This window comes from Tachyglossus aculeatus, chromosome 11 (assembly GCF_015852505.1).
Source record: "Tachyglossus aculeatus isolate mTacAcu1 chromosome 11, mTacAcu1.pri, whole genome shotgun sequence".
NCBI classification, from domain to species: domain Eukaryota; kingdom Metazoa; phylum Chordata; class Mammalia; order Monotremata; family Tachyglossidae; genus Tachyglossus; species Tachyglossus aculeatus.
The window spans coordinates 2,746,548-3,032,846 of NC_052076.1; the positions used below are offsets into that span (position 1 = coordinate 2,746,548).

At 50.1% G+C, this 286,299-nt stretch overlaps 6 protein-coding genes across 9 annotated transcripts; 3 read left to right on the forward strand and 3 right to left on the reverse strand.

Annotated features, from left to right (window-relative positions):
- The first annotated feature begins 60,606 nt into the window (after positions 1-60,606).
- CDON (cell adhesion associated, oncogene regulated) lies at positions 60,607-175,697 on the forward strand. Of its 3 annotated transcripts, XM_038753897.1 has the most exons (21): positions 60,607-60,764; positions 68,862-69,028; positions 119,024-119,152; positions 121,461-121,733; positions 123,257-123,403; positions 124,065-124,208; positions 127,369-127,656; positions 129,641-129,910; positions 132,395-132,748; positions 137,023-137,321; positions 140,966-141,140; positions 142,780-142,911; positions 145,720-145,923; positions 149,936-150,117; positions 151,468-151,573; positions 156,398-156,520; positions 159,154-159,369; positions 162,472-162,740; positions 164,787-164,866; positions 173,246-173,511; positions 174,979-175,697. In XM_038753897.1, the coding sequence occupies exons 3-21, from the start codon at positions 119,077-119,079 to the stop codon at positions 175,146-175,148; spliced, it is 3,774 nt and encodes a 1,257-aa protein (XP_038609825.1). In that variant the 5' UTR covers positions 60,607-60,764; positions 68,862-69,028; positions 119,024-119,076; the 3' UTR covers positions 175,149-175,697. The 3 variants fall into 3 exon arrangements, with proteins under 3 accessions (XP_038609825.1, XP_038609826.1, XP_038609827.1); XM_038753898.1 differs by lacking the exon at positions 68,862-69,028; XM_038753899.1 differs by lacking the exons at positions 173,246-173,511; positions 174,979-175,697 and adding an exon at positions 165,322-165,376.
- A 2,857-nt stretch (positions 175,698-178,554) lies between these two features.
- On the reverse strand, positions 178,555-191,031 carry VSIG10L2 (V-set and immunoglobulin domain containing 10 like 2). The gene is given in 16 exon segments (XM_038753511.1): positions 178,555-178,810; positions 179,552-179,689; positions 180,801-180,877; positions 180,990-181,014; positions 181,139-181,261; positions 181,566-181,708; positions 181,710-181,872; positions 181,946-182,242; positions 184,106-184,366; positions 184,652-184,921; positions 188,176-188,451; positions 188,727-189,002; positions 189,283-189,630; positions 190,018-190,123; positions 190,466-190,589; positions 190,844-191,031. Coding segments are annotated over 16 exon segments (2,904 nt in total). The 3' UTR covers positions 178,555-178,721.
- A 5,052-nt stretch (positions 191,032-196,083) lies between these two features.
- DDX25 (DEAD-box helicase 25) lies at positions 196,084-216,844 on the reverse strand. The gene is made up of 12 exons (XM_038754173.1): positions 216,720-216,844; positions 213,895-213,961; positions 209,941-209,985; positions 208,758-208,893; positions 207,339-207,431; positions 207,149-207,251; positions 206,186-206,300; positions 205,068-205,245; positions 202,697-202,934; positions 199,852-200,014; positions 197,478-197,666; positions 196,084-196,264 (listed from the first exon to the last, which is right to left on the reverse strand). Exons 1-12 carry the CDS (start codon positions 216,807-216,809, stop codon positions 196,203-196,205), a joined length of 1,479 nt encoding a protein of 492 aa, XP_038610101.1. The 5' UTR covers positions 216,810-216,844; the 3' UTR covers positions 196,084-196,202.
- Positions 216,845-232,541: 15,697 nt separating this feature from the next.
- Positions 232,542-250,268, reverse strand: HYLS1 (HYLS1 centriolar and ciliogenesis associated). Of its 2 annotated transcripts, none has more exons than XM_038754825.1 (3): positions 250,211-250,268; positions 238,786-238,884; positions 232,542-233,864 (listed from the first exon to the last, which is right to left on the reverse strand). In XM_038754825.1, exon 3 carries the CDS (start codon positions 233,840-233,842, stop codon positions 232,934-232,936), a length of 909 nt encoding a protein of 302 aa, XP_038610753.1. In that variant the 5' UTR covers positions 233,843-233,864; positions 238,786-238,884; positions 250,211-250,268; the 3' UTR covers positions 232,542-232,933. The 2 variants fall into 2 exon arrangements, with proteins under 2 accessions (XP_038610753.1, XP_038610754.1); XM_038754826.1 differs by lacking the exon at positions 250,211-250,268 and adding an exon at positions 250,058-250,109.
- On the forward strand, positions 234,631-237,117 carry PUS3 (pseudouridine synthase 3). Its single transcript, XM_038754824.1, has 4 exons — positions 234,631-235,283; positions 235,751-236,310; positions 236,402-236,592; positions 236,684-237,117. Exons 1-4 carry the CDS (start codon positions 234,909-234,911, stop codon positions 237,061-237,063), a joined length of 1,506 nt encoding a protein of 501 aa, XP_038610752.1. The 5' UTR covers positions 234,631-234,908; the 3' UTR covers positions 237,064-237,117.
- A 20,148-nt stretch (positions 250,269-270,416) lies between the features above and the next one.
- PATE3 (prostate and testis expressed 3) lies at positions 270,417-271,442 on the forward strand. Its single transcript, XM_038753356.1, has 3 exons — positions 270,417-270,468; positions 270,794-270,916; positions 271,237-271,442. Exons 1-3 carry the CDS (start codon positions 270,417-270,419, stop codon positions 271,356-271,358), a joined length of 297 nt encoding a protein of 98 aa, XP_038609284.1. The 3' UTR covers positions 271,359-271,442.
- Positions 271,443-286,299: the final 14,857 nt, after the last annotated feature.

The window sequence follows — 286,299 nt, forward strand, 5'->3', positions numbered from 1 at the left end:
TAAGCGCTTGGGAAGCACAAGTTGGCAACATATAGAGACAGTCCCTACCCAACAGTGGGCTCACAGTCTAAAAGGGGGAGACAGAGAACAAAACCAAACATACTAACAAAATAAAATAAATAGAATAGATATGTACATGTAAAATAAATAGAGTAATAAATATGTACAGACATATATACATATATACAGGTGCTGTGGGGAAGGGAAGGAGGTAAGAGGGGGGGATGGAGAGGGGGACGAGGGGGAGAGGAAGGAAGGGGCTCAGTCTGGGAAGGCCTCCTGGAGGAGGTGAGCTCTCAGTAGGACCTAGGCTGAGGAGGCCAGCGAGAGACGAGACTGGGTGGCCGAGTCCCGCCGAAAGCTGCTTTTCTGGCCGCCAGTAGACCCTGCTCTCAGGAAAGCAGTGACCCGTGCAAAATGGCTTAAACCAACATCCCGGCCACCCCAAGCTGGCTGGGGAGGGTCAGCAATTCATGGAAGGAACCTTGTGGCTCCCGCGGCCCCCCAAGCCCCTGTGGTCCTCACAACTCCCGTGGTCCCTTTGACCCCTGTGATGCCTTTTGGGCCCAATCAGGGCAGAAGACCCCGTGGCTCCTACCCCAGGTCTGACCACACCACGGCCAAGGCATCGGGAGTGCCGGGTCAACTGGAAAGGCTGTGGGGCTGTGAAACAAGGGACCCAACTTCTAATCCTAGCTCTGCCCCTGGCCGGCTGTGTGGCCATTGTGCCTCAGTTTCCTCATTGTAAAATGGTGATAAGAACAGTGTAGTGCTCTGCATGCAGTAAGCGCTCAATAGATATGATTGACTGACTGGGATGAGGACCCTGCTCTCCATCAGTCTTAGACTGTGAGCCCTACGTGGGATAGGGACTGTAGTAGGATGATATTTTGATTCTATTTTGTTAAATGGTATTTTTAGATGCTTACTGTGTGCAAGGCACTGAATTAAGTACCGAGGTAGAGACAAGTTAATCAGGTTGGACACAGTTCCTGTCTCACCTTGGGGCTCACGGTCTAAGTAGGAGGAGGAACAGGAATTGAATTCTCATTTTCATCCTCATTCTCATCCTACTGAGAGCTCACCTCCTCCAAGAGGCCTTCCCAGACTGAGCCCCCTTTTTCCTCTCCTCCTCCCCATCCCCCCGCCCTACCTCCTTCCCCTCCCCACAGCACCTGTATATATGTTTGTACAGATTTATCACTCTATTTTACTTGTACATATTTACTATTCCATTTATTTTGTTAATGATGTGCATTTAGCTTTAATTCCATTTGTTCTGACGACTTGACATCTGTCCACGTGTTTTGTTTTGTTGTCTGTCTCCCCCTTCTAGACTGTGAGCCCGTTGTTGGGTAGGGACCGTCTCTATATGTTGCCGACTTGGGCTTCCCAAGCGCTTAGTCCAGTGCTCTGCACACAGTAAGTGCTCAATAAATATGATTGAATGAATGAATGAATTTTACAGATGAGATAACTGAGGCACTGAGAAGCGAAATGATCACACTGCAAGCAAGTGGCGGAGCCGGGATCAGAACCCAGGTCCTCCGATTCCCAGATCCGTACTCTTTCCACTAGGCCACACTGTTCCTTGTATCTGCCCCAGTGTTTATCATTGTCTTAAATCAATCAATCAATCAATCGTATTTATTGAGCGCTTACTTTGTGCAGAGCACTGTACTAAGCGCTTGGGAAGTACAAGTTGGCAACATATAGAGACTAGTCCCTACCCAACAGTGGGCTCACAGTCTAAAAGGGGGAGACAGAGAACAAAACCAAACATACTAACAAAATAAAATAAATAGTAGTAGTCTTCGGCCTACAATAAGTGTGTAATAGATTTTATCATTATTCTTGACTGATTGATTCTGCCATGCACATAGTAAGGGTTTATAACTGGGTGCCAGTGGAGCCAGGCTGGATCTCTTAGAGAAGCAGCGTGGCTCAGTGGAAAGAGCCTGGGCTTTGGAGTAAGAGGTCACGGGTTCAAATCCCGACTCTGCCAATTGTCAGCTGTGTGACTTTGGGTAAGTCACTTAACTTCTGTGGGCCTCAGTTCCCTCATCTGTAAAATGGGGGTGAAGACTGTGAGTCCCACATGGGACAATCTGATTACCTTGTATCCCCCCAGTGCTTAGAACAGTGCTTTGCACATAGTAAGCGCTTAACAAATACCAAAATTATTATTATTATTCAGTGAAGACAGCTCTCCTGGGCGCTGCCTCGGTCTGGTCTGGCTCTCCCCTGGAGCCGCAGGGCCTGCAGTTTGGGGGAGCCTCACCAGGCTGCAAAAGGAGAAACTGAGGCTGGCAGGAGCCGGGGATGTAAGGAGAAGTCTTCAGTCCCCCCGTCCCGGGCCTCCAGATCCTTGGCGCTCGGAACCCCCCCACCCTCACCCCCTGGGAGCCCCACCGTGTTTGTATTAAAGGTATAAACAGCACCGTGGGGGCAGGCCACGGGAGGGGAGGGGTGCGGAGCCTCGGCGCCCAAGTAAGGGCAAGAATGAGGGCTCAGGAACCTGGCACAGCCCCCTCCTGCCCATGTATCCCTCCCCAAAATGGGGCCATCTGGGAGTGCTTGGCCCCACCAGAGGGGACCCAGGGGGCCTGCTAAAGGACAGAGAAAGCGGGGAAGTAGTGGGGACAGAGGCTGGACATCCAGGCTTCCCCTGGCTGGAAACCTGTATATATGTATATATGTTTGTACATATTTATTACTCTATTTATTTATTTATTTATTTGTTTTACTTGTACATATCTATTCCATTTATTTTATTTTGTTCGTTTGTTTGGTTTTGGTCTCTGTCTCCCCCTTTTAGACTGTAAGCCCACTGTTAGGTAGGGACTGTCTCTATCTGTTGCCAATTTGTACCTCCCAAGCGCTTAGTACAGTGCTGTGCACATAGTAAGCGCTCAATAAATACAATTGATGATGATGATGAAATCTCCCAGGCCCCCCTCCCTATCCCCAGGCCCTTCATCCCCCATAATAACGACAGCAATAATAATTCCGGTACTTGTTAAATGCTTACTCTACGCCAAACACTGCTCTGAGCGCTGTTGCAGATACAAATTAATCAGGTTGGACACAGTCCCTGGCCCACATGGGGCTCACAGTCTTGATCCTCGTTTTTTACAGATGAGGTAACCGAGGCACAGGGAAGTTAAATGACTTGTCCAAGGTCACAAAAGCAGACACGTGGCGGAGCCGGTATTAGAACTCAGGTCCTTCTGACTCCCAGCCTCATGTCGTGCTACTTCTCTAACCATCACCTCCCACTAGCTCCTCTGAGCCCTGCAGCACCATAAAACCTCCCCTCCTCCAGGAAGTCTTCCTGGTTGTGAAACAATGTGTGGTTTTTCTCCCTCCCGGTCTCACTGCCCTAGCTGTTAACCCCTCACAAACATCTCTAGGAGGAGGGATTGGGAGGCCTGGCCCTGCTCCAACGGCCCTTCCCCGAACCCCAGAGAGAGCATAGATCTGCGATCGCTGACTGGGGCCTTCAGGGGTAGGGGTTCGGAGCTCCAGGAGGGAGGGGGCGAGGGGAGAAGGGAAGAGCCCCCGCGTTTTCCATGTCCCAGCTCCTCCCTCAGCTAAAATATGCTCAGCCTGGGCCAGGGTTTCCGCTCCGGCTCCTCTCGGGGCGCCGGCCCGTGCAGGCCTGAGAGAAAACACATGCTACTCGGGAATGCTGCCACAGCCGGCCCTCAAACCGGGCCCCTGCGAGGTGTTTGGGGGGGGACCAGGCCCTGGCTGCACGTGGGCCGGGGAGAAAGCTTATCGATTTGCTTTAAATTTGCGTGCTCATCTTGTTGCTCAATGCACAGGAGATCCGCCAAGACCCCCAAAAGGGGCAGATTCGGGTGGGCAAGCTGCTCCAGGCTGGAGAGGGGGCCACCCCCGGTTGGCTGGGCAAAAAGAAAGGGAAGTGAGGAAAGAGGTGGGTGGGCCAGGGGTGCCGCAGCGGGGGTACGAGCTCACTGAGAATTGGGAGGTGGCTATTTACCATGGGAGTAGGGGTAAGGCTAAGATCCTTGAGGGCAGCGATCTTGTATTGTCCTTTCTCAAGCATGGAGTACAGTGCTCTAAATAATAATAATAATGTTGGCATTTGTTAAGCACTTACTATGTTCAGAGCACTGTTCTAAGCGCTGGGGTAGATACGAGGTGATCAGGTTGTCCCACGTGGGGCTCACAGTCTTCATCCCCATTTTACAGATGAGGGAACTGAGGCCCAGAGAAGTGAAGTGACTTGCCCAAAGTCACACAGCTGACAAGTGGCAGAGCCGGGATTTGAACCCACGACCTCTTGACTCCAAAGCCCGGGCTCTTTCCACTGAGCCACGCTGCTTCTCTGCTTCTCTAAACACAGTAAGGGCTCAATAAATGCCAGTGAGTAATAATAATAACAATTTCAGTATTTTGTTAAGCGCCTATTATGTGCCAGGGACCGTACTAAGCACTGGGGTGGATACAAGCAGATCGGGTTGGACATAATCCCTGTCCCACGTGGGGCTCACAGTCCCGCTCCCCATTTTACAGATGAGGTATCTTAGGCACAGAGAAGTGAAGTGATTTGCCCAAGGTCACACTGCAGATGAGCGGTGGGAGGCAAGATTAGAACCCGTGACCTTCTGACTTTCAGGCCTGCGCTCTATCCACTATGCCATGCTGACTGATGGATGAGGCGGGGTCAATTGTGGAAACCATGGCCCATCGTGCTGAGGGTCGTGAACTGAGCTGAGGTGTAGAATCCAAGTCCCTCTGCCTGCCACCTTGGGAGTCCCTCCCATGTGATTTCCAGTGAAAGGGCTGGGATTTGGATTAGCCAAGGAAAAAAGGCTGGGATTGGGTTCAACATCCTCCAGGCCCGGAGTCCCTCCTCTCCCCGTCCTTCCCCTCTGACCTGGGTTGCAGGCCTCAGCCTCTCCCAGCCTGGCGGGGGGATCAGGTTCCAGCATTCCAACTTCCAGGAGCAATTGGGGAGATTTTGGAAAGGGGGCGGGGGTGGCAAAGAGGAGCAGTATGCCCTCTTGGGACACAGGCATGGGGAGGAAGCGGGAAAGAGGGCAGCATCCCTATTCCTGGCTGCCTAACCTGGAGACTCAAACCTAGGAGGTGCTAATTTGTACATTTTTGCATACCATTCAAAAGAGGCTAAGCAGCTCTTTCTAGCTGGACCCACAGTCTCTGATCAGCTGGAAAGGGACCTTAAGAGGTTATTTAGGCTGTGAGCCCACTGTTGGGTCGGGACTGTCTCTATATGTTGCCAACTTGTACTTCCCAAGCGCTTAGTACAGTGCTGTGCACACAGTAAGCACTCAATAAATACAGTTGATTGATTTAGGCCATTCCCTTGCCTCTACCTGCCCGTCCTCCCAGCCCCGTGTCATCCACAAAAGGGCAACAGGATGGGGACTGGGCACTGGTGTTTGGTGGCCCAGAATTGTAGGAAAGCAAAGATGTGTCCACAGAGTGGGCGACCTTGCTACCCTGCCCTGGGCTACCGGACTCAGGGAAGTTGCTTGCAATCCATGGTATTTATTGAGTATTTACTGTGGGCAGAGCATTATCATCATCATCAATCGTATTTATTGAGCGCTTTCTGCGTGCAGAGCACTGTACTAAGCGCTTGGGAAGTACAAATTGGCAACATATAGAGACAGTCCCTACCCAACAGTGGGCTCACAGTCTAAAAGGGGGAGACAGAGAACAAAACCAAACATACTAACAAAATAAAATAAATAGAATAGATATGTACAATTAAAATAAATAAATAAATAAATAAATAGAGTAATAAATATGTACAAAATATGCTTCTCCCATCTGCAATCCTGGGGATAATATCTTGGCTGTCTCTCCTCCTTTATGAGACCATCCCTCCACCCTGCCTCCAGCTGGTTTTGCCCAGCCCGGTCCGGGCAGCCTGGCGGCCTGGGTCCCCCCTCCGCCCCGTGGGAATCTGGGGAGGGTGGGAGAGGGCTGAGCGGATGCTCCAGCCTCGGCCCGTCCGTCTGTCCATTTGTCCCCCATCTGGAAGGCGGGCCGGCCCTGGAGGGGAGCTACATCTGCAGGCCAGATGTGTGGTCCCCAATAAGACCCTGTACATGAATGACCAGAGAGCTGGTCCAGTCAATCACTGGTATTTCGAGCACTTGCTCTGTGCAGAGTACTGTACTAAGTGCTTGGGTGAGTCCAGTACAAGAATTAGTAGAAACGTTCCCTGCCCATAATGAGTTTATAGGCATTAATATGAATGCATTAGTTTCATAACATGTAATTTAAAGACTTGGACTTACTCTCGGAGGACAAGAGTGGGGACCTCTTCAAGTGAGCTTAGTCCTGACTTTGCTTAAGGTAGAGGTATGCATAGTACACCTATTTAATAAATAAATAACTATGCAGATATTCATGTTATGAATATCTGTACATATTCATATGTACATATGTACATATTTGTACATGTTTATTACTCTTACTTCTACATATCTATTCTATTTTATTTTGTTAGTATGTTTGGTTTTGTTCTCTGTCTCCCCCTTTTAGACTGTGAGCCCACTGGTGGGTAGGGACTGTCTCTAGATGTTGCCAACTTGTACTTCCCAAGTGCTTAGTACAGTGCTCTGCACACAGTAAGTGCTCAATAAATACGATTGATTGATTGATTGATTCTCTGTCTCCCCCTTTCAGACTGTGAGCCCACTGTTGGGTAGGGACTGTCTCTCTATGTTGCCAACTTGTACTTCCCAAGCGCTTAGTACAGTGCTCTGCACACAGTAAGCGCTCAATAAATACGATTGATGATGATGATGTAAACCTCCTTAGGCTCCAGGGCCTCTTTCTGGGACCAGAGCAGAACATTGTACTTTGGTCTCCCCACCCCGGCCCCCTTCACGTGAACAGGTGCAGTCCCTCCCCACGCCCAACCCCAGCGAGCACTCGGCGCTTGCCCTTGGATGGGCAGCTGGGGTAGGAGGGCCATCATGGGTATGGCCACAACCTCCACCCCATTCCCGGATGTCCTGCCTTCCCTCTTTGAGAAGCAGGATGGCCTAATGGATAGAGCACGGGTCTAGAAGCCAGAAGGTCCTGGGTTCCAATCCCGGCTCCACCACTTGCCTGCTCCGCGCCTTTGAGCGAGTCACTTATCTTCTCTGTGCTTCGGTTCCCTCATCTGCAAAGTGGGGATTAAGACCGTGAGCCCTATATGGGACAGGGACTGGGATTGAGGAAGGAATTAAATATCCGGAACAGCTGGCACAGGCAATAAGTATGGGGGTCAACAATAAGGATGGAGAAATATTGTTGCCTGATGGAGAAGAGGGGCGGAACTAAAGCAAAATTTGAGAAGGACAGGCTCAACCCGGTGTCTGGATTTCTGCCAGCAGCGCTCTGCAACTTGGATACAGGAATGGAGGAAGATGACCATGGAGGAGAAGCAGCGTGGCTCAGTGGAAAGAGCCCGGGCTTTGGAGTCAGAGGTCATGGGGATTAATTTATTTTACCTGTACATATCTATTCTATTTATTTTATTTTGTTAGTATGTTTGGTTTTGTTCTCTGTCTCCCCCTTTTAGACTGTGAGCCCACTGTTGGGTGGGGACTGTCTCTATATGTTGTCAACTTGTACTTCCCAAGCGCTTAGTACAGTGCTCTGCACACAGTAAGCGCTCAATAAATACGATTGATTGATTGATTGATTGATTGTTCAACTCCCGGCTCTGCCAACTGTCAGCTGTGTGACTTTGGGCAAATTACTTAACTTCTCTGTGCCTCAGTTACCTCATCTGTAAAATGGAGATTAAGACTGTGAGCCCCCCGAGGGACAACCTGATCATCTTGTAACCTCCTCAGCGCTTAGAACAGTGCTTCGCACATAGTAAGCGCTTAACAAATTCCATCATTATTATTATGCAGATTTGCGAGTTAGCAGTATGAAATCTATGGAGGGGCAGGGGAGCTAGGGAGCTGAATTCAGTGGAAAGGGCATTGATTTGTACATTAAGAGAAGGTACTTTGGGTACGGAGACCAAATGACCCAACTTTTCCAACTACCTCAGCTCTTAGAACAGTGTCTGGCACACAGTAAGGGCTGAACAAACACCAGAAAAAAACCTGTGGTATCTGCTAAATACTACCTATAAGCCAGGCACTGATTTAAGTGCTGAGGTAGATCATCAGGTCCCACATGGGGCTCACAGTCTAAGTAGAAGGGAGAACAAGGATTGAATCCCCATTTTGCAGACGGGGGAACTGAGGCCCAGAGAAGTTAAATGACTTGCCCGTGGTCTGACAGAAGAAGAACCAAGATTAAAACCCAGGTCTTGAATCCCAGGTGCTCTTTCCACTAGGCCACCCTGCTTCCCTCCTCCCTCTTCCTACCGAGAAGACAGGGGAACTGCAATAGTATTTATGGAGCTCCTACTGTGAGCAGCATGCTGTACTAAGTGCTAAGTAGGATCCCTGCCCTCATGCAGCTTACAGTCTAGTGGACTGTCTGGGTTGCAGTATTATGGTCGTTGGCTGGAATGGCAATAACTCTGCAGCCCGTTCAGAGCCGTTGCAAATTTTAAAATATAAAATGACACTCACTTGAGCCTCAGAATGCCTCCCCACCATGTCCGCCCACCCCGGTTCTGCCCAGCAGCCTTGACGGAGTTGGGGGGCTTGAGGGGAAGGGCAGGCTAGGCCTGGAATTTGCCGCTAATCCAGGTGTGTCCGGCGAACTTCCATTTCTGGCAGGCTCCTCTCTGCCCACTGCACCTTCGGTGGGGGTAAGGCTTGGGGGTCGTAGACTTTTATTGCGGGGTCCCAGGCAGAACAGGAAGTAAGATTGAACCACAGTGGCAGGGACTTTGGCTAGCTCTCAGGGAATTCCCAGGATCCCAGGGAAGGGGTGGAATCTTCTTCCCCAGTGCAGTTGAAGGGGAGGGACAGTTAATGGGCGGGCCTGCTTGGAGGCAGGGGGATGGTTGAGTTGACCTTGCCCTTTTAGATTTGCTGCCCTGAGGCAGGTTAGCTGCTCCTCTGACCTCCCCCGGCCCCAGGGCTTCCCTGGGCACAAACAGAAAGAGCCCCGAGCTGAGAAATCGGAAGTCGGGGCTCAGCGGCAGCTGAGACGTTTCCCCAAATCCCCACGGACGGAATCGTTCTCCAGAAGCCCTGACAGATGCTGTATTGTTCCTGGTCGGACAGCTGGATGCAGCTGCAGCAGCCGGCCCTGGGCCCTGTCAGCCCGGCCTGCCTTCCGCTCGCCCTAGGTGCAGGACGTGCCGATGGCCCTGCCCAGTCGGGTGCCTCTGTCCCCTACTCCTGTGAGTGGGACTGGAGGGGACACACAGCATAAGGTGGCACAGAGTAAGGACAGGGGGCAGGGAACAGTGCTTGGCACATAGTAAGCACTTAAAAAATACCGTTATTATTATTATTATTAATTATCCTTAGATTCTCTGACCCTTTCAATCAATTAATAAATCAATGGTATTTATTGAGCACTTTCTGTGCACGGAGCACTACACTAAGTGCTTGGGACAGTACAATGGAACAGAGTTGGTAGACACTTTTCCTGCCCGCAACGAGAGGCAGCGTGGTCTCGTGGAAAGAGAGAGGGCTGGGGAGCCAAAGGACCCAAATTCTAATCCTGGCTCTGCCATTTACCTACAGAGTGACCTTGGGCAAATCACTTAACTTCTCGGTGTCTCAGCTACCTCACCGGTCAAATGGGGATTAAATCTTCCCCCCTCCGATTTAGACTGTGAGCCCTGTGTGGGACAGGGACTGTGTCCAACCTGATTATCTTGTATCTACCCCAGCTCTTAGAACATTGCTTGACACATAGCACTTAACAGATACAGTAAATTTTGAAAAAAGATCTTACAGCCTGGAGGGGCAGACGGACAACATTATAAATAAATAAATTACAGCTATGTACTTAATTACGGGGCTGAGGGAGAGGTGAATAAAAGGTGGGAATCCAAGGGCAAGGGTGACTCAGAAAGGAGTGGGAGAAGAGGAAATGAGGGCTTAATCTGGGAAGGCTTTTTGGAGGAGATGTGATTTTAGTGATGCTTTGAAGCTGGGGAGAATGAATGTCCGTTGGATATGAAGAGGGAAAGAGTTCCAGGTCAGAGGCAGGATGTGGGTGAGAGGTCGGTGGCAAGATAGATGACATCAAGATACAGTAAGTAGGTTGGCATTAGAAGAGCGAAATGTGCAGGCTGGGTTGTAATAGGAGAGTAGAGAGGTGAGGCCGGAGGGGTAAAGGTGATTAAGGCCTTTAAAAGCAGACGGTAAGGAGTTTCTGTTTGATGCAGAGGTGGATGGGCAACCACTGGAGATTCTTGAGGAGTGGGGAAACAGGGACTGAATAGTTTTGGAGAAAAATGACCCAGGCAACAGAGTGAAGTATGAACTGGAGTGGGGCGAAACAGGAGGCAGGGAGGTCAGCCAGAAGTCAAGTACTTGGAGTAACCTGGTAGCAGTTTGGATGGAGAGGAAAGAATGGATTTTAGTCATGTTGTGAAGGTTGAACTGACAGGATTTACTGATGGTTTGAACATGTGGTTGAATGAGAAAGATGAGTTGACGATAAACACCGAGGTTATGAGTCTGTGAGGCAGGGAGTTTGGTGGTACCGTCTACAGTGATGAGAAACTCCAAGGGAGGACAGGGTTTGGATGGGAATATAAGGAGTTCTGTTTTGGCCATGTTAAGTAGAGATGTCCTGAAAGTAGCCGGAAATGCCAGGCTGCAGAGAGGGAGAGAGATCAGGGCTGGAGATGTAGATTTGGGAATCATCCGCAGAGAGGTGGTAATTGAAGCCATGGGAGCGAATGAGTTCTCCAAGGGAGTGGGAATAGATGAAAAATAGAAGGGGGCCAATAAATGAACCCGGAGGGACTCCCACAAGGGGATGGAAGGCAGAGGAGAAGCCTGTGAAAGACACGGAAAAGGAGCAGCTAAGAGAGCTCGGAGAAGGAGGAGAGGATATTGTCAGTGAAGCTGAGGTTGGATAATGTTTAATAATAATGGCATTTATTGAGTGCTTACTATGTGCAAAGCACTGTTCTAAGTGCTGGGGAGGTTACAAGGTGATCAGGTTGTCCCACGGGGGGCTCACAGTCTTAATCCCCATTTTACAGATGAGGTAACTGAGGCACAGAGAAGTTAAGTGACTTGCCCAAAGTCACACAGCTGACAATTGGCAGAGCTGGGATTTGAACCCATGACCTCTGACTCCAAAACCCGTGCTCTTTCCACTGGGCCACGCTGCTTCTCCTGTTCCTGGGAGAAGGGGTGGTCGGCAGAATCAAAAACAACAGAGAGGTTGAGGAGGATTAGGTGGAGTAGAGGCCATCGGATTTGGCAAGGAGGACCTCATTTGTGACCCCTGAGAGGACGGTTTCTGTGGAGTGAAGGGGACAGAAGACAGATTGGAGGACGTCAAGGAGATTATTGGAGGAATAGCACTGAATGTAAAGTGGGAAAGGTGCTGAGAGTCATGCACTCTCAGGTGTGTAAGGGGTAATGCTCGTAAGAGCAGAAGTGCCAGGGCTATGAAAAGCCGTGTCCAGAGGCACCAGAGTATGGACGGCTGAACCCAGACGTGCTGGAGCTATGAACAGTTGAGCTCTGAGAAGGCAGGGCTCTGAAAGGCCAGAGGAGCAGGATGGGGACAAGAGCGGGATGGGGCCAGGAGATGACATACTACTCTGATTTTCCCACAGGAGCCAGCTCAGAAGGTGCAGCCCCCTGGGTGCTAACCTCACTGGGCCTCGATCTCTCCCGTCTCACCCCCAACCCCTAGCCCACATCCTGCCTCTAATCTGACAATTCTTCCCGGCTTTCAAAGCCTTAATGAAGGGACATTCATTAGGGCCTTAATGAAGGCCTCCAGGAGGCCTTCCCAGACTGAGCCCCTTCTTTCCTCTCCCCCTCGTCCCCCTCTCCATCCCCCCGTCTTACCTCCTTCCCTTCCCCACAGCACCTGTATATATGTATATATGGTTGTACGTATTTATTACTCTATTTATTTATTTATTTATTTTACTTGTACATTTCTATCCTACTTATTTTATTTTGTTGGTATGTTTGGTTCTGTTCTCTGTCTCCCCCTTTTAGACTGTGAGCCCACTGTTGGGTAGGGACTGTCTCTATGTGATGCCAATTTGTACTTCCCAAGCGCTTAGTACAGTGCTCTGCACATAGTAAGCACTCAATAAATACGATTGATTGATTGATTGACATCTCCTCCAAGAGGCCTTCCCAGACTAAGCCGCACTTTTCCTCATCTCCCCTTCCCTTCTGTGTGGCCCAAGTTGACTTGCTCCCTTTGCTCTTCCATCCTCCCAGCCCCTCAGCACTTACATACATACCTGTAATTTTATTTATTTGCATTTATGTCTGTCTCCACCCACGCCCGGACTGTAAGCTGGCTGTGGGCAGGGAATGTGTACAGTGCTCTGCACACAGTAAGCACTCAATAAATACTACTGAATGAATGAAGGAAGGCTGGGCTGAGGTTGGGGTTGCCTGGGACTCGGGCTTGGGGCTTGCTAGCAATGCCTGCAGTGGCCTTGGGAATACTTACAGAACAGCATTCCGAGGCAGGGTGGTGGAGCTGGCCTGGAGCTAGTCTAATCTTTCCACCTCAGAATCGGGGACTTGGGGAGCTGGTTTGTGGGGACAGAAATTGTAGCTGCTCTTCTGAAGTACACTCCCCCCCCCCAACACACAAATTTTTTCCACCCTCCTGTACCTTCTAGACTGTGAGCCCGCTGTTGGGTAGGGACCGTCTCTCTATGTTGCCAACTTGGACTTCCCAAGCGCTTAATACAGTGCTCTGCACACAGTGAGTGCTCAATAAATACGATTGAATGAATGAATGAATGAATGTACCTTCTTACCACAGGTCCCCCCACCCCTGGCACCCTGGGGTGAGGATGGGAGTCGGGGAAGGACAGATAATGGGGGTCTCACCAAGTCCTCCTCTGGGGCAGGATGCCCAGGGTAACCCCCCTCCCCAGACCCTCCCTAGTAGACTGTGAGCCCGTTGTTGGGTTGGGGCCATCTCTATATGTTGCCAACTTGTACTTCCCAAGCGCTTAGTACAGTGCTCTGCACACAGTAAGCGCTCAATAAATACGATTGAATGAAATGAATGAATGAATGGAGTTAGAATGGGTCTAATTTGCATATATGTATATATGTTTGTACATATTTATTACTCTATTTTACTTGTACATATTTATTCTATTTATTTTATTTTGTTAATATGTTTTGTTTTGTTCTCTGTCTCCCCCTTCTAGACTGTGAGCCCGCTGTTGGGTAGGGACCGTCTCTATGCGTTGCCAACTTTACTTCCCAAGCGCTTAGTACAGTGCTCTGCACACAGTAAGCACTGAATAAATACGATTGAATGAAATGAATGAATGAATGGAGTTAGAATGGGTCTAATTTGTATATATGTATATATGTTTGTACATATTTATTACTCTATTTTACCTGTACATATTTTTTCTATTTATTTTATTTTGTTAATATGTTTGGTTTTGTTATCCGTCTCCCCCTTCCAGACTGTGAGCCTGCTATTGGGTAGGGACCGTCTCTATATCAATCGTATTTATTGAGCGCTTACTGTGTGCAGAGCACTGTACTAAGCGCTTGGGAAGTACAAGTTGGCAACACATAGCGACGGTCCCTACCCAACAGTGGGCTCACAGAGTCTAGAAGGGGGAGACAGAGAACAAAACAAAACATATTAACAAAATAAAATAAATAGAATAGATATGTACAAGTAAAATCAATCAATCAATCAATCGTATTTATTGAACGCTTACTGTGTGCAGAGCACTGTACTAAGCACTTGGGAAGTACAAGTTGGCACCATATAGAGACAGTCCCTACCCAACAGTGGGCTCACAGCCTAAAAGCCTGTATATATGTATATATGTTTGTACATATTTATTACTCTTTATTTATTTATTTATTTATTTTACTTGTACATATCTATTCAATTTATTTTGTTCGTATGTTTGATTTTGTTCTCTGTCTCCCCCTTTTAGACTGTGAGCCCACTATTGGGTAGGGACTGTCTCTATAAGTTGCCAAGTTGTACTTCCCAAGCGCTTAGTACAGCGCTCTGCACACAGTAAGCGCTCAATAAATACGATTGATGATGATAAAAGGGGGAGACAGAGAACAAAACCAAACATATTAACAAAATAAAATAAATAGAATAGACATGTACAAGTAAAATAAATAAATAGAGTAATAAATACGTACAAACATATATACATATATACAGGTGTTGTGGGGAGGGAAGGAGGGAAGGCGGCGGGGGGGGGGGATCTGTGTTGCCAACTTGTACTTCCCAAGCACTTAGTACAGCGCTCTGCACACAGTAAGCGCTCAATAAATACGATTGATGATGATAAAAGGGGGAGACAGAGAACAAAACCAAACATACTAACAAAATAAAATAAATAGAATAGATATGTACAAGTAAAATAAATAGAGTAATAAATCTGTACAAACATATATACATATATACAGGTGCTGTGGGGAAGGGAAGGAGGTAAGGTGGGGGGGGGTCTACATTGCCAACTTGTACTTCCCAAGCTCTTAGTACAGTGCTCTGCACCCAGTAAGCGCTCAATAAATACGATTGATGATGATAAAAGGGGGAGACAGAGAACAAAACCAAACATACTAACAAAATAAAATAAATAGAATAGATATGTACAAGTAAAATAAATAGAGTAATAAATACGTACAAATATATATACATATATACAGGTGCTGTGGGGAAGGGAAGGAGGTAAGGCTGGGGGGATCTACGTTGCCAACTTGTACTTCCCAAGTGCTTAGTACAGTGCTCTGCCCCCAGTAAGCGCTCAATAAATACGATTGATGATGATAAAAGGGGGAGACAGAGAACGAAACCAAACATACTAACAAAATAAAATAAATAGAATAGATATGTACAAGTAAAATAGAGTAATAAATACGTACAAACATATATACATATATACAGGTGTTGTGGGGAAGGGAAGGAAGTAAGGCGGGGGGGGGGATCTACGTTGCCAATTTGTACTTCCCAAGCGCTTAGTACAGTGCTCTGCCCCCAGTAAGCGCTCAATAAATACGATTGATGATGATAAAAGGGGGAGACAGAGAACAAAACCAAACATACTAACAAAATAAAATAAATAGAATAGATATGTACAAGTAAAATAAATAAATAGAGTAATAAATACGTACAAACATATATACATATATACAGGTGCTGGGGGGAAGGGAAGGAGGTAAGGCGCGGGGGGGATCTACGTTGCCAACTTGTACTTCCCAAGCGCTTAGTACAGTGCTCTGCCCCCAGTAAGCGCTCAATAAATACGATTGATGATGATAAAAGGGGGAGACAGAGAACAAAACCAAACATACTAACAAAATAAAATAAATAGAATAGATATGTACAAGTAAAATAAATAAATAGAGTAATAAATACGTACAAACATATATACAGGTGCTGTGGGGAAGGGAAGGAGGTAAGGCCGGGGGGGATCTACGTTGCCAACTTGTACTTCCCAAGCGCTTAGCACAGCGTTCTGCCCCCAGTAAGCGCTCAATAAATACGATTGATGATGATAAAAGGGGGAGACAGAGAACAAAACCAAACATACTAACAAAATAAAATAAATAGAATAGATATGTACAAGTAAAATAGAGTAATAAATACGTACAAACATATATACATATATACAGGTGTTGTGGGGAAGGGAAGGAAATAAGGTGGTGGGGGGGATCTACATTGCCAACTTGTACTTCCCAAGTGCTTAGTACAGTGCTCTGCACACAGTAAGCGCTCAATAAATACGATTGAATGAATGAATCATTTCAAATGATTTGGTGGGGGGGCAGAGGGGAAACAACGTGAGGGAAGGGAGGGGTTCCCCAGGGTGGGGGGAGAGAGGGGGTCCTAGCAGGTATTGTAGGAGGAGGGGTGGCTGGCACCTGGGCGTCTCTCCCCTGTCTCCCCCTTGCCCCACAGCTGGAGACTGGGGCCCTGTCAGGAGCCTGGCAGGAGTCCTGCATTTTTGCAGAGTGTGTAGGGGGGCACGCCTCTATCTCCCCACCCCATGATTTATGCTCCCACCTTCTCCCAGGACCCGCCATCGCCTCTTCCAGGGAATGCTTCTCCCCTGCCCCCAGCATTCCAGCATGCCGGGCCAAGGACCCCGAGCCGGGAGGGAGTACCCACATGGCAGAGACGGCCCAGGCTGCTCCCACCCCTCTCCCCAGGAGTGGGGCTGCAATGCGGCCCACAGAAGCTGGATTATAACCCTTCTCCCCTCCCTTCATTCCTCTCCTCGCACTCAGACCCAGCTCAGGTGGCCTAAGCCCGTTGGCACTGCCAGCTGGCATAGGAGATGAGGGCAGTCAGCCCTGGTTAAGATGGGTGCGGAACGCAAGGAATGGGGTGGGATGGGAGGTCGGTGGAGTCTGGGGGTCATCATCATCATCATCAATCATATTTATTGAGCACTTACTGTGTGCAGAGCACTGTACTAAGCGCTTGGGAAGTACAAGTTGGCAACATATAGAGACAGTCCCTACCCAACAGTGGGCTCACGGTCTAAAAGGGGGAGACAGAGAACAAAACCAAACATACTAACAAAATAAAATAAATAGAATAGATATGTACAAATAAAATAGTACTAACAGATGAGGTAACTGAGGCTCAGAGAAGTTGAGTGACTTGCCCAAAGTCACACAGCTGACATTATTGCTACCCCCACCGCCTCCCCAGGAGTGGGAAGACTACCGCCTCACTTGGAAGCCGGAGGAGTTCGACAACATGAACTGGGATCTGGGTGATCCCAGACACACACGATTCCCCTTTACGCCGGAAATAGAGAAGCAGCGTGGCTCAGTGGAAAGAGCCCGGGCTTTGGAGTCAGAGGTCATGGGTTCAAATCCCAGCTCTGCCACTTGTCAGCTGTGTGACTTTGGGCAAGTCACTTCACTTCTCTGGGCCTCAGTTCCCTCATCTGGAAAATGGGGATGAAGACTGTGAACGCCCCCCTGGGGCAATCTGATCACATTGTAACCACCCCAGCGCTTAGAACAGTGCTTTGCACATAGTAAGTGCTTAATAAATGCCATCATTGTTATTACTATTATTAAATACGGTGGGCTGCGGTCATCTGTCTCCCCCTTCTAGACTGTGAGCCCGCTGTTGGCTAGGGACTGTCTCTATATGTTGCCAACTTGTACTTCCCAAGCGCTTAGCACAGTGCTCTGCATTCATTCATTCATTCATTCAATCGTATTTATTGCAGTGCTCAATAAATACGATTGAATGAATGAATGTATATGTTTGTACGTATTTATTACTCTACTTATTTTACTTGTACATATTTATTCTATTTATTTTATTTTGTTAATATGTTTTATTCTGTTGTCTGTCTCCCCCTTCTAGACTGTGAGCCCGCTGTTGGGTGGGGACCGTCTCTATATGTTGCCAACTTGTATTCCCATGTGCCTAGTACAGTGCTCTGCACACAGTAAGCGCTCGATAAATACGATTGAATGAATGAATATTTTGTGCAAGATGGCCCAAATCTGCCTGAGCCTAGAGAGTTTTTCCAAGGGCATCCCTGATCACCCCATGTTGATTCCAGAGCTGCTGGGATGCGGGAGGGAGGAGAATCCTCTCCTAGGTTCATGTGAACACACGGATGCTGCTTCTGAGCCATGGAACTCAGCAGCAGGAACCGAGGCAATGACGAAAATACAAACACCAGGGCGTTAATCAGACTGGACGGGGCAGAACGGCATAGTCTATGGGAAAGAGCTGGTTTTAGTCCCAGCTCCACCACGTGACTGCTGTGAGACCTTGGGCAAGTCACTTAATTTCTGTGTGCCTCCGTTGCCTCATCTGTAAAATGGGGATTAAAGCTGTGAGCCCCACCCGGAATATGAACTGTATCCAACTTGATTATCATGTATCTACCCCAGTGCTTAGTACAGTGCGTGGCACATAGAAAGCACTTAATAAATACCGTAGTTATTAATTATTAAATACCATTTTTTATAAAAAAACTGAGGAGATTGTCCAGTATGAAATGGAAAGAATGGCCACCGTGATGGGGGCCTCCTCCCATGGACAGCAATGGGCCCCAGCCTCTTTGGCAGTGAGCAGCCTCACCTTTAGAGCTGTGGGTAAGCTGGGCTGGACCCCCTCAGAACCCAGATCTCTTCCATAGTCTCCCTGACTTCCATGCCTCCTTTCTTTTCCCTAATTCTCCCCTCTCATTTCCCAGGATTTTTCTCCCCCTACCTCCTCCTGCTTCGCATCTCCCTGGGGCCTGGGACCAAGGTTGGATTTCAGAGAGGGAGTTTGCCCGACTTGGGAACATGCCTGGAGACCTATGGGAGATGCTGGCCTTTTTTCACTTTTCACTTTTCCAGAGGCGGGACCTCTGGTCTGATCCCTAACCTTGCCCCTTCAGTGATGTCACAAAGGGCATCAACAATCCCCAGAAACCTCTCCCCTGGACCATCCAGAGGCCTCGGATGCATTACCTCATCTGTAAAAAAATGGGGATAAGAGTGTGAGCTCTCTGTGGGAATGGGACTGTCTCTAACCTATTAACAGGTATCTACCCCAGTGCTTAGAACAGCGCTTGGCACATAGTAAGAGCTTAACAAGAACCAGAATTACTGTTGTTGTTGTTTATTTTGTTAATATGTATTGTTTTGTTGTCTGTCTCCCCCCTCTAGACTGTAAGCCCGCTATTGGGTAGGGACCATCTCTATATGTTACCAACCTGTACTTCCCAAGCGCTCTGCACACAGTAAGTGCTCAATAAATACGATTGAATGAATGAATGAATTCCGAGTGGCCCAACCATGTTCAGCCCAAGCTACATGGCTGGCCGGGCTCTCCCCTACCCTGGTGCGGTAGAGAGGGGGAATACGACAGTCCAATCAATCAATCAATCATATTTCTTGAGAGCTTACTGTGTGCAGAGGACTGTACTAAGCGTTTGGCACAGTACAATATAACAGAGTTGGGAGGCATGTTCCCTGCCCACGGTATCAAACCCTTGACTTCTGTATCCCCCTGCCCGCTCTCCTAGAGAGCAGAACCTAATCTCCCTCTCCAGTGAGAACCAAGGCTCAAGCTACAGTGGGAGGGATTTAGGTTAGATAAAAGGAAGAACCTCTCGGACGTCAGGGTGGTAAAATCTGGGGCCAGCGGGCCTGTGGATGCCAGGGAGGGTGGTCTCCTTTTCTGCAGGCCTCTGAAACCAAGAGAGATTCTCCCCTGGCCGTTTGAAGGCAGGGGTGCCGGGGGGGATGGACCATATGACCTCATCGGCAAAGACCACCCCCGCAAGGACAGCCCGGCCTGGCCACTGTCACCGGGCTCAGTTCCTTGGCTAATCTGCTCTGTCTCCCCTGGTAATTTAGCACGTTCAGACAGTTATGGTTACATTCTGTTTGTTTTTCTAAACCTCACAAAAACCCATAATAGAGGGGAGGCCAGGGGAGGGGAGAGGAAGGAGGGGAGGCGTCTTAGCAGAGGGGACTGCAGAGAGGTTTGCTGGAAACCCAAGCTCAAGCTGGGGCCTGGGCTTCCAAAAGCCCTTGGACATCTGCGGGACAGCTGTGGGGACAGCCTGGCCTGAGTCCTTAAAGGGATGGACTCCCATTTCTTGCAGATAAGGGACAGAACTAGGATTTTCACGGGGTCCTCCTAGCCACCCCTGGGACAATGTGGGGGTAACCTAGAAGCAGCACGCTCCAATGACCTCTCACCCTGGACTAGTGGGTCAGGAGGAGGTGACAAGTAATCATTTACTAATTATTTGCATTTCCATCTGATTGTCACCTTTACTGTGTGGCCTAGTGGATATTATAGCCTGGTCCTGGGAATCAGAGGGCCTGGGTTCTAATCCCGGCTCTGCCACCTGCCTGCTCCGTGGCTTTGGGCAAATCATTTAACTTCTCAGTGCCTCAATTTTCTCATCGGGAAAACGGGGATTCAGTACCTGATCTCCCTCATATTCCGGCTATGAGACTGAAGAGGGACAGGGACCATGCCCAGACTGATTAACTTGTATCTACCCCAGTGCTTGGCACATAGTAAATGCGTATTTAATATCACCATTTCTATTCATTCAATCATATTTATTGAGCGCTTACTGTGTGCAGAGCACTGTACTAAGCACTTGGGAAGTCCAAGTTGGCAACATATAGAGACGGTCCCTACCCAACAGCGGGCTCACAGTCTAGAAGTCCTGGTTCTATTCAGGACCAGGGTGTTTTTTAGGATGTTTTCTTTCCATTACATTAGATTGCAAACTCCTTGTGGACAGGGAACATACTTTGGTTATCTGTTATACTTTTCTGAGCATATTTATACTTTTTTAAAAATGGTATTTTTTAAGCGCTTACTATGTGCCAGGCACTGTACTAAGCATTGGGGTGGATACAAGCTAATCAAGTTGGCCACAGTCCCACATGTGGCTTACATGGGTTTAATCCCTATTTTACAGATGAGGTAACTGAAGCACAGAAAAGTTAAGTGACATGCCCAGGGTCACACAGCAGACCAGTAGTGGACCTGGGGTTAAAACTCAGGTCCTTCTGATCCCCCCAGGTTTGTGTGGTTTTGCTGTTCTCCAGGGAATCCCAGGGTCTCCCAGGAGCCATGTTCTGTCCCCTTAATACTGAACCCAGGGTGGACAGGGAATTTGTCTGTTATATTGTTCTACTGTACTCTCCCAAATACTAAGTACAGTGCTCTGCACATAGTAAGTGCTCAATAATTATGACTGACTGACTGACTGCTCATTAAATACTTTAACTGCTACTACTACAGAGAGCTCCCAGACTTGTGCCCTCTTTCTCTCTCGCTTTCAGAGTGTGGTGCTGGCGAAGGCCTTGATTTAAGAGTCGTCAACTCTCCAAAGAGACAGGAGCAGGAGAAGCACTGTGGCCGAGTGAATTGATCACCTGGGAGTCAGAAGGACCTTAAGTTTCCCTGCTCCGTCACTTGCCTGCTGTGTGTCTTCGGGCAAGTCACTTAACTTCTCTGGGCCTCAGTTCCCTCATATAATAATAATAATAATAATAATAATAATAATAATAATAATAATAATAATGGCATTTATTAAGTGCTTACTGTTCTAAGCACTGGGGAGGATACAAGGTGATCAGGTTGTCCCACGGGGGGCTCACAGTCTTCATCCCCATTTTACAGATGAGGTAACTGAGGCCCAGAGAAGTTAAGTGACTTGCCCAAAGTCACACAGCTGACAGCTGGCGGAGCCGGAATTTGAACCCATGACCCCTGACTCCAAAGCCCCTGCTCTTTCCACTGAGCCACGCTGCTTCTTCATGTGTAAAATGGGGATTTAGACCGTGAACCCCATGTGGGACAGGGACTGTGTCCAACTTGTATCTACCCCAGTGCTTAGTACAGTGCCTGGCGCATAGTATGTGCTTAACAAATACCGCTTTTTTTTAAAGGACAGGTGGAGAGGCTGTGGTGGAAAGGCAGCCGGCCGGCCTGAGAAGGCAAAGTCCTGGGTTCTGGGTGTTTGTCGGCAGCCCACTGTTGGGTAGGGACCGTCTCTATATGTTGCCAACTTGTACTTCCCAAGCACTTAGTACAGTGCTCTGCACACAGTAAGCGCTCAATAAATACAATTGAATGAATGATGTCTCTTCCCCAGCTCCAGGAGCTCAAGACCTCAAACCCAGAGAGTCATAGGGGGGAAACTAACTCCAAGCTGAGTTTCCCAGCAGCTCACCAGGTGATGGGGAGAGAGAACAAAGTAAGAAGCGAGGGGAGCCCCCCTCTTGGATCCCACCAGTTCAGTTAATAGTAATAATAGCAATAATAATAATAATAGTGGTATTTGATAATGATAATTATAGTTGTGGTACTTGTTAAGCACTTATCATGTGCCAAGCACTGTTCTAAGTGCTGGGGTTGTTGTTGTCTTATGCCGTCGAGTCGTAGATAGAAGATAATCAGGTCCCACATGGGGCTCATAATCTAAATAGGAAGGAGAATAGTTATTGAATCCCTATTTGCAGATGAGGGAACTGAGGCACAAAGAAATTAAGTGACTTGCCCAAGGTCACACAGCAGGTAACAATGATAATAATAATAATGTTGGTATTTGTTAAGCGCTTACTATGTGCCAAGCACTGTTCTAAGCGCTGGGGTAGATACAAGGTAATCAGATTGTCCCACATGGGGCTCACAGTCTTCACCCCTATTTTACAGATAAGGGAACTGAGGCCCAGAGAAGTTAAGTGACTTGCCCAAGGTCACACAGCTAACAAGTGGTGGGGCCAGGATTTGAACCCACGACCTCTGACTCCAAAGCCCGTGCTCTTTCCACTGAGCCACACTGCTTCCCCAAAGAAGCACTTACGATGTGCAAAGCACTGTTCTAAGCGCTGGGGAGGATACAAGGTAAGGAGGTTGTCCCCCATGGGGCTCACCGTCTTAATCCCCATTTTACAGATGAGGTAGCTGAGGCCCAGAGAAGTGAGGTGACTTGCCCAAAGTCACACAGCTGACACGTGGCGGAGCCGGAATTTGAACCCATGACCTCTGACTTCAAAGCTCGTGCTCTTTCCTCTGAGCCACAATGGAGCTGGAACTAGAACCCAGATCCTCTGGTTCCCAGGTCCTGGCTCTTTCCATTAAGCCACGCTGCTTCAAACACTCACTATATTCCAAGCTCTGTAGTAAACGCTGCGGTAAATACGGTATAAGCAGATGGGACGCATGGTCTAAGTGGGAAGGAGAACAGGTTTTGAATTCCCATTTTAGAGATGAGGAAACTGAAGCACAGTGAAGTGACTTGCCCAGGGTCACCCAGCAGGTCAGTAGCTACTGGTATTTATAATAATAATAATAATGGCATTTATTAAGCGCTGGTTGGGCCTTTTGTGATATCAAAAGAATGGAGTCAGAGGTGGAACTGGAGGGGAGCTGCTCCTATCCCTCCTGCCCCCCAACCCCTGCCCCCTGCCTGGACCCATCTGATGGGCAAATGGGGCAAAGGGGGTTGTCCCACCCTCTTCCCAGGGCTGCAGGGAGGACCAGAGCAGGCGGGAAGGGGTGGAAGGGGCAGGGTTTCCCTCTCCTCACGGCCCCTCCAGATGTGGATGATCAGAGTCTGAGGAACGGCAGCTTCGGACGGCCCGGCCACCGGGCCGAGCGGCCGGCCGCCCGACTCCGCGGCCAAACCAAACTGCCGGTGGCGGCCGCGGCGACCCCGCTCTTGTGCGGCCCGCGGGGGCCTCTCTCCAGCTGGGCTTGGGAGAGGGCCGAGGGCCCGCTGACCCGGTCCGGCCTAGGCCACGGGGGCAGGGGCGGCCTACGTGGCCCCTGTTATTGCAGCGCTAACGTTTTGAGCCTGTGTTTGTTTGGACAGCAGGGCCGGGGGAAGCCCCTGGAGCTGGCCAGGGGAACACCGGGAGCCCGGGAGTCACTGAGTGACTGAGTGAGGGGGTGAGTGTGTGTGTGCATATACATATGTGTATGTGTGAGTGCGTGCACAAGGGTGCAAGTGTTTATTTATTTTAGCAGTGGTTGCTAAGATGGGGGCTGGTGCCAGAAGAACCCGAGGGCCTTGTTTGTTTACTTAGCCGAGTGCAGGGAAGGACGGAGGGAAGACAAGTGCAGGGCTGTAGGAAGTTGGCGGGGGCTGACAAAGTTTGGTCTGGGGAAGGCGGAAGGGCCCCTGGCCACTCGTGAGCTCCTTCTGCAAGGAGGCAGGCTAAGTGGGGAGATGGAAAGGAGGCGGGGAGGGGCAGGGGTGAAAGGCCAGAGACATCCATCATCAATCATCAATCATCAATCGTCTTTATCGAGCGCTTACTATGTGCAGAGCACTGTACTAAGCGCTTGGGAAGTACAAATTGGCAACATAGAGAGACAGTCCCTACCCAACAGTGGGCTCACAGTCTAAAAGGGGGAGACAGAGAACAAAACCAAACACACTAACAACCGGTGCTCCGACCATCCTGGTGCCGCCGTCGGGTGCCCGGGCCGCCCCGCGCCCCTCCCCATGACTCACCCTGCCCTTCTGCTCCCTTTGAGGGGCTGGAGGAGCCGGCCATCGAATTGGGGCCAGGGTCACGCCGTCTTTAGGGTTTAGGGTGATCTGACAGGTAGTCTGGTCGGGGCCAGAGGACGAGGGGAGGCAAGCTAGAGAGCACGGGCTTTGGAGTCAGAGGTCACGGGTTCAAATCCCAGCTCCGCCAATTGTCAGCTGGGTGACTTTGGGGAAGTCACTTCACTTCTCTGGGCCCCAGTGACCTCATCTGTAAAATGGGGATGAAGACTGTGAGCACCCCCCGTGGGACAACCTGGTTACCATGTAACCTCCCCAGCGCTTAGAACAGTGCTTTGCACATAGTAAGCGCTTAATAAATGCCGTCATCATGATGGTTAGGGGACAGGGGAGGGGCCCCCGAGTCCAGTGCCTGTCAGGCCTGTCCAAGCAAGTGCAAGGAGTTCTCCGGCCAGCCTCTCTTCTCTGACTCAAGTGAGTGGGACAGTCAGCCTTCCCCCTTTCTCCCCTCATCATCATCATCAATCGTATTTATTGAGCGCTTACTGTGTGCAGAGCACTGTACTAAGCGCTTGGGAAGTACAAGTTGGCAACATATAGAGACGGTCCCTACCCAACAGTGGGCTCACAGTCTATATCACCCGTGCTCAGTACAGTGCTCTGTACACAGTAAGCGCTCAGTACATACGATCGACTGACAGACTGGGGTGGGGATCGGGGAACAGCTGATTGTGTTTGAGGCTGGTGACAGCGGAGCAGCTGGGGGGAGGGTAGCCCAGCTCTGGGACTCGGCCTGGAGTCCTGCCATGGGGGAGACGCCCCTATCCATCCTCCCCGCTATCTAGTCTTCTCTGGGAATACCCAGGGTATCTCTGGGAATACCCAGGGTATCCCTCTCAGGCCTGTCCCCTCACCAGGGGCAAGCCGGTTGGGGCCAGAGAGGTGCGACTGGGCCCCGAGAGCCAGAGAAAATGCTGGCTCTGAGGCCGTGGAGAATCAATGAGGAAAACTTCGGGGGGAAGAGGCTGAAACTGGTCGTTGAGACAGTTGCCGCCCGAAACAGACGGGGCTGCCAGGCCTGCCCGCTGTACCTGCTCCTCTTTTCCCCCAGGCATATCCAAAAGTATCATCATCATCATCATCATCTCATGGAGACCTGGCTTGGGGGCGTGGGGACACTGAGGCCCAGAGAGGGCAAGTACCTTGTCTGAGGTCACACAGCCACTCAGGGGTGGAAGCGAGAAGGTCTCAATCAATCAATCAATCAATCAATCAATCGTATTTATTGAGCCCTTACTGTGTGCAGAGCACTGTACTAAGCGCTTGGGAAGTACAAGACAGTCCCTACCCAACAGTGGACTCACAGTCTAAAAGGTCTCGTTCAAAGCCTGTTTGCTTGTGTGTGCCCTGGGGAGGGATCTTGGGCAGAGTTGGGGGTTAGGCCTGGAGTGTCGGGATAAGCCTTGAAGAATAATAATAATAATAATGGCATTTATTAAGTGCTTACTATGTGCAAAGCACTGTTCTAAGTGCTGGGGAGGTTACAAGGTGATCAGGATGTCCCATGGGGGCTCACAGTCTTAATCCCCATTTTACAGATGAGGTAACTGGGGCCCAGAGAAGTGAAGCGACTTGCCCAAAGTCACACAGCTGACAAGTGATGGAGCCGGGATATGAACCCATAACCTCTGACTCCAAAGCCCGGTCTCTTTCTACTGAGCCACGCTGCTTCTCACTTGAACAGTTGCACCTCAGTTTTCCCATCTTTATAATGGGAGGGAGGTCCCAAGTTCTCGCTCCTCCCCTGAGCCCAGGGAACATTTCTGAAGCCGGTGTCCTCCATCCTCAGTTCGGCACACTGGCAGCCTCCTAGCCTTCCTCCACAGATTTGCTACGTGGCCTTGGGCGAGTCACTCAGCCTCTCTGGGCCACTGCTGCTTCTTCATCAATTAAATGGGGACCAAAGCCAGGGATTGCCGAGGTTTTCGAGGGCAGAGGGTGGGTTGGGGAGGGAGGAGGGCAGACCGCTGGCGGAGGAACCCCTCCCTCAAAGGAAGATACATCTCTGGGGTCGGCTGCCCTCTGACCCCGTGATCTCTGACTCTCGCTGCCGCCAAGTTTCTCCCGCTGCTACACCATGAATGGGCTGGGGGAAGGAGGTGAAGGGGGAATGAGTGAGGAGAGAGGCTTATCTGAAACACATGTTATTGCCACTATCCCAGTTATCGTGCACGCTTGTCTCCATGGCAACTAGCCCACATTCAGCTCCCTTGCCAGGTTCTGTGATGAGCCTGACCGTCATGTGGTGTCAATTTGGGATGACAGCACAGCCTGCTCGTCTCTCCCTCCCTCTGACTTTGTAGCTGTCTCTGTCATCATCATCATCATCATCATCAATCGTATTTATTGAGCGCTTACTATGTGCAGAGCACTGTACTAAGCACTTGGGAAGTACAAATTGGCAACACATAGAGACAGTCCCTACCCAACAGTGGGCTCACAGTCTAAAAGGGGGAGACAGAGAACAGAACCAAACATACCAACAAAATAAAATAAATAGGATAGAAATGTACAAGTAAAATAAATAAATAAATAAATAAACAGAGTGATAAATATGTACAACCATATATACATATATACAGGTGCTGTGGGGAAGGGAAGGAGGTAAGATGTCATCATCAATCAATCAATCAATCAATCGTATTTATTGAGCGCTTACTATGTGCAGAGCACTGTACTAAGCGCTTGGGAAGTACAAATTGGCAACATATAGAGACAGTCCCTACCCAACAGTGGGCTCACAGTCTAAAAGACTGTCTCCCTCTCGCTCTACCTACTTCTGCCTTGGTAACTGTCTCTGATTCCCTCTCTCTCCGTCTTTCCCTCTGTCTCCCTTTCTCTCTGTCCCTGACTTTCTCTTTACTACCACCCCTTCCGTCCACTTTCTGTACCTTGGGCTCTCCCTAGCAGGGGCTTCTTAGGGGTGGGGGTGCTTACAGGGGGTGGGGGGAAGCAGGATGGAGAAGCCAGGCAGAAGGGACAGAAGCTGCTGCCGGCCCCCTCCCCTCTCTTGGGAATCCTGGATTTGGGATCCGCAACCTGGCTGTGGGGGTCTCCCTGTTGTTTTTGCTCTGTGCCTCAGTTTCCCTCTCTGTAAAATAACAATAATGATGGCATTGGTTAAGCGCTTACTATGTGCGAAGCACTGTTCTAAGCGCTGTGGGGATTATGGTTGCTGCAGTAAGCCTTGGGACCAGCAAAAATGTCAAGACTTCAACCTTTCCTTCCCTGCTGCCCTCCGGCTCATCATCATCATCATCAATCGTATTTATTGAGCGCTTACTATGTGCAGAGCACTGTACTAAGCCCTTGGGAGGTACAAATTGGCAACATATAGAGACAGTCCCTACCCAACAGTGGGCTCACAGTCTAAAAGGGGGAGACAGAGAACAAAACGAACATTATGGACTGGGCACCTCCCGTCTGTAGAACATGGTACTAAGTGTCTACTGGGAGCAAGGCACTGTACTGGATGCTCCTTTTTACAGAGTGCTGTACTTACTAGATGCCTTCTATGCTGGGTTTCTGCTGTGCGCAGGACACTATACCAGGTGTCTACTCTGTTCAGAGCCTGATTTTGGGTGCCCTACTGTATGCAGAGTGCTACCCTGAGTGCCTACTCTGTGCAGAATGCTCTGAGAAGCAGCGTGGCCTACTGGAAGAAGCCTTGGGCTGGGAGTAAGAGGGCCTGGGTTCTAATTCCGCCTCTGTCCCCTGTCTGCTGGTGACCTTGGGCAAGTCACATCACTGGGCCTCAGTCCCCTAATCTGTAAAATGGAGATTCAATACAGATTCTCCCACCTACTTGCAAATGTGAGCCCCAGGTGAGACCCGATGATCTTCTATCATCTTCTATTAGACTGTGAGCCCACTGTTGGGTAGGGACTGTCTCTATATGTTGCCAACTTATACTTCCCAAGCGCTTAGTACAGTGCTCTGCACACAGTAAGCGCTCAATAAATACGATTGATTGATTGATTGATTGATTCTATCTACCGCAGCGCTTAGTGCAGTGTTTGGTCCTTAGTAAGTGCTTAACAAATGCCCCGGTTATTACTGGGCTCCTGCTCTTTGCAGAGCGCTATTCTGGGTACCTACTGTCTGCAAAGGGTGGACTAATTGTGGTATTTGTTAAGTGCTTACTGTGTTCCAGGCCCTATTCTAGGTGCTTGGGTAGATACAAGCTTAATTGGGTTGGACGCAGTCCCCGTCCCACATGGGGCTCACAAGCTTAATCCCCATTTTACAGATGAGGGAACTGAGGCCCGGAGAAGTGAAGTGACTTGCCCAAGGTCACACAGCAGACAAGTAGCAGAGCCAGGATTAGAACCCAGGTCCTTCTTTCATTCATTCAGTCGTACTTATTGAGCGCTTACTGTGTGCAGGGCATTGTACTAAGTGCTTGGGAAGCATAATTCAGCAACAGAGACAATCCCTGCCCACAGCAGGCTCCCAATCTAGCGGGAGGAGACAGACATCCAAACAAGTAAACAGGCATCAGTAGCCTCATTATCAATAAATAGAATTATAGATATATACACAACATTAAGAAAAATAAATAAAATTATAATTATAAATATGTACATGCGTACACAAGTGCTGTGGGGCGGGGAACGGGTAGAGCAAAGGGAGTGAGTTGGGGAGATGGGGAGGGGAGGGGGAGCAGAGGAAAAGGGGGGCTTAGTCTGGGAAGGCCTCCTGGAGGAGGTGAGCCTTCAGGCCTGTGCTCTAACCACTAGACCACGACCTACTGTTTATAGAACGCTGTACTGAGCCCCTACTTTTGTGCAGAGTCACTTATACCGGGTGCTTAAGCCCAATCTGGATGTCCTAATGGCTCCCGGGCCCCAGCCGGAGTCTTTAGGTTGAAGTTGATGGTCTCCCATGAGAGGTGACGGAGGGGTCCCGGCCCGGTTGTGACGTCCCCGATTTCAGACCCAGGCAAGGCTCCCCTGTGGGAACTCCTGCTCCACCCAGCCCAGCCTCCACAACAAGGGGAGGCCACTCTCCGCGACCCCCTGGGTACCAGCCGTCGAGCAGGAATGGGGGATAATAATAATAATAATGGCATTTATTAAGCGCTTACTATGTGCAAAGCACTGTTCTAAGCACTGGGGAGGTTACAAGGTGATCAGGTTGTCCCATGGGGGGGCGCACAGTCTTAATCCCCATTTTACAGATGAGGTAACAGGCACAGAGAAGTTAAGTGACTTGCCCAAAGTCACACAGCTGACAAGTGGCGGAGCTGGGATGACTGCCCATCCTCTCCTTGGGTTATTTCCCAGCAATCAATCAATCAATCGTATTTATTGAGCGCTTACTATGTGCAGAGCACTGTACTAAGCGCTTGGGAAGTACAAATTGGCAACACATAGAGACAGTCCCTACCCAACAGTGGGCTCACAGTCTAAAAGGCTCACAGCAAATCCCCAGAGACTCCTACACCTTTCCCCCCAGCCCCGGCTTCCCCCATCATTCCTCCTCTTCCCAGGGTTCCTCCAGCTCCTCCTTATCCACAGACTGGACAATCTTCCTTGTCTGACCGCGGGGTCGAGAGAGACTTGGGCGAAGAGACGAGAACAGCCCAGAGTGCGGCCTTGGCCCAGGACATCCAGGAAGGCCCGATGAGATCGCTCTGTTGGTCTGGAGGCAAGAGGGCACGTGCCCACACCTTCCCCATAGAGGGTCCCTCCATCTCCACCCCCTGCATTTCCCACAGCCCACCTCAGCGGGCAGGGGGTCTGAGGCCCTGCTCTGCCCTGGGGCAGCTGTGGCTGGCGGGAGACTGGGCTGCTCCCGGCAACCAGGCAACAGAGAGGGTGTTTACAATAACAGAGGGAAAGCGCGCCAGGGAACCGCAGCTGGAGAAGGCAGGTTGTGAGTCAGGAATGTAAGCAGGCAGTGTGGGCAGCCGCCGGGGTCCGTTGCCCCCCCAGCTGAGCTAGGGGGGCATTGGGGGTGTCCAGTCTGGGAGCCCCGGGTGGGACAGGGATGGTGTCCGGACTGATTATCCTAAATCCACCCCAGACTTAAGAACGGCGCTTGGCCCAGAATAAAACCCAAATGGATCACTAATTTATTATTATTATTATTTAAACAGAATGTGTGCTTAATAAGCACCATAATTACTGGGGGCAGGGCGAAGGGCGGGGAGGCCCGTTCCTCTGGGCAGCCTTAGTTGAGCTCCCCGCATTGAGGAAGCCCATGATGAGGCACAGACCAGGCTATATAATCCAGTGAGGCAGGGCAAGGGCGGGGACAGGATGGGGACGTGGTCCAGCAGGTGTCAAGAATACCGCCCCGGGCTCTCAGTGGCTATTAAGACTGTGAGCCCCCCGTGGGACAACTTGATCATATTGTATCCCCCCCCCAGCGCTTAGAACAGTGCTTTGCACATAGTAAGTGCTTAACAAATGCCATTATTATTATTATTATTACCTGGGCAACTCTTCTGCCCATTTTCCTCCAACCAGGAGGGGGTGGGAGGGATGTGGGCTGAGGGGACATTCAAGCTTGATTTCCACCTTGGGCAAAATGCTATGGAATTAGCCCTCCCCTTCACCCCCGCACCCAGCCAGGGTTTGCAGGTGGGGGGAGGCAGGATGTGGGCCTCACGTGAATCCCATCAGAGACACTCCCTTGGGTTTGGACCAACTGAGCGTACTCAGAACCCAGGATATTCCCTGGGGTGCAGCTTACCTTCCGCTCCCTGGACTGCCGCCCACCTGCCCAGCCCTGCCTGTCCCTCCCAGCCCTCGGGCTGGCACAGCCACCAATTTCCCTCACTCTCCCTCGCTCCCCTGCTCTCAGGGGGAACGAGGCTCAGAGAGGGAGGGAGACTTGCCCAACATTACACAGCGCTCAGAAGTGGAACCTGGGCCAGCTCCCGGCCCAACTTTCTACCCCTCGGGCCTCAGAACCCCCTTCCTGGATCACATCCCCCGGTGAAGAATGGGGGCGGAGGGGTGTCAAAATGCCTTCTTTCTCTATGTGACTGCCTCTGAGGTCTCCCTGGAGGCCAGAGCAGGGAGGTTTGCAGGGCTGGGCAAACAGCAGGACACACCTGGCGTGTTGGCAGCCTAGCCCGTTCCCACTAGGAGGGGTTTGGGATGGTGTGGGGTCTACCGGAGGGAACGGGGGCTTCCAAGATGCCAGCTGAGGGGCCCTCGGTTCAGTATGGTGAGGGAGGAGGAAGACGATGACGAGGAGGAGGTGCAAGAAAGAGTGACCCAGGTGGGGAGGGGGAGCCAGCCAGCTGCCACTAGGCCACCCTCAGTCAACAGCGCAGTGGAGAGCCCACCAGGAGTGACCAGCTCTCCGCAGCCTGGGGCCTCCCTCCAGCCTCAGTTGAGAGAGCTCGGTGGGTTTCAGGTGAATATGCATTCACTGCCCACAGTGGGGCTTTTAGGGAGGGGCGGGGGGGGTTGGGGGATCCAGAGAGTCCAAACAATCTGACTGGGGTGGAGGGGTTCTTTCGAGGCGCTTTTGGGTCAGAGACCCTGGGGACGTGAGACTGGGAGCAAGCAGCTGGAGGGGAACAATGACTTCGTCTCCCACCCCAGACTGGTAACTCGAGGTGCCCCGGGCTCCACCTCCCTGCAGAGATGGTGCCTTTGGACCCCTGGGCAGGAGGCCAGGAGCCCTGCCAGGGACAGGCCCTGGGCCCGGGCAAGAGGTTGTAGCCTGGAGTCTCCGCCATTTCAGTCTCCACCATTTCGGCCTCAGAGCCCTAGGCCTAAGCGGGCCTGGCTGAGCAGGAGCTGGGCATGGGAGGGGCGGGAATGGCGGGGGGTGGCCGAAGCGGGATAATTGGGAGGGCAGGTCCGGGGTGGGGGGGGGAAGGGAGCGTGGGTGTTTCACTGCTGTCCCGCCTGCCCCTCCACCCAGATCGGGCCTGACCGATTCGGGGCTGGGCCCGGCAGGGGTCTCGGGAAGCAGGCCGGGAGACAGACAGACCAAATGACAAAAGCATCATTTATCGGGCCTGGACAAGGGCAGCTTCAAGGGGGCCCCACGGGCCCATCCCCCAAGACCCTCATCAATCTCTCCCGGACCCCTTTCCCCCCAACACTCCCTCCAGCTGTTTCTCAGCTCCTCCGTCCCCAGAGCGGGGGCCAGGGAAGAGGGTGCAGCTCCGGAGGGAGCGAGGCGAGATGGGGTTGGGGGGGCGCGGGTGGTCCCCTCGGCGTGGGGGCCGGAGATGATGGCCCAGCACGGGGGCGGGGGAGGGTAGGAGCTGGGTATCAAAGTTGGAAGCGCGGGGGCCGTGTCAGCTGGGCTTTGTGAGCTCCGTTCCCATCAATGTCTGAAAGCCGCCCTGTGCAAACTGCATTCGATGCGGCCCCGGCCCTCCATTCCCGATTGGACACGCTCAGGTCCCCGGCCACATTCCTGCGCCGGCAGAGGGGAACGGGCCCCGGAGGCTCTGGCCTCTTTATTCTCCCCCAAATCAGGGCTCAGAACCATGACAGGCGGACCCCGCTCACCGGCCAGGGTCAGCCCTGGAGGGGAAGGGGGGAAGGGAGAGCTGACCCCCTGCCCCTTCCCTCTTCCCTGTCCCAGCACATCCTTGCTCCTTCCGCACTGAAACAAACGGCCGAGGTAGGACAGTGTGGACCCACCCCTGCCCTCTTCTGCCCTGAGCCTGGGCCTGGTGGGAGAGTTGATTTAGGATCACCTTGGGGGTCTCATGGATGACTTGAGCTCCACTTAGGCTGCTGGCCCCTCCCTGGAACGGGGAGAGACTGAGAGGGTCTTTGGAGTCTGAGTGACCCCACCAACACCCGTCTCTCCAGAACCAGCCCCATAGGTGAAGGGAAGGGCTGGGGCCTTGGAGTGCATGCCACCTCTTTTCAGGGCTCCAACCCCCGCAAATCGAGGGAGGACCGGGGTTCATCTCCCTGCTGGGTTCCTGGAGGGAAAAGCAGAGCACACAGCAGGGTTTAGAACAGTGCTTTGCACATAGTAAGCGCTGAATAAATGCCATTATTATTATTATTATTAACGCGGGGATTGTCAGTGTGGCCCAGAGGGGCAGGGGAAGTGGGCCCAGGATACAGTACAATTAATTAATAGTATTTATTAAGTGCATACGGCATGCAGAGCACCGTACTAAGCACTCGGGAGAGTACGATGGAGTCGGTAGAAGCTCATTGTGGGCAGGGAATGTGTCTACCAACTATGCAGTCTCCCAAGCACTTTAGCACAGCGCTCTGCACATAGTAAGCGCTAAATAACTACTATTGATTGATTGATCTGCAGGATGTCCCCAAGAGCTGGTGGGGAAGGAAAGACTAAGGAGGGAGGGGGCCCCTTTGGCAAAGGAAAATCAGAAGCGGATGGGGTAGATTTGCACATTGCCATGGATAAAATCGGCAGTGGGGTCCAGAGGGAAGAGCACAGGACTGGACACCAGTTGAGCTGGTTCTCTAATCCCAGCTCTTCCCAGCTGTTCACACAGCCTGCTCTGAGACCTGGGGCATTAGTTCCCTTAGAAAACTCAATTTCCTCTTCTGAAAAATGGGAACTTTGCAGCTGAAACCTGCTCTCTCATATTTTATGAGCCCCGTGTGGGCTTGGTAGTGGTGAGGAAAGTGGGGGCAGGGGCAGCGGCTGCTCTTCGGGCTTGTCCCCATGGTGGGTTCTGGGAGGCCTGCGCCCTGGCCCTGGTTCTCTCCCAGTCTTACGTCCCCATCAGGGACCTCTGTGAGTAACCTCTGTGAGAAATCCATTCTGCGGTCTCCCAGCCTTCCTTGCCAGAAAATTCTTCCTCACGCCTAACCTAAATCCCTCCTGCTGCATCTTGAGTCCGTTTCCTCTTGGTTGGCTCCCAAGAGCCCCTGTTAGACAATATACCATCTCAGGCAGTTGAGCAGGAGGAATGTCTGATCCTCGTGGTTCGGAGGAGGGATCTGACCCTGTCCTTTCCAGTGGATGGACAGCGACGCCTTGATCCCCGGCGGCCTGAGATGTGGTCTCTGGAGGGTGAGTCCATGGACCAGACTCTACCTTCTATCTGGGCCTCTCCTTCCCTGACCCTCTTTGGTACCAATGAAGCTCCCCCCACCCCATGACCCTTCACCTCAGGCCCCAGCCAGGCTCCCAGTGACCTGGGGGCTGAGACCCTGCGGGAGTGGGATGGAGGGGGAGAAAGGGTAGAGGCCAACTCTGCCCCCTCCCTCCTCGCCTGACCTCTCCACTGGCTTCAGAAGAGGGATTAAGGGCTGTTCTCTTGTCTACGTGTCACTCTACACCTTTGAACCTCAATGGCTTCATCTGGTTTCAGGCTCTTCTCCCTGCCAGCAATCAGGAGATTTACTCCTGATGGACTCCCTGGGCTGGAGGCAGGGCTGGGGGTGGGGGGCTGGGGGAGGTTAGACAGTCCCCACAGGGTCTCAATCCCAGCTCCTTCCCTCCCCTCCTGGGGCTCGAAGCTGGGAAAAATCAAGGAGGGAGAATTCGGGTCTAGGCCCCATCCGGTTCTACCCCTAACCGAAGGTCGGTGGGAACCCCTGGCCAAATCGGTGGGATGGGGGCAGGGGGATGGAATAAATGGCCTCTTTGGCCGAACCTTCTCAGATCTGCTGGTTTGGGAATTCTACTTTTTGTCCTGAGGGCGGTGGGGCTGGAATGGAAGTGTGCGCAGGAATGAGTAGAGAGAGATGGGGAGGGTCCTGGTGGAGCTAAGGGGTCCCGGTGGGAGGAGAGGGAGAGACAAGCCAGAGGTTAGAGCAGGGGGCGTGAGGACCCCTGCTCTCTGAGCAAACCCACCGAAGGGCACTGCTGCTGCCCATTTCTGTGTTCCTGCTGGTCTCGGGGGGCGTTGGGGGCAAAGCCCCTTATCCGGCTTCCTCTCCTCTCTCCCTTCCTCCCCACCAATTCAGGCAGGCCCCTTCAGAGGCTGCAAAGACAAGTCGGGGCACCGGGGGTCGATGAAGCCGCCGCCCAGTCTGGGAAGGCTTCCTGGAGGAGGCAAAATGTGCCTCTCCCCGGGGGGGAGGGAGGAGAAGAGCTCAGAAGCAGCGTGGCTCAGTGGAAAGAGCACGGGCTTTGGAGTCAGAGGTCATGGGTTCGAATCCCGGCTCTGCCAATTGCCAATTGTCAGCCGTGTGACTTTGGGCAAGTCACTTCTCTGTGCTTCAGTTACCTCATCTGTAAATTGGGGATTTATTCATTCATTCATTCAATCGTATTTATTGAGTGCTTACTGTGTGCAGAGCACTGTACTAAGCGCTTGGGAAGTCCAAGTTGGCAACATATAGAGATGGTCCCTACCCAACAGCGGGCTCGCAGTCTAGAAGGGATTAAGACTGTGAGCCCCGCGTGGGACAACCTGATCACCTTGTAAGCTCTCCAGCGCTTAGAACAGGGCTTTGCACATAGTAAGCGCTTAATAAATGCTATCATTATTATTATTATTATTATTATTAAGGGGGATCCCGGGCATGGGTGGGGAGCGGGCAGCCGGTCCTGGGGGGCTGAAGGCTTCGTAGGCCCAAGCAGCAGTAGCAGCCTGGGGTCCCACCCCCAGCCCCACCTCCCAGGGTCAGCCCTGGGCCCCACCACCGCCCCACCTGCCGCTCCGTTGACAAAGCCCCTGTTGCCCCCCTCCTTTCCCCCCGGGACCCCTCCCCGCCCCGCCGAAGGCCAAGCTTTGTCCGGGTGCCAGGCCCTAATGAGGCCCTCATTTGAATCCATGCAAAGTACCGGGGGAGCAGGGAGCCAGGCTAATTAAAGCGATTGCTGTTCTTTAATTAAGCAGTAATTCCCCCCAAAGAGGGCATTTTCATGCAAATGGGGGCCCGTGGGGTGAGGTAAGGGCTGGCGGCGGCAGCTGGGGGTCCCGGTAATGAGGGAGAGGGGCCAGCCCGGAGCATTGAGCCGGGGCTACCACCCCCCTGCCCCGGGTCGCCCAGGGGAGGGAGGTGAGGGGCTCGATGCCAGCCCCCAACCTTCGCCCCTTCTCCAGCTCCCTTCCCCAGACCCCTGCAGAGAGGCAGAAACGGGTCTGTGCTGGAGAAGGGCGTGGGGTGTGTTGTGTGATCACTATGAACTCTAATCATTCAGTCGTATTTGTTGAGCACTTACCGTGTGCGGAGCACTGGACTGAGCGCTTGGGCGAGTACAATATAATAATACACAGGCATGTGGAGAAGCCGCGTGGCTCAGTGGAAAGAGCACGGGCTTTGGAGTCAGAGGTCATGGGAATCCCAACTCCTCCAATTGTCAGCTGTGTGACTTTGGGCAAGTCACTTAACTTCTCTGGGCCTCAGTTCCCTCTTCTGTAAAATGGGGATTAAGGCTGTGAGCCCCACGTGGGACAACCTGATCACCTTGTATCCCATCAGCTCTTAGAACAGTGCTTTGCACATAGTAAGCAATTAACAAATGCCATCATTATTATTCTTATTATTATATGCCCTGCCCACAACGACCTGGCAGTCTAGAGGGATGGGGCACTTGCCCAAGAAATTGTGCCCACCTGCAGGCTGTACCCATTTCCCGGGTCTTGGTATGGGGCTGCCCAGTGTAGGGGCTGACGGGAATTGGATTGGAGGGAGCGGGAGCCCAAGCCGAGATGGACACGTGGTTTTTCTGGAAAGGGACACAGGCAGGCTTGGGATCAGAAGGCCACCAGGCCCACACTCTGATCCCCCCTGGGGAGAATCCAGGAGTTTCCAGGGCTTGATGGACCCTGGGCACGATTCTGGGCATGGGGCACAATGGTGGGCACAGTAGCAAGCCTCAGTGGGACCTGTGCATGTACAGGGTGGTTGGGCCCAGGCTGGTGGGGAGTGCAGGGGAAGGGAAATGAGGGAGCCGGGGTCCCGCCACCCCCTGCAGCCAAGGCCTCGACTCCCAGCTCCCCTCTGGAGATTGACTTGGGTGAGAGGTTCAGTGGGGCAGGCCCTTTCCCAAGGTCCCTGGAGAGTTCAGGGCAGATCAGTGGGCTGGTGGGGGGAGGACATGGGGCAGGGGCTGATGTCAGGGTCTGGCAGAAAAATCCAGTCATGAGCTCTCAATCCTGCAGCCAGAGACTGCTCGGGGTGAGTCACTAAACCCCTGCCCTCCCTGCCAGAGACAGCCTCGCTTTCTCCAGCCCGGCTAATCCATCCCGTCTCCACCATGGTTTTCCTAACCTCTCCGGGAAGGTCTGGGCAGTGAGCCGCCATTCTCCGACCCAGATATGCAATGACAAATCTTTCAGGTGGGGCCTGCCTGGTCTGTGAGGATGGAAAATCAACAGGATGGGAAGAAACTCCTTTTTCCAAACAGTTAGCACCGTTCTCCCTGTCCTTCTCTCCCTCCTCCCTTCCCTCCAACTCCCCTTCCCTTCCTGCAGCCTCCCGCCTCCTCCTTCCCTCTCCCCTTTCCAGAAATCTCAGCCCCTTGCAACCTCGTGCTCGCTTGCGGCAGGGTTGAATTTGGCTGTTACACAGAGACGCCGAGATGGTGTCTCTCTAGCTCTGTGAGTTTAGCGCGGGCCAGCTTCTCACTCCATCGCTGGCAGCGAGCACGGTCACGGAGCGGACCGGGGGAAAACAGGACCCCGGTCTGTTTGCAAAACATTTTCACCCTTCAGAAAACCGCCAGGCCTGCAAGAATTAAATAAACTCTGACTCATGCAGACTTTTACCTGCCTTCCAGATTCAGATTTGCCAAGTAATAGATCCCATCGTGTTTGCCTTGGGGGGCCCGACTGTAATGTTCTGCAGACTTTTGGAAGCTCTCCTGGCCTTGCTGGAAAGCCATATACACACCACCCAGGGCTTGGGTCAGGGACTGGTGTGGGCAGTGAGAAAAGCAAAGATTCGGGCTGTCCTTGGAGTGGGAGGTCCCCTCAAGGTCATCTAAATCATCCCTCCCGCCTCATGGTCCAGATAATAATAATAGTAATAATAATGGTATTTGTTAAGCGCTTACTTTGTGCAAAGCACTGTTCTAAGCGCTGGGGAGGTTACAAGGTGATCAGGTTGTCCCACGGGGGGTTCACAGTTTTAATCCCCATTTTCCAGACGAGGGAACTGAGGCACAGAGAAGTGAAGTGATTTGCCCAAAGTCACACAGCTGACAGTTGGCGGAGCCAGGATTTGAATCCATGACCTCTGACTCCAAGCCCGTGCTCTTTCCAAGGAGCCACGCTGCTGGGTGGGTGTTGATAGGACGATCCTTTCCAAAGATCTCACCTGGCTTTGTATTCCACACTGGATTTGAAATGCTTGCACGAAGTCGGTTGCCGGGAACAGGGATTGTAAATGACTTTTTTTCGGTGACTGATTAATACAAGCCAGGCTCCTGCCCATCGCCCCATCCTCCCCCCTGCTGAAACTTTCCCTGATCTATAGAGTGGGTCCTGTGAATAATAATCGTGGTATTTGTTAAGTGCGCACGATGCACTAAGCACTGTACTAAGCGCTGGGGTAGATAAGGGATAATCAGGTCCCACCTGGAGCTCACAGTCTAAGTATGAGGGAGAAGAGGCAGCGTAGAGAAGCAGCTTGGCTCAGTGGAAAGAGCAAGGGCTTTGGAGTCAGAGGTCATGGGTTCAAATCCTGGCTCTGCCAATTGTCAGCTGTGTGACTTTGGGCAAGTCACTTAACTTCTCTGGGCCTCAGTGACCTCATCTGTAAAATGGGGATTAAGACTGAGCCCCCTGTGGGACAACCTGATCACCTTGTAACCTCCCCAGCACTTAGAACAGTGCTTTGCACATAGTAAGCACTTAATAAATGCCATTAAAAAAAACAGGCATTGAATCCCTATTTTGCAGACGAGGGAACTGAGGCACAGGGAAGTTCTGACTTTTTTTATGGTATTTGTTAGGTGCTTACTATGTGCCAGGAACTGTACTAAGTGCTGGGATAGATACAAGATAATCGGGTTGGACACGGTCCGTGTCCACACGGGACTCACAGTCTTAATCCCCCTTATACAGAGGAGTACTTCATTCATTCAGTGGTATTTATTGAGCGCTTACTATGTGCAGAGCACTATACTAAGTGTTTGGGAAGTACAAGTTGGCATCATACCCAAGGTCACACCCCTGACAGGTGGTGGAGCAGGATTAGAACCCAGGTCCCTCTGACTTCAAGCCTGTGTTCTACCTACTAAACCACACAGCTTCTTGCCCAAGGTCACGCGGCAGGTATGTCGTGGAACCAGGATTAGAACCCAGTTCCTCTGATTCCCAAGCCCGGGCCCTTTCCCTAGGCTGTGCTGCTCAGGAAAGCCTTGCCTTGGGCGCACTGCTGTGGCTCAAGAAACACTAGTAGAAATTAAGAAAGGGGAACCAAGTTTGCATGGAAAAGAACACCAGAAGCACACATTAAGGGCTCAAAATAGGTATTTGATCAATTGATTAACTCTGACTTGTTGTTCACCAAATTCCAAAGTGCTAGGATGAGGGAAACCCCTTAGGGATTGGGTTCAGGACGAATAGGAGGAAACACTTCTTCCCTCCCGCCGTGTGGGGTTGTGACCAGATAGAGTTTGTTACCTCAAGAAATGTTGCAGACTGAAATGCCAATCAGTCACTCAATCAATCATGTATATTGAGCCCTTACTGCGTGCTTGGGAGAGTACAATATAATAGAGGTGGTAGACATGTTCCCTGCCTCCAATGAGTTTGCAGTCTGGAGGGATTTAGAAGCACTTAGATCAAGGCCCAAGCCTTGTCCAAACAAGAGGCCCGTAATGGGATCCTAACGGAAACCGTTGATACCGTCAGGCTGATTGTCACGGAGGGCGACTCTCACCCTCTTCCTCCCAGCAACCTATTACTGAGTCCCAGTATTGTTGAAGCGCTCATTATGTGCCACAATTTAACTGGATTAGGCACAGCCCTGGTCCCACCCACGGCTCACTGTCTAATCAATCAATCAGTCCATCGTATTTATCGAGCGCTCACTATGTGCAGAGCACTGTATTAAGTGCTTGGGAGAGTACAGCAGTGTGGCTCAGTGGAAAGAGCCCGGGCTCTGGAGTCAGAGTTCATGGGTTCAAATCCCAACTCCGCCAATTGTCCGCTGTGTGACTTTGGGCAAGTCACTTAACTTCTCTGTGCCTCAGTTACCTCATCTGTAAAATGGGGATTAAGATTGTGAGCCCCCCATGGGACAACCTGATCACCTTGTAACCTCCCCAGCGCTTAGAACAGTGCTTTGCACATAGTAAGCGCTTAATAAATGCCATTATTATTATTATTATTAGAGCAGCACTAGCAGACATGTTCCCTGCCCACTACAAGCTAATCGTCTAAAGGACTGTCTAAGATGGAGGTATCTCAGGTGTCTCATCCCCATTTTGCAGAAAGGCAAACAGAGGCCCTGAGAGGTTAAATATCACGCACAGGCCAGTGGCAGAACAGAGATTAGAACCTGGGTGTCCCGACTCTTTCTTTCCGCTCTCCATCCCCCCCGTCTTACCTCCTTCACTTCCCCACAGCACCTGTATATATGTATATATGTTTGTACATATTTATTACTCTATTTATTTTACTTGTACATATCTATTCTATTTATTTTATTTTGTTAATATGTTTGGTTTTGTTCTGTCTCTCCCTTCTAGACCGTGAGCCCACTGTTGGGTAGGGACTGTCTCTAGATGTTGCCAACTTGGACTTCCCAAGTGCTTAGTACAGTGCTCTGCACACAGTAAGCGCTCAATAAATACGATTGATTGATTGATTGATTGATTCCACTAAACCATGCTGACTTCATCACAGGGCAAAAGGGCCCCCACAAACCAGCTTCCCAACAGCACCTACTTGCCACTGTCAACTCCCTCCCTCCTCCACGGCCTCACTCCCCTCATTCGACAGCCTCCCACCCACTCACTCACTTTTCCTCCTTTTCCCAGAGAAGGTCCACATTCCACTGAGCCTAACGGGGACAGGCCGAATCCCCGGAACTGGTCATCCCTCTGCTCTCCAGGTGCTGGGTCTTTTACAGCAGACATAAAAACACCCCATAAAAGAAACCGTCTGTCACGACGTCTAAGGAAATAACTCCAATTTTGGCAGTGGGGGAACGGCTTGACCCTATAAGAACATACTGAACTGGAATATTGGGTATTCACCACAGAAGAGCAAGATATGTCTTCAGGACTAGGATGACTGCCAGGGAGAATTCGTGTTCTTTATAAATTACGAAGCCCCTTCGGGACAGATAGGTAGAAAATTTGCAGTGTACTTGAGGAAAGATTTGCAAGCCCAGATCTTCCCAAATGAAGCAGATTTTTACATCGGGGTTCCAATAACTTTGAGGAAGAATGTCGAGAGGGGAATCTCACTAGTCACAGAAGATAAGGAGCTTCTGGGGGAACTTTAGATGGAACTCGAGAATTTGCAAGGACTGAAAAGAACTCTCTGACTGATTCTCCACCCCCAACCCCTTAGCACTTATGTACCCATCTTTACAAATGATCAATTACTTATTTATTCATATTAATGTCTGCCTCCCCCCCTACACTGTAAGCTTGTTATGGGCAGGGAACATGTCTGCTAATTCTGTTGTATCATACTCTACCAAGCGCTTCATACAATGCTCTGCACCTAGTAAGCACTCGATAAATATGATTGATTGATTGATTGATTAATTGACTCCAGAGTGATCTTATGTAATGGCTTAGGAGCAGGACTGGCAGTTCTTTGAATTGAATTTACGATGTGGTTCCGTGCAGTCATGGTAGTTTATGGTGAATGTTGGTAAGGAAAGCTCCACTGATGTCCAGAGGGAAGATGTGGCCAAGTTAATATTAAGAGACACTCCCTTTCATAGGGTGATGCTAGGAAATTGGAATAATAATAATAATTGTGGTATTTTTTAAGCGCTTAACCACGTGCCAAGCACAGTACTAAGCACTGGGGTAGATACAAGCTAATGAGGATGGACACAGTCCATGTCCCACATGGGGCTCACAGTCTTAATCCTCATTTTACAAATGAGGTAACAGCACAGAGAAGTTAAGTGACTTGCCCAAGGTCACAGGGCAGATAAGTGGCAGAGATAGGATTAGAACTCAGGTCCTTCTGACTCCCAAGTCCGTGCTCTGCCCACTAGACCATGCTGCTTCTTGTGGAAGTTGATCCTTACTTTGAAGAAGGAACCCAGCTCTCTTCAGAAACGTATCTCGGTGTTGGCATTCTGTTTCATTCTTGAGTGTCTGCAATTACAGAACTCCGACCTCATGACCATTCATTCATTAATTCATTCAGTTGTATTTATTGAGTGCTTAATGTGTGCAAATCACTGTACTAAGGACTTGGGAGAGTACACCCACCCTTTTCAAGACCCTCCGGAGGTGCCCCAAAGAAGACTGACTTTGGCGGGGGGAGACATCTATTCTGGACAGTTTCCAATGTGAAGCCATCCCATCCCCGGACTCAGTCTTCTCCCTGTTCAGTAGAAATAGAGATTATCTGGGCTCGAACCGTGTTCTCTCTCCCCAGGTATGATGTGTTCTCCCATCGACCCCTGGCCCACGTCATCCCCCGGGCCTGGAATGCCCTCCCTCTGCCCATCCGCCAAGCTAGCTCTCTTCCTCCCTTCAAGGCCCTGCTGAGAGCTCACCTCCTCCAGGAGGCCTTCCCAGACTGAGCCCCTTCCTTCCTCTCCCCCTTGTCCCCCTCTTCATCCCCCCATCTTACCTCCCTCCCTTCCCCACAGCACCTGTATATATGTATATATGTTTGTACATATTTTTTTACTCTATTTATTTATTTATTTAATTTATTTCTACATATCTATTCTATTTTATTTTGTTAGTATGTTTGGTTTTGTTCTCTGTCTCCCCCTTTTAGACTGTGAGCCCACTGTTGGGTAGGGACTGTCTCTATATGTTGCCAATTTGTACTTCCCAAGCGCTTAGTACAGTGCTCTGCACATAGTAAGCGCTCAATAAATACGATTGATGATGATGAGTGGGGAATGGATCCTTCCCAGCCAAAATCTGACCCTTATGTCACCACGGTGATATGAGGGTGAAGCAGCCACTAGAAAAGGGCCTGCTGGGATTGTGTCCTCAGTGACAAAGCTTTCTGACCAATGAATCGCCAACTGAATTTTGGGAGATAGACAGGCCCAGCAGGATTTTAAACCCAGAAGTGATTCTCACCTCTCCGGGCTGGGTTAGGTCCTATCCTGCCCAGAGGCAGGGGCAGAGACAAGCTGACCTTTCAAGGACCCTTCCAGCTTGAGCTGTGGATGACTGGGAAGAAGTCCCAGCTTTTGCCACTGTAGACTGGCTTAATTGTCCTAGATCAAAACTTTTTGCCCCCCTCTTCCCTTTTCCCTCCTCAGCTCCTCTCACTCCAGTGCCCCGAGGGCAGGGAGCAGTAAATCCTGTTCATTTTACAAGGAGGGAATCTGAAGCAGAGTACCCAGAGGAATAAAACCCAGGTGACATGACTCTTGGTCTGCTGCTTTTTCTGTGAAACGGCTTCATCTATAGCAACTTAGTAGGGGCCAGTGGAATATGTTCGTTTGGGGGAGTCCAGGAGACGCGTGTCCTATCCCCAGTACTGCCACTGGCTCACGTGGGAAATTTATTTATTTACTGCTCCCTTTACTCACCCTTCCCTCAGTCCCACAAAACTTACATACATATCCATCATCAATTGTATTTATTGAGCGCTTACTATGTGCAGAGCACTGTACTAAGCACTTGGGAAGTACAAATTGGCAACATATAGAGACAGTCCCTACCCAACAGTGGGCTCACAGTCTAAAAGCCCATAATCTATTACGTAAATATCCGTAATCTATTTACTTATATTAATGTCTGTCTCCCCCTTTAGACTGTAAACTTGTTATGGGTAGGGAATGTGTCTGTTATATTGTCATATTGTACTCTCCCAAGTGCTTCGTACAGTGCTCTTCATGCAGCATGTGCTCAATAAACATGATTGATTGCTCTTTGCCTCAGTTTCCTCAACTGTATTTATGACTGCATGTATTTATTACTCCATTTTATTTGAACATATTTATTCTATGTATTTTATTTTGTTAATATGTTTTGTTTTGTTCTCTGTCTCCCCCTTCTAGACTGTGAGCCCACTGTTGGGTAGGGATCGTCTCTATATGTTGCCAACTTGGACTTCCCAAGCGCTTAGTACAGTGCTCGGCACACAGTAAGCGCTCAATAAATATGATTGAATGAATGAATGAATGAATTACTCTATTTATTTATTTATTTTATTTGTACATATCTATTATATTTATTTTATTTTGTTTGTTTTGTTCTCTGTCTCCCCCTTCTAGACTGTGAGCCCACTGTTGGGTAGGGACCGTCTCTACATGTTGCCAATTTGTACTTCCCAAGTGCTTAGTACAGTGCTCTGCACACAGTAAGCGCTCAATAAATACGATTGATTGATCTGTAAAATGGGGATAATATCTGCTCTTCCCTTCCACACAGGGATGTTTGGAGGTTATAAGGGAGTAACCGATACTAAAGTGCTTTGGAAAAATACAAGGAATTATTTTTTAAAAAGCCAGTTGGAAGCTTTCCTCTCTTTTCTGTGTCTTCTTTGCACTTGGATCTATACCTCCCGAGCACTTTGATACTCTTCCCACCATAATCCTTACAGCACTTCTGTCTACACCCTACACTCCGTTGTCCCGTATCCATAATTTATTTGATTGCCATCTTCCCCATTAGACTGTAAACTTCTTGTTCGCTGGGATTGTGTCTACCAACTTGGTTGTATTTTCCCAAATGCTTAATACAGTGCTCTTTACGCAATAAGCACTCAATAAATACCATTGATAGAGGGACTCATTTTCTAAGTACCTTTCCCCTTTGCTTCTCTTTCTCCAGTTTCTCAACAAAGGACCTCTTCGGATCTGAGATGCTGAACAGAATGGGATGTCATCAGATTGGAAATGGACCGCAGAGCAGCTCTCTTTCTGGTGAAAGGGTAACACATTCTTCAACCTGCAGAGGTGTAAACTCCTCCCCCGCCCCACTATCTACTCGACCACAGCTCTTCCCCCCATCAAAGCCCCCCTAAAATTCCACCTCCTCCTGGATGCCCTCCCTGATTAATTCTCAGTCGTGGCAACCCAGCATCATCTCTAGCATTTATATATTTCATTCCCATCCTCAGGATTTATATTCCGCTCTAGATTTTCATTTGTATATTTATCCGAATATTCTGTTATTTATTGATCTCTTTAATCCGGACACACTTGAATGGTTGCCTCTTTTAGCCTTTTTCTTCCTCCTCTTCCTCTTTTTCCCCCTCTCCCCGCTGTGTCCATGTGCCCACTGTTTCCATGTTTGTAAATCATTTTCATCTGGCTGCCTCCCGCCATTCGGCTACAAGCTCCTGACGGGCAGAAAGCGTGTCTTGCTTCTGTCAGGCCCTCCCAAGCACTTGGACCATTCATTCACTCATTCGATTGTATTTATTGAGAGCTTACTGTGTGCAGAGCACTGTACTGAGCGCTTGGGAAGTACAAGTTGGGACCAGTGCTTCACACTCAGTAAACGCTCAGTAAATTCTATCTATTTCTCTGTCCGCGGTACATTAATCCAGCATCACATAGACGTATAGGTGATCGAGGTATATTTAGTTTAGTCAGGACAGTTCCAGGAGCATAGGTAACTTGGCAGGTTGACCAATCTCTCTCTTTCAGTAAAATCCTCTTCACCTCATTTCAGGAAATTCAGATTTTAGACAGAGAAAGCCCCCAGAGAAACAACTGGAAGAAACCAAAATCACAGCAAAAGAAAAGGAGATCTCTTTTGGCTACCTTGACTAGAGAGGAGTCAAGCGATCCTTAGATGTGCAGTTCTGGAGATTAGCCAGGGGAGAGCCAGGCTACTTAACAAGCTGTCAATATTAAATTACATCGTAAATAATCAGAGCTTCCCGCCTAGTTAATGGGATCTTTGTGGTGTAATTTTGGAAACCGTCCAATTGGAGACAGGCAGGCTTCTGTGATTGTTTAGCCCCCTGGGTTTAACTTGCTGTAAGGTTTGGTTGTTGTTTTGAACTTTGGTACCTTTTTTTAGTCAATGAAACCAAATGTTAGAAACCAAATGATTGTTCAGACACTTCATTTGTTGTTTTAAAATGAAGATCTGGGTTCTGTCATGGGAGATTCAAGCGCTCTCTCCAGCTAAAATTTGAGAGAGTGTGTGGTGCGCATGTGTGTGTGAGAGTGTGTGTGTGTATGTGTGTCTTGATCTGGGCATGCTCATTAACACTGAAAGGGAAGGGAGAAAAAGCTTGCAGAAACCCAGAGGGAGAGGAAAAACAAATATATTGCACTATAAGAGTCACCCTGGGGCACAAAAGGATGGCTTCTCCTTTGCTGCTGTTGAGAGGTGTTTCAGAAGTGGCAGCGGTGCAGACAATAATAGTAATAATGATAATAACAATAATTATGGTATTTGTTAAGCACTTACTATGTGCCAAGCACTGTTCTAAGTGCCGGGGTAGATACAAGGTAATCAGGTTGTCCCGTGTGGCGCTCACAGTCTTAATCCCCATTTTACAGATGAGGTAACTGAGGCACAGAGAAGTGAAGTCCAAAGTCACACAGCTGACAAATGGCGGATCTGGGATTAGAACCCAACACCCTCTGATTCCCAAACCCGGGCTCTTTCCACTGAGCCACGCTGCTTCTCAGATCCTTTCCGCCAACAGTACCCCCATTAGGGTGGCCCCTGATGGCACTTGAGAATGCTGGGCATTTTGATGCACCTGATATCATGTGTGTTATGCAGTGAAACAGGATGATTTTTTTAAAAAAATGGTATTTGTTAAGCGCTTACTATGTGGCAGGCACTGTATTAAGCTCTGGGGCAGATACAAGCCACTCAGGTTGGACACAACCAATATCCTACATGGGGCTCCCAGTCTTAACCTCCATATTGCAGATGAGGTAACTGAGGCACAGAGAAGTTAAGGGACTTGCCCAACTTCACACGGCAAAGCTGGGATTAGACCCCAGGTCCTTCCGATTCCCAGGCCCGTGCTCCGTTCACGAGGCCACGCTGCTTCCCTAATGGATTTTTGCCCCATGGACCATTTTACGTTAGTAGATCTCATGTACTGAGTCCAGTACTTCTCTGTTGGGGCCACTTGCCTGCTTCGGAGTCGCCGGGTTCCCCTCCGGGTCCACGCGAACTTGGGCACCGGGGAGGGAGGCTGGCACTGAAACAAAAAATACCGGACATAAGACTGTGAGCCCACTGTTGGGTAGGGACCGTCTCTATATGTTGCCAACTTGTACTTCCCAAGCGCTTAGTACAGTGCTCTGCACGCAGTAAGCGCTCAATAAATACGATTGATTGATAAAGGCGTCCGGTGCTGAATCCCATGCAGACGGGGGACAGGCAGTCCTGGTGATAACTGGACTCTCCCGAATGGACTCGGAAGGGAGTGGGAGAAAAGGAAGTGAGGGCTTAGTCAGGGAAGGCTAGGACCAGATTCATTCATTCATTCATTCAATCGTATTTATTGAGCGCTTACTGTGTGCAGAGCACTGTACTAAGCGCTTGGGAAGTACAAGTTGGCGACATATAGAGACGGTCCCTACCCAACAACAGGCTCACAGTCTAGAAGGGGGAGAGATGTGCCTTTAATAAGGCTTTGAAGGTGGGGAGAGTAACTGTCTGTTGGATATGAAGAGAGAGGGCATTCCAGGCCAGAGGCAGGACATAACAATAATAATCATAATGATGATGGCATTTATTAAGCACTTACTCTGTGCAAAACATTGTTCTAAGCGCTGGGGGAGATACAAGGTGATCAGGTTGTCCCACGGGGGGCTCACAGTCTTCATCCCCATTTTCCAGATGAGGGAACTGAGGCCCAGAGAAGTGAAGTGACCTGCTGAAAGTCACATAGCTGACAAGTGGCGGCGCCGGGATTTGAACCCAGGACCTCTGACTCCAAAGCCCGGGGCTCTTTTCACTGAGGTCGGTGGTGAGATAGATGAGATCGGGGTACAGTCAATAGGTTCGCATTACAGGAGTGAAGTGTGCGGGCTGGGTTTTAGTGGGAGAGTAGCGGGGTGACGTGTAGAAAGGGGCAAAGTGATTGAGCGCTAACTGCTGAATAAGTCACAACTGCAGTCAGAGATATTGATGATATTCATTCATTCAATCATATTTATTGAGTGCTTACTGGGTGCAGAGCACTGTACTAAGCTCTTGGAATGTACAATTCAGCAACCAATAGAGACAAGTTAGCGCTTAGAACAGTGCTTTGCACATAGTAAGCGCTTAACAAATGCCATTATTATTATTATTATTATATGGAGAGTGGCAGAGCACCTGGACCTGATCCCCCTCCCTTCCAGACTTGTCTCTATTGGTTGCTGAATTGTACTTTCCAAGCGCTTAGTACAGTGCTCTGCACCCAGTAAGCGCTCAATAAATACAATTGCCTGAATGAATTGTTATCATCAATGGGAGTTATTAAGCGCTTACTTTTTTATGGTATTTGTTAAGTGTTTACTATGTGCCAGGCACCGCACTAGGGTTTGAGAAGCAGCGTGGCTCAGTGGAAAGAGCCCGGGCTTTGGAGTCAGAGGTCATGGGTTCAAATCCCGGCTCTGCCAATTGCCAGCTGGGTGACTTTGGGCAAGTCACTTCACTTCTCTGGGCCTCAGTTCCCTCATCTGTAAAATGGGGATGAAGACTGGGAGCCCCCCGTGGGACAACCTGATCACCTTGTAACCTCCCTAGCGCTTAGACCAGTGCTTTGCACATAGTAAGCGCTTAATAAATGCTATTATTATTATTATTATTATTACTGTGCGCTGGGGTAGATACAGGACACCGTCCATGTCCCACATGGGGCTCACAGTCTGAATCCTCATTCTACAGATGAGGTAACTGAGGCAGAGAAGTTAAGTGACTTGCCCAAAGTCACACAGCAGGCAAGCTGGAATTAGAACCCAGGTCCTTCTGATTCCCAGGCTCGTGCTCTAGCCACTAGCCCATGCTGCCTCTCTGTGTGGGCAGAGCACTATACTGAGCGCTTGGGAGAATCCAAAGCAACAGAGTTGGTAGACCCGTATCCTGCCCACAACCAGCTTCTACTCTAGAGGGCTGCGATAGAGATGAAATAATTAATCATCACAATAAATTATTGTATAACAATAACTACAATATCAATGAAATAATAGTTAATATTTATTCATTATTGTTTAATCTCCATTTTACAGGTAAGGAAACTGAGGCCGAGAAAAAAAAAAGCGACTTGCCCAAGGTTACATAGTAGGCAAGTAGTAGACTCAGAATTAGAACCCAGGTCCTCTGGATTCATTCATTCATTCAATCATATTTACTGAGTGCTTACTGTGCGCAGAGCACTGTACTAAGCGCTTGGAAGCACAAGTTGGCAACATATAGAGACGGTCCCTACCCAACAGCAGGATCCCAGGCCCGGCCTCTTTTCCCTGTCTATAAAATGGGGATGAAGACTGTGAGCCCCCAAGTGGGACGTGGACTGTGTCCAACCTGATTAGCTTGCATCTACCCTGGTGCTTAGTACAGTGCCTGGCACATAGTAAGTGCTTAACAAATACCATAAAAAAGGAAATGTTCACCAACTGAGACCTTTCAGACCTTTCTTTCCTTGCTCTCTTTTCCAGAACCAGATACTTGAGAGTTGGATGTTCCATCTTGGTTCTCAATCAATCAATCAATCATCATCATCATCATCATCAATCGTATTTATTGAGCGCTTACTGTGTGCAGAGCACTGTACTAAGCGCTTGGGAAGTACAAGTTGGTAACATATAGAGACAGTCCCTACCCAGCAGTGGGCTCACAGTCTAAAAGGGGGAGACAGAGAACAAAACCAAACATACTAACAAAATAAAATAAATAGAATAGATATTTACAAATAAAATAAATAAATAAATAGAGTAATAAATATGTACAAACATATATACATATATACAGGTGCTGTGGGGAAGGGAAGGAGGTAAGATGGGGGGGATGGAGAGGGGGACGAGGGGGAGAGGAAGGAAGGGGTTCTAAAAGGGGGAGACAGAGAACAAAACCAAACATACTAACAAAATAAAATAAATAGAATAGATACGTACAAGTAAAATAAATAAATAAATAGAGTAATAAATATGTACAAACATATATACATATATACAGGTGCTGTGGGGAAGGGAAGGAGGTAAGGAGGCAAATTGTGGTATTTATGGTATTTATTAAGCATTTTACTATGTCTCAAACACGGCTCTAAGTAACCAATCAATTGTATTTAATGAGCATTTACTAAGTGCAGAGCACTGTACTAAGTGCTTGGGGGAGTACAATACAACAGAATCAGCAGGCACGTTCCCTGCCCATGGTGACCTTACAGTCTAGAGGATTGGAATAGATTCAAAATAATCAAACCAGACACGTCCTACCCAACAAGGGGCTCTAAGTGGAAGAAGGAGGGAGAGCAGGGATCTTTTCACCATTCTACAGGTGAGAAAACTAAGGCCCACAGAGGTTGGATGACTTGCCCTCCCCTTCCCCACAGCACCTGTATATATGTATATATGTTTGTATATATTTATTACTCTATTTATTTTACTTGTACATATCTATTCTATTTATTTTATTTTGTTAATATGTTTGGCTTTGTTCTCTGTCTCCCCCTTCTAGACTGTGAGCCCACTGTTGGGTAGGGACTGTCTCTAGATGTTGCCAACTTGTACTTCCCAAGCGCTTAGTACAGTGCTCTGCACACAGTAAGCGCTCAATACATACGATTGATTGATTGATTGATTGATTGCCCAAGATCACCAAGTGGGCCAGTGTTACAGCCGGGACTAGAACCTGGATTTCCTGACTGCCAGTCCCACGCTATTTCAAATTTTTCCACATTCTTGATTGAGATCCCACTGGATTTTTTCTTCCTAGAAAGCAGCTCTATAGATGATGATAATGATAATAATAATAACAATAATAATAACATTCATTAAGCACTTACTATGCACCAAACACTGTATTAAGCACTGGGATAGATACGAGAAAATCAAATCTTAGTCCCCGCCCTTCACGGGGCTCACATTTTATGTGGTAGGGAGAACAGGCAATGAATCCCCATTTTACAGACAGGGAAACCGAGGCCCAGAGAAGTCAAGTGACTTGCCTAAGGTCACACAGCAGGAAAAAGGGGCAGCCGGGATTAGAACCCAGGTTGTCTGATTTCCAGGCCTGTCTCTGGGATTGTTGGAGAGACAAGAGGCAACCAGGCCATCCAGAGTCTTGCACTTTGGGCAAGTAAGAAGCTCTTTGGGTGAGGGAAACTCATAGCCCGAAGCCAGGCTGGTGCCAAACACGTCACCATGACAACCCCAAAGCACCCCTTCCCTAACCACAGGGAGGACCTTGGATGTCCGTGAGTCAGGCCTCATTTGACAATACTAAGGCGTCAACTGCCCTGAACGGAATAGAGAAGCAGCATGACTTAACAGAGAGAGCACAGGCCAGTTGAGTTAGAAGGATCTGGGTTCTAATTCCGGCTCCACCACTTGTGTGCTGGGTGATCTTGGGCAAGTCACTTAACTTCTCTGAGCCTCAGTTACCTCCTCTGTAAAATGGGGATTGACTGTGAGCCCGACGTGGGACAATCTGATCACCTTGTATCCCCCCAATGCTTGGAACAGTGCTTTGCACATAGTAAGCGCTTAATAAATGCCACTATTATTATTATTATTATGTAACTTCTCTAGACCTCAGTTACCTCGTCTGTAAACGGGGACAAAGACCGTGAGCCCCACGTGGGAGAGAGAATGTTTCCAACCCGATTTGCTTGTACTCACCCCAGTGAGTCTGGTGCATAGTAAACACTTAAGAAATACCATAATTATTATTATTATTTTTATAATCTCTTATCAAAAACTGGTGGAGAGCTCCTGGATTGGGAAACTGGGGGCCCTGTACCTCATCGGAACAGCCTTGAAAACACCATCCCGTACGTCTCGTATCTGAAATGAGTTTGGATGGGCCATCTGCAACCTTGGGCATGGTTAACTTGGGTAGTTTGCTGTGCTTCTTATCTGGACCAGATGATTCCCTCGGCAAGGTCAAGGCTGGGGCTTCCCAAAGACTCCGTGGGGGTTCACTCATAATGGAATTGGGGCAGGGGAGGGAAAACCTAAGATCCAGAGCAGCTGACTTGGCTCCCAGGTAGACGAGGACTCTCACATCTCCTCCCCTTTCAGCCCTTGAGATTTTGCAAGGGAAAAACCGAACAGACCTGCAACAACACACCTAACCTCCCTCTTGCATTCCTAAAAGCAGAATGACCTTCTCGTCATCCTGCAGGACCTTTGGAGGTTAGGAATCATCCTAAAATGCCGAGATCCAGAGTTCCAACCCATTAGATTGTAACTCCTGAAGGAGATAGAAGATAATCAGGGCCCACACTGGGCTCACAGGTTGAGTGGGAGGGAGAACGGGTATTGGATGCCCATCTTGTAGACGAGGGAACTGAGGCCCAGAGAAGCAAAGTGACTTGCCCAAGGTCACACAGCAAACAAGTGGCAAAGCCGGGATCAGAATCCAGTTCCTTCTGTCTCCAAGGTCCATGCTCTACCCAGAGAAGCAGCGTGGCTCGGTGGAAAGAACCTGGGCTTTGGAGTCGTGATCGTGGATTCAAATCCCAGCTCTGCCAGTTGTCAGCTGTGTGACTTTGGGCAAGTCACTTTACTTCTCTGTGCCTCAGTTACCTCATCTGTAAAATGGGGATTAAGACTGTGAGCCCCCCCATGGGACAACCTGATCACCTTGTAACCTCCCCAGCGCTTAGAACAGTGCTTTGCACATAGTAAGCGCTTAACAAATACCATCATCATCATCATCACTAGCCATGCTGCTTCATAAGCCCTGCTTTGGACTTGAGCCAGGAGCTTTCAAATTTGTAACAACTGTTGCCTCCTTGATGGTGCTCCTTGAACCAACTACTTTGGTGCTGGCCCTGGCCCCTGGGTCCATGGCCTCCTGCTTGGGAATAATTTTTTTTTTAATGACATTTATTAAGCGCTTACTATGGGCAAAGCACTGTTCTAAGCACCGGGAAGGTTACAAGGTGATCAGGTTGTCCCACTGGGGGCTCACAATCTTCATCCCCATTTGACGGATGAGGGAACTGAGGCCCAGAGAAGTGAAGTGACTTGCCCAAAGTCACACAGCTGACGATTGGCAGAGCTGGAATTCGAACCCATGACCTCTGACTCCCAAGCCCGGGCTTTTTGCACTGAGCCACACTGCTTCTCATGCTCTCACGGCTTGCACCTGGGGGCCTGTCTCCCCAACCTCTTCTGGCCCCTGGTTTGCCAAGCTCGCAGAGGGACGGACGGCTGTCCGTCCAAGAGCTCAAAGGAGAGAGATTCCAAAATCTGGAGCAGAGAAGCTTTTCTTTGTGTCCGGGGCCAGACTACCCCGGAGGGCATATGGACACCTGCCCGGGCCTGGCTCAGCTTTCAGAGGCTTGGGATTTGAGGGTTTGGTGGCAATGTCCGGCTTCTAGACCCCAGCCTGGATTTCTGACTCCGACCCCTGAGTTCCAGCAAGGGTCCGGGCAAGCCCAAGGGGCTCATGAAGGGAGAACCGGCAGGATCCCTCCCCGGGACTCCAGGTGAGTTTTGCTATCCGGGAGACCGAAAAGTCTATATACAAAATAAACCCAGCTCTCGCAGCCTTCCTTAGCAGGCTCTATTTTCCATCCCTTTAACCATTTTTATTGCTTTGGGCTGGACCCTGTCCAGGCTTTCTTCATTCCTCTTAAAACACAGAATCAAAAATAAGGCCTGCACCTGCCTCTTGCCCACAGCAAACACCCTCCCTCTACCCCCAGACACAACACATTTCCGTGCAAACCAAACCCCAGGGAGCAGAAAGGAGAGTCAGAATCTCTTAAATTTCCCCCGATTCTCATTAGGTCTGGGGCCTGTTTTCTTTCAGGATTGGGTCACCAGCATTGCTCTCTGAAGGACTTTTCTAGCTCCTCGCATACCGAACAGTCTGTCCTAGTCTTTATGAAGTGCTTACTCGGTGCCACGTACCGTGCGGAGCGCTCCAGTAGTCTCACCTGAGGCTCACGGTCTAAGAGGGAGAGAGCAGGGGAGCAGATCTTATCCCCATCCTTCAGAAGAGGAAACAGGAACCCAGAGAGGGTAAGTGTCTTGCTTAAAGTTACACAGCGGGCCAGTGGCAGAGCTGGAATTAGAACCCAGGTCTCCCAACTCGTAGCCCCTGGCTTTTTCCACGAAACCGTGCTGACTGCTCAATAGAGAGAATGACCTATCCATACCACCCATGGACCACCTACCTCAATAGCCTCTGCTTGCCCCATAGATACTCTCCCTGTCCCGTGGCCTCATTCGCCTCTTGTTTTACCTCTCTCCCCGCTCATTTGCTTTTTCTCCTTCAGGGAAAGGCACGTCACTGCTGCAGGTTGTGGCCCCGCTAAGTAGCTACTGCCCGGGCTCCCTCTGCTTCTGCTTTAAGTGTGGAGGTCAGCTTGTTTTCAGCTAGTGGTCACGGTTGCCCCCCGGGTAACTGCTGTGCAGTCAGAGCCGTGGGCCTGAGAGCAAACCAGCTTGGTGTTGGTGGTGGTAGTGGTAATGGTTGAATTTGTATAACTGCATCCAGACCCCTGAAGAGGACCTGGTGAACCACTAGTGGTTTGGGAACCACATTTTAAAAACTCGAACCACCGCCTCGGAGGAATGGATTTTCAAGGAACCCAAGATTCTTTTGGGATTAGAAATATAATAATCTGAAGTTTTACCACAACTGCTGGTGGGAGGAGGTGAGAAAGGAGGAGAGGGGAGCGGGTTGGGGATTGTCCTTCTTGTTTTACAGATGGGGAACCCAGCACTCAAAGCTCAAAGTGGGCAGGACACTTGCTGTCCCATGCAAAAGATTGTTTCACCCAGATGGGCTCTCCTTAGTTTCGTCTCCTCTCTTAGTTTTCTTTTACTGTAGATCGATAGTACTTACTGAGTACCTTCTGTTTGCAGAGCACTTGGGAGATCTCAGCAGAGTTAGAAGACACCATCCCCGCCCTCAAGGAGCTGACAGTCTGTGGGATAGAGTGACACACAAAGTAATTTTCAGCTAGAAGAGAAAGGAAAAATGGATGTGTAGATGAGTGAGAGCTTGATGCCAAAGTTAGTGGCTTAGCTTTGAAGCGTTCAAGAGTTCTGGCCTCATTCCTTGACCTTGCCAGGTTTATGCAGCAGTGGGGGGTGAGAGGGATGCTAGGATAGACAAGGTGGTCCCAATTTTGGCGTGAGGGATTCCCTTGTTGTCAGAGTCCCTCCTCCTCTGCTCCATGAACTGCAGGGAACCCCTTTGGAACCGGGATGGGGGGTTGGAGGATTAGGGGGGCTCACCATCTTCCCCTTTGGCTCTAAAGTTGAAGCGGTACAGCTATTGACTGCCCTGTCATTGTTTGATCTGAGAGCCACAGGGAGTTTTACACCCTAAGGACAGCCACGCTTTGTTCTTCCCAGACCCCTGGCAAACATGGGGTCACCAGAAAGGGATGAATGGGTAGGAAGGCCAGGAAATGGAATTGAAAGGAGAGTTCCGCAAGGGGCAGGTCTTTGGATGGGGATGGGAAGGGGATGATGCTGGGAGGGAAGACTGCTGGTCATCTGGTGGACTTTCTTGGGACTGGACTGTGGGCAGGCCGTTAGGACGTGAGGCTGAAGGGTACGGACGGGAGGGGGTTTTTACAAATGGGTTTGCCAGTGAGCAGGCTGGAATACCATTAATGGATAGAATAACAACAGCAATAATGATGGTCTTTATTAAGCCCTATGTGCCAAGCATTGTACTAAGCACTGGGTAGATAACAAGATAATCAGATTAGCCCAGGTCACTGCCTCCGATGGGGATCACGGATTAAGACAGAGTGGGTCCAGGTATCCTATCTCCCTTTTATAAATAAGGAAACAAAATGGTTAAGTGACTCACCCAAGGTCACACAGCAAGCAAGTGGCAGAGTTTGACAAGAACATGATTCTATAATAATAATAATGATGGCATTTATTAAGCGCTTACTATGTGCAAAGCACTGTTCTAAGCGCTAGGGAGGTTACATGGTGATCCGGTTGTCCCACGGGGGGCTCACAGCCTTAACCCCCATTTTACAGATGAGGAAACCGAGGCACAGAGAAGTGAAGTGACTTGCCCAAAGTCACACAGCTGGTAATTGGCAGAGCCGGGATTTGAACCCTTGACCTCTGACTCCAAAGCCCGTGCTCTTTCCACTGAGCCACGCTACTTCTCTATCAGTCAATCAATCAATCGTATTTATTGAGCGCTTACTGTGTGCAGAGCACTGGACTAAGCGCTTGGGAAGTACAAGCTGGCAACATATAGAGACAGTCCCTACCCAACAGTGGGCTCACAGTCTAAAAGTCTATGTCCTAAGCCCACCCTCTTTCCATCGTCAATGACATTTATTGGGCACTTACTATGTGCAGAGCACTGTACTAAGCCCCTAGAAGAGTATGATAGAGCAGAGTTGGCCTTCACACGAGGTGCATCTTCCGGTGGAGAGGGGAGCAGTTTGGGCAGGGGAGACTCTCAGCAGAGGGGCCTTTTAGACTGTGAGCCCACTGTTGGGTAGGGACAGTCTCTATATGTTGCCAACTTGGACATCCCAAGCGCTTAGTACAGTGCTCGGCACACAGTAAGCGCTCAATAAATATGATTGATTGATTATTTTGGGAGCAGCTGGAGAGGACAGAGGAGGGCGGGCCGGGCCAGGTGGGCGCAGCAGGGAGGCCTGCTTCAACGTGTCGCCTCTCCCCCGGATGCCCGGGTGGAGATAAGGACTGGCGGGTTTTTCACAAAACAAGCCGAATCCCCCTGCCAACTTTCCTGGGATCTCTTCCCTAAGGAGGACCGGGAATGTCCCTCCATCTACATCCCAGCCGGTACACTCGGCTCCTCTGGTGCTAACCGTCTCACTTTTTTCTTCGTTGTCACCTGTCCCGCCGTCGACTCCCGGCCCACGTCCTTTCCCTGGCTCGGAATGCCCTCCCTCCGCACATCTGCCAAGCTAGTTCTCTTCCTCCCTTCAAAGCCCTACCGAAAGCTCACCTCCTCCAGGAGGCCTTCCCAGACTGAGCCCCCCTTTTCCTCCGGTCCCCCTCCCCTCCCCATCGCCCCGACTCACTCCCTTTGCTCTACCTCCTCTCCTCCCACAGCACTCACGTATATATGTACGTATCTATAATTCTACTTATTTATATTAATGATGTGTATATATATTTATAATTCTATGTATTTATATGGGTGCTTGTTTACTAGTTTTGATGCCCGTCTCCCCCCTTCTAGACTGTGAGCCCTTTGCGAGCAGGGATTGTCTCTGTTGCTAACCTGTACTTTCCAAGCGCTTAGTACAGTGCTGTACTAAGATATATACATATATATATACCTGTATATATGTTTGTACATATTTATTGCTCTATTTATTTATTTATTTATTTTACTTGTACATATCTATTCTATTTATTTTATTTTGTTAATATGTTTGGTTTTGTTCTCTGTCTTCCCCTATTGGACTGTGAGCCCTTTGCGAGCAGGGATTGTCTCTATTTGTTGCTAACCTGTACTTTCCAAGCGCTTAGTACAGTGCTGTACTAAGATATATACATATATATACCTGTATATATGTATATATGTTTGTACATATTTATTACGCTATTTATTTATTTATTTTACTTGTACATATCTATTCTATTTATTTTATTTTGTTGATATGTTTGGTTTTGTTCTCTGTCTCCCCCTTCTAGACGGTGAGCCCTTTGAGAGCAAGGATTGTCTCTATTTGTTGCTGACCTGTACTTTCCAAGCGCTTAGTACAGTGCTGTACTAAGATATATACATACATATACCTGTATATATGTTTGTACATATTTATTACTCTATTTATTTATTTATTTATTTTACTTGTACATATCTATTCTATTTATTTTATTTTGTTAATATGTTTGGTTTTGTTCTCTGTCTCCCCCTTCTAGACTGTGAGCCCACTGTTGGGTAGGGACCATCTCTATATGTTGCCAACTTGTACTTCCCAAGCGCTTAGTACAGTGCTCTGCACACAGTAAGCGCTCGATAAATACAACTGATTGATTGACTGATTGCCCTGCACAAGGCAAGTGCTCAATAAATACGATCGAATGAATGAATGAATGAATGCTCTGTGAGCTGCAAGCGCTCAATCAATAAGATTGAATGAATGAATGAATAGCTAGTAGAGAAGCAGCGTGGCTCAGTGGAAACAGTCCAGGCTTTGGAGTCAGAGGTCATGGGTTCAAATCCCGGTTTCGCCAATTGTCAGCTGTGTGACTTTACTTCTCTGGGTCTCAGTGACCTCATCTGTCAAATGGGGATGAAGACTGTGAGCCCCACATGGGACAACCTGATCACCTTGTAACCTTCCCAGCGCTTAGAACAGTGATTGGCACATAGTAATTGCCTAATAAATGCCATTAATAATAATAATTGGTGGTAGTTGTTAAGCTCCATCCCAGCACTTAACAAATGCCATTAATAATAATAATAATAATGGTGGTATTTGTTAAGCACCATTCCAGAGCTTAATAAATGCCATTAATAATAATAATGGTGGTATTTGTTAAGCACCATTCCAGCACTTAATAAATGTCATTAATAATAATAATAATAGTGGTATTTGTTAAGCGCCATTCCTGTGCTTAATAAATGCCATTAATAATAACAATAATAATAATGGTGGTATTTGTTAAGCGCCACTCCAGTGCTTCATAAATGCCATTAATAATAATAATAACAATAATGGTGGTATTTGTTAAGCGCCATTCCAGCCCTTAATAAATGCCAATAATAATAATAATAATGGTGGTATTTGTTAAGCGCCATTCCAGCGCTTAATAAATGCCAATAATAATAATAATAACAATAATGATGGTATTTGTCAAGCGCCATTCCAGCGCTTAATAAATGCCAGTAATAATAATAATAACAATAATGATGGTATTTGTCAAGTGCCATTCCAGCACTTAATAAATGCCATTAATAATAACAATAATAATAATGGTGGTATTTGTTAAGCGCCACTCCAGTGCTTAATAAATGCCATTAATAATAATAATAACAATAATGGTGGTATTTGTTAAGCGCCATTCCAGCCCTTAATAAATGCCATTAATGATAATAATAACAATAATGGTGGTATTTGTTAAGCGCCATTCCAGCGCTTAATAAATGCCATTAATGATAATAATAACAATAATGGTGGTATTTGTTAAGCGCCATTCCAGCGCTTAATAAATGCCATTAATAATAATAATAATAATAATAATAATAATAATAATGGTATTTGTTAATCGCCATTCCAGCGCTTAATAAATGCCATTAATAATAATAATAATAGTGGTATTTGTTAAGCGCCATTCCAGCGCTTAATAAATGCCATTAATAATAATAATAATAATAATGGTATTTGTTAATCGCCATTCCAGCGCTTAATAAATGCCATTAATAATAATAATAATAGTGGTATTTGTTAAGCGCCATTCCAGCGCTTAATAAATGCCATTAATGATAATAATAACAATAATGGTGGTATTTGTTAAGCGCCATTCCAGCGCTTAATAAATGCCATTAATAACAATAACAATAATGGTGGTATTTGTTAAGCGCCATTCCAGCGCTTAATAAATGCTAATAATAATAATAATAATAATAATAATAATAATAATGGTGGTATTTGTTAAGCGCCATTCCAGCGCTTAATAAATGCCATTAATAATAATAATAATAATAATAACAATAATGGCATTTGTTAATCGCCATTTCAGCGCTTAATAAATGCCATTAATGATAATAATAACAATAATGGTGGTATTTGTTAAGCGCCATTCCAGCGCTTAATAAATGCCATTAATAATAATAATAATGGTATTTGTTAAATGCCATCAATAGCAATTAATAATAATAATAATAATAATAATAATAATAATAGTGGTATATGTGAAGCGCCATTCCATTCCCCATTATTATTATCATTATAATTATTCTGACCTCTGACTCCCAAGCCCGCGCCCTTAGGGCCGTGCGCACACAAAGCGCTCCATCAAGACGGAACGCACGCACGAACGAACGAATGAATGAAGGAACGAATGAGTGAATGAAGGCACGAACGAATGAATGAAGGAACGAAGGAATGAGCGTAGCCGAGCGGGCCGCGCGGTCCGGCAGGGTGCGCGCGCAGCCTGGGGGCGGGGCCCTCCCGCGCTCGAGGCCCCGCCCAGGGCCGGCGCGCGCCCGTGCGCCCGCGCGCGTGCGCCCGCGCGCGCGGTGAGGAGAGCGGGGCGGGAGCGCGCCGCGCGCCGCCGGAGCCGCCTCAGCGCCCCGGGGGGAGGGTGCGGGGGCCGCCGCCGGGTGGAGGGGCCCGGCCGGGGCGTCCTCCACATCACCGCCCTCCTCAGCGGCGTCCTCCACATCGCCGGCCTCCTCCTCATCGTCCTCCTCCTCCACATCGTCCTCCTCCTCATCGTCCTCCTCCTCATCGCCGCCGCCGCCGAGCAGGACCCGGATTGCAGGCGGAGCTGAGGTGCGGGGGGCGGGGCGGATCGCGGGGAATAACAACAATTGTGGTAATAATAACAATAATAACAATAATAATGGCATTTATTAAGCGCTTACTATGTGCCAAAGCACTGTTCTAGACGGTGAGCCCACTGTTGGCTCTATGTGGCCAACTTGGACTTCCCAAGCGCTTAGCCCAGTGCTCTGCACACAGTAAGCGCTCAATAAATACGATTGAAGGAATAATAATAATAATGATGGCATTTATTAAGCGCTTACTATGTGCAAAGCACTGTTCTCGACTGTGAGCCCACTGTTGGGTAGGGACCGGCTCTCTATGTGGCCAACTTGGACTTCCCAAGCGCTTAGTACAGTGCTCTGCACACAATAAGCGCTCAATAAATACGATGAATGAATAATAATAATAATAATAGCAATGGCATTTATTAAGCGCTTACTATGTGCCAAAGCACTGTTCTCGACTGTGAGCCCACTGTTAGGTAGGGACCGTCTCTCTGTGTGGCCAACTTGGACTTCCCAAGCGCTTAGTACAGTGTTCTTCGCACAGTAAGCGCTCAATAAATACGATTGATTGATTGATTGACCGTCTCTCGATATTGCCAACTTGGACTTCCCAAGCGCTTAGTACAGTGCTCTGCACACAGTAAGCGCTCAATAAATACGATGAATGAATAATAATAATAATAGCAATGGCATTTATTAAGCGCTTACTATGTGCCAAAGCACTGTTCTCGACTGTGAGCCCACTGTTGGGTAGGGACCGTCTCTCTATGTGGCCAACTTGGGCTTCCCAAGCGCTTAGTACAGTGCTCTGCACACAGTAGGCGCTCAATAAATACAATTGAATGAATAATAGTAGTGGCATTTATTAAGCGCTTACTATGTGCAAAGCACTGCAAAAGACTGTGAGCCCACTGTTGGGTAGGGACCGTCTCTCTGTGTGGCCAACTTGGACTTCCCAAGTGCTTAGTCCAGTGCTCTGCACACAGTAAGCACTCAATAAACACGATTGATTGATTGACCGTCTCTCGATATTGCCAACTTGGACTTCCCAAGCGCTTAGTACAGTGCTCTGCACACAGTAAGCGCTCAATAAATACGATTGAATGAATAATAATAATGGCATTTATTAAGCGCTTAGTATGTGCCAAAGCACTGTTCTCGACTGTGAGCCCACTGTTGGGTAGGGACCGTCTCTCTATGTGGCCAACTTGGACTTCCCAAGCGCTTAGCCCAGTGCTCTGCACACAGTAAGCGCTCGATAAATACGATTGAATGAATAATAATAATGGCATTTATTAAGCGCTTACTATGTGCAAAGCACTGTTCTCGACTGTGAGCCCACTGTTGGGTAGGGACCGGCTCTCTATGTGGCCAACTTGGACTTCCCAAGCGCTTAGTACAGTGCTCTGCACACAGTAAGCGCTCAATAAATACAATTGAATGAATAATAGTAGTGGCATTTATTAAGCGCTTACTATGTGCAAAGCACTGCAAAAGACTGTGAGCCCACTGTTGGGTAGGGACCGTCTCTCTGTGTGGCCAACTTGGACTTCCCAAGCGCTTAGTCCAGTGCTCTGCACACAGTAAGCGCTCAATAAACACGATTGATTGATTGACCGTCTCTCGATATTGCCAACTTGGACTTCCCAAGCGCTTAGTCCAGTGCTCTGCACACAGTAAGCGCTCAATAAATACGATTGAATGAATAATAATAATGGCATTTATTAAGCGCTTAGTATGTGCCAAAGCACTGTTCTCGACTGTGAGCCCACTGTTGGGTAGGGACCGTCTCTCTATGTGGCCAACTTGGACTTCCCAAGCGCTTAGTCCAGTGCTCTGCACACAGTAAGCGCTCAATAAATACGATTGATTGATTGATTGACCGTCTCTCGATATTGCCAACTTGGACTTCCCAAGCGCTTAGTCCAGTGCTCTGCACACAGTAAGCGCTCGATAAATACGATTGAATGAATAATAGTAATGGCATTTATTAAGCGCTTACTATGTGCAAAGCACTGTTCTCGACTGTGAGCCCACTGTTGGGTAGGGACCGTCTCTCTATGTGGCCAACTTGGACTTCCCAAGCGCTTAGTCCAGTGCTCTGCACACAGTAAGCGCTCAATAAATATGATTGAATGAATAATAATAGTAATGGCATTTATTAAGTGCTATGTGCAAAGCACTGTTCTAGACTGTGAGCCCACTGTTGGGTAGGGACCGGCTCTCTATGTGGCCAACTTGGACTTCCCAAGCGCTTAGTACAGTGCTCTGCACACAGTAACCGCTCTATAAATACGATTGAAGGAATAATAATAATAATAACAATGGCATTTATTAAGCGCTTACTATGTGCAAAGCACTGTTCTAAGCGCTGGGGAAGTTACAAGGTGATCAGGTTGTCCCACAGTCTTCATCCCCATTTTACAGATGAGGCAACTGAGGCCCAGAGAAGTGAAGTGACTTGCCCAAAGTCACGCAGCTGGCAATTGGCAGAGCTGGGATTTGAATCCATGACCTCTGACTCCAAAGCCTGGGCTCTTTTCTACTGGGATGAATGTTCTAAGCGCTCGTGGGGGGGAGACAAGGTGACCAGGTTGTCCCTCGGGGCGCTCACAGTCTTCATCCCCATTTTACGGATGAGGGAACTGAGGCCCAGAGAAGTGAAGTGACTTTCATTCATTCAGTCGTATTTATTGAGCACTTACTGTGTGCAGAGCACTGGACTAAGTGCTTGGGAAGTCCAAGTCGGCAACATCTAGAGACGGTCCCTACCCAACAGAGGGCTCACAGTCTAGAAGGGGGAGACAGACAACAAAACAAAACATATTAAGAAAATAAAATAAATATGTACAAATGAAATAAATAAATAAATAGAAGGTCACACAGCTGGCAATTGGCGGAGCTGGGATTTGAACCCATGACCACTGACTCCAAAGCCCGGGCTCTTTCCACTGAGTGGTATTTATTAAGCGCTTACTATGTGCCCGGCACTGTGCTAAGCGTGCTGGGGGGGCATACAAGGGGCATCAGGTTGCCCCTTGAGGGGTGATGCCCAGTCCTTATCGTGGCTCAGGGGCTTGGGAGTAATAATAATAATAATGGTATTTGTTAAGTGCTTACTACTACTACTAATAATAATGGCATTTATTAAGCGCTTACTATGTGCAAAGCACCGTTCTAAGCGCTGGGGAGGTTACAAGGTGATCAGGTTGACCCACGGGGGGCTCACAGTTTTAATCCCCATTTTAATACTAATACTAATAATAATGATGGCATTTATTAAGCGCTTACTATGTGCAAAGCACTGTTCTAAGTGCTGGGGGGATACAAAGTGATCAGGTTGACCCACGGGGGGCTCACAGTTTTAATCCCCATTTTAATACTAATACTAATAATAATGATGGCATTTATTAAGCGCTTACTATGTGCAAAGCACTGTTCTATGTGCTGGGGGGGATACAAAGTGATCAGGTTGACCCACGGGGGGCTCACAGTTTTAATCCCCATTTTAATACTAATACTAATAATAATGTTGGCATTCATTAAGCACTTACTATGTGCAAAGCACTGTTCTAAGCGCTGGGGGGGATACAAGGTGATCAGGTTGACCCACAGGGGGCTCACAGTTTTAATCCCCATTTTAATATTACTAATAATAATGATGATGGCATTTATTAAGCGCTTTCTATGTGCAAAGCCCTGTTCTAAGCGCTGGGGAGGTTACAAGGTGATCAGGTTGTCCCACGGGGGGCTCACAGTCAATCCCCATTTTACAGATGAGGTAACTGAGGCACAGAGAAGTTAAGTGACTTGCCCAAGGTCACACAGCTGGCAATTGGCAGAGCTGGGATTTAAACCCATGACCACTGACTCCAAAGCCCGGGCTCTTTCCACTGAGCCGCGCTGCTTCTGCTAATCACAGGTCGTGGGTTCTAATTCCGCCTCTGCCATTTGTTGGCTGTGTGACTTTGGGCAAGTCACTTCTCCAGGCCTCAGTTCCCTCATCTGGAAAATGGGGATGAAGACTGAGCCCCATGAGGGACAACCTGATGACCTTGTAACCCCCCCCCAGCGCTTAGAACAGTGCTTGGCACATAGTAAGCACTTAATAAATGCCATCATTTTTGAGAAGCAGTGGGGCTTAGTGGAAAGAGCGCGGTCTTGGGAGCCAGAGGTCGTGGATTCAAATCCTGGCTCCGCCACTTGTCAGCTGGGTGACCTTGGGTTAGTCACTTCACTTCTCTGGGCCTCATTGACCTCATCTGTAAAATGGGGATGAAGATTGTGAGCCCCACATGGGGCAACCTGATGCCCTTGTATCTCCCCCAGCCCTTAGAACTGTGCCCAGCACATAGTACTTCCCAAGTGCTTAGTATAGTGCTCTGCACACAGTAAGCGCTCAATAAATATGATTGAATGAATGAATTAACAAATACCACAATTAAGTGCAGAGGGTGGGGGGAGGAGGAGGCAACTCTGGGGCTGGGGGATGAATGGGGAATGATAATAATAGTAATTATTATGGTATTTGTTAAGCGCTTACTATGTGCCATGCACTGTTCTAAGCACTGGGGTAGTTACAAGGTCATCAGGTTGTCCCATGAGGGGCTCACAGTCTTCATCCCCATTTTACAGATGAGGGAACTGAGGCCCAGAGAAGTTAAGTAGCTTGCCCAAGGTTAAACAGCAGGCAATAATAATAATAATAATGATGTTATTTCTTACGTGCTTACTATGTTCCAGGCACTGTTCTAACCACTGGGGTAGATACAAGGTCATCACATTGTCCCATGAGGGGCTCACAGTCTTAATCCCATTTTTACAGATGAGGTAAACTGAGGCCCAGAGAAGTTAAGTGGCTTGCCCAGAGTCACCCAGCTGACAAGTGGCGGAGCCGGCATTCGAACCCATGACCTTCTGATTCCCAGGCCCGGGCTCTAGCCACTAGGCCATGCTGCTTCATGGGTTGGGGGATGGAGGGGTGTCCCCCCCAGTGGCCGACACCCCCTTCCCCCTTGACAGCTGCCCCGCACCCCCTCGCCCCCCACCCCCGCGGGGCGCCGCAGACGCTGATTTATGTGCGGGGACAGACCGGCGAAATCCCCTCCACAATGTCGCTTTCTCTTTCTCCCCAACCCTCGGCTCCTTCCCAGCCCCAGGGAGCGCATTTTTCCTAGGCCCGGGGAAAGCTTTCTGTGGTCCGCATTATCACTGCCGAAATCCATTACAGCTCACGATTGACTTCGGTCTGCCGCCTTCCAGACCTTTGTGTGCTTTCTCCCCACGTCCAGGCGTTTCAGTCATAAATCACCGGACGGGGCGGACGGGGCGTGGGGGGATGGATAGGGAAGGAGACCCTTCCCCGCTTTTGTTGTCCTCCGGGAACCCTCCGGATCAGGTGGAAGATTTTCCTGGGTCCACGAAGGCCGGTGGAGGATGCCCGCCTGCTCCTCTTCCCCTGCGGCCCAGAGTGTCGCAGTAATGCCCGTTGAAGCAGACCTGTGGAGGGGGATTTGGGCACCTCCATTGCTGGTCCCCACCCTTCCCGGGGGGCTGAAAGATGCTCGAGAGCCTTGCTGAAGACCCTTGACAGTTGGAATGCAAGAGCCCCCAGGTGCCCTAGCTTTAGATCAATTCACCGATAACCTCACCTCCAAAACCACCTCCCGTCTAAAGACCCCTGGGCCTGGTCATCATCAATCGTATTTATTGAGCGCTTACTGTGTGCAGAGCACTGTACTAAGCGCTTGGGAAGTTCAAGTTGGGCTCTTGGGAAGTACAAGTTGGTCGAGAGGTTTGACTAAAACCCCAGACTGCCAGTTCTGTGTCCCTAAGTTTGTTCTCGGTGGCTAAATCCTTTACAGCTCTTTTTCTGAAGGCGGGTAGAGTAGCCAGCGGCTCTCCTTTTCGGAGAGGATGGACCACTTAGGATGATAGTTTCTGGAAACTTTAAATTATCCGCTGTTTTAACACAAACGCTCGTGACTAGAAAGCATTCTTAATAACCCAGAGCGGCATAAAGTGCTACGGTATCTGTTACGCACATGTTGCCTCAAACTTAAGTTGCACGAGGATGGAGAAAACCTGTTTCAAGAACCAGAGGACCAAACCATGTGTCTTGGGTATGTTTGGCAAACCGTAAGGCAGAAACATTTATATCCTATAAAAAAACACACAAAGAAAAAATGTATATTGTTTTAAGTCTCATGCAATAACTTGGTTATAGAATTCAGAAAATCTGGCCGTCCCTGCGGGGTTTAATTGAGGCAGCTAGGAAAATCAGTTGACCAGAGGTACGGTTCTATTGTTTGTCAAGCAACTCACAGGGGATGCTTTGATTGCGATGGTTCTCATCAAACTTCCCCTCTGTGGAAAGTACTTAAGCAGCTCCAACTTTCAGATCAGAAAGTACAAAGGACCCTAAGGAGGCTGGATCACATTGATCTCGCTTGTGTAGGTTGTGTATTTTGCGCCTTCCCCCCCCTTTCCTTCCCTCCTCTTCCTTGCAGGTGGTTTGACTTTGGAGTGAACTAATTAAATTGACTTTGTTTGAGATGGGACTCTTCTCTCCAGGTCTCTAAGGCAGTGGATTAGGGCGGTGTGCCAGAAGAGGGATTCCTGTCACAGGGCTTTAGCTTTAAAGGGGCAGGTGAACCTGGCCGAATTGCTGTCGTTTCCATTGATCTGTGTTCCAGTTTGCCAGTGCGTTTCCCTGGCCTTTTCTGAGCAGGCTGAGGTGGGCCATTGTTACTTCTAGGCCGAATTTCACGAGGTTTTGGTCAAGATCTAGATTGGAGTTAAATTTCTGTGGCTAAGTGATCTCTCCGTAGTTCCCTTCAAATGTCTAAATGAAAAAGGGCTTTTTAAAGTACAGAACTGGGGAAATAATACTGCACATATTTACTTGGTGAAGGGCAACAGTGATGAGACTGGGAAATCCAGAAATTTCAGGGATCTGATTCATTCAATTGTATTTGAGTGCTTACTGTGTGCGGAGCACTGTACTAAGCAATGATGTGGAGGGAGGTGTAGCTTTGTTCTTTAATTTAACTATAAAGCTCCCACCTACCTCATTTTAGCACTTGCAGTGTGTAAAAATTACAGATAAGCGGTCACATCCCACATCCGAACTAGAGAGGAGGCCCTACAGGTAACATTTTCTTGCAGTAATGCTCAAGGGAAAGAGGACTTGGAGGTCCTAGGGATTTTCCTATGAAGGAAAGAGTTGCCCCCCTCGCCCCCCAATTCCCTCCCATTAATTTTTGTTTAACTTAGGTCGAGTCCCTGGAGACTTTACTGCCATCCACTTCAATCTTTGGGCTCTATTGAAAAGTCTCCCTCGATTGGAGTTTATTCATTCATTCATTCATTCATTCAATCGTATTTATTGAGCACTTACTGTGTGCAGAGCACTGTACTAAGCACTGTTGATTGTAGACGTGCTTCTCCCCAGTTCGTTTTGGAGAGAGGTGGAAAGGGAACATATTTTGCTACCTCCCTCTCAGTGAAAATTGCTGCTGGTGATATGGAAAATGCAGAATGTCACTTTGAAAAATCTTGGATTACAGTGACATGCAAAACTGTCCCCCCCGAGTTTCCCCGATCGATCGTCCGCTCTCCTTCCACTATCGTCAAGCTTAAAACCTACAGTATCATCGTCGCCAGTCGCCAGAATAATGGTCCTGAGGTGATATTATTAATGTGGCTTTTAAAAATCAAACTAATTATACTTGCCCAAAAGAGCCACATGTGTGTGATTCTAGGGGCCTGGTGCCTTTTGAGAGCCCTGGAGACAAGCTTAGTGAATAGAGCTGAAAATTCATTCTGTATTTGATTAAATGGAACAGACTCGCTGCTCCTTACCCCAGCAGGGGCTAGGAGATCTCTTGATCCCCGAAGCGGCTCCGAGACCCTGGGAATTCCATTAGCGAGCACCTGAGGAATTTCTGCCCTGCAGGGCCTTTTTTTTGTGTGTGTTTGTGTGACTGTGTGCATGTGTGCATGTGTGGAGGGAGTCCAGCAAAGCCGAGCAGTGCTGGACGGGGGAGGGAAGACTCCGTATGCCAGCAGATCTAAAAATCAAGGCATGACTTCACAGCTTATCTTGTAAGAGCCGCAGCTCACTGCACCAGTTAAGACTCTCGTACCCCAAGTGGATCTGGAGTCGTGTGTTCCCGGCACCGAAATGAACTCCACTTAAGAGGCCCGAAGCCGATGGCCCGGCTCTCCATCAGCGGCACAAGTCCACACACGTTTGCAGACTGGGTGAGTTTATTTTTGAACGGCCTTCTGATAAATATTTAAAAACGGAATCGGGAGTCGGTTAGGTCTCGCCTCTACACGGCGGTGCGTTGAGGGTTGGATCTCCCCCCTGGCTGTTGATGCATCTTTTCCGAAATCTTGCAGTTGAAAGTAGAAGTCAGGTCAAATCGATTATTATTATTATTATAATGATTATTATGCAGGGGAGCACAGCCACTTGGAGCAAATAGTTTCATTATTTTCCCCAGCTGCTTTGTGATGATAGAATTGTAATTCATGGGAAACACCTCCCTTCGGTATTGCCTTTTTGCGTTTAAGAAATTGCTTTTAAGTGTCACTTGGGTTTATTTTGGCAGTTGGGATCCGGCGGCTTTGATGATTTTAAGGCATGACTTTCAGGCGTTCTCACTTTTTGAGTGAGAACGCCAGGATGTGGAAAAACCTGAAGACTGTTCTGAAAATTTGGGACAGAAGGTTCCGAGGAGGATAAAGTATGTCCTGTGTGCCTTAAGGGTTCGTTAGCTCATCGTGTTTATACAGTAGTAAATATTTTGCAGGGAAAGTCAATTGTAAATCTTAATTGACCAGTTGTAAGTGACACTTTACTGATGGGAGGGATTGGGGTTAATGGTGATAGCGAAAATAAAAGATAACACTTGGAAGCTTTTCTGAGCTGGGTCAGGATACAATGGCACGCTTGAGGATTTAATCGTTATAGTTTGTCACTGACCACACCAGGAATGTGTATAGTGCCACCCGCCTCCCTGCCTCACTTACACAATCTCTCTCCCTCTCCTTCTCGATCTCTCTCTCCTCCCATTTCCTCCCCCCTCCACCTTTAAAAATGCACTTCCAAGCAAAAGAGGTTTGGAATGTGCATAAAAATATTTTTTCAATTTAGTCCTCAGAACATATTTACTGTAGCCAGAGTGAAAGGCTTTTGAATGAATCAAAGTAAACATCGGAGACAGTTTTGCAACAATGAATTGTGTTCACTATTGTTTTGGTTCCTTTCTGGGGAGGTGAGTTTTGGTGGCCAGAAGGTACAAAATGTACCTCAAAGATCATTTTACCCTCCCTCAAGGCAAACTGGAATGTAAGAGCTTCAGTTCTGAAAGCCAGTGAGGTGCCTTAAACAAGGGGCCAGGATGAATCTGTGAGTTGCATTAGGCGCACAAAGAAACCCAGTAACACAACACACCTTGCTAAAAGTCCCGTGTTTCTTACTCGTTCAGATGTTTCTAGAGAGCCTTCCTTTTGGAGGAGTTGAAATGACCCTTGAGAAGTCGATATAACATTTTGATTTTGTTGGGTATGAAAATGTGCTGTTTCCATTAAGGTGGATGTATACAAAGTCCATCTGCATTTCTTTGCTCCAGAATTAATTTATTGGGTCTGAGTACCGTAATGGAAAATAAGGAATAAAATAAGGCGGTAGCGAGAGTGGAGCAACAGCTAAGTGAATAAACGTCAAGATGTTCACGCAACTTCTTTGCAGGTTTTTTTAAATGGTATTTGTTAAGCGCATACTATGCTCCAGGCACTTTTCTAAGCACTCGGGTAGATACAAATTAATCAGGTTGGCTACAGTCCCTGTCTTACATGGGGTTCACAGTCTTAATTCCCACTTTATAGGTGCAGTAACTGTGGCACAAAGAAGTGAAGTGACTTGCCCAAGGTCACACAGCAAGGCAATTGGCACAGCTGGGATTAGAACCCAGGTCCATCTGGCTTCCAGACCCTTACTCTCTCCACTAGTCCACTCTGCTTTTTTGATTTGGTTTCAGTTTTTCCAGCAAATGTTAAATCAAAGCTGCGTGTTATTGTTTTATTATTTTTTTTTGGGGGGGGGCATTGGCAATTTACATCGTGTGTCTTCAGAAACGTGGAAGAATCCATTCCTAATGTTTTCTCCATACAGCCTCTGAGAAAGTAATTTATAGAAGTTCATTTGTTCCATTTTTGTAAAATCCCCCCCTTATTCTAATCATCCCTCCACCCAAAGGATTAAACTCTGATGACAGCAGTCACTGGTTACAGCCAGTGTAAATTACAATCGTTTCTGAGATGACAGGTGTAAAAGATGTCTTGCACCCTGCCTGCAGAAAGGTCTTCCTCTTTGGAAAATGCTGCTTCCCTTTCCCTAGGGAGAGATCTTGGGAACTGTCAGTGGAAGGGCCCTGCCTGGTGACAGGAGTGTATCAGGAGAGACAGGGAGAGACAGCCTAGTGATCGGGCCCAAGCCATTTAGGGCTTTTAAATGCCTTAGTCCACCCCCTCGGCTAATTGCGTTCAGGAGCCAAAAGCCAGGGCAGCTGAAGTTGTGCTTTCCTTTCCCCCAAGGAGGGACCCTGGAGGTTGTTTACTTGGACCGTGGGCTTTTGGGTTGTTCAACTTTGGAGGATGCGGTTTTCACTCTTGTGTTTGGAGTGTAGTTGTTACTGGCCACCACCCTTAAAAAAAAAAATTGCTGTAATCTTATACCTCGTCCCTGAATTTCATAACATTTTTTTGAGTTTCTGCCACTGTTGTTGGAATTAATAGAACAATATGCTGCGTATTCAGAGAAAAAATGTTTTTCTTCTCACCAACCACCGTATACCCCAGTTGGATCCTCCCTGTTATTATCTTGAGGCTGGAAACCAAAAGAGCAGTCTCACTCGCAACCGGGCTCTCTCCCCGGCCCCATCCCAGGCCCCTCGACTTCCCTGCTTGGGGACGGTATCCGGCTTAATGATCATTCCCGGTACACTTTGGCATCGGTCAGCCCTTTGGCCTCAAGACGTTCCGGTGAGGTAAGGAGGGACACCAGTTATTTCCCTGACTTTACACGGTAGGAAGCAGACACCAAGGGGTTTTGTGATTTGCCCAAGGTCCCATAGTGGGTTAGGGATTAGGACCCAGTTCCTTTTCACTCTTCACGATGCCTCAGATAGTAGGAGGCCCCAGCTTGTACTCCAAGCTTCTTGAACATAGGGAAGGTGCTCCCTTCTTTGGTGGGTGTGCATTCATTCATTATTCATTCAATCATATTTATTGAGCACTTAGCATGTGCCAAGCACTGTACCAGGTGCTTGGGAGAGTACAGATTAACCGCAGAGACACCCATGCTGGCCCACAGCTTGGAAAAAGACTCTCCATTTGAACTGCACGTGCACAAGTTGCTCAGAAGCCAACCCGCCCATAGGTAGGAAAATTCAAGATGGTGGCACAAGTGTTTGCCAGGGCATCGTTGGCAGCTTGCCAAGTCACATTGCCGTGCCGTGGCTTGGAACCCCTGCAGCGGATGCAGCTACTAATGTTTACGGGCCGATCATGATGGGTGGTGCTTGCCAGCTCTTGTTGTCCAAAGAGCCCAAAGCCCTTTCTTTAATTTTTACCCCTTCCATGTTGGAACCAGGAAATATTTTCGACCCCGTTTTGGTGGAACTGATGTCCAGAGGAGAGCTACCTGTACCAGGCCACCAGTGGCTCTGTGGCACTGCTTAGGACAGATGGTTAATGGGACATTTCTAGGAAATGCTGCAAAACTGGCCTGTAAGGCTGGGAGCCAATTAACCGGGGCTCAAGATCGGCAGCATGGCTCAGTGGAAAGAGCACGGGCTTGGGAGTCAGAGGTTCTAATCCAGGCTCTTCCACATGTCGGCTGTGTGACTTTGGGCAAGTCACTTAACTTCTCTGTGCCTCAGTTACCTCATCTGTAAAGTGGGGATTAATAATAATAATGATGGCACTTATTAAGCACTTACAATGTGCAAAGCACTGTTCTGAGCGCTAGGGAGGTTACAAGGCGATCAGGTTATCCCACGGGGGCGGGGGCTCACAGTCTTAATCCCCATTTTACAGATGAGGGAACTGAGGCCCAGAAAAGTGAAGTGACTTGCCCAAAGTCACACAACTGACAATTGGCAGAGCCGGGATTTGAACCTCTGACTCCAAAGCCCGTTCTCTTTTCCACTGAGCCTCGCTGATTAAGATTGTGAGCCCCATGTGGGACAACCTGATCATCTTGTATCCCCCCAGCGCTTAGAACAGTGCTTTGCACATAGTAAGCACTTAACAAATACCACCATTATTATTATTATCAGCTGAGTAATGTAATAGGGCAGACCTGAGAAATGAAGGGAAGAAAATTTGGTCAGGCTTCAAAGCCTCTGGCAAATGCCCGCCTTCGCTGTGAAGCCTTCCCTGCTGCCCTAAATACAGCATCCACCACGTGCCTCTCTGCACTTAAGGGAATTTTTGTTACCCATCAGCTTGTCCCCTCCTACCTTACCTCGCTAAAACCCAGCCCACACTGTTTGCTCCTCTAATGCTGACCCGTTCACTGGACCTCGAGCTCATCTATCTTACCGCTGGCCCCTTGCCCGCGTCCTCCTTCTGGCCTGAAACTCCTTCTATGATCATATGACAGACCACCACTCTGCCCACCTTCAAAGCCATCCTAAAACTCACAATTCCTCCAAGAGGCCTTCCCCAGTTAATCCCTCATTCCCCCCACTCTCTTTCCCTTCTGAGTCATCCTTGCACTTGGATTTGTACTCTTTAAGCCGTTGATATCCACCCCACCCTCAGCCCCACGGCACTTGTGTACGTATCCTTATAGCGTGCCGTTTCCTCTAACTCGTTTATTTTAATGTCTGTCTTTCACTTTAGACTATAGGCTCCTTGTGGGCAGGGATCGTCTATTGGATTATACTCTCCCAAGTGCTTATACAGTGCTTTGCACATGGTAAGCATTCAGTACATTCCATTGATCAGTTGATTTCACCCCGTCTAGCCGTAAACTTGAAGGCAAGAACCTTGTCAGACTTTCTCACCAATCCCCCTCCAAAAGGGCTTGCACAGAGTAGGCACTAAATAAATTCTATTGATTCTGTTCCTAAATGAAGGTTTTCAGGTCTTCGGTACCCAGGGAATCAATTGTACATTGCTATTTTTTTTTTCATGTGTCCACTCAGATAAACCAGGTTTGAGTATTGTTATAATCAATCTCAGTTGACCACAGGCAGGGAGAGTTGTTCTGTGAAACATTTAAGTCCTCAAAATTTGTCAGAGAACCTTTCTCTTCTCATTTAATTGCTAGGGCCGTGCTTTAGCCCTTCTGACGCTCGCCTGGAAACTGTCAGTGAATCCTTGGCCTTTTATGATAACAAAATGAAAGTAATTAGCCGTTGCTTCACTGGGATAATTTGATGTCTGTTCAGGGGGTAATTACACACACTACCTAGGTGGAGGTGAAATTGGCAGGGGGGCAGGACTATTAATGGCTCAAGTGCCGCTTCTTTAAGAAACATGTTTTTGCATTGACAGCAGAACTTGTACAATCAACTTTGCACCATTAAAAAAAAAGAAAAATTGCTTCACCAACTTGGAATACAGATACGTGAGTTCACACTCTTTCATTTTATTTATATTCATTGTCCTCTGGGCATGTGTACCTCAAAATAACAACAATGAATTACAAGCGAGGGTGAACACAGGCTTAACTGATATTAGTGTGTAGTACAAAATGCTAATCAAGTTCTTTTGGTAGTAAACTTCTGCCTTTCTTTATGAGCATTCCCTGTCTCTCTCTGCCACCCCTCCCGCATGCCTTCCCCCCTCCTCCCACCAACTGTTTTGGAGAAACAAATACAAACCTGCCCTATCTTAGCTCACAGCACTGTGAGAGTGAATATGATTGCAGGCAATTCCGTAATTCATGAGTTGCACTCCCTGGGAATTCCAGTAAGATTGTAAGTCCCTTGAGGGCAGGAACCGTCTCCCAAGTCTTTAGTCCAGTGTTCTGCATGTGCAAAAGGCTCTCATTAAACACTACTGATTGAGGAAAGACTCTCCCATTTAGGAGAAATTGCTTGCTTGTACACTCAGGTTGGCCAGAACGCATGTTTTTAGTCCACATTTTGTAGAGAACGTGATAGTAGAATTAGGGGACCTCCTTCCGACAAGGCCAACCTGCCTGGATTCACGCGGATACACGCGGGTGAGACATCGGTGAGCACTACAATGCAGATTTTCCTCAAAGTGGGGTTTTGCAAGAGTGCAAGCTCCCTGTTCTAGGAGAACTTGGTGTGCTCAAAAAGGGACCACTGCTCATTGCGGGCAAGTACCTACTTCTTTGGAAACCTCACCGTGACCTATTCAGACGGGCATCGCCAGGAGAACGTTCCTGAAGCCCTCAACAGAGGGCTTGCCAAAATGCATATGTGAGAGCTTTTTGTACTTTTTAAGAAGTCCTGTGAAAAGCTACAGTAGAGAAATATAATCATTCAGACATCCTTCTGACATTTACAGGGCGACTGCAACATACTCTTATTGGTAAATAAAGGCTAGACATCTTCTATTACCATTTCTCTGAATGGTATTCCTGTTCTGAGTGGAGCTGCAGGATTATTGGCCTTCAAGTAGTGACAAATTGTAGAGCAGGAAAGAGAGACTAAATTAGAAAAGGGGCGGGGGGAGGGACCGAGGATCTCCTGGAGTGAGGAAATATGTGATTTTCTCAAAATAGTGAATAATTAATTCTATTATCTAATCGAACTGCATGTTCACACTAGGACGCCGACTGATACTACAATATATGACTGTCCTTCACACTCACAAACAGAGCTACAACCTCCTTTCATCCAAGTGAGTTGTGACCGAGGAGACCGAGTGACTGACATTCCCGCCCAGACTACTCAAATTAACTTTGGCAGAATTGACCCTTCAACCAAATTCTTGATTTTGGTCCTTTTGGGGAAAATATTCGCAGACCAAGTGCTTAATACAGTGCTCTGCACACAGTAAGTGCTCAATAAATATGATTGAATGAATAAATGCCCCATATTTCATTAGAGCAGATTCCAGTATTAGCCAAAATAATCACCATCTACGATCAACAGTAGCAGAACAGGGATACCACCCTCCTGCTTTATGGGAATCAACTGATCAACCAGTGGTATTTTTTTAGATCTATGGGCAGATCACTGTACTAAGCACTTGGGGATGAATAATAATAATAATATGTGTCAGTCACTGTTCTAAGCACTGAGGTAGTTGTCGGATGCAGTCTCTGTCCCACAGGGGGTTCAGTATCTAAGTAGGAGGGAGAACAGATATTAGATATGATGAAACTGAGGCACAGAGAAGTGAAGTGACTTACCCAAGATCACACAGCAGACATGTGGCGGAGTCGGCATTAGAACCCAGATCCTCCGATTCCCAGGTCCGGGCTGTTTCCACTTGGCCATGCTGATGCATCCCCACCTTCAGGTTGGCTCAGTCAGGCAACGTCTTGAGCTTTAGCCCTTATCTGTTGCCGAATTGTACTTTCCAAGCGCTTAGTCCAGTGCTCTGCACACAGTAAGCGCTCAATAAATACGAATGAATGAATGTGGAATGTTTAGTATTCAATGAATTTCTTACCGTGCTTTTTTATCCCGTGTTTCTCTGTGCTTCCATTTTTAGACATTGTCCGTTTGGCAGTCTGTGTCCGTTGTCTCCCGCCGTTAGGAGCCTAAATGCTAGAAACCTATAGAATGTAAGTCAATTGTATTTATTGAGCACTTACTGTGGGCAGAGCGTTGTACTAAGTGCTTGAGAGAGTACGATATCACAATACAGCAGAACCATTCCGTTCCCACAACGAGCTCGTCTTCAAGACTGTAAACTTTACATGGGAAGGAAAAGTGTCTTCCAACTCTGTTATATTGTATTCTCCTGAGCACTGTATTTGCGGCGCTCAGGAAATGCCGTTGGTTATTTCTGTTATTTTTCCCTAAGTGCTTAGTACAGTGCTCTGCACTCTGGCGCTCAGTAAGTGCTGGTGATGGTGAGGAGAATTTTCCCACTGAATCGTATTTATTCCCAGCTGGCAAGAGGCCCTTTCCTGTCAGTGGAACAAGAGGGATGAGTGACCAGGCTCCTATTAGTGGACTAGGGTGTTGTCATTATTTATGTTATTTCTTTTGTGTTTGGGAATCATTTTTTAAAGAGCCATTGTCATGGCGGTTAGGCCTGAAAATAATTTGACATTTGTTGCATTTGACAGCAGCAGCCGCAGTCGGGTTTTTCCGTCTTACGATACAGCGTGTGCAGTGGTTTCATGGCAGTGTTTTTGCAGAGTGCGATACATTTTCAGCTCAGGGATTTAGCTATATGACTCTCATTAATGTTAATAGGAGTCTTGCAGCTAAATCCCAGGGCCTCAGCCTAAATGTAACCCGGAGAGTAAGACTAGGGTGTGTTTTTTTTTTTTTTCAGCTGCAGTGAACTTCAGTAACGTCCTATTTTTAAAGGGGAACAGTCACAACCTTACCTCCTTTTTAGTGACTTGTTTCCCTCATAGGAGGATTTGGACCCAGGGAGAAGACCTCATTGTCTGGTTGGAATCGGTCGCATCAGTTGATCAGTGCTATTCATTGAGCGCTTACTGAGTTCAGAGCACCATACTATGCACTTGGGAAAATACAACAGAATTTAGCAATTGTCATCCAATTTTCTTGGCTAGGGAACTGATTTATTCAGAGTTTGCGGTCACTTGTGATTACAGATGACAGTTGGCGTTATTGTTTTGGCATAGATGCAGGTTAATCACGCCGGACACAGTCCCTGTCCCTTTTAGGGGGGCTCACAGTCTGGGATCAAATGAGCCAAGGTTCTGGCAGTTGCCCGGGCAATCAATCAATCAATCAATCGTATTTATTGAGCGCTTACTGTGTGCAGAGCACTGTACTAAGCGCTTGGGAAGTACAAGTTGGCAACAGAGACAGTCCCTACCCAACAGACCCTTCAAAACCAAAGGAGAAGAAACTGGCACACTTAATTCTACGTTTTGGCATTGGGCATCTAGGGTTTTTTCCCCTTCTTGTCAAAATGATCGCTTTCTGGGAAAACTTCTTTTAGTTGACATCAGACAACCAAGTTCCCAAACGCTTGTTAAGGTCCTCTGATTCATTGAGATGAACTGGGGTCCTCTCTTACCGATTCAAGCGACTTAGTGACTTCCCCTTAGCTCATACCTAAGAACTTCTAGACGATCGACCAATAAGTAAGGTGGCCATAGCAAGCTCTGCTGCCCAAGAGGGCACCTCCGGGGAGTTTACCTGGAAAAACAGTGGCACATGCCCTCACATCTGGGTATATTGGGCAACCAGGCAGACTCGCTTCCATGGGCTGGTTGGTTATGTTGAAATTTATTACATATCTGTAATTTATTACATGTCTATTTTATTTATATTAATGTCCATCTCCCCTCCTGACTGTGGGCAGAGAATGTGTCTGTTTATTGTTATATCATACTCTCCCAAGCATTTAGTATAGTGCTCTGCACACAGTAAGTGCTCAATAAGTACGATTGACTGACTGACTGCTAAGGAGCTACTGCAGTAAGAATCCTGTTGTTTTTCATCCTCTACAGACATTTTTCTCCTCTTCATTTCCTTTCTGACGGTGGGCTACTCGTTTGCTTTTCTCTTTTAGGATCTGCCTAGCCTCTCACACTCTGTAAAATGGTTTATGCTTGTTTTTGCATTCTCCACAATGCTCTTAAATGAGGTAGGTTAGGAGTACTTCTCTACTACTTCCTCTATCTGTAATCTTATCTTAATGTCTCTCTCCTCCTGTAGACCGTAAACTCTTTCCGGATGGCATCCACCAACCACTCAATAGTATTAATTGAGTGCTGTATGCAGAACACTGTACTAAGCACTTGGGAGAGCACAATACAACAGAATTGCTGGACACATTCCCTGCCCAACAGGAGCATACAATCCAGAGGGGGAGACACATTAAAATAAATTATGGGTTTTGTTCAAAAGGGTACAGATCCAACTGTACTTGTATTGTACTTTCCCAAGTGCTTAGTACAGTGCTCCGCACGCAGAAAGCAGGCAATAAAAACCATAAAAATGAGTACTTGTAGGAGTCTCAGGAGGAAATAATGCAGAACCCACGAGGTGAGGTGGATTAGAACCCTCTGCTTTACACAAAATTCTTTCCGTTCTCGTAGCCCTTTTTAGTTAGGCTGGGCGAAGCACCATTCCTTTTCAAAACAGGTGATTTCTTAAAGGCTCCAATGTGTAATCCTGGATTAATTTTATATTTGAGAAGCCTACCTAAAAACCACAGAATGGATGAAACCTGTGCAACAGTAGTTTTTTTCCCCCCTGCTAGATAAGTACGTGCTGTAGTTTTAAATACACTCTAAATCCTGGATTTTTTGTGTAATAGAGAAACATTGATGTGTGTTTTGCCCAAGGTACAGTGTACACGTACACCGTGGCTTCTTGTGTGTGAGACTCACGCCTCTTAAGAGGCTGCTTCACTTTTGTCCGTAACTCCAGCGGATTGTTTTCTAACACTCTCTTCAGAACAGGGATATCATTACAGCACTTAAAACTCTTGAGTGCTTAGGCATTCTATAATAACAGTGTATCCCCACTCAAAATGCGGTCAGAAAGCGCCTTCCAATTGCCCGTAAACTAAGAGAAACACAAAAGGGATTTTCAAATAAGGAGTATTTTGGGTAGGTTCTTGAGACTTGTGGCAGCCTAACGTAAATTGTAAGGCTGGGATCTTTCGACCGTTTGGGCAACAGTAAGAATATGGCCGGGCATTCGGGTCTCGTTGATGCTGTGGTCAGAAACTTTGGTCTCAGGTTCTCAGGCCGCTAATACTGGGATCCAAAATCGGGTTCGGCAATGCCAGTTCTCGAGGCAGGGGCTGAACGAAATGTTTAAGCTGTATTTTAAACCAGTTCTGCCCAAATCGTGTCTTCTCCTGGCTGCCATAAAGCTTGGGGGGCGGGAAGAGCTGTCAGAGCAGGCTTTTAGCCATCCCAAAACGGCTTAAACCGATAATAAGCAAGGGCTTAAAATAAAACGTTCAGAACGCTTTTTTAGAAGAGTGGAAGATGGTAAACCTCCTTAAGGAAATGATTAGGTTTCAGTGTTTCTGATTTGGATGAGCAGATGGAGAAGTAAGAGGATGAGAGCGGACATTTTGAGGAAGCCCGTCCCTCAGGTTGGGGCGTAGAGTGAGGCCGGAATAGGGCCATTGTTCAGTTCCCAGTAAAAGGTGTGACGTTGTTTATTTTCACTCCAGAGATGTATATACTGGAGAAGGAAAACGCTGGCCTTGCCTAACCCAAGCATGCAATTTGATTAAGTTTGGCAGCACTAATATAAAATCAGAACCAGGCTCACTCCCCCACCCTCTGTGATTGATGAGGTTTGTCTTTAAGCTCCTTTTTTTTTAAAAAAAAAAAAAAGAGAGAGAGAAACTGAACAAGCCGGAACACACCCTTTCATAGTTCTCTGATTGGCAAGCATGAACTAAGACGAGCACAGATGGGCCTCAGCACACCATCTCCTTTCACGCTGCAGTGAGTGACATGCATTAATTTTTTGTGTTGGAGTTTTAGCGGGTAATTACGTGGCTCTAAAATAATAATGTAGCCCTCTCAGGTCTCTGTGATTATAGAGTTGGCCTCTTTGGAATTTCAGGAGCTCCTATTCCGTTTCTTTAGACACCTTTCTTGACCGATATTTTACTGGGTCTTTCGATTCCCACGCTAGCGAAGTGTTCCACCTAAAAGGAATGGGTTTCCCCATTCTCGAAGGAGACAGTCAGACTGCTTAGAAAGCACTCGGTTTTAGGTACAGTCTGGGCCACTCTCAAGAGCCTCTGTTAGCCTCCCGGAGGAAAATGACTTGAACAGGGGCAACTGGTCACAGTACGGTGTTGTGGGGGCCACTCTTTTAAGAGAATCAGTTGTGTGATGAGGTTTGGGGGGGCTCTGATTTGTGCAGCGCAGTTATGTGTATCCTCCCCACTGTGAATCAGACGTCTGCCTGGGCTCTAGCCTCCGTTTGCCACCCGGTGAAGATAGTTGTTTGCGTGAGGACGGGGAGGTCATCTGACTCGGGCATCGGCAACGGCTTTATGGTGCTCTGCCAATCCACGGGAGACCCAGGGGATGCTGGGAGGGGTACCCGCTGGGCCCCCGACGCCCACGGTACCAACGCTTGGTTTAACTTAATAGTCGGTAATCCTCGCCAACTCTTCCGACTTCTAAAACTAGCATTCAGTGGACGCTTCTTAATGATAGATTTTTATTTTAAACACATAATAAATGCCCTGGGTTGCATGTCTTAGGAAAAAACTCAGCTCTTCGCACATATTTCTCGGCCTGTTCTCTCCTACGCTTCTCTCTGGCGAACCTTCCCGTCACTGTTTCTTATCCTCACCTCTCTCTGGCCTCTGGCACCCTGCTCATGCCTCGGCTCCTGCCTCCAACTCCCTCTCTTTGAAAATTGGTCAGACCACAGCTCTCCCTGTCCTCAAAGCCTTTCTGAAGTCCCACCTCTTCCAGGAGGCTTTCCCCAGTTGGTTTTCTTCACCCTGCAATGTGCCCTTTCAACTGCCTCTTCTGTTCCTATCCACTTACCGCCACCTGGACCTTCTGTACAGATAGAATTACATGCTGTATTAAGTCAATTTATTCACATCCATATTTCCATTCTCCCTTTCCTCCTACCTGCAAGTGCATTTGTCAGTCTCCCCCATTTGACTATAAGCTCCTTGAGGGTAGGACACGTGTCTTTCATGTATTGTAGTCTCCCAAGGGCATCATACAGAATTCTATTCACAGCAGGTGCTCCGCAAATACTGTCTGTTTGGTACTGCATCTTTCTTCCAGAGATCCTGAAGTCCTTTCACATATTTGTCTGCTCTACTGTTTTGGCGATCCCGAATCTACTTTGGAGACTGGCAGGCAGGGATCGCATCTACCAACTCTGTTGTATTGTACTTTACCAAGCGCTCAGTACAGCGCCCTGCACGCAGTAAGTGCTCAATTAGTTACATTGATTAACTGATTACAAGACACCTTGGTGAGCACCCTTCAGTTCCCAAATTACCTGTCCCTGTTTGGCAAGGATGGGTTTGACTTGGTTTAGAAATCTCTAAGGCTTAAACTTTGAGACTGCGTAGAGTTATCACGGCTTCTCATTGGTTGCAGTAATGGGATTTTTTGGAATTGTACTGTTTGTCGGTCTGAATGTACCCCTTAAGCACTTGGCTTTTCACCTCAACCCCTCAGCACTTATGTACATATCCGCCTGTCTTCTGGTCTGTAATGCCCTTCTGGGCAGGGATCTTGTATACTGACACTTTAAGCTCTCAGTAAATACCACTGATGGATTCACTTTGGCACCTTTCTCCTGTCACCCTTTGGTTAGAAGAGAAAAGGGCAAGTAGGGTAGCTTGGACATGTTAAGCATTGTGACCAAAATACGAGGTGAGGTGGCCATTGACTGAAGCTGAAGTGAATTAAGAGGTGACACCTAAAATCAAGGTCACTGAATACTCTGGCATCAGAACCTTTCAGAAAATAAATGCCGTTTGGTAAACTGAATATTTTTGCCAAATATCAGAATCTTGATCGTGAATTAAATACGTATTTTGAAATGGCCATCTGTCCTTTAGAAGAAATTTTACACAGTAGAAAAGCTACTCCGTCCTGTCCAGCAAATATCCATTTGCATGGATGCCTATTTAGGTCACGGGAGAGGAACAGCGATTCTTAAATGCAGTGAATTAAATAGATGCAATGAGAAGATAAATACTTCAGCCTCGATGGCTCCCCACATAAACAGAACCATTTTAGTCTTGAACTATGATTAAGCCACCTGTGAATGGACTTCGTAAGTAAATGAAGGGAACAAAGAAAATGACCAATCTCACAGTTATTTACTGTACTCTAATCCACTGTGCTAGGCACTCAGGGTGATACAAGCAGGAGCGTGGCTCAGTGGAAAAGAGCACGGGCTTTGGAGTCAGAGGTCATGGGTTCAAATCCCAGCTCTGCCAATTGTCAGCTGTGTGACTTTGGGCTAGTCACTTAACTTCTCTGGGCCTCAGTTACCTCATCTATAAAATGGGGATGAAGACTGTGAGCCCCACATGGGACAACTCGATCATCTTGTAACCTCCCCAGCGCTTAGAACAGTGCTTTGCACATAGTAAGCGCTTAATAAATGCCATCATTATTATTATTATTATTATACAAGGTGAGTTAGATACGGCCTCAAGATGCTTCCAATTTAAGGGGCAGTCAGCAGCACAGAAAACTTCAAGCATTTCAGTTTTTACAGTCACGTATCACAGCAAGCCTGAGAAAATGGCCTCTCGTGGCTCCCTTGTGTCTCCAAATGAGTCAGAACAGCGGACTCTCCCTTCCCTGAGTTACCTGGCAGAGGACCAAGTTTCACTCCTCTACTACCTCCAAAGTTATACGCTAGGCCTCCCGAATCTGCTATGTACCCAGTCCCCTACCCTAGGGCTCTGTGGCTTTCAACCCTTCAATCAGTCAGTCAATCAGTGGTATTTCTGGCAAGCTTACTGTGTGCAGAGCACCGTTCTAAGCGCTTAGGGGAGTACAGTATCACAGAGCTGATAGTCACATTCCCTCTCCCCAAGGAGCTTATGATCTCTCCCCGCAGCCCCCCACCTCAATGGCAAATCCACTCCTAGAACTTCTATTTCTCCCTCCCCATCCCAGATCCCCTCTGCGTGGGGCTTTAGTGATGTCCTCGTTTTCTCTCTTCTTGGCTTTCTCCTTCACCTCCAGAAAACACCCAGTCACATCTCGGGAGTTGGAACGATTTAATGACATCAAGGATGCGTTTTGAATAGATGAACTATTTTAGCCTGTTTGATCTGGGGTTCTTGGAAGCCTTTTTTCTAACCGTCTGTGTAGTTTCTTTAACCCGTGATGCTGTTAATTTCTTTATTTTCTGACAAGAAGTACCTGGAAATGTCTCTCCCCCCTCCCTTTGGAACTCAGTACGTTAAGCATGGAAAGATGCAAGAATGACTTCCATTCTGTCCCTAGAAGAAGAGGGGGCAGCTTTGCCTAGTGGGTAGATCCCGGGCCCGAGAGTCAGAAGGATCTGGGTTCTAATTCCGATTCCGCTACTTGTCTGCCGTGGGACTTTGGGAAAGTCACTTCACTTCTCTGTGCCTCAGTTACCTCATCTGCAAAATGGGGATTAAGACCGTGAGCCCCATGTGGGACAGGAACTGTGTCCAACCTCATTGCCTCATATCTACGCTAGTGCTTAGTACAGTGCCTGGCAAATAGCAAGTGCTTAACAAATGCCATAAAGCAAAAAAACCCCAGACAAACAGATGGTGGGGCTGAGGATTTGCTCCTGTCTGTCAGCTGGAGCTCAAAAGCTTATCTCCTTTGAAGTGCGAAGGAACCTCTCTTCTGAATGGCCCAGGTTTTGTAAAATCCTAGCTACGTATGATGTAAGGTCCCCGTACTTTGGATTATTGTAAACTCCGGCTGCAGGTGTGGATTTGGTTGGTTCTGCCCTTCCTCTAGGGATCTCAGGTAGCCTAGATCACTGCAAGTTTCAACAGAATGAGTCAAGATTGATAAACTGGTTTAATGCACCTTTGTCCTACATTTTTGCAGCTATTAGACGGTTGAGAGACATCGACAGGGGAAATATGGGATTACTTTTGAAGCGGTTGGGAATTAATTCATTATTGCTCTTGAATAACCCTGTTGTAAATGAAAATAACTTGAGCAAGTGGATGTTCTCTTCAAGTTCAAGAGATTCTGTTAAATTGTTGAGTTCCAGAACTGACTTAGTACCTGCTTAGTGTGTTTCACTCATCTACTTTTTTTATGTTTATAAGAATAAAGAGATTACCAGCATCACGGGTTAAATAGACTACGTTTGCAAAGTGAGTAATTTCCAATGCAGGGATATCCAAGTTTTTTCAGTGTGAATCCCGTGACCAGAAATCTGCCTCCCCTTCAAGACTGAAAGCTCCTCATGAGAAGGGATCATGTCTACCAACTTTGTTGTATCTGTTGAGTGTTTAGTGCAGTGCCTTGCATACAGTAAGCGCTCAATAAATACCATCAATCGATAGTTTGATTGTGTAGGCTGCATGTTCGCTATGGGAAGGGAGCGGGTCTGCTTCCTACAGTGCTCTGCACAGAGTAAGGGCTCAATAGATGCCAGTGATTGATTAATTCATCACAACAGTTAGTGGTTGATAACTGTTTTGAGTATAATAAAAAGTTTAAAAAGGTTTAGTCACCTTTATTAGTACAACAGTGGAGAGTTTATAATAATAATAATGGTATTAAGCGCTTTCTATGCGTCAAGCACTGTTCTAAGCACTGGGGTAGATACAAGTTAATCAGGTTGGACACAGTCCCTGTCCCATACAGGGCTCACAGTCTTAATCCCCATTTTACAGTTGAGGTAACTGAGGCACAGGGAAATTAAGTGACTTGTCCAAGACCTCACAGCACACAAGTGGTGGAGCCCGAATTAGAACCCAGGTCCTTCTGTCTCCCAGGCCCTTGCTCTATCCACTAGACCACGCTGCCTCCCTGGGTTGCAAACTGAGTGCTAACTATTTGTTCTGTTTGGCTGAAGTTGGTGAGAAGACTGGTATTAGTAGGCGGAACTCTTCTTGTGAACTGTGAGGTGTTTTCACACAGGGCACGTCTCACTTCAGACGCCGGGCTTAGGTCGCTGATGGCAGCTCTCCGCTTCGATCTCATGGAGAGAAGGCGCTTCCCCAGAGCCAAGTGGACCAAAATGTTGCCTGGAGTTTGGCCCCATAACTGGAAGTTTTAGGATAGTTTCAAGAGTGGCATGCACTGTTCTAAAATTCCAGGTGTCTTCCTGAGTCTTCCTGGTGGGCAGAAGCCAGAATCCAGCCATTTTGGTGGGAAGGGATGCTCGGGAATTCCCACCCACCCTGTGGTGTGCACTAGCGAGGCAGGTGTAAAAACTCTTTCCACCGGGCCACGCAACTTCTCATTCCCATTCCGAGGTCATGAGGTAACTGTAGTGGAATTAAATGCGAACAACTCAGCATTAAGTAATTCATATTTTATGCTACGTTGGTTAGACTCACTAATTGATTTAAGCCTGATAACATGACCCCCTGATGGACAGCTGTTAGCCTGAATGGTTTCGTAGTTCGTGTGTGCTAGCTAATTAGGTAAAACTCAAAAATGTTGGGTGGGTCGCACTTTAGACCGCCCCGCAGTCCTAGTGCGTATATGGTGGAGAGATGCAGGGGTCACTGGAGGAGAGAACACTACTATTTCAGTTCTCTATGCCTCAGTTACCTCATCTCTAAAATGGGGATGAAGGCTGCGAGCCCCATGTGGGACAGGGACTCTGTCCAACCTGATTAGCTTGCATCTACCCCAGTGCTTAGAACAGGGCTTGACACGTGGGTAGTGCTTAACAAATACCATTAGCATTATTGTTGTGTTGGCAGCACAATTTGTAGGGTTTTTGCCACTGTGAACTTCAGTTTTTCAACTTTTTAGCATGTCCAGTTAGGGTTCTTGTAGGTAAGGAGGAAGGTCATCTTCATAAGGTACATAGGTTTTTTTAAAAAAAGTCAATCAGTGGTATTTATTGAGCTCTTACTGTATTGAGTGTTTGTGAGGGTACCACAGCCAAGTTGTTAGACGTGATCCCTGCCCATAAGGAGCTTACAGTCTATAGGGGGAGACGGACATTAAAATAAATTGCAGATTGGGGAAATGGCAGAAAGTAAGGCTACATGTACATTAGTCCATGGGGCTGGGGTGTGTATCAAGTTCTTAGGGAGTACAGATCCAAATGAAAAATGATCTTTAACTTTTCAGTTGAAAAATGAGTTTTAGGCCAAAATTTTCGTTGGATAAACTGAAGGCTAAACAGATATCTAATCTTGGTGATGATTGCAGCAAAAACTCATAGCTCACCCCTGAGATTTTAGCTGGCTAAGAAATCGTTGCCTGGGAGGAAAGTGAATTTCTTCTTTTTTCCTTAAGTTTTGGGCCTTGGCCCCTGTCAGAAGATGCCCTCTGGAGCAAGAGTTTGCTCTTGTTATCGGCCAACACAGCCTTGGAAATGTTCTCCCAGGACAAGTTAAATTGGGGGCCAGGCATGCAGAGAACATGTTAACTCCACTCATTTTTACCAGCAGTTAAGCCCAGCTTGAAGCAGGAAGGGGCCTGATGCGTTTTTTTTTTCTAAGAAAGTGAGAATTGTTATTTTTGAATTCACTAAATTGAATTGAACCTATTGAGTGTGGCTTTCTGAGGGCCTCACCTTCTCTTTGGATGTTGGGTGCTACACAGCCTGTTCTTGCCCCTTGAATATCTTTGAGATACCCTGAAGCAATAACTGTCCACAGAGACTCAGTTATCTGAAAGTTAACATCATAAAGATGGTATTTATTGAGTGCTGACGGTGTGCTCTGTCTGGGCTAAGCACTGCGATAAGATGCTAGATAATCAGATCGGACACCATTCCTCATCGTATTTCGGACTCACCATCTGAGAAGGGAGAGCAGTTGTTTCCCACTTTACAGATGATGAAACTGAGGCACAGAGAATTTAAATGACTTGCCCAAAGCTGTCCAGCAGCCAAATGGCAGAGATAGGACCAGGATTCAGTCTCCAGAAGCTCAGTCTTATGCTTTTTCTGCTAGGCTGTGTTGACTCTCTAAAATACCCTTCATCATACAGTGAGGAAAGGCACTGGGGAGGGGGCTGGAGCCCTGACTAAATATTGATTTGCCTTTTGTTGGTAGAGTGGAAAGAGCATCGCTCTGGGATTCAGGGCACCAGGGTTGAAATCCCAGCTCTGCCTGTAGCTGGCTAACCCGGGCAATGACCAGATCTGCGTTTAATAGTACTGCACCCCTGCTCCTCAGTCAATCAGTCAATCAATGGCATTTATTGAGCGTTTACACTGTGCAGAGCACTGTATTAAGCACTTGGAAAAGTACAGTAGAACAGAGTTGGTAGACACGTTTCCTGCCCACAAGGAGCTTAAGGTCTAGTCTCTAAACCCTTGCTGCATTTCACGTCCCACCGAGAACACAACGGGCAGGATAGGGAGTTTGAGTGGCCTGGTGCCAGCCACTAGCACTATTATCAATTCCTCTGTACAGGTTTTCTGACCTGAAATCTCAGACCCAACACCTGTCTGTCATTGCGGCCTGGAGGCTTCATCCTTATTTGGATCAAAGGCCGCTGAATACCAGGAGGAGGTTAGCATCTGTGCCAAGGAGCTACATGTTAATAATAATAATAATAATAATTGGCATTTGTTAAGTGCTTACTATGTGCAAAGCACTGTTCTAAGCGCTGGGGAGGATACAGGCTGATCAGGTTGTCCCACGTGGGGCTCACAGTCTTAATCCCCATTTTACAGATGAGGTAACTGAGGCCCAGAGAAGTTAAGTGACTTGCCCAAGATCACACAGCAGACGTGGCGGAGGCGGGATTCGAACCCATGACCTCTGGCTCCAAAGCCCGTGCTCTTTCCACTGAGCCACTCTGCTTCTTGTTCATGTTTTTGATGGTCGGCTTGCGACTTGGATGGAGTAATGCCTGGACCGTTACTACCGCAGATAATAGTGATGGTATCCATTAAACACTTTCTTACATGCCAAGAACTTTACTGAGCGCTTGGGAAGATACCAGAAAATCAGATTGATTTTGCTGGTGTTTTTTCATTCATTCAGTCGTATTTATTGAGCGCTTACTGTGTGCAGAGCACTGTGCTAAGCGCTTGGGAAGTACAAGTTGGCAACATATAGAGACGGTCCCTACCCCAAAACGGGCTCACAGTCTAGAAGGGGGAGACAGACAACAAAACAAAACATGTAGACAGGTGTCAAAGTCGTCAGAGCAAATAGAATTAAAGAAGAAAAAAAATAACAACTAAAGTGGTACATTAATTTTTTTCCAGGGTATTCAGCTCTCTGAATATTTCTGGGAGGAAAACCATTTAAACAAAACATTTAAAGTTCCTAGTGTTTCTGCTTGTAGTTCATTGCTAAAATGAAACCCACAAGGTCTGCATGAAATCTGAAGGGAAGAGAAAGACTTGTTTCATTCATTCATTCAATTGTATTTATGGAGCGCTTACTGTGTGCAGAGCACTGTACTAAGCACTTGGGAAGTACAAGTTGGCAACATATAGAGACGGTCCCTACCCAACAGCGGGCTCACAGTCTAGAAGGGGAGGACAGACAACAAAACAAAACATCTTAACAAAATAAAATAAACAGAATAGTAAATATGTAATATACGATTGAATGAATGAGTTGTTTGGGGCCATGACTGCACTGCGTTGAAAAGGCAGGGGGGAAAATACTCCACCATGTCATTATATCTCTTCTTTTGTTTTGTTTTGTTGTTGAAGTAAATTTGATTATGGGTTATGCCTCCTTTTGTGCTTGTTTTCACCAGCCACACATCCTAAGCATAGTCGGTTTAAAGGTTTATTTACCACAGGCTTTATCGCCTCAGTGTGCGGTTTTAAGAAAATGGAAACCAGTACTAGAGAGAGCATGCCAATTTCACCCCGTTAGACTGTAAGCCCCTTGAGAGCAGGGATTGAGGCTGCCAACTACATTATCCTCTCCCAAGCGCTTAATACAGTGCTCTGCACAAAGTAAATGCTCAACAGATACCATGCATTGATTTAGAGAGGGACAGCAGGGCTGGAGTCTTCCATAGGGCGTAAAAATTAAAATTCAGTTCCGTTGTTGGAAGCCTGGGGACCTAGGAATTCTACTTTTATTCATTCATTCAATTGTATTTATTGAGTGCTTACTGTGTGCAGAGCAATGTACTAAGCGCTTGAAAGTACAAATCGGCAACATATAGAGATGTCCCTACCCAGCGACGGGCTCACAGTCTAGAAAGGGGAGACAGACAAAAAAACCCACCAAAACAACAAAACCAAAACAAGTAGACAGGGGTTAATACCAACAGAATAAATAGAATTATAGCTATATACACATCATTAATAAAATAAATAGAGTAGTAAATACATACAAATATACACAAGTGTTGCGGGGAGGGGAAGGAGGAAAGACGGGGGGGTGGGGAGGAGGAGGAGGACGGGAAAAAGGGGGGCTCAGTCTGGAAAGGCCTCCTGGAGGAGGTGAGCTCTGAGTAGGGCTTTGAAGGGAGGAAGAGAGCTAGTTACTCTGTCCTGAGATCCTCGTGTGATGTCATAGAGATGTCTGAGGGTCTGTGTATCTGTTTTTCACCTTAGTCCTTGAGGCGCACAACCAGTGAATGAGGTGGTTTGGCAGAACAGTGAGCCTGCAGATAGTAAATTCCCTTGCAACCAGCGATCAAATTCACGAAAGGAAAATGCAACGACCCTTTAAAATCGCTGCTTTCACACTTCTGTGGTGGTGCAATGCTTGTATTGTAAACATACTGCATATATGTAACATGTGTGTGTATAAAAAGCACCTGTAGTTTTGTAAATATTTACTTCTAGAAGAAGCTGAGTGTGATGGACTCTCTCTATAAACCGCCTGAGGTCATTCTTCAAATGCACTCTGTACACACTATAATTGAATCCGGAAGCTCGCTTCTGGAAAAAATACAAACCAGGCAAGCTGCTCACTCTCTGCCTCTAACTAGAAATGTCTTCACATGTCCGTGCTCTCAAGACAGGACCAAGCAGTTTCCCAGCGGAGGCTGTAAACCCTGTAGTGGTCTTTTGAGGACCACCCTATCCCAGGTGATGGTCGGCTGTGGGCTCCAAACGTGGAATCAATTCCGAGGGTCCAACAAGTGTTCCAAATTACGGGTCTGGGAAAATAATTGTCTGTGGTTAAGATTCTCTGTCCTCATTAAATAGGACAAGTGAAATTTGTAGTAGGAGCGAAAGCTACCAGACTCGGTGTGGGAAACTGAAATTCAGTGGTCGGAGAAGAGATGCAGCAGAGCGGGAGGAGGAGGAGGGAAGGAGAGGGGGAGTGTGAGCTTCTTTGATCAGCACTTCCCTCCTCTTGGAATTTCAGGGTGCAAGGAAGAAGAGACTGTGAGCCCGATGTTGGATAGGGATCGTCTCTATATGTTGCCAACTTGTACTTCCCAAGCGCTTAGTACAGTGCTCTGCACACAGTAAGCACTCAATAAATACGATTGAATGAAAGAAGAGAGAAAATTTTCCGTGGCTCTTCTCTGTCCTTCATATTTGAGGGCATGGAGGTTCTGCACCCAGATTACTGCCCAGTCAATCAGTGGCATTTATCGAGTCCTTACTGTGTGCAGCATGCTGTACTAAGCACTTGGCAGAGTGCAACACAACAGTCTAGAGGAGCTTACTGTCTAGAGTGGGGAGACAGACACTAATATAAATAAATTAATTACAGCTACGTATATAAGTGTTCAAAGTAGAGAGACAGGAGTCATTCAGGGGAAAAGGGAGGTGCCATGGAGTTGACCGTCCAGTTTTTGACTATTTTGTCAGGCGAAGGGATGAGCTAGAGGAGCTTACTGTCTAGAGTGGGGAGACAGACACTAATATAAATAAATTAATTACAGCTACGTATGTAAGTGTTCAAAGTAGAGAGATGGGTCATTCAGGGGAAAAGGGAGGTGCCATGGAGTTGACCGTCCAGTTTTTGACTATTTTGTCAGGCGAGGGGATGAGTCTAGAGGAGCTTACTGTCTAGATTGGGGAGACAGACACTAATATAAATAAATTAATTACAGCTATGTATGTAAGTGTTCAAAGTAGAGAGACGGGGGTCATTCAGGGGAAAAGGGAGGTGCCATGGAGTTGACCGTCCAGTTTTTGACTATTTTGTCAGGCGAGGGGATGAGTCCAGAGGAGCTTACTGTCTAGAGTGGGGAGACAGACACTAATATAAATTAATTAATTACAGCTATGTATGTAAGTGTTCAAAGTAGGGAGACGGGTCATTCAGGGGAAAAGGGAGGTGCCATGGAGTTGACCGTCCAGTTTTTGACTATTTTGTCAGGCGAGGGGATGAGTCTAGAGGAGCTTACTGTCTAGATTGGGGAGACAGACACTAATATAAATAAATTAATTACAGCTATGTATGTAAGTGTTCAAAGTAGAGAGACGGGGGTCATTCAGGGGAAAAGGGAGGTGCCATGGAGTTGACCGTCCAGTTTTTGACTATTTTGTCAGGCGAGGGGATGAGTCTAGAGGAGCTTACTGTCTAGAGTGGGGAGACAGACACTAATATAAATAATTACAGCTACATATGTAAGTGTTCAAAGTAGAGAGACGGGGGTCATTCAGGGGAAAAGGGAGGTGCCATGGAGTTGACCGTCCAGTTTTTGACTATTTTGTCAGGCGAGGGGATGAGTCCAGAGGAGCTTACTGTCTAGAGTGGGGAGACAGACACTAATATAAATTAATTAATTACAGCTACGTATGTAAGTGTTCAAAGTAGGGAGACGGGTCATTCAGGGGAAAAGGGAGGTGCCATGGAGTTGACCGTCCAGTTTTTGACTATTTTGTCAGGCGAGGGGATGAGTCTAGAGGAGCTTACTGTCTAGATTGGGAAGACAGACACTAATATAAATAAATTAATTACAGCTATGTATGTAAGTGTTCAAAGTAGAGAGACGGGGGTCATTCAGGGGAAAAGGGAGGTGCCATGGAGTTGACCGTCCAGTTTTTGACTATTTTGTCAGGCGAGGGGATGAGCACCCACGGGAGATGTCCACAGTGGAGGATGTGCTGTAGACTGTTGGACCCCAAAGGTGGTGTGGGCAGACAGGGGCACACAACTGGGCTGAGAAAAGTAGTGGAAGAGGGCAACCCGTTGACAACCACACTAATCTTTCTGAGGCAGTCAGTCAGTAGCATTTATTGAGGGCTTACTGTGCGCGGGGCACTGTACTAAGCGCTTGGGAGAGTACAATAGAGAAGCAGCGTGACTTAGTGGAAAGAGCACGGGCTTGGGAGTCAGATGTCGTGGGTTCTAATCCCGGCTCTGCCACTTGTCAGCTGTGTGACTTTGGGTAAGTCACTTAATTTCTCTGTGCCTCAGTTGCCGCATCTGTAAAATGGGGATTAAGACTGTGAGCTCCACGTGGGACAACCTGATTACCGTGTATCTACCCCAGTGCTTAGAGTCATGCTTAGCACACAGTAAGCGCTTAACAAATGCCATCATTATTACAATATAACAGTAAACAGACACATTCCTGCCCATGATGTTCTAGAGGATTTCTGAGGTTTTCGCTGTTGCCCAGCTGCACTGCCCTTTGACCATTGACTGTCTTGCTAACCTTTTTGGGCATCCAGTTGCACCGAAGTTGCCCTGGCTTGATTTGGGAAGAAATGAAGATTTTTCCCTTTGATCCAGGGTCCTCTTTCCCACCCTTTTAAGGAAAGAAGCCCGCAGGCATGATTTTAGAACGGTTCGGGGTTGCGGGATGGGCACACCTGAGGTTTCCGGAGGGGGCACCTCCATCAGCGATTTCACCGGGAGTGCCCAGTGAGGACCGAGAGAGTCGGGCCCCAAACCGATATGACCTAGAGACCCCGACGGAGCCAGTGGTGAGCCCGGCTGCTGCCCCTGGCCAGGTTTCCAACAGGAGGGGTGGCGGCCTTGCGGCGTTGGTTTGCTCCTGCGAGGACGGGGCCCGCGGCAACAAGGGGATGGTTGGGAAGCTGTGCTGAAGAATGTGATGCAATCAAAAATTATAAATGGAACATTTATTAGCCCCATTTACAAGCATGAAATTATACAGGAGGAGAGACACTACAGAGAAATGAAAGCGGGCATCGTGGCCCGACTCCTATCTCCCTCCTCTCTGTGTGTGGTGGAGAGAGGAGTCATTTCCACTCCCCGAAGCAGAACTGGCCCGTTTCCCACCCAGCTCTCCGCACTGATGCTGTGGGTTTAATGGCGGGTTTTAAGCGCTTACTGTGTGCCATGCACTGGACTACGCTCTGGGGTATTCATTCATTCGTTCGATCGTATTTATTGAGCGCTTAGTGTGTGCAGAAGCCCTACTGAGAGCTCACCTCCTCCAGGAGGCCTTCCCAGACTGAGCCCCTTCCTTCCTCTCCCCCTCGCCCCCCTCTCCATCCCCCCACCTTACCTCCTTCCCTTCCCCACAGCACCTGTTTATATGTATGTATGTTTGTACATATTTATTACTCTATTTATTTTACTTGTACATATCTATTCTATTTATTTTATTTTGTTAGTATGTTTGGTTTTGTTCTCTGTCTCCCCCTTTTAGACTGTGAGCCCACTGTTGGGTAGGGACTGTCTGTATATGTTGCCAACTTGTACTTACTTCCCAAGCGCTTAGTACAGTGCTGTGCACACAGTAAGCGCTCAATAAATACGATTGATGATGATGATGCTGCAGAGCATTGTACTAAGTGCTTGAGAAGGTACAGTACAACAATAAAAGACACATTCCCTGCCCACAAGGAGCTTAGAGGGGGAGACAGGAATGAACATAAATAAATTACAGGTATGTACATGAATTACAGATATTGGGGTAGATACAAGATCATCAGGTCGGTTAGGGTCCCCATCCATATGGGACTCACAGTCAAAGTAGACGTGGGGCTTGCAGGTTGAAGGAGTCGGCTCGGGTGGGGTTTGGTCGTGTCGCCTCGTGGCATAGCTCCTTTGTGCCAGGCTCCAACTCCCCATTTCCCTTGGCCCTTCGGGAAGTGCTGGGAAGATGCCGAGCAGGGGCCGGAGTTGGTCATGGGAGGTTTTCTGGGACCTGTGTGGTTTATCGTTCTGGGTTTTGGAGTGCCATTTAGGCCTCGTCATCCCAAGGTATTTGCCATTTCTCTCTAAGCCAAGGGGCACAGATAGCCTATACCCTATCAGTCAATCAGTGGTAGTTTTTGGAGCGCTTACTGTTTGCAGAGCACTGTACTAAGCACTTGGGAGAGTTCAGTAAACAGCTGGTAGAGCCGTTCCCTCCCCACAACCAGCTTACAGTCTAGAGAAGCAGTGTGGCCTAGTGGAAAAAGCACGGGCCTGGGCACCAGAGGACCTGCATTCTCACCCTGGCCCTGCCACTTGCCCTCTGTGTGGCCTTGGGCAAGTCACTTAATTTTTCTGGGCCTCAGTTTCTTCAACTCAGTATCTATTCTCCCTCCTACTTAGACTCTGAGCCCCAAATGGGACAGGGAGAGTGCCCGCCCTGAATAACCTGTATGTACCCCGGCTCTTTGAACTGTGTTTGACAGAGAGTCAGCACATAACAAATGCCATAATTGTTATTGTTATTTTTAAGAAGAGCCCATCTAGGCACAGTTTGGAATTTCCCAGAGGGCAGGGTCTTGGATTTGCCTGAAAGTCATAGTGCTTAGCATATTGCAGATGCTAAATAAATATTCAGTCATCCGGGAAATAAGTGTTTTTCTATGCTAGAAGGGCAATTTCAAAGATTCCTTTCACCCATGGACCTCATTTCCTCTTTTTGCATAATAAAAAGCAGGTGGAGAAACTGTTTTTTTTTTTTTTTTAAAGAAAACCCAAACTGTACACAACGATGACCTCAGCCGTCTATTTTGTTTTGAGTCCAGCTGTGACAGCTCCAGGCCCTGCCACTGATGCACCACCTGTTCTTGCTGGGCTGTCCTGCGGGCATGGTTTGCTTCACCATTTGATTTCCTGCACAGGAAGTCCATTTCTGGGGCTCAGAGGACTGATTTCACGCTGAATTTCTGAGTTCTCCCTTGGCTGGCAAAGGACAAAGCAAACTGAAGACTTGGGTAGCATTCGGTTAAACAGATAATTAGTTATACTTTGTAGTTTGAGGCAAGGGAAGCTCTAAAAGGGCTATGCCACTCTCTGCTGATGAGATGATCCCCCTTTTCACCACCCTGGGGCCAGAGGGGAAGGGAACCGAGGCACAGATGTCAAGTCATTTTCCCAAGGTCACCCAATTAAAGTGAAGGAGGAAAAGCAGTCTGGCCTTGTGAAAAAAGCCTAGGCTTGGGTTCTCATCCCGGCCCTGCCACTTGTCTGCGGTGTGACCTTCGGTAAATCGCTGTAACTTCTCTGTGTCTCAGTTACCTCATCTGTAAAATGGGGACTGACTGTGAGCCCCACGTGGGACAGGGGTGGCATGCAATCCAATTATCTCTTACCTACTCCTGGCCTTAGTACAGAGCCTGGCACATAGTAAGCGCTTAACAAATGCCATTAAAAAAGAAAAGATGGCAGAGGGAGCACTCGCCATTCCCTCCTCCCCCCCTCCATCGCATGGTGGAGGTCTTTTGAGTACATGCACCTAGTAAAATTAGGAAAGAAAGCATTGTGCAGTTTGAATTCTGTTGGTTTTTGAAACTCTCCTTTCCTCTACGAGCAGTCAATCAATAGGATTTATTAAGCGCTTACTATGTGCAGAGCACTGTACTTAAGCGCTTGGGAAGAATACAGCATAACGGAGTTAGTAGACATTCCCTGCCCACGAGGAGCTTCCAGTCTAGAAGGGGAGACAGACATTAATGTAAATTACGGATATGGACGTGAGTACTGTGGGGTAAAGGAAATGGCTTTTGAAATCCACCCTTCCAGATTTTCCAGATTGCCTTTTGGCCTCTGACCTTTTAGAATCATATTTTATCATGGCGCGGGCGCTATTAAAAGTGAAATTTATCACGGTCACAGGGCAGCGGGGATTCAAACCACAACAGCATTGTTGTTTTATATAGGTTCCTGACGCTCCTTAGGGCACAACACCCGGCTCTGCCCCTGGGGTTGGAGTAACCACCGTTGCACAAACTTCAGTGCTTTGCCTCAGTTACTTGCAATTCTGTTTTACAAAATTCAGTGAGGTGTTTTTTGTTTTTTTGTTTTAAAGTGCTGGCAAGGATGTTCATAATTAGAGGTGGCACGAGTTAGCTTGGAGGATCTGAGAAGATGTCCAAATCTTTGTGGTTTGGCCCAGAAAGTTGGCATCTTCCTCCTCAAGGGTATTTTTGAATTGTGTCCTTTGGATCTGTCCACTGAGGGCTAGCTTGGCATTTCATCCGCTCGGAGGCCCCAGAGGAGCTTGTACTCCACTCGGTCCCTTCTGTCAATCTTCCCGCCTTCATCCTGGGAAGCAGCGTGGACTAATGGAAAGAGCGCCGGCCTAGGACTGAGAGGGCCTGGGTTCTAATCCAGCTCCGCCACTTGTGTGCTGTTGTGACTCATTTCACTTCTCTGGGCCTCAGTTGCTTCATCTGTACAGTGGGGATTAAGATTGTGAGCCCCATGTGGGACAGGGACTGTGTCCAACCTGATGAGCGTGTATCTACCCCAGTGCTTAGACTGGTGCCTGGCAACACAGAAAGTGCTTAACAAATACCATAAAAACAAGTTATCTGTGCTTCAGTTCCCTCATCTGCAAAAATGGGGAATCAATCCCTGTTCTCCCTTGTACTTAGACTTTGAGCCCTGTGTGGGACCTGATTATCTTGGATCTACCCCAGCACTTAGTGGAGTGCTTGGCACATAGTAAGCACTTAACAAACACCACAATAATAATAATAATAATAATTATTATTATTATGGCATTTATTAAGCGCTTACTATGTGCAAAGCACTGTTCTAAGCACTGGGGAGGTGACAAGGTGATCAGGTTGTCCCCCGGGGGGCTCACAGTTTTAATCCCCATTTTACAGATGAGGGAACTGAAGCACAGAGAAGTGAAGTGACTTGCCCAAAGTCACACAGCTGACAGTTGGTGGAGCCGGGATTTGAACCCATGACCTCTGACTCCAAAGCCCGTGCTCTTTCCACTGAGCCACGCTACTTCTCATCCAGTTGTTTGATTATTCAGTGGTTTTGTTGGAAGGCAGCATGCCTCTGCTAGTATTATTTCCTGCTACGTTTTTTCCGAGATCTTCAGGTTGCAAGGGGCAGGGAATGGGTTTGATAATTCTTATGTATTGGGCTCTCCCAAGCGCTTACAGTGCTCTGCTCATAGTAAGCATTCAATAAATACCATTGATTGATTGACTGATGGCAACGTGCCTCTGTTAGTTTTATTTCCACTAGGTTTTTCCCAAGGTCCTAAGGTTGCGAGGGGCCTTTGGGGTCCATTTGGGATTCTCTTGTTTCAAGCAAGATTCCTACTAATCATCCTAAGCGCGGTGACTGAGGGGTGGGGGAGGGTTTTTGAGGCTTTCCAGCGGCCCATTCCAGGGTTTCGCAGCCACTGACTTTCAAAAAGCCCCTCCCAGAGAATTTCCTGACTCCGGGAAGTACCCAATCAATCAACCATACTTATTGAGCACTTACTACTTTGTGCAGAGTACTGTACTAAGCTCGAATATAGTCCCGCTAGACTGTAAGCTCATTGTGGACAGGGAACGTGTCTGTTATATTGTTATATTGTATTCTCCCAAGTGCTTAGTACAGTGGTCTGCACACGGTAAGTGCTCAATAAATACCGTTGCCTAAGTGCTTGGGAGAGTGCAGTCCAACAGAAGGGGTCTTGGCTGGGATCTGCCAACTTGTACTTCCCAAGTGCTTAGTACAGTGCTCTGCACACAGTAAGTGCTCAATAAATACGATTGATTGATTGATTGATTGATCTGCCCAGCATTCTCAGAGAAGCTTGGATGGCTATTCACATCGGCCGGGCGTTCAGGTTTTGTAAGCTGTTTGGGAAAAACATTAACCTCTTAGGTGGCTAGTATGAGAAGCAGCGTGACACAGTGGCAAGAGCACGGGCTTGGGAGTCATAGAGGTCATGGGTTCTAATCCCGGCTCCGCCACTTATCGGCTGTGTGACTCTGGGCAAGTCACTCAACTCCTCTGTGCCTCAGTTACCTCATCTGTAAAATGGGGACTAAGATTGTGAGCCCCCCGTGGGGCAACCTGATCACCTTGTATCCCCCCAGCGCTTAGAACAGTGCTTTGCACTTAGTAAGCGCTTAACAAATACCATTATTATTATCAGTATGCCAGCGGGTACCTCGAGGAAGCAATCTGGTAAATGCCAAGAGCCCCTGCCCGAGGGAATCGAGGCAGGGCATCTGTCCGACTCGTTATATTCCTCTCGGCCGGGCCAGCAGAGAGTTGAGCCACTTTCAAAAGTTCCTGAATTACTCTGAGGGAGCCACTAACACAGCTAGCAGGTTCTGCTGGTAGCCAGAGTGAGGGCATCACTTGGCGGGTGATTGACAGGTGTGATAAGCACATCTGTGAGCAATCCAGCCATACATCTCAGAGTTTAGGAGTTCCAATCCTGAAACAGGCTTAATCTTGGGAAATTATTATCATTATCATTTATTTATAATAACATATATCATTATATAGTATATATAACAATATAATTGAGCCCGTTGTTGGCTAGGGACCGCCTCTACATGTTGCCGATTTGTACTTCCCAAGCGCTTAGTACAGTGCCCTGCACACAGTAAGCGCTCAATAAATACGATTGAATAATAATGATGAAATTCATTAAGCACTTCCTATATACCAAGTACTGCTTTAATCGCTGGGTTCGATACAAGATAATCAGGTTGGGCACAATTCCTGTCCCCTATTGGGGTCACAGCCTAAGTAGGAGGGAGAACAGGTATTAAATCCCCATTTTGACAGAAGAGGAAACAGGCCCAGAGTTGTGAAGTGACTTGCCCGAGATCACACAGCAAGGAGTTGGCAGCATGGGGGTTAGTACTCCCAGGCCTGGGCTATTTCTTTTAGCCCACACTATTTCTCGGATCATTGGGAAATTAGGGGGTCAGAGGCTCATCAACTAGGTGGAAAATGGGGCGCTTTCTGCTGCTTCCCAGTCAGTTGACTTATTCAGAAACCACAGTTTCATTTGGGCAAAGTAGAGAGATTGGGGTGGGCTCCCCACCATCTTCTGCCTGTGGTTTGGGGCTGCAGGGGACCCATGGGGACGTTTTGGGGGGTGCACAGAGATCCCCCTCATCCCGCTCCCCTTAGGACAGAAACAAACTTGTTTTCCAGAGGCCGTTCAGCACATCTAGAAATTGCTGTCAGCATGATGGCATTGGGAGCAAGTGAATAAACGGATGGATTTTCCAGGTTGTTCTATTGGAAGCATTCTTGTTTATTTTGGGAGAGCATTTTCTTTGCACCCCTAGGCCCTTTGAGCAAAGGATGAACTTTAAAAAAAAAAGCGCACGGGTCTGGGACTCAGAGGGACCCAGGTTCTAATGCCGGCTCCGCCGCTTGTCTGCTGGGTGACCTCAGACAAGTCGCTTCACTTCTCTGGGCTTCCGTCACCTCACCTGTAAAGTGGGCATTAAGACTGTGATCCCCATGTGGGACAGGGACTTTGTCCAACCCAATTAGCTTGTTTCTGCCCCCAGCGCTTAGTACAGTGCCTGACACATAGTAAGCGCTTAACAAATGCCATTAAAAATAAAACCCCAAAAAACCAAACAACCCATGGTCTTGTCTTTTGGCAGTCGTGGTCCCTGTGTTGAGATGTTGGGCCTGTTAGAACCTGATGAGGGGTAAAGACCTTCTTCATGCTGCCTGGGTGTATCCGTTTTGTTTATCAGTTGGATTTCTCGGGGGGATAGGATGATGCGCGTCAAGCAGTGGATTTAGTAAGTTATCTTGGGCCCGGACACCCGAAACATTCACCTTTCCCTGGTGGGGTTGGGAGTTTTGATTCACCCATTTTCCCCAGAAGGTCTCGGTGACTTTTAGCTAGTGACATCCAAATTGGTAGGCAACCCTTCTTTAATTCTACTGTTGGTAGAATTTTTAAACAAGGCCAATTCTGTTGGCACCAGAGCCAAGGTGAGCAGCAGGAAGGGGTTCCGGCCAGAGCAGAGAACCTCCCCTCCCCATCTTACCTTTTCCTTTCTCACTAGCTGCTTCCCCTCACCCCCAGCCCCGCGGGGCAAGTGGAAATGGCTGTAGCACCTCAAAGTAAACTCCCGCCAACGTTTCCAAAAATCTTGCCACCTTTCCAGCTGATTTCAATTCCCCAGGTGCTGTCTGGAGTGTGTTCTGGGCCAACGCAGTGTGAGATTGCCTTCCTTGAAAGTGACATTTGGTTCTTCCAAACTAATAAATATCTGTGTACATTAATGTCTGTCTCCCCTCGCCCCCCAGACTGTCAGCTCATTGTGAGCAGGGAGTGTGTCTGTTTATTCTTACATTGTACTCTCCCAAGCACTTAGGACAGTGCTGTGCACACAATAAGTGCTCAATAAAGACAGTTGACTGACTCTTCCCTGCTCCCGACCCCGTGGGCCGCTGCTCTGTAGAATCAAAAGTTAAGTTGGCCATTCCTCTTGTTTCCCACCTTTCGGTTGGTCTTTTGACTTAGGAGATGCTCCCTCTACCTACGAGATGCTAGTGTAGTAGCTGCCTCTTGACTTTCGACCTTTGTGTGAGCCTAGGTCTGCTTTTTAAAAAAAGAAAAAAAAACTTTTTCTAGCAGGCATTCATTATATCCAAAGATAAGTCCATGGGTGAGCATTAACACAGTACCTTTGTTTCCTCTTGCTCTAATGAGGTTCTCACCGTCGGCCATGCTTAAATCCCGGTCTCACCTGTAGCTGCAACTGTGTTGGTCTTGGATCCGTTGGACATTTTCCCCATCCGTCATTAGTACAGTCTGCTCCGTATATCCCGCCAAGCATGACGCAATATTATTCTACCAGAGGCCCCAGTTTTAAAGCGTCTTCAAGCAAGTTCGGTGCAGTTTTGAAATTTGGCATGAAACGGCGGCTTTGGAAAGCACCTGGAGAAGTAGCCAATCTTTCCAGTTCTAGAAGGAGGGCGTTATCTAGCCCCTCCCAGCCTCAATGACAGAGTGTCAGTTTTCCGGAGAAGAAAGTCAACAACTCCCCTTGGGAACGCAAACAAGATTGTCGGGAAATCTGTGATTGAAATCATCTGAGCTGTAAGACAATCCGGGCAACCAAGACTCTCAAAAACCAAGAATAGAGAAACGATTTCATTCCAAAGTTGTGGTTTTTCAATTTTTTAAATTATTACTTTAAGGCAAACAGAGGCTTTCCAGAGATTTTTTTCCCCCCTCCTCTAGCCTGTAAGCTTGATGTGGGCATGGAGTGTGTCTGTTGTGTTCTGTTGTAATCTCCTAAGCACTTAGTACAGTGTTGTGCACACAGTAAGTGCTCAATAAATACAAATGACTGACTGGAGGTAAATATTAGCTTTCATTTCTTTTAAACCTGAGATTTTCCGGAGTTGACAGTTGGGCGGCTCTTCGTTCCGGGCTTGAGAAATGTGTGCAGACAGCAGTCAAAATCGGCCCTAAAAAGAAACTTTAGAGAATTGGCCTAGTGTTAGTGTTCTTGGAGCAGAGATGGTCAAGTTTTAGTCCTTATGTAATTCATTCTTTCGGGAGGCGTCGATCGGTGGAAACAAGGACTTGTAATGGAAATTCTGAACCTGCCTCAAGTGCAATGTTTCCAACAACCTAACACTGTTCCTCATAGATTTTCCTTACTGCAGCTCGAGATGGTTGGACCTGAGGGAGTTGCTTAGAAAGTCTGGGGATGTCACTTTCGGGGCCAGGCTAGATTTGTTGTTGCTCTCTAACGGGTCTGTTGCGTTTGGTAGGATCTCCTCCTTCCCCACTCTCTCACCCTACTGGGACTTTTTAAGATGGGTTACAGAGGCAGGTTTTCCTTGGTGGGGATGGGAGGGATGGAGGAACTGTTGCAGAGGAGCAACGTGGCCTAATGGAAAGAGCATGGACTTGGGTTCTAATCCTGGTTCTAATCCACTTGTCTGCCTTGTGGCCTTGGGCAAGTTGCTTAACTTCTCTGTACCTCAGTTCCCTCATCTGTAAAATAGGGATGAAGACTGTGAGCGCCATTTTAGGAGAAGCAGCGTGGCTCAGTGGAAAGAGCCCGGGATTTGGAGTCAGAGGCCGTGGGTTCAAATCCCGGCCCCACCAATTGTCAGCTGTGTGACTTTGGGCAAGTCACTTAACTTCTCTGGGCCTCGGTTCCCTCATCTGTAAAATGGGGATGAAGACTGTGAGCCCCTTCGTGGGACAACCTGATCACCTTGTAAACTCGCCAGCTTAGAACAGTGCTTTGCAAATAGCAAGCACTTAATAAATGCCATTATTATTATTATGTGGGACAGGGACCGTGTCCAACCTAACTACCTTGTTTCTTACCCAGTGCTTAATAAAGTGCCTGGCATATAGTATGCACTATTTAAAAGAAAAAGAGGACCTGTTCCTTCAGTGGGGGTTTAGTAAAAACTCCTTGACACCATCTCCAAAACGCTGGGAAAAGATTTCCTTTGGTAAAGTGGTAGCCACTGTGCCCACAGGATTATTGCGGTCAATCTCCAGAGAACGATCCCTTCCAGAAATACTCCAACCAAAAATACCCAACATGCCCACTGGATTAATCCATCGTGGTATGTACTGAGCGCTTACATTGGGCACAGCACCATACTAAGCGCTTGGGAGAGTATAGTATAGCTGGTAGACGCGATCCTTGCCCGCAGAGAGTGTGCGGTCTAACAATGGTCATTATGGCTCTGCCTTTGCCAAGTCTCTCTCTCCTACGGTCGCCTCTTTGGCTTGTGGGAGTGGGCATCAGAGTTGCAAAATTTCTGAGGTTCCTTGTCAAACTTCCCAGAGCTGATGTTCCTTTGAAAAAGCAACCACCCCGCAACCCCAAAAAAAATCCCACCCGTGTCCCTCCCAAAGGTGAAGGTAAAACCAGCCCCCTTCAACGATCTAGACTGTGAGCCCGTTGTTGGGTAGGGACCGTCTCTGTATGTTGCCGACTTGTACTTCCCAAGTGCTTAGTACAGTGCTCTGCACACAGTAAGCGCTCAATAAACGCAATTGAATGAATGAATCTCAGACGCGGGTTCGGTCTCGCGCCAATGAAGCCGAGATGCCCTGGCAGCCTGACCCACCGAGAAGAGCGGAGGCACCTGCTCAAAGCTAAAGTGGTCCCTCTTTGTCCCATTCTTTAGCTTTTCATTCAAAAGGCGGCATTTTCGTTGCTTGAGGCGGCCAAAGGACTGGAGCCACCCACCGCCCTGGCACCTGTTCTTCAGGGTGGTGTGCCAGCCAGTATTCATTCATTCAGTTGTATTTATTGAGCGCTTACTGTGTGCAGAGCACTGTACGTAGAGCTTGGGAGAGTACAGTCTAACACTGTAACAGACACATTCCCTGTCCACAAAGAGCGTGCAGTCCATCCTGTGACCTCCCCGTCAGCTGCCACCACCACCCCCATCGGCTCTTGGGAACCTTGGCACTCTCCCTTGCCCAGACTTGATCTTCTTGGGTGGTAGAGTCAACCTGCGCCGGGAGGGGAGGAAAGAACTAGAAGCATTATGGCCTAGTGGATAGAGCACGGCTCTGGTAGTTGAGAGACCTGGGTTCTAATCCCGGCTCCGCCACTTGTCTGCTGTGTGACCTTAGGCAAGTCAGTTCACCTCTCTGGGCCTCAGTTACCCTGTGTGTCAAACGAGGATTAAGACTGTGAGCCCCACGTGGGACAGGGACCGTGTCCAACCTGATTACCTTGGATCTACGCAGTGCTTAGTGCAGTGCCTGGCAGATAGTAAGGGCTTAACAAATATCTTAAAAAAAAAATTGTTTCCAGTCGGGTCAGCCTTTGCAACCTTACCAACTTTACCATCCGCCTTCCCCCTGCACCCTCCTCTCCCACTCTCCTTATCCGGTCCCCCTTCCAGATCACGTCTACACCCATGGCAGGGGAGTTGCCACCTGGAGGTGACGATTTCTTCCGGGACTCCCGAGTGTGGCAGGTGACCGTGACACTGAATTGGGCTACAGGATTTCTGGAGGCCACCTGGCCGCCTTCTAATGAGATGTTCCCTCAGAGCGAAAGAGGAGAACTGCCATTTCTGGGCCCGTCCTTCGGAAAACAAGGTGCCACTTTGAAAACAGCTTTGAGAGAGGCAGATTTCAGGACCTTGATCTGGGTGGGGTCACGTGTGTGGGGTCACGTGTGGGTGCGTGTGTGTGTTTGTGTACACGCTCCCATGTGCCTTCCCTTTTGAAAGGTTCTAGTAAGGTAGATCTGGTCTCTGGCCGATGGCAGTTTCAGCAGATTCATGGGATTTCCCCCTAAAGTTCAAACCTCGGCTCTCAGCCTTGGAGTTTTGCGGTTGCTACCGCACCAATCCCAACAACAAGCCGGCAAATCTACCCCGTACAAAGTGGTGGATTTGCAGGAAGGGTTGAGCTGAATGATTCTTGCAAAGAAATCCCCTTGAGGCTTGCAATATTTTGTCTTTTTGATAATCTCCCCAAATCCCTTTTCCTAGTTCCTCTTTTCGTACCCAGAAATGCCTTCTAATACCCCCTAAGCCTCAGCCCCGCTCCTGGTGTGCGGCAGAGTTGTCGTCTCTCCCCAGTTTTGGTTCCCTACCCCCGAGACAGGAAGAAATAGTGCCGAGCCGGAGAGCGGAGAAGAGGGACCCTCGGCGGTTTCTTCAGCACACAAAAGTGGTGAATAGAGTCCCGCTCAGCCTCCAGACCCCTCTCTTTCTGTGGGTAATTAGGGCCACATTGATTCTTATTGCAGCTGGCAGCTACTCACTGTTGCCTTTTTCGGCTGGTGACCCCTGAGCCCCGTGACCTTTCCTGGGGTTAGTCGTCGGCCCTTCCCATTGTGATGGGGGTGAAGTGGCTCATGTGGAGTTGATTATTTCCTTGCTCGTCTGGCCTTTTCGGTGCCATAACTCCAAGTCACTTCCATTCTCCCCCATCCCCCCCGGCCTCCATCCCCCCCCCTCCCCGCTTTTGGCCGTCCGCAGTGAAAGGAAATGCTTTCGCTGGCACCGGGATCAGTTTGTATGCTTGGCCGACTCGATTGAGACCCCGGAGAAGCAGGGGGAGGGGCCCCTGGGGCTCTAGGTGCTACATTTCCTTATTAACGGTCGATGGGAATGATTGAGAGATCATTAAGGGTTCATAAAACTGGATACTTGAGAAGGGGCTCCGAAAAGCCGTTTTTCAAGCGGAGGGCGGGGGCCGGGGTGGCGTAGCCGGGGATGCTGCAGAGGGAGGGGCGTGGAGAGGCAGAGAATTTGGGGCTGGGGACGCTGCGGAGGGAAGGGCGTGGAGAAGTTGGGGCTGGGGGTGCATCCCTAGCCGCTTGTCACGTACCAGACCTCTCTGTCTCTCCCTCAGACTCTGAGCCATTTGGCACCTCTGAGAATGCATCCGTAATTTATTTATTCATGTTAATATCTGTCTCCCCCTCTAGATTGAAAGCCTGGTTTGAGCAGGGAACGTGTCTACCAACTCTGGTGTATGGTACTCTTCCAAGCGCTTAGTACAGTGCTCTGCATGCAGTAAGCGCTCAGCAAATACCATTGAGTGCCTCTGTGTCAGTTTGCACGTGACGGCTTCAAGGGATGCTCAGCCTCTTAGGGGAAGCGGGAGTGACCCCGCCAGAGGTGAGCACTTGCTAACTGTAATATTTGTTCAGCTCTCACTGTGTGCCAGCCACTGTTGTGGGATAGCTACAAACAAATCAGATTGGACACAGCCCGTGTCCCACATGGGGCTCCCAGTCTTAATCCCCATTTTACAGATTAGCACAGAATTGAAGTGACTTGCCCGAAGTCACACAGCAGACGTGGAGGAGCCGGGACTAGAACCCGGGGCCTTCCGACTCCCAAGGCCGTGCCTCTCCCAACTATTACAATGAGGTGGTACGTCTTTGGCTACTGGACTTGTAGCCGCCGCCCCCACCTGCCAATAAAGTCAGCGGAGGAGGATGCTTGCCATCTGTTCCTCTCATCTTGCCAGACCCCAATGCAGGCAGCGGGAAGACAGTCGACGATCAAAGGGCCCCGGTGAGCTCCGAAGAGTCGCAGCCCGAGGAATGTGTCGGATTACTTTCTCTTCCAGCCTTAGAGGCTCCAGGGCCTTTTAAAGGTGCCTCAGTGTGAAATTTAATGAGGTTGCCCGGCTCCCTGAAATCAAGCCAGAGGGTTGGATTTCCACCCCGGGATCTTATTATTTGGCTCAAAGAGCCGAGGTGATTTTTTTCCCCCTCATCCCGCACCAGATCTCTGGTCCTCGGACTGACGCGGGCCTGTGGAGAATAAATGACTGTTTATTTAGGGAGAATGCCCCATTGATAGCAAATGATGAACGCTCTCAATCCGTCAGTTGATGGTATTTATTGAGCGGTTACTGGGTGCAGAGGGCTGTACTAAGCGCTTGGAAGAGTACGGTAAAAGAGAGTTGGTAGAGGTGTTTCCTAACGCAACGAGTGGCCTAGTGGATAAAGCGTGGGCCTGAGAGCCAGAAGGAACTGGGTTCCGATTCTGGCTCCGCCACTTGTCTGCTGGGTGTCCTTGGGTGAGTCACTTCTCTATGCCTCAGTTGCTTCATCTGGAAAGTGGGAATTAAGACTGTGAGCCCCGTGTGGGACATGGACTCTGTCCAAGCTGATTAGTTTGTATCTATCCCAGTGCTTAGTGCAGTGCCTGGCACATTGTATGAGCTTAACAAATACCGTAGAAAAAAGAGCTTATGGTCTAGAAAATAAAGTATAAATCACGTCTAAGGGTTCAGGGCCAGGAGGGGGATACATCCAGAGCCCCCGGATGCAAACTCTGCCCTTAAGGAACTTCCTAAAAATAGGTCCCAAGCACTGGAGATATTTGCCTGAAACGTTTTATATATTTAATGTCAGACTGGCATCAAATGATGGATGAAGACCAGGACATTTGGAAAATGGCATTTAATTGATGTGGTGCATTTATTTGTCAGTAAAGTTAGCTGAATGTTCTCCTACAGCTTTGGCAGTGCAGGGTAAAGGAGTGCAAAAATGTAATTGGTGCTGACTTGGTTTGTTCTGTTCACACTCATGGTCACCGAGAAGTCCAGTTAGGACAGTCGGGACTGTCTCTAGATGTTGCCAATTTGTACTTCCCAAGCACTTAGTACAGTGCTCTGCACATAGTAAGCGCTCAATAAATACGATTGATGATGATGATGATGACAGTCCCTCAGAAAGCCTCCAGCAGAAGGTGCCCGACAGTGAGGATGCTGAGGCCCCAAACAGAGGGGAAGTCTCCAATCTCCATCCTGGAAACGGAAACAAACACCGTCCCCTTTCACCCTCCTTGCCTGGTCGTTACGCTACTCGGTGTTCCCAGTCTTTATAATCTGGAATGTCATCAGGTAAAAATGTTCCTTCTCTAATTCCGGGGGGAGAGAGGGGAAGCCGTAAGGGGGAATGAAGCCACTGAAGAATGCTTGGGATTTCTTTCCCCGTTGGAGATTGCAGCACTCCGCTAGGGTGAAGTCTGGACGATTTTGAGAGATGTACGGGACTGAGTCTTTGGTGGCATGGAAGATGAGAGTCCAAAGGGAAATGTCTGAAAATGGCAAAAGGACCTTGATGCTGCCTTTGGTTTCTGTTGCTTCTCCTAGGATTTGTCAGGAGATTGGTGCAGGGGCTTCTTGCCAGCCACTGGATTTTGGGGGACAGAGTTGGGCAGGCTTATTGGACCCTGCGCCAGGCCTGGCCTGATTCCAGAATAATTATCAGGGGAGGAGGTTTGAGGAGCTGAAGCGCTCTTCCTTCTGGCTTCTTTTCTCCTAGTAGACTCTGAGAGGCAAGCGTGACCCAAGTCAGCCCTCAGAGGTCTGGCTCCCTGAGGTTTTCCCCGAGTCCCTGAGGACCAACCCTTTGCCCTCCTCTTACCCTCCTCCTTCCCCTCACCCTCATCCCTGGGCAATGCCTTCAGGCACCAGCTGGAACTTTGGAGCTGCTAATGTTTTATCTCTGAATATCGGCTCTTGTTCTTCATCATGGCCACCTCTCGGGAAAGGGACAGAAAGTTTTGGGGAGAACTCTGGGCCCCCAGTCGATGCTAAGCTCAACAGCTAAGTAATTGAATTTATTCAGAAGGGGGAAAAGAACAAATAGCCTCCCAGTAAAATGGCATCTAGATTAAGGTATGATTAGCAGGTTTGATGGATTGACAAATGAAAGGTGTGGGCAGGGAATGTGCCCTCCGATTCTGTTGCATTGTACTCTCCCAAGCTCTGCACACAGTAAATGTTCAGTAAATCCCATCGACTGATTGATACAAGGCGTGTTAGGATCTAGCATTCCCAATTGCTGTAATTTCCGGCCAGAAGAACGCTAAGGCATCACGTGGCAAGATGCCCACAAAACAATGGAACCTGGTCCTACTGTTGGATTGGGGAGAGCTTGCCACTTGTCTTCTCTGTGACTTTGGCCAAATCACTTCATTTTTCTGGGCCTCAGTTTCTTCCTCTGTGAAGTGGGTATTCAATACCTCTTCTCCCTCTGACTTTGATCGTGAGCCCCTTGTGTGACAGGTACTGTGTCCAACCTGATTACCTTGTATCTACCCTAGCACTTAGAACGGGGCTTGATATAATAATGGTAAGCGCTTTATATAATAATAATAATCAGGTACAGAAATTCAGTTGCCTCTTCTGCATGCGTGTGTCGATTTTTTTGTGTTGGCTACCCCAGAAATTCTCTGATTTGGGGGCTCAGAATGGACCGCTTATATTTTGCGGCGGCCTACATTACAAAGGGAGTGTCCGCTGGGACCCGATGCGAGCTCACCTCCTTATCCGTGGCAGCTGACCGGTCTGGATCCAGGCTATCTAAGGCGCATGGGTTCTTCATAAGGAAATTAACTCAGCAAAAGAATTTCCTGCTTCTGAAAGGGTATACGGCCTCAAAAGCCAAGTCTGTGTTCATAAATTAATCAGAGTTATCCCCCTAATCCGGAAAGAAAGTGAAAGCATTAGGGAGGGAACCCAGAACGACCATCCCCGATAGCCCTCAGAGAAGCGAAGGGATCAAGTCGGGAATTGCCGGCAAAAGCGTTCCCCAAGGGGCTTTTCTGACAGCATGGTGAAAAGGGGTTATAAAAGCACTTGGTTCATAACCTGAGCAACATGAAGTTAAGTAAACTTCAGGGAAATATTTCCCTTCCGATTTCAACCCCGGAGCTGGAGCGGATGTGGCTGGGGGAGAGCCACCTCTGAACTAGGAGATTGAAACGCCAGCGTGCGAAGCCTTCTTTTCCAACAGGACGTCCCGGGGAGCAGCGGGGCCTAGTGGAAAGTGCCCGCTCCTGGGAGTCAGAGGACCTGAGTCCTAATTCCAGCTCAGCCAGTTACCTGCTGTGGGACCTTGGGTAAGTCTTTCGCCTTCTCTGTGCCTCAGTTCCTTCATCTGTACAATGAGGATTCGATATCCGTTCTCACTCCGGTTTAGACTGTGAGCCTCATGTGGGACCTGATTATCTTGTGCTGGGGCACATAATAGATTCTTTAACAAACACCACAGTTAATTAATTAGGGGCTAAGGCCCTAAGGGGAAGGAAGATAGCCAAGGAGTTAAAGGTCCGCTCTGACCTGAGCCCTCTGGGGAGTGGTCCTCTGGATGGGATTTTGGCCAGATGACTCTGTTAAACAGCAGCTGTGCTAATGGGAAGGGAGATGTTTCCCAAGTAACTGAAATCATCAGGACTTTTGACTATCAATCAGTCAATCATATTTATTGAGTTATATTGCCAACTTCTACTTCCCAAGCGCTTAGTACAGTGCTCTGCACACAGTAAGTGCTCAGTAAATACGATTGAGTGAATGAATGAATTGAGTGGTTACTGTGTGCAGGGCACTGTTTTAAGTACTTGGGAGAGTACAGTGTAACAATATACAGAGTTGGAAGACACATTCCCTGCCCACAAAGAGCTCACAGTCTAGAGGGGGAGACAAACATTAATATAAATTATGGGTATGTACATAAATGTTTTGGGGCTGAGGGAAGGGCGAATAAAGGGAACAAATCCAAGTGTGCAGAAGGGAGTGGGAGAAGAGGAATTGAGGGTTTAGTCAGGGAAGGTCTCTTGGAGGAGAAGCGCCTTCAATAAGGCTTTGAAGGTGGGTAGGTAATTGTCTGTCAGTTATGAAAAGGAAGGGTATTCCAGGCCAGAGGCGGGACGTGGGCGAGAGGTTGGCATTGAGGTAGCTGAGATTGAGGTACAGTAGGTTGGCATTAGAGGAGCCAAGTGTGAGGGCAGGGTTGTAATAGGAGAGCAGTGAGGTGAATTAGGAGAGGTCAAGGTGATGGAGTGAAAGCAGAAAGCTTTTTCAGGGCCAGGAGTTGGTGTTCGTTGGCTGGAGCTTTTTGGTCCTCTCCGGGGAAGCTGGGAAATTGCATCCTGGACCTTTGAGATAGGAATGGGTGAAAGGATGGTAAGGCAGCCACTCCTTCCCATTCTTCCATTTGGAGAGGAAGACTCGAATCCATTTCCCCCTCCTCAATCAGATCAGCAAGCATCCTCAGCCACGTTCCGGGTGTAGGACGGCGGTGTCCCAGACTGGGATCTCACCCAGCTTAGACAGGAAGTTCAAGGCTGGGCCCTCTGGGCCCCAACTCTGGTTTTGACTCTGGGGGGACAGTGAGCGATACCAGATGGAGGAGGAGTTGTGATGTTGGTGGGTAGAACAGTAGAGATAGGGCTTTTTTAACACTGCGGAAGAGGTCGGGCCTTTTTTTTTTTTTTTTACCAAAAGAAAGCCCAGGAAGAGGGCTTCCAAGACCTCCGATGATGGGGAGGATGTTCAGCAGGCAGAAGGAGCTCAATGAAGCCAACAGCACAGTGAGGGTGGAGGGAGAGAGAAGGACTTTGGGTAGGAGAGCCAACACAGCTAGGCTAGGAAAAAGATGGGGACGGAGACTTGTAAGGAGTTGCCCTCCCCTAACTCCTCCATAAAGCTTCCCACAGCTCCTAATGATAATAATTGTGGCATTTGTTAAGCATTTACTATGTGCCAGGCACTGTACTAAGCACTGGGGTGGATACAAGCAAGTCGGGCTGGACACAGTCCCTTTCCTCACATTGGGCTCACAGTCTTAATCCCCGTTTTGCAGCTGAGGTAACTGAGGCACAGAGAAGTTAAGTGACTTGCCCAAGGGCACCCAGCGGACAAGTGGCAGAGCTGGGTTTAGAACCCAGGTCCTTCCTAGTTCCAGGCAGGTGCTCTATCTATTAGGCTATGCTGCTTTTCTGATTTAGTTTCAGGCCCCGGGACCATGGTTATTGAGGAATCTGACCTTCTCCCTTCCCAACTCCCCAAATCCCCAACTGGGTTGACGGTTTGGGGCCCATTTTGGGGGAGCGTAGGAACAGAGCATTAAAGTTAAAAAGAAGCGCTACAGGGGCGGCTGTTTTGAATCAATTACCCTTAAATTTTTCCATGATGCTCCAATGACTTTTTGAACATTCTGAAGAATTATTTTAGAATTATTTTTAGAACAAATGTCCAGTCATGAACGCTTTGCATCCCTTTGCCCAAAATGGAAAGCACACATTGATAGAAAGTGCCGCCTCCTCTCACCCATCGACTTCAGCCAAGACTCTGGGTGAAATGGCAGGGGTCTCTGATCAGGCCCGGATCTGGCTGAAGATTTTCAGCCCCGCCTTTCGCCGAGCCCCCCGGTTCCACTTTTGGCCGGGTTCTCCTCTCAGCCAGAGGGAAGCTGGGCCTGTGTGATTATTGCTTGACCTCTTGGGAAATAGAAGTGGAAACACTGGCACATGGCTGGCCATTCCCAGTCGAGGAAAACCATGTGCATGGAGTGTGGATGGAGACTTTTTTTTTCTTTCTGGCTCGGCTCAGGGACTAAGGAAACGCTGCACTTGTGCGCTGCCCCAGGCAATTGCTCTGTCGATACTGATGTCTCAACTTGAGTAATAATAGCGTTTTTTAAGCCCTTACTATGTGCAAAGCACTGTTCCAAGCGCTGGGGAGGTTACAAAGTGATCAGGTTGTCTCAAGGCGGGCTCACAGTCTTAATCCCCATTTTACAGATGAGGTAACTGAGGCACAGACAAGTGAAGTGACTTGCCCAAAGTCACACAGCTGACAATTGGCGGAGCCGGGATTTGAACCCATGACCTCTAACTCCAAAGCCCAGGCTCTTTCCACCGAGCCACGCTGCTTCTCTAGCGTGAATGGCAAGAGGGGGTTAGAAATGGGGCTGTCTCTTCTTTCATTTATTCATTCAGTCATATTTATTGAGTGCTTGCTGTTTGCAGAGCACTATACTAAGTGCTTGGGAGAGTACATTCCCTGCCCACAGTGAGTTTTCAGTCTAGAGGGAGTGTGTGTCTCTCTCAGGAATACTCCATGGATGCAGTCTTACCAGCATCATGTTTGAATCAAAGCACAGCTATCACACTCACTCATATCAATCTGTCAGTGGTATTTGAGGACTTACCATGTGCAGAGCACTGAACCAAGCCCTTGGGAGAGTACAACAGAATGAGCAGACATGATCCCTGCCCGTAACCAGTTTACGTCTGTAATATACACACAAAAACCTTGTTCCAACACATGAATGGCCTGAAAGAAAGAAAACTCTTTATAATTGGGCCCCCAGATGCAGTACCCACATTAATCTCAACTCTCAGCAGATATTTCAAAATGAAACCTTGACTTATCTATAAAAAAAACTGCAAATTGATTCCTTCTGTCTTTGGAACTCAAACTGTTCAACTACTTATCTAGCCTTGCTAGTCTTTCTCTGGGTGTTTCAGTTCTCGTCCTTCCCCTTATCAAGGCAAGAGGTCCAAGGCCCACCAGTTTCACTCATGTTTGTTTAGTTTTTTTTTATTTTTTATTTTTAACTGTGTGCGCTTGTTAGATGGGCTAGATGTAGGATAATTAGATTGGGATCATCATCATCATCAATCGTATTTATTGAGCGCTTACTATGTGCAGAGCACTGTACTAAGCACTTGGGAAGTACAAATTGGCAACATATAGAGACAGTCCCTACCCAACAGTGGGCTCACAGTCTAAAAGGGGGAGAAAGAGAACAAAACCAAACATACTAACAAAATAAAATAAATAGAATAGATATGTACAAGTAAAATAAATAAATAGAGTAATAAATATGTACAAACATATATACATATATACAGGTGCTGTGGGGAAGGGAAGGAGGTAAGATGGGGGGATGGAGAGGGGGAGGAGGAGGAGAGGAAGGAAGGGGCTCAGTCTGGGAAGGCCTCCTGGAGGAGGTGAGCTCTCAGCAGGGCCTTGAAGGGCTCAGTCCGTGACCCACTGAGAGAGGGGTGGGAAGAGCAGGCATCTTATCTCCATTTTACAGATGAGCAAACTGAGGCACAGGGAGATTAAGTGATCACATGGTCTCACCGTAGGTCAGGGACAAAGCTGGGACTAGAGTCCAGGGCTCTTGACCCCGAGATCCATGCTTTTTCTGCTAGATCACGCTGCCTTCCTGTTCTCACTGTTTCTCCTTGTCCCTAGAAGTAATTTCCTCACCGTTCCTCGGATCTGCTGGAGCAATGGGACAGAATAGTTTGCAGAGTCCCAGGGCTCAATCTGGGCTGGGTGGGGCAGAGCTGAAGATTTCTTTTGACCCCTTGTAGGGCTCTAACTTGGCACCTCGGTCCCTCTGTGCGTGACTCTTATTATCCCCCCAAATAATCTCTCCCAGTTTTTTCACTGCCCTAGCATGACAACTCCCCATTTAATAGATCCTGCTGCAGCTGCCAGAACCATTTAAGGCTGGCTGCAGCCCACAGATAATTTGCGGGGAAAATAAGGTCAGTTTTCTCATCACCACACATTCTCACCTCTCTATTTGTCTGTCTCCATCTGTCTGTGTCTCTTTCTGTTTCTCTCTCTCTCTTTCTCTTTTTCTCCATCTCTTTTGTCCCATCCGATCCAAGTCCCTTTCTTGGCTGCTTCATGTCGCCCCACATTTTGTTTTTCAGGCCAACTCTGAGTCCTCTTTCCCTGTCTTGGCTCAGTTCTGAGCTCTGACTTCAGTCACATGTGCTCAGTTAATGCAATCAGGGTGTTTTTAAAACCCAAGATTGCTTTTCCTTGGAAATGTAAGTGATTAAAAAAAAAAAGTTAGGCTCTCCTACCCATTTCCCAATTCCCAGGAAAGATAAAGCTGTATTGTTCCTGGGGAGGGAAAGTTCCATTCTTGAAATTGGACTATTTCCGTGTTATTTTTCTTTATACTGTTTTCATAAAATAGTCCCTAAAGGTCTAGCACAGAACTCTGCACATTATGGACTCTCAATAAACAATTAATAAAAAGCCTCTTCTTCCTGTATGTCCAACATAATTCCTGGCCCTGTAGGAACCTACAGTTACAAAATCCAGAAGTTCTCTGTTGGCTCATCTGTTGGAAAACTGGCTTTTTTTTGGTGGTTGCTTTTTGTGGTATTTGTTAAGTGCTTGCTGTGTCCCAGGCACTGTGCTAAGTGCTGGGGTAGATACAAAATGATCAGGTTGGACACAGTCCGTGTCCCTCATGGAGCTCCCAGTCTTAACCCCCATTTTATAAATGCGGTAACTGAGGCACGGAGAAGTGAAGTGACTTGCCCGAAGTCACCCAACAGACGTTGGGAGGATTAGAAGCCAGGTCCTCTGACCCCCAGGTCTGTGCTTTTTCCACTAGGCCACGCTGCTTCTCGGGTAACTTGGGTAACGGGAAACATACAGTGAAAGGGCAGGATAAACAGAGAGAAAAAATAAAAAGGTGGTAAAGGAGATTCCCAGGAAGTCTGGATGTTGGTTTGGAGGACAGCTGTGGCTTAACTCGGTAGCTCATGGGTTGAGGTTAAAGTTGACCCCGAATGTACATTTCATTGCTTTTTACAAATAAATAGTTGAGGAGAGATTTGGAAAAGGAAGAAACCATCCCCCCTCCCTGCGACTCTTTGAGGAAAGTGTCTCCTGTTAACAAGTTCTTCGAATGTTTACTTTGCCCTGAATGCTTGCTAGTGGTGGGGCGCTCTTTGCCCTTGAACCAAGCGAGAATTCAAATAAACCAAAGCACTTTTCGCACAGCTGGCCTCTTCTGCCCACTGAGTGTTACCAAATATATCCTCTTCTCCTCCCTTCCAAAGAGGTCAGAAAACCGAATTCTGGAGAGGCAGCTCGAGACCCCGGCACCGGCGAGAATCGTCTGGGCTAGCCTTTCACTCGCCTTTTGGGAGCCTCAGTCGAGGTTGGTTGATTGGGGATGGCTGCAGAACACATCTTTGGTTTTGGAATATCATGTTGAATTTACTTCCCCCCTTCCCGTGATTTTTTTAAAAAGGGCCAATTCATAACTCTTTGTGTGCTTTCATGAGATTCTCAGAATGTAACCTTTAGTCATCTTAGCTTGAGTGGGAGAGCGGATTGTTTGCATGCTTTGGGCTCTGAAATGCGTACTTCACCATCCTACTTAGCGGGCTTCTATCTCATCTCTCTCGCCATCGGCCCGTTGCTAATGTCCTCTCTCTTGCTCAGAACTCCCTCCCCCTTTATATCCAACAGTCCACCACTGACCCCCATATTCAAAGTCCTATTAAAATCCTGTCTTCTCCAGGAAGGCTTTCACTTCTCTTCAACCCCCCTCCCCCCCATCCTTCCCATCTGCATCACCTGTGCCCTTGGGTTCAAATCCCCTCCCCTAAGCACTGGTTGAGTGACTAGAGGACTAAGGGCTGTATTTGAAAGATTCATTCAGAGTAGCTCTCCATATAAGGCCTAGGACTTGTAAAACATGTACTGAGTAGCGAATGGTGGAACTACAGAAATACAAAATACTTTCAGGAAGGAGGCCAGGGTCCTAGACTGACCTCCTCCTTTCTCATTTATCCTGTCCCCCGTTGCCAAAACTCCTGCCGGGCCATATGGAGAACCTCATCTTCAGGGGCCCATCCCCGCGCCGCCCCCAACCTCTGTCTCCACGGCTGTCAGTCATCATTCATTCAATCGTATTTATTGAGCGCTTACTGTGTGCAGAGCACTGTACCTCCACCTCCAGACTCCTTTCTCCCTCAGCCGCCCGCTCCGCTCCCATCTCCCTCACCCTCCCGCCCCCCATCACAGCCAACCACCCGCCACCCTGGGATTTCGAATCCGTCGGACCCCCTGGACGAACAAAAACGTTAGCTCCACCCCTCTTGCCCACGCTCCCCGTGTTTGTCTCTGCAGTGGAAAACTCCACCCTCGCTAACATCCGTGACGACTTTTCCACGCCCTGGTCCTTTCAAGCCCAAAGGACTGTAACGCTTTTGCCTGGTCTCCCAGCCCCCAGCCCTTTCCCCGCGCTAAAACTTTTGGCACACTCAGCTGAAATCTTTTTCTGGGCTCACTCCTTCAGGCCCGTGACTCTGGACCTCCCAGCTCTCCCTGTAGCGCCTCATCACTCACCACCAGGCCAAGTACCAATGTCTGACGGTGGCCTTAAAGTGCCTTTATCTGCTTAGCCTCCTCTAACCACCTGCTTTTTTTTTTAATTTTCTGGTGATTGGTAAACGATTACTATGTGCCAGGCACTGTACTAAGTGCTGATTAATGAGTTAATCAGGTTGGACACAGTCTTGCTCCACACAGGACTCACAGTCTTAATCCCCACTGTACGGATGAGGGGACTGAAGCCCAGAGAAATGAAGTGAATTGGCCAAGGTCACCCAGCAGACAAGTGGTGGATCCGGGATTAGAACCCAGCTCCTTCCAACTTCCAGGCCCGTGCTATATCCAGTAGGCCACACTCCTTCTCGGCTTTCTCCTTTAGTTCCAGCCAGGTATATTCGGTTCTCCCTCTCCTGCCTTCAGACCTCTGCCCACGTGGTTTCCCCGATTGATTCCCAGCATCCCAAGTCATATGAGCCGATCAATGATCTCTAGCACTTCTGTTATTCTGATACTCTTCAGAAACCCTTTTTGTATATATGTTGTTCAGTTGTATATTGGTTATTGTGATCACTCTGGAAAACATTTTATATTCCCCTTCCCCCACTAGACTGTAAGCTCCTTGCGGTCGGGGAATGTGTCACTTGCTTTGTATTTTCCAAGCATTTAGAACAGGGCAGTGCACCCAGTAGGGACTCAATAAATGCTGTCACTACCACTTCCACGAAAGCCTTCCTCGCTCCTGTCTGCTAGGCTACATCCCTTCCCTCTTTCAAACCATAGGCCCAGGTATAATTGTGGTATTTAAGTGCTTGCTATATGCCAGGCATTTTACTTAGAGTGGGATAAACAGAAGACATGCCTCCTCCAAGGAGCTTTCCATGTTAACTTCAAGCCCAGACAATTCCTTTCTAGATCTAAGATCATTAAAGCGTAACTGTACTTAGTTCAGGTGCAAACCATCCTCTAATGCTAAATACTAATAATCTTTTTCATCTAGAGCTCTTACTTTTTCCAGAGTGCTTTCCCATCAGTGACCTGGTTTTATCTTCCCAACTTCCGTGTAAGATAGGGAGAAGCAGATATTATTGCCCCCATTTTTCAGGTGAACAAACTTCTGAGGCTCAGAGAGGTTAAGGGACTCACCCAAGGTCACACAGAAAGCCTGGGACAGAGCCAGAAGGAGAACCCAGGCCTCCTAACTTTCTAGTCCCGGGCCCTTTCCACCAGACCATTTTGTAAATCAGTCATCATCATCAATCGTATTTATTGAGCGCTTACTATGTGCAGTCATTTGGTGAGCAGGTGAGTACAATACAGCAGAATTGGTCGACACATTCCCAGCCCACAATAAGTTTCCAGTCTAAAGGAGGAGACGGGCATTAATATAATTATGTAAAGTACTGCAATATTTATCAAGCGCTTACTATGTGCAGAGCGCCATACTTGGGAGAGTACAGTACACGAATGCCATGGGACTGAGGGTGGGGTAGATATCAAGTGCTTAAAGGGAACCGATCTAAGTGCGTAGGCCACACAGAAGGGAGAGGGAGTGGAGGAAATGTGGGCTCAGTCGGGGAAGCCCTCCTGGAAGAGGTGGGATTTGAATAATCAATCAATCAATCGTATTTATTGAGCACTGACTGTGTGCAGAGCACTGTACTAAGCGCTTGGGAAGTACAAGTTGGCAACATATAGAGACAGTCCCTACCCAACAGTGGGCTCACAGTCTAAAAATAAGGGTTAGGAGAGATAGGCATTCCTACAACTAAATGACACTCGTATGGTCTGGAAGCTCCCTTATAGCTCATTTATAGTGGTCTTTTAGGACCCCCTGTTGGGCAGATCTGCCCCCCAAGTTGATCTGGGCGCTCCCCAGAGCTCCAGAAATAGAGAAGGGGCCAGCCTGCCTCCCCCAGCCAGGCAAAGCCAAAGTGACTAAATGAAGCTTCTTTTTCTTCTCTCTGTTTCAGTGTGCCCTTTCTGCCCCGGGAGTCTGTCCGTCCACCTTCCGTCATCTGGCGCTATGCATCCGGTTTCCAGCTTGTTAGAGAAACTGCTGTACGTCACTCTTACGGTCCTGGGTTCTCCGGTCAATTCAGGTAAGGCGGCAGGAGCTAGTGGGGCCTGCTTTTGGTCAGTCCGCAGGGTTTGCGGTCTCCCGGTCCGCTCTTTCCCCGCTGACCGTGGGGCCGCTCAGATCTTCAGCCAAAGTTTCCCACAAGCAGGTGAGCCCGGGATGTTAGTAGGTCACTTCTCCAGGAGACAGATCTGGGGCCGCTCAGATCTTCAGGCCACGTCGCTGTCGCGCACGAAGGGTCTGTGGGTTTTGGTTTCTGCCTCCCAAATGAAAAGGGACCCGTTCTTTTGGCTCTCTCGGGGATCTCCGTGAATTTTGGCAGCAGATTTCCCGTCGGTCTTCGATTTCTCTTCTCCCTTTCGGTGGCTGGAAAAACACTTTGGCTTCCCGGCAGCAGCACGATGGACAGATGCAGGGGAGACCCTACATTGAACATGACCCCAGAGTTAAAGTTGAGCCTATTGTGAGCCCCAGGTGGGACAGGGCCTGGGCCCGACCCGACCATCTTTTGTGTCCCCCAGGGCCGGAAAAGTGCTTTGCACACAGGAAGCCCTTGGGAGTCAGCGTGAAGCACTTGGAAAATGGCACGAGCCTGGGAGCTAGAGGACATGGGTTCTAACACCAGTTCTGCATTTCACTTCTCTGGGTCTCAGTGACCTCATCTGTAAAATGGGGATTCAGATTCTGAGCCCCAAGTAGGACAGGGACCATGTCCAACCCGATTTGCTTGTATCCATCCCAGCGCTTAGTAGGTGCCCGGCACATAGTAAGCACTTAACAAATACCACAGTTATTATTATTGTCTGCTGTGTGACCTTGGGCAAGTCATTTCACTTCTCTGGGCCTCAGTGACCTCACCTGAAAAAAGGGGAGTGAGACTGTGAGTCCTGTCTGGAACAGGGATTTTGCCCAACGTGATTAGCTTGTATCCACCTCAGTGCTTAGTGCAGCGTAATAAACACCATCATCACTAAATAAATGCCGCTATTTTTACTATTATGAAGACACACATCCCAGCGCTTCCGTCGCCCCCCAGCTAAGACCTCAACAACTCAGGCGGTGAAAGGGTCTCACTCAACAACCGGGCCGCAAACGGACGAGGTCAAGGCAGCTGTTTTGCTGCTGAGGAGGGCACAGGAGTATTTGATGTCACGGCCCCCCCGGACGCAGGACAGCTGGTCCGGGATCAGAGTGCGATGCTGGCCGTGGGGCGCGGAGGGGCACGGGTGGTAAAACGAACCCCACCACCCCCTGGGAAAGGCCACCCTGGGGCCTGGTGGGGAAAGTCTGGGATATCCAGTGTTGCCAATTTGTACTTCCCAAGCGCTTAGTACAGTGCTCTGCACATAGTAAGCGCTCAATAAATACGATTGATGATGATGATGATGATGTCCAGAGCCAAAGTTTCCCACAAGCAGGTGAGCCCAGGATATTAGTAGGTTACCTCTCCAGGAGACAGCAGCTTCCAGTCTAGAGAGACTGTAAAGAGACAACCCGCTATGGGTCTGATCTAGTGGGATAAGAAGGATGCTGCTATTTTTTTTAATTTTACTATGGTATTTTAGCACTAACGTTCCAGGTACTGTTCTAAGGGCTGGGGTAGATAATAATAAAAATAATGATGATGGTATTTGTTAAGCACTTGCTATGTGCAAAGCGCTGTCCTAAGCGCTGGGGGGATACAAGGTGATCAGGTTGTCCCACGTGAGGCTCATAATCTTAATCCCCATTTTCCAGATGAGGGAACTGAGGCCCAGAGAAGTGAAGTGACTCGCTCAAAGTCACACAGTTGACAATTGGCGGAGCCGGGATCTGAACCCATGACCTCTGACTCCAAAGCCCGGGCTCTTTCCACTAAGCCATGCTGCTTCTCTGATACAAAGTAATCAGGTTGGACACAGTCACTGTCCCACGTGGGGCTCACATTCTTAATCCCCATTTTACGAATGAGGTACCCGAAGCCCAAGAAGTGAAACGATTTTCCCAAAGCCACTCAGCAGATAATCGGCGGAACTGGGATTAGAACCCAGGTCCTTGAAGCGGTGGTCTGGGCAGTGCCAGGCGGGGAAATCACCGGGCCCTGTTTGAAACTAGAAGCACTTCTCCAATCCAGTCAGGGGCCAGAACAGTCCTCCGGCTGTCCTGGTTTTCCCAGCTTCGAGAGCCTAGCACGTGGCCCCCAGTTTCATCTCCGTGCCCAGAGACCTTCAATGGAGGGGGCTGCCATCCCTCCTAAACACACCCACCCACCCACCCGTCCGTCCCCACCTCCTCCACCCCTTTACCCTGAGCACGACTCTAACCAACATGCTCTTCTGGACTCCTTTCAGACCCGGCGCCTCACTTTGCTTCCGAGCCGCGCTCCGTCATCCAGAGACCCGGCGGCTCCGTGACCCTGCGCTGCTCAGCTGAGCCCGCCACGGCTCACGTCTCCTGGCTGTTCAACGGAGAGAGGTTGGGCGGCCGCGCGGAGCGAGTGGAGGTGCGGCCGGGCTCTCTGACCATCCTCTCTCTCGACCCCTCCCTGGCGGGCCGCTACCAGTGTCTGGCCAACACCAGCGCCGGCGCACTCGTGAGCAGGATCGCCACGGTATCCGCCGCATGTGAGTCTGCCCGTGTTCCGTGTCTTCCCTCCTATCCGCCAGTGGGGCCTGGGGATTGGTTCCGATCAATGTATCGATTGAGCGCTTACTGTGGGCAGAGCACTGGACTAAGCGCTTGAGAGAGTACGGTAGAACAGAGCGGGTAGACGCAATCCCTGCCCACAACACGCTTACTGTCTAAAGAGGGAGATGGACGGTAATATAAATGCATAAATTACTGCTGGATACGTAAGTCGTGTGAGGCTGAGGGGAGGGATGAACAAGGGCAGCGAATCCAAGTGCAGAAGGGAGTGGGAGCTTCTTCATCTCAGGCCTGCTTGATGTAACAGTGGAACAGTGGAAGGACCTCCCCTGCCCTCCGAGATACATTTGGGGAACACTGGCGACTTTCCTACTATTGCATTTGCAAATTTAAAGGGCAAATAATGAGAGTTACTAGGGCCAATGTTTAAGAGCTTTAAAAGTCCTCTGAAAAATTTCAGGTGTCTGCCTGGAATTCTGGCTCTCCGGAGTCCTTTTCCCCATGTTCTCACCTGCCCTGCATTTGTCAGCCTGCTGGGGCTTCCCCCCCCGGTGGCCCCGCCGTAATCCATAAGCAGGAACCCGAGAAGGAATGGGCCCGGACAAGGGAGAAGGAGCGCCGAGATTGGGTTTTTGAAAGAGCCAGAGGCCGGCGGTCCCCCCAACAACTTGTGGTCAATTGTCAGCTTCTGGAGCCTTGAGTCTTCTGTCAGTTGGAATTCGAGCTATCTGCCTCTGGTGTTTCTAGCATCCCCAAGGGAGATGACAGTTGTTGGAGCAAATGCCCTAATGGCCATAACCCCCAGGGAGGCCTTGGAGAGAGAGGGACGAGGAAGGAGGGGGACACATGGAGAGGGACAGAGAGACATACACCCACAGATCGAGAGAGAGGCAGACACACGAGGACAGTGTGGCCCAGCTTACTACGTGAATGACTACTTGGTGAGAGCCCAGGGCATCTTTCCCTCAATCCCAGGCTGGGCCCAGCCCTTCCCTGGACACTTGGGGAGCCCAGGACGCCCTTCAGACCGGACGCAATTGGGTCATTACTTTTATTTTCCTAATTAAGGTCCTCTACCCTCACCCCAAGCCACTTTGTTCAAAGGACAGAGAGATGTCCCAGCCCAGACAGGCTAGGGAGAGAGAACTGGCCTTTGAAAGAAAATAGAGAATCAGATAAAGGGGAAACAATGTCCTGCCCACCTAGGCTCTCTTCCACTGTCAGTAACATTTGAGGCAGGGCTGGGGCTCTATATGTTGCCAATTTGTACTTCCCAAGCGCTTAATATGGTGCTCTGCACACAGTAAGTGCTCAATAAATACGATTGAATGAGTGAATGGGGGCTTAACCCATTTTGGGAATAGGGGTATCTTGAGATTCCAAAGAAGCCTCAGGTTAGGGGAAGATTTGGGGTCTGATGCGGACAAATGATACTTCTGTTCCTTCTCCTCCAGAAAAGAGAAACACCATTTTTTTGACCATGCTAAAAACTCTTTTGTAGACCTTGGTGATTTTGGCCCGTCAACAAAAAATGTGCTTTCAGCGGAAGAGCGGAGTACCAGTATTATTGGCTGCCAGGTACCAGACAGCAACCCCACAGCACAGGTGCGCTTTAGAGTCCGGGGGAAGTGGCTGGAACATTCCACAGGTGAGACTTAACATTTGGAGTCTGCCCAGTGCCCCCAATAAACATCTGTTGTACCTTCCCAGCTAACAGTGCTCTCAGCCCTCACAGCCAAGAGGCAGAATAATAATAATAATTATGATATTTGTTAAGCGCTCACTATATGCCAAGCACTTTTTTAAGCGCTGGGGTAGATACAGGGTAATTAGGTTGTCCCACATGGGGCTCACACTTTTAATCCCCATTTTCCATATGAGGTAACTGAGGCACAGAGAAGTGAAGTGACTTGCCCAAGGTCACACAGCAGACAAGTGGGAGAATGGTGTCCTGCCTCGTCCTGTCTTGCCTAGGTCTCCCTCAGAGTGAGTCTGGTCTTGCCCTCCCCAGGAAGTTTGCTTCTCCAGAGGACACAGCCGGTTTTGTGGCATCCCCTTGATTTCTTTCTCCCGTGACTTGCTTGTTGCCAACACCTGAACTGGGCGACTGGCTTGCAGGTGGTATTATTATGGTATTTGTTAAGCAATTACGATGTTCCAAGCACTGGAATAGATACAAGGTTATCGGTTTGGACAGTCCCTGTCCTGCATGGGGCTCACAATCTAAGTAAATTAAGGTAGTCCTTGTTTGGGCTTTGATGTTCCAGATGAAGCTGAGAAGCCTGCTAACGCTCCCCTTCCTTCCTCAGATGACTACCTTGTTCTTCCATCTGGAAATCTTCAGATCCTGAATGTCTCACTTGAGGACAAAGGGGCCTACAGATGCGCGGCTTATAACCCGGTCACCCGAGAATTAAAGGTTGAGCCCGTTGGCCGCAAGCTCCTCGTCAGCCGTGAGTGCGCGGGAGGCCTTGGGGGTGGCTGGAGAAGGAAATTGTGTAACCTGGTGAACCTTTGGGACAGGGATTATTATTATTATTGTTGTATTTGTTAAGCACTTGCTGTGTGTCAAGTACAGTTCTGGGTGCAGGGGCAGACAGGTTGAACACAATGCCTGTCTTACATGGGTCTAAGTAGGAAGGGGAACAAGTGTTTAATCCCCATTTTACAGTTGAGGAAACTGAGACAGAGAAGTTTGGTGACTTGCCCAAGGTCACACAACAACCTATTGGCAGAGCCGGGATTAGAACCCAAAGTCCTCTGGCTCCCGGGGCCATGATCTTTCCACTAAGCCACACCTCTCCTCCATGCTGATGGCTTTCCCAGCCCCGCCTCCCTCATCCATCAAGAAATTGGGTGATATCGGAATTGCCGAACCGTAGCACGGTTTGGTGAGCAACCGACCGGCTCCTCAACCCGAAGGCCCCGCGGTAAGAATCTGGGTTAGGGCCGCACTGGTGACCGAGCCATAAGATCCCCCTCGTCCCCCTCTCCATCCCCCCATCTTACCTCCCTCCCTTCCCCACAGCACCTGTATATATGTATATATGTTTGTACATATTTTTTTACTCTATTTATTTAATTTATTTGTACATATCTATTCTATTTATTTTATTTTGTTAGTATGTTTGGTCTCTGTCTCCCCCTTTTAGACTGTGAGCCCACTGTTGGGTAGGGACTGTCTCTATATGTTGCCAATTTGTACTTCGCAAGCGCTTAGTACAGTGCTCTGCACATAGTAAGCGCTCAATAAATACGATTGGTGATGATGATGAAGAGGGCAGCTGGCGAGGCATGTCCCGAGAGCCTCAATGTGACCGCTTCTGGTTTCTAGGACCCGTTTCTCTTCCGGTCCCAGCAAATCTGCCGGTCTGGCGTGGTGGCTGTTTCAGACCTGTTGTGGAGGGTGTGAGCTTTCTGCTGAAGGAATTTGGGGTGCCCGGGGGAAGAGCAGGCCTTGCGAGTGGTAAGGAGGGGATGAGGAAAGAGCACAGAGGGCATCCGCTGTCAGGGGAAACAACCCGGACCAGGTGGTGGGGAGAGGTAGCTGAGGACAGGCAGGGGAGCGAGAATCTGCGGAGGAATAGTGCCTTGACCTGGCTGAGGGGAGGGAAGGAGAGCCCAAGGGGAAGAGTGGATCTAGGCTCGCGGGGCGGGGAAGGGGGGAAGCCGGGAGGAGTTCCCTTGTCCTTGGGTTGAGAGTCCTTGTCCTTCCTCTCCCCCTCGTCCCCCTCTCCATCCCCCCTTCTTACCTCCTTCCCTTCCCCACAGCACCTGTATATATGTATATATGTTTGTACATATTTATTACTCTATTTATTTATTTATTTATTTTACTTGTACATATCTATTCTATTTATTTTATTTTGTTAGTATGGTTTTGTTCTGTCTCCCCCTTTTAGACTGTGAGCCCACTTTTGGGTAGGGACTGTCTCTATATGTTGCCAATTTGTACTTCCCAAGCGCTTAGTACAGTGCTCTGCACATAGTAAGCGCTCAATAAATATGATTGATGATGATGATGAGAGAGAGCCGGAAGCGGACGACGCGCGTCTACTCCCCGGGTCCTGTCCTTGCCTCTCTTGCTGCCGACCCCGTGCTCATTCCCTCCCTCCTGCCAGGAACTCCTTTCCCCTCCGCATGCCCTCCTCTCACCTTCAAGGTCCTTTTGAAATCACACCTCCTCCAGGAGACCATCCCAGATTGATTTCTTACCTCCCTCACTTTATCCCCTGCTCCCATTTCAGTCCTCCTGCCACCCAACCCACTTAGTCCTCACAACCCTTAGACAACCCTTATGCTCTCTCACAGCTTCTTGTCTGTAATGTATTTTAGTGGCCATCCCCTCCCATCCTAGATTGTAAGCTCCTTAAGGGTGAGGATGATGTCTTCTGACTCCCCTATATTCTCTCAAGTGCTTTGCAGAATGTTCCTCACCTGGTAAAGCGCTCAATCAATACTATGATTGATTAATTGATGGGGCAAATGGTGGGTCTGGGGGAAGCAGGCGGGCCTGCCAGAGCTGGGTGAGAACCAGGAAGGATCCCAAGTGGCAGGATCACAGAGGGGAGGGAGGGAGGGGAGAGCAGGGCAAGACGGGGGAAAGAGGGAAAATGAGAATATGAGTGAGAATGAGATTGAGGAGAGGTGAGGAGACATGAAAATCCTAAAAAGGTGCCCCTGATAATAAGAATAATAATAATGATGATGATGGTATCTGTTAAGCACTTACTATGTGCCAAGCACTGTTCTAAGATCTGGGGTAGATACAGAGTAATCAGGTTGTCCCACGTGGGGCTCACAGTCTTAATCCCCGTTTTACAGATGAGGGAACTGGGGCACAGAGAAGTTAAGTGACTTCATCATCATCATCATCATCATCAATCGTATTTATTGAGCGCTTACTGTGTGCAGAGCACTGTACTAAGCGCTTGGGAAGTACAAATTGGCAACATATAAAGACAGTCCCTACCCAACAGTGGGCTCACAGTCTAAAAGGGGGAGACAGAGAACAAAACCAAACATACTAACAAAATAAAATAAATAGAATAGATATGTACAAGTAAAATAAATAAATAAATTATTAATTGCCCAAAGTCACCCGGCTGACAAGTGGCGGAGCCGGAATTAGAACCCACATCCTCTGACTCCCAAGCCCGTGCTCTTTCCACCAAGCCACTCTACTTCTCAGCAGCACCACTGTCATCATCGGCGGTATTTATTGAGTGCTTATTGTGTGCAGAGCACTGTACTAAGCACTTGGGAGAGTGTGATAGAAAGCTCACCTAACGAGCTCACCATCTAGAGGGAGGCAGACAATGGTATAAATAGGTTGTCATGACATTCTTATTCCCCCAAATAAAGGGGATCAATGAATTGCTTTCAGTAGGAAGAGGAATAGGGATACAGCTGTCCCCAGGAAGAGTCTAAACAGCTGCTCCGATGAAGTGCGGAGAAGAACTTTATTTTCGTTTGCCTCAACTCAGGTTCTCAGCTGCAGAGGGGAAAGGAGAAAGCTCAGAACTTTGCTTGCGAAGTGGAGGGGGAAAATAGCATTTTGGCAATGGTGAAAATGTGGAAAATGAATTTCATGTCTTCACTCCCACCCCACAGGCTCTACCTCCGAGGGTTCCCGGATTCTTCATCCCAGCCTCCCGCAGACGGTGGCCTTCCCGGCGTACAGTCCGGCCACACTGGAGTGTGCGGTCAGCGGGGCGCCTGCTTCTCAAGTACGCTGGCTGAAGGACGGCCAGGACGCCTTGGCGGGCGGTTCATGGAGGAGGTGGCATACACACCTGATCACGGACAGCATAGGTCCCACCGATTCCGGAAACTACTCCTGCGTGGTGGGAAGCGAGGCTGGGCAGCCCCAGCGGGCGACCTACAGGGTCAGTGTACTCGGTAAGTCTCTCCCGAGCGCTTAGCGTCAAGTGCCCTGCGTTTGGTAGATGCTCGGGCAATAGTGGTTTCCCCTACCAACCCAAATGCCATAAATCCCAACCGACTGGAATGAGAGGAGAGTCAGAAGGCATACAGGAGTTATAGGTTCTGGCCCAGGGAATAAGGGAGTCACACTTTAAGGATGTCCTGAGGTAACCCTCCTCTCTTCCCCTCATGCCGCACACATACCCTGGGTCTTTGCTACATCTCCCCCGTACAGAGGTGATGTTTGCGGTGTCAAATAGCCGTGGCTGTCCTTGAAATCTTCAATCCCAGCGGGGCTGTTTTTCTGTGCCATGGGCAGGCCGGATCAGGTTTGGGTGAGTCACGAGAGGCCACCAGATGTGCCGCCCGTGGCTTTGGGGGCAACCGGACGGGAAAACTGGAGAGGCTTCCCAGTGGGTAAAAGACACCGTGCCCCCTCATAATGTCTTACGGGAAGCAGCATGGCCTAGTGGATAGAGCACAGCCCCGGAAGTCTGTAGGTCATGAGTTCCAATCCTGGCTCCCCCTTTTAGACTGTGAGCCCACTGTTGGGTAGGGACTGTCTCTATATGTTGCCAATTTGTACTTCCCAAGCGCTTAGTACAGTGCTCTGCACACAGTAAGCGCTCAATGCATACGATTGATGATGATGATGATGATGGCTCCTCCATTTGTCCGCTGTGCAACCCTGGGCAACTCACATCATTTCTCTAGGCCTCAGTTACCTCATCTGTAAAATGGGCATCAAGACTGTGAACCCTATGTGGGACAGGGACCGTGTCTGACCCGATTTGCTTGTGTCCGCCCCAGGGCTTAGTACACTGAATGGCACATAGTAAGCGCTTAACAAATAGTAAACAATTACTATTACCGTAATTCAGGCCAAGGCCGTAGGAGGGAAACACCAGTGGCGTTATTCTAGTGAAGCAAGAAGCAGTGTGGCCTGGGGGAAAGAACCTGGTCCTCGGAGTCAGAGGTCCTGGGTTCTAATCCAGCTCTGCCAAGTGGTTGCATTGTGACCTTGGGCAAGTCACCTCACTTCTCTGTGCCTCAGTTCTCCTGTTCTCCCATGGCTCAGTGGAAAGTGCACAGGCTTTGGAGTCAGAGGTCATGGGTTTATATCCCGGCTCCGCCAACTGTCAGCTGTGTGACTTTGGGCAAGTCACTTCACTTCTCTGGGCCTCAGTGACCTCATCTGTAAAATGGGGATTAGGACTGTGAGCCCAACGTGGGACAACCTCATCACCTCGTAACCTCCCCAGTGCTTAGAACAGTGCCTTGCACATAGTACTCGCTTAATAAGTGCCATCATTATTATTACTTAGACTGTGAGCCTCATGTGGGACAGGGACTGTGTCCAACCTAATTTACTTGCGTCTACCCCAGCATTTAGAGCAGTGTTGGACACATAGCTTAGTGGCTTAACAAATACCCCCCAAAAAAAAAATGAATCAAAGCCCTTGCTACAGTCCAGATTGACACAACATACCTCAGAGTGTTCTTGGGGCACTTTCTGAAAATGCTAACCAATTCTTCCCTCTGGGTTAAACAGAAGGTCAACGGAGTGACCCTTAGGGCCCTGTACAAAGTTATCAGCCTTTCCCAGTTGGAAACATCAGTGCTGAGATGATCCTGGTCAGGGGGTAGAGCTATTTTCGTGTGTTTTGGGTTTCAAGGGATATCTATTAAAAGAAAGCTGTGGGTTCGATTGTAAATGGCAGATTCTGGTCTTCAGGCCGAGGAAAACTGGATGAAGTGAAGTTTTGCTCTCCATTCCTTATTAGAGGCAAGTTATGTGTCTGTAACTTTGACAGCCCCAGCAGATGGGAGGCAGTGGACAAACCAAGCGGTTTGGTCTCAGGGAATTCCTGGTGTGTGGAAGACTGCATGGGAATCGCACGTGATAATTGAGAAAGCACATCTTGAGGGCCGGGGTTTAATTGTGCGGTTTTATTTTCAGAACACGCCTCGATTTCTAAAGGATTGCAAGATCAGACCGTGTCTCTGGGCGCCGCAGCCTACTTCACGTGCGTCGCTCACGGAAACCCGACGCCGAACCTCACCTGGTTTCATAACGCCAGACCCATCCGCCCTTCCCCACGCCGCCTGGCTGTAGGGAACAGGCTGCGAATCAGCGGGGTGACCATGGGAGACTCGGGGTTGTACCAGTGCTTGGCAGATAACGGCCTCAACTCCGTGCAGTCCGCCGGGAGGCTTGGAGTCGAAACAGGTAGGACACGTGATCCTCTGATGGTAAGGAAAGGGGTACCGTCGTCCTTGCCAACGTCTTCGATCCAGTACATTGTAATGATGTATCCACTCAGTTGTATAGAGAACCACACATTCTACTTCTCGGTCAGATCATTTTCAATTTTGCACGTTGACTCCTAAGTGTCTTGGAGTCAATAATTATCATGATTATCACCGTAATAACATCTGTTTATTTTTTTTTTCCCTAACCTCTTGGCATGGGTAGAATCACAGCCCTGTTCTAAACAGAGAAAATGATTTGGGGCTTTTAGTAAACTGGTGATATTTCTGTATGTGATAAGCTTGGGAATTGGTTACAATAGGCTGCGGTGTTTATTTGAGTGTGGGAAAAGGTGTTTTTGTCTTCCTGGTGGTGTTTTTCATCTGCGAAAAGCTTTCCCCTCTCTAAGTATCTGGATTTATCTCTTAGAATGACTGTCAGTTGCTAATAATGAAATCTGTTGGGAATTATTCTCCTCATGTCCCTCTTCCTAAATGACCCAAGTGTCGCAGAAGGCACGCTGCTCAAAGTTTGCATTTGGGGAATTAGAGGAGGAGGGAAATGTGAAAAGGCTGTCATCCAGAAGTGAATAACCAAGGATTTATTGGGCACATACCATGCACCAAAGCACTTTGCCAAACACTGGGAAAGATACAAGGTAATCAGATTAGACACAGTCCCTATCCCTTCCAGGATTCTCCGTCTTAGAGGGAGAAAGTGCAGATATTTTTGAAGGTCTCTCAAACCTTCAGAAATACCCACTCTTGGTGGAAGATGTGGGAACATTCAGAATTGTGGTCTTAACATGGAGGCTGAATTTCTTAGGGGAAGGAGTGCGTTGCCTTAGTGATGATTAAACTTTCCCCTTGGGATGGTTTCCTTATGATAATAATAGTACCAATAGTAATAGGAAGATGACTTGTTAAGCACTTACTATATGCCAAGCCCTGTGGTGAGCACTGGGGTAGGCAAAGAAACAATCTGGTTGGACACAGTCCTTGCCCCACCTGGGGCTCACAGTCTAAGAAGTAGGGGGTAGGATGTAAAATCCCCATTTTACAGATGAGGAAACTGAGGCCCAGAGAAGTGAAGTGAATTGCCCAAGGTCATACAGCAGGTAAGGAGCGGAGCCCGGGAGTTGAACCCAGGTCTTCTGAGCCCCGGGCTCTGTCCCCTAGGCCACTCTGCTTCTGGGAAAGTGGATGTTTGTTTAGGTGATGAGGTACTGGGAATGGATGGTGGTCTTGTGGAATGGGAACCTGGAAGCGGTCTGATGGTCATTTTGCCAGCGGAATAGAAAATTCAAGTTTCATATGTTTAGCAGGAATGTATTTCCACGGGGGGAAAAATACGTGATCACACCGATATAGGGAAGCAACATGGCTTTGAGGAAAGAGCATGGGCCTGGGAATCAGAGGACTGGGTTCTCATCTCAGCTCTGTTACTCACCTGCTATGTAGCCATGGGCAAGTAATGTCCCTTCTTTGTGCCGCAGGGTCCTTATCCACAAAATGGGAATTCAATTCCTGTTCTCCCTCCTACTTAGATTGTGAGCTCTATACCCCAGAGCTTAGTGTAGTACTTGGCAAAGAATAAACACTTACCAAATACAATTATTACGATTATTATTATTGTATGTTTAGTACCGTTCTTTTGGGCAAGTGCAAATCTCTCCAGCCATCCAGCTCAAAGTGATTAATTTCATGAGTCAAGAAGTCTGGGTTATTGGAATTCAACTTAGATTTGTTCCCTAGGTAGACTCCACCTCTCCCATTGAGATCCAGAGGGATCCGTCCATCTGGTCTGTATCTGCGGGAGTCAGATACACGTCTAGTGTCCATTTTGGAATACTCTCAGATGATTTCTGTCTGCACTTCCTTTCTGGAGAAAAGGAATAATAATAATAATGATGATGGCATTTGTTAAGGGCTTACTATGTGCAAAGCACCGTTCTAAGTGCTGAAGGAAGTCTGCGTAAGTGACTAGTAGCTGAAATATGGAAAACTCCACCTTGAAGTGAGATTATTTCACCAGAAGGAGACAGGGATGAGGACTGGGTGGGCAAGGAGCGAGATGCAATCAGTATAACGATTAGCACCCCCAGATTGATAGGCAGCATGGCTTAGTGGATAGCGCTCGGGCCTGGGAGACAGAAGGTCGTGGGTCCTAATCCCGGCTCCGCCACGTGCCTGCTGAGTGACTTTGGGCAAGTCACTTAACTTCTCTGTGCCTCATTTACCCCCTCTGTAAAATGGGGATCGAGACTGTGAGCCCCACTGTGTCCAACCCGATCTGCTTGTGTCCACCCCAGCGCTTAGTCCAGTGCCTGGCACATATCAAGGTCTTAACAAATATGATTGTTATTACACAAGCATTACAATATTGGGTACGTGATTTGCTCAAATTCTGAAAACTGTAAAGCCAGCATTCTGACCTTCGGTACGTGAATTGCATTTTTCCCAGGCCAAGGATTCCAGCCCACGATCATCACGCCGCCGGTCAGCGCCAATGTCGTAGGTGGCGATTTTGTTACCTTATCCTGCAACGCCACCGGCCTCCCGATTCCCGTGATTCGTTGGTACGACCGCCACGGCCTGATCACCAGTCACCCGTCCCAGGTCCTCCGATCCAAATCCCGGAAGTCCCACCCGGCGAGAAGCGGAGGCTCCAGCCCGGAACCCATCTTCTTCGTCGTGTCCCGAGCTGGATCAAGCTCTCTGACCATTCAGGCGGTTACTCTGGAGCATGCTGGAAGATATACCTGTGAAGCCTCAAATGAGCACGGCTCCGCCCGGTCGGAAGCATTCCTCACCGTTGGTGAGTGGCCATCCGGTTTGTTCTCCGTTCTGTTGCACTTCTCCCAAGCGCTTAGGCTCTGCACACGGTAAACGCTCAATTAAAAACGGTGAATTGATCTCTCTGCAGTGGATGTGAAGGAGCCAGTAGGCGCTCACTGAATACCGTTGAGTGATTGGAGAAACACGATTTCTTCTGCTCAAGTAAGGCCGTAGATTAATGTTCCAGACCTCAACGATGACCTCACCCCGGACTGGGAAGCCACTTTCCCGGTGGTTGAGGTTGAAGTCATTTGGTGTGAAGGGGGCTTTGTCCTCTTTCAGTCAATCAGGGGTATTTATTGAGCACCATCTGAGGGCTAGACGTTGTACTAAGCACTTGGGAGAGTACAGCAAGGGACACGTCCGTCGTCTGCCCTGAAGGAGCTTATCGTCTAACAGGGGAGATGGCCGAGGGCCTGTATATATGCGTATATGTTTGTGCATATTTATTACTCTATTTATTTATTTATTTTATTTGTACATATCTATTCTATTAATTTTATTTTGTTAGTATGTTTGGTTTTGTTCTCTGTCTCCCCCTTTTAGACTGTGAGCCCACTGTTGGGTAGGGACTGTCTCTATATGTTGCCAATTTGTACTTCCCAAGCGCTTAGTACAGTGCTCTGCACATAGTAAGCGCTCAATAAATACGATTGATGATGATGATGGGAAGCAGCGTGGCCTAGAGGAGAACACGGGAGTCTGAAAGCCCTGACTCTACCTCTGGCTTGCTGGGTAACCTTGGGCAAGTCACTTCCGTTCTCTGGGCCCAGGTTCCTCATCTAGGAAGTGGGAATTCAGTACCCGTCTTCCTTCTCCCTTAGACTGTCATCCCCACTGGGGACAGAGACCATGTCTGACCTGGTGATCATGCACCCACCCAGGAGCTTAGTACCGTGCTTGGCACATAGTAAGCGCTTCACAGGTACCACTAAGGTGCTAACAACAACAATGAAAATAACTGTAATCGTTTTCAAATAGTGAAAGCCAGAGGAAGAAAAAGAATAAAGCAGGAAGCGGATGAAATACCTGGGGGGGGAAAAATGAAACAGATAAATAGAGAGACAGAGAAGACTTAGATGTAGAGAAGCAGCGTGGCTCAGTGGAAAGAGCCCAGGCTTTGGAGTCAGAGGTCATGGGTTCAAAACCTGGCTCCACACCTGTCGGCTGTGTGACTTTGGGCCAGTCACTTCACTTCTCTGTGCCTCAGTTACCTCATCTGTAAAATGGGGATTAAAACTGTGAGCCCCCCGTGGGACAACCCGATCACCTTGTAACCCCCCCAGCGCTTAGAACAGTGCTTTGCTCGTAGTAAGCGCTTAACTAATACCATCATTATTATTATTATGTATGAGTGCTGAGGGTACGTGAATGCTGGAGGTGTTGCTGGATCGTCACCAAACTCAGATCCGTAGAGGACCTGCTTTTTGCTGAATTTACCAAGAGCCAGAGTGCTCCGGCTGGGTCATTCCCCCATCTCCATGCCATTCTCTTCGTTTGGGACACTAACCTGAAAATGCAGCTCCGACCGACAGGATTTCTCCGCCACCGTCATCTTGAAACAAATGAACCCGAGGAAGTCACGTCGCTAAATAGCAGTCAACTCTTTAGCTAGACTTTGCATTTGATTTTTCAGTCCCTCCAGTCTTAGGGACAGTTTGAGGAAGCAGGCAAGGAGAGGGGAAGAGGAAAAAACTTTCCAGTACGTCAAGGAGTGCCGTCGGTGAGCACCTTTAGCTCGGAGCAGATCAAATCGACGACTGCCCGCCCTTCCCAGGCCGGAAGAGTGAATGATGACGCGATGATGGCTTGACTCTCTGGGCGGGCGACTGGGAGAAAGCCGTCCGTTTGGCCAAGCGGCTGCCTTCAACGGTTTGGAGCAAAGTGGATCGGGTTGCTGTCGCCGGAGGCAACCTGGCCCCATGACACGTCCCGGTCTGGGCTTAGGTTTCTCGAGACGCATCCGTCTGGATTTCAGAAATGCTGTCCCCTCCCTCTCCAATGCATTTGCTTTGCTTTTTGGAAGGGGAGCACGTGTGACTTCCGCCGTCTCTCACTGGCTTGGTTCGGCCGTGAAAGAAATGCGCTTTCAAAGGGAGCTGGGTCAGACCGCTTTCTTCCCAGGGAACTCGATGACTTTGCCGGAGGGGAAGCATTCCAAGCTCACCCAGGCAGGGATCGACCACGTTCCGGTCGGGAAGGTGGCGGTTATCGCAGGTTGGGCTGAGGCACGCGATGCTCTCTCGTCCAAACCCTCTGTATGATAACGGAACATGTGACAGCTCCCCGTTCCTCGGGAGGCAGTAGCAGGGAGGAGGAGGAAACTGTCACCATCTTCTGGGGGTTACTGGGTAAGGAATAAACCCTCGGGCCGTAGATTCACCCAAATGGGCCGTTTTCCTACTGAAACCCTCCCGGATGTTGGCGGGGGCCGATCCTCTGGGCACCCCAGTACAATGCGAGCTCTCCCCTTCCATCCTCGAGAGACCCCCCCAGGCAACACGCTCCGTCCATCTTTCCTCTCGGCCAAGTTAGGGGAAGGCCGCGTGGGATTCAGAAGAATCGGATCTGACTCCCGGCAAATGGGAGCTGAAATCTGACTCTCCTGCAACAAAGCAGGCTGCAGCATACCAAAACTTTCCCAGGCCACTGAGTGAACCGAGGCATGCGGCGTGGAACCAGCCCGTAACGAAGAAACCGCTTCCTGGTGGACGGCCCCAAGGATCGGCGAAAACAGCAACGATAAAAGGTCTTCCTCACCACCCTAAGCCACAGCTAATTATCTCCACCCGCTCCGGTCCACTCCTCTGTAAGAACAGGCACCAGATGACACCCCCCGCGGCCCCCGGCCCGCCTCCTGACTCACTAGATAAACACATCGGTTCCAAAGACAATATTCTAACGCGGCGTCAGTGAACTCGCAGGCCGCTCTCTCGCTTATTATTTTCTCACCAGTTCATCATTTTCTTTGATGGAGGGAGCTTGTGGGACACCACCTCTGTCTTCTAAAATAAGCAGAGAGCCGCCCTCGTCGCCTCCTTGGCCCTCGCCTCTGCTGCTCCGCTACCGAAGCCCAACGGCCCTCTCTGACGCACGCTTCTCTTGGGAAAAGAAAACCTGTGTTCCCCCAGCTTTCCAAGAAGTGGCCCAAGAGAGCCACGTTGTTTGTCGTTGGAAGCCAACAGATGCTGGAAAGCATCTCAAGCCGCCAGGCTGACGCTGCACAGGGTTTACTCTGCCAGAAAGCTGTCCATTTTTTCTTTTGTAGTATTTGTGCCGGGCACTGTGCTAAGGGCTGGGGTAGATACAGGATAATCAAGTTGGACACAGTCCCCATCCCACGTAGCGCTCACAGTCCTAATCCCCGTTTTCTAGATGAAGTAACTGAGGCACAGAGAAGTGAAGTGACTTGCCCAGGGCCACACAGCAGACAAGTGGCGGAGCCAGGATTAGAACCCAGATCCTTCTGACTCCCAGGGCCTGGATCTAGCCACTAGGCCAAGCTGCTTCTCGGCCGCAGGCTGTTCCCTCTAGTTTTTCCCATTTGCCCCCAGATGACATCGCCACCATCCTCCCCGCCCCTCGGCTCTGACACTTGCCATCTGTGTGATCTTGGGCAAGTTGCTTAACTCCTCGGGGCCTCAGTTTCCTCATCTGTAAAATGGGAATTTGGTACCCGTATTCCCTCCTGCTCAGGCTGGAAGCCCCACGTGCACCCGATCTGCTTGTGTTACATTTATCCAAGTGCTTAGTACAGTGCTTGGCAAGTAGTCAGCACTTAGTAAGTACCGTTATTATCATTTTCACTGTTATTATTCTGAAAAAAACCACCACGTGTGTGGCTGGGCAGCTGATCCTCTTTCGGCGATGAGCAGAGCTCCAGCCCCGCTTTTTGCCTCCTCACGACTCTGCCCTCCATCCCCTCTTAAGGCTCATTATTTTCAATTAATCCAGTCGGTGTGAATCATGAGCGAAAGCTGAAGGCCCGTCCTTTTGAATCAATGCTCTAGTGCCCAACACAGCCGGCATGTCCAGATATTCTTCTCCTTTCACTTCCACAGGGGCCAAATGGGGTTGCCTGTGAAGGGTAGGGGTTGCTTTGGATGACGGACATTAAAATCCCAACCCCTTGTAGCCACCGCGTCCTGGATTGTAGTAGCGACGTCCGCGGGTGACCCCGGGACGTGGAGTGCGCTCTGAACGACCCGCGCCGAAATGCTGAATCGTCTCTTATATCCTCTGTTCCTCCCGCAGATCCTTTTGAAACGACCACGAGGACGGAGGTGGTCACCCCGACTGATGCCACGCAGAGCGACGAAGGAGCGAGAGAGGGAGGCCCGGTCCCCGGGCAGACGAGCCTGCTCCCGTCGCAGCCGCGTTCCAGCGCGACGGAGGCATCGTCGGATGGAAACGCCGGCGGGGTCTCCGCTCCCGACGCCCCCATCATCCTGAGTCCCCCGCAGACCCTCAAGCCGGATACGTACCATCTGGTGTGGCGCTCGGGGAAGGATGGGGGATTGCCCGTCAACGCCTACTTTGTGAAATACCGCAAGGTAACGGCTCCTTGTGTATCGTCTGTCCAGCCCCTCTCTCCTTAGGGAGAAATTCACATTCACGGGTGAAAAAACAAGGAGGTGAAACTTTCGGAGGTGTGGGGGAGCCAAAGGCAGACAAAGAGAGAATGAGGAAGAAGGGACCCATTCTTAGACTGGTTGTTAGGCCAGTTGGAAACTTTATGGATGGAGAAATCAATCAATCGTATTTATTGAGCGCTTACTGTGTGCAGAGCACTGTACTAAGCGCTTGGGAAGTCCAAATTGGCAACATAAAGAGACAGTCCCTACCCAACAGTGGGCTCACAGTCTAGAAGAGCTGGTAAGTGTGTGATTTCTCTCCCTCGCTTTCCCCCAAGGACCCAGTAAATTCACGTTGATGACACCCCGTTGTGCGTTGCGATGTTGCAACCCTTTGGGCGTTGTCCTCCAGTAATTCTGGTGTGGAGGAGGAGGCGGCGAGCTCTCCGGTCAGCTCCTCCAACCCTTCCCCCGGCCCCGCCAACCTCCTCCCTGGCTGGTTTCAGCAGGCTGCTCTGAGGCTCGGGATGCTGGTCTGCTTAATTTCACTGGAGCTGACTCACTTATGAATCCAGGAACGAATCAGCCCATTGCTCAAACTTGGCACTTTTGAAAAGCTGCCTAATGTCACAGAGAGAAAAGTTCAAGTTCAGTATCTAATGCAACTTGAGTTAAGCCAGAAATACAGGCAACGGGGAAAAAAAAGCCTATCTTCATTTGGGTTCTAATCCCGGCTCTGCCATTTGCCTGCTGTGGGATTTTGGATTAAATGCCTGTTCTCCCTCCCCCTTAGATTGAGAAACCCATGTCGACAGGGACTGCGTCTCATCTGATTATATCGATTCCATCCCAGTGCTTACCAGAGGGCTGGGTACTCAGAAAGTGCTTTTCAAATACCCCCATTATTATTACTGTTAGTCTTCTTCATCATCGTCATCATCAGTATTTATTAAGCACTTAATGTGTTCAGGGCACTGTACTATGTGCTTGGGAGAGTACAATACAACAGCGTGGTGGACACATTCCCTGCTCACAACGAGCTTCCAGTCTAGAGAGAGGAGCTTATGGTCATCATCATCATCAATCGTATTTATTGAGCACTTACTATGTGCAGAGCACTGTACTAAGCGCTTGGGAAGTACTAATTGGCAACAATTTGGTCCATTCGGCGGGGAGCTCAGCTCCTACCCAGAGTGATGTCGCTGTGCCTGGGTTCCTGGATGGGCACCTGGATGGGCTAGAGACAGACTTAGCAGGAACTAAGGTAGTCTCGAGGTAGAAGTCATTATTGGCGTATCTCTAATTTATTTCTATTAATGTCTGTCTCTCCCTCTAGACTCCAAGCTCGTTGTGGGCAGGGAATATGTCTGTTATATTGTACTCTCCCAATCATTTAGTACAGTGCTCTGCACACAGTAAGCGCTCAATAAATACGATTGACTAAGATGATGGTGCGCCCACTTGGATGGAGAAAGTGGCTTCACCAGCGAAAGGAAATGTCACTGGTCACAACCAGTCCAGACCGGAACCGGTAATCGATCAGTCGACAGGCCTGCTGAGGGCTGAGCCCTGTGTTTAGCACTCAGGAGAGTACGGCAGAGGTGGGAGACACGATCCCCCTCGTCACCATGAGCTGACGTTGTAAAATGGGGGAGACGGAGACAAAAGAACCCACAAATAGGAGGAAGGACTTAAGTAGTAGAATTTGCAAATTGATAGGTTCAAAGGGGCAATTAGAGATTTTGAGAGCCAAAGGGCTATGGTGGTGTAAAAGTGCCAAGACATTTAGGAGGGAGTGACCTGGGGAGAAGGAAAGTGAAAAGGGGCAGATCTCTGGGAAGAGGTGGGATTTCAGGAAGACTTTGAACACGGAGAGGACCATGGTCAGCCCAGCAGATTGGAAGACGGGAGAAGGGGCGGGAGCCGGAGGCGACAGTGGGAGGGTTGAGAACCAGGCCTAGTGAGGAGGAGAGGTTGGGAGGAACAGAGAAGGTGGGCAGAAGAGATCGGCTAGCTAAAGCACACCTTGAAGAGAATGGTAACCCTTGAAAGTTTTTGAGGAGCGGAGAGCTGTGGGCTGAGTGACATTTTAGGAAGAAACTCGGGGCAGCAGAGCAAAGTACAGGCTGCAGAGGGGAGAGCCAGAGGCAGAAAAATCAGTGCCCCAACACTTAGAACACCGATTTTTCTCTTGTGGACTGGTGGGTGTCCCCCTGGTTTGACTCTGGCCCTAGTGGCTTCCTCCCATCTTCTGGCCATTGACAAGTGGCCCGTCTGTGGGGCTGCGGGGCAGAGGCCGGCAGCGGTGGCTGCAAACTTCTCCAGAAGGCTGGCAGACACCGTGCCAAACTCTCCCACTTCATTCATTCATTCACTTGTATTGATTGAGCGCTTACTGTGTGCAGAGCACTGTACTAAGCGCTTGGAAAGTACAGTTCAGCAATAGAGACAATCCCTGCCCACAACGGACTCACAGCGTAGAAGGGGGAAGGCAGACAGCAAAACAAGTAAACAGGCATCAGTAGCATCATTAGAAATAAATAGAATTATAGATATATGCAATCGTTAATAAAAATTAATAGAATTATAATGATAACTATGTACATATAGACACAAGTGCTGGGTAGATGTGCAGTTTTGCAGTTGGAGTTGGCCACTTGGCGTGGCTGTAAAATCATCCTGAATCTTCATAAGATTTCTCCCTGTCCCCAGTTGTCCCGTTGATAAAAGCAGAAGTCGGAGCTGCCTTTAAGCCCAAATTCGAGAACGTCTTAAGAGCTCCAGAAACCAGGAGACCCCAGTGATTCCTAATCCTTTTATAAAGATTCTCCTTTAGAAATATTTTCCGGATTCGTCTCTAACACTAGAAAGGAACTTTTCCTGTGCAGCAACTGTTTGAACAAAGGCTTCTGGCGTAAGCTCTTGATAATCCTTTGCCTTTCGATTTGCCTTCCTTGTTTTCATTAGAGTCTTATGCTGTTTAGTCATTTATTTTTGGTAGACTCCGGACCTTCCCAGTTAGATAGGGGGTAATGTTTTTCTCTTGAGGACAGGCATGAAAGAAGGCTGAAAACTCTCTTCCATTTGCCTAATGGGGCTGGTGAGTTCACTGGCCAAAGAGAAGTGTGGGAAAAGATAAAAGTACGTTTTATGAGAAGCAAATTGCTCCTTTCAGGCCTGACCTGCCGCCCTGTGTAGTCTCTGAGTGTAGCTGGGCAATGGAAATGCCACCCCCCGCCCCCTGCCCCGACCCATTTTGGGGAGTTTTCATTGTTGCCCAGTGATATTTTCAAGATGCTTCATTGACCGGGGAACTGGCCAGCTCGGGCAGGCTTGGGAGCCTTTCTCGAGGCTTTGAAGCTGAGCCGGATCGGGGTCACCTGGATAAGCATGACTGCTGGGGTGACCCGGATGAGTTCATTGAGATGAGCCATCCCGCTGACCCCTGCCGAAAGGGCCCCCTCAGCCTCTATCTCAGGAGTGAGGCGGAATTGGTCTTCCCCCACGGTGCTGTGCTCATTCTGGAAGCGGGTGGGCTCCCCCATGCATCGGAAAGGCGTGGATGCTCCCCGTCCCCCACCTTCTCTCTGCCTTCCGCTTACTCCCGATTTCTCGCTGCGCAGCTCGAAGACGGCGTCGGCGGGATGGGAACTTGGCACACGGTCCGGGTCCCCGGGAGCGAAAACGAGCTCCACCTGACTGAACTGGAGCCCTCCAGCCTCTACGAAGTCTTAATGGTAGCAAGGAGCGCGGCCGGAGAAGGGCAGCCGGCCATGCTTACCTTCCGCACTAGCAAAGGTGAGCGGGGCCACCCCGGTGGCGGCTCTCCGGGGTGACCCGTGAGGGCGGAGGGGGTGCCGTGGGACTAGGAGACGCCAGTTGGATTCTACCGGCGGGAGTCTTGGAGAGGGATACGTAACTCCCATCGCTGTGGAGCTGCAGCTGCTCACCCGTGAGCTTGCCAAGCGGGCAGAGCCACCCCTCCCGTCGAGCCCCTGGCCCAGAACCAACCAGGCCTAGCGGGGCAGACTTCAGGGAACAACTGAGTTTCCAGGGTGACAGCCCTGGTGCCACCTGCGCTGGTGGTCCTCTCCTTCCGTGTCCCCCAGTCACGTACCTCTCAGCTGGAGACCCTGGCTGCTGGCAACCCCCCCCCAGAGTTCCCGACTAGGGAGCGTCCTTCAAGCCTCACCTTGTCCTATCACCCACTTGTCAGTTGAGATCACCGCGAGGGAAGCGGTTGAGTGAAAAAGGTTTGGAACAAGAGCCCCCTCTGCAACTTGGGCCTCCATATTTAATGCACTGTCCTAGATGAAAAGCAGCATGGCTTTGTGGAAAGAGCACTGTCCTGGGAGTCGGAGGACCTGGGTTCTAATCCTGGCTCTGCCACTCGCCTCCTGTGACACCTCGGGCAAGTCACTTAACTTCTCTGTGCCTCCGTTCCCTCATACGTAAAATGGGGATTAAAACTGTGAGCTCTCTGTGGGACATAGACTGTGTCCAACCTGATTAATTTGTATCTATCCGAGTGCTTAGTACAGTGCCTGGCACATAGTAGGTGCTTAACAAATACCATTAAAAAGAGGTCATTACGAGGAAGGTTTTGGGCAGGCCCCCGTCCCAGTTCCATCACTTTTTGGCCAGGATGGTTTGGCTACAGCTGGGGAATCTTCAAATGACGCTGTACAGCTATAGGGGAAGAGATGAGGCGCCGATTACTTTTAAATGCGATTTAAAAAAAATTCTATTTGTTACGCACTTATGTATCAGGCAGTGTATTAAGTGCTGGGGTAGATACAAGCTAATCAGGTTGGACATAGTCCATGTCCCACCTGGAGCTCACTGTCTTGATCCCCATTTTATAGATGAGGTAGCTGAGGCATGAAGAAGTTAAGTGATTTGCCCAAAGTCACACAGCAGGTGAGTGGTGGAGGTGGGATTAGAACCCAGGTCCTTCCAGGCCTGTGCTCTGTCCATTAGGCCATGCTGCTTCTCAGCTGATTTCTCTGCTGTATTTTTGAGGTGGTGGGGGGCCAGAAAGCCAAGCCATATATTTTTTTTTCCCTGAGCCAGGTGTGGCAGATAACTCGCATCCATCATTTCCAGATTCCAACACATAGCCATTGCGTGCTGGTAGCCAAGGTGTTCATTCCTACAAGTGGCTTTGCTAATTTCCCCACAAGTGGTCCTTTTTTTTTTTTTGGCGGGAGGGGAGTAGCCCCTGATCCAAAGCAGCGCTCTGGGGGCCACTTCCCGGGTGCCATCTGCTAAGAGGTTCTGGTCTTTGGAGCTGAGAAGCAGCTGCTGCCGTTCCCCCAGTATGAAAAGGACATTGGGGGGTTCATCGGAGGGCACTGGGGAGCCAGACTTGAGATTTCCCGATATGGGGTTGTCACCCATCACTAAGCTCGGAGGTCTGTTTCTGTCACATTTCTAGAGAAAGCGTCATCGTCGAAAAACACCCAGGCCTCCTCTCCGCCGGAGGGTGTCCCTAAGCATCCCATCATTCCAGAGGGGACCAACCACAACTTCGGGGTGGTGCTTGGGGGCCCCACCCGGCACAGTGGAGGTAAGGCCTGGAAATCCTCTGAAATGTGGCGTTTGGAGCCCTCGATGATCACCCTCTTGGCCTTTGGTCAATGTTCATATGCTGTTCTTCCCCGGGGTTTCTGGTTTGGATTCCCTTCTTACATCACTGTGTTCATTCCCAGAGGGGGCAGGATCACCAGCATTCCCAACCTGGGAAAAGGCCCACGCCTGGGACAAAGGGACTCCTTGTGAACGGCCCTCTGCTGCTCCAGGCATCAGTCTCCAGGAGGAGGAGACTGCGTTTCCTGTTAATTCTTGGGGGGGGTTCCCTGGGAACACTCCCCCCACTCCCCATCTCCCCCATCTTCACCTCCACCCTTCCAGTGGCAAAATCCCAAGAAGGGACTTACCCCGTGGAGAAAATCCCCGAGAATTCACTTTGCCCAAGAGCCACTGGGCAGCGAGCCTTCCCCCCGCCAACCTCCCCCACCCAGAGAAAGGGCATGCAGGTCACCCCTCCCTCAGCGATAACTTGGTGGAGGTCCAGAGAGTCTCTTGGACCCGATTTGGTAAGCGGGACTGTGATTCTGCATTGGGGAGCACCTTAAACTTAGAAGCATCCAGCAAAGGAGCCGCTTCAACGCACCTTCACTGGGTCGGCCACCAGATGCAGGGGTCGGCTTGTCAGCTATCCAAATACCCAGGGTTCCTTCTCGGTGCAGAGTTTGCAGAGAGAGGCTCTTTGGTTGGGACTAACTTTCGCTGAAAGTGTAACGAAGGCTCTGTCAAGACAGCCCCACGGTTCCGAACGGTCTGCGCAGCCGCAGAGCGGAAGGCTCTGCTCTCTGCTAGTTGTATTTGCCCCGCTCTGGCCCCCGCGGTTGGAGCATAACCAGCCTTTGGCACTTGGCCTGTCACATCGTGACTTCTGGGAAAGGCTCACTGTTTCCCCATCTGTCTTCAATCAATCAATGATATTTATTGGTCGCTGACTGTGTGCAGAGCACTGTATGCAGTTGTATTTACTGAGTGCTTCATGCACTAAGCACTTGGAAAGTACAATTTGGCTACAAGTAGAGACAATCCCCACCCAACAACGGGCTCACAGTCGAGAAGTGGGGGAGACAGACAACAAAACAAAACAAGTAGACAGGCATCAACAGCCACGCTGCTCCTTCTCGGGGGCGACAGGGTGGGTAGACAGGCACCTTGCCTTTCTCACTGTACTTGGGGCTTGGGAGAGTACAGTATAGGAGATGAGTTCCTTGCTCACCAGGACCGTACAGCCTTAGAGAGTTGCAAACTGGCTCTGCTGGAGTAGTTTAAATTCTTCCGTGGGTCAAAAGCACCATGCGTTGCAGTCCCTCTTCACTCTCCTTCTCTATTGCCAGAACTTTTCCTGCTTCAGGTGCTGTTTTGGTTCTCGGCATACTTTCCCTCTCTCCCCACCGCTCCCCTCGAGGTGGCAAGGGATTAGGGGGAGGGAGAAAGAGCTGGTTCCAAGAGGCTCTGCCAATCAAAAGCAGCCGCTTCCTGCACATCTGTGTCTACCCCATGTCATCCATTTGCAGATAGCTTCTGAAGGGGAAGCAGCGTGGTTTAATGGAAAGAGCACAGGTCTGGGCATCCAAGGACCTTGGATCTAATCCCGGCTCTGCTATTTGTCTGCTCTGTGACCTTGGACAAGTCACCTAAATTCTCTGTGCCTCAGTTCCCTCATCTGTAAAATGGGCAGTAAGACCGGGATCCCTTTGTGCACCAGGGACTGTGTCCAACCTGATTATCTTCCACTTACCCCACTGCTCAGTACAGTGCCTGGCACATAGAAAGCACTTTAACAACTACCATTAAAAACAAATTTAAAAAAGAAAGTGACTTCTCCGAAGCTTGCCGGTTTTAACAGGGGTGGGTAATTATTCTTGGTTGGGACGCAGCTTCTCCAAGCCTCATTTTGCCAATTAAAAGTAATATTGTTAAAATTTATCTTGGGGTTTGTATTTTTCTCCACTAATTCCCTTTGCTTCTTTGCTTTGTGGTTGTGCCTTGGTCAGTCCTAATGGGCTATATAAATCTCCTTAATACAGTCCAGCTGTCTGCCATAAGTGCGCTAACCAGATTGACTAACCCCAATTCTCTTCATTTCTGTTCCCACTGCTGTCTAACTTGAAGAGAATTCAGTAAGTATTGGTAAAATCGGTTGCCTGCTTTGAATCCCCCCCTTGCTTCCGTTAGGCAGTCTGTGGTGTGGGATTCTGTCTGGTTGTTTATTTCGGATCGCTTTTCTCTTACCCGTGCGTTAGGGTACACCGGTTGTCGACTCTTCCGTACCTGGGTACGGAACGGGCCATTCAGCCGGCATTTCTGTAGCGAGCGGGAGGGCAGATACGTCTCTGGGCACCCCCCTGAGTATCTCGGGGACAGGAGGCAAAGAGGGCAAAGTCCTTATTTTCTCAAACTAGAAGATGCCATCCAGTGCCCTATACAATAATCCTCACGGTCACCATGGTACCTCGAAGGGGCACTAAGGGGCAGCTGAAAAGCTCTGGTCCCCAAGACTGCTTGGTTGCCACTTTCTCCCTCGCCCGGTTCTCAGCTTCTCGGCTGCTGATTATTTCATCCGTAGGCCTTTCTCTGGGGCTTTATCACCCTCGAGCCCTGTGATCGGGGGCGGTATTGTAGTTTTGTAGCAGCTTTGCTCCAACAGTGGGGGAAAGGATTGAAATTTGGGGTCAGAATGACGTCTTTGGTTACTGGGACTCATTCGTGCACGCCCGGGCCGGCCCCCTCTCACCCCGGCTCCCATAACCAGAGCTGATTGAGAGCTGACCGGGTCCGTTTCCCTCCCCAGTTCCCGAGGCCCCGGACCGGCCCACCATTTCTACCGCCTCGGAGACGTCCGTCTACGTCACGTGGATCCCCCGGGCCAACGGGGGCTCCCCCATCACTGCCTTCAAAGTCGAGTACAAGCGAATGAGCAAAAACGACTGGCTGGTGGCCGCCGAAGACATCCCACCATCCAAACTGTCTGTGGAGGTCCGCAGCTTAGAGCCAGGTGCGCCCTCCCCTGCGTCAGCTCCGTGTCTCCCCCGTGCTATTCTGGCCAGTGAATTTTAAGCTGTGTTGGGGCTTTATCCCAAAGCGTCCAGTCCTGCTAACACACTGTGGTGGGGTTGTGTTTTGGGGTGGCTGCATGGGGCCCTGAGGGAATTGGTCACTGGCATTTGTGTCCAGATGAGGGGCTTCCAGCCTTAATCCCCTTTTTACAGATGAGGGAACTGAGGCACAGAGAATTTAGGTGACTAAGCGGAACTGGTCACTGGCATTGTCCAGATGAGAGGGTGGGCTGAAAGCAGCAACATTAGAGAGTAATTCTACTAGCAGTAGTAGCAGTAGCAGCGGTATTTTTGATTAGCAGCAGCATTTTTTTAGTAGCAGTAGAATTTGAGTGCCCGCTTTGTGATTTGGGAAGTGCGGAAGAATAAAGTGCAAGATTCCCTGCCCAAAAGAAGCTTGCCCTCTAACAGGGGAGAAAACATGTTTACAAACTAGAGAGGTGAAAAGTAAAGCGGACATATATACGTGAGTGTGAAAGAGGGTGAACATAATCTCATGAGGGCTAGAGTTGGCTGAGGGGATGATATGGCTCAGGGGGCTGGGAAATGGGTTGGGGGTAGCGAGGAGCACATAGGATTTTACCTGGGCTTTTGAATGTGGGGAGAGCTGTGGTCCACCTGATGCCAGCGGGGGAATGGTGTGAACGAGTGGAAAGAGGCAGGAAAGTCGAGACCAGCATCTGGTCTAGGTTGGAGAGGGGAGACCAGCAGGGAGGCTAATGCAGTAATCTAACGGGGCAAGACCGGATTGGCCTAATAAAGTCAGGCAAAGGCTCTAAAAGAACTTTGCCTTCCTTTCATTTCATACCGTAGGTTTCCATGGGAATTGAAACTTTTTTTTAACATCATTTATTGAGCACTTACTATAATAATAATAATAATGGCATTTATTAAGTGCTTACTATGTACAAAGCACTGTTTTAAGCGCTGGGGAGGTTACAGGGTGATCAGGTTGTCCCGCAGGGGGCTCACAGTCTTCATCCCCATTTTACAGATGAGGTAACTGAGGCCCAGAGAAGTGAAGTGACTTGCCTAAAGTCACACAGCTGACAAGTGGCAGAGTGGGGATGTGAACCCATGACCTCTGACTCCAAAGCCTGGGCTCTTTCCACTGAGCCACGCTGCTACTATGTGAGGAGCACTGCACTAAGCTCTCGAGAGAGTATAATACGGCAGAATTGGCAGACACGTTCTCTGCCTACAGTGAAGTCTAGAGGAGGAGACACACAATATAAATCATTTATAATGTAATTTAAAGATATTTACATTAAGTGCTGTGGATGGAGGGTGGGATGAATATCAAATACCCAAAGGTCAGAGATTCAAGTGTATAGAAGGCACAGAGGGAGAGGGGGGGCGGGGACTAAAGGGCTTAATCGGAGAAGCTTTGAGGGTGAACTCCAGGTGAATTTGCTGCTGGCAGAAGCTAGTATCCAATTAGCTTCCTGATCTGTCATCTCATTCATTCCTTCATTCATTCAGTCGTATTTATTGAGCGCTTACTGTGTGCAGAGCACTGTACTAAGCACTTATTTCCTTAAAGCCTACCACCTGCATGAAGTTTTCTGTGATTAACCAGCCCCCTCCCGCCACCATAATCCTGGTCAAGTCTCCCACTCCATCTATGTAGATTCCTATATCCCCGGGAAATCATGCACATAGAGGTCTGTTATTTATAGCCTTCAGTTTCATACTTTTGACATTTTTATTTGAACCTGCATTTTCATTTTGGGGCTTATCTTGCCGTCCCCAGTAGATTGTAAACTTCTCAAGCAGTGGGATGGAGCCTGGTTGGGTTTTTTTCAGAATTTTCCCTAGCCCGTAACTCAGGGATCCGCCCCAATGAATTCAGTAGTGTTAGTAGCAGTAATAGTAAGAGTGCTTGCAGGGAACTTGGTTGTCAGTTCAGTTTAGGCTCAGTTAAAAGACATTTTTATGACCAGTAGGGTTTCATCCTATCCGGAACACTGAATGAGGAGCTCCATTTTATCAGCGCAGATCGAGGTTTTTTGAAACCGATTCCCTCCCAGACCTTGAGAGCACACGACCACACGTTGAGTGCCGGTCGACGGAGAAGTGTTGTGCGGTGGTGGAAGCGGTGGCTGGTGGCGCTTAGTGGAGTGCTTTGCACACATTAAGCGCTCCATAAATATGATTGAATGAATGAATGATAGCCTGATCCTCCTTCTGCACCGTCAGAGGGTGAGGACACTGATGAGGAAGAAACCGAGCTCGAGGTCCCCTATGCCTTTGATTGCTTCCCCGCCGGCTTTCGGATAAGAGCACGAAGGCAGCAAGGCCCAGAGGAAAGCGCCCAGGCACCAAAGGGCCTCTCCATCTGGTAGTTTTGCTCGGAAACTCGGTACACCCTCCGCATGTTGCAGGGATTGCCCGCTCACCTGGCCACGGTCTGAGTTACCAACGTTTTCCTTCTGTCAGCCCAGGATTTTGATGTTTTTGGCCAAGTCTGAGCCGTTCCCTCAGATAAGGAGCAGAATTGACCAAGAGCAGGCATACATACATCAGAAAGCCACATCCGGAGAGAGAAGTTTTCTGGGCTTTCCGGCAATCCCCCGTCCACTCCTCAGCGGGCTTGGAATGCTCAGCGGAGGACTGGCGGCTGGCCAAAAGCAGAAAGCAAAGTGTGCGAAGAGTTCCTGAACTCAGGACGTTGACGGTAGAGGGGCCAGTCGGTTGATTCATCAACAGCTGTCTCCTCCCAAGTGCTTGGGCTCAACAATACGTTTTGGTTTAGCTGTGACCCCCGGTCCAACCTGCTGTTTGAGCGTCTGGGCCGGCCCAATGCCCAGGGGCTCAGCTTCTCTCTCAGGCCTGGGGTGCATGATGTGGACACATGGGTCTGCCCGGGCTCTTCGCCACTAGAGCCCACCCAGGGGAGCAGAAATGTGTGGCAGTTTGACCCCCCACCCCCACCCCCCGCCCCGGTCCCATCACGGTGGCATGGCCGTCCCTGATGGCTAAGGTTCTCGAGGCCTTGGGGTCTTCATTTGAGACAAAAAGCATCCCTGATGGCTAAGGTTCTCGAGGCCTCAGGGTCTTCATTTGAGACAAAAATCACCGCCTGAGGGGTTCCTCTTGAAGAGGGGATTGACCCCGACAAGTCTTGGCTTGGCCAAGAGGGTCGTCGGGCCTCGTTTTCCACCGCCCTGTACTCTGTGGGCTCTTGCTACCGGGGGCAGGTGGGCGGAATGGAGCCAGATGGCTCCCCGCCACTGGCTGGGGTTGGTGGGCTCACAATCTCAATCCCCGTTTTACAGGTGAGGTAAGTAAGACACAGAGAAGTGAAGGGACTTGCCCAAGGTCACCCCGCAGACAAGCGGTGGAGTCAGAATTAGAACCCGTGACTTGACTCCCAGGGCCGTGCTCTATCCATTATGCCATGCTGCTTCTCCCTTCGGTACCCCTACCTTCAGGAAGCTTTTCATCTCTTTTGAGACCTTCCCCTCGGGCTGCCCCTGCAGAGTTAGAGAAAGGCCCCTAGCCCCTGCACGGTGACCCTTCGAAAACTTGAAATCCCTCCTCCACCTCCTCCGCTCCCAGCCAAATAAACTCAATTCCTGTATCCTTTCCTTAGAGGGATGTGATTTCCCGAACCCCTAATCATTTTTATCTCTGTCCTCTGGACTCTGTCCAAGCTCCTCCCCATCTCTTTGTTTTTCTCTCTCTCTTCCCCCGCCTCGCTTCTCCCCTCTCCCTCCTCTCCTCCATCTCTGCTTCCCCCCTCCCCTTACACCTCCCCCCCATCTCTCTCCCTTTGGCTCTGAGAGCGTTTCTGGGAGCAAGGGACCCGTAACTTCTACTTGATATAAAACAGTGTTGCACAGAGGCTGCAGGCGGATGTTTTTTCCCCATTGGATATTTTTTAAGGTGTATAAGCACTCTCTCTCGACTCTGACTGCTTAAATTGTGTGTCGTTTTCTTTCCCCCAAGGTTCCACGTACAAGTTCCGGGTAATCGCAGTCAACCATTACGGCGAGAGTTTTCGGAGCTCGGCGTCTCGGCCCTACCAGGTGGCCGGCTTCCCCAACCGCTTTTCCAACCGCCCCGTCGCCGGGCCTCACATCGCCTACACGGAGGCCGTGAGCGACACTCAGATCATGTTGAAGTGGACGGTGAGTGGCCGCAGCGACCAGATTCCCCCCCCCCCCCCCGATTTGCATCCGAATAGCCTCATCTCCTCGAGTCCGGGAACGGGAGGCCACCGAACTCCATCCCGAGAAGCACCTGGATGCTAAGCAGCTTGCCCGGGGGCTACCCGGGGCAGGGTCGAGAATAAGTTTGGCGTCGTCTTGGCTCGGATCCCAATCTCTGTCGGGCCGTTTCGTGGTTTATTTGTGTCGAGCCCGATGTCGTTTTAAGCTGATGGCTCCAGAAGGCTAAGTTATTTTCTCTGCGCTTCAGTCCCTCACCCACTAGATTCAGGGACTCTCAATGGCCGTTTTCAAAAGCGACCGGAAAGAATTGGGGTCATTCTTCAGAAATCTGAGCCAGAAAAGCAGCCCTTCCCAAAATTCGGTCATTTCTCCCATTCATTTCGTTCATTAAAAACTCTTGCCCCCTGCTCTCTTCAGATGGGTTTTCTCCCCTTCGCCTCTGAACTTTCTTTCCCTTCCCTTACTAAACCCTCTTTTCCTTTTCTTCAGTTCCCTTCTGCATCACCCTGACTCATTCCCTTTATTCATCTCCCTCCCAGCCCCACGGCACTTATGCACATAGCTCTAATTTATTGATTTATATTAACGTCTGTCTTCTCCTCTAGATTGTAAACTCATAGTGGGCAGGGAATGTCTTACATTGTACTCTCCCAAGTGCTTAGTACAGTGCTCCGCACACAGTAAGCACCCAATAAATACGATTGACTGACTTTCCTGCCCCTGCACCCCTCAAGCCAGTGCTCTCCGCCCTGCCCTTTCTGTCCTTCAGTTCTGTGCTTTTTTCTCATCTCCGGTGCCACCTCTTAAAATAGAATGGGACAATTAGTTGCCATATCTGAGCTGACATTGAGGATCGTGCCTGCCAGTCTCTTGCTAGTTCTGGCCAGCGATTTCTGTCTAAATACGGGCCAACGTTGTCTGCTAGCAAGTCAACCACCGGTGGTTAAGTGTGGGCAAGTTATGTTGGTTTTTTTTGATGAGGTCAACGATTAACACTTATTGATTGACCAAAGCGGGGGCCAGAAGCCCCCGTTAAAACCGGGGTTAGGGATGATTGGTTGATGCTGGACACATCTGAGTGATGCTAATATCGAGTGATTAGGTGGGTCAGTGCTTAACTGCCGGTTGGTCAGATTAGCTGCCTCCCTTTGTCCGCTTTTGATTCTTCCACGCACCAGCCCTGACAGGGCCACCATACAGACGGGACTCTAGATGGGGAGTAATGAGCGCCGAAGGGTGAAACGTGAGACCCAGGGAAGTCAAATCAATTCTGCCTTTCGTTGAGGTATCTCCTCTTCTGTTTTCCAGTACATTCCTTCAAGCAACAACAATACCCCCATTCAAGGATTTTACATTTACTACCGGCCTACTGACAGCGACAATGACAGTGATTACAAGAGGGATGTGGTGGAAGGTAAGTCCGCTCTCGCTGGCAAGTCAGGCAGGAAGGGGTCTCGAGGGGCGTTGCCGTCATCCTGGTGGGGAGGCTGGAAGAGAGAAAGGCAGCCCCCGCCGTCTGATTGGATTCCAAAGCTCAGGAATTCGGAATGATTAAGTCCTGACCTGCACACGTCTCTCGGAGTCTTTTCCCTAAGGGGGAGAATTGTTCAGGTGACCGCCTGCCGTCCAACCCGCGGCTTCTGCTCACGAAGGAGGAGCTTTTGGCAGCTCCCTTACTTTACTCCCTTTGTTAGGGAGGATGGATCGGGTTGCCCAAAAGACCTCAGCAGGCATTTTGGAGTTCATCAAGACAAATTCAGTTTTATCCAAATAAACCAGAAAATCCTTTTTTTGGAGGCCAGAGGCCCCAAAGCATTTCTCCCTGGGAGCTTCCTGAGTCCTGGGGACCACGGAGGAAGTCGGCTTAAAAAAATATATATACGAGAGCGAACGGGGGACTTTTCTGGGCCGAGGGGTTTCTTTTGGCCTATGCGGTCCCAGATGGGGCTGTGATTTTGTGGGGAGGGGCCGAGTTGTGACTGATGGCTACACGCAGATATTGAGGCTCTTTTTAAGGACCCCCTAGCAGCCAGCGGTATTGTCTGTGAACGGGTTTTTGCCCGTGGCACCCAAAGCCCATTTGGAAACAGACTCCATGCAGTCAGACGTTAAGTGGACTCCAGTGTTCTGTGAAATCTGCTTATCCCGATTTTCGAGTTTCTGCATTCTGAAGCCTTCTGGGGGTGGCTGGAAACCATTAGCAGCTGCTCAGCTGTTTTGAAGCTGGGGACCAAGATGTCTCACACTCCTAGGTCAGTTCCTGAGTGAAATGGAGCTTCGCATCACCGAGGTTCTTGCCTTAAAGCAGCCCCCGTTTCCAGCCGAATTCAATCGGAAAGTGTGCCGTTAGGAGGCTTCCTTTCGGTTTATCTAAATTCTCTTGAGTTCTGGATTAAAATCTCCATTTATTCGGAGGCGACAGAATGGTTTCTAGGATGCCGGTTTTGGTGAAAGTTTCTCATCTTGCAAAAATGGCAGAGTTACCAATTAATCGGGGCCCTTGTCTCCCAGAGGTGTTCACCTGAAAGTTCACTTTGTCTTTCCGATCAAGCCTCAACTTTTCCCAGCTCTCCTTTATAAGATATCATCTGCCGTTAGTTAGCTGTTGAGTTGGTGTGCCTGTTTGGTTTTTAACAGCAAGGACTCCATTTTCCCTGTAATCTTTGAATGTTCAGGGAAAGTGTCGAGGAAGAAGTCAGGTTTTCTGCAGTTGGAATTTCAGCCGCTGAAGGGTCACCGTGGCAACTGAATAGTCACCTAACATGGCCGGGCCCCGTTTGAAATGCCTCCCCTCCCCAGCGGTCCCCGGAGAGGGCAGTAAAAATTCCCAGGCTTCCCCCAGTTCCACTGGTGGTGTGAAATGGAAACCTCAGCCTGGTGCCATAATTACTCCAAGGAATGTGGATGGAGGGAAGTTGGGGGGCGGGAGGGTGGGGTGGCAGGAAGAGCAGAGGGCCGGGAAGATGACGGAGAGCTGACAACGCTGGAAAGAACCTCGCTTCCTGTCGGGATAGGTTCATCCCAGCTCCAGCCAGTCTCGAGATCAATTTTCTTCTGGGGGCTCTCGCCATTTAGAAATGAGGCCGAGAATTCTTTGCCTCCTGAGCCTTTCAGGGCGGCTTAATCCTAAAACAAGCAGAACCTTCTCCGTACAAGAGCTGAATCTTGAGTGTGTGAATGTGTGTTTGCGTGTGCGTTTGTGTGTTTTGGAGGTGGGGGCCGAGCGGGTGGTTTTGTTCGCTGAGCCGGCCGGGGAGGTGGTGGGGGTGGTCGTACTGTCGGTGGGAAATACCTTTGTCTGTGTGGCTCGGAAGGAGGCCGGGTGATATTGGACCTGTCAGCCAAGCAGATTTCTCTCTGGCTATTTTTCCCCCCTTTTAATTAATCCTGACAACAGTAGGTGGTACCGCTGAGTTTCTAAGAAACAGTGGAAACAGTCGGAGGAGGTATTTTCCAGGCGGATTTAAAACTGCTCAAACAGTTCATTAAACTCACCAAGAAGGGTCCCTGTTTATTAAAATTTGTCCCAGGTCCACCGGAGTAGAAACGGAGGGTGATTTATACCCGGGTACTCAGTCAAGGAGGGCTTCTAAATGAGCTGCTGGCCGGGAGCCACAGACAACAAAAATGATTCTGTTAGAGATGCTTGTTGGGCTGGGGGCAACAGACGAGGAGCCAGAAGCGAGAGTGGGCCAGGCCGCCTGGTCCCTTCAGTGGAGTTTTGCTAGCAGGTTTTTCTCTGTCTCCTCTGGCTGGCAGACTTTTGCAGAAAGAGAAACCACGCCTTTTGTTACGGAACCGCCCTTCTGTACCACGACACCTCTCCCGCCGCGTGAATTGGCATCCGCCGTGGGGAGGGGGCTTGGAAGGCTGGGGGTGGGAAACAGCGTGGCCCCGTGGATAAAAAAGCACAGAGCTGGGAGTCAGAAGGAACGGGGTTAATAATAAAAATGGCATTTTTATTAAGTGCTTCCTATGTGCAGAGCACTGTTACAAGGTGATCAGGTTGTCCCACGGCGGGCTCACAGTCTTCATCCCCATTTTACAGATGAGGGAACTTAAGTGACTGGCCCAGAGTCACCCAGCTGACAATTGGCGGAGCCGGGATTTGAACCCATGACCTCTGACTCCAAAGCCCGCGCTCTTTCCACTGAGCCACGCTGCTTCTCCGGGTTCTAATCCCGTCCCCTCCACTTGTCTGCTGTGTGACTTTGGGTACTTCTCTGGGCCTCAGTTGCCTCATCTGTAAATTGGGGGTGAAGACTGTGAGCCACATGTGGGGCAGTGGTGCGTCCAAACCGATTTGCTCGTATCCGCCCCGTTGCTTAGTATAGCGCTTGGGACATAGTAAGTACTTAACGGATATCATCATTATGAGTGGCGTATGTTGAGTTCAACTGTTGCTTCCTGGTTCCTCTACTAGAGCCCCGCAATGGGCGTCAGCACCGCACCTGAGGGGCTAATCTGCCCCTGCCGTGTGTTCCATTGCACGCCCCCCACTCTCCCCTCATCCCAATTCTGGACTCTGGGACTTCTCAGACTGGGCCGTGGCAGGGAAAAGAGGGAGAAGTCAGATCCCAGACTAAACCCTACTTTTCCGCTTCTCCCACTCACTCCTGTATCGCCCTGACTTGCTCCCTTTTCTCTTCCCTCCTCCCAGTCCCACATCTCTTATGAACAGATCAGTAATTATATTTATTTGTATTGATGTCTGTCTCCCCCACTCTAGGCTGTAAGCTCGCTATGGGCAGGGAGTGTCACTGTTTACAGTATTGTACTTTCCCAAGCGCTCAGTACAGTGCTCTGCACACAGAAAGCGCTCAATAAATATGATTGAATGAATGAGGCCCCTCCACCTTTCCACCACTGCTGACAGGTCCGTCCTTCTACGGAGAACGATTAAGGCCGGGAACTTGTTTTGGATTTCTTCGTGCAGCTTCAGGAAGGGATTCAAGAATTTTCCTCATCAGACAGTGGTATTTATTGAGCACCTGCTGTGTGCAGAGCATGTCACTAAGCACCTGGGAAAAGACAACAGAATGAGTAGACAGAAATACTCCTCTCAAGGAACGTAGAATCTAGTGGTAAAGACAGTCACAGAAAAATTGACGGTTAGGAGGAAGGGGAGAATACAAAGAGGAAGAGGTGAACAAGTGAGTGCCCTTTTTATGGTATTTGTTAAGCGCTTACTATGTGCCAGGCACTGTACTATGCACTGGGGTAAATACAAGCTAATCAGGTTGGACACAGTCCCTGTCCCACGTTGGGCCCCGTCTTAATCCCCATTTTCCAGAAGAGGTAACTGAGGTACAGAGAAGCGAAGTGACACAGCAGTCAAGTGGGGGAGCCGGGATTAGAACCCAGGCCCTTCTGATTCCCAGGCCCGTTCTCTGTCCACTAGGCCATGCTGCTTCCTAAATCATTAAATAGAATTTGGAAATTGCTGTGCGTGCATTAGTGCTGAGCTGGTAGTGGGGAGAAAGTGACATGGGGAGAAGAGAACTAACTGGAGAAATCTCTGGAGGAGGAGGAATTTTAGAAGGGCTTTGAAGACCAGAGAGAGGGGTGGTTCGGTTAATTTGAATGGGAAAGGAGTTCCAGGGGTAGCCAGTGATAGTTTTTGTACAGAGAGAGGGGTGGTTCGGTTAATTTGAATGGGAAAGGAGTTCCAGGGGTAGCCAGTGATGGTTTTTGTAAGCTCGTGTGGGCAGGGAGTGTGCCCACTAACTTTGTTATACTGTACTCTCCCAAGGACGTAGTACAATGTTCTGCACACAGTCAGCGCTCAGTAAATACCATTGGTGATGACGAGTATGATGATCTGCTGAATGCAGGGCACTGCACTCACAGTGCTTGAGTTAGACAAAAGAAGCACAAGAAACTTTCCCTGACGCCGAGGACCTAAACCCTGTGACAGAATTAAAGGTGGGAGGAAGGGGTGGGAGAGTTGAGAACGAGGTACAGTTGGGAAGATTGGGAGGGGAGGGACAAAAGAGGAGCGTGAGCTGGGGTGTGGTGGGAGGAGAGCGCGAGACGGTACCCCTTTTACCGTGACTGCTACCCTCCATATCCCTAGAGTAAAGCTACAGGGAGCCATCCCTCGTACGGCCACCTGCTCTGGCAGGGACTCCAGGACTCCTGTCAGCCTCCGAAGAATGACCAAGATCCGTTGCAGAGGCCCGAAGAGATGGGCTTTAGTTTGTCTGACTGCTCACTGCTCGGTGTTTCTGATTCCTAGTTTCGAAGCAGTGGCACCTGATCGGTCATTTGCAGCCCGAAACGTCCTATGACATCAAGATGCAGTGCTTCAACGAGGGCGGGGAGAGCGAGTTCAGCAACGTGATGATCTGCGAGACTAAAGGTGGGTGAGGACCAGCCCTTCCCTGTGACGGTCGTGTTTTGTTCCAGCAGAGCCAATCTCCCGTTCTCCCTTCCCCCTTTTTTTTTTTGATGGCATTTATTAAGCGCTTACTATGTGCCAAGCACTGTTCTAAGCCCTGGGGCAGATACAAGTTGATCAGGTTGTCCTTCGTGGGGCTCACAGTCTTCATCCCCATTAGACAGGTGAGGTAACTGAGGCACAGAGAAGTTAAGTGACTTAATAATAATAATAATGTTGGCATTTGTTAAGTGCTTACTATGTGCAAAACACTGTTCTAAGCGCTGGGGGGGATACAAAGTGATCAGGTTGTCCCATGTGGGGCTCACAGTCTTAATCCCCATTTTACAGATGAGGTAACTGAAGCTCAGAGAAGTGAAGTGACTTGCCCAAGGTCACACAGCAGACATGTGGTGGAGCTGGGATTCGAACCCATGACCTCTGACTCCAAAGCCCATGCTCTTTCCACTGAGCCATGCTGCTTCTCTGTGTGACTTGCCCAAAGTCACACAGCTGACAATTGGCGGAGCCGGGATTTGAACCCATGACCTCTGACTCCAAAGCCCGGGCTCTTTTCCACTGAGCCACGCTGCTTCTCTATACCAGACGTTCTTGCCAAACGTGGTTTCCCACCGGGGTCCTGAAGACATCTGGCCCTCGTTCCATTGCTTCATTCTGAAAACCACCTCCTCGGGGTCGTAGACTGTAAGCTCACCGTGGGTAGGGAACGTCTGTTGTACTCTCCCAAGGGCTCAGTACAGCGCTGTGCTCACGTTAAGCGCTCAATAAATTCGATCGACTGACTTGACTGGTGACCAGGCCAGAGCGAGCCTGGAACCCGCTAATCCTGGCCATCGCTTCTTCCCTTGGAGCCGGCTGAGTCGACCAACCTCTCTTCTGGTTTCTTCACCTCTAAATCGTGAGGGATGCCTGCCAGCTTCCTCATAGGGGCCTGAGGGAAACACATGTGGGATCAGATGTGGTATCAGTGGTATAACTCAGTACAGTCTGAAACACAAAATAAAAAAGGCTCCTGGATCTCTGGTCGCTCTGGGTTGGGCAGGATTCTGATCCGCCAGGAAAATGATGAGCTCCAGTTAACTTAATTTTTCTTGATTTTTGTTTTGTTTCCCGCTCCCTCCCTCCCCACTCACCCTGCCACCATTTCAGTGGCTTCATTAAAGTTGTCTTTCTCCAAATTAGTGGCAAACAGGCCTTGCTGAGACTCCCCAAAGCTCTTTTGATCCAGGGAAGAGAAAGCCCTTGGGCTCTGCCGTGTTCTGCTCACTTCAGGTGGTGAGCTAAGTCATCACCTGCAAGCTCTGGGGGCCCTTGTGAGCTTCGGTAATCAATCAATCAATCAATCATATTTGTTTATTTTTTAATGGCATTTATTAAGCGCTTACTCTGTGCAAAGCACTGTTCTAAGCGCTGGGGAGGTTACAAGGTGATCAGGTTGTCCCACGGGGGCTCACAGTCTTCATCCCCATTTTACAGATGAGGGAACTGAGGCCCAGAGAAGTGAAGGGACTTGCCCAAAGTCACCCAGCTGACAGGTGGCAGAGCCGGGATTTGAACCCATGACCTCTGACTCCAAAGCCCGGGCTCTTTCCACTGAGCCATAAGCATTTATTGAGTGCTTACAGTGTGAACTAAGCTCTTCAGAGAGGACAGTATAATGGAGTTGGTTGACATGTTCCCTGCCCACAGTGAGCTTTCAGTCTAGAGGGGGAGATGGATATTAATATAAATAAAATGCAGGTATGTACATAGTGCTGTGGGGCGGAGGGAGGGGGTGAAGAAAGGGAGCAAATCCAAGTGCAGGAGTGATGCAGAAGGGAGTGGGAGAAGAGGAAAGGAGGGCCTCTTGCAGAAGGTATGCCTTCAATAAGGCTTTGAAGGTGGGGAAAGTAATTATCTGTTGGATATGAAGAGGGAGGGGGTGCCAGACCAGATGTGGCAGGATGTGGGCGAGAGGTTGGCGGTTAGATAAGACGAGATGAGGTCCAATGAGTAGGGTGGCATCAGAGGAGCCAAGTGCTCGGGCTGGGTTGCAATAGGAGAAGCAGCGAGGTAAGGTAGGAGGGGGCAAGGTGATTGAATGCTTTAGCCTGGAAGCCGTGGAGGGGGGGCCCGGCAGAAGGAAGGTCAGCATAGGTGCAGGTGGCAGGAGCAGTGAGGGCTGCTTGCCAAACAAACTGTTATGTATCGAACGTTTACTGTTTGCAGAGCACTGTACTAAACACTTGGGAGCGTTCAGTACAACAGTAAACAGACACACTCCCGGCCCACATCGAGCTTATAGTCTACCTGTTCTCCCGGGCTGGAGAGGGGCATTCAAGGCACCGTACGGGCGAGACCGGGGGCGTGGTGAGCGCTCTGCTCTGCTGACTTTTCGGGCTGAAGTCGTGCCAAACGCTGCGCCTGGGCCTCAGCTCCAGGGCTCCAACCAGGAGCCCCCACGCTGACTCATCCGTGGTCAGGATGTTTCAATAACAAGGGTAAACAGACTGGATTCGGTTCTCCTCAGACCTCTTTGAATGAGTAAGCTATCCCCCAGGGGCTGGTTTTCACTCTAAGGCCGTCGTCGCGTCTTTCTTCTGTTTTTCAACTAGTGAAACGTGTTCCCGGCGCCTCCGAGGAGCCCCTGAAGGACCTCAGCACCCCTCCCATTTCTCCCGGGGGCCACTCCGGGCCGGCCACCGGGCCCGCCCGAAGCAGCGACATGCTGTATCTGATAGTGGGCTGCGTGCTGGGCGTCATGGTGCTCATTCTTATGGTTTTCATCGCCATGTGCCTGTGGAAGAACCGCCAGCAAAATGCCATTCAGAGTAAGTCACTCTAATGCCCTTCTCTTCCTCCTCCTCCTTTTAATGGTATTTTATGGTATTTGTTAAGAGCTTACTGCGTGCCAAGCGCTCTACTGAGCGCTGGGGTAGAGACGAGATAATTGGGTTGGACACAGTCCCTGTCTCACAGTGGAAGTTGGAGGGAGTAGGACTTAATCCCCATTTTATAGATGAGGAAACAGTCCCGGATAGTTTGTGACTTGCCGAAGGTCACACAGCCGACAGTTGGCGGAGCAAGGATTCAGATGCAGGTCTTCTGATTCCCAGGCCTGGACTCTTTCCACTGGGCAGTGCAGCGTCCCTCCTTGTCCTCCCCATTCTCCTCCCATTTCTTTCCAACAGAAAATATTTACAGAATAAATATTGACAGCGAACACTTTTGCCAGAGCATCTCAGTGTCACGGTACAAAGCATGAATGTTTGAAAGTATTCATTGGGAGCGGGTGACACTAAACCTGCCCTCGCTACAAGCCAAAGTAAGTAGAGCATCAAATTAAATTGCCCGGAAGAAATAAACAGCCCGGCCAGCAATACACCGGGTGCCAAAACCAACCGGGCCCTTCAGCAAGTATCTGCTTTCGGCTGGGAAACCTTCGTCCTGGTGGACCACCAAGGAGAGGGGGAAGAGCAATGGCGAGGCCGGGAGTTCTTGCTGCCGTTGTTGGGGCAACTGCCCCCTCCGCCCCCCGATCCCGTCAACCCTGTTTGTCTCCTCCGCCCACCGTTTAGGAGACGGATGGAGGGGTGAGGGAAGTGAAGCCATGGGGAGCTTTGGGGTTGCAGCTGCCCAGGAGAGCCGGGGCTGGGAATCAGCCTCCAAGTTGAATGGGTCCTCCATGCCCGGAAGCTTGGCAAGATGGCACTCGCTCTTTGGCGGGGCTGGAAAATGGCAGGCGGGCCCGAGAGCGTGATTTGGAAACGTACCCCGTGTTTACCGGCCTGGCTCTCCTCTCTGCTGCTATGGGCTCCTGTTGCCCTTCCCCACCTGCCCTCGAAGGCAGGGAGGGTGGAAGAGGACAGAGGGAGAAATTATCGCCAGTCACTTGTGCCCTGGTCGTTAGCAGCCCAGCCCGTGCCTGTTCTTGGAAACGGACACCATCCTCCCCCTGGCACCGCCCTGGAGTGGCCTGGTAGCGGGAGGCGTTTTTCCCTGTTCCATTTGGATGCCATGTTGTGTAGTTTGTGGGGCGGGTCCTCCCTATCTGTAGCAGGGTGGCCTGGTGGTTAGAGTAAAGGCCCGGGAATCAGAAGGACCTGGATTCTAATCCCGGCTCCACCACTTGTTTTCATTGTGACCTTCAGCAAGTCACCTCACTTCTGTGCCTTAGTTACTTATCTGTAAAACGGGGATGAAGACTATGAGCCCCATGTGGGGCAGGGGCTGTTTCCGACCTGATTACCTTTTATCTTCCCCAGTGCTTAGAACAGTGCTTGGCACATAGTAAGCACTTTAACAAATACCACAATTATTATTATTAATAAGAACAAATACCAATAATAATAATAATAATAATAATAATAAGCACCTGTATACCGAAGGGCAGTCTGGGAAAGTGGTTCTGTCTGAGGCTTCACCAAACTGATGTGGTGATTAAAGGGAGGTGGGTGATGGCTTTATCAATCAGTCAATGATATTTCTTTTAAGTGGCGTTTGATAAGTGCTTCCTATGTGCCAGAGACTGTCCTAAGCACCGAGATAGATATAAGATAATCAGGTTGGACGCAGTCCCACTCCCTGGTGGGGCTCACAGTCTATTGGAGGCAGAGCAGATAGTTAATCCCCATTTTACAGGTGAGGAAACTGAGGCCCAGAGAAGTGAAGTGACTTGCCCAGAGTCACACAGCAAACAAATGGTGGAGGTAAGATTTGAAACCAGATCCTCTGACACCCAGGCTCTTTCCATTGCTCTCCCAAGAGTAGCAGCTTCAAAACAAACCCGGTTTCATCTAGCATTCCCCAGGGATCGGAAACTTAAGGACCGTTCCTCAAGGTTGCCCGGGCTCTTGCGTGGTGACGGTTTCCCCAGCCTGCGACTTCTCCTTAAGCTGGTCAGTGCCTATAACTCGACTGATTGATTTTTAATCAATTTTTTAATTTTTTAATCTTTAAAAAAAATTTATTTTTTAATTTTTTTAATTTTTTAATTTTTTTAATTTTTTTTAACAATGATAATAATAATAACTATGGCACTTTTGGACTGTGAGCCCTTTTAGACTGTGAGCCCACTGTTGGGTAGGGACTGTCTCTATATGTTGCCAACTTGGACTTCCCAAGCGCTTAGTACAGTGCTCTGCACACAGTAAGCGCTCAATAAATACGACTGATTGATTGATCGATTCATCGATGGCCTGACAGAGCCGGCTCAGAATCCAGAAATCTCCCTCCCACCTGCAGTTGGGAGGGACTCATTCATTCATTTAATCAATCGTATTTATTGAGCGCTTACTGTGTGCAGAGCACTGGACTAGGCGCTTTAAGCAGGGGCCCAGCCTTTACTCGACCTCAGGAAAATGGGGATTAAATCCATGAGCCCCATGTGGGGCACGGACTGTGTCCACCCGCTATGCTTGTATCCACCCCATTGCGTAGTACGTAGTGAGAACTGAAATACCACAAGTTGTTGTTGTTATTGACACCCAGCCCTGCGTGGCAGGGGCCCACTTCCCTTGAGAATAGGGGTCCCGCTAGGCCGACCGGCCCTGAGATTCTTCCTGAGCAACATAGACCGTGGGGATATTGGAGGGTCTGAGGGGCAGAAGCTCTTCCCCGTCTGTCTACGACACTGCTCCGACAGACTCTGAGCAGTGACTGGTTGGAACCACATGCACTGGACATGAGCCCACTGGCTCTCTCCTGGTTACGCGTGGGCCAGTCTGCCTATGGAGGATGGAAGGCCCAGGGGGCGAGGTGAGAGAGGCTCTTCTACTCCTTAAAGACCCTCTCCTCCCCCTTCCCCTGCACCTCCAGCCCCTCCTCTAACCCCTCTCACCAAGAAATGCTCCCGCTTCTGCCTGTTCTTGGAAAAAATCGATCAACCCCAGACTGTTCCCCTTCGGTGGCTTGATTTTTCTTTCCCTCCGTAGAGTATGACCCTCCAGGATACCTGTGCCCGGGCGCCGATCTCAGCGGGCCAATAATGGAGTACCCCGCCCTGCCCGGCCTGAGCCACGTCAACGGCAGCGGGCCCGGGGGCTGCCTCGGCAACGGCTGCCCCCACCTCCGCCATAAGCTTCCCAATGGCGGCGGCGGCGGCGTCTTGAACGGAAGTTTGAACGGAGGCCTTTCCCCGGGACATACCACTTCCCTCTCCCGGACCCACGTGGACTACGAGCACCCTCACCACCTGGTGAATGTAAGTGACCCCCCCCCCCCCCCGCCCCACCACCTCCTTGTCTTCCTCCCGCCTTCCCTCCCTCTGCTCCCAACTTCAGCGGGAAGAAGGTCAGCCGTCCCGGGATTGGAGTTCCACGTCTAACTACGGGATTTCTTAAGTGCTTACTATATGTCGATCACAGTTCGAAGCACTGCGATAGATACTATTGGGTAGGGACTGTCTCTCTATGTTGCCAACTTGTACTTCCCAAGCGCTTAGTACAGTGCTCTGCACACAGTAAACGCTCAATAAATATGATTGATGATGATGATACAAGTTAATCAGGTCAGATACAGTCTCCCACCCAACGTGGGCCTCCCAGTCTTAAGTAAGAAGGAGAACAGGTATTTAATTCCCATTTTACAGTTGAGGAAACTGAGGCACAGAGAAGTTAAGTGACTGGTCACACAGGAGGCAAGTGGTGGAGCTGGGATGAGATCCCAGGTGCACTTGAGATCCCAGATGCTCTGACTTCGGGAGCCGGACTCTTGGCGGCTTCCCAAATATGCCCTGGCCAGGAACTGGTAGACCCCAGGGACCCTCTCTGAGGGTCTGGTTGGGAGCTTGCAGGCCAAACGACTTACGAGTACTAGGTATGTCTATTTTTGAAAAGCCAGAAATCGGTGACCTCGCCTTCGTCTCCTGCAGCAAAATCTTTAATTTGCCTAAATGTGCCCCATTTCTGAAAGAGAATAATGATTTCATTATTGTCTGTGGACGCACACAGATGGCTCTCATTCAGACTTGCTAAACATTTTTGTCCCCGTTCCTAGTCAAAACTGCGAACTTTGCCCAAGAAAACGAGAAGGGAGAGTTGGAAAGCATCGAAAGCATGCTGTTTCCATAGGAAAAAAAAATGAGGCTGTTGTTTGCCTTAGTAATTGGACGTGCAAATAGTTTGTTTTTTTGGACAATAAATGACTGCCTTTTCAGTAGCTGCCACGTCAGGTGTGCTGCTTCTGAAGGCGTCTGCCACCTTGGATTCTGGACAACATGTTTTCTTCAAGGACCGTTTCCTCCATCTAATTCTGTTGAGTCCAGCATGCCCCCCCCACAAAAAAAAGGCAGTAATTAGAATTAATGAATAGCAGCTGAGAAGAGGTGAAGGTTCAGGCAGCACGTTGGACCCTAGGAGTTGGACTGAGCCCCAGTGGGTTGTCATCTCCCAGGGTCCGCCCAGACACTCCGCTCTCCTGGGGTCTTTGGGGAGCGGAGTGGCGACAGAAACCATTGTGGGGAAGACATTCGCCTGAGTTATTCCTCCCCAGCGCTGCGGGCTCTGGGCGAGGGGCGACAGCCCCGACTCCCTTTCCCCGCCCTGGTTTGGCTTTCGACGGCAAAACGCAGGGCTGCGACCGCAGGTCTGACCCAACTCCGCGGCCGCCCCGGCGAGAGCCCAGCCTGTCATGAACGCGCCCGACCGTTTTGCGGTGAGGTATGTGTTAATCTGGGCATTTTGCTTAATTACCGGGCAGCTCCCGCCAAAAGCAACATGCCGGGCCGTTACTCGCCTCTCCGAGTCATCGCTGGCTAGGGAACCAGCCCATCTGGAAAAACCGAGAGTGAGCCGCCGGCCGAACCGAAATAATTACGGGAAAATGAGGATGGGTTTATCTTGTGACCTCAGCGAAGCAGATTTCACACCCCCACCCCTCCCAACCGGCCCTCACGTGAAAATGTCTTTCGTGGCCGTCCGAAGAGCGAACGAATAGTTTACGGTGTGAGAATCAAATATATTCTGGGCGCATTCAGTTCGGGACAGGTCAGAGAAGTGACTACATTCTTCCTTACAGTTATTTGCTTTCTTCGCCGCACAAAGGGCCCAAGAAAAGCATCCCGCTTAGTTTTGCCGAGAACAGACTTAGGGTTGTGCAGGCCGCGGCCCATTCTGAAGCAGGGCGGCGGAGAATAGTGGGATTCCAGGGTCGAAGCGGGCCAGGAGGGAGCCGGAACGTGTGGCTGCCGCGAGGTCTTCAGTGGCCCTTCTCTCTCTTCTTTCCCCTTGTCCTTCCCTCGTGGTCCTAGGGCGGTGGGACGTACACGGCGATACCTCGGACTGACCCAGTGGCCTGCATCAATTGTCGGAATTGCCGAAACAACAACAGGTAAGCCGTTGTTGGGGGGAGATCTGGCAGCTGCCGGTTGCAGACCCCCAACGGGACCCCGGCTGGAACTCACGTCTCGGTATCATGTGGACGAGCCCCGGGGCCGTGTGAGGTTCGGGGACTAGGGATCTGGGGGAGAATGTTTCCCCATCCCCCAGGCCAGGGGGTTCCACTTGGTTCCACTTAGGGTTGAGGAACGGGGAGTTGGATGTCCTAGATCTGACCCAGGCTGAGCCGAGGCTGGCACCGTCATGGGGGAGAGCTTTGGCACGTGACCCCCCCATCCTTACCACTATCGCTGCCCCCCCGGGATCAGAACAGATGAGGGAGGGAACGTGTCGTACGATGGTCCTGGGAGCCGGAGAAGGCAAGCGCTGGTTCATTGCAAGTCTACCATAGTCACTTTTTCCTCACTTCATCTGACACCAAATCTTTCTCTCACCAAATCCCTCCAGAAGGCTTAAGCGAATATAGCGACGCTCTGTCTCACTCTCTGATTCGACTCTCTCTCTCTCTCCACGGATCGTGGGAAGAGTTTGTGCTTCAGACGTAAAGAGCTGAGATGCTCTTTGGGAAGATCTAAATGGTACAAACTCCCGACCCTGGAGACGGAGCATTCCTTGGTAGCTGTGGGCTGACGTGGGCCGGGAGACTTTACAAAGGCGGTGGAGCGGGCTCTGGACGCTCACCACTGCCCGGTCCTTGGGCACTTGGGCCTGTCTGATGCTCGTGGCGTTTATCGCTGTGGTCGTGTGCGATCCTGGATGATCAATCGGTAACGTTTATCGAGTTCTTGACACGGGCTAAGTGCTTGGAGAAGAGTACACTGAAGACAGTAGACATGATGTGTGTCCTCACGGAGTTTACGGTCTCTTGTGAAGAGTACAATAAAATGAGTAGGGCTGATCCCTGCTCTCGAGGTGCTTGCAGTCTACTGGGCTTCCCTCAAGCACTGTTGGTCCTCGGCCTAAGATGGTCGGCCAGTTTGCTCTTTGAGCTCCACTTGCCCGGCCCCTCTGTGGCTTTGACCCAAGCAGAAGGACCTGGGTTCTAATCCTGGTTCCGCCACTTCTCTGCTGTGTGACCTTGGGTAAGTCGCTTCACTTCTCCACGCCTCGGTTACCTCATATGTAAAATGGGGATGAAGACCGTGAGCCCCACGTGGGATGTGGATTGCGTCCCACCTGATTACCCCGCGTCCACCCCAGGGCTTAGAAAAGTGTCTGGCACATAGTAAGCACTTAAGAAATAAACAAAAGAAGACAGGAGAAGCCCTTGGGTCACCCAAGGCTAACCACTGGGCCCATGGTCACGCGAACAGGCATTGGTATGCCCTGGCTCCAGCCCCAGAAATTCCCAGAGCCCGTCAAGGCCCAGACGGTCCGGGGCCATTGCGGCATTGGAAACGAGCCCGGCCTGGGCTTGTTAATTGCTCCGGACTCCGAGCAAGCACTCCCCGTTCCCAGTCCACAGTCGACACTTTGGGACTTTGCAAATGCTCCCCACTCGTTCCAGCTTTCCCCCTCGGATGCCCCGAAGGGTACCCGGAGCCAGTGGGCATTTCCGGAGGGTGGGCACAGATGAGCAGTCCAGTCCGACGGGGTGGCCCGCGGTTGTGCCTAATTATACTCGGGGCAGAAGCCGTGGCTGGAAATGGAGAAACCCAGGAGGGAAAAAGCGTGGCCCGACCTCGAGGAAGACCGCTCCCCTGGCAGTCTCCGGAACCCCTAAGCTCGTTTGGCAGAGCAAGGGTTAAATGTTCCTGGAACTGGCTGTGTCGTGTCCATGGCGGCGCTTCCTTCCCAGATGGAGGCAGGCGGGAGGAGAAGGCAGCCCCCGAGCAGGCCAGGGAGGTTTCGTTTTTCAGCTGTGGGCCTGGGACCTGGGTTCCCGCCTCGTCCTTGAGCATCTGGGAAAGAGAGAAAACAGGACCCTGATGGAATTCACAGATGACAGCCGAAAGTGGGAGCTCCCACCAGGAAAGGGCCAGGGATCCTATCAAGGTTTTCCGGCGAGATTGGCCATGAGGAGGCGTGGCCAAGAACGGAGTCCAGCGTATCCACCTGGAGCGAGAGCTGCGCCGCCGTTTGAGGGCAGGGGCCCGCACGGGCCACTTTCCCACCCTACCGGGACTTGGTCCGAGGGAAACTGCCAGAGGAGCAGAGGGCAGACGGCGAGGCCTTGAGTTGGTCTTCTGCGTGTACCCAATGCAAAAACATCCCCTGGTCGGGCCACCCTTCCTCCCTTGGTGACCACCAGATTTACCCTTCGCCCACAGCTCCACCCTCCCCTTGGATCTGATCGGGAGGCAGGGGGCGGCTAGCTGAGGGAGCTGGAAGGCTGGGATAGGGATCGTGAGATCCATGTTGCTCCGTTCTGGGCGTTTGGTTCCGTGGGGGGCACGCTAACCTCGCTCTCAGCAAGTGTCTCCCCTCAAACTGGGGCAGTTGACTCCCGGAATCCTTGGGAAAATTAGGCCGGAGACTTGCGTCTTCTCCAGCTGTAACCGTGAGGCACCTGCAGAGGAGAAGCTGGGCCGTGCCCGGCGGATATTTCCCTCACCAGGGGCAGAATGGACAAGTAAGGCTGGGTATGAGGATCGAGGGAGGTGTCCCTGCCGAGTTTGGTGGTTTAACCCAGAACCGGTTCAAAGGCCCAGGGTGGTTAATTCAGGAAGGAGGGCGAGCAGACAGAGGAGGATATTTAGGCCTGGACAGTGGAGCTGTCCTCTGGCTGAAACTATGGGCCCCTAGTCCACGCTGAGCACTGCCACTCAGCCTAACATGTGGTGCCCCCGCCTCCCAATCCCTCCTTCCCTCCGGGGAGGGGGAGCGTCCCCCGAGGCCTGATGTGGCAGCCTGAGAGGAGACCCACGGGTCCTGAATAGTCCAACCTACATCTCTGCCGTCTTTCTGGAACCCCGGGCCCGGGCGGAGCATCTGGCTGAAATCGCTTCATTCATTCATTCATTCAATCGTATTTATTGAGCACTTACTGTGTGCACAGCACTGTACTAAGCTCTTGGAAAGAGCCTTCAGAGATCAGTATCAGGAAAGCTTTCTACCTGCTAACCCCAAGAGGAAGCCGGTTTGCCAACTGGCCTTGGCAAGTCTCCCAAGTCCCCGTGTCCCCGGCCCCTCTTCCGTCCCCCCCGGCACTCGGGGTCCCAGGCCCTGCCACGTGGGCCCGGGACTGTTCTGCCCCGAGGCCAGGCCAGGGAACTGTTAATTCACCATTCAGCGTGAAGCCTGAATGGATCATGAGTCATTTTCCTGTTCTGCAGGTGGAGAAACAGTCCACTCCTCTGTACTGAGGTGAAGCCCAGCCTTAGAGGCTGGGGCTGTTGGAGTGCTTGCATACACGCGTGCGCGCGGGAACATACATATGCATGTCCCTTCTCGACTGTGAGCCCGCTGTTGGGTAGCCACCTTCCCTATATGTTGCCAACTTGTACTTCCCAAGCGCTTAGTACAGTGCTCTGCACACAGTAAGCGCTCAATAAATACGATTGAATGAATGAAAGGACATGTGTGGGCAGCAGGGCGCTCACAGATTGATTTATTTTCTTCCTCTCCTCTCTCCTCCCGTCCCCCGCACCGTCTCTCTCTCTCTGTTTTTTTTTTTTTTTTTTGACTCTCTCCTGCTTTTGTCCGGAATTCGGGGAAGCCATTTCTCCGAGTGCAAGGCTCTCAGTGAATTCCCTTCCACCTCGACAGCCCAGCAATTGAAAGACAGTTCTCGGGGCGCCAGGGAACTTCACGAATGATTTGCGTTTCTTAGACTCCTTATTGAATCCAGATGTGCCCCCGTGGGCAGGGAACTTGCTCAGCTCCTCCCACCTCAAGCCGTGCCTGCGGATCTGGGTTTATAGGAAGAGTAGAACCAGAGTTTTTGGTCCCATAATCACTCGCAAAAGCGTCATGTTCAGAAATGCGCACTTCGGCCAGTGGAAGCCGGTCGCCAAAAGTCGGTTTCTCTTGCTGTGTGTGAAGGGACTTTGAAACGGGGATAGGTTTGGCCAAGGGAGAGGGAGTGAGGGCCCACTCTGAGCCCCACGTGCGTCTTACCCCGAGAGGCTGCCTTTGTTCCGCCCCAACCAGGCCTGTAACGGGAGGGCTGATGAGGACAGGAAACAAAGCTCACTTCCTTGGTTCTGCCAATTACCCCTGAGTGGCTCTTCTTAATGTGGCATTGCCCATTGCAATCAATCAATCATATTTATTGAGCGCTTACTATGTGCAGAGCACTGTACTAAGCGCTTGGGAAGTACAAATTGGCAACATCTAGAGACAGTCCCTACCCAACAGTGGGCTCACAGTCTAAAAGGGGGAGACAGAGAACAAAACCAAACATACTAACAAAATAAAATAAATAGAATAGATATGTACAAGTAAAATAAATAAATAAATAGAGTAATAAATATGTACAAACATATATACAGATATATACATTGCAGGTTTCAGGAGAGATCCCGTGTAAACCTCCTTTCCCTCCTTCCATCTCCCACCCTGCCCTGCGGCCCCCCGTGGCTTTCTTCGTTCCTCTGTCCAAGACAAGGCCAGAACCACCTTCCCCCGGCCCCGAGCCCCGTCTCACTGCTCCTCTCCTATGAATCTTTTCTTCACCTGTGGCACTGCGGGTGCGTGCCATCACACGTCACACCCAGGGTCCATATGAATGGGGTAGTCCATCCCTCAGTTTCTCATCCTGGCCATCAGTGACTGGGGGACACCCTCGGGCCCAGCGTGGGCATCAATGAGCCGCCGCGTAGATGCAGGCACTTGGGTGTCTCCTTGGGGCCCGAGCCCCCCAGGCAGCTGTCAGGTCTCTAGCCCGATTTCCCCTGGGATTCAGGATCCAGAGCAGGATGGGTGAAAGGTGCCCGGGCTAGGCGAGTGAGCCCCTGGGGCCTGATGAGGGGCGGCTTTTCCTGCCCCTTTCCTGCCATCTTGCCCTTCCAGCAGGCCCCGGGTACCAGGGGTTGGTACACCTTCCTACCTGATTAAAGCTTCCTGTAATCTAGCTGGCCTGGACTCACAGTCTGGGCATGATTTCTAGACTGTGAGCCCACCGTTGGGTAGGGACTGTCTCTGTATGTTGCCAACTTGTACTTCCCAAGCGCTTAGTACAGTGCTCTGCACACAGTAAGCGCTCAATAAATACGATTGATTGATTGATTGACTTGACCCTCTCCTGTCTGGTCCCTTCTGGGAACAGAAGGGCGGAGGAGACCGGCCATTTGCCTGGCACCTGTCAGGGTTTCCTTTCTTCTTATCACCCCAATCGGGACCAAATCCCTCCCCGCTAATCTCCGCCCAGACCGCGCTTTGGTGAGAGAGCAACTTGGCCCGGGATGGGAGCAGGCTGGAAGGCAGGAGGAACCGATCATTGGATCCCTTAGCCTTCCTGAGCCTCAGCTTCCCCAGCTGGAAAATGGGGATGGGTCGCCTTGCTTCCTGGCCCGCCACCCCAACCATTCTCACGGCTTTAGTGAAGAGAAGCTGTGAGGGAAGGGGCTGAGGTCACGTATCAGAGCGAGGCGGGGTGTGCGCTCAGAAGCCGGTAGACCTGGACCCCCGGAACGAAGGGTTGGGGTGTTTGGGGGCGTCATAGTGGGCGGAAGGACACGGGGTCGCAGTGTGTGACAGCGTGGTTACGCTTGAGGTGCGGAGGGAGGCGTAAACAAATCGAAGAAAACGAGTTCCGGCTGAACGAGCCGCTGAGGCGACGACGGCTCAGCCCGGGCCCTGGGTTCGAATCCCACCCCCCTTTTGTGGTGGTGGGGCTCCGTCCGGCTGCTGACCCCCCGGCTAACCCACCCAATAATCATAATTAATAATCATATATATAATAATAATCATTAATAGTATATATGTTTGTACATATTACTCTATTTTACTTGTACATATCTATTCCATTTTATTTTGTTAATATGTTTGGTTTTGTTCTCTGTCTCCCCCTTCTAGACTGTGAGCCCGCTGTTGGGTAGGGACCGTCTCTAGATGTTGCCAACTTGGACTTCCCAAGTGCTTAGTACAGCGCTCTGCACACAGTAAGCGCTCAATAAATACGATTGATTGATTGATGGATTAGGAAATGGCCCCTAGTCCTGCATCCACAGCAGCCGTGGAACTCGGCTCCTCTGGCCCTCACCTTGGCCGCCGCACGCTTCCTCCCGAGAGTCCATCGCCTGCCTTGTCATCATCATCAATCGTATTTATTGAGCGCTTACTATGTGCAGAGCACTGTACTAAGCGCTTGGGAAGTACAAATTGGCAACATATAGAGACGGTCCCTACCCAACAGTGGGCTCACAGTCTAAAAGACTGTGGTGTGGCCACCTGGCCTGTGGTGCTTGTGTGTGGGAGGGAGCGGAGTGTGGGAGTGAGTGTGTTTGTCGAGAGTGACCTGCTCTGTGGGAGTTACATTTTGGGTTGTAATGAACAGCGAGGCCTGGGGATGGGCCTCTCCCACTCAGAGGTACTTCCTTTGCTCACCTCCCTGTCACTCAAGCTTTCCCAGCCCTCATCATCATCAATCGTATTTATTGAGCGCTTACTATGTGCAGAGCACTGTACTAAGCGCTTGGGAAGTACAAATTGGCAAATTGACTGGACTCCCCTTCACTAGCCACCAAGTGGCTTGGGGCCTGCCTGCCCGGCGAGCCCAGCGTGGTTTCCGTTGCACGTGCCAAAATCAAAACCAACTGCCCAGAAACAGCTCCTCGCCACGCCAAACTTTCTTCCCCCGAGTCGTCATCATCAATCATATTTATTGAGCACTTACTGTGTGCAGAGCACTGTACTAGGCGCTTACTAACAGCGCTTACTGTACCAAGCAGAGTCACTTCTTCTCAGAGCGTGAAAGACGTTTCAGAGGCAAAGGCTGGAGGAAAGTAGGGCAGGGTTGAAGCGGAGGCTCACACCACCCTAATCAACTCCATCATCATCAATCGTATTTATTGAGCGCTTACTATGTGCAGAGCACTGTACTAAGCGCTTAACTCCAGCAATTAACTCCAGCAATTAACGGTGTCCCCCCGTCCTACAGCTGGAGTCCAAAGACAGCCAAGTGTCCACCAAGGGCACCCTGAGGGCCCACCGCTTCTGTCCCTTTTTTGTTTTTCTGCTGGTTCCTGGCTTAACATAGTAAGCGCTTAACAAATACTATCATTATTATTATTATTATCATTATTATTTATTTTACTTGTACGTATTTACTATTCTATTTATTTTGTTATTGATGTGCGTTTAGCTTTAATTCTGTTTGTTCTGTTGACTTGACACCTGTCCACATGTTTTGTTTTGTTGTCTGTCTCCCCCTTCTAGACTGGGAGCCCGTTGGCGGGCAGGGACCGTCTCTAGATGTTGCTGACTTGAGCGCTTAGTAATAATAATAATAATAATAATAATAATAATAATAATAATAATGGCATTTGTTAAGCACTTACTATGTACGAAGTACTGTTCTAAGCACTGGCGGGGTACAAGGTGATCAGGCTGTCCCACGTGGGGCTCACAGTCTTAATCCCCATTTTACAGATGAGGTAACTGCGGCTCAGAGAAGTGAAGTGTCTTGCCCAAGGCCACACAGCAGACATGTAGCAGAGCCGGGATTCGAACCCATGACCCCTGACTCCCAAGCCCGGGCTCTTTCCACTGAGCCACGCTGCTTCTCAGTGCTCTGCACACAGGAAGCGCTGAATAAATACGATTGAATGAATGAATGAATGTGAGCCTGTTGTTGAGTAGGGACTGTCTCTAGATGTTGCCGACTTGGACTTCCCAAACGCTTAGTACAGTGCTGTGCACACAGGAAGCGCTCAATAAATACGATTGAATGAATAAATGAATGAACGGCAAGGGCCATGCCTTCTGGCTTCTCAGAAAATTTCCCTCAGGACTCTCTCGGTGCCTTGATCCTGGTGGGAGCCAGGTCCAGGCTCTGCAGTACCATGGACTGAGACATAATAATAATAACAATAATAATAATAATAATAATAATAGTAATAATAATAATAATAGCATTTGTTAAGCGCTTACTATGTGCAGAGCACCGTTCTAAGCGCTGGGGAGGACTCAAAGTGATCGGGTTGTCCCACGGGGAGCTCACAGTCTTCATCCCCGTTTTGCAGATGAGGGAACTGAGGCCCAGAGAAGTGAAGTGACTTGCCCAGAGCCACACAGCTGGCAAGTGGCGGAGCCGGGATTTGAACCCACCACCTCTGACTCCCAAGCCCGGGCTCTTTCCACTGAGCCACCCTGGCTCCAGGTTGGGGGGCGCCCAGCTGCACCCGGGTGGTCCGGGGGGACCGCTGGGAAGGTGGCTTGGGTGGGACGAGGATGAATGGTTAATGTGAACTCTGCCCGCTTCGTACAGGTGTTTCACCAAAACCAACGGCCCCTTTGGCGGTGGTGGCGGCCCCTTGCCCGCGGTCTCCGTGACGGCCCCGTACCCGCAGGACAGTTTGGAGATGAAGCCCCTCGGCCCCTCGATGGGGTCCGCGTGCCGGGCTCCCGTGGCCCCCGAACGGGGCGTCCGAGGGCCCGCGGAGAGCCGTGAGGACGGAGCGGGCCCGGAGCCCATCGTGCCCCCGTGCTGCCAGGACAAAAGGAGGGACCCACCCATCTCGGGGCGGGCAGAAGGTATGAGTGTTACAATCGGATGGGGCTCCCTCCTCCTCGGCCTCACGCTTCCGCTCTTCCTTCTTGTCATCCCTTTCCTCCCCCCTTCTTTTTAATAATAACGATAATGGCATTTATTCAGCACTTACGATGTGCCAAGCACTGTTCTAAGCGCTGGAGAGGTTACAAGGTGATGGGGTTGTCCCATGTGGGGCTCACAGTCTTCATCCCCATTTTCCAGATGAGGGAGCTGAGGCCCAGAGAAGTGAAGTGACTGGCCCAAAAAGTCACCCAGCTGACAAGTGGCGGAGCCGGGATTTGAACCCATAATAATAATAATAATAATAATAATAATAATAATGGCATTTGTTAAGCGATTACTATGTGCAAAGCACTGTTCTAAGTGCTGAGGAGGTTACAAGGTGATCAGGTTGTCCCACGGGGGGCTCACAGTCTTCATCCCCATTTTCCAGATGAGGGAACTGAGGCCCAGAGAAGTGAAGTGACTGGCCCAAAGTCACCCAGCTGACAAGTGGCGGAGCCGGGATTTGAACCCATAATAATAATAATGGCATTTATTAAGCACTTGCGATGTGCCAAGCACTGTTCTAAGCGCTGGGGAGGTTACAAGGTGATCAGGTTGTCCCACGGGGGGCTCACAATCATAATCCCCATTTTCCAGATGAGGGAACTGAGGCCCAGAGAAGTGAAATGACTGGCCCAAAAAGTCACCCAGCTGACAAGCGGCGGAGCCGGGATTTGAACCCATAATAATAATAATTATTATTATTATTGTTATAATGGCATTTATTAAGCACTTACGATGTGCCAAGCACTGTTCTAAGCCCTGGGGAGGTTACAAGGTGATCAGGTTGTCCCACGGGGGGCTCACAGTCTTCATCCCCATTTTCCAGATGAGGGAACTGAGGCCCAGAGAAGTGAAGTGACTGGCCCAAAGTCACCCAGCTGACAAGTGGCAGAGCCGGGATTTGAACCCATCACATCTGACTCCAAAGCCTGGACTCTTTCCACTGAGCCACGCTGCTTCTTTGTCCCCTTCTCCCCTCCCTCTTCTTCCTCCCCCCCCCCCAACCCCAGTGGCTAAGAAGTGTTAACCCTTCCTCTCCTGAGGCTCCTCCCCCAGGGACTCCCGATCCTAGCCAGTCTCCCAGGGGCCACGGGGCCCCAGGCGCGGCCCCCTGCCACTCCGGGCACCTCTCTTTTCAGAAGCCAGCATGGCTCAGTGGAAAGAGCCCGGGCTTTGGAGTCAGAGGTCACGGGTTCAAATCCCGGCTCCGCCACTTGTCAGCTGGGTGACTCTGGGCAAGTCACTTCTCTGTGCCTCGGTTCCCTCATCTGGAAAATGGGGATTAAAAGTGTGAGCCCCCAGTGGGACAACCTGATCGCCTTGTAACCTCCCTAGCGCGTAGAACAGTGCTTTGCACATAGTAAGCGCTTAAGAAATACCAACATTACTTATATTATTAGGCGGTGGCGATCTGCCTTCAGAGATGATGGACGGCCTCAGCCGGAGCCCCCCGGTCCTGCAGCGGGGGTCCAAAGACTGCAGCGAGAGGTCGGCGTGGCTGCCCCCCGGAGTGACCGCGGCGGGGGCGTCCGGCCTTCTGGGGGACTTCCAGCGGCCCCAGGAGGCCTGAGGCCCCGAGGCCCCGGGACCACATTCCCAACTTCCAGCCAGCCACTGCACAGCGCGGGCCTCGGAGGGGCCGGAGCCGAAAGCAGAGTCAGAGAGACGCTATTTATTTTTTTGTGTAGTAGTCGTGTCGTATGAATGTATCTTCAAATGTTTGCCTTTTTATATTGAAGCCACAGAGGTCCCTTCAGTGTGTGGCGCAGCCCTATCGCGTAATCAAGTTCTGTGATGGGCCCCAGCACGGCAGGGGGCTTCCGTGTTCTCCGAGACCCTCCGAAGAGGGCAGGGCCGCCTCTCCCGAGGACCAGACCCTTGGGGACACACGGGGAAGGGGCGGGGGCGGGAAGCGCCCCCCAAATTGGCCCCGGGCGCCCCCCAAATTGGGTGCTCTCGCCCCTGACCCCCCAACCTGGGCCCTTCGAGAGGAGCTGTTGGCGAGTGACGTTACCCCCCCGTGCCCCATGGCAGGGCCCAGTTAGCCCCACAATAATAATAATGACGGCATTTATTAAGCGCTTACTACGTGCAAAGCACTGCTCTAAGCGCTGGGGAGGTAACAAGGTGATCTGATTGTCCCACGGGGGGCCCGCAGTCCTCACCCCCATTTTACAGATGAGGGAACTGAGGCCCAGAGGAGTTAAGCGACTTGCCCAGAGTCACCCAGCCGACCATGGGCCGAGCCGGGATTTGAACCCATGACCTCTGACTCCAAAGCCCAGGCTCTTTCCGCTGAGCCCCGCTGCTTCTCAAGGCGCAGCCCGGGGCTGCAGGCGGGAGGAGGTGCAAGGTGGCACACTTAAAATGCCAGCCTAGTGAACAAGTCTTGCCGCCAAGCTCTGCCAGTCCCGGTAAGTGCGGCGGCCCTTGGGCCAGGGGACCGCGGCCCCTGCCCCGACGCCTCTCCCGCCTCGTCTCCGCGCCCTACGGGAGCTGCTGTCCCCCTCGCCCGCGGCGGGGTCCCTCCCACCGACCCCCCCCAGGCATTCCCCCCTTCCAGCCGGGATTTGTGAAAGGGGCCGGGAGAGGGGTGGACCGGAGCCCTCGTTCCCGGAGCAGCGGGCCCGGACGGAGGAGGCCGCCTCGTGCCCGCGGGGAGAGCCGGGAGCCAGCGCCGGCCGAGGCCTGCTCCTTTCCAACCGGCCCAGAGACTGGCTTCATTCTTCCCGCCGCCGCCTCCGTTGAATTAGCTCCGAGGGAACGGCCCCTCCCCTGGTTTCCTGCGCCCGCCGGGCCCCTCCAGCGGGAAAACAGACCCTGTTTGTAAACCGGGGCCTGCCGGCCCGGGCTGCACACCGAGGGGGACCGCGGAGGACCGTCTGCTCCCCCCTCGGCGTCCATCACCATGTGGACGGACGGTCGGACGGACGGCTTTATTTATATATTGTTCCTGACACTGTTTTAAGTGTTCCCTTCGTATGGTATTTTATTTATAAGAGTTTCTATATATAATGCCTTTGTATTTAGGCTTCGTGAGCCCCATTTCTCTGCGCGGAGAGCTCCGTGGGCCTGATACCGCCGGCCTCTGCCAGGAAACGGCCCCGGCCTGTTTTCCTTGGCGGGGCCGAGCGGCCTCCAGCTCGCGCAGCGAGTCCAGTTGGCCGGCTCCCGGCCTCCTGCTAGTGCCGTGGCCCTCGGTGTGGGATCTCGTTGCCGTGGTAACTTTCCCTCCGGAGCCTGCTCGGAACGGGCGGAGGCAGCCAGCCCTCCCTCCCTCCCTCCCTCCGCCGGCCCTGGACCGGACCCTCTGGTGGACCAGACCCTCCCTCCCTCCACCCCGGGCTGGCCGGGGGGGGTCCAGGCTGAGCCCTCCGGGCGCGGGTCTTTCCCCCCCGCCCCGCTACCGAACCTGTGGCTGACGGCCTCTCCCCTGCCCGCACCCCCTTTCCCTCCACCTGGGTTGGTTGTCTTGGAAGGCCCCGGCTTCCAGCTGCATGTTTTTGTACCGTATAGAAAAAAAAGTATGCTATATTTTCCTAAAAAACAACAAAAAAAAGCTGTAACTTTGTTTCTGAAGCTGTACAGGTCCGAAACGGAGTGGCGGGCCGGCGCTTTGGGCCGGCGGATTTTCTATTAAAGAGAAAGCTGCTTCCACCGAGCCCCCCCGTGTCAGCTCGGCTTCCCGAGGGGTGGACCGTCCCCATCAGTGGCGCGCCACGGGCCCGGGAGACCGAGGCGAGGGCGAGGGGGCGGCCGGGCCCCTCCGCTGTTGGCCGCAGGAGCCACGCTGAGCGCCTCGGGAGCCCGTCTGACCAGGGGTGGGACCCGAGGGGTCTTTCCGCCCCCTGAGCACTTGCGGTCAAGCCTGCTTTTCCCGAGGGCACGAAGACACCCAGACCCGCCGGCTGAGTCGCCACCCTTCCCGCTGTCCCCTGGGGCACATCTAAACCGGCCACCGAGGCAGCTGCCGCATCGTCCGGGGGCACAGCAGCAGCCCCAAGTTGAGGCCCGGCTTGTGCTTTCCCCCACCTCCCCTGGCCAAATCCTGGGGCTTCCTCCCGCTCCCCCTTCCCAGACCCCGCCAGCCCCTGGGGCTCCTGCCTCTCCGTGTTCCCGGCGGGGAGAGGCCCCTGGCTTAATCAGTGAATGGTACTGATTGAGCACTTAAATGTGCAGAGCACTGTGCTGAGCAGTTGGGAGAGCACAACAGAATTAGCAACACATTCCCTGCCCCTACCGCGCTTGCCACCCAGAGCGGGAAACAGAGTCTCCCGTCTCCCTTTAGCTCTCCTGCTGGGGGGCCGGGCTCCCTCGGCGAGGGAAAGGAGCCCCAGTCAGAAGGCAGCCCTGCCCCGGGGTCCCTTGGGGCCTCTGCCCCTGCTGTGGGCACGGAGTGGGCGAGGTTGTCCCCTGCTGACCCCACGATGGAGTAGGGCCGAGAGCTACTCTCCCTGTGGCTCACCAGGAGGAGAGTCCCCCTCCTCTTTGGGCTCCAACCCTGTGCCCTGCCCCGTCCTGGTAGCGGGACGCAGGCAATCAATCAATCAATCAATCGTATTTATTGAGCGCTTACTATGCGCAGAGCACTGTACTAAGCGCTTGGGAAGTACAAATTGGCATCACATAGAGACGGTCCCTACCCAACAGTGGGCTCACAGTCTAAAAGGCAGATAGACAAGATGCTCGCCCCTCCCAGAAACAGCCCCCCATGGCTGCCATTTATTGATTTCCAAGCCCCAGTCCCTCCCGCCCGCCTCCCCAGAGAGTTCTTCCATCCCGGATGCCAACGGGGTTGCCCCTGCTCCGTCTCCTCCCAACCATGGGGGTTTCCCCGTTCATTCATTCATTCGATCGTATTTATTGAGCACTGACTGTGTGCAGAGCACTGTACTAAGCACTTGGGAAGTCCAAGTTGGCAACATATAGAGACAGTCCCTACCCAACAAGGGCTCACAGTCTAGAAGGGGGAGACGGACAACAAAACAGAACAGAGGCGCTGGCTTGACCCGCGGGGCAAGGAGGAGAGGAGCGCAGAACGGCAGCGGAGGGACTTGGTTTCGAGGTGGAGCCGAACTACGGCCGGGGAGACGGGGGAATCGGGGTGCGGTGAGGAGAGGGGTTGGCCGGCGCTGACTGGGCCTCAGGGCGTGGCGGTCACCGTGATGGTGACGTTCACCGGGGCGTCGGCGGTGTCCGGCGCTGGGCTGGGAGTCCCAGGTGACGGCCCAGCTGGGTCAGGGGAGAGGGAGGACGGGAGGACCTGAGCTTCCAGGCTTCAGCGGAGAGCGCTATCTCCCACACAACTAACGGGTCACCCGGCCCAGAAGAAGGTTTTGCTGCCCTCAGCTCCTGCCCTGGAAGGGCGGGCAGCAAGAAGCTGAGCCCTGCTGGGCTGGGACAGAGCACGGGGCCCCCTCCCCACCTCCATTCTGCTCCAAACCTCTCTCTGCCTCCACTTTTCCAACTCCTTTCCCTTCTCCCTCTTCCCTCCACCTACAGCGTTCCCTCCACAGTCCCAAGTGGCCGCCTCCTTGCCAAATCTATGGGCCTCCATTCCATGCTGATCCTCTTGGCCAGCGGGGCGGCATTTCTCCTAGAAATGCCAGCCAACCTGGCTTTTCCTGACACCTGGGTGGGCCCCTACCCCTGCTTCTCTTTCTCTCGCTCTTCCTCTGCCTCTCACGGCCCCAGGCCCTGTGTTGCTGTTCTCCCTCGTGTGTTCATCAGCTGTCCCAGAGGATGCCAGATTCACTCCTGCAACTCCAACCTCACTCCGTCTCTACGGGGTCTCATTTCCTCCTGGCTCCCGGCGTCGCTCCGTGGCTGTCCCACCAGCCCCTCGCTTTCAACACGTCCGAAACAGAGCTCCGCACCCTCCCTTCCGAACGCTGTCGCTCCCTCGGGCCTTCCCATCGCTATCACCTATCCCATCGCTATTTTGGATTTTATCTTTGACTCCTTTCAACTCACGTGGTCTGGCGTCAAATCCTGTGTTTTCTTCTTCCTGGACGTTTCCCGGCTCTGTCCCTTCGCTGGCTTCCCCGCCTCTGCTCTCCAGGCCGCACTCTGCTCTGCCGCCTGCATCGTTTACGTAAAACAAAGTTCTTCCTGCACGTTCCCCACTCCGAAAAACCATCAGCGGGCACCCGACCCCCCAGCCGGCTCTCTCCTCCTTTTTTGTCCATTCTCTTCTCCCGCTCCATCCCAGCTTGCCCTCTCGCTTCCTCTCAAGCTCGCTCTCGTCGCTTGTATTTACTGAGTGTGCCGCACTGTACTAAGCGCTTGGGAAAGTATATTCCAACAGAGGCGGTAAGCACGTTCCCTGCCCACCATGAGCTCCGAAGGACGCCAACTCCCTGCCCCTTCAAACCCACCAGCCCTCAGCCCTACCGCCTCTTCAAAACCTCCCGAAGCTACGTCGCTTCCACGAGGCCTTCCCTGATTTAGTTTCTTCTCCTTGGCTCCCATCTTCACCAACTCCCCCCTTCTGTCAGTCAATCAATTGTATTTATTGAGCGCTTGCTGTGTGCAGAGCACTGGACTAAGCGCTTGGGAAGTCCAAGTCGGCAACATATAGAGACAGTCCCTACCCAACAATCTATCAATCGTATTTATTGAGCGCTTACTGTGTGCAGAGCACTGGACTAAGCGCTTGGGAAGTCCAAGTCGGCAACATATAGAGACAGTCCCTACCCAACAATCAATCAATCGTATTTATTGAGCGCTTACTGTGTGCAGAGCACTGTACTAAGCGCTTGGGAAGTCCAAGTTGGCAACGTATAGAGACAGTCCCTACCCAACAGTGGGCTCACAGTCTAAAAGGGGGAGACAGAGAACAAAACCAAACATGCTAACAAAATAAGATAAATAGAATAGATATGTACAAGTAAAATAAATAGAGTAATAAATATGTACAAACATATATACATATATACAGGTGTCCTCCCATGCCCCCCACTCTGCCCAACCTCAGCTGGTCAGTACCCCTTTCCCTCCTAATTAGAAGTCATTTGGGGTCTGTCCTGCTAGACGCGTCTGTTAATTCCGTTGTATGTACTCTCCCAAGCGCTTAGTACAGCGCTCTGCTGAATAAATACGATTGATTGCTTGAGAGCTCCCCGAGGGCAGGCTCGGCACTTCTAGCTCTGGTGTCTATCACCCACTCCCACAGCGGGCGCTCAGTACCGGACGTTGGTTCGGCGACGATGCCCACGCTCACCTGTTCGCTCCGGCCCCGCGGGCACGGCTTCCCCGGCCTGCGGGTCATCCCCTGGGTGCTGCCTGGTCAGCTGGGCCCTGTGGGGGCAGAGGGCAAGCGGTGTGAGTGACGGGTGGGCACTCTGGGCCCTACCCCACGCCCACCAGCCAACCGCCCTTCTACTCCGGGCCTCCGCCTCCGGTCACTCACGCGGGGACGAGCAGGCGGCCGAGTCCTGCAGGAAAAAGGGGACGTGAGGTCAAGTGAGCTGCCTGGGCCGCCTCCATCCCCCCTGCTCGGGGTCAGGGGGCATGGCGGGGGTGCCCGGTCAGAGGGGGCGGCGCGGCCGGGGCACTCACGGGGGCAGGCGGCCGGGTGGCGGGCGGCAAACAGCAGCAGCAGCAGGGAGGCGGCCGAGGCGAGCGCCGTGGCCAAGGCGGAGGCGCCGAGGACCGCGGGGACCATGCTGGACGGCGGATCCACTGCGGAAGGGGGGGACGGGACCAGGGAAGACCCGGGTGGGGATGGGGGAGAGGCCTTGGGCCTCTGCCCCGTTCCTCTGCAGTCGGTGGGCAGCTCTGCTAGCCCTCCACCGACAGCAAAGGGACGGGGGCCCTCGGAGGGGGCTGTCGGGTCCATTCCCCAATCCCGCGGGAGCCAGGACCTGCCTCCAGGATGGGGGAAACTGAGGCCCAGAGGAGGGCGGGGTTCTCTCGGCCTTTCGGTCCTGCCCTGCCCCAGAGGCCTCCGGCGGGGGAGAGAGGGGAGGTGGGGAGAGCCCGGCACCTGGCGTCCGCCCCTCCGAGGGGTGCCCGGCCGTGCGGTGGTTGAGCGCCAGGACGCGGAAGGCGTAGAGGACGGCGGGGTCCAGGCCGCCCAGCCGCCGGGCCCGGCTGTGGGGCCCGTTGCCGGCCGTGGCCGTCTCCCAGGGCACCGGGCCCCCGGGGGGCGAGGCGGGGGGGTCCCGCCCGCCTCTGCAGCAGGAAGGCCGTCAGGTTGCCGGGCCCTCGGGTGGCCCACTCCACCAGCACGTGGCGATGGCCGCGCCCGTAGGTCAGGCGGCTGATGGTGACGTTGGGCGGGGGCGGGTACCCTGCGGGCACATTGGGGGGTCAGTGGGGACGGGCCCCAGCATGGGGCCCGGCCCCCCGCCGCCCGTCACTCACTCCGGACGTCCAGCCGGACGGCGCGCCGCGCGGTGCCCAGGAGGCCGTGGGCCTCGCAGTGGTAGGTGCCCCTGTGGCGGGCCGGCTCGGCGTCGCGGACGGTGAGGCCTAGCCCGCGCCCTTGGCCCGCGGGCCGCAGGGTGTAGTGGGGGGCGCCGGGGCCCAGGGGCCGCTGCCGGGGGTCCAGCCACAGGAGCCGGATGGGCGGCGTGCCCCCCCGGAGCTCGCAGTCCAGCCGGGCCTCGCCCCCCTCCAGCAGCGACACCCCGGGAGGCTCCACCGCCAGCTGGGGGGCTTCTGTGGGGACACGACGGGGGGCGGTCAGCGGGAGGAGAGTGCGGCCCAGTGGAAAGAGCCCGGGCTTTGGAGTCGGGGGTCACGGGTTCAAATCCCGGCTCCGCCAATTGTCGGCTGGCTCTGGGCAAGTCACTTCACTTCTCTGGGCCTCAGTTCCCTCATCTGGAAAATGGGGATTAAGACTGTGAGCCCCCCCCCCGTGGGACAACCTGATCACCTTGTAGCCTCCCCGGTTCTTAGAACAGTGCACATAGTAAGCGCTTAATAAATGCCATTATCAATCAATCAGTCAATCAATCGTATTTATTGAGTGCTTACTGTGTACAGAGCACTGTACTAAGCGCTTGGGAAGTACAAGTTGGCAACATAGAGAGATGGTCCCTACCCAACAGTGGGCTCACAGTCAATCAATCAATCAATCAGTCGCATTTATTGAACGCTTACTGTGTGCAGAGCACTGTACTAAGTGCTTGGGAAGTACAAGTTGGCAACATAGAGAGCTGGTCCCTACCCAACAGTGGGCTCACAGTCAATCAATCAATCAATCAATCAATCAATTGTATTTATTGAGTGCTTAGTGTGTGCAGAGCACTGTACTAAGCGCTTGGGAAGTACAAGTTGGCAACATAGAGAGACGGTCCCTACCCAACAGTGGGCTCACAGTCAATCAATCAATCAATCAATCAATCGTATTTATTGAGCGCTTACTGTGTGCAGAGCACTGTACTAAGCGCTTGGGAAGTACAAGTTGGCAACATATAGAGACGGTCCCTACCCAACATTATTATTATTATTATTTGGAGTCAGAGTTCATGGGTTCAAACCCCGGCTCCGCCACTTGTCAGCTGTGTGACTCTGGGCAAGTCACTTCACTTCCCTGGGCCTCAGTTCCCTCTTCTGGAAAATGGGGATTAAGATTGTGAGCCCCCGCCGTGGGACAACCCGATCACCTTGTAACCTCCCCAGTGCTTAGAACAGTGCTTTGCACATAGTAAGCGCTTAATAAATGCCGTCATTATTATTATTATGATACTGGGGGGTGCGGGGGGGAGACAAGAGGAGCGGGAGGAGGCACGCATTTGCAGTCTAGGCTGTCCACTCACCTTGCTCTCCATGGGGACGGGGAGACAGAGACCCAAAGGGAGACATTCACAGAGGGAGACGAAGCGTGGGCTTGGGAATCAGAATGATCTGGGTTCTAAACCCGCCTCTGGCACTTGTCTGCTGTGTGACCTTGGGCAAGTCGCTTCACTTCTCTGGGACTCAGTTCCTTCGTCTGTAAATTGGGGATCAAGACTGAGCCCGTTGTTGGATAAGGATTGTCTCTGTTGGCCGAACAGTACTTTCTAAGCGCCCGGTACGGTGCCCTGCATACAGTAAGCGCTCAATAAATACGATTGAGCGAATGAACGAATGAATGACATGGACTTTGTCCAACCTGATTCGTTCGTACGTTCTCCGGGGCTTAGAAGAGTGTCTGGCACATAGTAAGAACTTAATCAATCAATCAATCGTATTTATTGAGCGCTTACTGTGTGCAGAGCACTGTACTAAGCACTTGGGAAGTACAAGTTGGCAACATATAGAGACAGTCATCATCATCATCAATCGTATTTATTGAGCGCTTACTGTGTGCAGAGCACTGTACTAAGCGCTTGGGAAGTACAAGTTGGCAACATATAGAGACGGTCCCTACCCAACAGTGGGCTCACAGTCTAAACAGTCTTAACGAAGACCATCATCGTTATTAATATTCTTCACAGACGGAGACACAAGATGGAGACCAACACTGAGAGAGGCCCACGGGGGAAGACATGGGCATAGGGCACTGTGTGGCCTGTGCCCGTCTACCCACCTTCTTACCTAGCCGCAGGCGGCAGCCCGGGGCCTGGGCCCGCAGAGGGTGGGAGCCCGTGCAGACAAACTCCCTGCCTGCCAGCCGGCCGTGAACGCCGAGGACGTGGGTGGCGGGTGAAGGGTGGGCACCCCCGGCCAGGGGCCGGTCCCCTTCGTGCCAGGTGAGCAGGGGCGGAGGGTGGCCCCCGGGCCACTCGCAGCTCAGCAGGAGGAAGTGGGGGGCGGCGGTGACGGTGGTGGCGCAGGAGGGGCTCCCCGAGGGCTCCCCTACAGCAGAATAAGTCGGGGGGGAGGTCAGCCCAAGGTTCACGGCGGGAGTGTCCCTCTTCTTCGCCCCCGTTGTTCCAGGGCGCTGCCTGCAGAACTTCCCTGTCGGACGCCCGCGTAGGCCTCCCCGCGCCCCCCGCCCCATCGACCCTCGCCGGAACCCAGAAGGGCCTCCTGTTCACCCTCCCCAAGCCCCCCTCGCGGAGGGGCAGCTTGCAGACCGTCCCCCCCACCCCGTCCAGGACTGAGAGGGACCCCGCAGCGGGCCCCCCGACCAGGACTCACAGAAGGTCACTGTGCAGGCGGCGGGCCGGGCCAGGGCCGCGTGGGCGGCCCTGCAGGTGAAGCTGCTGCCGTTGAGGAGCCGAGGCCCCGGGGGGCTCCAGGTGGCCTGGGACGGGGAGGGGTGGCCGGCCCCCTCGGCCCCCTCGGCCCCCTCCGGACCCTCCCAGTGCAGCTGGGCGGGTGGGAAGCCCCCGGGCCAGGAGCAGCGCAGGACCACGGTGGTCTGGGGGCTGGCCGAGCTGGTGCAGGTGGGCTGCCCCGAGGGAGGGTCTGGCCAAGGCAGGACAGAGACCCGGGCAGCGGCCCCCTCCCCGCTCCACCCGGCAGGAGGCCACGGGCCCTGCCCCTCCCTGTGGCTCAGTTTCCCCCTCCTCTGGGGAGAGTCGCCCTCACCCATGGCGGGCTCCAGACCCCCTCCTCCCTCCCCACCGGATGCGTCCTGGCCCCCAGCGGCCCCCCGGGGTTGGGTCTGGGACAGGGTTTGCTCCTGTTTCAATCAATCAATCCATCAGTCGTATTTATTGAGCGCTTACTGTGTGCAGAGCACCGGACTAAGCGCTTGGGAAGTCCAAGTTGGCGACATATAGAGACGGTCCCTACCCAACAGTGGGCTCACAGTCTAGAAGTTTCCAACACCGAGGCCTGTTTCTACCTCACCGGCGGGCTCTTTCCCCACCGCTCTCATCCTAAAAAAAAACCCTCCGTCGACCCTTCGGCCCCTCCAGTTTATGACCCCATCTTCCTCCTACCGTAATCCCTTTCCAAACTCCTACGGTGAGTCCTCTACACCCCGCTACCTCCACTTCCTCTCCTTAACCCCCTGGAATCTGGCTTCCACCCCTTCCCTTCTCCTAAAACGGCCCTCTCTTAAACTCGCCAACGGCCTCCTCCTTCCCACATCCAACGGCCTCTACTCCATCTTAATCCTCCTCCACCTCTCGGGGCGGGGAATTGGGGACCAAACCCCCATCTCTTGGAAGCGCTACCTACCCTTGGCTTCACTGACACTGCCGTCTCCTGGATCATTAATAATAACGATAATATTCACTGTGGTGCTCATTAAGAGCTTACCATGTTCCAAGCTCTGTACTAAACGCTGGAGTAGATAGAAGATGATCGGGTCGAGCACAGTCTCCACCCTCAGCGGGGCTCACAGGTTAAGGAGGATAGAAAGCAGGTTCTTCTCCTATCTCCCTGGCTGCTCCTTCTTGGTCTCCTCCAGGGGCTCTTCATCTCCCACCCCCTACCTGTCGGGACCCGGGGGGTGTCTCTCAAGGCTTCGTTCTGGGTCCCCTTCTATTCCCCATCATCCACTTCTACGCTTCGACTCCCAAATCTACCCCTCCAGCCCAGTCCTCTCTCCTCCTCTGCAGTCTCCCATTTCATCCCATTTCTTCATGAGCTCAGCATGTTCAAAACCGAACTCCTCTCCTTCCCCCCTAAACCCTCTCCACCCCCCGATTTTTCCATCACTGTAGACAGCACCACTATCCTCCGTCTCACAAGCCTGTAACCTTGGCATCATCTTCAACTCAGTTCTCTCCTTCAGCCCACATATTTATTTTATTTTGTTAATATGTTTCGTTTTGTTCTCTGTCTCCGCCTTCTAGACTGGGAGCCCGCTGTTGGGTAGGGACTGTCTCTAGATGTTGCCAACTTGGACTTCCCAAGCGCTTAGTACAGTGCTCTGCACACAGTAAACGCTCAATAAATACGATTGAATGAATGAATTGATGAATGTCACCAAATCCTGTCGGTTCTATCTTCAAAACATCTCCTGTATCTGTCCCTTCCAGGAAGCAGCATGGCTTAGTGGAAAGAGTACAGACTTGAGAGTCAGAAATCTTGGGTTCTAATCCCAGCTCCGCCACTCATAAGCTGTGTGGCTTTGGGCAAGTCACTTCACTCTCTGTGTCTCAGTAAACTCCTCTGTAAAATGGGGAATAATAATAATAATAATAATAATGATGATGGCACTTGTTAAGGGCTTACACTGTGCCGAGCACTGTTCTAAGTGCAGGGGTAGAAACGAGATAATCAGGTTGTCCCACGTGGGGCTCACAGTCTTAATCCCCGTTTTACAGATGAGGTAACTGAGGCACAGAGAAATTAAGTGACCTGCCCAAAGTCACCCAGCTGACAAGTGACGGAGCTGGGATTGGAACCCACGACCTCTGACTCCCAAGCCCGGGCTCTTTCAACTAAGCCACGCTGCTTGTGAGCCCCCACTTGGGACCACCTACCCGAGTGCTTAGAACAGTGCTGTGCACATAGTAAGCACTTAACAAATACCATCATCAGTATCATTAATTATTATTATTATTATTCAAACTGCTACCACACTGGTCAAAGCAGTCATATCCTGCCTCAACTACTGCATCAGCCTCTCCCTTCTCCAGTCCATACTTCACTCTGCTGCCCGGATCATTTTCCTTAAAAAAAGTTCAGCCCACATCAATCAGTCGTATTTATTGAGCGCTTACTGTGTGCAGAACACTGTACTAAGCGCTAGGGAAGTACAAATTGGCAACACATAGAGACAGTCCCTACCCAACAGTGGGCTCACAGTCTAGAACATCCCCACCCTTGAAAAACTTCCAGCGGTTGCCCACTCAACTCCGCAAACGGAAATCCTTCACCCTCGGCTTTAAAGCACTCAGTCAGTCCTCCCCCTCCTACCTCACATCCCTGATCTCCCACTACTCAGCGCTTAGAACAGTGCTCCGCACATAGTAAGCGCTTAATAAATGCCATTATTATTATATACAGTTCAGCCCACAACAGGCTTTGCTCCTCAAATGCCAACCAACTCGCTGGACTTTGACCTTGCCTCTTGCTGTCTACTCTTTGCTCCCGTCCTTCACCCGGCATGGGACTCCCTCCCTCTTCATATCTGACGGACCACCACCATCCCCACCTTCAAAGCCCTTTTAAAATCATATCTCCTCCAGGAAGCCTTCCCTGACTAATCTCTCATCTCCCCCACCCTACTTTCCCTCCCTTCTGGATCCCCTACACCCTCGGGTGAGGACCCCCTGAGCACTCTAGGCCACAGCACTTACATATCCTTCCTTCTGCTCGGTGGCTTCTGCTATCTTTCATTTATTTTCATGTCTGCCTCTCCTGCTAGATTGCAAGCTCGAGGGCAAAGATTGGGTGTGCCACCTCTACTGTGTTCTCCCAAGCGCTTAGCACAGTGCTTGCACATAATCGGCGCCTCTTTGTAAATAACCCTGACCTGCCGGGTGGTTAGGCTGGCATGTCGGACTAAACTGGAGGCCCTCGCCCACGCCCGGGCACCTCAGGCTGGTGGAGAGCAAAAAGGGCATGCATTCTTGCCAGCCTCGCCTTTATTCCTCTAATCCCTGTACCCACCCTGGAGGCTCTGCCCATTGTTGGAAGTCCTGCCGGGGAGAAGAGGATTCCCTGGGGGCCGGGAGGAGAAAGAGGGATGGGTCCTCGGCCCTGCCCGGACCCGGGGAGGCCAGCGGCCGCAGCGGGAGCCGGGCCCAGGCCACACTCACAGTGGACTGTCAGCTGGACGGTGGTCTGCGTGCGGGTGTCCAGGCGTGGGTTCAGGGCCAGACAGGTGTAGGAGCCGGCGTGGGCGCGGGCGACACGGGGGATGACGTACGCGGGGCCCGTGTGCACCTGGGCGCTGTCGTGCAGCCACACGTAGTGGCTGGGAGGGTTGGAGGAGGCCTGACAGGCGAGCGTCACCTCCTCGCGCTCGATGGCTACGAAGCCGCCGTAGGCCGTGGCGAAGGGCTCGATGCTGACCACCGGCTCGTCGGGGCCGACTGGGTGAGGGAAGTGGGGAACGGCGGGGGTCAGTGCTTGGAAGACCCCAACTGGAGGCCAGATCTCCCCCTTGGCCTTGGCCACCGTCTCAGGGTGGAGGGGTCCAGGGCAGTGGGTGGCAGCAGAGGCGGGGTGGGAGGATGGCACTGACCATGGGGACACAACTCCCCGGCCTCTATGTAGGGCTCGCCTTGGCACGGGCTGGGGCAAGGAGGAGCGGCCCCGCAGAGTGCGAGGGAGTGGGGTGATAATGGTGATAATGGGAAGGACTCACAGATCACGTCGAGGTAGACGGCGTCGCTGGTCCAGTTGCTGACCTCGTTGCGGGCCGTGCAGACGTACCAGCCGGTCTGGCTGCGGTTCACGGCCGTCAGGTTGAGCTGCCACCCCGTCGCCAGGTCCCCGGGCCCGGCCCGGCCTGCGGGGCCCCGGCTCTGCCAGCTGTAGGAGATGGGGCCCGTGCCGTCCCGCACGGCGCACCCCGCCACCACCGCCGTGCCCTCCACCGGCGTCGGGTCACTGAGCCGCACCTGAGGCTTGGACACGGGCACTGTGGGGAGGAGCGGAGGACGGGGAGGGGTGTCAGGGCTGGGGCGGGGGTGACGGCCTCAGCCCTTTGTGGGGGTGGGCTAGGGACAGGGGATGGAGGTGAGGGAGAGAGAGAAGGGGAGCAGACTGGGGGATTTGAGGGCACTCAAACAGGGCATTCAAATGGATTCTAGTCCTACAGATGGACAACGTGGGGGCTGGACACAGTGACAGGGATGGACAGAGTGGGGGCTCCACAGCCGGGGGTAGTGGCGCTGCCCTGCGAAAGGGCCCCAGCTCACCCAAAACCTCCAGTGCGATGTGAGTGTAGGTGACTCGGATGCGGCCGCCCGCGCTGTACATGGCCTGGCACAGGAAGCGGCCGTGGGAACCCTCCCGCAATGCCCCCAGCCGGAGGCTGCTGTTCCTCAGGGATACGGTGCCCAGGGCCCCGGCCGCCTGCTCCACCTGGACCTCTCCGCCGCTGCTGACTGCCACGAGCCAGGGGGCCAGCGAGCCAGGCGGGGTGAAGCTCCAGAAGACCACCTGGGGGGCAGGGACCCCGCCACACGCCAGCTCCACCGAGGCCCCCCGCACGCCGCGCTGGCTCAGCTCCTGTGAAGGGGCATCCTGGGCCGGCGGGTGCTGGCCTGTCGGGGCAGGGAGGGGACGGATCAGGAGCTTTCATTTATTCAATCGTATTTATTGAGCGCTTACTGGGTGCAGAGCACTGTACTAAGCACTTGGGAAGTACAAGTTGGCAACATATAGAGCCCAGTCTAGAAGAGCTTCCCTGGGTCCTCCTGCCCCTCGGGGAGGGCAGGGAAACAGCTCATGAGGGCTCAGGGGCCAGGGTTCAGGAGCTCCCAGCAGAGGGTAGGGGGAAGGTAAGAGGGAATAGAGCTGGTAGTGAACCAAGGGGACCACCTTGATGCCCGAGAAGGGTACTGTCTGCCCAGGGTGGGGCTGGGGGGAGATGGGGTTGGGTACAGAGAGCGTGGCTGGGGGGCCCAGGGAGAGGCCAGAGCATCACTCACCTGCGGTCACTGTTGGCAGGACGTAGAGGAGTCCCAGCAAGGGGCCGAAGAGGAGGGACCAGCCCGGCCCCTGCCCCATGGCCCCATCCCACGAGTGGCCTGGGTCCTGCTTAGGCGGTGGCGGGCGGGAGGCTGTTGGGGGTCTGGGCTCAGATTGCCAACTCCAGCAGCCCCCGAGGATGGCTCCTCCCCACGACTCTCCTGTTACTCTGAAGCTTAGATTCACGGTCAATTATTTATCCCGGCTGGTGCCCGCCATACATAATGCAGGGGCTGGGGCTCAAGTCGGGGGGCGGTGGGGGCAGAAGGAAGAGGGGTAGGGGGCGGCGGTTTGGGGGGGAGGCAGGTGGGGAGGAGGGCCCTTTGGACACTCAACGAAGGCTTTGAAAATGCCCAGCAGACTGTGGTGTGGCTGGGACAGTCTTGGGGCCCATCCGTGCCAGGCTGCCCGGCCGGCCCGGAGCGTCCCGGTCCCCAGATCCCAGGTCAGGGAGGGAAAGGGGCCCAGGGTGGCGGCTTCCAGCCTGGCCAGCATCCCCCCGACCCAAACATCCCCCCACACCAGCCTCCACCTAGGAGGGAGAGGGGAAGGGGAGGGGGCTAGCGCAGCTCAGAGGGAAGACTGCCATGGGGGTCAGGGGGTCTGAAGGAGGGTTCCTGCCCTGGCAAGATGCTGAATCTGGGGTGGGCCAAGGGGCTCTGTGCCAGGCTGGGGTTACTAGGCAATGTAAGGTGAGAACTTGGGACCCGACCAACCCCCAGAACAGCAAGGTCACGGGTAAGTTGGACGCAGTTTCCCCCAGTGCTGCCTCTGGCCTTTCCCCACCTCTGCAGGCTCCTTCTCGGGGCCACAGGGCCTTGGGCAGGTGTTGTCTCCGGGGCTAACGTGATCCAGGTCTGCTGGAGTGGAGCCCCTCCACCCGCTCCCCCAACCCCACCGATGTTACCCAAGCTGCAGCCCCCAGCCATCTCCTCTCTGGTCCTGGCTTCCTCCCTCTGATCCTTGGCGAACATGACTACCCATCCCACCTCAGTCTCCCCCTCTCACCTCACCTGGCTTGGGCCCCCAGCCTCACCTCCCTTGGCTGCTCCTGAGACATCCCTCAGGATGCCAAAGACAGCACCCCCAGCCAGGAGCTGGCAGCAGTAAGGCCGGGAAAGCTGGCTCTCACACTCCTGCTCAAAGATGGGGGGTTGGGGGGGTGCAACTTGGCTCCATTTCCCCTTGAACCACCCAAGGGGTAGGGAAAATGAGGACCAAGGTGGCAGAGCCGTCGACCAGAGCGGCCCAGGGCAGCCTGGGGTGCAGACCACACAAACGAGGGCCAGCAGGGCCGGGGGCAGCTACAAAATCTGCCCGGTCCATATGCGGGGTGGTCGCCCACTTCCTTAGAGACTAACCTGGGCCTGAGAGAGAGCGGGTAGGGGGCTGGGGTGGGGGTCCAGCATGGAGATCTCCCTGAACCCAGTCATCAAGCATTGTCATATCTGACCGGCCAGAGCCAAGGCTCTCTCCCTGTGCCGCCCCCAGAACTCCGGCTGTATCATGGGCGATGGATGACAACACGCTCTAATAATAAAAAAATAATAACTGTGGTATTTGCTAAGCGCTTATTATGTGCCAAGCACTGTTCTAAACGCTGGGGTAGATACAAGATAATTGGGTTGGACACTGTCCCTGTCCCCCATCGGACTCAGTCCTTATTTTACGGATGAGGGAACTGAGGCCCAGAGAAGTGAAGTGACTTGCCCAAGGTCACACAGCAGACAAGTAGCAAGGCTGGGATGAGAGCCCAGGTCCTTCTGACTCCAAGGCCTGGGCTCTATCCACTGGGCCACGCTGCTTCTCTAGAGCCAGCGGGACTCCCGGCCAAGCAGTCGGAGGCTGAAGGACTTGAGGGCTTGCACCCCTGGTGAGCCAGGCCTGCCGGTCCCAAGGGCTCCCCCAATAATAATAATAATAGTAAGAAGAAGAAGAAGAAGAAGAAGAAGAAGAAGAAGAAGAAGAAGAAGAAGAAGAATGGCATTCATTAAGTGCTTACTATGTGCAAAGCACTTTTCTAAGCACTGGGGAGGGTACAAGGTGATCAGGTTGTCCCACTGGGGGCTCCCAGTCTTCATCCCCATTTTACAGATGAGAGAACTGAGGCCCAGAGAAGTAGTGACTTGCCCAAAGTCACACGGCTGACTCTTCCTCCCTTCAAGGCCCTACTGAGAGCTCACCTCCTCCAGGAGGTCTTCCCAGACTGAGCCCCTTCTTTCCTCTCCCCCTCGTCCCCCTCCCCATCCCCCCATCTTACCTCCTTCCCTTCCCCACAGCACCTGTATATATGTATGTATGTTTGTATATATTTATTACTCTATTTATTTATCTTACTTGTACATATCTATCCTATTTATTTTATTTCGTTAGTATGTTTGGTTTTGTTCTCTGCTCCCCCTTCTAGACTGTGAGCCCACTGTTGGGTAGGGACTGTCTCTATGTGTTGCCGACTTGTACTTCCCAAGCGCTTAGTACAGTGCTCTGCACACAGTAAGCGCTCAATAAATACGACTGATTGATTGATTGAAGTGGCGGAGCCGGGACTTGAAGCCGTGATGTCTGACTCCAAAGCCCGGGCTCTTTCCACTGAGCCATGCTGCTTCTCTAGAAGGGGCTGCACGTGGTGGGGGCTGCAGCAGCCCGCCCGACCCGGCGAGGTGTCCGGGACAACAGCGCAGACCGGCACGGCTCACGCCGCAACAGCCAGCCGGCCGGCCGCATTCCCGGGGAAGCGTGCAGGGTGGGCTCGGTGCCCAGCTCCGACTCCGAGGGCAGATTCCCCCCCACCTGGTCTGGCTTCTCTGGCCCGGCTCCAAGCCCGGACTCCCACCCGCTCCCGACTGGCCAACAGAAACAACCTGGGGCCGGTGGGAGCTGCCCCCGGCCGGCTTCCCGCTCTCCTGGGACTCTGCCCGGACCCCCAGCAGGCAGGTGGGCGGCCAATGTCACCTCTGCCACTGTAGCGGCGAGGAGGGCGACACCGTGACTCGCCCAGCAGCACGGTAAAGGTTAAGCTGGCGTGGCTCATCTGAGGCCACACTAATCTGCCGCTTCTCAGGTGGCGGGTCAAGCGGGAGCCATGGAGACTCCAGGGGATATGAGGCCACGGGGGACCACCGCGACTTAGACCCGTTGGGGGGGAATGGTGAGATGCAGGGATGGGAGAGAGCTGGAAGGAGTTCCGATGGCCACGGTGGAGACGGGGAGGCCCAGGGTCGGGTGGGGGGCAGGAAAATGAGCAGCCACCGGACACCAGCCTGATGCTGTGGGGAGGAAGGGGAGAGGGAGAAGGTGGGGATGGGGGGGGGGGCCCAGCCTCCGAGGACCGGTTTAATCCCAGCGTCCAGCTCCGCTGCCCACAAGGTGACGGTTCTGGTCCCCCCAAAACGAGAAGGGGAAAGAGGGTGAGGAGGAGTGGGGAAGGCCAGAGGAGATGGGAGCAGAGCCTAGGAGAAGTGAAAGAGGAATGATGTGGGGATGGTGACAGGGAGCAGAGCGGGGGGCCCCCCCAAGAGGCCAGGATTCGTGCGGGGGCGGGGGGGGGGGGGAGTGGAGGGGTAGGGAGCCTCGTGCTGTCGTTCTGGGAAGGATCAAGCTCAGCCCAGCCTTCTGGAAGCAAACACGTGGGAGAGAAAAAAAACTGATCTCAACAGGGGAAAATCTGAGTTGCCATGTTCCCAAACAAAAATTGCAGTTCTAAAAATACCCCTTCAATGCAGGAACCCTGCCTGGGAGGCAGATAGGCGGGCCTCGAGCCTGTACACTCAACAACCCCCTGGGGTCCTCCAGGGACTGGCAACCACCCCAAAGGAGCCGTCAGAGGCACCCAGAAAAAGCAGAGTCAGAAAGGCCTGGAGAAGTGAAGGGTTCTGGTCCGGATCTAAAACAGCGGATGGGACGCCTCGGGGGTCCGATTGGACCCCAATGAGGTCCCTCCCCTACCCAAGGACACGGAGCTCTTGGGTCTTGAGGCCGTCAGCTCTCTGGGGGCAGGGAATGTGTATATTCATTGTTCTTCTAGATTGTGAGCCCGTTGTTGGGTAGGGACCGCCTCTATATGTTGCCAACTTGTACTTCCCAAGCGCTTAGTACACTGCTCTGCACACAGTAAGCGCTCAATAAATACGATTGATTGATGTAAGGGAAGCAGCATGGCCTGGGATGCAGAAGGTCATAGGTTCTAATCCCAGCTCCGCCACTTGTCTGCTGGGTGACCCTGGGCAAGTCACTTCACTTCTCTGGGCCTCAGTTACCTCATCTGTAATATGGGGATTAAGACCGCGAGCCCCATGTGGTACAGGGATTGTATCCAACCCGATTTGCTTGCATCCAGCACTTAGTACAGTGACTGGCACATAGTAAGTGCTTAACAAATACCATCATCATCATTATTATTATTATTATTATATTGTACTCTCCCAAGCACTTAGTACACTGCTCTGCACACAGTAAGCGCACAGGGACTGTATCCAGCCCTATTTGCTTGTATTCTCCCCAGGGCTGGCACATAGTAAGTGCTTTACAAATACAATGATTATAATTATCGTTATCAGCATGGAAAGTAAACGCCCCAACCATTCTATTTATTTTATTTTGTTAGTATGCTTGGTTTTGTTCTCCGTCTCCCCCTTTTAGACTGCAAGCCCACTGTCGGGTAGGGACTGTCTCTATATGTTGCCAAATTGTACTTCCCAAGCGCTTAGTACAGTGCTCTGCACACAGTAAGCGCTCAATAAATACGATTGATGATGATGGAAGAGCCCGGGCTTTGGAGTCAGCGGTCATGGGTTCAACTCCCGGCCCCGCCACTTGTCAGCTGTGTGACTTTGGGCAAGCCACCTCACTTCTCTGTGCCTCAGTTCTCTCATCTGTAAAATGGGGATTAAGACTGTGAGCCCCCCGTGGGCCAACCTGATGATCTTGTAACCTCCCCAGGGCTTAGAACAGTGCTTTGCACATAGTAAGCGCTTAATAAATGCTATTATTATTATTCTCCTAGACTGTGAGCCCGCTGTTGGGTAAGGACCGTCTCTAGATGTTGCCAACTTGTACTTCCCCAGCGCTTAGTACAGTGCTCTGCACACAGTAAGCACTCAATAAATACGATTGAATGAATGATTATATTGTGTTCTTCTGAACGGTAGTACATTGCTCTGCACACGGTAAGCGCTCAATAAATACCAGTACTTAACCATGAGAGACCCCCCTTGAGCAACGGAGAGGACGATGATGTCATCCAGTGGCTAGACCTGCTGAGGAGCCCAAGGACGGAGCAGCAGTCGTGGCCGGGCCGGCCAGGGACAGCTGTGTCCACGTCCTCGCCCTGACCCTCCACCCCCCAAAAGACGCGGGCCTCTCCAAGAGCAGGACCTTTGTGAGAGTATATGTATATATGTTTGTACATATTTATTACTCTATTTATTTATTTATTTATTTTGCTTGTACATATCTATTCTATTTATTTTATTTTGTTAGTATGTTTGGTTTTGTCTCCCCCTTTCAGACTGTGAGCCCACTGTTGGGTAGGGACTGTCTCTATATGTTGCCAACTTGTACTTCCCAAGTGCTTAGTACAGTGCTCTGCACACAGTAAGCGCTCAATAAATACGATTGATGATGACGATGATGATGAGAGGGTCCACGCTGCCGGCGAGCGGCCTCCGCGGGGCAGGCACCGCTGCACCGGGCGGCTCGGAGACCAGGGCAGGGAGGCCACGAGGCGGTCCACCCACCTGATGCCCCAGTCCACTGGGGATCAAAATCAGTCTTCATCGGTGGGGGTGAAGGCTAACGGACCTAGGGTCCCCCGCGGTGGCACTCCCCGTCATGGGGGAAGACCCCCAGAGAGACCCCTTCGTGGGGCTGCCCCCTGGGACAGCCCAACTCCTCTCTCTTCCTGACCGCGCAGCCTGCGCAGCAGGCCGCAACGGGCCAACAGGGATGTCTCTGATACGAACCGTGCCCTGTCCTGTCAGGAAGAACTTGGCGAGCCACAGCTGTCCGGAACAGAGTTTTATTTCGCTCTCGGGCAAACGTCATGAAACATAAGGAATTTTCCTGTAAAATTAACTCCAACCAAGCCCACTTCCTCCTCTCGGAGACTCCCTCCCTCCTGCCCTCCTCACCCCCGAACTCTCCCCTCTTAATTCTCTATCTTCTCAATTTCATCCATGTCCTCGGGGTCCAGCTCCTTAATCTGGCTTTCTGAAAGAAGATTAAAGAGAAACTGTACCCCAGGACTCCCCCAGCCTCCCCACACCGCTCCCCCCGCACCGGTGGGGTCTGACTGCTTGCAGAAAACGTGTCTGCCTGGATTGGGGGCTGGGGAGAGGTGGGGTGCCTTGGTGCTGGGAGGCTCTGGCCGGTAGCCACGTCCGGGTCAGCCTGAGCCCCACCCAGGACAGACAGAGTCTGTTTCCCTGGCAGCCATCCCAACATTGAATCCCCCGCCGGGCAGGCCCGGAGCCGGTCCCAGCACCAGGCCCCTTTTCCTGTTGCTCTGAGGGCCAGACGGGAACAACTCCCCTCCATCCCCTTGTCAGAGGGCCCAATTTCCCAGCCCTTTAATCATTCTGATCGCTTTTCTCCACATCCCTCGAGAGAAGAGAGGCCCAAACTGGTCCCGGGCCCCTGTCTCGGGTCTGATCGGGGCAGGATGGGGTAGAAGGCCGATCCTTTACACCGGCCTCCTGCTCCTGGGAGCTGAGTACCCGCTGCAATCCCCCAAGCCTTTAGCACAGTGCTCTACACGCAGTGGGCGTGCGCTCAGCGCTACTGATTGACCGGTTATCACCGGACTGCGATCTGGGCTTCAAGCGAGTGTGCAGGGTGGCTCAGGGTAGAGGCTTCAGTCTAAAAAGGGTTCAAAGAGAGGCCGCTTCCTATCGGTGTGGCAGTCTCTCTCACCAAGAGCTTTCCTTTAGGAAGAATGAATTTGCTGAGAGCCGGTCCCTGCCCGCCAAAGTCCCCGGCAAATTCATTTGAAGAGGAGTTGAAGAGGGATGGGATGCAGGCCACTGGCTGGCTCTCGCTCCCGAGAGCGGAATGGCCTCCAGCCCACCGCCAGTCCATGCACCAGGCTCTGGCTGATATGGTCGGAAAGCCAGGTGGGTTGTGCCACACCAGTTGCCGTGCACGGAGCTGAGTGAGGAGGTTCCCACGGCAAGCTGCTGGGATGGACCCTGGAACCAATCTGAGCCAACGAGCCATACGGGGTCCCCTGGGTTGCCATTTGCAGGGCCGTCGCCCATCAAAAACCCTCCAGAAAAACCTTGGGGAGTCCGTGACTGCAGTTCACGGGTGCCAAAGGAGGGCCGGCTCTCCCCTGGCATCCCACCCTCCCCAACACCCCTGGCCCGTCCTGGAAGTAGGGGGAGGTTAGGGTTAGGGCAGTCTTAACAGGGAATACCACACTTACTGAAATGCTCCTGGATCTTCATGAGCAAGGGCAGCTTGTCCACTTCGATCATGTTGAAGGCCAGCCCCCGTTTCCCAAAGCGCCCGGTCCGGCCGATGCGGTGGAGGTAGGTTTCGTAGTTGGGTTCGTAATCTTGATTCAAAGGGAGGTCAAAGTTCACGACAATCGTGACCTGCTTTACGTCAATTCCTGGGGGAAAAGGAAGTCGCAGGAGGTTATTAGGTTGTTGACGGGCACCTGGGGGATGGCCAACGAGGTCACTCTAGCCGTCTCCGGCCACCTGCCAGTCAGCTCACCTTGGGTGCCCAGGCCGAAGGGCGTTGGGGGAGAGAGCCCAGCGACTCCTGGAAGAGCTGAACTGATGGAGTGGCAGAGTGCTCTGCATGCAGAGAGTGCTTGCCGAACACGACCGACTGACCCTAACCCGGATTGGGATGCACGGGGCCATTCCAGTGCGGAACCTCAACCTCCCAATGAGGCCCACAACCCCACTGAGAGTCGCCAAAAAGCAAGGCTGAGCATCGTCTTTATTCCCTACTGCCCCGGGCCCCTGAGCGTGTCTGTGGACCCGAACCCCTCCGATTGACAAGGGGGTGCGGCACCAGTGCAGTGAGCAAAGACGCGCTGAGCTCAGTTCCTTGGGGACTCTCTCAGCCATGAAAGGAGGCATGTGCCTGAAAGCCACGGGGCCAGGTTTAATGAAATCAGGCAGCAAGTAAATTCAGCTCAGACAGCGGGCTTAAAACGTTGCCTTCTGCACTGTTTCCCCCTCCTAGCCCTTCAAGGTGGATCTGTAGGAATCTGGAGAGGCAGGGAGGCCCCTGAGTGGGTTTGCTCTGGGCAAGAGGCCTTCTGAACCGTACAGCCGGAGGAGGAAATGGTGGCAGAAGCCATCACGACCCTCCAAAGCCGGGGCAGCAGCTCCTACTCCAACTTGGGGGCTCTCACCATGGGGGGATTCAGACCCCGATGCTGAATTCTGGGGGTGAGGGCTCCTGGAGGGCCCCGCTCCCCCTTGCTCCTGACGGACAGATTGACCTGTGAACCTTGTTCTGGAGGCAGGGGGGCACAGGACCCCCTCGTAGGGTGGAACCACACGGAAGTCACATGGAGAAGCAGCATGGCCTAGTGGATTGAGCCCAGGCATGCGAGTCAGAAGGACGTGGGTTCAAATTCCAGCTCTGCCATTTGTCTGCTGCGTGGCAAGTCACTTCACTTCTCTTCTTATAGAAGCAATGTGGCTCAGTAGAAAGAGTACGGGCTTGGGAGCCAGAGGTCACGGGTTTGAATCCCTGCTCCGCCACTTGTCAGCTGTGTGACCTTGGGCAAGCCACTTAACTTCTCTGTGCCTCGGTTCCCTCATCTGTAAAATGGGGGTTAAGACTGTGAGCCCCACAGGGGACAACCTGATTACTTTGTAACCCCCAAGCTCTTAGAACAGTGCTTTGCACATGGTAAATGCTTAACAAATACCATCATTATTATTATTATTCTCTGTGCCTTAGCCCCCTCATCTGTAAAATAATAATAATAATGGCATTTATTAAGCGCTTACTATGTGAAAAGCACTGTTCCAAGCGCTGGAGAGATTACAAGGTTATCAGGTCGTCCCACAGGGGGCTCACAGTCTTAATCCCCATTTTACAGATGAGGTAACTGAGGCACAGAGAAGTTAAATGACTTGCCCAAAGTCGCACAGCTAGTAAGTGCTTAATACCACTATTATAATTATTATTCTCTGTGCCTTAGTCCCCTCATCTGTAAAATAATAATAATAATGGCATTTATTAAGCACTTACTATGTGCAAAACACTGTTCTAAGTGCTGGAGAGATTACAAGGTGATCAGGTTGTCCCATGGGGGGCTCACAGTCTTAATCCCCATTTTACAGATGAGGGAAGTGAGGCCCAGAGAAGTTACGTGACTTGCCCCAAGTCGCACAGCTGACAATCGGCAGAGCTGGGATTTGAACCCATGAGCTCTGACTCCAAAGCCCGAGCTCTTTCCGCTGAGCCACGCCGCTTCTCTAAAGTGAGGATTAAGATTGTGAGTTCCATGTGGAACGGGGACTATGACCAACCTGATTAGCTTGTATCTACCCCAGTGCTTAGTACAGTGCCTGGCACGTAGTAAGCACTTAACAAATACATTAAAAAAAAAAAGCCATGACCCATCCTCAGGGAAGCCCTAAGTTTAAAGCTAAATTGGGCCTTCTAAGAGCCAACAGCTCTAGGCCTCGGGAAATCGGTCGGTCGGCTCGCGTCCCGGCCCATTCCAGGTCCGGAATGGGTGGGTGGGGAGGTGATTGCAGGGTGAAACACGGGCCCCTGGAAGCGCTTGATGATGCTACCTCAGTGGACGCCGGAACCCTCACCTCGGGCACAGACGTTGGTGGTTATGAGGACCTTCTCCTTCCCGTCACGGAACCGCTGAATGATGGCGGCCCGCTGCTCGACGGTCAGCTCTCCGCTCAGCAAAGACACCTGGTGTCCATCTTCCATCATCTCCACCGTTAACCACTTGGCAATCTGACGAGTCTAGGTTGGACAGCGAGAGTGTGAACGAGCTGCTAGGGGCTTGGTGGAAAGAGCTCGGGGCACAGAGGCGGAAAATGGAAATACTAAACCAGGCTCTGCCAGGGGAGCTCATTCATTCATTCATTCATTCATTCAATCGTATTTATTGAGCGCTTACTGTGTGCAGAGCACTGGACTAAGCGCTTGGGAAGTACAAGTTGGCAACATGTAGAGACGGTCCCTACCCAACAGTGGGCTCACAGTCTAGAAGGGGGAGACAGAGAACGAAACCAAACATATTAACAAAATTAAATACGTAGAATAAATATGTACAAGTAAAATAAATAAATAGAGTAGTAAATACATACAAACATATATACATCATCATCATCATCAATCGTATTTATTGAGCGCTTACTATGTGCAGAGCGCTGTACTAAGCGCTTGGGAAGCACAAATTGGCAACATATAGAGACAGTCCCTACCCAACAGTGGGCTCACAGTCTAAAAGGGGGAGACAGAGAACAAAACCAAACATACTCACAAAATAAAATAAATAGAATAGATATGTACAAGTAAAATAAATAAATAAACAAATAAATAGAGTAATAAATATGTACAAACATATATATACAGGTAACATATATATACAGGTGACATATACATACAGGTGATATATATATACAGGTGACATATATATACAGGCTGTCACTTCACTTCTCTGGGCCTTAGTTTCATCTGTCAAACGGGACAAAAACGCTTGCATCTCCCGATCTCAGAGGGACATTTGTGGGACATTATTATTAGAAGAATAATAATGATAACAATTACGGTGCTTGTTGAGCACTTACTATGTGCCAAGCACTGTTCTAAGCATTGAGGTAGATACAAGTTAATCAGATTGGACACAGTCCCTGTCCCACATGGGGCTCACAGTCTTACTCCCCATTTTATAGATGAGGCAGCTGCCTGATGTTGGTTGGGTCCCTCTAAAGGGGTCATGATTTTTTAGCCACTGAGCTCCTGAGCACAGGTCTGGGCGTCAGAAGGACCTGGGTTCTAATCCCACTTGCTGTTGTGTGACCTTGGGCAAATCACCTAACTTCTCTGTGCCTCAGTTACCTCATCTGTAAAATGGGGATTAAGACTGTGAGCCCCACGTGAGACAGGGGTTGTGCCCAACCTGATTAGCTTGTATCTATTCCAGCGTTTAGAACAGTGCTTGACACATAGTAAGTGCTTAACGAATGCCATCATTTTTATTATTACTCCCACACCCTGCCTGCCTTCAGCTCTTCCAAGAGGGGCTATGGCTGATCGTGGGGGCCGACGGAGGGGTCCTTTCCAACCTTGAAATGGTGGCTGGGTATCGAACTCGACCTGTGGGCTCCGAAACTTCTAGGTTCTCCAGGCCCTCGGCTAACGGGACGGTGCACTGCTCCTGGCCTCAGGTTGAAACCTCGGGGCTCCAGAGTCAGATGACATTTTTTAATGGCAGGAGAAAAAAAACTCCGCAGCTGCAGCATAAAACAACCCATTCACCTTGGGAGAGGCCTCAGGGGCTCAAACTCATGGCCAGGAAATGGGTTTTTAATACTCGGAGCAAAGCCCACGGTTTTATTACTTGCCAGAAGGCAGAAGCCTAGGCTTGGCACACCGAGCACGACATTATGGTTCCCGGGCCTAAATCCAGTCGTTAAAGTCGGACTGGGCTCTGCAGCTGTGAGACCTGTCAATGGCTCCATCACCCCAAACTTCTCCTTCTCATCTGCTCCGGGCCCCCTCTGCATTGACCCAGAGGGGCCTCAAGAGAGAATCAATCAGGTCTTGATCACTGGGGGGGTTTTGCTCCAAGAAAGGAAGGGGTCGGCTCTGGAACGGCCGGCCGAGGAAGGATGCTTCACCGCCCTCCGGGGAGACTTTGGAGCCCAGGGTAGAAAGCCAATGGTGCGGGATGGCTCGGGACGGAGACTGGGGGACGGACTACATGACCCCTAAGAGCTCCCTCCCAGTACTGCAGGGAGAAGCAGTGTGGCCCAGTGGGCAGAGCGTGGGCCTGGGCGTCAGGAGGACCTGAGTTCTAATCTATGTGATGCCAATTTGTACTTCCCAAGCGCTTAGTACAGTGCTCTGCACATAGTAAGCGCTCAATAAATACGATTGATTGATTGATTGATTGATTAATCCCAGCTCTACCACTTCTCTGCTGGGTGACCCTGGCCAAGTCACTTCACTTCTCTGTGCCTCAGCGGCCTCATCTATAAAATGGGGAGTAAGACTGTGAGCCCCATGTGGGACAGGGACTGTGTCCAATCTGATTAACTTTTCAATGCTCAGAACGGTGCTTGGCACATAGTAAGTGCTCAACAAGTACCGTAATTATTATCATTATTATTCCTCTAAAGGGACGTTTGGCTCGATGCTCCAGGCTCGAGTGGCATCGGCCCAGCCCCCCACTGCGAGCACAGGGGTGGTCAGGCAGAGGCATCCCTGACCCCAGCCCAGGGGGCTGAAGGAGGTCTCCAGGCCGGGAGCAAGTTCATCTTTCAGGAAGGGAGGAGATGGGAGTCACCCGGTGGAAACGCGGCACTCCCAAGGGCCCCAAGACGTCCCGGCCCTGAACCCCAAGTCCTTCGGGGAGCCCGACCCCGGTCAGCCGCCTGACCGTCAGCCGGGGGCACCCGGGGCGGGGGGCGGTTCTACCTGGCAAAATATGATGGCCTGCCCGATGGTGATGCTGCCGTAGATGTTGCATAGAGCGCGGTACTTGTCGCTCCTGTGCTTGCACAGGACGTAGAACTGCCTGATGTTGTCCAGGGTCAGCTCCTCCGTGCGCAGCTTGATCACGTTGGGTTCGGGGATGATGCGCTCGGCGAACTGCCACACGAAATCCTCGAAGGTGGCGGAGAACAGGAGCATTTGGCATCCTGGCTGCAGAGCTCTGCAAGAGAAAAGGATGGTGGTCTCCCCCACCGCAGGCCAGATTCCACCATCCCTGCCAGCAGCCCGCTAGACCTACAGAAGCACAATCAACCCCCCGGAACTTCCAATTCCAAGCCGGGATCTCGATACCCGAGCGAGGTTCCTGGCAGCAGCTCGGGAGGCAGGCGGCTGGGAGAAGAGCTGATCGGTCGGGGGCATTCAGTGGGCATTCTTGACCAGGGCCCCTGAGGGCTCGGAAAGGCCAGGCAGAGGCAGAGGCAGTGGCTGGCAAGGACGCTGGCACCAAAGGGGTCAGAGCACAGTGTGAAAGTTGTGCCCAGCCCGGGGGACCCAGAACACAGAAGGGTGGACAATGGGATGGGGACGGGGCAGCGTTAGGGGGCCCGGGGCAGCCAGGAGCTGTCACCCAAGGGGGCAAATCTGGCTTTTGGCCCAGGGGATCTGCTGGCCTCCAGCCATGCTGAGAAACCCAGGCAGCCGCCAAGGTCAGACTCCCAAGATTCATTTCTAATCTTCGCTCCCCACAACTCGGTGATTTTGCATACTCCTAACTGCCTGCAGCCCCTCTGTACATGGCTGGCATTCTCTATTTTTTTAAAAAAATGGTATTTGTTAAGCGCTTACTGTCACACACTGTTGTAAATTCTGGGGTAGAGTATCAGATTAGACACGGTCCCTGTCCCACATGAGGCTCACAGTCTAAGTAGGAGGGAACAGGTATTGACTCCCCGTTTTACAGATGAGGAAACTGAGGCTGAGCAAAGTGACCTGCCCAAGTTCACACAGCATTTAGGTGGCAGAGTCAGCATTAGAACTCAAGTCCTCTGACTCCTAGGCCATGTTTTTTTCCACTAGGCTACACTGCTTATCCTATTACTTAATACTGCCCTCCGTCCTTCTTCATTTTAATGTCTGTCTCCCCTTCTCAACTGTAAACTCCTTGAGGGCAACTCGAGCAACTCTGACACACTCTCCCAAGTGATTAGCTCGGTACTTTCCAGACTGAGCCCCTTCCTTCCTCTCCCTGTCGTCCCCCTCTCCATCCCCCTCATCTTACCTCCTTCCCTTCCCCACAGCACCTGTATATATGTATATATGTTTGTACATATTTATTACTCTGTTCATTTATTTTACTTGTACATATCTATTCTATTTATTTTATTTTGTTAGTATGTTTGGTTTTCTTCTCTGTCTCCCCCTTTTAGACTGTGAGCCCACTGTTGGGTAGGGACTGTCTCTATATGTTGCCAACTTGTACTTCCCAAGTGCTTAGTACAGTGCTCTGCACAAAGTAAGCGCTCAATAAATATGATTGATTGATTGATTGCTTTGTCCCCTGAGCAGATGCTCAATTAATACTACTGATTGACTGAAGAGTCCAAAGCATCATATGGACATTCTCTCCTTCCTCCCCCAGACAGCCCTGCCCTCTGGGGAGCGAAGGCAACCATGTGGCTCAATGGAAAGAGCCCGGGCTTTGGAGTCAGAGGTCATGGGTTCAAATCCCAGCTCCACCAACTGTCAGCTGTGTGACTTTGGGCAAGTCACTTAACTTCTCTGTGCCTCAGTTACCTCATCTGTAAAATGGGGATTAAAACTGTGAGCCCACCATGAGACAACCTGATCACCTTGTAACCTCCCCAGCACTTAGAACAGTGCTTTGCACATAGTAAGCGCTTAACAAATACCATCATCATCATCAACCAATCTCAACAGCGTGGCCTAGTGGAAAGAGCCAAGCCTGGGAGTCAGAGGACCTGGGTTCTAATTCTGGCTCTGCCACACGTCTGCTGTGTGACCTTGGGCAATCGCTTCACTTCTCTGGGCCTCAGTTACCTCATCTGCAAAATGGGGATTAAGACGTGAGTCTTAAGTGGAAGTGACCACATCCAGGCTGATTCTCTTGGATGTACCCCAGAGCTTAGTACAGTGCCTGGCACACAGTAAGCGCTTAACAAATACCATAAAAGAAATCCTGCTGATGCAACAAAGGGCTAAGAGGACGTGAAGGTGAAGGACAGCCGCGTGGATCACCCCCTGCCAGACGGTCGGGGAGGGGAGGGGGGCAGGGAGCCCGACCCTGGTTTCCGGAGAGGCTCAGGGAGAGGGACAGATCGATCGCCGGGGTCACCTCTGAATGCGGATGCTCTGGTCGGAGAACCCCTGGGTGTCAATCATCACATCCGCTTCATCCAGGACGAACACGCGGATCTTAGTCAAATCTATCAGCTTCCACTTGAAGCACCAGTCGAGCAGGGTCCCGGGAGTCCCGATCACAATCTGCTGGGTTATGCCCAAAGCCCTGGAAACTGGAGACAAAAGAATTCGACTGACCTTTTCCTTGCTTCCCGACTCACCTCAGAGGACATCCACAATGCAGCTCACCGAACCCCCCCAAGGGTCGAAGCTGGAGACCACCCCCCGTCCCCTAGACGGGACGGTATTGTTGCCTTGGAAATCAACGCCCTCTGTTCCTGATGCTGCTACCCTCTGCCCGCATAAAAGTGTGATGGCTGGACAAGAGGAGAAAATGGGGCACCTGGAAAATTCTGGGCACTCGGGGTTACTCTGTTCACACCCCAGGGGCACTCGGGGTGCAGTTTGCCAATGAGAAAAGACACTGAACTAGAACCTCTCTCTCTGGGAACCCCCAAGAGGCCTCCTGAACCCTAGGAGGTGTAGGGGACAGGTGGACACCCAAAACTGTCCCAGCCTCCAGAAAACTTCCCTTTGCAAGAGTCGACCCATCCAGCCCGAACCTTCCCAGGCCCATGTGACCTATGCCGAGGGGATTCTGACCCTCACACCTCCCCAGTTCCCCAGCTTCCCTCATCTTCTCAGCCCGGGGAGGGAGCCTCCATCCCCCTGCTTCCCCACCAAAAGGACAGAAAATAAAAGTGGGCTCAGCAGGCAGAGTCGCTCAGGCGGATGTGTGCTAAAGTGGAGTTCGGCCAGTGGGTTAGAGGCTGGGGTGGGGAGCCAAGGCCTCTGGATTCCACCCAGGCCGGAGAAAAGAGGTGTAATTTCCCTCCAGCTGGCCCTGAGGGGCCACCACCACCCTAAAAGTTTTCCTGGAGATGAAGAGGCTCCCGTATCCAAAGCCCCATCCGACTCTCCATTCGATTATGACAATGTTTCACAAGGGTCTCCCCCCGCCCCACCCCGGGGCCGCCCTGTGGAAAGTGAGCCCCCGTTGGAGGGTGTGGCCGGGGGCCCCCCTCGATGACAGCCCGCCTGGCCGGCACAAACCTCGATTCCCGCGGACAGCATACATCACATTGATATTGACGCAGAACTGTCCCATCCGCTCGACTACCTGTCCGGTCTGCATGGCCAGCTCGTAAGTTGGAGACAAGCAAAGGCACTTCGAGAGAGGTGAGGGGGTGGCGGAGAGAAAAGAACTTTGTCACAGCAACAGGAAACAATATTTGTTGTGGGGAGGAAGTCCTAACTTCCAGCCTGGGCATAGCTTGCCTAATATATACACCAGGCAAGGCTGCCTAAGGTGTGGTCTGGTCCTTCTTTGGGGCTGCCCCTATCCCACAGTGGGGTGGAATGACCGGGCTTGGGAGAAGCAAGTCCGTGGCTGAGACTTTTCATGCTTGAATTGGGTCCCCACCGAGCGCTCTTTGACTTGCCCAGTGCCCACTGGGCCTTGTTCTCAGGGTTCCCCTGCCCAGCCATAGGTCCCTTTCCAAAGTGACCGCAGGTGCCGGGGATGCTGACAGCTGCGGGGGTTACCCCCTGCCCACACTCCCTCCTTCCCCCTCTCAGCCATGGGATGCAGGGAACAGGAACAGCTTGTGTCCCAGACTGGCTCTGGACCCCGGCACCGGAGTCTGAATAGGAAAGGAGGAGGAGGATTGTGAGAAAAGGGTCCCGGGCTGAGTCTCCGTCTCCAGCCCCACAATAATAACTCCAGAAAATGCCCAGCTTCCCAAAGGCTGCCTGGGGCAAGACTGGGACATCTGAGATGTGCTGCCAAAGCCCGCCGTCTTTCTTAGAAATGGCCTCAATTTCCAGATCAGTTCTAGGAGGAGAAGCTTGCCGGCCACGGGTCCGTTCATTCATTAATTCGATTCAATTGTATTTTTTGAGAGCTTACTGTGTGCTAAGCGCTTGGCTCTGTGCTAAGAGAAAGTTTTTCCCTTTCATATTCGCAGCCCATCTGGCCCGACGAGAGGCAGAGCCCCCGGCACCGCCCTCGCTTACCTGTGGGAACTTCTTATCGGCGCTAACGCGGCTCAGCATGGCCAAGACAAAGGCCGCGGTCTTCCCCGTCCCGGACTGGCTCTGGGCGATGAGGTTCTGGCGCCTGAGGAGGACAGGAGGCCATGACCCCTGGGCGGGTCGCCGGGAACTCTGCCCAACGAGTCACCCCACCCCAACCTTTGGCACTCACGGACAGGCCAGCATCATGGGCAGGGCCATCTCCTGGATTTTGGAGGGTCTGTTGTACCCCATTGCGTAGATCCCTCTTAGTAGCTCTTGCTTTCTGGCAAAAATGAAAATCACAAGCGGCTAGGCCAGGATCCCAGGGCCACCACTGGCTGCTAGGGACAGCTTGAGGCTGTTCTGGGAAACACGAAAATTTTAGTGGCAAAGAGCAGTGGGGCGGGATGCAGGAATTTGGGGAGAGAGGAGAGACCAAATGCTTTATTAGTAGGGAGAGATAGGAAGAGGACGGGGCATAGTGCATAGAGCAGGGGCCTCGGAGTCAGAAGGCCCTGGGTTCTAATCCCAGCTCCACCGCTTGTCTGCTGTGTGACCTTGGGCAGGTCACTTAACTTCTCTGTGACTCAGTTACCTCCGCTGTAAAGTGGAATTAAGACTGTGAGCCCCATGAGGGCCAGGGACTGTCTCACCTGGAATAGTTTATATCTACCCCAGCACTTAGAACAGCGTTTGACACATCGTAAGCGCTTAATAAACACCACCATTAATTCATTTCATTAGCAGCCAACTGAACAAAGAGTACATGTGGCCTGGGTGGCCCTCCAATTGCCGTGTTCCAGCCCAAGGGTCTCTAAGAGGCCTTGGCTTTGGGCTGATCCCGTTCAACCCCAAGTGGCAGGGACTGGCGCGGGATGCAGGTTGAGATGGGGCCTGCTGCGCCCAACTGGAAGCCCGGGCCTTGTTTTTGTTCCTTGCATAAATGGTCAGAAGGAGCCAGGCCCAAGCCCTACGGTGAGGGGAAGGCGTCTAGCCAGCTGGACCCACGGGGCCAGGTGAGCAGCAGACAAGTTAGTGTCAGCGCCGCCCCCTCATTTGATCATCGTCAGTGGTATTTTCTGAGCGCTTGCTGTGTACAAGAGCACTGTACTACGCCTTTGGGAGAGTAAAATATAACAGAGCTGGTAGGCATGTTCCCTGTCCGCAATGCTCCAGTCTAGAGCATTGTAAGTCTGTCCCCGACCCACCCAACCCTAGGGAGGGCTAGTTCCTTCTGAAGACAGTGAGGAGGGGTCTTCGGGTGGCTTGAGGGCATCCCTCTAGACTGTAAGGTCAATGAGGGCAGGGAATGTGTCTAGTAAATCTCCCAAGCGCTTAGCTCAGTGCTCTGCACACTGCAAGCATTCAGTCAATACCACACTGATTGCCTGGATGATTGATTCGGGGGCTCCGCAGCCGTCCTTTTAAATACCTCAGAATTGGAGGCCGCTCCAACTGAACGACGTAAGCTTCCAGGCCTCGCTGGATGCAAGGTTGCCAGTAATGAAGAACGCGCCCCATCAGGTGGCACATTCCCAGCTGCCGCCTTCGCCACCCTGGGCTGCGGGTTTTTGAGGTTCCCTCCCCGGCCCGGGGAATCAATACTCACAGGTGCAGCTCTTCAAATGTTTTCACCGAGTAGAGCGGCGATCTGGGATCCTTCTGCAACACTTCGACGTGGTGACTGGATTCTACCAGGGACTGCCGGATTAGCTTGTTCAAGAGAGAATTTGCTGCCAAGTCCACTGGATGAGCAAAATGGGGATGGAGAGGTGAGAGTGAGTCAACCCCACTGCTCCTAGCTGATGGCCCCAAAACCACCGGGTCTGAGATGACACTTTTAATGTGGCAAAACCAAGCGGGGCCTCAAAAGCCTATTTGGCCACGTGTGACTGGGAACAAGGTGAGTGTTTCTGGACCTATTTGCTAGCTGGTAGGGCAGCTCCAGCTCCACCCTCACGGGCCAGGGAGGAAATCCAGTTCTGCCCGGCCTTCCCAGCTTGTCAGGCTGACCGTTACCCCTGAAGCGGACTCACTGGTCCTCCTCAGCACCCTGGGGAACCTGTGGCTCAGAGTGGGTCCTGCCAGACCCCCAAAGTCACCCAGGGCTTGGGGTGGCACCACCTCCTGGGCTGGGGATGGCGGCAGGGTGAGGGACGAACCAGCAGCCTCTGACACACAGGCGTTTGCCGGGGACTGGGACGAAGGGTGGCCAGTAGAAACACAATCCCCCAGCCCCAAGTTAGCCCCGTGAGACCCTCTCACTCTCCAACTCCAACCTAAGTGGATTATTCCACTGTACCCCATCCCTCTGGGGCACTGAGCACTTCCTAATTTGCTCTGGATTTGGGGTGGAAGAAAGAGCCCAGAGGAGGGACATGATACCCTTCTTCAAACCACCATCTTTTCTTCATGGGAGAAGATATAGACCCACAGCTCTCCATGTCTACTATCAACACAACCAGGGGAAAGGGACATGAATTAAAGTGTGAGAAATTTTGCTTAGAGAGAGGGAAGACCTTCCTCATGGTGAGGACGACAAAATCCCGCCATCTCCTTCTACGAGAGCTCCCGGAGTCCCCGGTTCTCGAGAACTAAGAACAGAACCGACCGCCACCCACACCGAGTGGTGGAACAAACAGATCAGCACTCCCTCTTTGAGGGTGGGCCTGGGATTCCTTGAGAGCCAGCAACAAGGGAGATTTGGGCTCTGGCTCCTCGGAGAAAAGAAGTTGGAAAATTGGGATGAAATCGAGCCAGAAGGCCAAGCGAGAAACTTCAAGGCCACCTACCCACATCCTCATCGCTATCGTTGTCCATTTTACTCTTGGAGTGGCCTGGGAGAAGGAAGAAATACATCAGGCTGAGTATAGACTGGGCCACGGCACACATCCCGACAGTAATACAAGCAGTTTCCAAAATGTCTCAGGCGCCACAACCCGTCCCATCAATCAGCAGTAGTATAAGAAGCAGAGTGGCCTAATGGAAAGAGCCCGGGCCTGGGACTCAGAGGACTTGGGTTCTAATCCTGGATCTGCCAATTACTTGCTGTGTGACCTCCAGCAAGTCACTTCACTTCTCTGGGCTTCAGTTCCTTCAACTGTAAAATAGGGTTTCAATACCTCTTCTCCCGCCTACTTAGACTGAGAGCTCCATGTGGGACAGGGCCTGTGTCCAGTCTGTTAACTGGTATCTACCCCAGCACTGAGAACAGCGCTTGGCACACAGTAAGTGTTTAACAAATGCCATAATAATAAAATAAAAATATTATGGTATTTGTTAAGCGCTTACTATGTGCCACGCACTGTTCTAAATGATGGGAGTGATACCAGGTAATCAGGTTGTCCCACATGGGGCTCACAGTCTTAATCCCCATTTTACAGATGAGGTAACTGAGGCACTGAGAAGTTAAACAGCTTGCCCAAGGTCACAAAGCAAAGTGGCGGAGCTGGGATCAGAACCCACTTCCTCTGACACCCAAACCCAAAGTAGTAATAATACTGAGCATCTTCTAGGTGCAGAGCACTGGAGTTGGGAGAGGACATAAGAGAGGGAAGACTTGTTCCTTGCCCCCAAGGAGCTCACCCGTTTTCCAACACCTCTCCCGGCCACTCTCCCTGTATCCCAGGCTAGAAGGCGCTAAGACCGGGATTGGGTCAATTCTTTACCTACTCAATCTCAGGGCCCTTTGTCTGTCTCGCCCCTCTAGACTGTAAATTTGTGGGCATGGAACAGGTCTACCAACTCTTTGGCACTGTACTCTCCCATGAGCTTAGTATAGAGCTCAGCACACAAAGTAAGTGTTCAGTAGATAGCACTGATTAATTGATGGACTGGGGAGGGCGGGTTTGGGCATTTGCCCTGCCAAGGGAGTAGGACTCTGGGGAGGTGCTATGGGCAGTGCAGTGGAGGTGCTCTGCACATAGTAAACGCTCAATAAATACGATTGAAAGAATGAATGGAGAGTGGTGGTTAGCTGGCTCAGGCCTGTGACTGCTCCCATCTTTGTTGCCAAGGACAGGGGAAGCTTAGGGTGCAGTGCTCCCTCCCTCCCCTCTTCCCTCCACTGGCCACCTTCCCTGCAACCCCCAGAGCCGGCTCCCGACACCGCCCATGGATGCCAAAAGGACTGTTAAACGGCGAGGTTTCTTTTGGGCCCCCTGCCTGACTTCCTTTAGCGTTAGCCTTATTTCTAGGCTCCCGGGGTTTTTCCAGAACCGCAGCAACGAGTCACACCCTGTCAGAGCGTGAACCTGGTGCTCGGTGCCCTGCTTGGTGGCTTTCCACCCCAGGGAGCTGCCCAAAGAAGGGGTGCACTGGCAGACATCAACACCCCACTTAGGGCAAACATACGGCCTTAAAAGAGGCCACCTGTCACCCCTGAAGACCCCATGACACCACGGTCAGAGTCCTCCAGACTGTTGTGGGCAAACAACATGACTACCAATTAATAATAATAATAATAATAACGGCATTTATTAGGCGCTGACCATGTGCACAGCACTGTTCTAAGCGCTGGGGAGGTTACAAGGTGATCAGGGTGTCCCACGTGGGGCTCACAGTCTACATCCCCATTTTACAGATGAGGTAACTGAGGCCCAGAGGAGTGAAGTGACTTGCCCAAAGTCACCCAGCTGACAAGTGGTGGAGCCGGGATTTGAGCCCATGACCGCTGACTCCAAAGCTCGGGCTCTTTCCAGTGAGCCACACCGCTTCTCCTTAGCCACGCCACTTCTCCTTTACCAATAGCAATACCAATTCTGTATATTGTATTCTCCCAAGCGCTTATTATAGTACTCTGCACACAGTAAGCTCTTAATAAATACCAGATCGATTAATTATTTGTTAAACACCTACCACTAGCGGAGCACTGTACTAGGTGCTTGTGGATTTGCAGTCCAATAGCAGACGGTTGGGAGCCATGAGTACACTACTGTAGGCACTCAAAAACTACTGTTTGGCCGAGAGTACACAGTTAGTGGGAACAAGAGGGGAGATACATATCCAACTCCAACCACAATGGTAAGTGAGCAGTGAATGGGGAATAAACTGACGCATAAGAAGGTTGGCAAAAAGGATGATCAAATCAGAGAGGTTTAACCTGGAAAGTTCTCATGCCTGGATCATTTTTCTACAAAAATGATCACTCTGTTTCCCCACTCCTCAAGAACCTCCAGTGGTTGCCCGTCTAACTCCGCAATGAACAAAAACTCCTCACTATTGGCTTTAAAGTAATAATAATGTTGGCATTTATTAAGCGCTTACTATGTGCAAAGCACTGTTCTAAGCGCCCCCTCCTACCTCACCTCGCCACTCTTCTACTACAATCCAGTCGGCACAATCCGCTCCTCTTTCACCAGTCTACACAATAAATACTGTTGAAGAGTCATGAAATCTGTTCTCTAACATGCTCTGTGCTGATTCAAGCCTCCTTCTTTTTGAAAAAAAAAAAAAAGACCTCACAATAATAATAATAATTGTGGTATTTTTTAAGCGCTTACCACGTGCCAAGCACTGTTCCAGATACAAGGTAATCAGGTTGTACCACGTGGGGCTCACAGTCTGAATCCCCACTTGCGGATGAGGTAACAGGCACAGAGAAGTGAAGTGGCTTGCCAAGGTCACACAGCACAGCAGACAAGTGGCAGAGGCAGGATTAGAACCCATGTTCTCTGACTCCCAAGCTAGCGCTCTTTCCACAAAGCCACCCTGCACAACAGTGCTGCCTCCTGCTCCACAATCCAGAGATCCAGACAGGAAGACTTTGAGCGCACTTTGTTAAATTGATTGTGTTGTGTTTGAACGTTTCATCACTCCTGATGAGGGTCTCCAATCCCTCTCCCCTCTTAAACTCTCAGACTGTACTAAGCGCTTAGTACCATCAAGGGCTTAGTACAGTGCTCTGAACACAGTAAGCACTCAACAAATACCACTGATTTAACTGATTGTGAGTTCCCAGAGGGACAGAAGCCCTGTTTAATTCCCACCTGTATATTCTCTCCTATCACTTAGTTCAGTGCTCTGCACAGATTAAGCGCTTAATAAATACCATGACTACTATTACTAATCCTCCGTCTGCTTTCCAAAAGCCCTCTGAAAGAGACGGTTACTTAACTTTGCCACCCACACCCAACAACAACAAAAAAATCAAATACATATTCTTTCACGTAAGTTGCTTAGTGCACTGCTCTGCACACGGTAAGCGGTTAATAAATATAAATGAATGACTTAAAAGGCCCTAAACAACCAACTAATCAATGGTGCTTACTGAGTGTCTTAGTGTTACGCGCTGTACTAAGCACTAGGTGGTTAAACCAGTAACAAGTCCGCTAGACTGTAAACCCACCGTGGGCAGAGAGCATGTCTACCAACTCTGTTAAAGGTGTACCCTCCTATCAATCAATCAATCGTATTTATTGAGCGCTGTGTTCAGAGCACTGTACTAAGCGCTTGGGAAGTACAAGTTGGCAACATATAGAGACAGTCCCTACCCAACAGTGGGCTCACAGTCTAGTCCTAAGCACTTAGTATAGAGCTCTGCACACAGTAAGCACTCAATCAATAAAATCGACTGATTGATTGAAGATACGTGCCACCCGCTCTCAAGGAGCTTACAGATTTAACGAACGTTTCAGGACAAAATTATTTACAGATAGTATAGGGAGGAAGAGTACAGACATAACTGGAATCATACACATACGTACTGTTGAAATCGCTCAATAAGTAACGGGGGTGACCCCACTCACCTTCAAGGGGCAAAGAGGCATTTGTAAAGCCACAGCTGGTCTTCTGCGGAAGGCAGAGGCTAGGGAACTGTTAAAGAGAGAAATTTCAGCCAATCTCGATCCTTTGTTTAAAATCAGGACTGAAGGGGATGGGACACTCTCTCCTATGTTTCTCGTGTACCCCTTTTGGGAATTGCCCATTTCTTTATGAAGTCCTGGAAGCACTGGTCTACACCTGTCTACTTGTTTTTGTTTTGTTATCTGTCTCCCCCTCCTAAGCTGTGAGCCCGTTGTTGGATAGGGATAGTCTATATTCATTGTCAAATTGTACTTTCCAAGCGCTTAGTCCAGTGTTCTGCACACAGTAAGCGCTCAATAAATACGATTGAATGAATAAATGAATGAAAGGGAAGGCTCGTGCCACCTGCCTAAACTGCAGAGTGCTTCCTCCTATAATAATAATAATGGCATTTATTAAGCACTTCCTTACTATTTATTTTATTTTGTTAATATGTTTTGTTTTGTTCTCTGTCTCCCCCTTCTAGACTGTGAGCCCACTGTTGGGTAGGGACCGTCTCTATATGTTGCCAACTTGTACTTCCCAAGCGCTTAGTACAGTGCTCTGCACACAGTAAGCGTCTCCCCTTTCTAGACTGCGAGCCCACTGTTGGGTAGGGACCGTCTCTCTATGTTGCCAACTTGTACTTCCCAAGCGCTTAGTACAGTGCTCTGCACACAGTAAGCGCTCAATAAATACGATTGAATGAATGAATGTGCAGAGCACTGTTCTAAGCACTGGGGAGGTTACAAGGTGATCAGGTCGCCCCACAGGGGGGCTCACAGTCTTAACCCCCATTTTACAGATGAGGTAACTGAGGCCCGGAGAAGTTAAGCGGCTTGCCCAAAGTCACCCAGCTGACAGTTGGTGGAGCCGGGATTTGAACCCATGACCTCTGACTCCAAAGGCCGGGCTCTTTCCACTGAACCAAGGTGCTTCTCATCTTATGCCTGGTGTGTCCTCCATACTGGAAGCAGACACTACGGATGGTGAGCTTTTAATGCAGTGTTCTGCACACAGGAAGCGCTCAATAAAGAGGACTGGTGGACTGACTGGAGGAGGAGGACAGGTAGGCTGCCCAGTCTGAAGGGAGGTGGGGGAGAAAGCAGCCTCAGGTGGTTCCAGCACACTCTCTGGGGGTGCTCACTACACTGCGGGAACAAGGCCCTGCTACGCCAGGAAGGGGCGGGCCGACGGGGGCAAAAGGGCATTCATTCATTCATTCAATCGTATTTATTGAGCGCTTACTGTGTGCAGAGCACTGGACTACGCGCTTGGGACAAGTTGGCAACATACAGAGACGGTCCCTACCCAACAGTGGGCTCACAGTCTAGAAGGAGGAAACAGAGAACAAAACATATTAACAAAATAAAATAAAAAGAATATGTACAAATAAAATTGTAATAAATATGTACAAACATATATACATATATACAGGTGCTGTGGGGAGGGGAAGGAGGTAAGATGGGGGATGGAGGCGGGGGGAAGAAGGAGGGGGGTCAGTCTGGGAAGGCCTCCTGGAGGAGGTGAGCTCTCAGTAACAATAATAATAATGGCATTTGTTACGCGCTTACTATGTGCAAAGCACTGTTCTAAGCGCGGGGTGGTGGGGGGGGATACAAGCTGATCAGGTTGTCCCACGGGGGGCTCACAGTCTTAATCCCCATTTTCCAGACGAGGTAACTGAGGCTTAGAGAAGTGAAGTGACTTGCCCGAAGTCACCCGGCTGACAATTGGTGAGGCCGGGATTTGAACCCAGGCCCCCTGACTCCAAAGCCCGGGCTCTTAAAACTAAGCCACGCCGCTTCCCAGTAGGGAGGGAGGAAGAGCCAGGGGAGGAGGCCGTGCCCACATTAACGCCCAACTGGCAGCCCCCCACTGTCTTCCCTTCCATCAATCAATCAATCAATTAATTGTATTTATTGAGCGCTTACTGTGTGCAGAGCACTGTACTAAGCGCTTTGGAAGTCCAAGTTGGCAACATATAGAGGCAGTCCCTACCCAACAGTGGGCTCACAGTCTAAAAGGGGGAGACAGAGAACAAAACCAAGCATACTAACAAAATAAGATAAATAGAATAGATATGTACATGTAAAATAAATAAGTAAATAGAGTAATAAATATGTACAAACATATATACCGGTGTCCTCCCGTGCCCCCCACTCTGCCCAACCTTAGCTGGTCAGTACCCCTTTCCCTCCTAATTAGAAGTCATTTGGGGTCTGTCCTGCTAGACGCGTCTGTTAATTCCGTTGTATGTACTCTCCCAAGCGCTTAATAAATGCCATCCTTATTATTATTATTATTATTATTAATTAACCTAGTTGACCAAACTGGGAGGGGCACATGACCCCTGCGGCCCCCCCCCCCCCCCCCCGAAGTCTAGCCTCGTCCCACTGGGGTCAATCAATCAATCGTATTTATTGAGCGCTTACTGTGTGCAGAGCACTGTACTAAGCACTTGGGAAGTCCAAGTTGGCAACATATAGAGGCAGTCCCTACCCAACAGTGGGCTCACAGTCTAAAAGGGGGAGACAGAAAACAAAACCAAACATATTAACAAAATAAAATCTGCGACCCCATCTTGCCTTCCCAAATTGGCTCCACTGGGGACCCCTTCTGCCCTCCCTCAGGTCTCCCTCCCTGTCCCCTCTCCCTCACACCTCCGCCATTACCCCAACTCCCATTGCCCACTTCCTCCTCAACCGCCCACCCTACTCCCACCATCATGGGCCCCGTTCCCCCTCCGTTGGCCTCGTCGCCCACTTCACCCCCCAATTCCCCTCACCCCCATCTCCCTCCTGGCCGCGTTGGTCACTACGAGGCCACTGGGCCACGTTTTTCCCGCCACCCCGCGGCCCTTTGAAGCGGCCGCCATTGCTCCCTAGGCCGCGATGCCGGCGACGCTCCTGCTCTCCTCAGAGGCACGTGCCCCGGCCCCTCCCGCCACGTGCCCCGCCCTCCCCGTCACGTGCCCCGGCCCCTCCCGCCACGTGCGCCCGGGCCGGGCGCAAAGGCGGAGCGGCTCTTCCTATTGGACGGACGCTCGCGCGCGGGCTGCTGTGTGTGCGCGCGCACCCGGGCCGCGAGGCCCTCATCCGCGCGCGCGCGCGCGCGCGCACCGCCTCCACCCGACAACCTCTTCAAATTAAAACGTTCTGTGAGGCGAAGAGGGGATCCATAATACATATATCATATATAAACATAATAAACACATTTCATATAAGTATAAATATAAAATATAATACAATGCATACTATATTATAATATATTAATATATTATATCGCTTATATTACATTGCGTTATATTATATTAATGCATAATATAGAAATACATTGAATAAATATAAATATAGAAGTATATATAAATACATATATATGCTTACATATACATAAATAATTACGCTATATTATATTGATACATAATATATCAATATATTGAATAAATATAAATATAGAAGTATATATAAATTTATATTACATTGCATTATATTATATTAATGCATAATATATAAATACATTGACTAAATATAAATATAGAAGTATATATAAATACATATATATGCTTACATATACATAATATTCCACTATATTATATTATATTAATACATAATATATCGAATAAATATAAATATAGAAGTATATAAAAATTTATATTACATTATATTATCTTATATTAATACATAATATATAAATACATTAAAAATATAGAAGTATCTATAAAGACATATATACACTTACATATACATATATAATATTAATTATATTATATCACATCATATCATATTCTATTATATTATATTATTACATAATATATCAATATATTGAATAAATATAAATATAGAGGTATATATGAATTTATATTACATTACATTATATCATCTCATATTAATACATAATATATAAATGCATTGAATAAATATAAATATAGAAGCATATGTATAAATACATATATATACACATACATAAATAATATGTTATATTAATATACGGTATTTGTTAAGCACTTACTATGTGCAAAGCACCATTCTAAGCACTGGGGAGGTTACAAGGTGATCAGGTTGTCCCACAGAGGGGGTTACATATACATAAATTATATGTTATATTAATATATGGTATTTGTTAAGCGCTTACTATGTGCAAAGCACTGTTCTAAGCGCTGGGGAGGCTACAAGGTGATCAGGTTGCCCTGCAGGGGGCTCACAGTTTTAATTACCATTTTACAGATGAGGTAACTGAGGCACGGAGAAGTGAAGTGACTTGCCCAAAGTCACACAGCTGACAGTTGGCAGAGTTGGGATTTGAACCCAGGACCTCTGACTCCAAAGCCCGGGCTCTTTCCACTGAGCCACGCTGCTTCTCCAATCAATTATATTAATTATATCACATATAATATATTATATATTATATTATATTATTTTATATTATATTACATTATATTATATTATATTATATTGATTATATTAATTATATTGTATATTATATTATATATTAATACATAATATATAAATGCATTATATAAATATGAAATAACTATAAATATATAAGTATATAGAAATACATATACTTATTTGCATAGACTGTGAGCCCACTGTTGGTTAGGGACCGACTCTGTTGCCAACTTGTACTTCCCAAGCACTTAGTACAGTGCTCTGCACACAGTAAGTGCTCAATAAATATGATTGATTGATTGATTGATTATTTATATATATATGTATAATATGTCCCCTCCCCACAGCACCTGTATATATATATATATATGTTTGTACGTATTTATTACTCTATTAATCTATTTATTTTATTTGTACATATTTATTCTATTTATTTTATTTTGTTAATATGTTTTGTTTTGTTCTCTGTCTCCCCCTTCTAGACAGTGAGCCCGCTGTTGGGTAGGGACCATCTCTAGATGTTGCCAACTTGGACTTCCCAAGTGCTTAGTCCAGTGCTCTGCACACAGTAAGCACTCAATAAATATATGTTTGTACGTATTTATTACTCTATTTATTTATTTATTTTACTTGCACATATTTATTCTATTTATTTTATTTTGTTAATATGTTCTGTTTTGTTCTCTGACTCCCCCTTCTAGACAGTGAGCCCGCTGTTGGGTAGGGACCGTCTCTAGATGTTGCCAACTTGGACTTCCCAAGCGCTTAGTCTAGTGCTCTGCACACAGTAAGCACTCAATAAATATGTTTGTACGTATTTATTACTCTATTTATTTTACTTGCACATATTTATTCTATTTATTTTATTTTGTTAATATGTTTTGTTTTGTTGTCTGTCTCCCTTCTAGACTGTGAGCCTACTGTTGGGTAGGGACCGTCTCTCTGTGTTGCCTCTGCACACAGTAAGCGGTCAATAAATACGATTGAATGAATGAATATGTTTGTACGTATTTATTACTCTATTTATTTTATTTGTACGTATTTATTCTATTTATTTTATTTTGTTAACATGTTTTGTTTAGTTCTCTGTCTCTGTTATCGACAAGTAGGGTGCAAAATAGGTTAACTCGGTGTAAATCGGCCGCAGGGTTCTTGTACCCAGGGTGGTGATAGGAAAAATAGGAAAAATGATAGGAAAAACGACTCGGAGACATGAGTTCAGATAGAGCAGGAAAGAAGGAAAGTGGCTACCTGCCCGTTCACCTCCCGGAAGAGTTACGAGTGGCAAGCAGCCCCGATCCCATTCTCACTGTGTCTTTTATTGAGTTACAGCAACGTGGGAGCGGAGCAATTGGGAATTTCAGGAATCCAATTAGGACCGACAAGACGTTACAAATTCTCATTATTCTCTGTTCTCACTGCCTTGTGCGGGTTGTTGTTATCTGCCCCATGGCCTTGCATAGAGAGGTGTTACAGGCCTTGAAGACATCTGTTGCTGAGCCTTGCATAAAATACAAAAAAAAGGAGTTGTTCTCACGGCCTGCACAAAATGGAGGGTTACTGTCAGCATACACAAAATGGAGTCAGTCATGTCAAGTCCGCTAGTGGACAACATTATTATATTATATTATTATATTTTATATATTATATCATATTATATTTTATTTTATTATATTATGTTATATTATATTATGTTATATTATATTATATGTTATTGCATAATATATAAATACATTATATAAATATGAGATAAATATAAATATATAAGTATATAGAAATACATATACTTATTTGCATAGACTGTGAGCCCACTGTTGGTTAGGGACCGACTCTATATGTTGCCAACTTGCACTTCCCAAGCGCTTAGTACAGTGCTCTACACACAGTAAGTGCTCAATAAATACGATTGAATGAATGAATGAATATGATATATTGATATATTAATATATAATATTATATTATTATAATATGTGATATATGTATTTATATATATATGTATATATGTATCGCCTGTATATGTATATGTATATATGTATATGTATGTATGCATCACCTTTATATATGTTTGTACATATGTATTACTCTATTTTATTTGTACATATCTATTCTATTTATTTTATTTTGTTAGTATGTTTGGTTTTGTTCTCTGTCTCCCCCTTTTAGACTGTGAGCCCACTGTTGGGTAGGGACTGTATCTATATGTTGCCAATTTGTACTTCCCAAGCACTTAGTACAGTGCTCTGCACATAGTGAGCGCTCAATAAATACGATTGATATATTATATTAAATGGATTATGAATATATTAAATATACACAATGGATTATAAATATATTAATATATGTAATTGATTGCGAATATATTAAATATTCATAATAATATTAATAATATATTGTATATGTATATATGTTTTCCTCTGCTCCCCATCGCCCCTACTCCCTCCCTCTTCTTTACCCCTTCCCCACCCCACAACACTTGTGTATATATGTACATATTTATTATTCTATTTATTAATGATGTGTATATATCTATAATTCTGTTTATCTATTTTAATGCTATTCTGTCATTCATTCCATCGTATTTATTGAGCGCTTACTGTGTGCAGAGCACTGTACTAAGCGCTTGGGAAGTACAAGTCGGCAACATCTAGAGACGGTCCCTACCCAATAGCGGGCTCACAGTCTGGAAGGGGGAGACAGACAACAAAACAACACATATTAACAAAATAAAATAAATAAACAAATAAATATTGACGCCTACTTGTCTTTTAGTGTAGGTCTCTCCCCCTCCTAGACTGTGAGCCCGTCTTTATGCTGCCGACTTGGACTTCCCAAGCGCTTAGTACAGTGCTCAAAACACAGTAAGCGCTCAATAAAACGATTGAACGAATGTATATATATATAATTGTATATATAATCATATAATATAATCATTAAGAGAAGCAGTGTGGTTCAGTGGAAAGAGCACGGGCTTTGGAGTCAGGGGTCATGGGTTGAATCCCGGCTCTCCCAATTGTCAGCTGTGTGACTTTGGGCAAGTCACTTCACTTCTCTGGGCCTCAGTTCCCTCATCTGTAAAATGGAGATGAAGACTGTGAGCCCCCGTGGGACAACCTGATCTCCTTGTAACCTCCTCAGCGCTTAGAACAGTGCTTTGCACATAGCAAGTGCTTAATAAATGCCATTATTATTATTATTATTATTATATAGGTACAGATACTATAGATTATATATTATTATCATTACATATGTCCAACCCGATTTGCTTGTATCCACCCCAGTGCTTGGAACAGTGCCTGACATTCCATATATATATGTACAGATACTTGCTATGGATTATATATTATCTCCCAGACTAAACCCTGCTTTTCCTCTGCTCCTCCTCCCCTTCCCATCCCCATCCCCCCAACTCCCTCCCTCTGCCCTACCCACCTCCCCACCCCACAGCACTTGTGTAGATATGTACATATTTATTATTATTATTCTGCTTATTTTATTAATGATGTGTACATATCTATAATTCTATTTATTATATTGATGCAACTGATACCTGACTACTTGTTTTGTTTTGGTGTCTGTCCCCCCCCTTCTAGACTGTGAGCCCGTTGTTGGGTAGGCATTGTCTCTGCTGCCGAATTGTACTTTCCAAGCGCTTAGTCCAGTGCTCTGCACACAGTAAGCGCTCAATAAATACGATTGAAAGAATGAATCAATCAATCAATCGTATTTATTGAGCGCTTACTATGTGCAGAGCACTGTACTAAGCGCTTGGGAAGTACAAATTGGCAACACATAGAGACAGTCCCTACCCAACAGTGGGCTCACAGTCTAAAAGGGGGAGACAGAGAACAGAACCAAACATACCAACAAAGTAAAATAAATAGGATAGAAATGTACAAGTAAAATAAATAAATAAATAAATAAATAGAGTAATAGTAAAGTAGAGTAATAAGAGTAATAATAAATAGAGTAATGAATGAATTATAATTATGGATTATACATACATTTATACAAATGTCAAACCCAATTTACTTTTATCCACCCCATTGCTTCAAACAGTGCCTGGCATTATATGTATATATACACATACGTACATATATATATGTGTGTACACACACATCTATGTGTATGCATGTGTGTATGTGTTATACATACATGTATATATACATGCACACACATACATATGATATTTGTGTAACATATGCATATACATACATGCATATAATGCCAGGCACTGTTCGAAGCATGGGGTGGAGACAAGTAAATTGCGTTGGACATATGTATAAGTGTGTGTGTGTACATATATGTGTGTGTATACATATATATATAAGTGTATATATATATATATATAAACATACATACATATATATAAGTATGTGTGTGTGTGTGTATATATATATATATATATAAACATACATACATATATATGTATGTGTGTGTGCAGATTCTTGCTATGGATTATATATTATTATAGTTATTATTATACTTAGACATATGCATATGTCCAACACAATTTGCTTGTATCCACCCCAGTGCTTAGAACAGTGCCTGGCACATAGTAAGTGCTTAACAAATGCTATTATTATTATTATTATTATTATCATTCTTATTACTTGCTATGCCCTCCAAGCTTTTAACAAGCTGAGAAGCAGCGTGGCTTAGTAGAAAGGGCACGGGCTTGGGAATCAGAGGTCCTGGGTTCTAATCCCGGCTTTGTCACTTATCAACTATGTGACTCTGGGTAAGTCACTTCACTTCTCTAGGCCTCAGTTACCTCATCTGTAAAATGGGAATGAAGACTGTGAGCTCCACTTGGGACAACCTGATTATTTTGTATCTACCTCAAGTGCTTAGAACAGTGCTTGGCACATAGTAAGCGCTTAACAAATACCATTATTGTTACTATTATTATTATTATTATTATTATTATTATTATTATTATTATCATGGACCCTCCAGTCCCTTGTGTATTTGTCTTTATGTTTTCATGTATGTTTTCGGGGCAGTTCCATCTGAACGACCAGTTTTTCGGCCCCTTGGGGAATTCACGATGCTCATTCTACATGATGATCGTTCTCCCATCTAACACCCCCTGTTACAAGAACAGCATGGCCTAGTGGAAAGAGCCTGGGCTTGGGAGTCAGAGGTCATGGGTTCTAATCCCGGCTCTGCCACTTGTCTGCCGTGTGACCTTGGGCGAGTCACTTCGTTTCTCTGGGCCTCAGTTCCCTCATCTGTAAAATGGGGATGAAGATTGTGAGCCCCACGTGGGACAACCTCGTCACCTTGTATCCACCCAGCGCTTAGAACGGTGCTTGGCACATAGTAAGCGCTTAACATCAGTATTATTATATTATTATTATTCTCTGGGCCTCCGTTCCCTCATCTGTAAAATGGGGATGGAGACTGTGAGCCCCACGTGGGACAACCTGATCACCTTCCCAAGTGCTGAGTCCAGTGCTCTGCACACAGTAAGTGCTCAATAAGAAGCAGCGTGGCTCAGTGGAAAGAGCATGAGCTTTGGAGTCAGAGGTCATGGGTTCAAATCCCAGCTCCGCCAATTGTCAGCTGTGTGACTTTGGGCAAGTTACTTAACTTCTCTGTGCCTCAGTTACCTCATCTGTTAAATGGGGATTAAGACTGTAAGCCCCACATGGGACAACCTGATCACCTTGTATCCCCCCAGTGCTTAGAACAGTGCTTTGCACATAGTAAGCACTTAATAAATGCCATCATTATTATTATCTTCTAGACTGTGAGCTCACTGTTGGGTAGGGACCGTCTCTATATGTTGCCAACTTGTACTTCCCAAGGTACTTAGTACAGTGCTCTGCACACAGTAAGTGCTCAATCAATACGATTGAATGAATGAATCATCTTGTATCCCCCCCCCAGTGCTTAGAACGGTGCTCAATAAATATGATTGAATGAATGAATCACCTTGTATCCCCCCAGTGCTTAGAACGGTGCTTGGCACATAGTAAGCGCTTAACATCAGTATTATTATATTATTATTATTCTCTGGGCCTCCGTTCCCTCATCTGTAAAATGGGGCTGGAGACCGTGAGCCCCACATGGGACAACCTGCTCGCCTTCCCAAGCGCTGAGTCCAGTGCTCTGCACACAGTAAGCACTCAATCAATACGATTGAATGAATGAATCACCTTGTATCCCCCAAGCACTTAGAACGGTGCTTGGCACATAGTAAGCGCTTAACATCAGTATTATTATATTATTCTTCTTCTCTGGGCCTCCGTTCCCTCATCTGTAAAATGGGGCTGGAGACTTTGAGCCCCGCGTGGGACAACCTGATCACCTTCCCAAGGGCTGAGTCCAGTGCTCCGCACACAGTAAGTGCTCAATAAATGTGACTGAATGAATGCATGAATTTACCCCAGTGCTTAGAACAGTGCTTGTACATATCTATTCTATTTTATTTTGTTAGTATGTTTGGTTTTGTTCTCTGTCTCCCCCTTTTAGACTGTGAGCCCACTGTTGGGTAGGGACTGTCTCTCTATATTGCCAACTTGTACTTCCCAAGCGCTTAGTACAGTGCTCTGCACACAGTAAGCGCTCAATAAATACGATTGATTGATTGGCACATAGTAAGCGCCTAACAAATGCTATGATTGTTATAGTTATCGCCTCAAAGGCTCGGGGTGAAGGATGCTTAGAACAGGGCTTGGCACATAGTAAGCACCTAACAAATGCTATTATTGTTATCATTATCGCCTCAAAGGCTCGGGGTGAAGGATGCTTAGAACAGGGCTTGGCACATAGTAAGTGCCTAACAAATGCTATGATTGTTATTATTATCTCCTCAAAGGCTCGGGGTGAAGGATGCTTAGAACAGGGCTTGGCACATAGTAAGCGCCTAACAAATGCTATGATTGTTATTATTATCTCCTCAAAGGCTCCGGGTGAAGGATGCTTAGAACAGGGCTTGGCACATAGTAAGCGCCTAACAAATGCTATTATTGTTCTAATTATCGCCTCAAAGGCTCGGGGTGAAGGATGCTTAGAACAGGGCTTGGCACATAGTAAGCGCCTAACAAATGCTATTATTGTTATAGTTATCTCCTCAAAGGCTCGGGGTGAAGGATGCTAGTAGGCCTGGGGCGTGAGGAGTGAGCTGGGTTGGCCAAGGGACTACATTTCCCATCAGCCCCTCGGGGTCACGTGGGGTGGGTACCAAGAGCGCGTTTCCGGTCGGGGCAAAGAGGAGGCAACCAGAGGTGGGTAAGTGTGGCTGCCTGGGCAAGCTTGCATGGGGGGCCCAATCAATCAATCAATCGTATTTATTGAGCGCTTACTATGTGCAGAGCACTGTACTAAGCGCTTGGGAAGTACAAATTGGCAACAGGTCACCTCCCCCCATCTTGGGCCACAGGGATAAGGACCCATCTCCCCATCTTACCTCCTTCCCTTCCCCACAGCACCTGCATATATGTATATATGTTTGTACATATTTATTACTCTATTTATTTATTTTGCCTGTACATATCTATTCATTTTATTTTGTTAGTATGTTTGCTTTTGTTCTCTGTCTCCCCCCTTTTAGACTGTGAGCCCACTGTTGGGTAGGGACTGTCTCTATGTGTTGCTAACTTGGACTTCCCAAGCGCTTAGTACAGTGCTCTGCACACAGTAAGCGCTCAATAAATACGATTGATTGATTGACCCCAGTGGGACGAGGCTAGACTCAGGGGGGGCCCCCGCGGGGGTCGTGTGCCCCTCCCAGTTTGGTCAACTAGGTTAATTAATAATAATAATAAGGATGGCATTTATTAAGCGCTTACTGTGTGCCAAGCACTGTTCTAAGCGCTGGGGAGGTTACAAGGTGATCGGGTTGTCCCACTTGGGGCTCACAGTCTTTCTCCCCGTTTTACAGAGGAGGGAGCTGAGGCCCAGAGCAGGTAAGTGACTTGCCCGAAGTCACACAGCTGGCAAGTGGCAGAGCCCGGGATTTGAACCCGCGATCTCTGACTCGAAAGCCCATGCTCTTTCCACTGAGCCACGCTGCTTCTCTCATTAATTAATGATGGTATTAAGCGCTTACTCCCCCCCCTCCATCCCCCCGTCTTACCTCCTTCCCTTCCCCACAGCACCTGTATATATGTATATATGTTTGTACAGATTTATTTATTTATTTATTTTACTTGTACATATCTATTTATTTTATTTTGTTAGTATGTTTGGTTTTGTTCTCTGTCTCCCCCTTCTAGACTGTGAGCCCACTGTTGGGTAGGGACTGTCTCTATATCTTGCCAACTTGTACTTCCCAAGCGCTTAGTACAGTGCTTTGCACACAGTAAGCGCTCAATAAATACGATTGATGATGATGATGATGATGATACTAGACTTCTAAACTGTGAGCCCACTGTTGGGTAGGGACTGTCTCTATATGTTGCTTCACTTCCCCAGCACCTGTATATATGTTTGTACATATTTATTATTCTATTTATTTATTCATTTATTTTACTTGTACATATCTATTCTATTTATTTTATTTTGTTAATATGTTTGGTTTTGTTCTCTGTTTCCCCCTTCTAGACTGTGAGCCCGCTGTTGGGTAGGGGCTGTCTCTATATGTTGCCAACTTGTACTTCCCAAGCGCTTAGTACAGTGCTCTGCACACAGTAAGCACTCCATAAATACGATTGATTGATTGTACTTCCCAAGCGCTTAGTACAGTGCTCTGCACACAGTAAGTGCTCAATAAATACGATTGAATGAATGAATGAATGCACGCAAATCGGGTTGGACACAGCCCCTCGTCCCACGTGGGGCTCACGGTCTCAATCCCCATTTTACAGATGGGGTAACTGAGGCAGAGAGAAGTGAAGTGACTTGCCCAAGGTCACACAGCAGACAAGTGGTGGAGTGGAATTAGAACCCAGGACCATCTGACTCCCATAATAATAATAATAGTGGCATTTATTAAGTGCTTACTATGTGCAAGGCATTGTTCTAAACGCTGGGGAGGGTAATAATAATAATAGCATTTATTAAGTGCTTACTATGTGCAAAGCACTGTTCTAAGTGCTGGGGAGGTTACAAGGTGATCAGGTTGTCCCACGTGGGGCTCACCGTCTTAATCCCCATTTTATAGATGAGGGAACTGAGGCCCAGAGAAGTTAAATGACTTGCCCAAAGTCACCCAGCTGACTAGTGGCGGAGCCGGGATTTGAACCCATGACCTCTGACTCCAAAGCCCGGGCTCTTTCCACTGAGCCACGCTGCTTCTCTATGCTTCCCATGCCCATGCTCTATCCATGATGCCATGCTGCTTCGGTCAAGGGACTTCATCCTCCCCTGCCTGGTCAGAGTGGCTCAGTGGAAAGAGCCTGGGCTTTGGAGCCAGAGGTCATGGGTTCGAATCCCGGCTCCGCCACATGTCTGCTGTGTGACCTTAGGCAAGTCACTTAACTTCTCTGGGCCTCAGTTCCCTCATCTGGAAAATGGGGATGAAGACTGTGAGCCCCTCGTGGGACAACCTGATCACCTCGTATCCCCCCAGCGCTTAGAACAGTGCTTTGCACATAGTAAGCGCTTAACAAATGCCAACATTATTATTATTATTATTATGTCTGCTGTGTGACCTTGGGCAAGTCACTTCACTTCTCTGAGCCTCAGTTCCCTCATCTGTAAAACGGGGATTAAGACTGTGAGCCCCACGTGGGACAACCTGATCACCTCGTATCCCCCCAGCGCTTAGAACAGTGCTTTGCACATAGTAAGCGCTTAACAAATGCCATCATTATTTTCCTGCCCTTCGTCAAGGCAGTGTGGCCTGTTGGGCAGAGCAGGGGTTTGGGTGTCGCACGAAATGTGTTGCATCCCCAGCTCTGTCGGATGACTTGAGGAGAGACACCACTCCACCCCTTTGCCTCATCTGTAAAATGGGGATTAAGACGGTGAGCCCCACGTGGGACAACCTGATCACCTTGTAACCTCCCCAGTGCTTAGAACAGTGCTTTGCACATAGTAAGCGTTTAATAAATGCTATCGTTATTATTATTATTACCCTCCCCAGCGCTTAGAACAATGCTTTGCACACAGTAAGCGCTTAATAAATGCAAATTCAAATGACCAGACCAGACTGAGCCCCCTCCTTCCTCTCCTCTTTCCCTCCCCACAGCACCTGGATGTATGTTTGTACAGATTTATTACTCTATTTTACTTGTCCATATTTACTATTCTATTTATTTTGTTAATGATGTGCATCTAGCTTTATTTCTATTTATTCTGATGACACCTGTCCACATGTTTTGTGGTCTGTCTTTCCCTTCGGGACTGTGAGCCCGTTGTTGCGTATTCATTCATTCATTCATTCATTCAGTCATATTTATTGGGTGCTTACTGTGTATAATAATGATGGCATTTGTTAAGCGCTTACTACGTGCCAAGCACTGTTCTAAGCGCTGCGGGGGGAAGCAAGGAATCAGGTTGTCCCACGTGGGGCACACAGTCTTAATCCCCCTTTTACAGATGAGGTAATTGAGGCCCAGAGAAGTTAAGTGACTTCACCAAAGCCACGCAGCTGACAAGAGGCAGAGCCGGGATGAGAACCCACGATCTCCGACTCATTCATTCATTCAGTCGTATTTATTGAGCGCTTACTGTGTGCAGAGCGCTGTACTAAGCGCTTGGGAAGTCCAAGTTGGCGACATAGAGAGACGGTCCCTACCCAACAGCGGGCTTACAGTCTAGAACGGGGAAGCCCTCCCAAGCCCGGGCTATTTCCACTGAGCCACGCCGCTTCTTTTATGAGAGCAAAATCAGATGGAAATAGTGGTGTTCAAGCACTTACTATATCATCCATTCGATCATATTTATTGAGCGCTTATTGTGTGCAAAGCACTGTACTAAGCACTTGGGAGAGTACGGTATAACAAGAAACAGACACATTCCCTGCCCACAATCAGCTTCCAGGCCCGGTACTCAGCACAGGGGTGAGAAGCAGCATAGCCTAGTGGAAAGGATACAGGCCTGGGAATCAGAAGACCTGAGTTCTAATCCTGCCCTCCCACTTGCCTGCTCTGTGACTGAGCAAATGACTTCTCTGTGCCTCATTTCCCTCATCAGCAAAACGGGGATTCAAGACTTGGTCTTCCTCCTTCTTAGACCATGAGCCCCGTGTGAGACCTGATTATCTTGTCTCCACCCCAGCACTCAGTACAGTGTTCGGCACATAGTAAGCGCTTAACAAATACCAAGATAATCAGAATGGCCTACTGGAAAGAGCCCAGACGTGGGAATCAGGGCCCAGATTCTCATCCCTGTATATATGTATATCCTGTATATATGTATATGTTTGTACGTATTTATTACTCTATTTTACTTGTACATACCTATTCTATTTATTTTATTTTGTTACTATGTTTGGTTTTGTTCTTTGTCTCCCCCTTTAAGACTGTGAGCCCACTGTTGGGTAGGGACTGTCTCTCTATGTTGCCAACTTGTACTTCCCAAGCGCTTAGTACAGTGCTCTGCACACAGTAAGCGCTCAATAAATACGATTGATGATGATAATCCCAGCTCTGCCACTTGACTGCTTTGTGGCTTTGAGCAAGTCACTTCCCTGGGCTTAGTTCCTCAGCTGAAAAAGGGGTTTTAATGCCTGTTCTCCCTCTTATTTAGACACGGGAGCCCCATGTGGGACAGGGACTGTGTCCGATCTATCTCGTAGACACCCCCCACCGCTTAGTGCAGTGCTTGGCACATAGTGTAAGCTCATAACGAACTGCGCAATTATTCCGTCTCCTCCTGAGGCCAGGGGATATTTGAGAACTGGCAGAGTGAGGACAACTGGTCCAGCTGCTGACTCCAGTTTCTAAGGGTCCCCCGGGACCCCACCAAATGCTATACTGTGCTCTCCAGAGCACTTAATACAGTGCCCTGCAGAGTAAGCACTCAATAAATATGACTGTTGGATTGATTTCCAGGAAGGAGTTGCCCCCAGCCTCCTACTCCAGTGGGTTCTTGGTGGCTGGCTGAACAAATTCTATAATTTGTTATATTAAAATGGCCAGACTGAGCCCCCTCCTTCCTCTCCTCTTCCCCTCCCCACAGCACCTGGATGTGTGTTTGTACAGATTTATTACTCTATTTTACCTGTACATAGTTACTATTCTATTTATTTTGTTAATGATGTGCAGCTAGCTTTATTTCTATTTATTCTGATGACACCTGTCCACATGTTTTGTGGTCTGTCGCTCCCTTCTAGACTGTGAGCCCGTTGTTGGGTATTCATTCATTCATTCAATTAGGGAAGGAGCATGGCTCATTGGAACGAGCACGTGCTTGGAAGTCGGAGGTCACGGGTTCAAATCCTAACTCCGCCACTTGTCTGCTGTGTGACCTTGGGCAAGTCACTTCACTTCTCTGAGCCCGTTCCCTCATCTGTAAAATGGGGATTAAGACTGTGAGCTCCACGTGGGACAACCTGATCACGTTGTAATCTCCCCAGCGCTTAGAACAGTGCTTTGCACATAGTAAGCGCTTAATAAATGTTATCATTATTATTATTCAATCGTATTTATTGAGTGCTTTCTGCATGCAGAGCACTGTACTAAGCGCTTGGGAAGTCGTATCTATATGTTGCCAACTTGTACTTCCCAAGCGCTTATTAGTACAGTGCTCTGCACACAGTAAGTGCTCAATAAATACGATTGAATGAATGAATGAATAATTTAAACCCAGTTCTTTCATGTGGTCCTGAAGGACCACTTATGCTTGTCCTAAAAAACTCAATACAGCATTCCATTAAAACTGAAAAGACCCAAAAGAGCAAGGAGAACAACATATTTCTTCTAGGTGATCTGAGGGCTCTTTTTATTTTTAAGGTTTTTAAGGACTTTGTGCAAACACTGGCCTCAATCAGTGGTATTTATTGAACGCTTGGGACGGTACGGTAGAGTTGGTAGACATGATCCCTCCCCATAAGGAGCTTACAGTCTAGACGGGAAGATAGACTAATTCTGTTGTATTGTACGTTCCCAAGCGCTCAGTACAGTGCTCTGCACATAGCACAGAGAAGCAGCGTGGCTTAGTGGAAAGAGCCCGGGCTTGGGAGTCAGAGGTCACGGGTTCTAATCCCGGCTCCGCCACTTGTCAGCTGTGAGACTTGGGGCGAGTCACTTCACTTCTCTGTGCCTCAGTTGCCTCATCTGTAAAATGGGGATTAAGACTGTGAGCCCCACGTGGGACAACTTGTATCTATCCCAGTGCTTAGAACGGATTTATTTCTTTTACTTGTACATATCTATTCTATTTTATTTTGTTAATATGTTTGGTTTAGTTCTCCGTCTCCCCCTTCTAGACTGTGAGCCCACTGTTCGGTAGGGACCGTCTCTATATGTTGCCAACTTGGACTTCCCAAGCGCTTAGTACAGTGCTCTGCACACAGTAAGCGCTCAATAAATACGATTGATTGATTGCTAGGCCGGTAGTAAGTGCTTAACAAATACCGTCATTATTATCATTATTATAGTAAGCACTCAATAAATACCGTTGATTGATTAAAGTAAATTTACAAATAGGAGAAATGGCAGCGTGTAAGGATATGACCCTATCAATAAATACAATTGATCAGAGTGCCGAGGGTGGGGTGAATATCAGCGTGCGGAGGCAGAGACTGAGGTAGAGTAAGTAGAAGGGGACTAGAGGAGCAGAGTGAGCCGGTTGGGTTGTAGTGTTAACTCGTTGTGGGCAGGGAATGTGACTGTTTATTGTTTTATTGTACTCTCGTAAGTGCTTAGTACAGTGCTGCGCGCGCAGTAAGTGCTCAATAAATATGATCGATTGAATTAATGAGTGGAGTGGGGCACGGAGAGCTGAGCGCCTTAAAGCCGACGGTAAGGTTGAGGAATAATCAGCTTGGATCCACTAGCTGTGGGCACAGGGTAGGCCCCCTTCATCATCATCATCATCGTCAATCGTATTTATTGAGACAGCCCCCCTTAGCTGTCTCTTCCCCAGACTAAAAGCCCTCAATTCCTCAGCAGCGACTGAGGCACCCGCTTTGCACCGAGCGTGGTCCTAGAGGCCCCAGAAAATGCGTCCCGGCCCCTGGCCGCCCCTGTCCCCCTCTCCGGCCGCCTTTCTTAGTCCCGCTGCTCTAGTCCCGGCCCTGTAGAAGCCCGACAGTGAAACTGGGCCAGATCCTCAGACCGCGGGGCAAGGTGGGGGGACGAGAAAGACAAGACCCCACTGCCGTGTAAAAGACTCTTTATTAGTCAGGAACCATGCTGGAGGTTGGGAATAGAACAATCCCAGGAGATTCTGGAATTGCTGGGCTCCTCCTGGGAGCGGAGGCTGGCGAAGGAGCTGCCGATCCTTGCCCTTCCCCCTGCCCGACTCCCCTCCTCCGAGCCCCGGGTAGCGCCTCTCCCCCGTTGCTGCCGCGGCCTTCTGTACCCACACGAGGCCGGCGACGGGCAGGGTCCTCGCTCTACGGTTGGCTCTCGGATTCGTTTTGTCCGGGGGGAAAGGAGGGCCGAGGCGTGGGGCTCAGTGTCCGTCCCCTCCGAACCTCTCGGGGAAGTTGGAGGCTGGGCCGGGCCCCGGACTGGGTAGGGGGGTGTCGGGGAAGATGGAAGGGAGGGGGTGCCTAGAGGGAGGGGGCTTTCCTGGGGATGATGCCGTGGGCCAGGTCACACCGCACCCCCCAGCGCAGAGCCGACCTCTTCTTCTCAGTGGGCACGAGGTAAGCGTTGGGGACGTAGACTTGGTGGGGCCTGGGGGCCGCTTCCTGGCGGTCCAGCATCTGCTCGCGGATGCCCCAGCGCAGCTCCCGGTGCGCCGTCTCCCCGGGCAGCCGCAAGCTCTCCCAGTCGCGCTTGTACGCCAGGTAGCGGGCCACCCGGTCCACCTTGCCCCGGCCCGGCAGCTCCGCCCGGGGCAGGATGAAGGACCTGGGCCGGCTGGGGAGGAGCAGGTCCTGCTCGTAGGCCGGCCGGTCCGGCTCCTCGTGCTGCAGGTAGCCGGCCGGGTCGCCCCGGACGGTGCCCGGGTAGCCGCGCTGTGGGCCCGGCTCCCCGGAGGAGCAGGTGCCCTGGTCGCTGGTGGGCGGGGACGGCGGGCGGGGGGCGTGGTAGGTCCGCAGCCCCATCAGCCTCCGCCTCAAGTCCCACAGGTCGCCCTCCAGGTCGCTCTCGCCGCCGGACTCGGGCTCCTGGAGGGCGGACTCGTCCGACACCTGAACCTCCCCGTCGGGCTTCCTCCGGAGCACCTTCCTCTTCATCACCAGCCTCTTCCGGGCCGCCTGGGGGGCGGGCTCGGGGGGCCCGGCCCCCTCGGCCGCCAGGCTCCGGGGCAGCCTCGGGAGCAGGGGCCACCCGCCGGGGGTCACCGAGGCTTTGCTGTACGGGTCGTACGAGGGCGGGCGGGCGCTCCGCTGGCTGTCCCCCTCCCCCTGGCTGGCACAGACTCGGGTGAAGGCCACGGCGGCGGCTGCCAGGCGGTCCTCGGGGTCCATGGTGACCCACCTCTGCGGGCGGGGGCCCTTCAGCGCCTCCATCACCTCCCCTGGCCTGGAAGGGCTGCAGAAACAGAAAGCAGGGATTAGTGTCCTTGGCCCGCTGGGAACCGTGGCAGTTTCCTCCATCCCTTCCCCAACCCCGGCCCTGCCGTCCTGGGCAGCCTCAGAGCCACACTTTCCTCCTGTGGGGCCTGAGAGCCCCTAGCTCTGCCCAACTTTCCACGTCCCCCCCCCCCAGGCCAAGAGGAGCCCAGTCCCGGGCAGCGCGGGGCAAGGCGGGCACCGGGAGGGTTCAGCCTCCATAAGCCGGGCGCCTGATGGCAGACGGACTGTTGTGGCCGGGTGGGTTTGGGCAGTTGGGAAAGGACCAAGGGCTAACCATAGACACAGCCCAGCTTGCCCAGGCTGCAGAGCCAGGGACGGTGGTGTCGGCTCCCAAAATCGGGGCGGAAGAGATGGCGTCCTTATGGAAACGAGAGGGAAAGCCAGAAAGCTGACCATCTGCTTCAGCCGCTGTTTCCCACCCAAGTCTTTACGGGGGCTGATGGAGGTGGGGAGAGGAGGAGGAAGTGGCTGGAAGGAGGCACTGAGGGTTCGCTAGATGGGGAGCCCTGAGTCCAACTAGATTGTTTTGTATTTTAGCACAGGGCTTGGCCCACACTTGTGTTGTGGGAACGTCTCATCATGATAAGCAGCCCCCCATTGCCTCCCAATACTGCTGCTGGAGAATAACGACCAGGTCTCTGGGCAGCATGACCCAGAGGAGAGAGCATGGGGTTTCTTGAGCCTCAGAAGATCCAGGTTCTGAGTGCAGCTCTGCCTCAGGCCCGCTGCGTGACTCTGAGCGAGTCACTTATTTCCTCCTGGGGCTTCCACTGCCTCATCTGTAAAATGGGGATAAGATCCCTGCACTTCCTCCAGCTCAGACTGTGGGCCTCGAGCGGGGCAAGGGACCACGTCGGTTCTGATGGTCTTGCGTCTTCTCTAGGGCTCGGGGCCAGAGCAAGGCCAGAACGCCATCCTTCTTCTCGTCTTGAATCCGTCGGCACGGCTTAGGGCGGAAGGGACGCGCCGGTGAACGTGAGGCCGCGGCCCCCTCCTCACGATGGCAGGAGGCGGAGGGGAGGAGATGGGCGAAACCGAGCGTCTGCTGCGGCGGAGAGTGCGGGAACTGGAGCAGGAGGTCCAGCGGCTCCAGCGGGGCCAAGCCGACGGCCAGAAGGACCCCGCGGCCGGCGGGGCCAAGAAACGCCAGCAGCGCCCGTTTGACTTCGGCGCCTACGGCCGCAGACACGTGGCCCTCAGGATCGCCTACCTGGGCTGGGGCTACCAGGGTTTCGCCAGCCAGGAGAACACGAACAACACCATCGAAGAGAGGCTGTTCGAGGCTCTGACCAAGACGCGGCTGGTCGAGACGCGACAGACTGCCAACTACCACCGGTGCGGACGGACGGACAAGGGGGTCAGCGCCTTCGGACAGGTCAGTACGGCGGCTCTGGGCCAGCGGCAACTTCGGGGCCGGGCTGGGCCTCCTTGCTTGGCTGTCGCTTGTGCTGAGAGGCCCATTGAGCAGGGCGTGCTTAATGTGGGAGGGGGTTTGGGGGGCACAAGGAACTCCAGAAGGGTCTCGGGATGTGGGGGTCCCAGCGATCGCGGCCTGGGCACTGGCCAGGGTTGGCACTTCATCTTCCTGCTACCGATGGTTTTCGATCGAGGTTGAGCCGCCCACGTCACGGCCAGAGGGGTGCGTGTGCCAGCTGGTCATGCCAGATCCCTGGGCATGTTCGGGGATGTGGCGGAAGAGGAGGTCCGGGCCCAGGCTACATCGCACTCCCCTGCCCTAAATCCATTTTCCGGGATCGGGGGTGCAACACCACCTCCCGCTTCCGTGTGGGTGGCCAAGGGGGGGGTCTCTGCCACGAATCCGTTCTCCCCCCCCATCCCCAGGTGATCTCTCTCGACCTCCGCTCCCAACTCGTCAGGGGCAGTCAGGAGGAGGAGGGCTCGGAAGATAGAGTGGCCGACCGGACTGCGGAGATCCGCTACACCCACATCCTGAACCGTGTGCTCCCCCCGGACATCCGGGTGCTGGCCTGGGCCCCGGTGGAGTCCAGCTTCAGCGCCCGGTTCAGTTGCCTCCAGCGGACGTACCGCTACTTCTTTCCCCGGGCCGACCTGGACCTCGAGGCCATGGATCGGGCGGCCCAGAAGTACGTCGGCACCCACGACTTCCGGAACTTGTGCAAGATGGACGTGGCCAATGGCGTGACCAGCTTCCAGAGGACCATCCTGTCCGCCCGGGTCCGGCAGGTGGACCGGAGCGAGGAAACGGACCGGCGGGACCCTTTCCAGCTGTGTCAGTTTGAGGTGACGGGCCAGGCCTTCCTGTACCATCAAGTCCGCTGTATGATGGCCATCCTCTTCCTGATCGGCCAGCGGATGGAGGGCCCAGAAGTCATCGACGAGCTACTGGACGTAGAAAAGAATCCCCAGAAACCCCAGTACAGGTAATCAGTAGTGGACCGCTGCACGGGTTTGAGGCTGGAAGGGAGAGGGGAGTTCTCCCTGTCCCATCCCCGTCCCCTCGTGTCTCCGCAGCATGGCCGTGGAGCTTCCTCTGGTGCTGTACGACTGCCAGTTTGAGAAGGTCGAGTGGATCTACGACCGGGAGGTCCAGGAGTTCAACGTGCGTCACCTCCAGCAGCTGTGGGCCAGCCACGCCGTCCAGACCCAGCTGCTCTTCAGCATGCTGCAGGGCCTCGACTCGGCCCTCGTGGCCCCCGGCCCAGGTAGGGGGCTCCGCCCTGGGGGCGGCGGGACGGGGGGCGGGGGCGCGGGGTCCCGACTGACACCCGGCCCGGCTGGCGGGGCGCTCCGCAGGCTCGGGGACCGACGGACCGGTCCGCTGGAGGGACGTCCGGCCGCCCTTCCGGCAGCAGGCCAGCGCTTTCGTCGAGGGCGTGAAGACGCGCACGTACAAGCCCCTGCTGGAGCGGCCCAGGTGCGAGGGGCTGGAGTCGCGGATCCGCCACTTCGTCCGCAGGGGCCGCATCGAGCCGCCCGGGGAGGGGGCGGCGGCCAAGAGGGGCTGCGGAGAGACCGCTCAGGGTGGGGACCGGGCCCCCGAGCGACTCCCGAAGAGGGTCTGTGCGGGCCCTGTGGCGCCGGACGCCACCTGCCCCGAGATCACGGCCGAGATCCGGACCGTGGATCCGCCCGGCTCTCCCGGCCGGGAGCCGACGGGTAGGGAAGAAACCTGAGCCTCCCCCCGGCCGGGGAGACTCGGCCCTTCCCTTTCCAATTCATTAAAATTGCTCTGCTTTTTTAACCATGGCGTCTTTCTGGTCTTGTCTGCTGTGTGACCCTGGGCGAGTCACTTCAGTTCTCTGGGCCTCAGTCCGGGGTGGCTTGGTCCAAATCCTGAAGTCTTCAATAATAATAATAATAATGATGGCATTTATTAAGCGCTTACTATGTGCAAAGCACTGTTCTAAGCGCTGGGGAGGTTACAAGGTGATGAGGTTGTCTTCATCCCCATTTTACAGGTGAGGGAACTGAGGCCCAGAGAAGTCAAGTGACTTGCCCCAAGTCACACAGCTGACAAGTGGCAGAGCCGGGATTTGAACCCATGACCTCTGATTCCAAAGCCCGGGCTCTTTTCCACTGAGCCACGCTGCTTCTCTGATTCTCTGCTTCAATGGGTCGGAGTGCCTGGAAGCAGCATTGGCGGTGGGGATGGGGATGGGAGCACAAGCCAGGAGGGCCCGCGTGAGTTTGTGTACTTGGAGCCGTGTACACACCCTGAAAGGAACTTTGCTGGCAGGGCAGCATCGTCTCCTAGAGTGCGGGACAACTTTCATCATCATCATCATCAATCGTATTTATGGAGCACTTACTATGTGCAGAGCACTGTACTAAGTGCTTGGGAAGTACAAATTGGCAACATATAGAGACAGTCCCTACCCAACAGTGGGCTCACAGTCGAAAAGGGGGAGACAGAGAACACAACCAAACATACTAACTGTGAGCCCACTGTTGGGTAGGGACTGTCTCTATGTGTTGCCAATTTGTACTTCCCAAGCGCTTAGTACAGTGCTCTGCACATAGTAAGCGCTCAATAAATACGATTGATGATGATGATACTAACAAAATAAAATAAATAAATAGATAGAATAAATAAAATAAATAAAACTTACACAGACCTACCTACACAGGCGTGGGCTCGGCAGCGGGCTGCTGTAGAGGACGCCCCCTCCAAAGTCCAGCCTAAGCCTCGGGGCAGAGGGAGGGGAAGGGAAGCAGCCAGAAGGAGGGAAATGTCTGCTGGGGCTAAAATTTTTGACTGAGGGCCCCTCGGGGCAGCTCAGCGGGGAAGCAGACTCCTTGGAAATCCTTTAAACGGTTGGCAACCGAGGCCAGCCAAGACCTCGTGGCTGCCGAGGGGGCTACCCTGATGGTGTCTGCCTGGCTCTGCCCTCACGTTGGCCCTAATCTGGCTCGGGGTGCAAGGTTCTCGCATGCACTTCGCCATAAGCTGCAGGGACGAGAGCGTGAACGGCCCTGAGCAAACCACTAGCACTAGAATCAATCCCTTCAGGCGGGTTCTCAGTCTCTGGCCTCGACTGGCCCGACTCGGAGGAGTAACGCCCGCACACACACACATCTCTGTCACGTCCGGAGAATTTCCACTTAGAAACCGGCCCGTTCATGCCAGCCACCGATCCGTAAAAGAAAGCTCGGTTGTACAGGTAAACGATCCCCGCCGCAAACTTGGTGCTTTAAACGGGTGCTTCAGGATGTCAAGATCGTACCAAGGGAACAGCTTTCATTTGGAAATGATGTGATAAATGAGCACGTTTTAGATTTTAGCCCAATGGGAACTTAGATTTCTTCCCCCACGTGCCTGGTATTCTGGTCAGACCTGGCTTGTCTTCGCTGAGCCTTGGGGGCAGAAGCCTTGGCAAAAACCGCTTTGTACTCACCAAGATTGGTCGGTAGACGGAAGAAATATTCTGGGTTTTCCGGGGTTATCAAACAACCCGCGGTCAGATCTTCTAAGCCGGCCTGGGCCTGGACTGTAACTTAATTCAAGAATAAGAGGTCATTATTACCCGAACCCCTCACTGCCCCGCACCAAGCTTAGCACACGAGATGAGCATCAGAAATTCCCTGTTGCACAGGTGGCTTGGAGGTGACCTCATAATCTGAACTCTGGAATGGGAGGGAGGGAGGAGGCTTTTCCACATCGCGGGAAAGGACCAAGCCGGTGGCCACACAGTAACTGGGAGCAGGGGTTGAAGGCCTTGACCCTGGGTGGTGCCCGTTGGCTCACAGCGGGCATCTTGTGGGGATAGGCCAGAGAGGGGGAAGTATATAATAATAATGGTATTTGTTAATAATAATAATGGCATTTATTAAGCGCTTACTATGTGCAAAGCACTGTTCTAAGCACTGGCGAGGGTACAAGGTGATCAGGTTGTCCCACAGAGGGCTCACGGTCTTCACCCCCATTTTACAAATGAGGTCACTGAGGCCCAGAGACGTTAAGTGACTTGCCCAGAGTCGTCATCATCATCATCAATCGTATTTATTGAGCGCTTACTATGTGCAGAGCACTGTACTAAGCGCTTGGGAAGTACAAAGTGGCAACATATAGAGACAGTCCCTACCCAACATTGGGCTCAAGTCACACAGCTGACAAGCAGTGGAGCCGGGATTTGAACCCATGACCTCCGACTCCAAAGCCCGGGCTCTTTCCACCGAGCCACGCTGCTTCAATGGTATTTGTTAAGCGCTTACTATGTGCAAAGCACTGCTCTAAGTATCTCCCCACAGGCTGCCAGCTTCACCCTGGGCATTGGACTATTTCATTCAATCGTATTTACTCAGCGCTTACTGTGCGCGGAGCACTGTACTAAGCGCTTGGGAAGTGCAAGCTGGCAACATATATGCGAGCCAACAGCGGGCTCACAGTCTAGAAGGGGGAGACAGACAACAAAACATATTCACAAACTAAATAGTAAATATGTGCAAGTAAAATAGAGTGATAAATATGTACAAACTATTCTATTTAATAATAATAATAACGTTGGCATTTGTTAAGCGCTTACTATGTGCAAAGCACTGTTCTAAGCCCTGAATTTTTCTAATATTTCTAATCAGGGAACCAGGTGAGGACATTGGCACCTCCTCCTCTCACACCACAGTGCCGGGAAAAGGAGATGGGCACACATGGCATCTTGGTGCCACTTTTCAAAGATGCCTCAACTCGCGAGTGGTCCGGGGAAGGGGACCACTATTACTCTATTTATTTATTATTACTCTATTTATTTATTATTATTCTATTTATTTATTTTACTTGTACATATCTATCCTATTTATTTTATTTTGTTGGTATGTTTGGTTTTGTTCTCTGTCTCCCCCTTTTAGACTGTGAGCCCACTGTTGGGTAGGGACTGTCTCTATGTGTTGCCAACTTGTACTTCCCAAGCGCTTAGTACAGTGCTCTGCACATAGTAAGCGCTCAATAAATATGATTGATGATGATGATGATGACCACCTTTTTAGTCTTTTAGACTGTGAGCCCGCTGTTGGGTAGGGACTGTCTCTCTATGTTGCCAACTTGGACTTCCCAAGCGCTTAGAACGGTGCTCTGCACACAGTAAGCGCTCAATAAATACGATTGATGATGGTGACTGATGACCACTTTTTTAGTCTTTTAGACTGTGAGCCCACTGTTGGGTAGGGACTGTCTCTATGTGTTGCCAATTTGTACTTCCCAAGCGCTTAGTACAGTGCTCTGCACATAGTAAGCGCTCAATAAATACGATTGATGATGATGATGATGATGACCACTTTTTTAGTCTTTTAGACTGTGAGCCCACTGTTGGGTAGGGACTGTCTCTCTATGTTGCCAACTTGGACTTCCCAAGCGCTTAGAACGGTGCTCTACACACAGTAAGCGCTCAATAAATACGATTGATGATGGTGACTGATGACCACTTTTTTAGTCTTTTAGACTGTGAGCCCACTGTTGGGTAGGGACTGTCTCTATGTGTTGCCAATTTGTACTTCCCAAGCGCTTAGTACAGTGCTCTGCACATAGTAAGCGCTCAATAAATACGATTGATGATGATGATGATGATGACCACTTTTTTAGTCTTTTAGACTGTGAGCCCACTGTTGGGTAGGGACTGTCTCTCTATGTTGCCAACTTGGACTTCCCAAGCGCTTAGAACGGTGCTCTGCACACAGTAAGCGCTCAATAAATACGATTGATGATGATGACTGATGACACGGGCTGCCCAGGAGGAGGAACGGCACAGACCTCGGCTTCGATCTCGCTGACATAGCTCCGCTAAACAGGGGGAAGAGGAGAAATCAGCAGAACTCCCACCTGTTCTAAGCACGTAATCGCACGGTGTCCCGAGGTGACCCTCGGGTACCGGCCATCGCAAGGTCAAAAGCTATCTCTTGACCACCTCAGCCAGCGGGAGGAACTCGGAAGTGAGGGTGGGATACCACCCGCACGACCCAATCTGCTCCATTGGCAGCCCAAGCTTTTAGACTGTGAGCCCACTGTTGGGTAGGGACTGTCTCTATGTGATGCCAATTTGTACTTCCCAAGCGCTTAGTACAGTGCTCTGCACATAGTAAGCGCTCAATAAATACGATTGATTGAATACAGAAGGCGTCCCTCGCCCCCGTGCCAATCAAATTAGGCATGGAGGAGGCGGGGAGGGCAGAGATTGGGTAGACTGAGGCCGGAAGCTGGAATGGCCATGGGGCACAGGCGATAAATACCTGTCACCTCTGACCTTCGGGGTCAGAACACCAGGACACGCAGCAGCAGGAGCAGCCGACGTGTCTCTCCCTGCCCAGAAGGCCAGATCAATCAATCAATCAATCAATCATATTTATTGAGCGCTTACTATGTGCAGAGCACTGTACTAAGCGCTTGGGAAGTACAAATTGGCAACATATAGAGACAGCCCCTACTCAACAGCGGGCTCACAGTCTAAAAGGGAGAGACAGAGAACAAAACCAAACATACTAACAAAATAAAATAAATAGGCTAGATATGTACAAGTAAAATAAATAAAAAGAGTAATAAATATGTACAAATATATATACATATATACAGGTGCTGTGGGGAAGGAAAGGAGGTAAGACGGGGATGCCCGCTCTACAACCAGAACCAACACACTGAGGCAAGGGCCGCGGGACGGGTGAGTGGCTCGTGGGTGGGACCCAGGTATCCCGCTCCTGATGGGAATTATGAGTGGATTCCTCCCATGGAGGGAGAGCACATTGGGAGAGCCAGCCGCCCACCACGTGCGCGGGTAATGTCATGAATTCTTCCCACGTGGGAAAGTAAGTGGATTCTTCCCGAGTGGGAAGGGCACATGGGTGAGAGGGACTGTCTCTATATGCTGCCAATTTGTACTTCCCAAGCGCTTAGTACAGTGCTCTTGTTAATAATAATAATGGCATTTATTAAGCGCTTACTATGTGCAAAGCACCGTTCTAAGCACTGGCGAGGGCACAAGGTGATCAGGTTGTCCCACAGAGGGCTCACATTTTCATCCCCATTTTGCAGATGAGGTCCCTGAGGCCCAGGGAAGTGAAGTGACTTGCCCAAAGCCACCCAGCTGACAGGCAGTGGAGCCGGGATTTGAACCCATGACCTCCGACTCCAAAGCCCGGGCTCTTTCCACTGAGCCACGCTGCTTCAATGGTGTTTGTTAAGCGCTTACTATGTGCAAAGCACTGTTCTAAGTATCACATAGTAAGCGCTCAATAAATACGACTGATGATGATGATGATGATTAACGGATGATTGTGTTCCTCCCGTGTAGGGAAGCTCTAATATTACTAATTGATTATATTCCTCCCGAAAGGGAAGCTCAATCCATTGCGCCTACACAATTACATAAATTCAGTTCACCTCGCGGAATAAGTTTTATATAAAAAGACTGAGCCCCTTCCTTCCTCTCCCCCTCGTCCCCCTCTCCATCCCCCCATCTTACCTCCTTCCCTTCCCCACAGCACCTGTATATATGTATATATGGTTGTACATATTTATTACTCTATTTATTTATTTATTTATTTTACTTGTACATTTCTATCCTACTTATTTTATTTTGTTGGTATGTTTGGTTCTGTTCTCTGCCTCCCCCTTTTAGACTGTGAGCCCACTGTTGGGTAGGGACTGTCTCTATGTGTTGCCAATTTGTACTTCCCAAGCGCTGAGTACAGTGCTCTGCACATAGTAAGCGCTCAATAAATACGATTGATTGATTGATAAAACTTAGGCTTTCCGTCCCCGGCCTCTCTCTCTCTTGCCGATCACTGAACGAACCCGTCCCCGGACGACGGGTGACACGTGGTCCAAGTAAAGAGGGGACTTGGAAAGTCGGTAGATCAAGTCGGGGAGTGACAGGAGGCCATTTCCACGGAGCTATTTTCAGTCTTCACTGACGGCCTTGAGAAAACCAACGTACTTTGATGGCTTAACCGATCCTCCACAAATAAAGATGGCCCTCCACTGTGGAGAAGCGGCGTGGCCCAGTGGAAAGAGCCCGGGCTTTGGAGTCAGAGGTCATGGGTTCAAATCCCGGCACCGCCAACTGCCAGCGGTGTGACTTTGGACAAGTCACTTCACTTCTCCGGGCCTCGGTTCCCTCGTCTGGAAAATGGGGACTGTGAGACCCACGGGGGACAACCAGCGTGGCTCAGTGGAAAGAGCCCGGGCTTTGGAGTCAGAGGTCACGGGGTTCGAGTCCCGGCTCCGCCACATGTCTGCTGTGTGACCTTGGGCAGGTCACTTAACTTCCCGGAGCCTCAGTTACCTCATCTGTAAAATGGGGATGATGACTGTAAACCCTACGGTGGGACAACCTGATCACCTTGTATCCCCCCCAGCGCTTAGAACAGTGCTTTGCACATAGTAAGCGCTTAACAAATGCCATCATTATTATTATTATTATCACCTTGTAACCTCCCCAGCGCCTAGAACAGTGCTTTGCACACAGTAAGCGCTTAATAAATGCCGTCATTATTATTATTAGTACCCTTGTTTTACGCAGAGTCCGGAGCTGTTTCCCAGTCCTCCTCTCCCAACAGCAAGACTCCATCTTGACCGGATTTATGGTCCGAGTAATCCCACTCAGTGGACAGAATCCAGGCCTGGGAGCCAGAGGGATCTGGGTTCTAATCCTGACTTCACCACTTGTCTGCTACAGTGACCTTGAGCGAATCACGTCTCTGCGCCTCAGTTACCTTATCTGTAAAATGGGGATTAAGACTGTGAGCCCTACATGGGACAAGGGCTATGTCCAACCTGATTCGTTTATATGGACCCCAGCGCTTAGTACAGTGCCTGGCACATCGTAAGTGCTTTTTTTCTTTTTCAATCGTATTTACTGAGCGCTTACTGTGTGCAGAGCACTGTACTAAGCGCTTGGGAAGTACAGGTTGGCAACTCCTTCCCCTCCCCATCCCCCCCCGCCTTACCTCCTTCCCCTCCCCACAGCACCTGTATATATGTATATATGTTTGTACATATTTATTACTCTATTTGTACATATTTATTCTATTTATTTTATTTTGTTAATATGTTTTGTTTTGTTGTCTGTCTCCCCCTTCTAGACTGCGAGCCCGCTGTTGGATAGGGACCGTCTCTAGATGTTGCCAACTTGGACTTCCCAAGCGCTTAGTCCAGTGCTCTGCACACAGTAAGCGCTCAATAAATACGACTGAATGAATGAACATATAGAGACGGTCCCTACCCAACAACGGGCTCACATATTTATTCTATTTATTTTACTTTGTTAATATGTTTTGTTCTCTGTCTCCCCCTTCCAGACTGCGAGCCCGCTGTTGGGTAGGGACCGTCTCTCGATGTTGCCAACTTGGACTTCCCAAGCGCTTAGTCCAGTGCTCTGCACACAGTAAGCGCTCAATCAATACGATTGAATGAATGAATGAATAGTACAGTGCTCTGCACACAGTAAGCGCTCCATAAATACGGCTGAATGAATGAACATCTAGAGACGGTCCCTACCCAACAACGGGCTCACAGTCTAGAAGGGGGAGACAGACATCCAAACAAAACATATTAACAAAATAAACAGTAAATATGTACCAGTAAAATAAATCTGTACAAACATATACAGGTGCTGTGGGGAGGGGAAGGAGGTAGGGTGAGGGGGAAGAGGAAGGAGGGGGCTCAGTCTGGGAAGGCCTAACAAATATCATTTCAAAAAACAACAAACCAACCCAACAGCATCCTTTGGGAGCGGAGGCTCCCTGCGAAGGCGGTAGCGGGGGACACAGGAGGACCATTGGGCGGCTTATACACAATCCAAGCTCCGCCATCTGCCCAGGCGGATTCATTCAATCGTATTTATTGAGCGCTTACTGTGTGCAGAGCACCGTACTAAGCGCTTGGGAAGTACAAGTTGGCAACATCTAGAGACAGTCCCTACCCAACAGCGGGATCCCAGCCCTTGAAACCTAAAACCACCATCAAGACCCCCAGGGACCCTGTGCCCTTCCACAACTGCTGCCTCCCCGTCATCATCATCATCAATCGTATTTATTGAGCGCTTACTGTGTGCAGAGCACGGTACTAAGCGCTTGGGAAGTACAAGTTGGCAACATCTAGAGACGGTCCCTACCAACAGCGGGATCCCAGCCCTTGCCACCTAAAACCACCCTCAGGACCCCCAGGGACCCTGTGCCCTTCCACAACTGCTGCCTCCCCATCATCATCATCATCAATCGTATTTATTGAGCGCTTACTGTGTGCAGAGCACGGTACTAAGCGCTTGGGAAGTACAAGTTGGCAACATCTAGAGACGGTCCCTACCCAACAGCGGGATCCCAGCCCTCGCCACCTAAAACCACCCTCAGGACCCCCAGGGACCCTGTGCCCTTCCACAACTGCTGCCTCCCCATCATCATCATCATCATCATCAATCGTATTTATTGAGCGCTTACTATGTGCAGAGCACCGTACTAAGCGCTTGGGAAGTACAAGTTGGCAACATCTAGAGACGGTCCCTACCCAACAGCGGGATCCCAGCCCTTGAAACCTAAAACCACCATCAAGACCCCCAGGGACCCTGTGCCCTTCCACAACTGCTGCCTCCCCGTCATCATCATCATCAATCGTATTTATTGAGTGCTTACTGTGTGCAGAGCACGGTACTAAGCGCTTGGGAAGTACAAGTTGGCAACATCTAGAGACGGTCCCTACCAACAGCGGGATCCCAGCCCTTGCCACCTAAAACCACCCTCAGGACCCCCAGGGACCCTGTGCCCTTCCACAACTGCTGCCTCCCCATCATCATCATCATCAATCGTATTTATTGAGCGCTTACTGTGTGCAGAGCACGGTACTAAGCGCTTGGGAAGTACAAGTTGGCAACATCTAGAGATGGTCCCTACCCAACAGCGGGATCCCAGCCCTTGCCACCTAAAACCACCCTCAGGACCCCCAGGGACCCTGTGCCCTTCCACAACTGCTGCCTCCCCATCATCATCATCATCATCATCATCATCAATCATATTTATTGAGCGCTTACTATGTGCAGAGCACCGTACTAAGCGCTTGGGAAGTACAAGTTGGCAACATCTAGAGACAGTCCCTACCCAACAGCGGGATCCCAGCCCTTGAAACCTAAAACCACCATCAAGACCCCCAGGGACCCTGTGCCCTTCCACAACTGCTGCCTCCCCATCATCATCATCATCAATCGTATTTATTGAGCGCTTACTGTGTGCAGAGCACCATACTAAGCGCTTGGGAAGTACAAGTTGGCAACATCTAGAGACGGTCCCTACCCAACAGCGGGATCCCAGCCCTTGCCACCTAAAACCACCATCAGGACCCCCAGGGACCCTGTGCCCTTCCACAACTGCTGCCTCCCCATCCTATAGGTTGCCAACTTGTACTTCCAAAGCGCTTAGTACAGTGCTCTGCACACAGTAAGCGCTCAATAAATACGACTGAATGAATCCAGAGAGGGCGGATTCTCCTCCCCCTCTGCCGGAGTTCAGTTCCCTATAGCTACCTGTTCTCCTTCCTACTTGCTGTGTGTCCCTTGGGAGACGGGAACGCTATCTGATTCATTCATTCATTCATATTTAAGACGGGAACTCTACCTGATTCATTCATTCATATTTATTGAGCGCTTACTGTGTGCAGAGCACTGTACTAAGCGCTTGGGAAGTACAAGTTGGCAACATACAGAGACGGTCCCTACCCAACAGTGGCTCACAGTCTAGAAGGGGGAGACAGAGAACAAAACAAAACATATGAACAAAATAAAATAGAATAAACATGTACAAATAAAATAAATAAATAATAATAAATAAATCCGATCTGTTTAACTTGTACCAACTCCAGTGCTTATAATAATAATAATAATAATAATAATGGCATTTATTAAGCGCTTACTAAGAGCTGAAAATGGTATTTGTTAATCAATCGCATTTATTGAGCGCTTACTGTGTGCAGAGCACTGTACTAAGCGCTTGGGAAGTACAAGTTGGCAACATATAGAGACCGTCCCTACCCAACAGTGGGCTCACAGTCTAGAAGCGCTGACTATGTGCAAAGCACTGTGGCGCTGGGGTGACTAGACTGTGAGCCCACTGTTGGGTAGGGACCGCCAACTTGTACTTCCCAAGCGCTTAGTACAGTGCTCTGCACACAGTAAGCGCTCAATAAATATGATTGATGATGATGATCAGGTTGTCCCACGTGGGGCTCACAGTCTTAATCCCCATTTTACGGATGAGGTAACTGAGTCCCAGAGCAGGGAAGCGACTTGCCCAAAGTCACACAGCGGACAAGCGGCGGAGCCGGAATTAGAACCCATGACCTCTGACTCCCAAGCCTGGGCTCTGCTTGACGCTTAGTAAGAGCTTCCTTATTACCACTATTATCATCATCAATCGTATTTATTGAGCGCTTACTATGTGCAGAGCACTGTACTAAGCGCTTGGGAAGTACAAATTGGCAACATATAGAGACAGTCTCTACCCAACAGTGGGCTCACAGTCTAAAATCATATTATCATTACGATTCTGTTGCCCTCGAGACCGTAAGCTATTGTGGGCAGAGAATGTGTGTTATATTCATTATTCATTATGTATGTTATTCATTCAACTGTACTTATTGAGTGCTTACTGTGTGCAAAGCACTGTACTAAGTGCTTGGGAGAGTACAATATATCTCGTGTGGGCAGGAATGTGTCTTTTGTTATATTGTACTATCCCAAGTGTTTAGTACAATAATAACAATTGTAGTATTTCTTAATCACTTATGTGCCGGGCATTGTATTAAGCACTGGAGTGGATACAAGTAAATCAGGTTGGACACAGTCCCCGTCCCCCAGTAGTAATCCCCATTTTACAGATGAGGGAACTGAGGCCCAGAAAAGTTCAGCGACTTGCCCAAGGCCACACAGCAGGCTAGTGGTGGGGTCGGAATTAGAACCCAGGACCCATCAACTACCCAGTGCTGCTTCCCTGCACACAGTAAATGCTCTTAGTGGAAAGAGCCCGGGCTTGGAGGTCGTGGGTTCTAATCCTGGATCTGCCACTTGGAGGTCATGGGTTCAAATCCCGGCTCCGCCAATTGTCAGCTGGGTGACTTTGGGCAAGTCGCTTCACAGCGTGGCTCAGTGGAAAGAGCCCGGGCTTTGGAGTCAGAGTTCATGGGTTCGAATCCCGGCTCCACCACATGTCTGCTGTGTGACCTTGGGCAAGTCACCTACCTTCTCGGAGCCTCAGTTACCTCATCCGTAAAATGGGGATGACGACTGTGAGCCCCACGTGGGACACCGTGATCACTTTGTATCCCCTCCAGTGCTTAGAACAGTGCTTTGAACATAGTAAGCACTTAACAAATGCCATCATTTATTTAGTCACTTCTCTGGGCCTCTGTGAACTCATCTGTAAAATGGGGATGAAGACTGTGAGCCCCCCATGGGACAACCTGATCACCTTGTAACCTCCCCAGTGCTTAGAACAGTGCTTTGCACATAGTAAGCACTTAAGTGCCATCATCTATTTATTCACTTCTCTGGGCCTCAGTTCCCTCAGCTGTAAAATGGGGATGAAGACTGTGAGCCCAACGTATGACAACGTGATCACCTTGTATCCCCCCCCTAAGTGCTTAGAACAGTGCTTTGCACATAGTAAGCACTTAACAAATGCCATCATGTATTTACTCACTTCTCTGGGCCTCAGTGACCTCATCTGTAAAATGGGGATGAAGACTGTGAGCCCCCCGTGGGACAACCTGATCGCCTTGTAACCTCCCCAGTGCTTAGAACAGTGCTTTGTACATAGTAAGCACTTAAATACCATCATTTATTTATTCACTTCTCTGGGCCTCAGTGACCTCATCTGTAAAATGGGGGTGAAGACTGCTTGTACTTCCCAAGCGCTTAGTTCAGTGCTCTGCACACAGTAAGCGCTCAATAAATACTATTGAATGAATGAATGCGAGCCCCACGTGGGACAACGTGATTACCGTGTATCCACCCCAGTGCTTAGAACGGTGCTTTGCACATAGTAAGCGCTTAACAAATGCCATCATTTATTTATTCACTTCTCTGGGCCTCAGTGACCTCATCTGTAAAATGGGGATGAAGACTGTGAGCCCCACGTGGGACAACCTGATCACCTTGTATCCCCCCCAGTGCTTAGAACAGTGCTTTGCACATAGTAAGCGCTTAACAAATGCCATCATTTATTTATTCACTTCTCTGGGCCTCAGTGACCTCATCTGTAAAATGGGGATGAAGACTGTGAGCCCCCCGTGGGGCAACCTGATCGCCTTTAACCTCCCTAGCGTTTAGAACGGTGCTTGGCACATAGTAAAGGCTTAACAAATGCCATCATTTATTTAGTCACTTCTCTGGGCCTCAGTGACCTCATCTGTAAAATGGGGATGAAGGCTGTGAGCCCCCCGTGGGACAACCTGATCGCCTTATAACCTCCCCAATGCTTAGAACAGTGCTTTGCACATAATAAGCACTTAACAAATGCCATCATTTATTTATTCACTTCTCTGGGCCTCAGTTCTCTCATCTGTAAAATGGGGATGAAGGCTGTGAGCCCCCTGTGGGGCAACCTGATCACCTTATAACCTCCCCAGTGCTTAGAACGGTGCTTGGCACTGAGTAGGCGCTTAACAAATGCCACAATTAATTAATTAATTAATTAAATACCAACATTATTATTATTTTTGATGGACCGATTGCTGCCCCATCACTAGGCTCGGGTTCGAGCCCCGGGCCACCCAAAGGGCCGGACTGGGGTCTGGCGATGGGTGGCCCGCTCTTCCGGCCCGAGCTCGGAGAGGGGAAACTGAGGCACGGCACTGACCTGACAATGGGTCGTACTGGGGCCTCGTGCGCAGGCGCAGAACGCTCCTCCCGGCCGTTGAGCTCCAGCGCCGCCGTCGGTTTAAACCAGGAAGGACGCCCCACCCCCGGGCCTCGCCCTTCCTCGAATGTGATTGGCGATGATGAATCACGTGATCGCCAACCCGGATTTTCCATTGGTCCGCTCCATCCCCAATCCTCCGCCCCCTCCCGTTGTCCTGGTAACGCCCTTCCTATTGGTCCGCTCCACCCCCAATCCTCCGCCTCCTCCCGTTGTCCTGGTAACGCCTCCGCCGCGGGAAGAAGCCCGCCCTACGCTCACGTGACACGGAGCGGCTGCCCCACTGCCCTCTGGGAATTGTAGTTCGCCTCTGTGAGGCGAGCTAGACATTCATTCATTCATTCAATCGTATTTATTAATAATAATAATAATAATGATGGCATTTGTTAAGGGCTTACTATGTGCAAAGCACTGTTCTAAGAGCTGGGGAGGTTACAAGGTGATCAGGTTGTCCCACGCGGGGCTCACAGACTTAATCCCCATTTTACAGATGAGGAAACTGAGACCCAGAGAAGTGAAGTGACTTGGCCAAGGTCACACAGCTGACTTGTGGCGGAGCCGGGATTCGAACCCATGACCTTTGACTCCAAAGGCCGGGCTCTTTCCACTGATCCACACTGCTTCTTTATGAGGGAACTGAGTCACAGAGAAGTGACTGTGGGCCCACTTTCTAGACTGTGAGCCCACTGTTGGGTAGGGACCGTCTCTATATGTTGCCAACTTGGACTTCCCAAGCGCTTAGTACAGTGCTCTGCACACAGTAAGCGCTCAATAAATACAATTGATTGATTGAAGTGACTTGCCCAAAGTCACACAGCTGACAAGTGGCGGAGCCGGAATTTAAACCCATGACCTCTGACTCCAAAGCCCAGGCTCTTTCCATTGAGCCACGCTGCTTCTCTTGAGCGCTTACCGTGTGCAGAGCGCTGTAGTAAGCACTTGGGAAGTCCAAGTTGGCAACATCTAGAGACGGTCCCTACCCAACAGCGGGCTCACAGTCTAGAAGGGGGAGACAGACAACCAAACAAAACATATTAACAAAATAAAATAAATAGAATAAATATGTCCAAGTAAAATAAATAGAGTAATAAATATGTACATACATATATACAGGTGCTGTGGGGAGGGGAAGGAGGTAAGGCGGAGGATGGGGACGGGGAGGAGAGGGAAGAAGAGCTAGACATTCATTCATTCAATCGTATTTATTGAGTGCTTACCGTGTGCGCCGCACTGTAGTAAGCGCTTGGGAAGTACAAGTTGGCGACACATAGAGACGGTCCCTACCCAACAATGGGCTCACAGTCTAGAAGCCCCTTTGTGAGGCCCAATCTCGGCCTGTTAGACCCCAGAACCTAGGGACAAAAATAATGATGGTATTTTCATTCATTCATTCAATCGTATTTATTGAGCGCTTACTGTGTGTAGGGCACTGTACTAAGCGCTTGGGAAGTACAAGTTGCCAACATATAGAGACGGTCCCTACCCAACAGCGGGCTCACAGTAGGGAGCAGCAGGGCCACTCTATTATTATTAACAATTTCATTCATTCCATTAAATTGTATTTATTGAGCGCTTACTGTTTGCAGAGCATTGTAGTAAGCGCTTGGGAAGTACAAGTTGGTGACATATAGAGATGGTCCCTACCCAACAACCAGCTCACAGTCTAGAAGCCCCTTTGCGAGGCCCAATCTCGTCCTGTTAGACCCCAGAACCTAGGAATAAAAATAATGATGGTATTTTCTATTATTATTAATAATTCATTCAATCCTATTTATTGAGCGCTTACTGTGTGCAGAGCACTGGACTAAGCGCATACGAAGTACAAGTTGGTGACATTTAGAGACGGTCCCTACCCAACAACGGGCTCACAGTCTAGAAGCCCCTTTGTGAAGCCCAATCTCGGCCTGTTAGACCCCAGAATCTAGGGATGATAATAATGATGGTATTTTCTATTATTATTAATAATATTAATTAATAATAGTAATGCTTAATTAATAGTAATAATGGCATTTATTAAGCATTTACTATGTGCAAAGCACCATTCTAAGCACTGGGGAAGTTACAAGGTGATCAGGTTGTCCCACAGGGGGCTCACAGTCTTAATCCCCATTTTGCAGATGAGATAACGGAGGCACAGAGAAGTTAAGTGACTTGCCCAAAGTCACCCAGCTGACAATTGGCAGAGCCGGGATTTGAACCCATGACCTCTGACTCCAAAGCCCGTGCTCTTTCCACTGAGCCATGCTGCTTCTCTAGAAAATAGCATTATTAACATGGTGTTATTAATATAATAAATAATATATCTATATATCATTAATTTATTATTATTAATAATAGTATTTATTAAGCACTTACTATGTGCCTAGCACTTATTCACTCAATTGTATTCATTGAGTGCTTACTGTGTGCAGAAGACTGGACTAAGCGCCTGGGAAGTACAAGTCGGTAACATATAGAGGCGGTCCCTGCCCAACAATGGGCTCACAGTCTAGAAGGCGGAGACAGACAACAAAACAAAACACGTAGAAAGGTGTCAAAACCGTCAGAATAAATAGAATTATAGCTCTGTTCGAGAACCCAAGTTGGTGATGCAGATAGGAAAAATGACTCGGAGACATGAGTACAGATAGAGCAGGAAAGGTGGGAAGGTTGACTACCCGCGAGAAGCAGCGTGGCTCAGTGGAAAGAGCCCGGGCTTTGGAGTCAGAGGTCATGGGTTCAAATCCCGGCTCCGCCACTTGTCAGCTGTGTGACTCTGGGCAAGTCACTTCACTTCTCTGGGCCTCAGTTCCCTCATCTGTAAAATGGGGATTTAGACTGTGAGCCCCACCTTGGGACAACCTGATCACCTTGTAACCTCCCCAGCGCTTAGAACAGTGCTTTGCACATAGTAAGCGCTTAATAAATGCTATCAAAAAAAAAAAAATCCCGGCTCCGCCACTTTTCAGTTGTATGACTTTGGGCAAGTCACTTCACTTCTCTGGGCCTCAGTTCCCTCATCTGTAAAATGGGGATTAAGACTGTGAGCCCTCCGTGGGACAACCTGATCGCCTTGTAACTATCCCAGCGCTTAGAACAGTGCTTTGCACATAGTAAGAGCTTAATAAATGCCATTATTATTATTACCTGCCCGTACACCTCCAGAGAGAGGTACGAGTGACAAGCAGCCCAATCCCGTTCCCACTTTCTTTTATTGAGTTATAGCAACGCGAAAGCGAGCAGTGGGAACTAATTAGGACCGAGAGGATGGTTGTGAATTCTCTTTAGTCTCTGTTCTCACAGCCTTGTACAGAGGGGAGGTACTTGTTATCTGCCCTACGACCTTGCATAGACAGGTGTTGGCCTTGAAGACATTCTGTTGTTGAGCCTTGCGTAAAATACAAAAAGGAGTTGCTCTCGGCCTGCACAAAATGGAAGGTTACTGTCGGTATGCACAAAATGGAGTCAGTCATGCCAAGTCCACTGGCTGACAGCAATCCCCTCTTTGATCCTTCCAAGGCCCATGACCTCAGGGAGGATCAATCAATCAATCAATCGTATTGATTGAGCGCTTACTGTGTGCAGAGCACTGTACTAAGCGCTTGGGAAGTACTTACGACCCTCCTCAGAATAACAAAGGTCTTCCGCAAAGCCGGAGCCCAAAGCAAAGGAAAAGACGGAAAAGTCCAGGCATAGCAGAGCAGGCCACACACAACAATCCCCCCTCCTCAGTGAAATGTGGCGTCCAGATGGCGTTGCATGTCCATGATCTCGGCCTTGGACAGGGGCACGATCGGGGGTTGCAAAGGCATTTATTACTCTATTTATTTATTTTATTTGTACATATCTATTCTATTTATTTTATTTTGTTAGTATGTTTGGTTTTGTTCTCTGTCTCCTCCCCCTTTTAGACTGTGAGCCCACTGTTGGGTAGGGACTGTCTCTATGTGCTGCCAATTTGTACTTCCCAAGCGCTTAGTACAGTGCTCTGCACATAGTAAGCGCTCAATAAATACGATTGATGATGATGATGATGATGATGATGAAGCGCGTCAGAGTCAGGCCTTCAGGAGCTGAAATACACAGCACACTAAAGCAAAGAAGGAACAGAACCCAAAGGCCAAAACACTGCAGCTAAAGGGTAACCCAAAGCCTCAGGAGGGATATTGGGGGCAAAAATGTCAAGCGGTCTGACCTTCCCAAAAGGCACACACCAAAACTAGGCAGCAGCAACACACACAAATAAGCAACCAGACAAAATCTCACAGGACCGAGGCCCATCCCGTAGAAGTTCGATGCAGCCGTAAAGCTGGAACAGCGGGCAAGTCGGAATCCTAAGCGTCAGCAGAATTGACGGGGGAGCACAATCAGGAGGCGAAGCATCCATAACGGCGGGCTTCGCCTGGGAGTGGTGGATCCATGAGGGGACCACAGCAACACGAACTGCAGAAAAGAAAGACAAAAGAATCTGGTAGGTGTCCACCCAGGACAACTTGAGCGCAGTGTGGCCGACCGTGTGCTTAACCCAAACCCAATCTCCAGTGATGAATGGATGCAGGTGATCGGTGAGAGGGGCGGACGGAGGATTCCAGCAGTCTGCAGCTTACCGAGAGTCACCTGGAGAGACAAAGCATAGGCTCGCAGGGCATCATTGCCCACTTGTGAGGTCGGCACCTGTAGCGTGACAGACCCCAAAGGCATACTTAGAATCTGTATAGATGGTCACGCGTTTCCCCTTATCGAGTAATAATGCCTGTGTAAGGGCTTCAAGCTCAGCTGCCTGCGCACTGCAAGAAGCTGGGAGGGAGCCAGTCCGCGGCACAGAGGTCGGGGTAACAACAGCAGCGCCAGTTAGGCGCACCCCTTGGTCCATAAAGGAGGAGCCATCCGTAAACAAAGTTAGATCAGGAGCGGACAGAGGCTCATCGCAGAGGTCAGGTCGAGGAGCGACAGTTTCCCGAAGTACCTCGTCACAATCATGAATTTGGTCAGTCATGGGGGAGGACTCCAGCAGGGTAGCCGGATTCAAGGAGACACAGCGCTGCACATGTACCTGTGGATTTTCCAATAAGGCAACCTCATACTTAGACGTGCCACAGATAAGGCTTGGGCGGCCGCTCCAAGAAGGAGGTGCACAACTTCGTGCGGAGTCCGAACAGTAACGGGATGTCCCAAGAGACTTTTCGAGCAACACTACCACCACAGCTATGCAGCGGATACAGGGAATTTGGTCTAGAATGACAGGATCGAGGACACCCGAATAATAGGCTACTGGACGATAGTGAGGACCGAGGGTTTGGCACAAGACACCTGAGGCCACTCCGCGGCATTCATGAATGTGCAAATAGAACAGCTTACTATAGTCAGTGAGTCCCAGAGCAGGGGATGAACTCAGGCACGATTTTAGGGTCCAAAAAGCTTCTGCAGCCTCAGGAGTCCAGTCCAGGGGCTCTGGGGAGGTCATTTTTAGGAGCTCAAAAAGGGGCCTGGTCAACAACCCAAATTCTGGAATCCAGGCTCGACAAAACCCAGCTGCTCCAAGAAAACCTCTCAAGGCCCGCTTAGTACTGGGGCGAGGCATACACTGAATCAGGCTCGCTAGCTTTGGGGCGACTGCTCTTTCTCCCGCCCGCAATATGAACCCAAGATATTTTACCTGGGGCTGACACCCCTGCAGTTTCTCTCTGCTGACTTTAAGACCAAGCTGATGCAAACAAGCTAGGAACTGGAGGGAACAAGACCAAACCAGATCTTCGGTGGCCCCGGCAATAAGGATATCATCCACATACTAGAACATACTGATCCCTTCTGGTAATTTGAGGGGTAATAGGGATCTGCACAATTCTCTCGAAAAAATGGCTGGGGAGTGGACAAAACCCTGGGGAAGTCTCGTCCAGGTCAATTGATGGCCTTCCCAGGTAAAGACCAAAACGTACCGGCTCTCACAGGACACCGGGATGGTAAAGAAAGCACCAGTTACAAGACAGGTTGCTTTAGGACTCATGGAGCTAGCTTCCACTGTGGGACTAGGAGCCACAGTGTGGATGGGCAAAACGTAAGAGTTAATCGCACGCAAGTCCTAGACTAACCGATAAGATGGAGGGGAGCCCGGTTTTCGCACGGGAAACACAGGAGTATTACAGGGAGACTGACATTCGACCAAAATTCCCTCATCTCTTCTCTTTCTCCTTCACAAACACTTCCTCTAGCCTTCATACAATTTCCTTCAACTGCAATTTCTCCACCCATCAAGTCTCCTCTCTTTTTCCTTCACATACACTTCCTCTAGCCTTCTTACACATTTTTTATTAAGCATTTATTAAGCGCTTACTATGTGCAAAGCACTGTTCTAAGCGCTAAGGAGGTTACAAGGTGATCAGGTTGTCCCACGGGGGGTTCACAGTCTTCATACATTCATACAATTTCCTTCAAATGCAATTTCTCCACCCATCATTCCCGCCTTATGGGACACCTGCTTTGCAAGGTGTAGACGCCTGAGCAGACAATTTCCTTCAACTGCAATTGCTTCACCTTCTCTTTTCTTTCTCCTTTCCCCTCCTCTTCCTTCATACGCACACAATTATTTCAGCCATTGCCTCTTCTCTCTCACTAAGATGAGTGAAAAATTCATCAGAGGTTCCCTTTCCTTCTGGCCCATCCCATGAAAGGAGTCCCAGTTAGGAGATTTACGGTCTAATTCTTGGATGGCGGCCAGGAGAGTCTGCTGTGCCTGATTAAGCACCTCGTTCTCACCTGTCCCGCCATCGACCCCCGGCCCACATCATCCCTCTGGCCTGGAATGCCCTCCCTCCACACATATGCCAAGCTCGCTCTCTTCCTCCCTTCAAAGCCCTACTGAGAGCTCACCTCCTCCAGGAGGCCTTCCCAGACTGAGCCCCCTTATTCCTCTACTCTTCCCCATCCCCCCACCCTACCTCCTTCCCCTCTCCACAGCACCTGTATATATGTTTGTACAGATTTATTACTCAATTTATTTTACTTGTACATATTTACTATTCTATTTATTTTGTTAATGATGTGCATCTAGCTTTATTTCTGTTTATTCTGATGACTTGACACCTGTCCACATGTTTTGTTTTGTTGTCTGTCTCCCCCTTCTAGACTGTGAGCCCGTTGTTGGATAGGGACCGTCTCTATATGTTGCCAACTTATACTTTCCAAGCGCTTAATACAGTGCTCTGCACACAGTAAGCACTCAATAAATACGATTGAATGAATAATGAAAGGTGATTCCAATCTATTTGCACATTTAAGTTCCAATCGGGCTCGGCTGCTGGCCACGCTACATGGGGCTGACCGTCGTTCTCTAACTTTACAGTCAGGGCTCTGAGGTAGGAGCGCTCATCAGAAGTGAGCTAAAAGTGGCACCGGAGGATAAATAAGTAGGGGGGGGTGGGGAGCTGAAGTGAGACTGGGAACAGGGTAAAACCTCCCGGAGTTTGCGAAGAGTTGGAGGATCAAAAGACCCTCCCTCGGGCCAGAAATAATGACCCTGTGGGTCTCAGAAATGAGTCCAGGCCTTATGACACCCTACAAGTCTTTTTTTTTTTTAGACATTCCTTTAGTTACTGGAAGGTGACCCTCGTCCCATGACTGGAGAACTTTAGCCAGACACGAGCCAGTCTTTGAGTGACTCGAGCCCATGGTTCCAACAACCAGAACCCCCTTTCCGCTTAACCCAGAAAGAACCTCTAGGACATCATCCTAGGACCCTCAGAATGTCTTCTGAGGTTGACAACCCACCTCCTAACCCAGGAGGAGAAACCACCAGCCCCCTCTAACCGAAGCGGGGGAGAAACCATCCACCACCGTGTAGCTGGAGGAGGAAGAAACCATTAACCCAACAACCCAGAAGGAGAGAAGGGGAGTGTCGGACCCTAAAAGCGGATCCTTACTTACGAAGTCTAACACGTTATGGGAGTCTACCGTTCCTATCCAGGTCGTTCCTATCCAGACCACAGCACGAGGGTTCCTTCGTGGTTGCCAAAAGAAGTTACTGTTATCCACAAGCAGGGTGCAAAATAGGTTGACCGGTGTAAATTGGCCGCAGGGTTCGAGAACTCAAAGTGGTGACGCAGATAGGAAAAATGACTCCGAGACACGAGTTCAGATAGAGCGGTAAAGGAGGAAAGTTGACTACCTGCCCATTCACCTCCCGAGAGAGGTATGAGTGGCAAGCAGCCCCGATCCCATTCCCACTGTTTCTTTTATTGAGTTACAGCAAGGCGGGAGCGAGCAATGGGAACTTCAGGGAACCAATTAGGACCAACAGGATGGCTGTGAATTCTCATTAGTCTCTGTTCTCACAGCCGGGAGTTACTTGTTTTCTGCCCTACAACCTTGCATAGACAGGTGTTACTTGTTATTGGCCTTGAAGACAGTCCATTGTTGAGCCTTGCATAAAATACAAAAAGGAGTTGCTCTTGGCCTGCACAAAATGGAGTCAGTCATGCCAAGTCCGCTGGAGGACAACAGTTCTAAGCGCTGGGGTAGATACAAGATAATCACGTTGTCCCACATGGGGCTTGTGGTCTTAATCCCCATTTTACAGATGAGGTACCTGGGGCAGAGAGAAACGAAGTGACTTGCCCAAGGTCACACAGCAGGCAAGTGGCAGAGTCAGGATTAGAACCCACATCCTCTTTTTTCCAAGTCCGTACTCTTGCCACTAGGCCATGCTGCTTCTCTATGTTGGTATTTGTTAAGTGCCTACTATGTGCCAGGCACTGTACTAAACACTGGGGTGGATACAAACAAATCAGGTTGGACACAGTCCCTGGGGCTCACAGTCTTCACCCCCATTATACATATGAGATAACTGAGGCACAGGAAAGTGAACTGATTTGCCCAAGGCCACACAGCAGACAAATGGCAGAACCAGATTTAGAAACCACGACCTTCGGACTCATCCACTACGCCATGCTCCTTGTGTCACTGGGGGTGACAGATTCATTCATTTATTCAATCTTATTTATTAAGCGCTTACTGTGTGCAGAACACTGTACTAAGCGCTTGGGAAAGTGCAATCCAGCAATAAAGAGTGACAATCCCTGCCCTCAATGAGCTCATAGTCTAGAGGAGGGAAGACAGACAACAGTACAAATAAACAGACAACAATATGTGTGGGAGAGTTCATTTCAGAGGGTGATAGGTCATAATAGGTAGTAGATAAATGGAGAATGGGCATCTATTATTATAGTTATTATCATTGTGGTATCTGTTAAGCACTTACTATGCATCAAGCATTGTTCTAAGCACTGGGAAGATACAAGGTAATCAGGTCAAACAAATCCTGGCCAAGCCACTTGTCAGCTGTGTGACTTTGGGCAAGTCACTTAACTTCTCTGTGCCTCAGTTACCTCATCTGTAAAATGGGGACAAAGAATGTGAGCCCCACGTGGGACAACCTGATCACCTTGTAACCTCTCCAGCGCTTAGAATAGTGCTTTGCACCTAGTAAGTGCTTAATAAATGCCATTACTAAATCCCAGTCCCACACAGGACTCACAAACTAAGTAGGAAAAAGAATACCACTGCTCCCGCAGCACTTATGTACATATATGTAATTTATTTATTTATATTAATGTCTGCCTCCCCCAACTGTGGCTCCCCGGGCTTTGGAGTCAGAGGTCATGGGTTCAAATCCCGACTTTGCCAATTGGCAGCTGGGTGACTTTGGGCAAGTCACTTCACTTCTCTGCGCCTCGGTTACCTCATCTGTAAAATGGGGATTAAGGCTGTGAGCCCCCGAGGGACAACCTGATCACCTTGTGTAACCTCCCCAGCACCTAGAACAGTGCTTTGCACATAGTTAAGCACTTAATAAATGCCATCATCATCATCTTGCCTTTTAGACTGTGAGCCCACTGTTGGGTAGGGACTGTCTCTATACGTTGCCAATTTGTACTTCCCAAGCGCTTAGTACAGTGCTCTGCACATAGTAAGCGCTCAATAAATACGATTGATGATGATGATGATCTTGCCCTTGGGTCCACAGCTCTAGCCCTTCAGTGCAGGGTCTGTTACTTCCTGAAGAACAACGCGTGCCTTCACAAAAACACCACCTGCACCATCAAAAAACCCGGAATGTGTTTGACCAAGGAGATCTTCCAGGGTAAGCAGGGCCCCGGCCTAAAGAGAGCACTCCCCCCAACCTCCACCTCCCAGCACCTCTGATTTATGGCTGGACTGCAGGAGCCCTGGGCCTCCCGGGGCCTCCCCAGGTCTCAGGTACTGCCTAGCTGAGGCTGGGCGGGACAGGGAAGTGAAGGCCCGGGAGGCTGTTGAGAGGGTGGGGAGTAGAGCTCCAACTCCACAGGGCTCATGAGAAGGTCCTCCCCGGGGAGTAAGATGGGGGCCCCTGGCCCAGGCCTCTGGATTGTGGGGGGATTCATGTGGCCTATTCCCCCTCCCCAGGGGAAGTCTCTTTGTTCTCTCTTCTGAGCTGCTCGCCAGACTGCAGTGAAGGGTCGAGAAAGCAGGGAGTACTGAGGAAGGTGACCAAGTGCTGTAACCAGGACTTCTGCAACAAGGGCTAGTGGCCCACCTTCTCCGCTGGGCTCCTCCGGCTCCCAGCTCTAAACGGAGCCGGCTCCCAGCTCCCTACCTCCTCCCGAGACCTGCAGCCGCCCTCCTCTCCTCAAGCGTGGCCCTCCCTCCAGTCACAGGGGAGTCACCGGGGAGACCCGGGGGAGCTGGGCTGGCCCCCTCTGGGAGAGGGGGAAGAATCTTCCCAAGAGATCACTCGGATCTTTTGGGATCCGTGACCCCTCAGCTTGACCTCTGACCCCATTAACTCGCCCTCTCTCTCCCAACCCCTCCCTTCCAGACCCTCGATTTCCCGTCCTAATAAATGCCCGGCTGGGAACGGCATTGGTCTGACTTCCTTTGTGTCCTGGTGACACTGGACCGATCAGCTGGGGTGCCAGGGATCTCTCTGGGGGGGTGGGGCCGGAGGGTCAGCGGAGATATTCAGGGGGCCTTGGGGCCAGCTGGAGGCCTTACGCACTGACCGAGCTGGATCTGGAGGGGTGTGGTGAGTCCAAAAACTCCCTAGGGAGCACTACTGGATGTCCAACATGATGCCACTCTTGGTCAAACATTGTGGGTTGTGATAATGAGGGTATTTAACCAGGGCTGGTCCATCCCATGGGTCAGAGGAGCCCCGATTAAGTGACCCAGGGCAGGATGGGGTTGGGCCCATCCACCAATCCGTGCAGGGATTGCGGCTGCCAACTCTCACGGGTTGGACTCTCTCGAGCACTTAGTACGGTGCTCGGCGTGAAGTAAGTACTCGATAAATACCACTGATGAATTATTATCAATAATAATGATGGTCTTTATTAAGCACTCACTAGGTGCCGAGCACTGTTCTAAGCACTGGGGTAGATACCAGATAATCAGGTTGTCCCACTTGGGGCTTGCAGTCTTAATCCCCATTTTACAGATGAGGTAACGGAGGCACAGGAAGTTAAGCAAGGTCACACAGCAGACAAGTTAAGTGTCTTGACCAAGGTCACACAGCAGACAAGTGGCGGAGCTGGGATTAGAACTCACATCCTCTGACTCCCAAGCCCGCGCTCTTTCCGCTAAGCCACGCTGCTTTGTGGTTTTTATTGAGGGTCTACATGATCCTTGCCCTCAAGAAGCTTGCATTCTAGTGCTTAGAACAGTGCTTTGCACATAACAAGTGCTGAATAAATGCCATTATCATTATTATTATTATTGTTTTAATGGCATAGGCTGGGCAGCTTCTCTGCTTATCATCATCATCATCAATCGTATTTATTGAGTGCTTACTATGTGCAGAGCACTGTACTAAGCGTTTGGGAAGTACAAATTGGCAACAAATAGAGACAGTCCCTACCCAACAGTGGGCTCACAGTCTAAAAGGGGGAGACAGAGAACAAAACCAAACATACTAACAAAATAAAATAAATAGAATAGATATGTACAAATAAAATAAATAAATAGAATAAAAAATATGTACAAACATATATACATATATACAGGTGCTGTGGGGAAGGGAAGGAGGTAAGATGGGGGGGATGGAGAGGGGGACGAGGGGGAGAGGAAGGAAGGGGCTCAGTCTGGGAAGGCCTCCTGGAGGAGGTGAGCTCTCAGCAGGGCCTTGAAGGGAGGAAGAGAGCTAGCTTGGCAGATGGGCAGAGGGAGGGCATTCCAGGCCCGGGGGATGACGTGGCTTATCTTCCCACTGGGTCCCCCACCTACCAGGGCAAGATGGTACCCTAAAAACCCTGTCTGCCCACTCCAATTGGGTCATCTCCCATTAGCTCTCTAGGATCTCCCAGGCACATGTTGATGAAAAAAAAAAAAACTATCCACCAAACCCTCCTGGATCCATTCGGGATCTAACCATCGTCCACAATAGCCTAGTATCCAGAACACATGGGGACAGGGACTGTGTCCAACCTAGCGAGCTTGAATCTATTCCAGCGCTTAGACCGGTGCTCGACACATGGTAACCACTCAACAGATACCATCTTCGTTATTATTATCATTGATATTTATTGAGCACTTATTGTGAGCAAAGCGCTGTACTAAGCGCTTGGTCAGATCGAGCCCCTGAGTCTCCGCAGTGCCCCGGCCCCAACAGCCATCATTGACATCCAGTGGCAGGGCCCATGCTCCCTCCATGGGGCCCCCTTTCCCCGTGGCCTCTCGCCCGCTCTTGGTACAGATCTGGGATCAGCTCGGGATGTGCTGGGGCCATTCCAGTATCCTCATTCCTTGTGGCCGGCCCCGGGATCTGAAGTTCAGGCTGTGCCTCGGACAGAGGGGTGGGGGCAGGTTGCAGCCAGGTGGACCGTTATCAAACCATCTGCAGTGCCTCCGAAACTGACCGCCTCGGTGATTGGGGAGTGGAGGGGCGGCACCCTTCCCGGCAAGATGCCTCACACGCTCCAACTCCGTCTGGAAGGGCAGCAGGGATTGACCGCCCCTCTTTCCCACCTGCCCACTCCCCACCCCCAGTGGGGCCAATAAAGCAGGAGCCCGCCGAGGCAGACACCATCACGAGCATCTCGGCTTCCCAGACCGGTGACCCCTGACCTCCGTGCTCAGAATGGACAAAAAACTCCTGCTAAGCCTGGCCACTCTGCTCTGCCTCTTATGGGGTGAGTCCAAGCTGGGCAGGGGGAGGGTTCTGGTCTGAGTCCAGGGCAGCGTGGGCCTGGGCAGGGGAAAGACCCCCAACCCGTGCCCTCCCATTGGAAGAGGGCTAAAGCTCCAGGGGCCGCTTCCCACTCCTTCCCCTCACAGGGAACGGGAGTCAGGGAGACTCAGGGCCGGAGGAGCCCCTGAGTCCTGGGGAGCCAGACTCAGGTCAGCGGGGGCCACGGGGCTGGGTCCCCCGCGTACTTCCACGCAGGCTCCCTCCGTGCCTCCCCGTGGTCTCCCTCCCCGTCCCTCTCCCCACCCCTGCTGTGGTCTCATGCCTTGTTCTCTTTTGTCCTCAGCGGTGGCAGCTTGCAAGTGCATAAGAAGCGGGGTCTTGGACCAGGCACCTCTCTGGTGCGTAAAATGCAGGGCCCTGGGCAAAGATGGCCAATGCCTCAGGGACCAAGTCACCTGTGAGGCCCGGGAGGGAGAGTCCTGCTTCAACTACAAAGTCTACCGAGGTGGGTGAGGGATGCCAGGGCAGGGCCCAGAAGGAGAGGGGCAAAGTGTCCGGGGCCTGGGGGAAGGGGGGCAGGGGCACATGAGGGAAGAGGGCAGGAACACTAGGGTCAGGGAGTGAGGGGGCACTTGGGGAGGAGATAGGCGGGGGGCGTGAAAGTAGCTGAGGGGGCAGGAGGGAGGGAAGAATGGGGCTGGTGTCCTGGGAAGAAAGGGGCAGGGCTGGGGGCATGAGGGGGGCCGGATTGGGGCCTCGGAGGGAGTGGACAGGGACCTCTGAAGGGAAAGGGCCAGAAACCACGAGCATTTGGAAAGGGGTAAGGATGGGGAAATGGGGTGGGGGGAAGGGAGAGGAGATGGAGTGTTGGTGTCTTCATCCCCTGAGCCTCCTCTCTCCTCCCTAGGGAACACGTTCCAGAGTGGGAGGGTGGGTTGCATCAAGGACTGTTCGTCCAAGGATTACACATATAGAGGACAGAGATTTGTCATCAAGTGCTGCAATGACGAAGACTACTGCAACAAGTAAGGGCTGGGCCCTCCCCAGCCCCTGCTCGGCCCAGCTGCCCAGCCAGCTCCCGGCTGGGGGCTCAGAGCTGGACATCAGACCCCCAGGGCCCCTCCCTTGCCCCCTCCGTGTAGGCCACCTCCTGTCCTTTCTCAATAAATGCTACCGGCTGGACACAGCGCTGTGCCATTCTAGATTTCTTTCCGTCCCGCCTGCTGGACCCGGGACCGTCTCTCTGGTTCTCAAGGGTCTAAGAGGTTGGCCAGAGACTTTCAGTCAGTCAATTGTGTTTATTGAGCACTTACTGGGTGCAGAGCCCTGTACTAAGCGCTTGGGAGAGTGCAATACAGTGCTCTGCACACAGTATGCGCTCAATAAATACGACTGAATGAATGAATGAATGAATACAACAGTAAACAGACAGGTTTCCTGCCCACATTTAGGTTACAGTCTAGAGGGGGAACTTACGGTCTAGAGACTGGGGGCTGGCCTTCTTGTGTTATCGACAAGTAGGGAGCAAAATAAGATAGCCGGTGTAAATCGGCCGCAGGGTTCGAGAACCCAAGGTGGTGACAAAGATAGGAAAGATAGCCTTCCCAGACTGAGCCCTCTCCGTCCCCTCCCCCTTCTCCCCCCTCCATCTCCCCATCTTACCTCCTTCCCTTCCCCACAGCACCTGTATATATGTATATATGTTTGTACATATTTATTACTCTATTTATTTATTTATTTATTTATTTATTTTACCTGTACATACCTATTCTATTTATTTTATTTTGTTAGAATGTTTGGTTTTGTCCTCTGTCTCCCCCTTTTAGACTGTGAGCCCACTGTTGGGTAGGGACCGTCTCTATATGTTGCCAACTTGGACTTCTCAAGCGCTTAGTACAGTGCTCTGCACACAGTAAGCGCTCAATAAATACGATTGCTTGATTATACATATTTATTCTATTTATTTTATTTTGTTAATACGTTTTGCTTTGTTGTCTGTCTCCCCCTTCTAGACTGTGAGTCCGCTGTTGCGTAGGGACCATCTTTATATGTTGCCAGCTTGTACTTCCCAAGTGCTTAGTACAGTGCTCTGCACATAGTAAGCGCTAAATAAATACGATTGAATGAATGAATGAATAATAACCCGGAGACCTGAGTTCAGATAGAACAGTAGAGGTAGGAAAGCTGACTGTTCACCCTTTCACCTCCCGAGAGGTACGAGGGACGAACAGCCCCGATTCCAGCCGCTTCTTCCCTTTCCTTTGGTTCTCCATGGGAGCTACACAAAGGATTCCCACCCGTGGGAAACTTTGGCACCCTGTTGTGAGGAGATGTTAGCAGGAGACATCACCCACACAGGATGGGGTCGTTTTAGACAGAACTCACACATGATGGGGTCATTTTAAACAGGGCGTAGCGGATACTTTGATCCATGTCAGCCCTCCTTGATTACAGAATCTTCCCTCGGAAGGCCAGCGCCTATTCCTCACATACCCTGCCATTGAGCCTTATGTACAATGGAGTCGGTTACGCTAAGCTTTAGGGAAAATGCAGTCAATGCTGCTTCTGCTGGAGTACTCGGCTAGGGTGGGCAACACTTGGGAGTGAGTTGGTGATGGAGGGGGCGGGAGACTATCTCTTGCTCCCATCCATTCATTATTCATTCAATCGTATTTACTGAGTGCTTACTGTGTGCAGAGCACTGTACTAAGCCCTTGGGAAGTCCAAGTTGACAACGTAGAGAGACGGTCCCTACCCAACAACGGGCTCACAGTCTAGAAGGGGGAGACAGACAACAAAGCAAAACATGTGGACAGGTGTCAAGTCATCAGAATAAATAGAAGTAAAGCTAGATGCACATCGTTAACAAAATAAATCGAATAGTAAATATGGACAAGTAAAATAGAGTAATAAATCTGTACAAATATAGACAGGTGCTGTGGGGAGGGGAAGGAGGTGCGGGGATTCATTCATTCAATCGCATTTATTGAGCACTTACTGTGTGCAGAGCACTGTACTAAGTACTTGGGAAGTACAAGTCGGCAACATAGAGAGACAGTCCCTACCCAACAATGGGCTCACAGTCTAGAAGGGGGAGACAGACAACAAAACAAAACATGTGGACAGGTGTCAAGTCATCAGAATAAATAGAAGTAAAGCTAGATGCACATCATTAACAAAAATAATAGAATAGTAAATATGGACAAGTAAAATAGAGTAATAAATCTGTACAAACATATAGACAGGTGCTGTGGGGAGGGGAAGGAGGTGGGGGGGGATTCATTCATTCATTCATTCAATCGTATTGATTGAGCACTTAGTGTGTGCAGAGCACTGTACTAAGCGCTTGGGAAGTACAAGTTGGCAACATCTAGAGACGGTCCCTACCCAACAGTGGGCTCACAGTCTAGAAGGGGGAGACAGACAACAAAACAAAACATGTGGCCAGGTGTCAAGTCATCAGAATAAATAGAAGTAAAGCTAGATGCACATCATTAACAAAATAAATAGGATAGTAAATATGTCCAAGTAAAATAAATAGAATAATAAATCTGTACAAACATATAGACAGGTGCTGTGGGGAGGGGAAGGAGGGTGGGGGGGATTCATTCATTCATTCATTCAATCGTATTGATTGAGCGCTTACTGTGTGCAGAGCACTGTACTAAGCGCTTGGGAAGTACAAGTTGGCAACATCTAGAGACGGTCCCTACCCAACAGTGGGCTCACAGTCTAGAAGGGGGAGACAGACAACAAAACAAAACATGTGGCCAGGTGTCAAGTCATCAGAATAAATAGAAGTGAAGCTAGATGCACATCATTAACAAAATAAATAGGATAGTAAATATGTCCAAGTAAAATAAATAGAATAATAAATCTGTACAAACATATAGACAGGTGCTGTGGGGAGGGGAAGGAGGGTGGGGGGGACTCATTCATTCATTCATTCAATTGTATTGATTGAGCGCTTACTGTGTGCAGAGCACTGTACTAAGCGCTTGGGAAGTACAAGTTGGCAACATCTAGAGACGGTCCCTACCCAACAGTGGGCTCACAGTCTAGAAGGGGGAGACAGACAACAAAACAAAAACATGTGGACAGGTGTCAAGTCATCAGAATAAATAGAAGTGAAGCTAGATGCACATCATTAACAAAATCAATAGAATAGTAAATATGGACAAGTAAAATAGGGTAATAAATCTGTACAAACATATGGACAGGTGCTGTGGGGAGGGGAAGGAGGTGTGTGGGGGGGAGTGGGAAGCCCCCCTACACCCTTCTTGCAATCTCCTCTTGGTAAGGAAGGGATTCAGGCTCCCTGCTCCACCTTCCCCCAGAAGGGAAGGAGAGGGGTCCGGGCACCCATTCCCTGGCCCTCAGTCCCTAACTCAGGTCCTGGGGGGAGGGAGAGGTCAGCAGGACATGGGACCCCCTCCCAACACACACATACAAACACTCGCCCACTCCCACCATGAAGGAGGGGAAGCTACAAATCCTCTGTGATACTTGGCCAAGACGGCCCGTGGATCTGGAGGGGGTCTATGGGGGTCTTTCCCGGGAAAATCGGATTGGCCCACGGCCTGGGAACGTGGCCTAGGGATTGCCTCTATTATTTGTTGCCGAATAGTACTTTCGAAGCACTTAGTACACTGCTTTGCACACAGTAAGCAGCGTGGCTCAGTGGAAAGAGCACGGGCTTTGGAGTCAGAGGTCGTGGGTTTGAATCCCGGCTCTGCCAATTGTCAGCTGTGTGACTTTGGGCAAGTCACTTCACTGGGCCTCAGCTACCTCACCTGTAAAAAGGGGATGAAGACTGTCAGCTCCCTGTTGGACAACCTGATCACCTTGTAACCTTCTAGACTGTGAGCCCGCTGTTGGGTAGGGACCGTCTCTATATGTTGCCAACTTGGACTTCCCAAGCGCTTAGTACAGTGCTCTGCACACAGTAAGCGGCTCCCTCTTCTAGACTGAGCCCACTGTTGGGTAAGGACCGTCTCTATATGTTGCCAACTTGTACTTCCCAAGCGCTTAGTACAGTGCTCTGCACACAGTAAGCGCTCAATAAATACAACTGAATGAATAAATACGATTGAATAATAATAATAATAATAATAATGGCATTTAGTAAGTGCTTACTATATGCAAAGCACTGTTCTAAGCTCTGGGGAGGTTACAAAGTAATCAGGTTGTCCCCCGGCGGGGGGCCTCACAGTCTTCATCCCCATTTTACAGATGAGGTAACTGAGGCACGGAGAAATAAAGTGACTTGCCCAAAGTCACACAGCCGACAATTGGATGAATAACCTCCCCAGCGCTTTGAACAGTGCTCTGCACATAGTAAGCGCTTAATAAATGCCATTATTATAATTATTATTTGTTAATGACGTGCATCTCCCACTGTTGGGTAGGGACTGTCTCTATATGTTGCCAACTTGCACTTTCCAAGCGCTTAGTACAGTGCTCTGCACACAGTAAACGCTCAATAAATACGATTGATTGATTGATCTAGCTTTACTTCTATTTATTCTGATGACTTGACACCCGTTCCCATGTTTTCTTTTGTTGTCTGTCTCCCCCTTCTAGACTGTGAGCCCGTTGTTGGGTAGGGACCGTCTCTCTATGTTGCCGACTTGGACTTCCCAAGCGCTTAGTCCAGTGCTCTGCACACAGTAAGCGCTCAATCAATACGATTGAATGAATGAATGAATGAATGAATGAATAGTGAGCGCTCAATAAATACTATCGAATGAATGACTGCCGCCGCCACCAGCCATTTCCAGGGCTTTGCTGCCCCTTAGTGACCCATCGGAGCCCTCACTCAAGCGGCTTCCTTCCTGGCGTTCAGACAGTAACCACTCCGGCGCCATTTGTTTAGCCCTCACTACGGGCCAAGCACTCAACTAAGCGCTGGGCTAGCTACACGGCAAGTAGGTTAGACAGTCTCTGTCCCACATGGAGCTCACAGGCTAAACTTCTGGGGCTGATTGGGATGGCTCCGTAGACTTTCTCGACCGTGAGCCCACTGTTGGGTAGGGACCGTCTCTCTATGTTGCCAACTTGGACTTCCCAAGCGCTTAGTCCAGTGCTCTGCACACAGTAAGCGCTCAATAAGTACGATTGAATGAACAGCTCCCACAGTCATTGCACTTGATCGCCCAGGCGTCCGGCCACAGAGCGGGCAGAGGCCGAGCTCCCGGCCCGCTGAGGCCCCGGGGTGGGGGGGAGAAGCTCTTCTCTGGACTGTGAGCTTGTTGTGGGCAGGGAATGTGTCTGTTTATTGTTGACTCCCGCCTATATAGTCTCACCTGGTGCTTGGTACAGTGCTCTGCTCACAGAAAGCGCTTACTAAATAGTGTGACTCAACCCTAGGCTGGGCTCCCCGAAGAGGCCCGGTCGACATTCGGTGAGCCTCGTTTTGGGGTGCCGCCCTGCCCGGCACCTGCTGGCTGTCTACCGATGTCTCACCTGCCCCGGCGGCCAGCTGGCACCTGTGTCTCTCAGACCGACGTGCTCTGCATGCAGTAAGCGCTCAATAAATACGATTTGATTGATTGATTGATCTTTGCCAGCGACTCCCAGGGGCGCGGCCCGGGCTCCCCCGGTACGGCCTCCTTTCCCCACCGTTTCTCACACGCTCACCGCTCAGAATCGATCCGGCCGGTCCAGCATCCTCCTCCTTGTGCCCGGCCCCGGAGATCTGAAGTTCAGGCTCTGCCCTGGGCAAAGAGGTGAGGCGGGTTGCGGCCCGGTGGATTATTATCAAACCATCTGCAGAGCCTGCCTCAGTGGTTGGGGCGGCTCCCTTCCTGTCGAGACAACTCAAATGCTCCAACTCTGGAAGGGCAGCAGGGATTAACCACCCCTCTCTCCCGCCTCCCCACTCCCCGCCCTCAGCCAGGCCGGATAAAGCAGGAGCCCGCCGAGGTGGCGGTGAAGCTGCAGACGCAGCCCCTGTCTCCAACCCACTCCCGACCGCCTCAGTCTCCCACACTTGCGACCTCGAAGCTCAGAATGGACAAACGGCTCCTGCTGAGCCTGGCCGCTCTGCTCTGCCTCATGGGGGGTGAGTCCGAGCTGGGCAACGGGGAAGGGTCCGTTCTGAGCCCAGGACAGCGTGGGACCGGGCAGGTGGAAGTCCCCACCTGTACCTTCCCTCCCGGGAAGGATTAAAGCTCTGGGGCCCATTTCCTGATCCTTCTCCCACAGGGAACAGGAGTTGGGGGGTCAGGGCTGGAGTAGTCCCTGGGGAGCCAGATACAGGTTAGGGTGGGCAGTGGGGCTGCATCCCCCAGCTTGCTTCCATATGGACCCCCTCCCCACCTCCTCCACGGCTCCCCCTCCACCCCCCTCGCCCCCGTGGTCTCACACGTTGCTCTCTGGGCCATCAGCGGCAGCGGCTCTGAAGTGTACGACCTGCAGCATCGTGGCCTCAAATGGCCACTGCCAAATGGGCCAAGGCACCTGCGTGGCTGGGCCAGGAGAATCCTGCTTGAAATACAGAGTTTACCTAGGTGCGTGAGGGAGGCCGGGGCCCGGGAGAAGGGAGGCAGGGGCCTTGGAAGGAAGAGGGCAGGAACACTGAGGTCAGGGAGTGAGGAGGCACTTGAGGAGGGGCGTGACTGAGACTTAGGGGGTGGGAGGAAGGGACCCACAGGGGCTGGGACCTTGGGTGGAAGGGCTGGGGGCACGAGGAGGGCAGAATTGGGGTCCCAGAGGGAGTGGACAGGGAGCTCTGTAGGGAAAGGGGTGAGGCTGGGGGTTTGAGGCGGGGGGTGGGGAGAAATGGGGTGTTGGTGACCTAATTTCCTGAGCCCCCCTCTCTCCTCCCTAGGGGACACGCTCCAGTTTGGGGGGATGAGTTGTGAAAAGAACTGCAAAGCCAAGAAGTACATGAAGCTTGGAAAGAAATACATCTACACCTGCTGCAGCAACAAAGACCACTGCAACAAGTAAGGGCCGAGCCCCCGTGCCCCGCTGGCCTGCCCAGCCAGCTCCCGGCTGGGGACTCACACCTCATAATCAGACCCCCAGGCCCCTCCTCCGCCCCCTTCCCAAAGGCCACCTCAATTCTTTCCTCAATAAACACTACCGGCTGGACACAGCGCTGCGCCGTTCTAGATTTCTTTCCGACCGGCGTGCTGGACCTGGGAGCATCTCTCTGGTTCTCAGAGGGTGATCGGAGGCTGGGGGCTGCCCCCCTTGGGGGGGGAGTGAGTTGGTTGGGGAGGAGGCAGGGACTACCTCTTATTTCCAGCCGCCCCTCCTCCGTTAAGTCTCCATTTGGCCTTGAGGGGATTCATCCACGTGCCCACCCCACAACCATCCACTCCCTCCTAGTTCCACCTCAGCCCGGAAGGGAAGCAGAGGGGTCAGCAGGACCCTTGCTCATTACTGGGCCCTGTCTCCCCGTCCCTCAGCCCCTGAGGCAGGAGAGGTCAGCAGGGCATGGAAGCCCCCCAACACACACGCACACACTCGCCCACCCCCCCCAGGTGCAGTCTTCCCTCCCCACAGCCTGCCCACAAGGGAGGAACAGCTGCAGATCCTTCTGTGATACTCAACCATGACACTCGGGGATCTGGACAGCCCTGAAGTGTCTTTGGGGTCTTTCCCTGGAAAATCAAATTCCCCCTCGGCCCGGACCAACCCTGGCAGTCGGTCAGAAGGTCGCCCTGGTCCCACCCACGCTACCTCTGCCAGGAGCCATTTCCACGGCTTTAGTGCCTCCTAGCAGCCCATCAGAGTCCTCACCCAGCCAAGCAGAGTCGGGCTGGTCTCCTTCCCGGCGTTCAGACAGTAATGACTACTGTGGCCTTTGTTCAGCTATTGCTCTGAACCAAGGACTCAACTAAGCACTAGGGTAGCTGTAAGACAATTAGGTTGGACGCGGTCTCTGTCCCACATGGAGTTCACAGATTTAGGGAGGGGGACAACAGCTATGGAATCCCCATTTTCCCAACGAGGAAACTGAAGCCCAGGGAAGTTGAGTGATTTGCCTAAGGTCAGACAGCAAACAGGTGGCAAAGCCTTGTCAGATCCTTCACAAACAAGGTGGGGCTCTTTCCCGTAATCCCGTAATCCAGGCTGCTTCACAGTTGCTGATCTCATTTCTCTCCCCTCCCAGCCTCTAATGAGCTCTAGAACTCCGGTTTTTATTCGTTCCAGCATCCTTGAAAGTCTTTCCCTGAAACCAGAACTAGTTTCCAGAGAAAGACCCGTTGTGACCTACCACCCACACCTCAGGATGTGATCAATGCTGTATTTTTTCCTGGTGCTTTGCACATGGTAAGCACTTAATTCTATTAGTAGTTCTAATAGCACCAATATATGCTGCCATTCCCAGTCTTGCAGACCCCCAGAAGGAAGGAGGCTTGGTGAGTTATAATTTAAGTAATACTTTTATTTTTCCAAAGGGATTTCACTTGAAGATATTTTATCCTATAATAATAACAATAATATCAGAAGCTCTTCTCTAAGAACCGGGGTGGATACGAGTTAATCAGTTCGAACATAGTCCCTGTCCCTGACGTGGGGCTCAGGCTCTAAACAGTAAAGAGACAACTGATATTTAATCCTTATTTTTCAGATGAGGAAACTGAGGCCCAGAGAAGTTAAAGAGACTTGCCCAAGGTCACACACCAAACAATTTCCTGAGCTGGGATTAGAACTCAGATCCTCTTAGATGCCTGCTCTTTCCACTGGGCCATGCTGAGGCAAGAAAGGGCAACTCTTATTACCCCTCATTTTGCAGAGGAGCAAACTGAGGCCCGGAGAAGTTAGGCGATTTGTCCGAGATCACAAAGCAGGGCGGGGGCAGAACTTGAACCCAGGCCTCCTCCATCCCGGACCCATTTCCCATCAGATCGTGCCGTCTTGGACCCCACAGCAGATAGAAAAGACAGGGAAAATCGCGGTCTGTGCCACACGGGTCCCGTGTGAGATTTAATTATGGAAGGGATCGGGGTGAGATGAGGGGAAGGAAAAAGGAAAGATCAGGAGATGAACTCAGGGAGGGGGAAATGGGACTAAGGACCCCTACACAACGCATCTATTTATACTCACCCCCGGCCTCGTGGAGGAGGGAAGGGGAAGTGGGGGATGTGATGGGAAAAGGCAGTAGGCGTCATTAAATTGAGGGTGGATTCTGCAAAGGAACCTGAGCATCACTCAGGGTGGGTTCCCACGGGGAGAAGTTGAGGGAGGGGCTAGAATGCATTACTGCAGAAGTCCTGGTCGTTGCAGCAGAAGATGTCGTATCGCTTTCTCCCACTTTTATGGACGCCAGGCCGGCAGTAGGAAACACAAGAATAATAGATTTCCTGAGAGTGTCCATCTGGGGAGAGGGGAGAGGAAAAGAAATCAGGGGAGGGTGTGAGATAGGTTCCCCCCATTCCCCTGCTAGGGAGACCCCAACACCAAAAGCCCTAATGAAGGAAACTTGTATCTGCCCCAGTGCTTAGTACATCACATGGCACATAGTAAGCACTTAACATACACAGCGTGGCTAAGGGGCAAGAGCTGGGGCTTGGAAGTCAGAGGTTGTGGGTTCTAATCCTGGCTGTGCCATTTATCAGCTGTGTGACTTTGGGCAAATCACTTAACTTCTCTGTGCCTCAGTAGCAGCGTGGAGACTGTGAGCCCACTGTTGGGTAGGGACTGTCTCTGTATGTTGCCAACTTGTACTTCCCAAGCGCTTAGTACAGTGCTCTGCACACAGTAAGTGCTCAATAAATATGATTGATTGATTGATTGAAAGAGCCCGGGCTTTGGAGTCAGGGGTCATGGGTTCAAATCCCGGCTCTGACAATTGTCAGCTGTGTGACTTTGGGCAAGCCACTTAACTTCTCTGGGCCTCAGTTACCTCATCTGTAAAATGGGGATTAGGATTGTGAGCCCCCCGTGGGAAAACCTGATCACCTTGTAACCTCCCCAGTGCTTAGAACAGTGCTTTGCACATGGTAAGCGTTTAATAAATGCCGTCATTATTACTATTGTTATTACCTCATCTGTAAAATGGGGAGTAAGACTGTGAGCCCCACATGGGACAACCTGATTACCTTGTATCTACCCCAGCACTTAGAACAGTGCTTGGCACATAGTAAGTGCTTAACAAATACCATCATCATCATATACCATTATAGAAAAGCAGTGTGGCCTAGTGGAAAGAGCAGAGTCCTGGGAGTCAGAGGACCCGGATTCTAATTTCACCTCTACCAAGTGCTTTCTGTGTTCTATTTATTTTATTTTGCTAATATGTTTTGTTTTGTTGTCTGTCTCCCCCTTCTAGACTGTGATCCCGCTGTTGGGTAGGGACCGTCTCTATATGCTGCCAACTTGTACTTCCCAAGCGCTTAGTACAGTGCTCTGCACACAGTAAGCACTCAATAAAAACGATTGAATGAATGAATGAATGAATGAATGATCTTGGACACGTCACTTATTTTCTCTATGCCACAGTTTCCTCAATAAGGATAAAATAGGGATTAAATACTTGTTCTCCCTCCTGATCAGGATGTGAGCCCCATGTACTTAATTTGTATCCACCCCAGTCCTTAGACCACGTTTGACACAGAGTAATAAATGTCTTTATTATAGCTTAATAACACTTCTGCCTGCTGGCCTCCCCTCTATAACATAAGCTTCTTAAAGATAGGCGTTCCATCTTTTTCTTCTTTCATGTATTTCCTCCCCACCCCATCACCTCCCCCTGCCCTCCCCTCTCCCCCTCCCCACAGCACTTGTGTATATTCATATTTATTACTCTATTTTATTAATGATGTGTACATAGCTATAATTCTATTTATTCTGATGGTATTGACACCTGTCTACTTGTTTTATTTTGTTGTCCATCTCCCCCTTCTAGGCTGTGAGCCCGTTGTTGGGTAGGGACTGTCTCTGTATGTTGCTGATTTGTACTTCCCAAGTGCATAGTACAGTGCTCTGCACACAGAAAGCGCTCAATAAATACAATTGAATGAATCAAGGAATGAATATAATTCTATTTATTTTGATGGTATTGACACCTGTCTACTTGTTCTGTTTCGCTGTCTGTCTCCCCCTTCTAGACTGCGAGCCCGTTGTTGGGTAGGGGCTGTCTATCTGTTGCCGAATTGTACTTTCCAAGCGCTCAGTACAGTGCTCTGCACACAGTAAGCGTTCAATAAATGAATGAATGAATATTTCCGTCGACACAGGGTACCAAGCCACGGCCACATCCTGTGTCATGTGCTTTTGTTGGCCTTTCCTAAGGATAATAATAATAATGATGGTATTTGTTAAGCGCTTACTGCGTGCCAAGCACTGTTCTAAGCACTGGGCACTGTTCTAAGCACTGGAGTAAGCTCCTTGAGGGCAGGACTCATGTCTCCTAACTCTGCAGGAGTTTCCCAAGTAGCCCGTTAATACTGTGGATTGATTAGGGCAGGGCAGGTGGTGGGTGTTCAGCAAATGCCTCACTTATGCATCACTGCCCTAGAGAAGCAGCGTGGCTCAGTGGCAAGAGCCTGGGCTTGGGAGTTAGAGGGTGTGGGTTCTAAACCTGATTCCGCCACTTGGCAGCTGGGTGACTTCACTGTGCCTCGTTCTCCCCCATCCCGCCATCGACCCCCGGCCCACGTCCTCCCCCGGGCCCGGAATGCCCTCCCTCTGCCCATCCACCAAGCTCGCTCTCTTCCTCCCTTCAAAGCCCTACTGAGAGCTCACCTCCTCCAGGAGGCCTTCCCACACCGAGCCCCCTCCTTCCTCTCCCTCTCCTCCCCCTCCCCATCCCCCCCCCGCCTTACCCCCTCCCCACAGCACCTATATATATGTTTGTACATATTTATTACAGTCTTCTAGACTGTGAGCCCACTGTCGGGTAGGGACTGTCTCTATATGTTGCCAACTTGTACTTCCCAAGTGCTTAGTACAGTGCTCTGCACACAGTAAGCGCTCAATAAATACGATTGAATGAATGAATGAATTTATTACTCTAGTTATTTATTTTACTTGTACATATTTATTATATTTATTTTATTTTGTTAATATGCTTTGTTTTGCTATCTGTCTCCCCCTTCTAGACTGTGAACCCGCTGTTGGGTAGGGACTGTCTCTCTATGTTGTCAACTTGGACTTACCAAGCGCTTAGTACAGTGCTCTGCACAAAGTAAGTGCTCAATAAATACGATTGAATGAATAAATGAATGAATTTATTACTCTATTAATTTTACTTGTACATATTTATCCTATTTATTTTATTTTGTTAATATGTTTTGTTTTGTTGTCTGTCTCCCCCTTCTAGAGTGTGAACCCGCTGTTGGGTAGGGACCGTCTCTATATGTTGCCAACTTGTACTTCCCAAGCGCTTTGTACAGTGCTCTGCACACAGTAAGCGCTCAATAAATCCGATTGAATGAATGAATAAATACGATTGAAGGAATGAATGAATGATTTGAATGAATGAATGACGTTGGGTAAGTCACTTCACGTCTCCGGGCCTCAGTTCCCTCATCTGGAAAATGGGGATGAAGACTGTGAGCCCTACGTGGGACAACCTGATCACCCCGTATCCACCCCAGTGCTTGGCGCATAGTAAGCCTTCTTCTAGACTGTGAGCCCACTGTTGGGTAGGGACCGTCTCTATATGTTGCCAACTTGGACTTCCCAAGCACTTAGTACAGTGCTCTGCACCCAGTAAGCGCTCAATAAATACGACTGAATGAATAGTAAGCGTTTAACAAATACTGTTATTATTTATTATTAACCCAGCCCCTTACCGAAGAAGGTTTGTGTGCGCTGGCAGTAGTCTCCCGGCCAGGCCAGGCAGGTGTGCTTCCCGGGGCCACAGGGCCGATTGGGCTGGCTCTCGCAGTTGCTGCACTTGATAGCCCGGGCTTGTGGGCACAGAGAGGGGCAGAGAAGCTGAGCCCCTGGCCCAGCACCCAGCGGAGCCCAGCCCCAGGCAGGGGGAGTGCAGGGGGTGGGGATGGGGGGCAAGGTGGGAGGGGGGCAGCTGGTACTCACCTGGGTCAAGGTAGCTCCTCGCCGCGGGCCCGGCCCGAGCTGCGGACATACACAGCGGCTGCCCACCCTGCCACTGATGCCAATCCCCAAGCCAGGCCGCGTCCCCACGGGGCACAACTGTCACTCACTAGGCCACACCGCTCTGGGCACAACTGTCACTCACTAGGCCATACCCCTCGGGGGACAACTGTCACTCACTAGGCCCGGCCCCCTCTAAGGACAACTGTCACTCACTAGGCCACGCTCTCACCGGGAACAACTGTTGCTCACTAACAATAATAATAATGATGGCGTTTATTAAGCACTTACTATGTGCAAAACACTGTTCTAAGCGGTGGAGGGGGATACAAGGTGATCAGGTTGTCATCATCTTCATCGTACAGTGCTCAGTACAGAGCACTGTACTGAGCACTTGGGAAGTACAAGTTGGCAACATATAGAGACAGTCCCTACCCAACAGTGGGCTCACAGTCTAAAGTGGGCTCACAGTCACACTTGTCCCCCACACAGTCTTCATCCCCATTTTGCAGATGAGGCCACTGAGGCCCAGAGAAGTGAAGTGATTTGCCCAAAGTCACCCACCTGACTAGTGGCGGAGTCGGGATGAGAACCCATGACCTCCGCCTTCCAAGGCCGCGCTTTTCCACTGAGCCATGCTGCTTCTCTCCGCACATTCATTCATTCAATCGTACTTATTGAGCGCTTACTGTGTGCAGAGCACTGTACTAAGCACTTGGCAAGTACAATTCAGCAACAAAGAGAGACAATCCCTGCCCACAACAGGCTCACAGTCTAGAAGGGGGGAGACAGACATCAAAACAAGGAAAGAGGCATCAATAAGAATTAATAGACTTAAAGCTTTATATACACATCAGAACAAGTAAAACAAGTATTAAAATAAATAGAATTATATTTATGTAGTCCAGACCAGTCCAGCCCAGGGGAAGCCCATTGTGGGTAGGGATTGTCTCTACTGCTGTATTGTAAATAATAATGGTATTTGTTAAGCACTTGTTATGTGCCAAGCACTGTTCAGTCATCACATTGTCCCACATGGGGCTCACAGTGAAGACTGTAGTCCTATGTGCAGTGATTGGCACATAGTAAGCACTTAAATACCATCATTATTATGATTATTCATCCCCATTTTCCAGATGAGGTCACTGAGGCCCAGAGAAGCGAAGTGGCTTACCCAAGGTCACCCAGCAAGGTGGAGCTGGGATGAGAACACATGACCAGATTTATTACTCTATTTATTTATTTATTTTACTTGTACATATCCATTCTATTTATTTTATTCTGTTGGTATGTTTGGTTTTGTTCTCCATCTCCCCCTTTTAGACTGTGAGCCCATTGTTGGGTAGGGACTGTCTCTAGATGTTGCCAATTTGTACTTCCCAAGCGCTTAGTCCAGTGCTCTGCACATAGTAAGCGCTCAATAAATACGATTGATGACGATGATGACCACGGGCCTGGGAGTGGGAGGACCTGGGTTCTAATCTCAGCTCCACCACTTTGCTGCTTGGGCAAATCATTTAACTCATCTGTGCCTCAGTCAGCGCTCAATAAGTACCACTGAATGACTGCACTAGAGGCCTGCCCCTGCCCACCACGGGTCCCGGGCCCGGTCTCGGCCCACCGGGTAGTGTTCTGGCTCACCTTCCAGGAAGCAGAGCAGGGCGGAGAAGCCGGCCAGCAGGAACTTGCCCATCGCCGAGGGCTGCCAGGCCGGGAGCAGGGAGGCCGGATGGGCCGGAAAGGGAGTCTACAGTCCGGCCGGTCCAGGGGCATCCCTTTTATCCTCTCCTGGGGGGCTGGGGCCCACCCCTGCCCCTCCCCTGGGAGCCAAAATCAGCCACTCCCCCGCCACCACTCCCCACCTGCCAAGCCCCCTCCCTCTCTGTCTCTCTGTCCTCTTCTCCAGTCAATCAATCGATGGTATTTATTGAGCGCTTACTATATGCAGAGCACCATTCTAAGCGCTTGGAAGAGTACGCTACAAGAGAATTATTAGACACTCTTCCCGCTCATAATGAGCCCAGAGGGGAGGACAGAGCGCTTGCAGTGTGTAGAGCACTGTACTAAGCGCTTGGGAATAGGATAGTACGTAGTATATTACAGTATAGTACAGTATACAGAAGCGGTGTGGTTCAGTGGCGAGAGCCCGGGCTTTGGAGTCAGAGGTCAGGCGTTCAAACCCCAACTCCACCGCCTGTCAGCTGTGTGACCTTCGGCAAGTCACTTCACTTCTCTGGCCCTCAGTTACCTCATCTGTAAAATGAGGATAAAGACTGTGAGCCCCGCGGGGGACAAACTGATCACCTTGTAACCCCCCCAGCGCTTAGAACGGTGCTTTGCACATAGTAAGCGCTTAATAAATGCCATCTTTATTATTATTATTAAATATGAAGAAATTCATTCATTCAATCGTACTTATTGAGCGCTTACTGTGTGCAGAGCACTGGACTAAGCCCTTGGGAAGTCCAAGTTGGCAACACAGAGAGACGGTCCCTACCCAACAGCGGGCTCGCAGTCTAGAAGGCGGAGACAGAGAACAAAACATATTAACAAAATAAATAGAATATGTACAAGTAAAATAAATAGAGAAACAAATACATACAAACATATATACAATCAATCAATCGCATTTATTGAGCACTTACTGTGCACAGAGCACTGGACTAAGCGCTTGGGAAATCCAAGTTGGCAACATCTAGAGACGGTCCCTACCTAACAGCGGGCTCGCAGTCTAGAAGGGGGGAGACAGACAACAACACAAAACATACTAACAAAATAAAATAAATAGAATAGTAAATGTGTACAAGTAAAATAAATAGAGTAATAAATCTGTACAAACATATATACAGGTGCTGTGGGGAGGGGAAGGAGGTAGTGCGGGGGAGGTGGGGAGGGGGATCTAAGGATAATCTAAGGATATAATAATCTAAGGATACATACGTAAAAGCTGTGAAGTTCGTGGTGGGGTGAATACCAAATGTCCAAAGGAGCATCAGGTCCTCTCTCCCCGAGAGAGGTGGGGCAGCCTGGAGTTCAATCAATCCATCAATCGTATTTATTGAGCGCTTACTGTGTGCAGAGCACTGTACTAAGCGCTTGGGAAGTACAAGTTGGAGTTGGCCCCAGAGCACGGCCTCCTCGATTCTGAAGGTGGCAAAGCACAGATCTCATCTCTAACATCATCATCATCAATTGTATTTATTGAGTGCTTACTATGTGCAGAGCACTGTACTAAGTGCTTGGGAAGTACAAATTGGCAACATATAGAGACAGTCCCTACCCAACATTGGGCTCACAGTCTAACATTCAAGGCAACATCCAAATCTTTCTCCGTGCAAGGCACAGTACCAGCCCCCTGCCTGGCCCACGCAGGGATGATGGTAATTGTGGTATTTGTTAAGAGCTTACCCTGTATTAAGCATTCGGGTACATACTAGGTAATCGGGTAATAATTTTCTGTGCCTCAGTTACCTCATCTGTAAAATAGGGATTGAGACTGGGAGCCCCACGTGAGACCAGGGACTGTGTCCAGTCTGATTTGCTTAATGCACCCCAGTGCTTAGTGGAGTGCTTGGCACATACTAAGTAATCAGGTAATAACTTCTCTGTGCCTCAGTTACCTCATCTGTAAAATAGGGATTGAGACTGGGAGCCCCACGTGAGACAGGGACTGTGCCCAGTCCAATTTGCTTAGTGCACCCCACTGCTTAGTGGAGTGCTTGGCACACACTAAGTAATCAGGTAATAACTTCTCTGTGCCTCAGTTACCTCATCTGTAAAATAGGGATTGAGACTGGGAGCCCCACATGAGACAGGGACTGTATACATATATACACCTCTATATATGTATATATGTTTGTACATATTTATTACTCTATTTATTTATTTATTTTACTTGTACATATCTATTCTATTTATTTTATTTTGTTAGTATGTTTGGCTTTGTCTCCCCCTTTTAGACTGTGAGCCCACTGTTGGGTAGGGACTGTCTCTATATGTTGCCAATTTGTACTTCCCAAGCGCTTAGTACAGTGCTCTGCACATGGTAAGCACTCAATAAATACGATTGATGATGATGATGATGATGCCCAGTCCGATTTGCTTAGTGCACCCCAGTGCTTAGTGGAGTGTTTGGCACATACTAAGTAATCTAATAATTTCTCTGTGTCTCAGTTACCTCATCTGTAAAATAGGGATTGAGACTGGGAGCCCCACATGAGACAGGGACTGTGTCCAGTCCGATTTGCTTAATGCACCCCAGTGCTTAGTGGAGTGCTTGGCACATACTAAGTAATCAGGTAATAACTTCTCTGTGCCTCAGTTACCTCATCTGTAAAATAGGGATGGAGACTGGGAGCCCCACATGAGACAGGGACTGTGCCCAGTCCGATTTGCTTAGTGCACCCCAGTGCTTAGTGGAGTGCTTGGCACACACTAAGTAATCTAATAATTTCTCTGTGCCTCAGTTACCTCATCTGTAAAATAAGGATTGAGACTGGGAGCCCCACATGAGACAGGGACTGTATACATATATACACCTGTATATATGTATATATGTTTGTACATATTTATTACTCTATTTATTTATTTATTTTACTTGTACATATCTATTCTATTTATTTTATTTTGTTAGTATGTTTGGTTTTGTCTCCCCCTTTTAGACTGTGAGCCCACTGTTGGGTAGGGACTGTCTCTATATGTTGCCAACTTGTACTTCCCAAGCGCTTAGTACAGTGCTCTGCACACAGTAAGTGCTCAATAAATATGATTGATGATGATGATAATGATGATGCACAGTCCGATTTGCTTAGTGCACCCCAGTGCTTAGTGGAGTGTTTGGCACATACTAAGTAATCTAATAATTTCTCTGTGCCTCAGTTACCTCATCTGTAAAATAGGGATTGAGACTGGGAGCCCCACATGAGACAGAGACTGTGTCCAGTCCAATTTGCTTAGTGCCCCCCAATGCTTAGTGAAGTGCTTGGCACATACTAAGTAATCAGGTAATAACTTCTCTGTGCCTCAGTTACCTCATCTGTAAAATAGGGATTGAGACTGGGAGCCCCACGTGAGACAGGGACTGTGCCCAGTCCAATTTGCTTAGTGCACCCCACTGCTTAGTGGAGTGCTTGGCACATAGCGCTTAACAAATACTATTATTACTATTAGGTCAGACACAATCCCCAACCCTCAGTGGGCTCACGGTCTAAGTAAGAGGGAGATGTCCTTGACGTGCAGGATTGGCGTCACCCTCGCAGAGATGGAAGTTGAGAGTGGGAGAAGGTGGTGTAATAATAATAATAATAATAATAATAATAATAATAATAATAATAATAATGCTATTTATTAAGTGCTTACTATGTGCAAAGCACTGTTCTGTGTAGAGGATTGAACTTGGATTTGCCCTTTTGATTCACCCCTCCCTCAGCCCCACAGCACTTACATACATATCCATAATTTGTTTATTTACATTAATGTCTATTTCCTTCTCTACTCTGTAAGCTCATCCTCTCCCCCTCCTCCCCTTCCCCATCCCCCCGCCTTACCTCTTTCCCTTCCCCACAGCACCTGTATATATGTATATATGTTTGTACATATTTATTACTCTATTTTTATTTATTTATTTATTTACTTTACTTGTACATATCTATTCTATTTATTTTATTTTGTTAATGTGTTTGGTTTTGTTCTCTGTCTCCCCCCTTTTAGACTGTGAGCCCACTGTTGGGTGGGGACTGTCTCTATATGTTGCCAACTTGTACTTCCCAAGCGCTTAGTACAGTGCTCTGCACACAGTAAGCACTCAATAAATACGATTGATGATGATGATGATGATGATATCCATAATTTATTTACATTAATGTCTATTTCCTTCTCTACACTGTAAGCTCGTTTGTGTTTTTCCATTTTGTTTCGTTTTTATGGTATTTGTTAAGCACTTAAGTGTCAAACGCTTTTCTAAGCGCTGGAGTAGGTACAAGTTAATTAGACTGGACACAGTCCCTGTCCTTCACTGGGCTTTCAATCTAAATAAGAGGGAGAACAAGTATCGAATCCCCATTTTACAGTTAAGAAAACTGAGGTACGGAGAAGTTGTGACTTGCCCAAGTTTACACAGCAGACGAGTGGCAGAGCCGGGGTTGGGACTGGGTCCTCTGACTCTCGGGCCCATGCTCTTTCTTTTAGACTGCGAGCCCACTGTTGGGTGGGGACTGTCTCTATATGTTGCCAACTTGTACTTCCCAAGCGCTTAGTACAGTGCTCTGCACACAGTAAGCGCTCAATAAATACGACTGATTGATTGATTGATTTCCACTAGGTCACGCTGCTCACTGCGAATGAAAAACGCGTCTACCAACTCTGTTATATTGTACTCTCCCAAGCACTTAGTACAGTGCTCTGCACACAGGAAGCACTCAATAACTAGGATTGATTGATGAATTGATTAAGGGAGAAGACACAAGCGCAGGGCTTTGCGGAATACCCACGGTGAGGGGGAGACAGGTGGCAGAGGATGTGGAGCACCTGTATATATGTATATATGGTTGTACCTATTTATTACTCTATTTATTTATTTATTTATTTTCCTTGTACATATCTATCCTATTTATTTTGTTGGTATGTTTGGTTTTGTTCTCTGTCTCCCCCTTTTAGACTGTGAGCCCACTGTTGGGTAGGGACTGTCTCTATGTGTTGCCAATTTGTACTACCCAAGCGCTTAGTACAGTGCTCTGCACATAGTAAGCGCTCAATAAATACGATTGATGATGATGATGAGCCCCTCCCCACTCTCGGCCTCCCCGGGTTAGCTCAGTCGGGGTCGCCCGGTGAAGAGGAACAGGTTGCTCTGTCCCAGGCCAGTGAATTGCATCCTCCTTGACGCTGATAACCATCAGCCGCCTTCCGCCCCCTCTCCGGGCCGCCACGATGGAAGTTAAATCCATCCCGCGAGCAACGCTGCCAAGTGGGTTCCTCCAGGGTTCCTCCAGTGACCTCCTCCAGGAGGCCTTCCCAGACTGAGCCCCTTCCTTCCTCTCCCCCTCGTCCCCCTCTCCATCCCCCCCATCTTACCTCCTTCCCTTCCCCACAGCACCTGTATATATGGATATATGCTTGTACATATTTATTACTCTCTTTATTTATTTATTTTACTTGTACATATCTATTCTATTTATTTTATTTTGTTAGTATGTTTGGTTTTGTTCTCTGTCTCCCCCTTTTAGACTGTGAGCCCACTGTTGGGTAGGGACTGTCTCTATATGTTGCCAATTTGTACTTCCCAAGCGCTTAGTGCAGTGCTCTGCACATAGTAAGCGCTCAATAAATACGATTGATGATGATGATGATGAAGTGGGTACGGTGTGGCGGCAGCGGGGCCGTTCCCTGTGCCCAAACCTGGTGGGGGTGAGGTGGCGGAGGGTGGCGGGCAGTGAGTCCCGCAGAAGGGCTGGTGGGGATGTGGAGGAGAAGCGGAGGAGGTGGCGGTGAGTCCAGCAGTGGCGGGCACGTGTCTGGCCGAGGGGGAGGCAGAGGACAGTGTTCCCATGTTATCCAACCCAAGCCTAACCTTCTCCTCATCACCATCCCATCTCCTTGAGCCCATTGTGTGGCAAGGCACATAATCAATCTGCACATCAGGCAGAAACTCCTCATCCTGGGCTTCAAGGCTGTCCATCACCTCGCCCCCTCCTACCTCACCTCCCTTCTCTCCTTCTCCAGCCCAGCCCGCACCCTCCGCTCCTCTGCCGCTAATCTCCTCCCTGTACCTCGTTCTCGCCTGTCCCGCCATCGACCCCCGGCCCACGTCATCCCCCGGGCCTGGAATGCCCCCAATCCCTCTGCCCATCCATCAAGCTCGCTCTCTTCCTCCCTTCAAGGCCCTACTGAGAGCTCACCTCCTCCAGGAGGCCTTCCCACACTCAGCCCCTTCCTTCCTCTCCCCCTCATCCCCCTCTCCATCCCCCCCATCTTACCTCCTTCCCTTCCCCACAGCACCTGTATATATGTTTGTACATATTTGTTACTCTATTCATTTATTTATTTATTTATTTTACTTGTACATATCTATTCTATTTATTTTATTTTGTTAGTATGTTTGGTTTTGTTCTCTTTCTCCCCCTTTTAGACTGTGAGCCCACTGTTGGGTAAAGACTGTCTCTATATGTTGCCAACTTGTACTTCCCAAGCGCTGAGTACAGTGCTCTGCACACAGTAAGCGCTCAATAAATATGATTGATGATGATGATGATGATGAAGGCCTAAACGTCCCCCCCTCTCCCTCAAAACAAGGAATTAATTTCCCAGCATCCCAGCTGGCAGGCTTTTCCGGTTCAAGCGATGCCAATCTCAGCAGGCACGGGCAGCCGGGCACACCTTGCATGCACTTGCAAACATGCACACATACACAAACACACAACCCTCAACTAGGGGAGGCAGTGTACTGGAGTGGCAGAGCTCTGGTCTGGGAGCTGGTGGATTGGGAGGCAGCTGGGCATGTCACCTAACTTCTTTCTACCTCAACAACTTCATCTGCAAGATGGGGATAATAATACCTCCCTTCCCTACCTACCTTGAATAATAATAATAATAATGATGGCTTTTGTTAAGCGCTTACTATGTGCCAAGCACTGTTCGAAGCGCTGTGGGGGATACAAGGTCTACAGTCTTCATCCCCTTTTTCCCGATGAGGTAACTGAGGCCCAGAGAAGTTGTGACTTGCCCAAAGTCACACAGCTGACAAGTGGCGGAGACGGGATTGGAACCCATGACCTCTGGCTCCCAAGCCCGGGCTCTTTCCACTGAGCCACGCTGCTCGCTAAGGATTGAAGGATTGTGATGAGGGAAAAAATAAGTTAATTGCATGTGAGGTGCATTG

Coding starts and splice junctions, on each gene's coding strand:
- CDON (XM_038753897.1), top strand. CDS start 119,077: ATGCATCCGGTTTCCAGCTTGTTAGAGAAACTGCTGTACGTCACTCTT. Junction 132,749..137,022: donor GGAAGCATTCCTCACCGTTG/GTGAGTGGCCAT, acceptor TTCCTCCCGCAG/ATCCTTTTGAAACGACCACG. Junction 141,141..142,779: donor TACCTTCCGCACTAGCAAAG/GTGAGCGGGGCC, acceptor TCACATTTCTAG/AGAAAGCGTCATCGTCGAAA.
- HYLS1 (XM_038754825.1), bottom strand. CDS start 233,842: ATGGAGGCGCTGAAGGGCCCCCGCCCGCAGAGGTGGGTCACCATGGAC.
- PATE3 (XM_038753356.1), top strand. CDS start 270,417: ATGGACAAACGGCTCCTGCTGAGCCTGGCCGCTCTGCTCTGCCTCATG. Junction 270,469..270,793: donor TCTGCTCTGCCTCATGGGGG/GTGAGTCCGAGC, acceptor CTGGGCCATCAG/CGGCAGCGGCTCTGAAGTGT. Junction 270,917..271,236: donor GAAATACAGAGTTTACCTAG/GTGCGTGAGGGA, acceptor TCTCCTCCCTAG/GGGACACGCTCCAGTTTGGG.
- PUS3 (XM_038754824.1), top strand. CDS start 234,909: ATGGCAGGAGGCGGAGGGGAGGAGATGGGCGAAACCGAGCGTCTGCTG. Junction 235,284..235,750: donor GGGTCAGCGCCTTCGGACAG/GTCAGTACGGCG, acceptor CCCCATCCCCAG/GTGATCTCTCTCGACCTCCG. Junction 236,593..236,683: donor CCTCGTGGCCCCCGGCCCAG/GTAGGGGGCTCC, acceptor GGCGCTCCGCAG/GCTCGGGGACCGACGGACCG.
- DDX25 (XM_038754173.1), bottom strand. CDS start 216,809: ATGGCGGCCGCTTCAAAGGGCCGCGGGGTGGCGGGAAAAACGTGGCCC. Junction 207,252..207,338: donor CCCATGATGCTGGCCTGTCC/GTGAGTGCCAAA, acceptor TGTCCTCCTCAG/GCGCCAGAACCTCATCGCCC. Junction 205,246..206,185: donor TGCTGTCCGCGGGAATCGAG/GTTTGTGCCGGC, acceptor TTTTGTCTCCAG/TTTCCAGGGCTTTGGGCATA.